The 278,816-nt window shown below is 47.8% G+C and overlaps 14 protein-coding genes and 1 long non-coding RNA gene across 36 annotated transcripts in view; 6 read left to right on the top strand and 9 right to left on the bottom strand.

Moving 5' to 3' along the window:
• LOC136993689 (uncharacterized) overlaps positions 1–1,424 on the bottom strand; it is a 3,948-nt gene extending 2,524 nt beyond the window's left edge. The window contains exons 1-2 of one of the 2 annotated variants that reach the window (XR_010886094.1): positions 1,221–1,424; positions 485–640 (exon numbers count right to left, since the gene is read on the bottom strand). This is a non-coding gene — a long non-coding RNA (uncharacterized lncRNA). Of the gene's footprint in view, positions 1–484 lie in introns of both variants that reach the window. The other variant, XR_010886093.1, reaches the window with a different exon arrangement.
• The window catches only part of SLC16A5 (solute carrier family 16 member 5), an 8,943-nt gene extending 3,931 nt beyond the window's left edge, over positions 1–5,012 (top strand). The window contains exons 2-4 of the mRNA XM_067308476.1: positions 235–378; positions 1,418–2,284; positions 3,940–5,012. Coding sequence (XP_067164577.1) covers positions 235–378; positions 1,418–2,284; positions 3,940–4,181 — 1,253 coding nt within the window. The 3' untranslated portion in view covers positions 4,182–5,012. The remainder of the gene's footprint in view (positions 1–234; positions 379–1,417; positions 2,285–3,939) is intronic.
• A 5,271-nt stretch (positions 5,013–10,283) lies between these two features.
• Positions 10,284–13,196, top strand: ARMC7 (armadillo repeat containing 7). Its single transcript, XM_067308211.1, has 3 exons — positions 10,284–10,577; positions 10,693–10,836; positions 12,181–13,196. The coding sequence occupies exons 1-3, from the start codon at positions 10,511–10,513 to the stop codon at positions 12,516–12,518; spliced, it is 549 nt and encodes a 182-aa protein (XP_067164312.1). The 5' UTR covers positions 10,284–10,510; the 3' UTR covers positions 12,519–13,196.
• Positions 13,197–13,575: 379 nt separating this feature from the next.
• Positions 13,576–19,241, bottom strand: NT5C (5', 3'-nucleotidase, cytosolic). The gene is made up of 5 exons (XM_067308209.1): positions 18,974–19,241; positions 15,138–15,238; positions 14,993–15,053; positions 14,033–14,147; positions 13,576–13,948 (listed from the first exon to the last, which is right to left on the bottom strand). Exons 1-5 carry the CDS (start codon positions 19,154–19,156, stop codon positions 13,806–13,808), a joined length of 603 nt encoding a protein of 200 aa, XP_067164310.1. The 5' UTR covers positions 19,157–19,241; the 3' UTR covers positions 13,576–13,805.
• Positions 19,242–20,246: 1,005 nt separating this feature from the next.
• On the bottom strand, positions 20,247–32,285 carry JPT1 (Jupiter microtubule associated homolog 1). The gene is made up of 5 exons (XM_013944107.2): positions 32,100–32,285; positions 28,534–28,676; positions 27,795–27,892; positions 25,667–25,694; positions 20,247–21,210 (listed from the first exon to the last, which is right to left on the bottom strand). Exons 1-5 carry the CDS (start codon positions 32,153–32,155, stop codon positions 21,062–21,064), a joined length of 474 nt encoding a protein of 157 aa, XP_013799561.1. The 5' UTR covers positions 32,156–32,285; the 3' UTR covers positions 20,247–21,061.
• Positions 32,286–40,055: 7,770 nt separating this feature from the next.
• Positions 40,056–47,560, bottom strand: SUMO2 (small ubiquitin like modifier 2). Its single transcript, XM_067308119.1, has 4 exons — positions 47,346–47,560; positions 45,587–45,718; positions 42,303–42,374; positions 40,056–40,716 (listed from the first exon to the last, which is right to left on the bottom strand). Exons 1-4 carry the CDS (start codon positions 47,364–47,366, stop codon positions 40,654–40,656), a joined length of 288 nt encoding a protein of 95 aa, XP_067164220.1. The 5' UTR covers positions 47,367–47,560; the 3' UTR covers positions 40,056–40,653.
• A 7,147-nt stretch (positions 47,561–54,707) lies between these two features.
• NUP85 (nucleoporin 85) lies at positions 54,708–78,112 on the top strand. 4 transcript variants are annotated; one of them, XR_010886100.1, is made up of 21 exons: positions 54,708–54,765; positions 54,863–54,956; positions 55,105–55,267; positions 55,656–55,726; positions 56,253–56,296; positions 57,151–57,220; positions 58,193–58,314; positions 58,689–58,823; positions 59,420–59,542; positions 59,928–60,059; positions 60,455–60,561; positions 60,882–60,965; positions 61,588–61,653; positions 62,111–62,262; positions 62,358–62,475; positions 63,827–63,927; positions 65,749–65,900; positions 66,560–66,646; positions 67,182–67,291; positions 70,214–70,338; positions 78,029–78,084. XR_010886100.1 is itself a non-coding variant. In XM_067308527.1 (20 exons), exons 1-19 carry the CDS (start codon positions 54,733–54,735, stop codon positions 67,281–67,283), a joined length of 1,956 nt encoding a protein of 651 aa, XP_067164628.1. In that variant the 5' UTR covers positions 54,708–54,732; the 3' UTR covers positions 67,284–67,291; positions 78,029–78,112. The 4 variants fall into 4 exon arrangements, 3 of the variants coding, with proteins under 3 accessions (XP_067164628.1, XP_067164627.1, XP_067164629.1); XM_067308527.1 differs by lacking the exon at positions 70,214–70,338 and having other exon boundaries at positions 78,029–78,112; XM_067308526.1 differs by lacking the exons at positions 70,214–70,338; positions 78,029–78,084 and having other exon boundaries at positions 67,182–67,373.
• Positions 67,739–89,180, bottom strand: GGA3 (golgi associated, gamma adaptin ear containing, ARF binding protein 3). 3 transcript variants are annotated; one of them, XM_067308522.1, is made up of 17 exons: positions 89,137–89,180; positions 83,583–83,667; positions 82,754–82,829; positions 82,128–82,226; positions 81,190–81,313; positions 80,087–80,190; positions 79,454–79,534; positions 78,097–78,234; positions 76,969–77,050; positions 76,352–76,468; positions 75,128–75,397; positions 74,140–74,207; positions 73,415–73,737; positions 72,592–72,857; positions 72,227–72,396; positions 71,495–71,605; positions 70,006–70,207 (listed from the first exon to the last, which is right to left on the bottom strand). In XM_067308522.1, exons 1-17 carry the CDS (start codon positions 89,174–89,176, stop codon positions 70,097–70,099), a joined length of 2,265 nt encoding a protein of 754 aa, XP_067164623.1. In that variant the 5' UTR covers positions 89,177–89,180; the 3' UTR covers positions 70,006–70,096. The 3 variants fall into 3 exon arrangements, with proteins under 3 accessions (XP_067164624.1, XP_067164623.1, XP_067164625.1); XM_067308524.1 differs by having other exon boundaries at positions 83,583–83,642; positions 89,137–89,177; XM_067308523.1 differs by lacking the exons at positions 71,495–71,605; positions 72,227–72,396 and having other exon boundaries at positions 67,739–70,207.
• A 202-nt stretch (positions 89,181–89,382) lies between these two features.
• On the top strand, positions 89,383–93,974 carry MRPS7 (mitochondrial ribosomal protein S7). The gene is made up of 5 exons (XM_067308271.1): positions 89,383–89,849; positions 90,790–90,981; positions 91,294–91,357; positions 92,240–92,407; positions 93,237–93,974. The coding sequence occupies exons 1-5, from the start codon at positions 89,794–89,796 to the stop codon at positions 93,456–93,458; spliced, it is 702 nt and encodes a 233-aa protein (XP_067164372.1). The 5' UTR covers positions 89,383–89,793; the 3' UTR covers positions 93,459–93,974.
• Positions 93,975–94,263: 289 nt separating this feature from the next.
• On the bottom strand, positions 94,264–100,148 carry MIF4GD (MIF4G domain containing). Of its 2 annotated transcripts, XM_067308272.1 has the most exons (6): positions 100,049–100,148; positions 98,838–98,974; positions 97,872–97,981; positions 97,249–97,404; positions 96,472–96,564; positions 94,264–95,272 (listed from the first exon to the last, which is right to left on the bottom strand). In XM_067308272.1, the coding sequence occupies exons 2-6, from the start codon at positions 98,917–98,919 to the stop codon at positions 95,045–95,047; spliced, it is 669 nt and encodes a 222-aa protein (XP_067164373.1). In that variant the 5' UTR covers positions 98,920–98,974; positions 100,049–100,148; the 3' UTR covers positions 94,264–95,044. The 2 variants fall into 2 exon arrangements, with proteins under 2 accessions (XP_067164373.1, XP_067164374.1); XM_067308273.1 differs by lacking the exons at positions 98,838–98,974; positions 100,049–100,148 and adding an exon at positions 98,740–98,814.
• A 3,622-nt stretch (positions 100,149–103,770) lies between these two features.
• Positions 103,771–111,599, bottom strand: SLC25A19 (solute carrier family 25 member 19). 4 transcript variants are annotated; one of them, XR_010886054.1, is made up of 8 exons: positions 111,531–111,578; positions 110,332–110,478; positions 109,656–109,811; positions 108,681–108,851; positions 107,508–107,691; positions 106,215–106,345; positions 104,137–104,998; positions 103,771–104,038 (listed from the first exon to the last, which is right to left on the bottom strand). XR_010886054.1 is itself a non-coding variant. In XM_067308214.1 (7 exons), the coding sequence occupies exons 2-7, from the start codon at positions 110,455–110,457 to the stop codon at positions 104,798–104,800; spliced, it is 969 nt and encodes a 322-aa protein (XP_067164315.1). In that variant the 5' UTR covers positions 110,458–110,478; positions 111,582–111,599; the 3' UTR covers positions 103,771–104,797. The 4 variants fall into 4 exon arrangements, 3 of the variants coding, with proteins under 3 accessions (XP_067164315.1, XP_067164313.1, XP_067164314.1); XM_067308214.1 differs by lacking the exon at positions 111,531–111,578 and adding an exon at positions 111,582–111,599 and having other exon boundaries at positions 103,771–104,998; XM_067308212.1 differs by having other exon boundaries at positions 103,771–104,998.
• A 1,460-nt stretch (positions 111,600–113,059) lies between these two features.
• GRB2 (growth factor receptor bound protein 2) lies at positions 113,060–176,680 on the bottom strand. 3 transcript variants are annotated; one of them, XM_067308245.1, is made up of 7 exons: positions 176,636–176,680; positions 175,599–175,764; positions 160,800–161,018; positions 124,793–124,890; positions 119,569–119,691; positions 116,813–116,981; positions 113,060–115,367 (listed from the first exon to the last, which is right to left on the bottom strand). In XM_067308245.1, exons 3-7 carry the CDS (start codon positions 160,875–160,877, stop codon positions 115,182–115,184), a joined length of 654 nt encoding a protein of 217 aa, XP_067164346.1. In that variant the 5' UTR covers positions 160,878–161,018; positions 175,599–175,764; positions 176,636–176,680; the 3' UTR covers positions 113,060–115,181. The 3 variants fall into 3 exon arrangements, with proteins under 3 accessions (XP_067164346.1, XP_067164345.1, XP_067164347.1); XM_067308244.1 differs by lacking the exons at positions 175,599–175,764; positions 176,636–176,680 and adding an exon at positions 165,856–165,951; XM_067308246.1 differs by lacking the exons at positions 175,599–175,764; positions 176,636–176,680 and adding an exon at positions 158,472–158,614 and having other exon boundaries at positions 160,800–160,853.
• Positions 176,257–229,525, top strand: TMEM94 (transmembrane protein 94). Of its 10 annotated transcripts, XR_010886060.1 has the most exons (33): positions 176,264–176,321; positions 184,641–184,767; positions 197,600–197,719; positions 198,437–198,564; positions 199,177–199,313; positions 199,977–200,173; positions 200,667–200,818; positions 201,843–201,945; positions 202,262–202,348; positions 202,893–203,009; positions 206,814–206,870; positions 208,213–208,317; positions 208,935–209,099; positions 209,426–209,635; positions 209,814–210,129; positions 210,885–211,058; positions 214,206–214,308; positions 215,557–215,774; positions 217,030–217,211; positions 217,412–217,550; positions 218,188–218,303; positions 219,179–219,278; positions 220,757–220,865; positions 221,318–221,507; positions 222,070–222,147; positions 222,574–222,659; positions 223,252–223,333; positions 223,659–223,813; positions 224,178–224,272; positions 225,494–225,587; positions 225,848–226,018; positions 226,842–227,099; positions 229,290–229,525. XR_010886060.1 is itself a non-coding variant. In XM_067308237.1 (32 exons), the coding sequence occupies exons 2-32, from the start codon at positions 184,744–184,746 to the stop codon at positions 226,912–226,914; spliced, it is 4,035 nt and encodes a 1,344-aa protein (XP_067164338.1). In that variant the 5' UTR covers positions 176,264–176,321; positions 184,641–184,743; the 3' UTR covers positions 226,915–229,525. The 10 variants fall into 10 exon arrangements, 9 of the variants coding, with proteins under 9 accessions (XP_067164340.1, XP_067164343.1, XP_067164344.1 ...); XM_067308237.1 differs by having other exon boundaries at positions 209,426–209,587; positions 226,842–229,525; XM_067308235.1 differs by having other exon boundaries at positions 226,842–229,525.
• A 2,418-nt stretch (positions 229,526–231,943) lies between these two features.
• Positions 231,944–261,805, bottom strand: CASKIN2 (CASK interacting protein 2). The gene is made up of 20 exons (XM_067308409.1): positions 261,473–261,805; positions 244,284–244,335; positions 242,206–242,303; positions 241,908–242,053; positions 241,646–241,741; positions 240,588–240,718; positions 240,243–240,351; positions 239,882–239,990; positions 239,461–239,555; positions 239,250–239,367; positions 238,518–238,700; positions 237,870–237,991; positions 237,575–237,656; positions 237,344–237,438; positions 236,966–237,076; positions 236,744–236,845; positions 236,356–236,494; positions 233,816–235,978; positions 233,331–233,649; positions 231,944–232,982 (listed from the first exon to the last, which is right to left on the bottom strand). The coding sequence occupies exons 1-20, from the start codon at positions 261,567–261,569 to the stop codon at positions 232,886–232,888; spliced, it is 4,464 nt and encodes a 1,487-aa protein (XP_067164510.1). The 5' UTR covers positions 261,570–261,805; the 3' UTR covers positions 231,944–232,885.
• Positions 261,806–277,931: 16,126 nt separating this feature from the next.
• LOC106485665 (melanin-concentrating hormone receptor 1-like) overlaps positions 277,932–278,816 on the top strand; it is a 4,129-nt gene continuing 3,244 nt past the window's right edge. Inside the window, exon 1 of the mRNA XM_067308521.1 lies at positions 277,932–277,989. Within this exon, the coding sequence (XP_067164622.1) occupies positions 277,932–277,989 (58 nt within the window). The remainder of the gene's footprint in view (positions 277,990–278,816) is intronic.

Genomic DNA, 278,816 nt, shown 5'->3' with positions numbered 1-278,816 from the left:
TTCCCTTCAGCTGACAAGTTGACCAATCGGTTGGGAGGATGAAAGACTATTTTTTCTATTTCTGGCTTCTCTGTAACGTGACGCTGCTGGGACAACCCTCAGAGTCTCTAGGCTAAACCACACAATGAGCGTTGACAATTGCAGCAGTCCAGCAGGTATTAGAGGGCAATCTCAAGTTCAAGATAATTCCTTTCTCCATAACTGCTTTCCTTTTGCTTCTTTGACTGCTCCCAGGGCCCCTCTGCAGCCTCTTGGTTAAGCGATTTGGCTGCAGGTTTGCCGTGATGCTGGGAGGTCTGCTCAGCGGAGCGGGCATGGTGTCCAGCTCCTTCTGCAAGTCCCTCAGCCAGCTTTACCTAACAGCAGGCTTCATCACTGGTGAGTATCAAAGCACAGCAGGAAAATCCAGCTGCTGCACTTGATTTGGGGGGTGTTGAGAGATGGGAAGTGGTGAGAATGAGCAGAGACCAGACCGAGTACTCACGTTTTTCACTCATCTGACAAATAGGATGAATCAAAAATCCCACAGCTCAGCAGGATGCTGGATAGACTTCCCCTTCACACCGCTTTAAGGCACACCATGCCCAGCCAAACTCACTGGAAAGTTCTTCTCCTGTGAGCCACACGCAGCTACGGGTTTCTAACGAGTGAGATGGAAAGCAAAGATGTCTGCTCTTTTTAGTAGCTTCACAGCCTTTTGTTTTTGAGAAAGGACATTTTTTTCAATCTTGGAATGTAATGTGTTGGGACAACTTTCTTCACAAGTTCCCTGCGCTTATATTTCACCACTCCCAGTCTAGGGAAATGTGGAGATAAACCTTTTTCTAACAAAAGAATGTGTTGGTTTTGAACAGAAGTAACAGATGGGAACTTTTCCTCTCCAAATATTTCCTTTACATATCATTTGCTCTGCTCTTGCTTTTTTTCTAACACAGAAAAATGAGTTTCTGCAGCCAGGTCACTTCGCGACTGAATCCTGTTGGATCTTGCAAGCTAAGTAGCATGCACTGCACAGAGAAGACCAACAAGTAACTCCCTGAGCCTGAGGAAAGTGTCAGAAAAGCAGCACTGTCTGCTGCACGCAGTATAAAAAACAAGTCCTTGGCATTTTTCTAATGGACAACTTCATAACAATTTTAGGAACAGCAGTGTGCCCCAGACAAATGTTAGCTCAGATCAGTGTATTTAGTATACCCAAGAACACGAAGAGTTTAATTTACCCAAAACATCCTTCTTCACCTCTTGTGCAGGGCTACTGGGTATTAATCACTGGGGGTTGCACAGCTTGGCAGGTGAGGAAATACTTCAGTGGTAAAAGTAGTCATCTGTGGGTATGGCCTGAATTTGGGCTCTTTTCACCTTGCAAGGCACCACAAAGCATCACGTGCTATCATTTTCTATTTCACTCTTTCCTTAGGTCTGGGATCGTGTTTCAGCTTCCAGGCAGGAGTGACTGTGTTGGGCTACTACTTTGTACGGTGGCGAACCTTGGCCAATGCCATGGCATCCACAGGTGTCTCCCTCGGTCTCACACTGTGGCCACTGCTTTCTCAGTACCTGCTGGATGAGATGGGCTGGAGAAACACTTTTCTCATCTTTGGAGGAATACTATTGAACTGCTGCGTTTGTGGAGCCATTATGAGACCAGTTCAGCTTGCATCGCGATCATTACTACAGCCAGACAGGCCTGGAGAGGAGCCAGGGAGAGAAGCAGAAGAGGCACAGCTGGCCAATGGAGGTTCTTCTCCCCACCCAGAGATCCAGCAGCAAGACAGAAGGACTGCATGCTTCCAGATGTTGCAGAAGTACCTGGCTTTTGACATCTTCTGCCAAAACAAAGGTTACCAGATTTATACTATTGGAGTGACCTGGATGATGTTGGGTTTTGCATTACCCCACATCTACCTCGTGCCTTACGCCATCCACAGTGGGGTGGAGGAACGCAGGGCAGCTCTCCTCATCTCCATTATCGGGTTCATCAACATCTTCATACGCCCTTTGACAGGGCTGCTCTCAGGACTCAGTGTCTTCACAGGGAGACGCATCTACCTGTTCAGCCTGGCTGTACTCCTCTGTGGGCTGAGCAATTTCATCTGTGTCATTTCAGCCAAGTTCAGTGCGCTCATCGTCTACTGCGTCATCCTCAGCATAGCCATGAGTGGCATCGGGGCACTCACCTTCCAGGTGCTGATGGATGTGGTGGAGATGGACAGGTTCTCAAGTGCTTTAGGGCTCTTCACCATCCTGGAGAGTATCACTCTCCTCATTGGACCTCCTCTCACAGGTGAGAGAAACTATTAAAGCAGACTAGGGAAGAATAGGTTATTAAGACTCCCTAGTGACAAGCATTTGGGAGCATAAAGAGGAAGGAGGGAGTTCCCAAGCCCACGCAGGCAGGTGAGTTATGCAGAGGGAGCAAGACAAAAGGGAGAGTCAGAAAGGAACACCCAGCCCCTTCTCACATCTGAAGGAGGGCCATTTCAGTGATGCTTGGGCAGCTACAGAAGCAACAGCAGATAGTGAAAACGTGACCCATTTGGTACGCAGCTTCGATAAGCATGAAAGTGATGAGAGCTTTTTTCCAGTGAACAGTAGGAAGACAGAGAGAGGTTACTGCGGTAGGATCCTGCTGTCTAAGAGCTCTTTCACTGCTTTGCTAGTTTGCATTGTTTTACCTATGAAGTCTCAAGGAATTGCAAACACCCAGTTAAACACATTTACTGTGATCACAAGTGTTGCTGGTTCTACATTATTCAAGAGCCTTATAGTAAAAGCTTCTACTCACCTTTCTTTCTGAGCCCTAGAGTTTATTCATTCTTCTCTGGAAACAGGGAGTTAGTTACAGCCCCCAATCCAATATATTATTCACAACATCACAGGTTCGTTCCAAACACTGCTAAAGTGACCTGCTGAAGACACAGCTGCTCCTGCAGTATAGCAGCACATTCAAAAGATTGACAAGCAAAAAATATGAACCTGAGCATGAATCAATTCTGGGTTTCAGTTCTCCTCTCCAAACAATGAATTGTGTGTCATTCAGCAGTAAAATATCTGCCTATTCTGAGAATGGGATGATAATATGCACTATATTTCACAGTATTCCCAGGCATTAGAGTGTCAGTCACTTTTCTCAAAGTGAAAAAAAGTGTTTTCTTGGACATCTGATAGTAAAGGCAGATGGGCCCAACAAAGCACAGTAAGAACAGCTCCATTTTTATTTAGACTCCTAAAGTCTGCTACAGAAAACCCACTATGAAAGGAAATATCGCCAATTCTTAACAAAGAATGCATGCAGAAAACAAACATTACTCCAGTGTTCCATATATATATGCAGCCTGTAGAGGAGGCACCACATGCGTCACTTGAGTATTGTCTTTCCATCTCTAGGGTTAATGTTAAAATACTCATTTAATATACCACTCTTCTAAATGTTTTATATTGAGAAACTTAATATTAGTTATAATACTTGCTGTGCTGTGAATTTTCCTCCCCTGATTATGCACTATTAAAAGAAGATGAGTTTTCAGTTTAGAGACCAAAACACATTGATTTTTGAGATAGTTCTCTATTTACTTGCTCTGTGTTCTGACCTGGGATGTATGAAGGTCACTCATTCCAAAATCCAGTGAGTGGCAGTGGCACAGGGATCCTCTGCTGAGTAAACACAATGAATCAGGAGGCTGGGAAAAAAATTACAGCTTCCTTTCTTTCCCGATTTCTCAGTTTATTGAGAAATGCTTTATACAGAAGCAGAAACACCACCTGAGCAGAGACTACAAAGAAAGGAGCTCTAGAATCTACAGAAGAGAACTTAACTCATCTGTGAATGCTTGTATATGGCAGTTTGACAAGTGATTTAAGTTTAACATTTACATAAATGTCATACTGTTACCTTTAGTATGCATCTTCTCTTCGACTAAACTGTGATTCCTGTTTCAGGTCTCCTGGTGGACATAACTAGCGATTTCCACTGTGTCTTCTATACCTCCAGTTTTTTCCTGATATCAGCTGCATTATTCATGGCGCTCAGCTTCTGTGCTCTGGAAAGAAAAAGCAAATTGAAAGAGGCCTCCAAGGTACCTTTGGATAACCCCTCCAGATGTCAATACAATGAAATACTAACTGAACCACAGTCTGAAAGACAATCCTCTTCTGCAGTCATCTACATCACAAGCATATGACAAGAAGAAAAAAAGAGAGGAACCCAAACAATTATGTGGCCAGTACAAAGCTACGCAAGGCCCAACACTGACAGCAGATGAGAAAACTGACTGCTTTCCACAATTACCATCTCCCTTCTGTCCTGCACTTCCACTCAATGGAGTCGTATCAGACTACACGTGAGCAATCCGGATTAGAGGCTGAGCCCAAAACTCAGCATCAGCCACAGGACATACAGAACTACACCTTCCTAAAGCAAACCATGGGATAACAATCACGGGAGCTGGTTCTGAGAGATTCAATTGGTTTAAGTCAGTGTCTTTAAGAGGTCACTGGAATTTCATATGCATATTTTCCAGTGTTAGCAACTGAAACATGTATTAATGGCTATGACAAGGCTGATTTTTTCACAAACAGGTATTACTTGGTCCTAGAAAAGTTAAACATTACTGACTTGCCTAGTCTGAACATGCCATTTTGGTGCAGACTCATACGAAGTTTCCTGGTTGCTTCCCATACAGAGCGGGGGGAGGAAAAGACGAACACTTCCCACAGGAAATGTGTTATTATTTCCTGCATCTCTAAATACTGCATGGAGGCTGCTGTATGGGTTGCCGAACTCAGGCAAGTCTCTAGCAAGATCAAATAGTCTTTCTTACAATGTATGCACGATTTCTTCATTTTACAGACATTTACAAAGACCCAAAGGTTCAACTCCAAAGCATCAAAAACAACAACAAAAAAACCCCCAAGTCTTAGAGTGCCTGTATTTTATAACTGGTGATATCTCAAATATCCTGATGTGTCACAAAATGGCATTCATGGTTCACAGCTTCTCTAAATACACTTTCTTCCAGCGTTCACTTGGGGGGGGGGGGGGGGGGGAAGGGAGACATTAGACCTGAGAATAATTGTATGCATCCCTATATAGGCCCAAATTCAAAGCCATTGTAGCACTCACATTTCCCCCTTGTGTAAATGAATTTAGCTCTTTAGCTCAGGTCTTAGACTCTCAGCCTTAGTTACACCAGCGTTCTCATTACAGAGAAGTTTGTACAAGCATAACTTACCTGTCAAAAAGAAATCAGTGAGGAAAAATACACTGAGAGAAGTCAATGTTAACTTTCATATCCATACAGTCTCTTGACTTCAGGTGGCTTTTCTGGCTACACTCCCAGGAGTTACACATGTAAGTACTAACATGAGAGTTGCATCAGCTTCCAGCCTCTCCCAGGATCAGCCCCAGTTGCAAAACCATTTATATTCTATATCATTTTTGATCTGACATAAGCAGATAGCTCACAAAGCACTGGAGCTGAAGACTGCAAAACCATCTGAAAAATGGAAGCCTAAGATATGAGTGAAATGGAAGAAGCAACAGACTTCAACTCAACTTTAGAGCTTATCTTGAGAACTGTTATGTCAAACTCCTAGCAACGAAACCACAGTTTTCATTAGAACTGTGGGCTTCCGAGCCAACAACAACACTGGAAAGAAAAAGACTGGAAAACTGACTCCAAGGCTTTCCAAGACAATGACGGCTTCACAGTTAGCCATTACAGTAAGAGGTATCTGTCCCCCAGAACAGTTCCTGTTCCCACAACTCACTAGTATCTATTTCAGCAGTGGTCTAGGATTACTGAACCAGTAACACTTTGCTTTTCCTCATATACTTAAATACGATGACTGGTGGGAGACATATATATCTAATCTCTAGTCACGTGTTTAATAACTTCTGTAAAGCTTAAACAGTCCATAACCACAAAGCAAACAGGGACTGGTGCCTCTCAGCTTACCGAAACAATGCCTGCTGTATTTTCCTAGGAAAAATTGGGGCTTTCCTCCTCTCATCAAAACAAATCAATAAGAAGGGATCAAGTCTCAAACCTGTTCTAGCTATTACAAATAAAAGAGCTAGGCAGCTGAACAGATTGCCATTCTTTCTGTATGCAATTCTTACACTTCAAATGCTGTTCACCCTTTTACATACCCTTTCCATTTTCGTCCAGATATGTGGGGGCATATTGCCCCAAATCTTCCTTTTACTACAAATGTCCTGAGTGAAACGGGCAAGATGTGGCTTGAGTGACAACCCATCAAGATTTATCCCAGAAGAATAAAAGGTAGTTGAAAGAGCAGTAGACTGCATCCCCCACATGGAGCCAACTGTTATATCCGCAGGGCTTCAGGCCTAGCTGGCTCATAAGCAAGGAAACAAACAGTCTGACACACACTGCTCCTTGCATGATAAGGAAAAAAGTGACTAAATAAGGCACTCCAACTGAAGTTGACACACACAGATCAGTTCGTCCTACACCACGGCAACAAAATCTCAGTTTTGACTATTTCTTCTTTGGACACAATAGTGCAAAATAATTTAGGAGGGAAAGTTAGGAGAATGTTGTATAGAACTTCTTTTTGATACTCTCAGACTCAAAGCCAGGGTCACTGGGACTTATTTTCACAGGCAGAGAGATGTTTCTGGGAAGAAAAACAGCTAGTTTACAAATCTGCAGTTTTCACTTTTTTTCATCTGGTTGACTAAAAAATTTCTAACAGCCTTAGGGAATTTAAACTGGCTGAAAACAGGGTTATCTCCCCGAGTAAGTTTTCATGGGCGCTTTAGAAGTAATCCACGTGCCACAGGTTGAAAACACATCTTGGAGAGTTAACAGGTAACATTTTAGGCTGTGTTTCCACAGGTAAATAAGATGACTGAACAGCTTGCTGCTGCAAAAATGGGGAAATCCAGCTCCCTGCTCCCTCCCCTCCTGTTCTGCAGCTCTCCTCTCCCACCTCTGTTTTCAGCCTGAATTCCAAGCTGCCTTGAGCAGGAGCTTTGTAATGTGTGTTTGCAGGGGCCATGCATACTGAGCATGCTACGGTATAATAAGGATTGCCTCTCAGAGCTATAGTACAGAGATATTAATACTCAATGCTTAAGAATCATGAAGCCCACAAGAAAAATAAAGTAATAAAAGCTTCTTTCAACAGTTTAAGGTCATCCCATTGTGCAAGGCAACCACAGCTTAATTACTGCCACTCCCCGAACATCTACAGACAGTAAAATAACACTGACTTTAATTATGGACAAACACCAATACCTCAGCCAGGTTAGAAACCTCCAAGAACCAGCAGAGCAAAAAAAATTGGCCAGAAATAAATATCCTTCTCCCAGTCCCCTCACACCCCTCCCTGCTGCCTTTGTTGATAACAAGAGTATCATTAACTTTACAAGCTAAGCATTTTTGCAAGGAGCACCTTTCCTTATTGCAACAAAACACTCACCAGGAAGTTCACACGGAAATATTTCAAGATTGTGATCCTTATATGCCTTAGACACTTCACCAGTGTAATTCTTAGGGCAGTTTAATAAAAAACAAGCAAGAGTCATGGTCAGCTTACACACTCTAATGCACCTCAGAGTGCAAAATCACTTAGCTGAAGAGTTTGTCATACTGTTTGAAGACTTGGCTAGTAATGCCTAAATAACTGCTAGAAATTAAACAACTGCTAGAAAGGAAAACTTCCTGCATTCTAGTTTTGGTGTGCCATCAGGTGGGAGCCACTGTCACTGGAAGAGCCCTTGAGGCTGTGAATACCCCAGCTATATCAGCCCATCCAGTGCTAAGTATTCCGGCAAACAGCAGGTGCTTGAAGCATTCACAGCCAATATTGCCTGCGTAAACAGCCAGAGCAAGAGCATTACACACTCACCTCTGCCAATTCTGCCAGCTGCCAAGTGATCTTTTTGGATGATCAGGACAAACTCCCTACAGTAAATCAGCACAAAGACAACAAGCATACAGCTTATAACGAAGCACATCGCATAAGTAGTACTAGCATGGTCCACAACCTTGCAGTAACTCCTACAGAAAACCTCTGAGGACCGCAAATCCATGGACCTTTATCAAACTCTCCTCCAGGAGGCAGCTCCACCACATCAAATTAAACACAAAATGTTCCTCATGTTTCTTAACCAGCTGCGATTAATCTCAAAGCAAGACAAACACTATAGGGAACAGAGCTAGCAATTCTCAGAAAGACAACCAGAGGTGTTCCTCTCCTCCTCATTACTTCTTGCCACACGCCAAATAGCGTGACCTGGAGAGTACTTTTTCAGGGATGCATCACCTGAAACTCAGCCAGCATGGACAAAAGCCTTTTCTAAACATTGCTCTCTGTGAAACCATTGCAGGGGACAAAGTTCCTCCCCTTTCTATGCATGCAAAATTACACTGACTGACCACAAACATAGTACTTGTGAATATAAGTCATTTCATCCTTCCTCTTTTCACCCCCAATATAGTCAATCCCAGAGTCCTTAATCCCTTGTCTTTACACTGGCTAGTTCCCCTGTACTTGCTTTCTCTTCTCCTCCTGCTTTCCCACATTAGTTATTCACCTTCTATGTAATGACAGACATGTTTTTTAAAGTATGTCAACACTTACCCACTTACAAAGGCCTACACTAGAAGAGATTTACTGATATGCTAGCAGACTATTCTAACATAGAAATATAGTTTGTAACACCTAACACTTTGATCATTTTCATACATACATATATATACATACATACAGACACACTTCAACTGAAAATGAGTAGAACAGCTGAAGTTGCTAGCACAGAGCAGGCCTAAAAGTTCATAGCAGGTATCTTCCCACACCACCGTAATGTAAAATGGTTTCACACTACTGCATTTAGTGCATTTAGTGCAGCTTCTTTGGTCAACCTTCTTCTTAATGAGGTCATAGACAGATATTTTTACTATGTCCAGCTGTGTGTTATCAGCAATTATGATCCCAACATGCTTGTAACTGATGCCAAGTATTTGGCAGATCAGACCATACTCAATTTCCTTTATGTGAAAATCAACTACATTTGAGGTAATACAAAAGATAGCATCTGTTTACAGCCTGTTTCCTACCAGTTCTACAAAAGAAGCTGCACTGATTTAATTGCTTCTATAAAATTGATGTAAACTTCTGCAGAGCCCACCCCAACAGTTTATGACTTTCATATATATTTACCTGATATGTTTACACAACATGAAACACATGTGAAACCACTTGCAAGTGCTTACAATCACAGTGGTTTCATTGTAACAGCAATAGTTTAGCATCATGTAATTGCTCTGCTTCGTGTTTAGACCAGGACATTGTACAACCAGGGTGGAATTGCCTGCTGTCATTTTATTAATTCAGTCCTCTTTCTTAGCATCACTCATTGTTTTTTTTCCAGGTAATTCTTCTTACTTCTTAAAAAAAAAGAAAAACCTGTTGGTTGTCTCATTCTTCTTTAGCCTAAAAGTCTCAATTCCATAGTAATAAGAGAATAAACTAAGACCTTTATTCCCTCCTGCTCCTCTCCTCACCCTCACATTCACAGGCAGCCCTGCATTCTCCCATAGCTGTTGCTGCACCCATCTGTATTTCCCAAATTTACCGTGGGGGACAAACATCACCGAGAGATGCTGAGACAGAGCCATCAGCTCCCGTCCAGGCCTGGTTTATCATCTGCTAAGCTCGTTGCCAAGAAGCCTGTCAGCATTGCCGCAGCCTGGGGGAACTGTTCAGTGTTAACACAGAATGGCACTTGTAACAACTAATTCTGGAGAACCTGGAAGGGCAGGGAAATAAGCAGGAAAAAATAAAGTGGAAATCTTTTGAGTAGATAACTAGTAGGTGAGGAAAGTGTAGGCCCTTTCCGGAATAAGGAAAAAAAAAAGTGTTTCAAAAATAAGTTTCTCCGTTACTTAAACACGAAGACAAACACCGAGATGCGTGCTCGTTTATTTTCGGTTATTGCTAACAGAGAAGACGCTCCCCTCGTTCTTCAGCCCGGCGCACAGGGGAGGAACCGCTCCCGCAAGCAGCGGGCCGCCTGCAGGCCGCCCGCGACGCCACCACGCCGAGAAGGCACCTGCCTGCCGGGGTTCAAGCCCCGCCAGAGCGGCCGCTCCCCGGCGCCCCTCACGCCCCTCACGCCGCGGCAGCCCCGGGAACCGTTAACGGCCGCCGCGCCTCGCGCCCAAGATGGCCGCCGCCGCGGCGCGCGCAGGGGCGGGGCGGACCGGGCTGGGCCAGGCCGCGCTGCTCCCCTCCCTCCCGCCTCGCTTCGCTCCCCGCTGCCGGGACAGGCGGCGCGGCCCGGCCTGCTGCCCTCCCTTCCTCCCTCCAGGGGCGGCAGGCGGAGGCGACCCCTTCGCCCCGCCCGATGCGGGGGGGAAGGCAGGGCGGGGCGGCGGCCATGTTGCGCGGGGCCGGGCAGGAGCCGCCCCAAGGCGGGCGGTGGGGCTGAGGGCGGTGCGCGGCGCGGCGGGCTCCTGGCCGGCGGCCGCCTGCCGGCATGGAGCTGGGCCGGCTGGAGTACCTGCAGGCGCTGGTCACCGAGTTCCAGGCGACCGACAGCCCAGGTGACCCCCTCCCCTCCCCTTCCCTCCTCGGGGGGCGGCGGCGGGGGGGGAGGCGGCTCGCTCGGTTCCTGCTGCCCGGCTCCTCCCGCGCTCACCCGCCGCTTCTGCCCCGCAGACGCCAAGGAGCAGGTCCTGGCCAACCTGGCCAACTTCGCCTACGACCCCCGCAACTACGGGCACCTGCGGCAGCTGCAGGTGCTGGACCTCTTCCTGGATGCGCTCACCGAGGACAGCGAGGCCCTGGTGGAGTTCGCGATCGGTAAGGGCAGGGCCCCGCCGTGCCGCCTTGGCCCCGCCGCTCCGCTCCCTCCGCCGTTCGCGCAGGCCCGCGGCAGGTACCGGCCGCGCTGCTTGGGGCGCTGCAGCCATAGGCCCTGGTTGAGGGGGGAAACGAATGGCAGCCTCTCCCCGACATTTTAGTGTAGTCGCGGTTCTTAAAAAAAGATCTTCTGTAAAACAATTTCTTTTTAATACTAGAAGAAAACACTAGCTGAATGACTTCTTACCCAAATGTCTCCTAGTAAGCTTTTGCCCGGTGTAACGCACAGATCCAGCATTCCCATCCTAGTGCTGACAGCCAGTCTGCTAGACTGCTTGTTCCAAATAATTTAATAAACCCTCTGAGGAATCGCCTTGCAGTGATTCATCATGCTCTAAATAAACACAAAGGGGCCGGATCCTAATTGGGAGTGATTCCATGAGATGATATTAAATACATTTGATTTCTGAGGTTTGTTGACTGAGCTACACCAGGTTATGTCTGCACCTTAAAGTTTCAAGTACTAATATTGTCGGCCTCTTGGCTAATATTAGTAGCTCTGTTCTCTGTTTTTCTAAAACATCTGCCATAAACTGCTGGATTGTAACCACATTTAGGATCAAGTGATAAAGATATTTTTCATTCTATGGAAGACATTACATCCAGAAGCACAGTGCCCTCTAATGCCATACTGGAGAAGTGTTCTGGTGGAAAATCTCCAGAAAGAATTGAGAAAATGTAGCACAGGAGCAGTTAACAGTTTTCCAACCAATTCTCACAGCCAGTCTGGATGCTTATTTCTGTATTGGAAAACAGGAATCAGCAAAATCAGCATCATTGCACAATTGCATTTCCATTTTTTCCATTACCACACTGAGTTTGGAAAAAAGAGGTTATTTAAAATCCCATCTTGTAATTCTCAACATCTTTAAGGTTTAGCATGTTTACCTCTTACTGCTCTGGAAAAATATTTTTGTGTGTCACTTTATAAAAAGAAGGAAAGATGAGGTCACATGAGGACAACTCAGAAGTGTACTGAGTGTCTAGCATTGTTCAGGACCAAAACTGTACTGGTATCAATAAATATAAAGCTGTGGAGTACAGTCAGGCTGTTGCCACTTGATTATTCCAGAATGACATGCACAATTGTTTAAACAAAACGGGAGGAAATGAGATGTGTACCAAGTAGGTGCATTACAAAGATTTAATTGTGGTAGTTTCAACTGTAAGAAAGAGTAAAAGATCCTAATTGTAACAGCAGACTTAAATCTTTGTTTGAAAAAGGTGAGGGGGTGGAGAGAAGAATGTCTTGCATTAATCAGACATTCTCTTGCTGTGCTTCAGGTGGTCTTTGTAACCTGTGCCTGGATAAAACTAACAAAGACTACATCTTGGAGGCAAACGGGGTAGAGCCCGTAATAAACTGCCTGTCCAGCTCCAACGAGGAGACAGTGATGTCGGCAGTCACGACGCTGATGTACCTGACGACGCCGCAGTCGCGCCAGCAGACCACGGCCCTCCCCGTGGTGGAGTGCATGCTTCGCTTCTCTCTCTCAGCCAGCAGAAGGCTAAGCAATCTGGCAACGGTCTTCCTTGAGGATTACTGCACCCCTCTCCAAGTGGAAGAGGCCAGGAATCTAAGCAAACACACAGCAGTGGGGATTCCTCTCCCGAAGGACTGAGGCTGCCCAGAGCGACTTGGAGCTCTAACAAGGGAGGCCTCCCTCTTAGCTTCCCAGCCTTCCAAGTTCTGCTCAGCAGGTCGAGAGTGTGGTGAGAGCAACTTTAAACAGGGAAGATGGTCAGACCAGCGCTGGGTTTTAATATTAATACAGAGGAAGGAACAATGCTACAATGTGAATCAGGCTTGACATGAAACTAAAAAATAATAATAATAATAAAACAGGTCATGGCTGTTGGAGAGCGGGCTGATGAGTACAGCCCAGCACCCAGCTTGCAAAGATAACCCTTCCCAGCAATTAGCCTCTGCTGCTCATGTTATTGGGCCACTTACATCCCTTCCAGTTCCTGGCTGGTTTTATATGATCCTGAAGTGTCACATAAACTTTATTCCTCCTGCAGAAGAAAGAAGGCGTTTCCCTGCCCCTGCAACTTGCAGGCTTATTATATCCCTTTGGTACTAAGTATGGCATCCTATCATCATGCCATAGGCTGCTGGCTAGTTAATCACTATACAGGACAGGTCATAGCTGTGCTAGATATGAGGAAGTGGAAAATTATATTTCTTTCATTATCACTGGTGAAAAAGGTGAAGATTTAAAAAAAAATGGCTCATGGCAGTCTGGCTCACAAGAACAGCTGTCTTGTAAAACCTACTCTTAATAAAACATTAACTTAAATGCTGTGTAAACAGTTTTGTATAAGCACATAAATATTTTTCTACAGCACTTGCAACCCAGCCTTCACCCACTCTCAGTAATGCACGTGGGCAAGAAACTGAAGCCAGCTTGGCCTCCTTTCATTATCAGCCAATGATGCAAAAAGCAACCCAAAAGCCAAGGTGACTAAATACATAAAATTTAAAATGTTTGGCTGTTGACCGCAGAGCTCTGCAGCAGACGCACACACTGTGTCTGCTCACGTTTCATAGCCTTACTTCTTTTTTTTCTCCTTTCTGTCCTCCCCCTACACTCCCAGTGAGCTTAAAAAAAAACCCCAAACAATTGTCTTTTATAGTTTCTATTCAGCTACACCGATCAAACACCAGTAACAACTACACAGAGATTAACTAATTTAATACAGAGCAACTTTCCAGAAACCTGGAGAGGAGTCAGCCCGGCAGTATGTCTTACAACAAGTGTGGGTCATTTCTCATAGTCTAACTGATCCCCAGGAGCACCTCTGCCCAGGTCAGAGTGCTTTCTGCTTCCTGGGGATGGATTTCCCTGCCAGCTGATGACCTGGGTGTTCCCCTGGCAAAGGGAAGAGCACAGCACCCCATTTTTGCATTACTTCCTGCGTTTGCTTTCCATGATTGCCCTCCAGTCATCAGCCCAGGACAGCAGCCGCCTGCGGGGTGGCTTCAGCTGGATGTGCTTGTTGTGGCAGCAGGTAAACAGGATGTGCTCCCAGCTGGGGTTCAGCTCCACACCTGAGGAGAGCAAGGGAGGAAAGCTGGAGTTAGCTGGCTTTTTCCTCCCCAACTAACAGAAAGTGATGCAAAAGCTTTTCAAACCTCTGATGGTATCCTTGTCATCAAACAGCAAGTCAGCAGATACAATGGTCTTATCCCGGGTTAGAATAATCCGCTCCACAAACTCAGGACCCAAATGTTTTTCTACCCATTTATACTGTGGAGGCAAGAAATAAGATAGAAAATTCTACCGGACCACTTTCATATCGCCCATTAAAAAAGTCAGATCAGCCATAGCATAGCAATTTTCTCCCCTGCAAACCCAAGTCTGTGTCTACACCTCGCTGCCCTGCAGTCTGGCTATGGCCCAGGACACTGATTTGACCTGTGGTTTTAATAGTCTTCTGTCAGCACTGCATCTGCCGTGCCTAACCACTGTCCAGTTTGAGCGCTGCGGTGGCAGCTTGCCAGGAGCACACAGATTGTGCTCATCTATTTAGAAGTCATTCAAGTGCTTAACGTCCCCTCCTTTTTTCTTGCACCAGTGGAAGGCAAGAATAATTCCGATGGCAGCCTCCTCTTACTCGGTATTGGCATCTGTCAGGTTAGCTTTCATCTCGCTCTCCAGATTTGGAGAGAGTAAGGTTTTCCAAATTGAGGATTCTCCAATGTGAAATTCCCTGGGAATTTCCCATTGCCTTTGGGACATGCTGAAAGTTAAGCTTACCTTATCTGACCATATTGCAACAGCTCTTTTACTGTCACCTGATGATACAGGCAGCTGGAGGAGAAGTGTTACACTCCAGCTCCAGCACCACAGGGCTCGGATGCCTTGCAACAGGGTTGGCATGTCGCGTGAAACGTGGCATCACGTGGCACTCCAGGATTCCAAGTCCCACACTTTTATGTTGTGTTTGAGCAGCTGCCACTTGGAGACATCCAGCCTGACAGTCTTAGCAGGCTACCACTATCTTTATAAATGAATAGTTTTGACTTGGGTGGTATGAAATAGCAAGGCCTTGCAAAAGCAGCATTAAACAAGTAAAATAAATTCTCTCCCACCTTTTCCAGGATGCAGTGCTCATATTTCCGGAGAGGACTTGTGCAAATAAAGACCTCAGTGCTGAAAAGAAACAGCCCTCATTAGCAGTCAGGGGAAAGTACGTGAGTTAACATAAAAAGGCTGCATAACACAAAGTGTCCTTACTCCTGCATAAGGATCATCTCCTGCATAGCTTCAATGGCTCCTGGAATTGGATCCAAGCCTAGAAAGAAGCCAGGTGACTCATATATACTGGCTACCTTATCCTGCAAGAGACATAAGGAGAATTAACCATGCACATGCTTTTATCGGAGCTCTGTGCACAACAGTTGTCCAGTTACCCAGTGTGTATAACAGCCTTCAAATGCCAGCATTTTAGAGAGACAGACAGACAGAGATGATGCTTGGTATCAATAGTTGATTATAATATTTCTCACCTTTAGGTTTCTGGGATAAATCCAGCTAAGGCACATAATAATGAGAAGTTACTATCTGATGGGCTGTTCAGAGTGAGGAGGCAGATCTGAACCTGGTCCTGGCTATGTATCTACAAGCAGTTCACGAGCAGCATCACAAATGCAGCCTCATTTCATAGTTCAACTTGCTGATGTCTACAGGTCCCTCTCTACTAACTCTCATGAAAATCCTAGGAACAAATAAGTTTGAAGCTTCTGCTCCTCTCTCACATTTGACTGAAATTTGCTTATGGTTTAGGGATTTATCAGTGCCTGCGTCTATCCACTCATCCCTGATAAATCCCTAAATCCTGCTGCTCCTGTGCAGTAATGTGTCAGTACAGTCTACTTTGAAAGAGTTTAACATCGTGGCAGGAAATGCAAAGGTAGATGCCTCTGCTTCCCCAAGAACCTTTGTCTTCGTGAACTGAACTGTGTCCACCGTGAGCCTAAGTGGGGCCGGGTTCGGCTGTGACACTGGTGGGTGAGGCTAGAGCAGTGGGCATCCCACCTACCGCTCCCATCATCTGACCCAGAGCACACAGCAGACTTCACGCTGTAGTTAAAGGGACTACAGCTTTGTCCCTTTTCTCCCTCTCCACTTGCCCTCGATGATAAACCCGCCTCTGATGCATGCATGTGGGATGCAACATAAATCAGACAAGTCACTAATGACAAACAAGTGGGAAAGGAGGTTATTTCTAAAGCTATAATCATTTAAGTGAGCCTAAGTAGAAGAGAAACAAGATTTCTGGAGAAGCAATGTTCTTCTAGGCTAAAGTGGCCAAAAATAGAGCAACAAGATAAACAAAAGGAATTTAATATTATACAATATAGAGGCACCTTCAATCTCTAAAATGAAAAACAGTATTTCCAGGCAATTCCTGTGCTTCTAGACAGCACTGTGCTTCTAGTCCTCATTCTTTTAATATACCAAAAAGACATTCTTGCACCTTTTATTATTAGGAAGTTCATTGGTTTGAATCCAACTCTGTTCAGTTAATTTAAAAAATTGCTAACCAGTGACTTTTCAGTGGCCTGTGTTAAATCACAGCATTTCAGTGCAGGTCATAGCAGACAGCTCTTTTTATCACACGATCCATCACAACAACGCACCCTCAGCAGCAGCAGCCATCCCAGCAGCATTAAGGGCTGAGTGCACTCCCAGGACTAGGGTTCAGTCTCAGGCAGAAAGGTTAAGCTTCCAATATCTCTTCTATCCTAAGACGTTTGAATCTTACCTTTCCTGGGGTCATACAGTGAACTTCAGAGATGTCAAGCTAGCATTTTTCCACAAGCATTAAAGACTTATGTTCCCATGCCACCAAACAGTTTGGAAAACTTAGTTCTTGGTAAGTATTCTTCAAAGGCAGGCTGGTGGCCTTTGCTTAGAAACTGTACAAGACTGCTTTTATAGCCCAGCTGATGATCTCCTTGCTCTATATCACCAGTGGAACATGAACATAAACATTTCAATTAAGCAGCAATGAGAAGCTCTCAGCATTAAATGAGTGTCCCAGATCATGGAGCCCAGTCGCTCAGCTGTCAAAAGCCACAAATACTCATATATCATCAGACAGGAATTTAGAAGCATTGCCTGATTCCACATGCAGATCAGAAGAGGTTAAGGAGTCCAGGTGAAGGCACAGCAATCAGATCTATCCAGACCTGTTTCCATGCAAAGCCTCACGGATCTCAGCCACAATTCCCTGGAGCTCTTTCCGAGGAGATTTAATTACAGAATCAGGGCTTACGTCTGAAAGCTCTTTTATTCTAGAGAAAGACAGCAGAAACTGGCAACTTTCCACCATGTTACACAAAAGTCTGGCTTTGCTGGAAAAAGAAATTTGATTTGACAGTCACAAAACCAGAAGCCAGTTCTCCAAAAGAAGCATATAGAAAAAGGAAGTAAAAATTTTCTTCCTCATTCTCATCCCGCCCTTGCTCTGCTCTCTTACCTCAGTCATACCTTGGAGGAACCACCTGCTAATTCCCCATGGCCTAGCCAAGCCACTATCCTTATGTTGAGGTTGCCTCAGGAAGCCAGCTGTATGAATACAAGGGCTACCAGATCAAATCAGCCCTGTAGTTGATTTAACCTAGTTTTCTGACTTCAGAGAAAGCTGCAAGAAAACTTACCGGAACATCTGCCCTTAAAACTTCCATCAGTGAGATAACTTAAATGTGAAGCTAGAGAACTTGCATCCTTACCTAAGCTTTCCTGTTTTGAATACGTACAATAATTTTAGAAATTCTTGCCACTGCCAGAGATGTTGAGTCCTTTTTTTGTAACTGACTGGGCCCAGATATTACATTATAAATGCTTGTTAGATAAGGCAAGAATCCCTATCAACAAAACTGCTAGACACACAGGAGATCAGATAGGCAAGCACAGTAGAGAAAGTCTTAAATACAATTCTTTTTAAATAAAATGTCTAAGGATTTACAATGTGAAATTAGTAATCATCAACTTATGTTAATAGAAAAGAAAAAAAAACAGAAAGCAAGTAATAGTTAAAGTTTCAAGAGGCAGCTGCCAAGCACTAACAAAGTATAATTAGTAAGTTATAGGAAGTGACACTGTTGCAGAAGTCCATTCCTAGCTATGGAACAGGAGAGAAATGGATGTGAATAGTCACTTCTTAGCAATAAAAGAATTATAGGCTCAGTCCAGTATCTTAAAATCAGCAATGAACTTCTCAGGAAAGTATATGAGAGTCTGGATCAGCATTCATTCAGTTTTCTAACAGACTATTGATTGTTTTGTGGTAGCAGGAAGGAAGGGTGAAGTCTAGATTGCCGCTATTTTTAATTGTGCCTTAAAACTGACCCTGCTATCCATTCAGTCATTATCAAACATTATGGTGGTTAAAAACCAGCAACAATTTGCACAGATGTGGGGTATACCACAAGCCTTTTATAACATTGTCCCAGTTCACTTCCCTACAGTGCACTCTGCTTCTCAGCGCATACAGAGGGAATGACATAGATAGGGACTTTTATTAGCTGTATAAAACCCATATATAATATCTATATTTCTTGCCCTGCTAGGGAGACATATTAACATTTGCAGAGTGCTCAGAGCTTTAGGTGAGTTATTACTACTGCCGCATAGCGAGAACAGTTCACGAGCAGGTAATGAACAAGCTAAACATTGTTCTGTGAACAGTTTCATCCAGTTATTTCTACGACAGAACCACTCATTCCCACACGCATGTCTCTCTGTAAAGGGCTGGCAATCCTCCTGGAAGAAGTCACTAATTATTAGTATACAAATTAAGACTATTAGCATGAAACAACTCTTTGTAGTGTGCCTGAAAAAAGAAAAAAATCGCCCCGATTTGCAGAAGAAGAGAATCTCTTCGCACGCCCGGAGGGAGGGAGAGCTTTTCCCGCAGGGCGCAATCCCTCCATTTTCCAGCCACACTGCAGTCCTTTCCTGCTCGTGCTAAACTTCCCCCCCCCCCCCTTTGAACGCGGACTTTCCCTTTCGCTGCGCCACGCACGTGGCGAGCGGCGACAAAGCGGCGCGGCGGCCGCGCTCACCGCCAGGTCCCGCCGCAGGCAGCGGTACTGCTCCCACACCGAGAAGCCCCTCCGCTCCGCCAGCTCCACGCGAGGCTCCCCGGGGAAGCGCGAGAGGAAGCCCCGCAGCACCGCGCCCTCGAAGTCGGCCAGGACGCCGTCCATGTCCACCAGGACGCGCAAGGGGCCGGCCGCGCTGCCCATGCTGCGGGCCGGGCCGAGCCAGGCCGAGCCGAGCCGGGCCAAGCCGAGCCGAGCCGAGCCACCCGCCGCAGCGCTGCCCCGGCTCCCCGCGGCTCCCCGATGCCCGCAGGCGGAGGGCGGGCCTCCGCCGCCCGAATATGCATGAGAGCGCAAGCAGGGGGCGCGCCCAGGACCCGTCCCCTCCCCGGCCTCCGCAGGGGAACGCGGGAGCGGGCCGTACCCTTCACTGCCTCTACGCCTTGGCGAGCAAACGCCTCTTTATCCTTCTCGGGCAACTTCGTAATGAATCTTAGTTGTGGTTGCGATGCGACCTGGCGCTCCAATCAAGACAACAGCTGATGGAAAGATAGCTTAGCTCCTCCAACGTCTCACTAACTGCAAAGGAGCATTAACAAGTTCCACTGGTTGTGGGACTTGCAAAGGAAATACAGTTTTATTTCTTTCCTCCTAGGCCAGAAAACAGGTAGGCATTATTTACATGCACCCAGGAGCCATAGAGCATTTAGTATCAGCTACAAGGAACAACAGCCCCAGCTGTAGGAGAGGAAGGGCATGCTAGAGCAAATCCAGTTTTACAGGTTAAACACCTAGGGCTAGGGCTTCTCCAAAACTTATTTGGAAAGCCAGAGTATTTTTAGGTACTGTTCTTTGGGGGCAAAGACTGCACAGTCTCTCTGGCAGACACACAAGTTCTGTATAAATCCAAGTGCTTTGGTTTGACATGCAGCAGATCCCCCTCTAGTACAGTAGGCTTGGTCTCCGTTCCACCGCCCTCTTCTGTTAGGGTCTAATTTATTTCTGTGAGGAGAAGAAACTTCCATTTCCTCCATTTTCTTGAGGGGAAAAAATGTTGAGTAAAACACTTGAATTCATGTTCTATGCATTTCTGTTCTAGAAGATAAAAATGAAGAAGTCAGACACTTTCTTCTTCAAAGGAAGATAGCGTGTGATGGTGCCCTCAAGTCAGGTACAAGAGCTCCCACTTTTTGCTACATTCCACCTATAGTAGGCTAAGGCAGGTAGGCTGAGACAAGGACAAGTGAGAACAAAGCTAAACCAAATCCATGAAATAAAACCCACACAGGAAACACTGCTTCAAAATTTCTATATTATTTACTTTTAAGCAACAGTCCAGCTTTGTGAAATTACAACACACATTTTAAAGGATGAGATTTTCACCTCATGGTCAAGCACCAGCATGATCATGCACAGCATTGAGTCAGTTGTAAAAAAAATGCCCTGTAACTTTTATTTATCTATCTGATTCGCTCCACCTTTACTGAATAAAGTCTGCTGTATACCCAAATCCCCTCCTAGCATTAGGACAGGCGGCTCTGGTCATCAGCCCTCTATTTGGCACATACCCTGCTTCATAGTAGTCCAATATCAAGATATTTCTTGTTAAAGGCAGCATGGTGTACACTAATCACTTTATGCTTTATATGGCACAGCAGGGCTCAAGGCATTTACCACAGGAAGTCAGTGAAGTCTTTTGGATCACCAGTTCTCCCATGTGGAAGAAGGGACTGCTCTTGCTGATTGTTTGCTGGCCTGTTTAACCAGGATTCTAGACCCTTGTAAAGCTAAGGGGTTCTAAAAATCTCAGTACAAAAACCCTCTAAGCACACTTAGAACCAATCTACTCTCCTTTGAAATACATTACTATACCTCATAAAGCTTTCCCTCAAGTCTATCACTAGAAAACACTCATGTCACTTCCAGTAGATCTGGGGGAACACAGGACAGAAGTGGAAAAAACCTTGATCTTAAAAAAAGATGGAGTACATAAAGTGCTTCTTTTTAATGAAAGAAATTCGAGATGTACAGTCAGGCTCAAGTTGTGCAGTTCACAAGCATGGGGAAAAGAAACAGACACGAGTTCAAAACAGTCAGGAAGGGAAAGGTTTAACCGAGGACTAGGCTGGACTTGCCACCGGGTGGATTTCTCCTGGATGGTGCAGGTGCTGGTGCTACTGGGCTAGGAACAGGTGCAGCAGGCAGGGATTTTTCTTCATTCTGACCTGGGGCAGCTTCTACATCAGCCTCAGTGTTTTCTAGAAGAAAAGAAGCTTTTAAGGTGTTGGATATGGATGATGAAAGCCAGAGGTTTCACTGGCTTAGACAGAAGATCAACTCCTTTAAATCGTTCTCCAGGCTTACAGACACATTCAAAGTGTTGTTGTAATCTGCTGGTATGACAGATTTCCAGCTGTCTGAAGTATTTTTCAGATGGACTGTCATGCCTTACAGTTGGGTTTCAGGCATTCAAGAGTCACATTCACTCAGCTACTATTAGGGGAAACCAGCAAATTATTTTTGACAAACAGCTACCATTAACTCTTATATATGTTATGAGTCAGCATATGACCACCCTAACAACTTTTACTCAAGTCTAAACAAGTGCTGGAAACCAAGTCACAGAAGCATCAGTACTTGTAAAGCAAGAGCTCAAATTCGAATCACTTTCCCAATTTAATACCTGGAGTCTGAAGGGAAGAGTATCTGACACACATTTCTGAGGCTTCAGATGGAACATGGGCAAGGAAATATTCATATTAACATGCATGGATAGGCTCAAATATTGCATTTCTTGATAAGCACATGACAGTTTCATCTATTTTAAATACTTCTAAAAGACCACAAGTGAAGACAGGACACAGAAGGAATCCTTCACAGGAAGCACTTTAGATACTGCAGCAAATCACTAATGAATCTACTTCATTAACAAATAGATAATTAATTAGTGAGCACAGTGAGTACATCAGCACATTTTTAAGAGATCACCTCAATCAGTTATGAGCCAAAGGCCTAAATAAGCACTAAGTTTCCTCCTGATAATTGGGGATGGGGTGGGGGGAAGAGAGAGGATCTCTTCGCTAGTTGAAGGAAGCTCCCTCCTGCCTACCTCTTATGGATTTTTCTATCCCTTTTCATACCTGCTGATGCTGTCTACCTCCAGCTTCCTGTGACCACAAGTTTCAGAAACTTACTACCAGCTCTATGAAGAAGTACTTCATCTACTTTTAACAGATCTCTTAGTTTCACAAAATGACCGCTAGTTCTTGTTCTGGAGGATTTGGGAAATAGTTCCACATTCACCTTTACCACAGCCTTCATGATTTTGTAAATCATGACCATATTCCCACCCCCCACCCCATCCCCCAGCTTTCTCTTCTAACTGAAGAGGCCCAGCCATTTTAGTCTCTCCTCCTAAGGCAACTGCTTCATCCCCTTGATCATTTCCATTACCTTCCTCTGCCCCTTCTTTACCTCCACTACAGCCTTCTGGTCTTTCCATTCCAGGAACTGCATGCACAACTCAAAACGTGGGCTTATTATTTATAGAGGCAAAATTATGCCTTGTATTCAGTTCTTTTCCTGATGACATCCAACATTTTACTGGCTGCATCCAAAGGCTGAGCCAAAGACTTCAGGAGAAGGAGAGCCTTCAGAAATAAGACTCAGGAAAGACCTTTGAGTTAACTGTTACACAAGGCTGAACACAAAATTGGTGTGATTTAGATTATTTTTTCCCTAGAAGAATTACTTTACATCTACCTACACCAAAGTCTATCCTGCCACCTTTTTGCCTGCCTACCTTTAGTAGAGTCCTTCTGGCAGGGAGATTCTGTCACCGTCAGCACATTTGGCTACTTGAAAGAGCTTAGTATCACCAACAAAATTGGAGATTTCACTGTTCATTACCTTTTCCAGGTCACAGATGAAGACACTGAATAAAACTAGTCCCAGCACTATTCCCCTGTCTCATTTTTCCAACCTGAGAAGCAATCACTAAGCCCTACCCTTTGCTTCCTATCCACAGGAGCACCTTTCTTCCAATCTCATAACAACTCAGTTTCTTTAATAACCTTTGATGTAGAATCTTATCAGAAACTCTGAAAAACCACACACATTACATCCGCTGAATCCCCTGTATCCATATGTTTATAATAAACTCATAGCACCCCAGCAGCTTATTATAGTCTCCATGCAATCAGAGAGAATCTACAATACAGACTCTTTACTGGAATCATTAACCCAAATGAACACCAAACAAGAGAGTTTTAAGGTCTGTAAGCCTGAAGCTTCTGTTACTCATGCTTACCACTGCCTGCTTACTCAGCAAACAGAACTGTGGCCAAGCCCACTATGCACAGCGCTGAATGCTCTATTGTCCCATGTTTTAAGCAGACAGTTTATGAGAACTATGAAGTACTCATGGTGATGATCTGTCCACTGAACGTCAGACATCACCATCTTGTCTATCGTGTAAACGCAGTCATTGGTAACAGTCCATCAAGCGCTGTCTAGTTCTCCTCAGCTAGTCACATTCATTAAGTACACAGCAGTCACCGAATCACTGCAGAAGCAAGAATTACTATCACAGGAGGCTCCTTAAGTAGTTTCTATCGAATTTTAGAGACTCATTTAGCCAGTTGATGCACACATTAGTACTTCCCATTTAAGTTATGGCAGTTTGCTAACCTAATAACTAAAATGATAAAGGCAATAGGATCAGATCAAAAGTTAGTTTTTTCCTTATCAGAAAGAATATAATTTCTGAGTCAATTTGTTAGTGTGTATACAGCAAGCAGTTGGAAATCTTGATGCACAGCTTCCAAATAGGAAGCAAGAACACTTCTGCAAAAGGAGCAGGCTTTCTTGCACTACACAGATATGATTAATAAATACACTTCACCCACTTGACACTCGGGAGTTTTATAATCAGCTACACATAGAAAATCATTGCCAAATTGAGAAGAAAAACAATTTTTAGTTACGGAGACTAGTTATGCTGTGAACTTGTAAGCAAACAGCTTTTATTTGAAGGTATATTCAGTCCCTTTTATGAAAAAGAAAAAAAAAAGGGAAACCCAGGAGACAGCTATATAACATCAAGTACAAGAATCACATGCGCAACAAGTGGAATATTCACCAACTCATGTCTGCCATTTCACACAGCAGGAATAAAGTGGTGGAATGACACAGCCAGCTCAACAGGACTCCATGCTCCATTAAGCAAAGATACAAGCTATCAAAAGGAACAATAAATTTAACAATTCATCAAGATTCTCAGATATCTGTCACAAACACCATTTCAAGGAACTATTAGCTTTCTATTCCTTCCTATGTATCACCAGTGGAAGTACACAAGTCAAATATTTGCCTGTCATCTTCATTTCATTTTGATCATCTTCAAAAACATGATTTTCAGTCATGGCCACAGCAGCACACAACTCCAGACAACCTCCCAGCATACATTTACTTCCTACTTGACAAGAACTTCCTCCACTGTCACCTACCAGAAACAAACCAAAGGCCAATGAATACTCTACCTGTGAAAATTAGAACTTGTTCCAGGAGTCAGGAATATCATTTTGTACTCAAAGTGTCAGTCAATAGCTATTGTTATACCAGGCAGTCCAATTTCTGTTTCCTCCAATCCCCATCTCTTCTTGCCACACCACTGCTTGCAGGCTGTCATCTGACCCCATGGTGAGTTGGTGTAAACATGTACCAAGAGCAGAGCCCTCAGAGCAGTTTATTTCCACTGTCAAACCACATCCTCCTACCTGAGGCACAGACTCTAAAAGCCCACATTACAGTGCTAATTAAGGTCAGACAGACACAGCTTGCTAAAGAAGCAAGACTTATTTTGGCCACACATATCACTTAGAAGTAGTTAAAAAGTGTTCTGGAAAAATTCTCACTCTCCCAGCAGAAGTCCTTTCAGGATACGGAACTGCTAACAGCTTCAGTCATCTGCCACAACTCATAGGTGTTGAAAGTAGCACTAAAGAGAGTACTCCGTCAACAAACACATTCCTTGCATCGGGAAGTAAGCTATTCTTATGTGAATCTTACAAAGGAGAGATTTCCAGCCTCAGAGCTAGAAAAAAACCTTCAAAGTAACATGCATGGTGCTAAGGGGAAGTTCCTCTGTTTAAGAAATTATGCACATGCACTTACTTGGCTAAAATAAGCATAAAAAAGAAGTGTCAGGAACTTAAAAGCTCATTAATGCAGATATTTTCAGATGCAGTAGCTGTTTTTGATTATTTCCCTACCAGTAGGCAGCAGCAAAGAGGTAACTTGCTATACTAAAAGCTATGAAGTTGACTGTTTTATTTAATTACAAGCTACTATAATATCACAGTGATCTTTCAGTCACCCAAAGTCTTTGCAAGATGGTATCCACCTTGCTTTCTAGCACTTAAAAAAAAAAAAAAAAATCTTGACACCAACTGCTGCTGGCAAAAAAAAAGTGAACAGGAGTGTTCTTGTTTTTAACCTGATGACCGACAGAGGCATTCTGCCATTTCATTCCATGTCCACATTCTAACACTTCCACTGAAGTAGACAGGTCACTAATGATTTGAAGGATTCAAGGGACAGCCCCAAGCCATCTCCCTCTTAATACATGATCATTTCCATTATCCTAGATCCTCTTCTCTTTCAAAAAAAGCATAATTGCAAAAGGCTTTTAGACAGTCCAAAGGAGTTACTCACCAGAAGTTTCAACAACACCATCTCCTCCCTAGAAGAGAGAGAGAAACATTATAGCTTAAACTTCATAATGTGTTTTCCCCTCCATTGAGAGGGTGCTCAATACTCCAGTCTATGACCAAGCAAGCAGTGGTGACACAGGCAGAGCTGGTCAGACACACTGCTCCATCTAGCAGGGCTTTCTGAACAACAGACTAAATGAAACAGTCACAGAACAACAGACTCTTGGGTCAGGTATCAGAGTAGCATGGTGGGTTCTGCACACATATTTCTGCAGACTAATACTATGGGTTTGGCAGCACTAATTCTTACAGAGTGACTAATTTCATCAAACATTATTTACCCACAGTAAAGCAGAGAACATACTCTCTCTCTCTATATATATATATAAAATATATATAATATTATATATATATTTTTTTTTTAAGTTTAATCAGAAAGGTACTGCTTAAGTAATCCCAACATGAGATTACCCACAACATTTGGTTTGCTTCTTATTCCCACACTATGAAGGATGCGGTGGGCAAGGGCACTTTATCATATTTAGCATCTTTCATTAGGCAGTACTGACCAGTAACCAAAAGGTTGCAACCACCAAGAAGCAGCGACAAGAAAGTTATACTGTAAGCTACTGATGGTTGCAAATATTTTAGTTTCCCTTCCTTTCTACTAAGCAACTCTTTCCAACACCAAACATTTATCTGTAAGTAAGGCCAAGAACATTTGTCCTATCCAGGATATTTTAATTCATTTGTCAAATAAGTCAGTTTTCAGCGATATGGCTGATAAAGTTTCCTTCACTACATAAGCAGCTAAACATTTTTTACCTAAATCTGTTCAAATACAGACTGCTACCTGACCCACAGACACAAAGTCCTCCAGCAGCACCCAAGGCTCCTCATTGTCATGGAGGTTTTATCAACTTTCAAAGGTTTAACATTGTTAACTGTATTACAGAACTGCAGTAGTCAGAAATCTCGTGTAAATATGTTCCCTTAAATCTCAGACTGGACTATAGTACCTTAGTTCTAGCTTCTGCTGTTTATAGCTGTAACTACTGAGCAATAAAATTAAAGTATTCTGCATTACAAGAATCGTGTTTGCAAAGCTGAGAACCGCAGGCCACAGAGTATTTAATACAATTAAGTAGATAATAGAATCAGACTAAACAGTTTATTATTGTGTGGTAGCAGCTATAAATTTAATCTCACTGTTATGTTTGCTAAATTGAAACAAGACATTTCATGCAACAAAAAAAACAATTTTGTGGCTCAAAGAGTCCATTAATACCAAAATGGGTTAAAGTAGTGATTGGTGCTAATTTTCGAAACAAAACTTGTTATTTATAATCCATGAGGCAAAAGGCACTGAGAGTAATAATTCACCTTCCCAGTTCTTTTCAGAAAAGCTAAAGTTTGACAGCTTTAAGGCACCAGGATTTCATTTTTCTCTCTAGAACTTGTTTATGCAAATGCAGCCTGCTTTAGGTTTCCTTAGGTTCCCTTTAGGTTTTCTTGTGTTATAAAGAATTACTACTCTCCATTCTGTTTTTCCCCCCCCACAAAATCTCATTGTACATCAAGCATAACCCATGTTAACAGTACAAATCATGCTCCATATTGGCACCAAGTAAATAGCTTACATAATAATACCATCAGATGTGTTAATTACTAAGGGCAGTGGCAGAATTAAAATAAGCATTCATGCTACTGAGGTAAAGACTTGTTGGGATGTGAAACCAATAGTCTTTTGCAAATTAGCATATCCACATGTAGTTAATTGTAGGTGATTACTGTTTGGAAAAACAAACAAACAAAAAAAAACCCAAAACCAGACACACACATATGACTAAAGCTAGATTTCATGCCACTTCATTATTGTCCCATCAGTAAGAAGAGTTAAGAACTCTAGAAAGCACTCATTTAAAAAAACTCCAACATTTCACCAACATGCTATGGGACCATCATATGGAAGAGGGAACCTTCAGGAAAAGAACAGGTTTGAGAGTAAGGCACAATAAAGCTTCAAATGCTACAACACGCTTCCAACTGTGCAAACACCAGTGATTAAGCAATCACATATAGAGAGGAAAGTGACACATCTTCAGCCTTTTCATAGTTAATGTACTGACCTTCGGATCTACAAAGTCTCCGCAGTTTGCATCCATTGAGCTTCTTCTTTGTGGTCCAGATGATTCACAGTCTTCTCTGACTTCACCCGGCTTAGCCCCTATAAGCAGAGATGGATTCCAATCAGGTTGCAAGATAAACTTACTGGGAAAGCAGATCATAAATAGCCAAGGTCTCACTTCTGTTGCATTAAAGCCTTACCACACCGAGATCCTGTTCTGGGCCTTTAGATAATGACTCATAAATTACTGTTTTACAATAGCGTCTCATCTGGTGGAGGGTATCATTTAGACAGATGGAAGGTAGGGTCCCAAGGCCACATTGGAAGTGCTCAGCAGAAATGGAAGCTGAATCCCAGCTGCAAGTACAGCACACAGCTATACTTCCGATTAATCAAGACCAATCAGCCTTACTCCGCATACTAGGAGACAAGTTCACCCTACTCTAACTTGATAACCTTGGAGCGATTGCATCCAAAATACAACTCCCTTGGCTATTTATTTGCAACATCTATGTCTAAAACTTGACTAAAAAAAATAATAATAATAAATGACCACTCTAGAAGTAATTTGAAACAATAAAGAGAAAAATCCCTTGCAAGTAGGCATCATTTACAGCACTAAACTTCCAAGTAGGAACCAAACTCAGGTTTCCATACTCAGCCTCCAGCAGCTTCAGGCCAATACCCAAAATGAATTAATGCATGCCAGCAGATACAGAAATGAAGTATCGCATCCTTACCCGACGATTTAGCCCAAGAAGGTGGGTTTTCTTCAGGAGGTCCAAAGATACTGGATGCCATTTTGTTCCTTCGCACGGGTTGTTCTTTTGGCTCATCAAAACCCAATGAAAAGTTGGACCCACCACCAGGAGGGCGCAGTACTCTAGAGAAAGATTCTGATTTACCACTTTGTATTTCAAGGGTTATACCATTGCCATTATCAAGTATCATATAAACAACATATAAAACAAGGTTAAAAAGCAAAGAGAACGTTGTTGGCTCTTGTAACAGATAGACTACAGTCATATGGGCTAAATTCTGCCCAAACAGAAACAATCTGAGACTACCGTATTATGCATTGGCTTTTAACAAACAACACCAGTTATGTCATGTCTTCAGTGCATAATTTGAACTATAAAAGTAAAATGCTTGCCAATATTCAATCCAGACACTGTATTACCACTACTCTTCATGCTCTTTGATGATACTTATCAAAAATAAAATAGTCTCATGCTCCATTTGTGCCTTTCCTTCACTCAGTGTCAAAAAGAATTGCTACTAATCTTCAGATGCTGATAAAAAAAAAAAAGTATATATGGGCATGTCAGAATTCAGCTTGCCAACTATGAACAGCCCTAAAAAAGAGAGAGAGAGAGAGAGCGCTGTATGAAAGCTAATGTTAATCATCAGATTGGCAGTGCAGTGAAGACTGAAGTTTGGCTTATGAGCCAAAGTACTGGTTGCACCACTGATGTCTGGGCTCCAGCCTCTGTCTAGATCTGTTTCGTCTGAAAAACCCTCAAGTCTGCAGCACGTTACTGGACTGAAATTAAAAAGTGCAATTAAACAGTTTTAAGCTGTTTTAGAGCTCATAAGGAGAGGCATGTGTACAAAGCTCCAGAAATAAAACATAAATCTAGCAGTGATCTATTAGATAGCTACAAAAGAAGCCTATCTCATACTTAACAAGCTATATTATGGGTTACTCTTCAGCCTACAGAAATCAACTAAAACAACACCAAAACAAGTTCTTGAAAGGTAAAGTCCTTCAGACCTTGTTTTCTTAACCATGAGATCTTTTTAAGGCTGATATGTTAGCCAGTGAAGCCAGAGAATAGCCAGGAGAATAATAATTCATAAGACTGTATGAGCACTATCCCAACTGTCAGAGAGATATGAGCATACCAACAGAACCACGCATTCAAGGCATCCAATGCTTTCAAATGAGTCCAAAACAAGCTGGGAAGGGGTACATTTCCTCCCCTTTCAAAAAAAAAAAAAAAAAAAAAATCAATAAAAGGTAACAACTTCACAGTAGAAAATGGTATGTAGTTCATTTAGACATCAAACCCACTAGCTCAACACAAAGTCTGATTTTACAGTTTTATCACCATCAGTAATGCTATTCAGGTTTGTTGAGGTTTTGTGCCCACTGCATCCAAGAGGCAAAAAAAAAAAAAACAAAAACACAAAAAACCCAAACCTTAAAGAAAAACACTTTTCTAGCCTGCCAAACTCAAAAAATACAGCAGCAAGCAAAACCCACAAGGTTGTTTTACATGGGTGTTCAGTGTTATTTAACTATCAAAATACTTTTCCTTACAAAATTCCTCTCCAAAGATCTAATTTATAATGCTCAGAAGCTAGTGGGAGGATCCCAGTAGTCTGCATAATACATTTTAAAAATCCTAGAACATTTTTGCTGACTTGCTTTCCTCCTTTCTGAAATAAGGGATGTTGTACAATGGGGTTGAATTACTCCATTACATTTTTCCCCAGAGGAAGCATCCTTCTATAGAAGGCTTATTTTCTTAGTCACATCTGTTGCATTTACTAGTTTGAAGGGTAGTGTGCTCAAAAGAGGGCTTGCTCTCACAACTTACATCACCTTTATTTTACCAGAGCAGTGGAACCAGTACTTTGACATCACAACGGTTTCCATAGATAGTCTTAATGAAATTAAGAGAAAAGGCAACTGAAGCAAAAAAAAAAAAAATTATCACTCACATACTGTTAAATATAAATAATTGTTCTGGTCAACCCCAGCTAAAGGTTGACAGATGTTATCAGGAACCTCTCCCTAGCTTGAGGTGTTGCAACGTGCTTCCATCGAAGCAACGGTTAACACTTCAAGCAAAGAACTGCTCTTAAAATTGCACCTGATACCTAGCGACATATACTGAAAACCCATCCACAGCTCCATCCAGGAAGCACTCCTGCTGCAAAGATTAAAATAAAATAAAACTAAACTAAAAAAAGCTAAAAGCAAACAGGAAGCATCTGCTTTGTCAGGACAAAAATCTCCCTGAAAAAAAAAGACACGAGGGCTTGAGGCGGAGCATAAGCCCCTCCAAGCCAGCTATTCCTACCGCAACGCTCACCAGAACCGTGCATGACAGAGAAATACTAGGCATCTCTTCCAGACGTACTTGTCAAGTTTTCTTTGTTTCTAGATAGCCGGCGGCTTCCCTCAGTGCAGCGCCCTTGTGCTCTCGCACCTGCCCCCCACTCCCGATCTGCAGCGGTTTCACAGCTCTCGCCGGCTTTCCCCCCCCCCCCCCAAAAAAAAAAAAGGCCCTCCGCTGCGGGACTGCAGGGTCTGGGCGCCGGGCAGGGCCCCCCCGGCCCCGAGCATGCTCCCTGCGAGCCGACGGTAATCCACTTAAAGCAGCAGTGCACAATGAGCTTAACAAAACGGACACCTCCGACGACAGCGAGAGCCAGCCGCCCTCCAAGTCACAGCAACGCGCGACCAGTCGTCTTTTGGGTCAAGCCCCGACCCGACGGCCGAGCGCCCTGCAAGCGGATCCGCTGCCGCTCGTTAAAGTTAACAGGTAGCGAGGCCGCGGAGAAGAGACAATGGAGCCTGCTCCAGCCCCACCCAGTACGCGAAAGCCTCGGGGACCGCTCCGCCGAGCCAAGGGAGAAAGTCTTAACAGCCGGACACGGGCGAAGGGGGCGGACAGAAGGGGAGAGCAGGGCAAGGGGGCGCGGAGGCCCCCCGGCTGTGATCCGGCTGCGTGGCTGCGCAGCGACGGAGGGAGGGAGTCGCCTCCCTTCTTTGTTAGCAAGAGGCAGAGACACACACACACACACACAGACCCGAGCAACCCGGGGTGGGTCTAGCGAGCTCCCACCCCCGCAGCTCGCCACCCCCCCCGGCAGCTGCGGCAGGACATAGCCTGTCGTTCCCCCCCCCCGCCCCTCCCCCGGCAGCGCAGCTGACTCCCGCCGAGCCCAAAGGCAGCCCGCTGCCCCCGGGTGGGTGCGGCCCGCCTCCGCCTCCTGCCAGCCCGCCCCGCGCGGCCGGGAAACGGCGAGCAAGGCGCCCCAAAACCCGGCCGGCGCCCCGACCCCGCCGGCGCTGGTGAGGAAGCCGGGCTCCCCCAGTACCGCCCCGCACCCGGGGGGGGAGGCCCTCCGCCACGCCAAGGGCCGCGCCGGGTAACCCCCTCCGCGCCTCGCTGGGCCCTCGGGGCCTGAGGCGAGGGGCAGTGACAGCCCCGCCGCGAGCACCCTCGGCCCCGCCGCGCGCCGCCCGCCTCCCCAACGGTCCCAACGGCCACCGAGTGTCGCCCTGCCGGACCTGGAGCTGTTCCTGCCACTGGGGTCCATGCCCGAGAAGGTGGTCGTGGTGGTCATGGCGGCAGGGATGGAGGAGACGGAGGAAGGGGAAAGGGCTCCGTTAAAGGCCGGCGGGGAGTGACGGTCCCGGGACCAGAGCACCCTCCCCCTTCTGGCCCTGCCTCTGCTGCTGCCGGTGACAACTGCAGCCGCCGCCCGCACCGGCCACGCCTTTTATAAGCATTTTAGGGCCCGCCCCTTTGTGAGCAACTCATTGGACGGTTCAAACCAGATCCCGGCTTCCCATTGGTCCGAGACCCGCCACTCTGCTCTTTTGCCCGCCTCACACTCTATTCCGTGCCGCCTTGCCCGATCCGTGAAGCCTCATTGGTGAAGAAATACGTCTGCTCAGTGGTGATTGGCTGCGCCGGGGCGCTGGCGCCCTTTGTTGATGATTGGCGGGAGGGCTGTCGCTCATCTAGGGCGAGTTCCGATTGGCTTAGCCGCACATGAGGCGAGACAAAAGTGCCGGTGGCGTTTCCCTTGTGAGGGGGCTGAGGGTCCCTCAGGGAGGAGAGGTGCGACAAGGAAGGCAGGCGGCTGCCACCCCCCGCCTCGCCCCTGTCTTCCTGGGCTGCCCCCCCTGGGCCACACTGTGCCACTCCTCACCCCAACACCATCCCCTGCAACACCGCCAGGCCCTGACACCCATGAGGGCAACACCTCAGGAACCACAGGGCCACCAGCACCCAGCCAGGACACCCTTCCATGAGCCACCACCCCGCACCCGCAAAGCCATGGCCATGCCTGGAGGTGACCAGCCAATCCTGGCCCAGTTGTTGCCTCAGAGCACGGATAGAAGACATGCACAGAGGCCTTTACAAGGTGGCAGGTGTCCGCGCACCAGGCCACCGCAGGAGCAGGCCATGATGTGGTGACCCCAGTCTTGGGCTGCCACACGCCAGCCCCCGTCTCCCACCACGGAGCCGCCTCAAAGCACCGGCATTGCACAACACCGCAGAAACAGCAGCCTGACAAAACAGGCTGTGTTGTTACAACAGGGACCGTGTGAAATGCTTTGTCACCTCAAAGCAGAACACTGCGGGGCAATAAGATAACCTGCAATATCAAACAACCACCTCGCTGATTCATCAGGAGGTTGATCTCTACAGTGCCTTTCCATGGGGAGCCAGGTCACAGGCAACACTGGTCTTAATAACAGGTAGTTATTGGACAGTGGAGCACTGGATTATTCAAAAAAAATACATGGCAGGTGGAGTCCCATACCACCCCAGCAAAACCTCTCATCTGTAGCTTAAAGGCATGAGGCTGCATGCTTGTTTGCTATGGATCTGTCTGCTAAGCGTTAGCACAAAACTAACATATTTCATAGGCCAACAGTCAACATTTGGTAATTCATCTGCATCAAATCTACATTTGACTTGGTAACCGAGGAGCATCCTGAACTCCTAACAACTTTCACGGACACACAGATGCTTCCCCACCTCCACAACTTTTACTACAAAGCTAAGGAATCAGGACCTCCCACTGAAAATGTTATTCTAATTAGTACCTGCATAAAGTGGGGAGGGGAGGAAGGGAAAGAATGCCATTCGGTCCATCCTAGCCACCCCTCCCAATTCGCATCAATAACACCAAAACACTTTTCTCTAGAAAATGGTTCATTTTGTGCCTGGAAAGCTATTCATGTCCTTGCACAACCTCAACTGAGGTAAAGTGTCTGAATTATCACCAGCCCTAATATTAACACAACTCAGGAAAGAATTTAATTGTTAACACTACACAAACACAGGACCGATAAAAAACACTGGAAAAAAAAAAATTCCCACACTATTTAGATCCCCAGGGAACACTCTGTCACATCAAATCTTTTTAAAAGTAGATTAAAGGGAAGTTTTAAGCAACATGACACTGCTGTTTTAATTCTGTCATCCCTTGGGCTTGGGCATTAAGAAGTCAAATGATACCTACTTGCATACAGGTAAGCATCTACTCTCTCGGGAACTTTCAAGAGTGTTTTCTCATCTAAATGCTTTTTATTCAAATCCACAGCATTTGACTGAAGTTTGAACACTGTTCTACCCCTGAGACATACAGAGCCATTTTTTTTCCAAGATGAAGAAAAACTCACTCCTCCTTACAAAGCTAGTTTTAAAATGCAGCTTTATGACTCTAAAGCTTTAGCATTTCCTAGGGACCTCATCTGATCTCTGAGGTACTGAGACAGTCCTGACTGCAGGGTAATCTTTAAACAAAAGCTCCTTTGCCGATTATTTACCCATAACAAGATCAAGGGGTTTGTGAAGATCACTACGGAAACTAGGTTTGTGATCCTTCCCAGGATGATGACATTTGACCAGAACAACTCTTAGCAGCTGTTTGAAAACCTCAGACACCAAACAACTCCACCTGTTGTTGAAACTCATCCTGCAATGAATGCAAAAAGCATCTGTAAGTCTGAACAACACTCCAGGAAATACATATCAGGGTTAGGCAAGGAAAGATACCATCGGCATGAGAAAAGCCTCAGCTTGATGATCCTCCCGTGACCAAGGGTTTCTTCAAGCCATCAGTCTCTTTGCTATTTATGGTTCAGTCACAAAGGGCGTTCTTTCTTTATCCCAAGTGCATAGTACAAAAAAAGAGGTTTTGACTCAGTCTTGTCTCCTCTGATAAGTTCTTCCCTTAGGTCATTCACAGTTGAAGGCAGAAAGCAAGCCTAAGCTATTAGCCTCTGTTACAGCTGGATTCTGAGCTGCCAAAGACTTTATCATCTGAAGTGTAGTTTAAGTTCAGTGGAAGACTGGTATACTACAGGCTCAGCAGTTTGTCCTACCAAACTGATGCTGTATTTTGCAGGAGTTGCAACAGTTTGCTTTGGTACCTCTGTCTACATCTTCAGATAAAGTTCATTACAGTAAGCTATAGTTGTGGGAAAGATGCATGAATCACAGTATCAAGACTCTTCTAAAAGCTGCAGACGTAGTTGTTAGCAGCATAAAAGACAGAATGCCCAAGTCTTGCTGCTGTTCTTGTCTGGGCTTCCAGCATTGCTAAGTCTGGCAGAGTACTCCATTGCATTGCTACGTCAGTGATAAAACGAAGGTATCACTAGAAGGGGAAGTCAGTGTCTCAACAGAGTCCTCAAGGAACTCCTTTCATCCTATTTTTGTTTTTTCCAAGTTTGGTTAAACTATTAAGTTTTCTTAAGCAAATGATGCTTCAAGAGCATTTCAGGGCAACAAATCTGCTTTATTGAGATCTATGGCTTAGATTCTCCGTTTCAGCATCCAGTCCACTTCAAACAGCACAAAATTCATCACAAAGGGTGCCCTGTGCCCCAACAACCCCCTGGAGATTACTTCTTTACTAAGGAGCAATAATCTATTTCACACCTTACTTCTTTGCACTCCTACACAACCCTCCTCCTTCCCCAGGGCTCCAGTCACCCTTGTATCAGGATTAATCCCTTGTCAAAAGCCACAGCTCTTCCCTTAGTCACCATTCCCACTGCAGCTCTCAGCCAACTAATACACTTGTGCTGTGTTTCTACAGCATTTCACTAACCTTCACTATTTCTAGCATCTCTCCTGATAGTGAGCCACTTCTTTTGTAGCATCACCAGTCATCTCTTCTACTCACATGACCATCCTCATTCATTTGATCCCTTCTGCATAAACTGAGACTCTTTAGGGGTAGGGGAAAACTCTTCCTCTCAAAGGGTCTCAAACCATTTCACAAGCATCAGCTAGACCTTCCAGAACCTCCACGTTAGAGTGAAAGCATGAATCCCACGCTACTAGTGAAGAAACTAGGACTCGGAAGTTAAGTATCTTGGTTCAGACCAACTAAAAGCCAAAAACAGGGGTCAAACCCCAGTCTTCCATCCTCTCTTCATCCTCACATTTCTACATCCTAACCACTAGGGAGAAGTGCTGTACTACCAATCCATTCTGACACTGAGTACAAAAGCAAGATAAACTAGAGGATTAAATTATTCACTGATCAGAACACACCCCATTTGGCAACAAGCTAACAGCTGGAGCGAACAAATCTTAGTAACACATACACTGAAATGTATGAGATCACAATGGCAATACAATTGGAAATAATGCAAATTATTTAAATGCTTTTAAATTCTTTTTTTCATTACTCCAGAACACCCTATCACACCAGCTGAAACAAACATGCTGAGAAGAGGTGACAATCTAAAACTCTAATAAGAATCCTTCGATTTATTGTTCACTTTCAATTTAATAGATGAACATCAAGGAAGCATTTAGTTTTTCATTTTTAGCTTTGAAAACGAATTGCTCTTCCTTAGAAATTTAATCGTTTCCAACTGGCTGAAGCACAGAAAGTATTATTTCTTTGAGTCTGTCACATTATACCTTTTCATTAATGTTGCAGTAATGGTCACAATAGAACCAGTATGCAACAGACATAATGACAGTACTTACATTACATTGTCTGACTCGGAAGTAATGAAGTGAAGGTGTTAGAAAGGAATATTCTTGTAAGGAAACAATCTGGTTTGACCATAACCTTGCAGAGACGTTGCATCTGTTTTGATATTGTACTTATCTCGTAGCAGCAATTATTTTGTACTACTTCAGCAATTTTTCTTTTGTCAAGAACATCTCCATATGCCAGTACAAGAATCTCTCTCATGTTACCACTTGGAGTATTTCCTTACACTTTTACTAGATTAGCATATTCCATTTCAGAACATTCTGTCAAGCACAGTATAGTACCTTGTACTTCTAGAACCACCTCTGAATCACCATCTCAAACCATTTAATATTGATCCTCACAACAGCCCTTTTAAATGGGTATTATCCCCATCTGATTTTCAGGTGTTAATTGAGGTGGGGTTCCACTGACACCAGCTGTGCTTTCAATTTGTCATTATCCTCCCTATAAACGAATGAAAATGTCTTACTTTAAGCACCTGTGTCTGAAAATGTTGGTTACACCTTTTTAAATAATGGGGAAAAAACAGATAATTTCACAACTGAAACTGCAAGTGTTTGAGGAGCTAAAGCATACACTAAAGGCAAGGTCCCATGAACCACAAGAATTTGCTTGAGTATTCTATCCAATTAACATGATCCATTCCAGTTTCTTCATTTAAAAATTATGAGAGGAATAAAAGCTTTGGGCATAAATTACATGACAATCACTTTAGAATACATTAGTTGAAATTTGTGGGTAATAAATCAATTTGCCCAGGCTCTGGAAGATTCCAGCTGTTTAATAAGCATGAAGGACTTGTATGTCATCTAGCACAACAAGAACTCATTGGCCAGTTCTTTATCCTCTCACATGTGGACTTCTAGTAGTCCATCAGGCTACTAGTGTAAACACAAGAACTGTTAGAAATTAGAATAGGCCAAACAACTAAATGAGCTCCAAAATATATTTGATACAAACTAATAATTTATAACCCTATACTTCATACCACTTCTGAATCATCATCACTAGCAATAGTTTTCTTAGTGAAGTAACATGAAAATTACTTAGGTCCCCGCAAACAGGAGTCAACAGGTAAATTCTCTAAGCAACATACTACTGACAAGCTACAAAGAAAATTGGGTCATAAGGAGAATATTTGCAAAGCGACAGAAGAAAAGAATTCTAAAAACTGTTTTCTTGAAAAGAAAAACAAGTTAGTATTTCTGCATGGCTGTGTGAACAGATATGTTATTCATCAGAACGCGTCAGCCCAGTCCATCTAAACAGTTTGCTAGACTAATGGGAACTAAATGTTTGAGGCTCTTGAATTAAATCAATTAAGCTCTTTGAAATGGTTTCTTGATTTTATCTAATCAAGAAAACATCTATTGGAAAAGGCCACTTTTATCAGTTTTTGGTTGCAGTAGCCATCTTACATAAACATCATTCAGTACTGTTAGAGGAACTATTTCAAGGATATCAGGAGCAAGCTCAGCTGAATAGCAAAAAGATGTTAGAAAAGGAGAAATTTAGGTTAACTGTTCAATATCCCTTCATTTTTTTTTGTTGTTTAATAGCCTGTTGCTAAATGCTAGAGGAAATTTCAGACTATGATGAATCAAGGAATATTTTCAAAGCTGCTGCATCAATTTATTGGTTCAGAAGCCTTATGTCTCCCCCCCCCCCTTTTTTTTTGCACAGGGAAATTTTGGTAAGCTAGTCAAAATTCATGCTAGATGGTCTAATTTTGTTTGCAGAACATTATATTACAAGAATCCTGCACATAAGTTCATGACAGATGAAGCACCACTGTACTACTTCATAAAATTAAGACATTGTTTTTGAAAGCATGCTGCTTAATACCTGGCATTTTACTTATATTGCTTCAGGAAAGAAAAAATAGGAGGCAAGATACAACAGGGAGTTTTGAGCTCCACAGTCTGAAGCTGGGCCGAATAAAGCTGTATTTAAGAAGACCTCACCCTTTCTTCAGAAACTAAAGCAAGTCCAAACATCTTTTTTTTGGCTGAATAAAGACAACTTTCTCCTGGGAGAATTCTTGGCATGATATCAAGTTGAAAGAACTCTATAAATTGTTATCAGAAATCTAGCCAGGTCGAAAGCCAGAGATTCTAAAGCCAGAGAGGAAGGTACTCCATATCTAACCTATGAAATTAGGAATGAACTAAGGTGTTGAAATATATACCTTTTTTAAAAGAAAAATTTTCCAGGCCTTTGTGGTTCTGGATATGAAAACACTTGTTCACTAGAAGCAATTCCAACCTTGCAATATAGCATGGAAGTCTAGAAGATGTATACCAAAATAAGAAATAATCTGCTTAGCAGTGGAATTCCCTAAAATTAAAACAAACAAAAACAAACACACCACGAACAGCATACAACAAATTACATCCTTAAGCTGCACAGTTAGTCAAAAGACAGTGCAAAAACACATCATCTAATATCTACATAAGATGCAAATAATATGACATCAAGTGTGTTATCGAAGTTGTGACAGAACTCAAACAGATCAATGCCCATCATCTAAATGCACAGACATCATTGTGCCACAAAGTGAAAGCATTTCCAGATCTAGCAGGCAGAGGCCTAGCATATAATAATCACCTCTTGAATTAACTATTGCAGAAACTACCACCAAAAAGTGAGCTCTGATAACTGGTTAATATCTAAAAGAGCATTAACTTACTGCAAATACCACAAAACCTTAGAACATTCCTAGGAAATCAGAGAATGGTTTGGGGCCGTTGAATAGACAGCTGTATAATCCTTCATGAATATCGTAGATTTTACTGCAACCCCTAAGCTTCCCCAGGAGACAACTTAAAAATGACAGCCTTGTGGGAAAGACTCATGAAAAACACCACTGTCATTAGCTCCCTTCAGTACTTCAAGGGAGGCAGCCTCTTCCCCTTTCATGCGGGAACACCACAATGGTGAAGCAGAGCTTGGTATCTTCATTACCATAGTTGAATACACCCAAAAAGAGAACTCCATCTTTTATTTTTGCTTTACATTTTCAAGCATCTCTCATTTGATAGCATGGAAAACTGAATGCTTAGCAAAATGATTTGTTCTTTATAACTTAATGTTTACATCAAAAAGCATTCAAATACAGAGTTTTAAATAAGCTATTATAACAACAACATTGATGTTTCTATTAAAAACTGACAAAAAGAGCTCAACCCAAAGCCATAAGTAAATAGTCCAGTATTTTGCAGTTTGCCTAGTCAAACATTTTTGGCTTAACAGAACATACACACAAATCAAAAGAAGAGAAAACGGACTTCTATTTCTAGTTCAACTGTTGACTGACTGAGAGGTCTCAAGGAAGCCTTTCAACTTCTGACAATCTCCCCACTGTAAAAGGGGATTATGCTTATTTACTTACCACATAGAGAACTCTGAGAATTAAAGAGCATAAGGTGCTGCAGAGAAAGAACTACAAGTGCTGAATACTCTACAGAAAAATAAAGAAAACTGATTATTTTAAACAAGAAGTTTATTTAAACAACAAGACGCTTTACTTGAAGGGAAAACTATCTAGGATTTTTTTCTTCTTTTTTAGAGTAATTTACCCCTACTTAGACAGAGATTGCTCTACATGTAACAGCTACGTACAAAAAAGTTATAAAATTGTCCTTGGTTTTACAATGATAAAAGAAAAACATTGAAATTATCCAATCAAACAAGGTATGCAAGGTTTTTGTTTTTAAACAGTGAGAGCAAAATAACTTACTGGAATATAAAGATAAAAGTAGAAGGAGCATGCCACTAACGGAGAAAGGGGCATTTTCACAGAACTGGTTTGTTTTCCCACCCCGTCTCCATTAAATGTTGATCAAAACATAGCATTGGCCATTTAGTTAAAAAAAATATGCAATATGTCTGTGCACATACACCAGTTACTTTATGTACAATAGAAGGAATAGGAAAAAAAAATCAGAGAGAGAAGAGAGAAAACTATACTGCAGTAGTCAGGATGTGGCTGAACCAAGTCTCATTTTTCTAATTGTGAATGTGTCGCCTGTGGGAGCACAGTTCTGGAGAGGAAAGTAGCAGGTTCTTTTTTTTTTTTATTTTTAGTAAACTCCTCCTGTTTGCTGCTGGAACACATCAATTGTATCTTCATCCTCCATTTCCAACTATAGCAGAAAAGAGAAAAAAGGCTTTCAACTCCTCTCAGATATCTACTATGGGCTGGGTAGTTCTTATATTTCCTGTCTTCATCTCTACCTTTTACACAATTTAACCAGATGGCACCACCTCCCTCCATCATCACTTTGTGCAATTAAGCTACTTCACCATAACTCAAAAGTAAAGAAATGATGTGGAAAACACCCCAGTGGGTAACTGTGGTCCTAGAATGAATTCTAGTATGCAACTTCACTGAGCATTATATGACTCCTGTGGAAAAGGTCAGACATCACAGTGTTGTAATTTTCTTGCCTACTTTGTTACTGCATCCTTTTTCTCCTATTTACTTCCACAGTTTACCTTAGAACATTGCTACAATTCCACTTTGTTGTTCAAATGTGCAAATGGCTTCAGCTGCAGCACTAAAGAAAGCAGACTATAATTAAGGCCCCTAGCCCAACCAGGCAGCAAAACAGAGTATCAGCAAGCACAAAAAATTAAAGACCATTTCAGGCACGTTATATGGTCAACGATGTAACAAACTGCCAGTGATGAAAACAATACTTTATTACTACAAGTCTCTTTTTCACAGTAAGTTTTGCAACCGATACTCCTGGGATGTTAACGTTACCTGCTGTCAAAATCTGTACCAAGATTGAAAGAGTTGCTGTAACTAGTGTATGTGAGTTGTATTTCTAAACAGTCTCAGTTTCTGCTCCAGGATATCAAACTGCTCTATGGCATTTACTGCAGCTATAAATAACTGATCCTTAGCTTCAACCTAACACGGATGGAGAGAAAAAACAGCCTGTTGTCTCAATTTTTAGTACTTTAAATAAAAAATTGTATAGATTGTGGTTGTAAGAGGCACATTCTTAGGAGCATCTGCCTAGAAAATACAGATCTTCTATAAAACTTGTAAAAACAAGCAAAAAAGTTCCTTATTTTATAAGAAGTGATTCTAAAAGCATACAAAACAGTGTCACTTGGAATGGTTGTTTAAACAGGATAGGATAGTATAGAAAAAAGCTCAGAGCCAGAGCATACCATTCGGTTGTTAGAATGACCTTTGTTTTAACCAGATTACAGACAGACAACCCAAACTCCCCACAATATTCAACAATTTTATGCCTGAAACACAGCTTCAAATTAGAAATAATGGAAAGTGACTTTCTTATTACAACATGCAAGCTTACAAACAGAACTGCTGATGATATCCTGGCAAGCTTTTATGAAACGTAAAGCTATTACTTTGGGAAAACTCAGTTCTTACCTTACCAATTCTTATCTCAAGAGTCGTTAATCAATAAAGTAACACTCATACATGGCTCACCATCTGCTGACACTGTACTTCATTTTCTTATTTTGTTATTATAGTGATACAAGCTTATTACTCAAAATACAAAAGAAACCTTAGAATCCATTTCTAATAGTTCTAAACTAGTTATTAGCCCCCCAAAATGATATATTTTTAAAAAAAATCAAGTTCTATTACTAATGTATGCGCTTACACAAATATTTCATATTAAACAGAAGCATCAACTCCTGCAGTAAACTTCAGGTATAGTTTTAAGATTTGCTTCTGTTTGTTTACCTGTGCAGGTGTGTCTGTTTCATTAATTGGCTGCCCATCAAACCGGAATCTGATTTGCCTCATTGACAACCCCTAGACAAAGAGAAGTGACATAAAGGGAAGTCAGTCTTGTGTAAAAATACTCACTGGTTCTCTCTTCAACTTGTCACTGAAATTGTACCATGATCATATTAAAAGCCACCATTCATAATTCATGATATAGTTTTCATATTCCCCTCATGCACTGACTATGAGGCATTTCACTACAAATCCTTGCAATGTGTTTTGTATTAAAAGTTGCAATGTGTCCAATTACTAAGAGAAGCAACAGTGCCCCCACTGACTGTAAGTTAAAATAAAAGGATTTCTAGTACACAAGTCCCACCCCAAAGGCCAAAACCAACAAGATTCTTATAGTAATTTTTAATATTAAATAATTCACTTAAAACTGTATGTAACACTTGGGATGAGAAATGTCAACAAGCAGTAATATTCAGTACATCTTTTTGATTTTCCCCAAAAGCAAATGTATTATCAAACACTTTTTTTTTCCTAGAAACGAAACCACCATCTATTAGTCTGGAGTAACAAGCACTAGCTAATGATAACTTTTTGAACTTAATACATATGAACAAGAAACCAATGCAACAAGTTTTTCCATACACAGCTGGAGTGAACTTTCCAAGAAGTTAAAGGGATCTTCTAATTCCAGAAATAAACTACCAAAAGAAGTGTACTACAGCATATCAAAAGTTTCTGCCACACTCAGTAGTCATTTTGCTGACCTCTTCCATCCCCCAAAATACTAGTTTTCATTCTCACTTGAGCTGACAGATTCAAAGAGATAGCTGAGGAGCAATAAACCCATGTACTAAGATAAGTTTAAAAAATTGCGTTAGTTTTCAAAGATACTTCATAGTACACTAAACTCTACAAAGCAAGAAGAATGAAGTTTGAGGATACAACCAGGAACAGAGCCAAGATCCTTCTGTGTCTACTTTCTTCCAGTTCTATCTACTCTTTCTACAAAATATCCAAACATACAGTAAGACTACTTGGTTTTGAAGTAAATCCAACGTATGGATGGTGCTGCTTTGGCACATCTGAATAGAAAAAGAAGTCCCCATTTATACCTAGACAAGAGCAAACGTTACACACAAAAGAAAACTTAGCGTAGTAATTATTTTTCTTGAGAAGTGGATTTATCAGGAGAAATGGTTTAATAAAGAATATTCCAATGAGTAAACTTTTTGCCAAGACTTCAAAGTTCACAGCAAAATGCCTTCTCCAGTGTGACTCAGATTTTGCTATGTTCACTTAGAACATCATCTTGTTCAAGAAAACCATGTGTCTAAGTGTCATGGCAGCAACACATTTTTGCACTGCAACATTTGGTTTGAGCTGTCTTCTCAGACATTGTGTTTCTTAAAATATGTATTTCTTTTTCTGAAAGTGTTTTTTTTTGCAGGTTCTTGACAACTTTATGAGTTGAATAAATGCTAGCTAAGAACATACTAAAAAGCTGTATCTTGGTGAGATTAGCATCCACAATTGAGTTTGTTCAACTGATCATCTTTTCCCACTTACAATAATCATAAATAGTCTGATAATCCAAACATATCATCTGGGGTTTATTAACTTCCATTTTAGTTCTATTAGATGTAATATATGATTTTCGCTCTTTAAAACTGTTAAGTTCTCTACTGTACGCAGCTTCCACCTCTCTAAAATTAGATCTAAAGTCCGCATCTTGCAGATTTTTAAGATAGGGTATGCCTCATTTGGAACATGAACAAAAAATCTAACTTTTAGAGACAGTCAGTACAAATGATTTCAAACAAAGTTTGAGTATTAAACACCTTTGAAACAAAATTTAAAGAGTCCACCTCCATAGAAATATCCTTTGGAAACCTAATTATTCAAAACCCATATCAGAAAAAAATGCCTCCCATTTAAAGGATTTTTTAAAAGTTAACACAACTTTTTTTGCAACAGAGCAGAAATTTGGATAAAAAGTCTTAAAACCTTACTTTGGTTTGCACTCAAGTGACTGAAGTATGAATGATATCTCCATATAACCTTCTCCAGAACTTTACAAACAATTAACCAAGCCTCAAACTCCCCAAAAGAGATATACCTGCACTATATGTTTGGCAAAAGCAATATGCAGTGACTTACATAATGTAACATGAATCAATGGCAGAGGTAGAAAAAATGAGCCCACAGCCTCAAACATTCACTAATGTATCTCCAGAACACCTATACAAAGCATATTCAGTAAGAGTTAATTTACCCTGGTTTTATTTGTATTGCTATGCTATTGCGGGCAAAGGGTAAACTGAAGAGGTTTTACCACTACGTGTATGAATTAGATTTCATTTTGCTGTGAAATAGTTACCTCAGTGTAAAGGCATTTTATACTGATTTTATTCAGTAGTATCAATGAATATCTGTTAAACGAACAAACAAACCAAAATTATCCAATCTCAAACACTTTGGGCCTGCAGAGGCTTTTTAAAAGCAGACATTCGTAAAAAAAAAAATTCCTGGACAGCAGCATAGACAAAGTTTTCCTCATCAACTGCTTCAGGAGAAAGCATTAAATAACATTATCTTTCCACAGGTATTTTCAAAACTTCTTGCAATAGCTACCTGTAAGGTAGTAGGTTGGCTGCAGTTGCCCCATGCTAGCAAAATACCTTTTTTTGTCCCTCAGAGGATCAATTTGACAACTAGGCCACAAGAGGAAAAAAAAAAAAAAAAAAAGGAAAAAAGAAAAACCTCATCATTACATGTACAAGTTCCTTCCCAAGCCTGCCATTAGACACCTTTAAACCCTGAAACACTCACTGATACCCTCTCACCTCAATACGATAATGTTAAGGTAATAATCAGAAATCCACAATCAGACCAAGAACTTACTCTGCATTATAAAAATACCTCTGATTATCATTCAACTGTCCATCCTAACTTCATACTGCAGGTTCCTATCCCATCATTTCCATATTGATATTTTTGAGCAGTAGAGTAACAGTAGCCTCCCAACAGCCTAGAGCTATAAGGCAGATTTCACAAAGACAACAATCGATCACTTATTTTACCTGTTTCCTGTCACAACTCTTATTGGTCTCTTCTGTAACAGACCCTAAGAACAATACAGTTTCTACAACGCAATTAGTTTCTGTTAAAACTTTAGCATTTTGCATATTTACATAGTTTTAAGACTTTACTGTCTTCATCCATCTCTGTGGACATCACCTCTCCCCCAGACACTGGTTCTCCTAATGTTCATACAAGAACCATACCTGTCGTTCACAATAGGCTTTCATTAGTTTACTAAGTGGTGTATGCCTCTTAATCTTAAACTGCACCACAGACCCATCTTGCCCTGCCACCTTCAGATTAATGTGGTCATTGTTTTCAGTCTTCACTCCTTCCTGTTGAGGGGGGGGAAAAGAAAAAAGCACGTTTTTAAAAGGTATGAAACAAGAAGTTAACATTTTACCAAAGTGCAACAGGTCATTAAAAAGGAGGAAATAAAGTTATTGTTGCTGTTTACCAGCTGCAAACTTTGAATTAGGAAATAAAGGCCAGTGCTTTTAATTTGAAGCAAAACAAGAAAACCAATAAAACCCTAACAATATTAGTTGCCACTGTTGAGACTGATTAACATGCAAAGTAGCAACGAACAATTACTACCCCAGTTCTACAACAAATTAAAAAAGTTATTTCTGTCAAGGGCACGAAAATATGCAATGTTATAGTTTCCTATCAAAGCGATAAAATTATTTACTTTAGCTCAAACACTGGCAAGTCTCTTTCTCACTTTATCTCAAACTTTTTCATGTTAATTACAGCGCTTCTCCAGGAAAGTTTAAGATACTTTAAAGGACTATTTTTGAAAAGGTGACAAAACCTGAAGAGAAACAAGGTTTCTCTTTCAGAAAACATTAAAAAAAATCCTAAATAAGCAGACCGATACTCTCGCTTCCATAAGAAGCCACACACAGAAATCACAGAGAACCAACTTCCAGCTTCCTCGCTCATGTTCTGATCCAGAGAGCCAAGGGAAAGGCAAAGCGAGGATCCAACACTACCCCGCTCCTCGGAAGCGCCCGCTCCGTAGGTGCCAAGAGCATTTTCGCCTGTATTTGCTTTAAAAAAGCGGCCGAGGCCAGAGAAGCGGCGGCGGCCCTGGGCGGGGAGCGGGGTCCCCGCCATGTGACAGATCCCCGCACGCCGCGGGGCCGGGCCGCAGCCCAGGCTCAGGGGGGCCGTCCGTGGCGGGGCGGCCTCAGTTTGTTATTTTCTGGAGCCTTCAAACTCCGTATAAAATGAAAAAAAATAAAATTAAAATTAAAACGCGGCAGCGCGGTGTTTGTTGGTTGCGGGGTTTAGCTGTGGTTTTGGGGTGTGTTTATTTATTTATTTTTTAACTCCTGCTGTTGGAAATTTCAGCTCCGCGCTGCTCCCCTCCGCCCCCGGGAGCCCCCCGGGAGGGCGGGGAGGGGACCCGGGCCGAGAGGGAGCACAAAAGGGGCCGGGAGAGATGCCCGCTCGCCCCGCCCGCGGCGGAAGGGCCCCGGCGCGCTCCTGCCAGCACCATATGGGAAGGGGCTGGCAAGTGCCCCGTGGAAAGGGCGGCTGCGAGCGGGGATGCTGCGCCCTCGCCACCGCCGGCCGCGCACGGGAGGCCGGATCCGGCCCCGCGAGAAGGAGGAGGAGGAGGAGGAAGGCAACGGCAGCAACCGCCTCCGGACCTGCCTCTCCCCCTGAGGAGGGCGGGAAGGGAGCCCGGATTCGCCCCCTCTTCCCCCCTTCCCCGCCGCCCTCCCCGGGGATCCTCCGCCCGCCCCGGGAGGCCGCGGCCCCGGCCCCCTCCCCCGGCGGGGCGGGAAGGCGGCCGCGGTGCGCAGGAAAATGGCGCGCAAAGCCGGCGCGGCCGAGCCGAGGCCGTTGGCTGGCCGGGCCCGCGGCCGGGGCCTGGCCTCCCGCCGCCGCCTGAGGGGAGAAGTGAGGCGGCGAGGGAGGGAGGCGGCGGGGGCGGGAGGGCGCCTGCCTCACCTTGGGCTTCTCGTCGGCCATGGCGAGTCAGCGACGTCCGGGCCACTCCGAGCGCCTCACAAAGGGGGGGAAGAAACGACCGAGCGCGGCGGAGAGAAGAGGAGAGAGAGAGAGAGAGGGGAAGGCAGGGGGGGAAAGGGAGCGCGCACGCACTGCCGCGGGGCCGCGCCTTGCCCCCTTGCGTGCGCGCGCCCGCCCCGTCCGCCGGGCTCTCCCCCGCCCCCCTCGGCGCGGCCCCGCCGCCCATTGGGCCCGGCGGCCGGGGGGGGGGCGGGGAGGGCGGGGGGAGGGAGCGCGCGCGCGCCCCGGCCGTTACATAACGCGGCGGCGGGAGGCGGAGCGTGCGCGCGCCCCGGCGGCTCCCCGCGCTGCGTGCGCGCGCCCCGCCCGCCGGGCGCAGCGGGCCCTGCCGTGCGGCGTGTATTGTCCTCCTCAAAATGGCCGCCGGGCCGCGGCGCCCCGCGCCCCTCCCCCACGGCGCCGGGGCCCGGCCGCCGCCCCACCACACGCCCCCCCCCCCCGTCCCCGTGAAGGGGCCCCCGCCGCGGGCCCGCCCGTGCCTCGCACGGGGCCCACCCCGAGCCGGGCCTGGCGGGCCTGACGCGCCCCCACGGCCCCAGCGCGTCCCCGTGGGGCCGCGGCTCGGTGGCTTCGCGCCCCCAAGGCCCTGGGCCGCGCTCCTCCGGGCCGCCCCCGCGGGGCCCCCTCAGCACCACAGCCCCTTTGGCGCCGCTCACCTGCGCCTCACGGCTCCTGCTGCTCCGCCATCCTGCCGCTCCCTCGACCTCCCATCGCCACGGGTGGCCCCCGCCGCGTTACCCTCCCCTCAAACGCCGTTCCCTCCCCGTGGGTCTAGTTTACAAATGGGATTTATACAGGTCGTGGGATTACGGTCGCCAGCTTGCAGTCAGCAGCTGTGCTTCCTGACACAGCAGCTTTCGTCCCCAGGAATGCTAGGCACAGGTCGGCCCCAAAATACGCATCGTTTCTGCTGTGGAAAAGGAATGGAGACCCACCACACCTGTGCTCCCCAAAAGAGACTGTAAAAGGCATCATGAGTATAATTATAACAGTTGCAGTCAAGGTTTATTTTTCACATTCTTCAACAGGCTAAAGACATGATACAGCATTTCAAAAATTATCTGATAATAAAACACATAAGTTGGAGAATATACTATGGATTCAAGTGATTCCTTTGAGTTCACTCCGCTGGAGGGGACGGGGAAGAAAATTCTCTATAACTCCAGGGACTTCAAAGCATTTCAGATCCAGTCACTGAACAGGTTCCTAAAAACTGTTTCTGAGCCTTTCTTGTATAAGCATTACCTCTGCCCCACCATTTGTACCTGTTTCTCTGCATATGTGCTAAAGAAACGGCACAAAATTGACCCCTGTAAGTATTTCAGGCATGGATTTACCAGGTGGACTACCAGGTCACATTAGCACCACTCAGATACGCTCCAGATCATAATGCAGAGGTGGCCATATGGTCACGCAGGCCCTCATGACAAAATTCAGGCCTGCATATAATACGCCTCCTGCACCTTTTAGGAGTTACAAGACTGGATTTGCCCAGAATAAATTACTGAAGTAGTGAAATATCAACTCAAGACAAACTAAACTTACTAGTGAACCACAGGCTTCAGACTCTCTCACTTCTGGCACCGCAGCTGTGTGCTGCAGGTCCCCTTTCTCGGCCTTTTGTCACATTAGCTCACATTGCAGTATGTCCCTTCTAAGTGCTGAGATGCTAGGAGTCCTTGGTTTTAATGGAGTTGTCTGGAAAGTGAAGAAGAGTAACACCCACCGAGAACAGGAAGCTGAAGCTGAACATTTACCTGAGTCCACAGTCCACAGGAATATAGCTGCAACCCTACCTGAGGCATTGTAGGTGGCCCACGTAACCCAGCTGCACTTTCTTTCCACAAAACGCAGGCAGTGAAACCTTCTACAGTCTCCTTGTAACCTAGGCGCCCACAAATTGTAACATCTTTCCCTCTGCTTCTGTGCTCTGAAAGATCAAATCTAATCTACAGTTTCATAGAACCTTTTAGTTTTAATATTTTACTCCTCCTCAAGAGTCCTTATGATTCCATGTCAGATATGGCTCAATCTCATCAAACACAAGATGGCCCAAACTACTTTAGAAAAAATGTAGTGCACTATCCAGGCTGTGTCCTAACACAGGACAAGAGATTTGGCTGGAAAAATCAGACATACTGCAAGAAATTAGTCGAAACCAGGCAGGAAAGGAAACTGAGACACTGTTTCAAATTGTAACTGTGGCTCAAACCAATACTCCTTTGAGCTGCTCTTTTCACTCCTACCTGTGTAACTTTCCTCGATTTATCATTTGGAGTATTCCAGTCAGTGTATCCTGCCTGGTTTCTCTGCATTTAATTATGCATGTTATTGTTTTTGTATGTATTAAAGCTACCAGTAGGCAAGGAGCACCTATGGCTAGAGAAGACTACAGGATTCTGTGGAAATTCTCCTTGCACGGTCTGGCAGCGTACCAGTCTCCTACAACTGCCCTTCACCTTTTATTTTAGCTTTCATGAGCAATGGGCAATACCATTTCTACCTCCTAAAGTCCACTATCCCCACTGGGAAGCAGGACTATACAGGAGAAGAAAGAAATAAAGCATCTTAAAATCCACTCTGCTCTTCTACTTTGTACACAGCTTGTTTAAGCAAGACTCAAAATTTACTGGGTACACTACAGAACAAAAGAAAAGTGCCATTTCCCAATGGATCTTAAATTCTATTTATAGAAATGATGCAACAACCAGAGGAGCAACTGCTGTGAGGAAGGGCGTCACAAGACCGACGTTGCTTGATGATCTCATTTTTCTGCACTCTCCCCACTTCTTCTGCATCCCTTTTCAAAGACCTGTGTGCTGCAGGTCCAGGAGGATTTCTTTGGGAGTGGCTTGGAGGAGGCAGGGTGAGCCTGGTCAAGGCCTTCCTGAGAGCAGCATGAAAGAACTGAACGCAGGAATGACATTCAGTTGAGCACACGTTAAGGCCAGCATCACAAACAGAACAAATCTGATTCAAACGAGACATGAAAATAAGCCAGATTTTATGAAAACATATGGGATTTCAGTACCACTGCAGAAATTATACATGCTCAAAAAAAGCTAAAACCTCTTTCAGCTATACCACCATAGTCTGCCGTGCCACCAATTACACAGATTCCCAATCACAGAGCAGTTTTTTACAAACCTCCTATTTAGATGGATTTTCTTTTTACATAGCAACAGGGGAAACTCGCATTATACAGGAGATCCAGTTGAGCTAACAATAAACAGAGTGCTAAAAAATGCAAAGATAACAGGCTAGACAGCAGCACTCGGAGCAAGCAGCAGGGGAGAAGCCACACTGTGAACTACAAAGGACCGAGTCCTGCAAGGTCCAGGTCACAGCAGAGGGGGGCAAAGGCAAAGCTCTTTGTCTCTCAGAGCTCCTCCTCTTTAAGGCACAGAGTTGAAGAGAAGTGAATGGGGAAGCATCACAGGGAGAATTCCAGAGAAATTCCATCTCCGGGAAAAAAATTCCACGTGCCATTTCATAAATGTTTCCATGTCCAGTTTTATTTTTGTACAGCAGATTTATAAGAAATACAATGTATCTAGATCTTGCAGAACACTTGGGCTTAATTTTCCACCTTCTTTTGAAGAAACCTGAGTAGGGTACACAGGTGTTCAACAGATACATCCCCTTTGACACGGAGATTTTAAGACATGAAGATTTTTCAGATATTAACAGAGCTGCAAGCAGAGGGTATGTGCTACTTCACATCAGCAAGCGTAAGACTACAAAAGCAGCTCCAGTTCATTCAAAACTGAGTATTAGTTAGCAATTAATTTAATGCAAGAATAGAAAGAAAAGAGTTATCTGAAGGCATAAGTAACAAAGTAGGACTAAATCTGCCTTCTCATCCTGAACTCTTAAGTCTGAGTGGCTTATTCAGGCTTTCCTCTTCATTAACACTAATTTAGCCCCTGGAATAGAACATATATTTTGCCTGGAGCACTGCCTGTTCTGTGCCTTCAATGTTGATGATGTTGATCTTTCTCTCCCTTTCTCAAGTCACAAAAGAGCTTTTAAACCTATTTTCCAATTTAATTCTCTTCCTCATCAGGCCTTGTTTTTTTTTGCTTTCTTCCCCCACTCCCACATCCCAGTAAATGCAAGAGGGGTTTTTTTGTTTTTTTTTTTGCCTTCCTTGGCTGGACTGATAGCCCGTACTCTAAAGTCTTTCTGAGCAATAGGAAGTTCCATGCTGACATAGTGGTTCCTAGTTCTGCTTAACTGCATGAACTGGACAGGCAGAGGCCATTTTGACAAGGAGCAGATGACAGGCTCCCATCTAGATACATGCGGACCTCCAGCCAAGATGAAAAGGAGGGCTGGGAGTTTTCAAGAATTCATACTAAAACTCACCATTCCGAAGCTGACTCCCCCAGGAATCAACCACCTTCCTATCAGTTCAAGGGCATTAGAGGCTGCAGACACGAAAAGTCATTTTAATTTTTAGCTTGTGAGTGCAGCAGACTGTATGTGCCAACTGAGGTTTTACAGAAAGCAGGAGAGGGCCAAAGAGCTATAGTTCTTTACCAGCTTTTAATGTCTCTGTATAGGATGGGATTCTGGAGCAGAACAGGACACTATCCCACTTCTAGATCTTCCACCCCCTTGTCATCAACCCCTCTATCTCCCATGCTGATGAAGAGAAAAACAAGGCCATTGAGACCAATGGGCATTCTCTACGGTTGTCGGGCAAGGTAAGCTATGGTTGGTAAAGGACGACCACCCACTTCTCTGGCTCCCTCTCTCTGTGGTTTCCCACAGAACAGTCTACAGAGATACGTGTTACGTTTAGAAAAGGATAAAAGGGAAACAAGAAAAACACACGCAGCACAGTCACTGAACAAACACACGAATGCCCCGTGCACTGAAGTGTCCCGAAGAAAGCCGCAGATTCTACTGCTGTAGTTGATACATGGTTGATACTCAGACGAACTAATATGGAGACAACTCCTTAGCTTCATTACAGGAGAAACAGCAACTCCCATCCTTCTGGCAAAGATCTCACTTGATAGGCAAGCCTCAGATTTCCAGTAAAAAGAGTTAGCCAACTCTACAGTATTTATTTTAATTCATTAGTGGCTTTTAATTATGATGCTCGTAGAAGCAGTGGGCTCTCCTGTACACTGGCTGATAACATAATTAGAAATTTTCTGTCACCAGAAACAGATGTAGTTATAGAAGCAGCACCCTACCCTTGAAGAATGGTGACAGAGGAGCACTTACAGCTGAATTTTCAAACATCCAGTTTTGATTTGTATCAGCAGCCATTTTAGTAACGCATTGAAGGATATTTTGGATCTAGATTATTCCAGCACTAATATCCTCAAAAGTCTTCAGCACAGAGCAGTACCATTTTGTAAGATAGTGGGTAAATTTGACTGTCTGTACAAGCAGAGATTGAAACACACACACACACACAAATCCCCAAATTCTCCCAAAATATAGAACTCTTACCCAGAATAAAGGATGAGCTTTCTTAGAACTGATGTGTCTTAGATTCTCAAGCAGGTTTCTGAAGATTTCAGTTCTTCTGCCCTGTTCCTCCCCCCGACTGACCTGAAGACACCACTTCCTCTTCTCAGCAGGATCAGTGTCACAACATGCTCTTACCAAAGATAATTGCTAGCTTTATTTTTATTGGAAATGATGGATGCCGTAGCCAATAAATTTAAAAGGAAATGGCAATTTAGCAGCAGGGTGTTGCAGCATTTGTCTTACAAGGACAGTGAATGATTTAAGTTATCTTGAAAAATTAATTCTCAGGGAACTTCTCTGCAAAGCATTAAGCTCCAGTATTAAAGGAGCTAGCTTCTTCTAGCTATGAGTTTAGCAAGATAGCATCATTAGTTTTGAAGATTTTTCTTAAAAAGAATACCACTGAACAAGTTTGCTTCTCAGAGAAAGAGGCAGAAAGTGAGGAATATGCAGAGAGAGGAAGGACAACAGAATGGAAGGAAAGAAACAGTATCTGGTTAGGGATTTTCACACCGAGTTATCAACGTATACTCAAGTTCAACTCCATTGGTACTTTAGCCTCCAGAGCAAGCAGGGGGTTGATCCTGTTAAACTCCAGTAGTCTCAGCAGGCAAACTGTGCCCAGTCTCTAGGGCGTATTAACGCCCACCCTGACCCCTGCCAGGCACAGAAGGAAAAAACTCTCTTGCGACCCCGAGTATGTGAATAAGGCACCCAAGGAAGGAAGATTTCTTTCTCCACCTGTCAGTGCTGCTCCCCGACCTACATGATCAGTCTAATGCTTCGTTATCAGCTCTTCTCCAACCTGCAAGAACTGACTGAAGCCATAAGGCACAGAAACCAATTAGTCAGCTTGATCGAAGAGCTTGCCCGAGAGCTCCTGCAACTCTGCTCCAGAGAACATCACCTTCAGCAAGCTGGAGGCTCGTCTACCCGCAAGTGTTTGAAGTGTGCAAAGAAATAACAGAAACTGCTTATTACAAGGCAACTGAGTCAATGAAGTGAATACAAAAACAGCACTGACTGATCAGCTAAACCGTCATGTGCTGAGAAACCTTGCGTTACATCCGCATAGCGCTTAAAATATCAGTCAGGAAGACGGCACAGATCGACACGGGGTAGCTTCCTTCCCTCACCCACCTGGAAACGCCGCGGGCAGGTACGAGGAACGCGCGGGGAACCTGCGCGCAGCAGCGCGGCGGGGGGCGAAAGCCTCAGAGAGCCCCCGCGCCGCGCGGAGGGGAGGGCAGCTCAGCTCAGCTCAGCTTAGCTCAGCTCAGCCCCCCCCGGCGCTGCCTTAGGCCCCTTCTGCCTCCGCGCTGCCGGGCCGGGCCAGGCGCAGTCACCGCCCGGCCCCTGCCGCGCACCGCGCCCCCGCCTCGGCGCTCGGCAGCGCCCCGCGCAGCAGGAGGAGCCGGGGCAGCACGACGGCTGCCCGGGCAGCCAGTGCCCGCCCGGTGGTGCTCGCCGCCGCCGGGAAGGCTTCCTCCGGCCCGGCCCGGCCCGGCCGAGCGCAGGCCGCGCCGCCCCGCTCCGCTCCCGCCGCGCTCGCGGGGCCTTGGGCGCCCGGTCGCGCTTCCGGGGCGAGCGGCCGGCGCCTGCCCCAAACCGGCGGGGAGGCGCCGGGCTCCTTCCCCCGGCCGCGGCGGGCGCCTCGCCGGGGCGGGCAGCGCTGACGGGAGGCGGCGAGGCGCCGCGGCGGGAAGGAGGGAGGGAGGGAAGGAGGGAGGCGGGCGGGCGAGCGGGCGCAGGCAGCGGCGCGGGCAGCCGCGGCGGGGCCCTGCGCGCCGGGCGGGAGGCGAGCGCGGCCGCAGCCATGGAGGAGCCGGACGCGGAGCCGCCGCTGATGGTGCGGGCGGGCGCGGGGCCGGGGCCGGGGCCGGGGGGGGGCCGGGCGGGGCGGCGAGGCTCCGGGCGCCGCTCAGGGAGCCGCTGTGCCCTCACAGGTGGTGCCGGGCGTGGACTCCGCCGCCAGGCAGCTGTGCTTCGAGTGGGGCCCCGCGGAGATGCTCGTGTGCGAGACGCTCTTCGGCGGCAGAGGTGGGTGCCGGCGCGCGGCCGTTGGGCGGCCGTTGGCGGGCTCGGCCGCCCCGCGCTCCCCGGGGCCGTGTGGACACCCGGCCGCGGCTGCCCGAGCCCCGGGCGCGGCCCGGTCCGCGGCCCCCGGCACCGACGCGGTTCCTTGCAGGAGGTGGGGAGGGGCGGCCGAGCTCCTCCTGCGTCTTCGTCGTCCGCAAGGACCAAGACATATACATCCAGACCTTGCGCAAGCTCTTCAACGAGTCGCACGGCATCTTCATCGGCCTCCAGAGGAGCGAGGAAGAATTTGCTGGGAAATCAAGGAAAACGCAGTGAGTGGACTGTGGTTGCAAAGTTCTGAAAACAAAAGTTGTCACCGCTCTTTCGTCCGCCTCCAGCGAGGCAGACAGCGACCAGAAACCAGTAGCTCTGTACTTAGAGCTACTGTTAATCAGTGATAGTGCAGTATAAATGATTATTTAGGGGATCATTTTACAAAGCATGGCCTTGCACCTCTGCTGAGCAAGCCCTTCATCTGTATATAGCGTGTATATAACCAGCATGTTCAGCCTCGCTGACTTCCACTAGATTTGCCGAAGTGCAGGAAGAATCTACTAATGCAGAAGCACTTGCAAGACCAGTGGTGACTTTAGCAGACAACAGCCGTAGACCTAAAACTCAAATGACTCTTCCTAAACATGGTGTTTTTATGCTTGGCAGATTGGTTCAAGTGAGCAAAAACTACCGCTCGGTCATAAGAGCCTGTATGGAGGACATGCACCAGGCAGCTGGTAAGTTTGCTTGCTTGTTTTCCTACAGCAATAAAAAGACATGCTATTTGTGATTATAACTGTAAGATGTTACTACTGTAAAACACTGTGTATGGATTTCAGTAATTATCAAGACTCCATTTTCGTCCCTGAGATTTCCAAGTTGGTTTATAAATCTGGTCTGAGATTTTTTTGCACTATGTTTTAACTGATTTGGGGAGATTTGCTTGCTTTTCATTTCTGTGGTTGCAGTTTTATGGGAAACAGGCCAAATTAGCAGCTTGCTGCCAAAAAAGTGAGAGATTTTACTCATTCCTTCCATCCTTGCCCTGTAGACATACCACATTTGTAAAAAAAAAAAAAAAAAATAATAATAATAATAATAATAAAAATATATATATATACATAAAAGAGGTAAAAGGTTAGATGAGTACATATATGACAAAGCTAAGTCTATGATTGGTGAGTGACCAAGACTGTTTATCAGTAAAGGGTTGTGAAAGAAGGTAAGCATGTTGGGTTTTGACCTTCTTTGTTTTTCCCTCAGTTTCAGCTCGGGACCCTGCCCTGCACAGCCAGTACAGTACTCAGGTAATCTGCAGTTGTGTCTGCATAGTCACAACTGAACACGAACCATTGGCTAACAAATTCGTCAAGGCCAACACTGTGGCAGTAACGTGTTTTAGTTGTAACTCTGGCTTAGTGTATTGAATACAGTGCATGATCAAGAATAAATGCATATAAATAGTTAGCACCTGTATTTCTAAAACGGTAAAAAGATGTCCAACATCTGGAAACACTGCCGTTTCTTAAATGTGTATTCAGTTTTACAGGTGTGATGTTTTCTTGTCATCTAAAAAATCCAGCTGTGGGCCAGTACTCACCTGGCCAAGACTTCACTTCTCAGATCCTCAAGTTCCTATCAACTACATTTGAACTTTGTAGCAAGCTCTAGAAATCACAGTGAATTTTCAGATGCTATGACAATGTTATTGGAAGAACAGTGTTCACAGAAGTATTGTCTTATTAGCAGCACTGATGTTGCTTAATTGGCCTTTTTTTTCAGTCTCAAATGCAGATGAAAATTATTTTTATAAAACAAAAAAAAATGCTGTTTGTAATGTTAAATTTTAGGAGTGCAAAGAGGCTGAAAATAACAGTTTCTGTACTATTTTTATCTCCCACTAATGACAGATTATTATTGCATTTGAATAGACAAACAGCTGTAATATTTTCTAAGGTGAATGTGTATAGAGAAATTGTGGCCTGCTTCTGTCTTTTAATTTAGATCTCTAAAATGTCAGTAGGGTGTTTATCTTGCCTAAAAGAACCAAGCTTAACTGAGCAATTGCTATGGGCAGTAGATGCCTTTGTGCAGTTAAAAAAAAAAAACAAAAAACATTGTAATAGTTACTAAATCTGAAATGTGTCCCTGCTTTTTTCAGGTTTCTATTCTTTCTGCAATGGAGCTGATCTGGAACTTGTGTGAGATTCTGTTTGTTGAAGCAGCTGTAGGTGAGCAGTGAACTATCCTGATATTAAAATTGAAGGGCTTTTTGTTTGCATATTAATTTGTTTAAAAAGTATATAGCATCCATTGTGTCATATCTTAATAACTTTTTGAAAATATTATTGACAATATATTATCGATAAGCCCTTTAATACCTTTTCTGCTTTGGCAAATTGTCTTCTCCATCTTGAATTATGTCAAACTTAATTTACCTTCTACTTTTCTCCCTCATACATAATACACTATGAATTAACTTTTTTGAAAAAAGATAATGGAGTGCAGTGATATCAACATTTGTTGTCAATTTATTTGACTTTTAAGCATAAAAACATTTTTAAGTTTCAACTGTTTAAGCTGATGCCAAGTAACATTTACACATTCTCTGGTCCAACTCCTTTACCTTTAGGATGCTGTCTTTGAATTCAGTTTGCTTATACTAGCATTTTAAAGAAGGAAATGATCAGAGTAGGCAGACAAATATGCTATCTGCTCAGTCCCAGAATTCAGAAGAGAGGTTCACAAATGTAGATTATTAATTTGAAAAAAAGTTAATTACCTAGCGCCAGATTATCTAGTGCCTCATATCTAATTAATAATGAGAGGATGGTAAATGAAATGAAGAAAAACACTATATGTGTCTTTTGGCATTGCAGGATCTATGATCCAAGTCACTCACCTGTTATGTCCTGAAGTTGGGGGTTCTTAGATAGGTGTCCTTCTACATCATGGAGGAAGCTATTATAGACTGAGTCTTCCTCTTCTGTGTAAAATTTGCCACATGTAATTTTGTCAGTCATCTGGCTCTTCCATGGCCTGGCTACTTAAGGATCTCTGTCCCTTTGTAATATGGGTATGGCAGATAAAAATCTGATTAGTAAGCCTCATCTAATGGTTGTTAAACCGTTAAGGTTGGAATCGTATAAAATAACAAGCAACATAATTGGGAAGTAACAGAATGATATCTTCTCTGCGTAAAGCCGGTCCCCTCCTGCTTCGCCTCCTTGACTGGGTTCGACTTCATGTCTGTGATGTGGACAATATGGTCCGTGAAGTTCTGAGCAGTGAAAATCCATCAAAACATGAGCTCTTTTGGAATGTGGTGAGTACAGTCATCTATAAGCTTCTTATATGAAAAGAATTCACTTTTTTCTTCTTTGCCTTCCTCCTCCCCATTTGACAGTGATCCCGCATCTCAAACTGATACATAGGATACTGCTTCTATCTGCATATATAGTTTTAAGATGAAACCATTGTGAAGATCATACTGCCCCTCATTTCTAACATGATCATTTCATTTCAGATCCACAGAGGCCAAGACTTGTACTGTATATTTGAATTAACAGAGCCTAAAGTTTAAGCATTTTAACTCCACTTAACTTGACTAAACCACAAGTTAAAATTCCCCTCTGATGCTCCACCTGGGTATTTTGTAGCTTGCACAGTGCAGTGCTCACACACAGGTGGTTTTTGCAGGTGGATGTCTTTGTGCTGCAAGGCCGAATGGATGAAGCACGGCACTTACTCTCTAAGGAAGCCAGTGCCAATCCTACATCAGTGAACATGTGCAGAATCTTGGATGACTTGATGAAGAAGATGCCTGTGCCCAGTGTATGTACAAAGCCATTTTTCATGCAGTTTTGTAGGGATGATGCTGTTACACCAGTCTGTTTCATCTCCGCAGTGGCTCCTATAACATCAAAGCACATTGACCATTAAAATATCTCAGTCATACCCCTCTCAGTAGTAATATTTGCATTCTTGAATTGCCCAGAAGGCCCAACTACACAGGAAAGAACTGTTAGGTGAAAAACCAACATAACCAGAAAGATCATTTTTGCAGCAGGATACATTGTCCATTTGTCTGAAACAGTTCCTGTTGAAAACTCTTTCACGGTATTGCAGGGAATATTCTTTGAAGACTTTACCAACAGAGTTTCTCTATTGCAGTGATCTCCTTGAGGAGTTAAAATTGCAGCTGCGTCACTGTAGTTGTTTTGTGGCTTCTTGTACAGTCTGTCACTTTGCCTTATTTAGATGGGTAAAGGAAAACATTTCAAATGCAACTGGAGAACAATATGAAAAATTCTGGTGGCAGCCCAGTGTTTAGCTTTTTGGCACGAATGGCTGTGAGAGTTGAGCTCAGGTGCTCATTGCGATTTGACTTGACATTTCCTTTATCTTATGTGCATACATCTTGTGTTCAGCTTGGCAACACCCAGACGCTGACTGAGATGGAGCTGAAATGGCAGCACTGGCATGAAGAATGTCAGCGGTATCTACAGGATGGAACTTTTGCTTCCAATTCCCACATGGAATCCATCTGCAAGGTGCGTTTTGGATGACAGGGAAAGAGACTCTGGACGAGTATTGAGTTCATCCTTTTGCACTTCAGAAGTCCTGTGTAGTCATAAGTAACTTTGATATGCTAGACAATCTGTTAATTAAATCAGAAGATTTCAAGCCAAGGCTTCTGTACTGTGTTCTTGGCTTTTCCACAGACTTTGCAAGCCTGGGCAGATTATTTGCTCCTCCTTTCCCAAACCATAATGCTGGTTAGGGAATTGAGCTCTGAGAAGAAGTTCTGTCCTTTGCTGTTTAATTTTGATTACATTATGCACTTTACAAAATGGGAGTAATGTCCCTGAAGAATTAAGATGCAGCTACTTACATTGCCGTATTTGCAGAGTTACTCTCATATTTTTCTCCCGTTAGATCCTGCTGGGCGATGAGAATGCCATACTGGAGAAAAAGGAACTTATGACTACCTGGTACCACTTTCTGGTTACCCGACTCCTGTACTCCCATCCAACTGTGAAGCCAATGGAACTGCGCTTCTATGCACAGGCAGGAAATAGAACTATTTTTATATCCTCCACAGTTTAATGCACAAGTGCTACTGTATTTAAAACAAAACAGCTTTGGGAGGATTGACATCTTACAGTAACTCTATACCCATGAGATTTTTCCTAGAATTTGGAAGTGGACTGGGAGACTGATACTGTGGGCAAATTGTTGAGGAATGAGTCTCTTGAGTGTCTAATGCTACCAGTCTTGTTTCTGCAAATTGTTTTCCCAGCTTCCTTACACTACAACATTGTATCTTTTCTGTTAATGTGTTTCCGTCTTTAAGGCATATTCTTTCCCACAAAATAACCTAAGTGAGGCTGTTACATTCAATGTCTTCCTTTATATTGTCTCACATTTTTTCATTTATCATGTCTTGTTATCTTACTCCACAGTCTAGTATGGACCTGTTCCTGGGTGGAGAAAGCAGCCCTGAGCCTCTAGACACCATTTTAATGGCAGCCTTTGAATTTGAGTTGCATCAAGTGATCAAGGAATGCAGGTTGAGTTTTAAGATTTTTGACTCCCTAGTTTTATGGTATTTCTTCTCGGTGACTTCACTCCCGAAGTCACTGGGATCCCGGTGTATTTGGGGTAGACAGTATGGGTACAGACTACTGAATTATCCTTTTAAAGAACTCAACAAGAAAATGTGAAGCAGGCAGCAATTAAAAGTATTCCATTAGGTCTGGGACACTGCAGCCAGACTTTATACAGTAATATAACTTCTGTCACAGTAAAAAAATAACTGTGGAAAACCTGACATATTCCTTGGCAGTTGTAGGCTTAGCTTTTTCTTTCTTTTGCTTGCTTCAAATTTAGCATTGCCCTGAGCAACTGGTGGTTTGTGGCTCATCTGACTGACCTGCTGGATCACTGTAAACTCCTGCAGTCTCACAATCTCTAGTAAGTGTTTATTTGCACTCATTATTCAGACACACAGAAACAAGAATAACCGAAACAGCATGTGGATTTTGGTTGAAAAGGGGCATGTTGGGCATTTGCAGAAGATGGAAAATAAAGGTGCTGCATGTGCCCAAGAAGTTACAAGCAGCCCAGATGCTCTGAGGAGCAGAAGCAGTTGCTGACCTGATGAATTCAACATGCTATTTCAACAGTGCCTCAGTGCAAAGTTTTGTGTTTTTTTTTAATATATAATTTCAGCTGAAATATAATCAAGGGCCTAAATGGGATTATGGGTATGGTGTGAAACTTATCTAAAAAGAGTTTTCATACTCATGTTTTTTAAAAATTTAAAATTGAGCAATTGAATGCTGTTATCTGAATTCCCTTGAAGTTTAAGTTGCTTAAAGCACTCACTGCTTCTTGTAAATTATATTTGCTAAGTGCTACAAATAATTGGCAGGCCTTCCCAAAGAGAAAGCTGCCCTACATGCTTACGCCTGAGGTATGAAGCTTATTAAGATAGCCCATGAGAAAATATGCTATATAGATGAAAAGTATTTTTGAAATAATTCAGCAGGTGTAAATAATAATGCTTGTGGTTTTTGTTTATTGTCTTTTTCAGTTTTGGTTCAAATATGCGTGAATTCCTTCTACTAGAGTATGCCTCAGGACTCTTCTCCCATTACAGGTAGCAAATCTTCTCTGCTCAGAGGCTAGACTAACATCAAGGCAGCCAAAGCAAATAACTTCATGTTAATAAAGTTAAAAGGCAAAACTTAGTGAAGTGGCTGTTAGGATTTCAGCAAAGGTATCCGTAAGGGATTGTACAACGCTACCATGTTTTCTTTCCTGAATTAAAGACAAAACCCATCAAGCATATTGACTAGGATAGAATTGTTCCTTCCTCTGTGGCTTTTTTGGTACAGAGCAAATTGTACCAAAGCACTTGTGAGATGCAGGTATTCCAGAGTTGTTAAAATAGGCAACTGATATTTCATACAAACTAAAAGCCATTTTAGATCTGAATGTTAAGTTAATCAGAGTTAACTCTTGTTAATCCAGACTCAGGTTTTCCTTGTGACTTTAATGTTATGCTTATTTAAGACTTGCATGATTGGAATGTTTGACTTCTCTTCTCCTCTCAGCCTGTGGCAGCTGGGGGTAGATTACTTTGACCACTGTCCAGAATATGGCAGGGTTTATTTGGAGCTGCATATTGAGCGGATACCCCTTAACACAGAACAAAAGGCCCTCAAAGTGCTGAGGATCTGCGAGCAGAGACAGATGCATGAACAAGGTGATTGTTTCTCGAATCTCTTTGTTTATAGTGATATAACTGAAACTACTGAAACTGATTCGTTCTTCCCTCTTCTCCTGTGCCTTTCGCCTAAGTTCGTAGCATCTGTAAAATCATGGCCATGAAAGCGCTGCGGAACAATCGCTTGGGCTCTGCCCTGTCTTGGAGCATCAGAGCTAAGGATGCGGCTTTTGCTACACTAATATCAGACAGGTGAGTCTGAGTCAAGCTCTCAGATGATGCTGCTACAGTGGGATTGTAGGAATGGGGAGAAGGTGGCCATCCTGAAAAGGGTCTGCAGGCAGACTGAGACTGTCTTTCTCTCAGACCAAGCATGTGCTTCTGGAGTAGAAAATAAGATATTGCAGATGAAAGTACCAAACTGTTAACTATTTCTTTTCTACGCCTTTTTACTCTGTCAGATGCAGAGATGAAACAAGTTGACTTTATCTAACAATCCAGTCCTCTTAAGCCTTGCTTTGATAAACGTTTCTTTTGGCAATAGTTCTACCTTATGCACTGCCCTTTCACTTGCTCCAGTACAGCTGTGTGATGGACTGCACAGTGAACTAGGGAACTAACCTGGGTGAAAGATATTCCCTTTCCATGTTTTATTCAGTAGATCATTTTTAACCAATCCAGTTCACCATACAGTCTCCAAACAAGTCAGTGGGAACTGTTTAAGCCAGCATTTCTGCAAAAAAAGTGTTAAACCACAATTATAATGTGTATAACAAAGAGTAAAGTTTCATCGAGTGCCTGGTTTTGAATAAACTTGTCACAATATTTGACCTTGAAGGGATGGGAAGGTTGTTATCAAATAGAAGATGATGCTAATGCTTAGCTTAGACCTAGATAAAAAGATATGGGCTTTTTCCAGACTCTCTTCAGGCTTTTTAATCTCTAACAACCCATGTCATGTATTTTCTGCTAATTGGAAATAGGCAGGTATCAATCTGTTTGCATAGTTAGAGTATAATTTTTAAATTACACTCTGGATAGAAGGCCAGGTAATACACAATCTTCAATAGTGAAAAGGGAGTAATGAGAGATTGCTGGTTTTTTTTCTTTGAGGGAGTAAGAGCCATTATATTTCCTTCAACAGAAGGTGAAAGAAAACCATCACAGGGAGCAGACGCTGAAAAAAGCAGCATAATGAAGGCTCTGACAGGACAGACAAAAAGCTTTTAGGGCTTTATTTGCTCCTGCTGCTTATCAACTCTTTTACACAGCAGAAAAACAGAGCTTTTGTTATGATGTGGGAGCGTTATTTGTACATCCCCCAGCCTCAGCTTCCTGTGCTCCTTCTTTCACTTTTTCCTTTAAAGAAAAAATCTCAACTACCACAAAATCTAGAAGAGTAAATAAACTGTCTTAGACACATGTTACACCAGCTCATTGGCCACTCCCAGGAAACATTTTGATGTCTTCTGAAGCCCTCAGAGGTGGTTGATTAAAATGGAACTGGAACTGAAGTTTTCTGAGAAAGGATTGGGAGATAAAAAAATGAATGTGGAAGATACTCTCCCCTCTAAGCTTTTATTGTGTTTTACTTTCTCCATAGATTCCTCAAGGATTATTGTGAAAAGGGATGCTTCTCTGACTTGGACCTCATTGATAATTTGGGACCATCCATGCTTCTCAGTGACCGTCTGACATTTCTTGGTGAGAATTGTCCAGTTTTCATTCTGTTCTGTTATTTAGAACATTGCTAGCTCTAAACAATTATTTGGACTTTTCTCTTCTGTCATCTGGCTACATCCTGTTACAGGTGATGAGGGGAAATCAAATACCTGAAAGTGAGCTGGGATGCAGCCTGCTTGCTATCCAGACTGCATTTCCAATTGCGCTCACAGTAGGCATCTGTTTTGTGCTTCTTTGAGCAAGACAATTCTGAATTCTGACAATCATATGCTTCCGCTTTCTTAGTCTTTTTCTAGTCTGTATCACTGCCTAGTGACACTTTCTTGAAACATTAGTGAACACAATCTGGAAGACTTTGGGGGGTCATCCTTAAGTAGACTCCTAGTTATTTTGACAATTTGGTAATTTTACTAACTTCATAAAGCTCTCCAAAGTGCCTCTACAGTTATTCTAGGTTCAGTGTGCCAATTTCAAGCCCCCTCAAACAACAGATCTCTCCTACCCTTTCACTAGAGCAATTGTGCTATATAACAGTGGAAGGCCTCCATCTAGTTTCCTTTACATACCACAGCTTCCTTCTCCTGGCTGGCACAAGTGTAGGCTGTGGTAACTTGCCCAGCTGTCTGCAACTGCTCCGTAGCCTTTGATGATTAATGGACTAAGACAGGAAACAGAGCTGAAGTGCACCTTTCCCTGGAGCCATGGCAGTTAGCAAGCCCAAATACTTGGCCCAAAATCTAATGAGAATATAGAATAGCTGTTGGCAATTGGACTGAGTCTCTTCTGACTGACAACAGCTTCACAGTGAAGGTAATCCTAGAGTCTGATATGTTCCCATCTGGTCCAGGCCTGCAAAACTGGAACGGTATTTCCTTAATTTAAACCTTATCCTAAATTAAGCCTAGACTAACTGTAACTTTTGGAAATTGATATTCCCTCATAACTCAGTATGTGCAATGCCACCCAGCAACTCTTGCATGAACCCCCCAGAGTTGTAGTTTAATTGTGAAACTATGATTATTTAAAAGTGACCTCCCTTCCTGCTTTTTAGAATAATTCCTGGAAGGCCTGAAAATACTTCTGCTCATTTTTTCTTTGGAGGTTTTAGAAACATCAGGTATGCTTTTGCTGGACATCTTGCAGATGTCTCTATCTTGAGTTCAAGCATTAATCAAAGGGGAATCTGAACGGGAATCGTTACTTCCAGCTGTGTTGACAGTTCAGTGGATATAAACAAAACCACAGACTAAAACCCACTTTCATCCTCAGCCAGTTCTCATGTACTGGATATTGATCTCACTGATTCATAGCAAAAGCAGAATTCTCCATATTAACAAAGATCTCAGTTTCCATATAAACAATCAGGAAGACTATGAAGCCTTTCAGGCCTCATGATATTCTGAAGTATCAAAAAGAACATTCATCCCTCTCCTCTCCCCTCCCATTTCTGTTTTTTTGCAGACACCAGCAGTCTTTCTAAGCCACTCATGCGGTTGCTCACCCTGAAACACTCAGCACCACACTGAGAAACCGGAGACAGTATCAGTTAGCTGACAGGCTGCTTCAAGCAGTAAACCTTACCAAGAACAATAGCAGGCTTTCTGCTGCCTTTTCAGCCAGCCTCTCTTTTAACCTTTTTTTTTTTTAACCTTTCTTGATATACAAGATTCCAGCTTTCCCATTCACCCAGGCTCAGCTGCTTTGAAGGTTCATTTCAATTGAGGGTAATTCTACCACAGGCTTCATGAGAGCAAACTGACCTCAAAATATCCTGTAACCTAGGCTTGTGCTGTTCTGACAGACACTAATGCCTTTTACCCTTCACCAATACCCCGTGTGTAGGGAAGTACCGAGAATTCCACCGGCTGTATGGTGAGAAGAGGTTCTCTGAAGCTGCCAAGCTGCTTCTGATGTTGATGACTGCCCATATTGCTCCTTGCTCCTTCTGGATGACCCTGCTGACAGATGCCCTTCCCCTGCTGGAGCAGAAAGAGGTGAGCATGCTGGTCAAATGTGACAAAGACCACCACCCCCCTTTCTTTTCTTCCCGACAAGGTATCTCAAAGCAGTAACCCCTTTCTCCCCCACAAGCTAGGACTTGCACTTCCCAGTGCAAGTGAACTGTTTATGAGAGTTCAAGAATTGCATAGTTCTCCAAATGTCATTTCAGTAGGAGCACAAAGGACCCCCTGTACTATCATGAGATGCCAATTTGAATCCAGGATGGGATAATCAACTATTAATTCAGTGCCCTTCTTTCAGAAAATAGCAATAGAATACATGTATGCTGATGATTTAAGTATGCTGCATCTAGTTCCTTCTGGTACGTAGCTTGGAGATTGTTCTAGTGTGCTGCCTTCTGCTAAGCTGAATTTTTCTTTTAAGATCCATCAAGAAAATGGCAGTTTAGTAATTATAAACCTGTGACTGGATAAAGCCCAGAGAAACCTGCTCTGACCTCATTGCTGACCCTGCTTATGCAGGAGCTTGGACCTCCTGAGGTCCCTTTCAACCTGAATTATTCTAGGATTCTACCATCAGACTGGATCTGTGGCAGTGTGGAAGCATTCTCCTCCTCTCAGTTGAGTTATCTTCTCAGACCATGCGATGTCCTTAAACTCAGTTATTTCAGTAAATACTTTAATTTCCACAGGTCATATTTTCAGCAGAGCAGACTTACGAACTGATGCGATGTCTGGAAGACTTGACAGCAGGGAAGTCAGATAAGCAGAAATTCCAGGTACTACCTCTTTCAAGGGCAACTAGATAGTGAGTCAGTGGGGCTCTCTGGGGGGTCAGGGAAAGCAAGCCTGAACTTTCTATTCCTGCACTGAGGCAGAAAAAAGAGAGCATAAGGTACTGAGGCTGTTATTTTTAAAGGTTGGCCAAATGAGGCATCATCATAAGGTACTCAAGCAGTACAAGACTACTACTACTCTTCACTGTTCTGCTGCTTTGCATTGTACTATGATGCTTTTCCAAGATAAATAATTGCATAATTACATGTGATAATTACATGAGCAATGAAAAGCTGAGATGCTGCCACCTAACAGCTCAAGCTATGAAACGTTCCAGGCACAGAACAAACAGGGAACCATTTGCTACACATGCAAACCTCTGCAGCTGCTAGAAAAAGAAAAGGCTTGGTAGATCTGTCTTGTGTTGATTAAAGCGTAGGAAACATTTTACCCTCTTCAGGAGGTCCCAGAGAGAAACAGAACTTATTGGGTCATTACTGCGTGTAACAGTCTACCTCAAACTCTTCTTACTTTTAGGATGATGACGTTGAGACTATGAAGGTGGAAATGCTGAGACTTGCTCTTGCACGAAATCTTGCAAGAGTCATCGTCAAAGAAGGCACACTGGAAGGATCCTGAAGAGAGCAGTATGTTATTTTACTATTCCTCTGCAATTCACTGTACATAAACCTGACCATTTTTCTAAGAATAAATGTCTTGTTTTGCATATTGCTTGGTGAATTGTTCTAGTTTTCTGTAAATATAATTTTTAAAAAACTTAAATGTAACTTTTAAAAACAAGCTACATCAAAACGTTAAGGTTGCTTGTTTGAAGTTGGACTTGCAACCTCCCCATTGTAAAGCAAGTCTCATTAACAAGGGCAACATAACCTTTGCTTTTTCAGTTGCATTGCCTCTAGTATCCAGAACTGAATTTGTACCTACCTTTTAAATCACTGGGGTTTTAGAAAACAGCAGCTTCCGCCCTTTTGGTTAGTCTGGGTGGTCTTGAGATGATGGGTTGAAATTTAGATTTCCAGAAACAGCCTCGTACTCCACCAGCAGTCATTAGTAAGGCCAGCCACAGAGCAAAGTAGGGAAAACAATTTATTTAACATGCAGCAGAACAAATGCATTTGAGACATATTTACAGTACGGCTGTTCAGTATGAAGCTGGAACCCTCACCTACAAACAAGTAACATTCATGGTTTAATTTCCAAAGCTTGTAACAATGCATTTCCATACAGCAAAACGACAGGATCTTTCCATTTTGCTGTGCTGCACAGGCAATGCACTGCCGTTAACACTGAGAACAAAGCCATTCTTCAGAAAGCACTTGTGCTCTTCTGACTTCCTCAAAGTCACAGTGAGATTCACATGTAGGCATCTAAAGCAGTGAAACCTGCTTCCTAAGGACACACTACAGCACCTGGGCAGGTTTAAATGATTTAAGCAATACCCCTATGCCTACTGTGTCTAAAGTGCTGGCAAGAACATGTCTGAGGCAGAAAGAATTCTCTCCTTGTCCCCCATCCTATTCCATCACTTCAAAACTGCTGCTGCTTTCTTTGAGGATCCAAAAGACCTAACCATCCTTCTTGCCTGCCTTCTACTTCAGGGAGCTGACAAGGCTGTGATCCTTATGAGCCTCAGCCCAAGAGTTTATAGCAAGTTCCTTGGCCATGCTTTGATTTCACCTTCAGGGTTTCTACAGCTGCCTGGAGCCCCTGATTAGGGCCTCAGGCCTTTCAGTCTGCTGAGTTTTTGATGTCTAGTGTTTTTTTTACTTGTCATCAGTGAAGAAGATTCATCAGCTGTAAGCACCTGCCTAAGACAGCTAGAAATAATTCAAAGCTGTATTTGCACTAATGGGTTTTATAGCCTCCATTAATTCCAGCAGCACTTTCTCCTCTGGAGTTTTCTTCCTACAATAGGCGGGAGGGGTCTCCTCCTGCATATTGATTTTCTCAGCACTTTGACTGCTCCTGTTTGTAGTCATAAGAGCTGTTGCTTGATGGCACTGCTAGAAGTGCTGAGCATAGTCAGTGTCCAAGGACCCAGCCCCTCTGTGCTTTTGTCAAAGAATGTAAAAAAACCTAAAACATTAATTTAAAACAGTCTGTCTCAAAGCTAGTTGAGGCATTGCTTGAGACTGGAAATCAAAAGGGAGAAGGAAGGGACCACTGGAATCAAGTTTCGGTGATTTAAACCTAGTTTCTGGGTGACTGTTAGCTAGAGGGGGGTCAGGTCTTCTGCCCCCTTTTAACACAGAATACTTATATCCAGCAAAACAGCTTTCCCCCTGTGGAGACAATTGCACTTAGCCACTTAATACTGGGAACAAATAAAAGAGGGTATTAAACCCAGCACATGCACCATCACAGCCCACTGGAGCCATCTCTCCTTTCACTGTCCGCTTGTTTCTATTTAGACATTCTATAGCTCTATTATTTACATCTTGTATTTCATTGTACTCATTTCCATAGAACACAGTTCAACTACAATAATAATACTGCCTGCATGAGGGGACGTGAGAGGCCTCTCTCCTCATCCCTCAATTCAGTCGCTGCACCTGATTAGCGGTTGCAGACTCTTCTGCACTCTAGGTGCTGTCCTCCACCAATGCTGACTGCTACTTTCCAGCCCTGTTGGGTTTACCTCCTCACTACACATTTCCTCTTTCCTCCACACCGCGGAATGCAATGAAGGCAGAAAAATAACCAGTGTAGCCCTCTGCATACAAAACTCGGTGCCACCCGCCCAAAATGGATACAACAGAGAGGCAGCTAGCAGTATAAAATAAATATATCAACTAAATATACAGCAGTGTCACACAACACAGAGCTAGGGTCTGCTTACATTGGCTGTTGGTAATGAAACGGAGGAGGGAGAGGAAGGGAGCTAAGTGCCGTTTCAGTGTGAAAAATAAGCATTCCCTCACGGAGCCAGCATATTGCTCAACATGCTTAGCTGGTCCAGTCTGGCACTGAGGAGGTAAAAGTCCTAGGGGGAGCAAGTGTAAGGGCTCTGCACTGAGGAAGCTCATGGTGGCATCATTACCCCACCAGCCTCTAGGTATCTCTGGACAGCAGTAGAGGAATAAGCCAACTAAATCCCCTTCTGTTGACAGGTCTCCCCTCAGAATACAATAACTTCAAGTTTAATTGAGTAGAAGGTAGAACCAGATTCACCCAGAGGCCAAGATAAAAGCAGCCAGCACTGCCTGTTACTGGTTGCCACTCAGTTCATGCTTGGCGTAAATGTCCCAGGACCCCTTCAATGTGGGGTAAAACATTCTGGACTAAAGCTACAAGCAGAGTGGTCAGGACATGTAAACGAAGCTGAACATCACCAGTGGATAGCATGTGTGTTCCTCCCCACATCACATTCATTCCAGTTCTGTGGGATCCCTTCCTGGTCCTGTCACGGAGTCTCTGGCAGTGTCCTAGGGTCATAGATGCCCCCACTGCTCTACTGGGGGAAACTGATCCACTTCGCCAACCTCTGTGCTGGGCTGGTCTCCCAGTGTGAAGGTCAGTCTGTATCTCAGTCTCACTTTCTCCTGCAGGAAAGACAAAAAGCAAGAGCAACATGAGAACAGCCCCAGTTGCTCCTAAATGAAGCATTTGACTGTAATAGCTCTACAGAGACCACAAGATTTCTGCTGAACATAGCAGGGGGAAGAGGGCCAAGGTACGTTCATGGAGTATTTCCAGCTACTTAGCAAACATGAGTTATTTACCTATTAGTTTTGTAAACCACAAGAGCATTACTGTTAGAGTAAAACATCAGGAGAAAAGCAAAAATGACCTGCAGTAGTAGGTTAGTAGTTTGCCATACATATGTGGCCATTACCCATAGCTCAACTGCTCTCCAGTGAGCCTGAAGTACATGCTTTAATGTTGCTGGAATATTTTGACATCTTCAAAATCAAACTCCTCATCATGTGGAGGAAAATAAAACACAACAGTTCCTGCTCTGAAAGTTCCCAGTAAACAGTAAGAAAGGGATGAAACCAGTCCTTCAGTGGGGGATCTCCACGTGCTTCACAAAGGGAAAAAGTTTTTCAGCAAGCCACCAGACCCATCTGACATTTATCATTTTGGATCTCACAACTTTCAGCCTTAAGGCCCTTTTGTTGTAATTCTCAACTAGTAACATCTAGATTTATTGAATTAAAAATTACTTCAGCATACAACTTCAAGCTTTATGGAGCAGACTACTTCAATGAATAACTACAGCAAGATTTCCCAAGGAAAAAAACACTTCTGGCACAGCTACCCAAATCCTTCCACAGCATGATCAGCAGACAGCAAAGGTTTAACCATGCCCTTGTTTCACTAGTGACAGGTACCTCTCATAACATCTCAAAGAATAAGGGGAAGAACAAGACCTGACATTAGTCTGTTGGTTCAGGTCTGACAGGCTACAGCCTCAATACAGCAAAAGTATTTCTGCAACACCAGCTAATTTAATGTCACTTCAATTATCACCAAAGCGGGGGCACGTCCAGGGCACAAGGGGGCCAAGCTCCTGATGGAACTCTGACTGTTCCCCTTTAAAGCTGAGCCTCATATGGCTGTTGCCATTTAGCTGGAGAAATGTAGAGGTCCTTCTCATACTTTTCCTTGCTGAAAAGGCCTGTTGGGGAACCAGACTCCCTCTAGCCCTGAACTGAAAACACCACTAATACACTCCTGCAATGACCACCTCTGGAGGGCAGGTTAAGAATAAACAGCTGTATCTGCTCAAATGTTAAGTCCAAACCCCCTGCAGAATTCAGTTTACATGAAATTTGTCCAACAAGGACAGGATAAATCCCACCTCATGACAGGCTGCCCCCTCTCACCTTCGTAGGATTTGCCAGAAGCATGACTTGGGTGATGGCAGCAGGTGGCTGGATGGGATTAAATGGAGACAGCTCTGTGCCAGAGGGTGGTTGTAACTTCACTTTCATGGACTGCAAATGAAAAAGAAAGCGGAACCTCAGGGAATATCTTCTGCCTTGGGGACAATGAAAGATGTATGCACAGGCTGGCAAGATTAACAGCACACATCCAAGCTGAAGAGAATTAATCCAAACAGGAGGATGAGGGAAGACAAGAGCCAGCCCAGCGTGCGCATGATACACAGGCTGACAGATCAGCCCAGAGTGAATGCACTGGCCAGGTAAATCCCGACAGCACCTTCCTGTATGAGTGCTCTCGTGGCAGAGGTTTTAATGCAGATGCTTTCACAATGATAGGCAGATCATAGCCAAGTTGGGATAGTATTCAAAACATGAATCAGACATCATTTCCACAGACCTCAAGCATGGCTCTAACCACGTAACAATCCTGTCACTGTGTGGAGCAGGATTGATCTTAGATGGCAAGAAAACACTCACAACTACAGTTCTTGATTTATCCTATTCAGTGTTTTCTGTCTCTGAGAACCACTTTGTGTTTTGGAAACAGGCAGAACAGAGCCAACAGAAAGGCAGAACCAGGGAGGCTGCTCCACCCAAGTCCCCAGGTTCATACCCAGGCCTTCCTGAACACCCAGATTCACGTTGCCCTGTGTCTGTGCTGCACACCCCTACCTTCGGTACAGCAGCCTGCAGCACAATGTTCTTCACAGGAAGCGGTGCTGTGTTCAGCATTGACACGACGACGACTAGCACATCTGACCTTCCTGGTGGGCACTCCCTGGCAAAGTGCAAGAGGATCCGGAAACCGTTCTTGTCGTAGGCTGTCACTGGGAGGGCACTGCCTGCCGCAGAGAGAGGAGGGGAGACAAATGCAGGTTTATGCTGCAGAAGACAATCTGTAGCAGCATTAGGCAACCTGACCATTTGCCTGGAACATTTCGTTATACAACCCTTTTCTCCACTTGATGACCTTTGTCAGGAAGCTTTGATTTTAAAAAAAAACATTCAGAGAAAGGTGAAAAACCTGCGATACTTACTGGGTTTAATGGATTCCAAGGGAACATGGACGTTGGCCAAAGAAATTTCAGGTGCTTTCATGGGACTGCCTTGCTGCTGGAATGATGCTGACTGGAAGAGAGGGCTTCCTGAGCCAGCAGTGCAGCTGCTTGGGAAAGGAATTGGAGGGGCTCCCGGGGCAGTGACTGGCAGCCCTGCAGGGGCTATTAACGGGGCAGAGGTGGAAGTGGCTGGCAAAGTAACCCCAGGGAACACTGAGGGTGTAGCCATGCCTTGGGTGGCAGTCCTGGAAGGAAGACAGAAGAAACATGGAAAATTGAGCTGAATGCGAAGTAAGCATTTCACCATAAACCCCGAGATAACAGAGTATCATTAGAACAAAGCAGCGGCCTGCAACCAGGTTACAGTCCAGCGACTCAGTAAGGCCCCATGTAAAACGCAGAGCTACGTGGAAAGTTGTGGTGGTGGAGATATAGGCATCACCCTCTTCAAGTCAAGAAGGCAGAGCCCACCTTGGCAAAGGTAGGCAAGGCTAAGACTGGCAAAGGCCTCTCTACCATAGCAGTCTGCTCAGCCTAACAGTTGCTCACTTACATGAGGGAATAGCGTGGCCCTGCCGAAGTAAACAGCTGCTGTGTTCTACCTAGCAGTGTCTGCCTTTCCCTGCTGGAGGTAGGACTCTCGTGTTAGTTTGTAAATTGAGACTCTCAGAGAAGAAAGATCCCAATCACAAATTTCTACCAAACCAGAGCATTGAATGTGTCTGTCTCTGAATGTGACACTCTGCAGTCAGCTTTGCTCCCTAATGACAGAAACAAAATGAAGTCCAGGACTGTTAGTTACCCTTTGGCTTCTTCAAGGAGCTGTCCCAGTGCATCCATCTTATTGGACATGTTGTTTCCCACAGCTGAGCTGAAGTACCCAGGAGCAGCTGGCATAGTCTTAGGAGGCCCCACAGGGGCAGCCGGTCCAGCAGAGAACACAAATGGGGCCGAGTTTGGTGCAGGGATACTGGGAGCAGGCTGAGAGGCTGTGAAAGCAGAGGGCAGCGTCACTGACGTTCCACACGCAGTCTGCGATGTGGGATGGAGAAGAGGGTTCCCTGCAGGGTTGCAAGCGACAGTCCCCATCTTCGGACCAAAGAAATCCAGGTCCAACTGGTCATTCTGCAAGAGAGGGCAAAGAGATGCTCTAAGTCACTGCCACCCCCTGTGGCAGAGGTGGCACTGTTACAGAGGGAGATAGATTTACCGCAAAAACAGGTGGTGGGCGGCAAGCAGCAAAGTCTGTGGCCTATGTCAGGACTACATCTGATCTGTAATTTAAGCAAAGGAAGTGCTAACATCATGGGGGACAGACTGCAAACTGAGAAAGCCATGCTCAATAGAGGGATATCTACTCTGTGCAGACATAGCTATCCCAGATCTCAGGGCTAGGCTAGACTCCCCCTCAGGAACAGCTGTGCCTCTGCCTGTACATGTGATCACACGTTTCTCTGACGTGACAGTGTGTGTCCTGAGACCTCCCACAATGACAACACCCCCAGAGAGAAATTCCTTCCTTTGTACCTCAAACATGCTCCACTGGTTGTTTTCTGATGTCTCCTTCACTGCTGCAGGGGCTGGATCATTCAGGCCTGAAAGCAAAAACAACGAGTAGGTAACTGAAGGAGAAAATGAGTTAGATGTCATCCCTTGGCAGTTATTTCAGTACCAAACTACTTGATTCAACTCTGCCAGAACCCAAGAACCCGATGAAAGACTGAAACATATTGCAAGTCTATGGTGAGACTGACAGCACTAGGAGCGAACAGACAAACCCCGCACACGGCTCTCCTAACCCTTCTTATCTGCAGCCTCCCCTGCTATTCATGTCAGGGCTCCTGCAGGCTCCCATAAGCAACCCCTCAAAAACACCTTGCTCTTTAGCACAGCTGCTCAGTCAGTTGTGAAACCTGTACCAAACTGCAGCAGAGGTATGCTGCATGTCCAAGCACCCACAGAGATCAGACTGTGATTACATTCAGCTCAATTTACTTGCACCCTACTCTGGGAACATCAGAGTTTTTTTTAGTACTGGCTCAGACTAGTTTTATAATCAGAGTGATGCAGAGGAGTGTCTCAGAAATCCCCCAGACTTCTCTAGAAATAACAGACCCGAGGACACAGAGGGCTGACCAGAATTAGAGCAAGGAAGGATATCCCAGTATTCATGTTTTGTGAATAGCACATACCAGTGCTCCCAACTGCTCTTCTGAAACACCAGGCTCCCTCGACCCTCCCTCAGCATGCATTGGACCTGTTACACAACTGGAAACTTCAGATAGGCTCCACCAAGATCCAGGGCAGTGCGGGGACAGCTCCAGGGGTTAACTAAATAACCTGCTGGATGAGCCAAGAGCAGGAGGAATCGGGTGTGGTAGAAATCAGAGGTATCTCACGCTCCTTTTAGGCACGCTACATGCACAGTCAGCCCTTACACTCGCGCTGGAGGAAAGAAGTGGCCTTTGTTAGGCATGGATTGAGTAGCCCGTCTCTGAGCCCCTTGGTTTCTTACCTAAGCACAGAAGCTCCTCATCCAGCAAGGAGAGGGAGTTGGCCGTGCTGCTCTGCTGAGCGGGTGCGGCTTCCACTTGGCTAGAGGAACTGCTCCGGGAGTGAGCGAACGTCTGGGGAGGAGGTGGGAGAATGGGGATTTCTGCTGGGGGGGGAGCTAGTGGGGGGGCTGGCGTCAGTGTGGTGGGCGGCATTGGAGGTGGCGGGGTGCTAGTGACGTCCAATCCAGCAAGGTCAATGAGGGTGTTGAGATTACTGGTGGAGTCACTCCCTGCAGCGGACAGGAGAAGAGCACTACTAGGAAAGAAGGCAAAAGGCTCAGAGCAAGCACAACGTACAGAAGAAGTTATCAGAGAGATGGTTTAGGTAACATGGTCCCCATTTAATCATTGCTTACGGCTCCTTATAATAGAGGAAACCCAAATGCTTTCCACCTAACCCTTTGCTGTCCACAAGCTGCTTAAATCAACCCAGGTACTTGGGCAACATCTGTTTGAAAAGAAACATGGACTTTAGCCACTGCACTTTCCCCAGCACTTCTTGTAGCAAAGTTTGCAGGCTCTTCTAAATCTTTTGAGCCCAGATGAGACTTTGAGAGACCCTACAGACTTACGATAAACACAGGCCACGAGAGAGCTAGAGAGTCAAGAGAAATGTATACTTTCTGTCTGGTCTAGACAGAAAGTCTATATATTTATAACAGTCTTCATATTTATAACAGTCTTGCCCCAACAAGAAGCTGTCAGCATTATGTATTTATTCTACTGCGTTTTATCCAGAAATATCAAAGTGACTCCCAAGTGGTGATTCTGCCACACAAAATACATCCAGAGCTTTCACTGGTGAAACTGAAGTGTAAAGCAGGTGACTGGCCTAGCTTCACACATGGAATCGCTGGCAAAGCCAGGAACAGGACCCCTGGCCTAGCTCCCACTCCCCTGCTCTTGTCCTTTAGATAAAGTTGTCCTCTTTTTACATGTCACCATTAAGAGACAGGACAAAGGTGAAAAGGAAAACGTATGAGAATTTCCAGCCACACACATTGTTCAGAGGCAGGTCCATCAATGCGTACTGCTTGGGAGCTGTCTTGTCCCCCTTTGACTCACAAACAGTTGGCCAGAAGAACCATCAGTACCCTACTTAACTGCAATTAATAGGAAACCTTGTCCAAAAGATTTAAAATTGCAGGATTAAAAACAAAACAGTTAGTTTCTCAGGAACTCACCTTCTGCTACAGACATCACAGGGAGATCCACTTCACCATTGACCACTTGCCCCTCTATTATTTTTTTATAGGAATTTATCACACGGGATAAGTTGTCACTGGCCTGCAGAATATCCCCTACATGCAAGAGAGACAAAAAATGACCTCAAGGACTTCAGTAACTTCATTTTCACTCATGCTGAGTACTCAGTTATCAGCTAAATAATTAACAAGAAAAAACACAATTATTTGGCTGGGAGTTTCATTACTCTCTGTCAGTACCATCCTTCTCTAAGCAAGACCCTGACCTTGCTTGTACCATAGGGACTGCAGTAACAATAAGCACGACTCCAAGGCTTTGTTCCCCACAGCAACTCCCTTCCCCTTCCAAAGCAACTCCTGTCTCCCACACTACCCCCCTCCCCCCAGTCTCCCTAGCCATCAACTCTACTGTCTACCTTGCTTGAATTTAAATGATATGCATAGAGAGGAAAGGATCTTGTCTTTTATCTGCTTGTTCAAAGCAAAGTGAATCCACAGTGGAAGAGGCATCTTTACAGCAGCTGTTCCCTTACTACAACCTTGCACAGTCACAGGTCACGACAGCAGTCAAAAAGGAGAAGTGTGTTTTACTTTACCCAAACTGCTGTCATTATCCTCTGTCTCACTGGCCAGCTTGAATAACGTCCGTCTTTTGGTTTCACACCTTTCACAGAGCTCCTGGGAAGAGAGATTAGGACAAAGGGGCTCATCAGCCAGGGGCTACTGTCAGCAAAACCAGTCCGCACAGAATAACTCCCCAAGCGCAGAAAGCCCAGAAGAGAGTAACCAGACTCCCTGGGCTGAATGTCCTAGTGTAGCTGGACAACCAAGATCCTTCGTCCCTGCCCTATTAATGAGCCTGTGAAACGTTACATCAGCCTGGGAATCTAAACATGATCTGCACTTTCAACACAACATCTCAGTCCTCCCTCATATCGGCACTTTTGTCCAGTTCTCTCTGTAGTCCAAAAGTGTTGTGTGCCTTCTATTGCAGCAGTTCCTGAAAGCTCAAGGAAGAGCAGAACTGTGCTTCAGGCTCTATGCCTCTAATCGGTGGCTGCAATCACCCAAAGGAAAGGTGGCAGGAAGAAAATGCCACTATCCCTAATTCACAGGCAACAAACCAGCTTCTTAGGTTTTTTACCATCATTTCAGGAGCTTACTGTTAAATACATATATAGTTTTAATTTCTTAAATTAGATGCAGTGCAACTCTTCAAGGCCCTGGGTTTATCCAACCATCCCTGCTGTCTGTTTTGATTTTCACCTTCTTGACCATCTCCCAACCTTATAACACTAGCTAAAACTCTTTCTTTGAAGGGAAGGGCATTTTTTCTGCCTGGTTCAGCCTTCAGTGTATTCATTCAGAGTGCTGTGAGGGACAATTACTAACTGCAATCAGTGTGTCCTAGTAGGAGCAGGAATTACAAATTGCAGCTTCTCAATCCTGCTACACTGCATCTTTGGCAAACTGCTGTACCTCACTTCCCCCATGTGCAAAACAGAGCTATTACTCACTGTCCTTGAAAGGCACTGAGTCTTTGGTGAAAGGTGTTAAAAACATGATTATTTTCCTTCCTGCTGTTTCCAATGACTGCTCTTGTTTCTCCTCACTGCTCTCCATTTTACTGCACTGTTTTTATTGATCTTTGCACAGCATTACAATCTGGAAGAAGAAAAGACTGACTGCAGGATTTCTGGGAAGAAGGAGCAGCTCAGACCCACCTTCATGAGCTCCCTATCAGCCTCTGATGAATCCTCTTTGCTGTAATGAACCAACATCTCATTAAGCAGCTTCACGTTGTTATTCACTTCCTCCAGTGTGTGCATGCGTTTTGTCACTTTTTGTATCCGAGCCTCATCCTTCAGAGTGTAAAACAGAGACATAAAAAGTGAGTTTTCCAGTAAGGTCCACAGTATCACTGCAGCAAGTGTTATCTGTAAATCATGTCAAGTAATGTGTATTTAAGGTTGAACTAGAAAAAAAATATAATTTTCCATTCATGTGAAGCATCACTTATTCAATTATCTCTTCACCACCATTCTAAAATTTTGGGAAATCCCACAATTCTAACATGTCTCATTAAATAGATTTTAATGAATAATTACACAACTAAAAATAGAAGTGTTCAAAACAGTATGTTCTCAAAAGTTCCTTTCTGAGCTTTTCGGAAGGTGGGTTTTTTGGGGGGAGGTGGGGGAGAGGGGGGAGTTTGTCCTTGATGACATTTTATAAAAAAGATACATATGAAACAAAACATTTACTAGGAACAACCAACAATCTCTGGTAGAAAATGTCCAACCACCTCTGATTTGAGATTCCAACCAAAGACATTGGAGACTTTGCCCTGGGTGAAGAAGCTTGAACGAAAACATGATTTTAGTAACCTATACCTCCTCTTCAGTCTAGAAGCTACAGTCTCTTTTGCCAGAATCACAGTGAGTCATTTCCTGGACTCCAGGGTTTCTAATAACTGTCATGGGTGGATGCATCACAGCTCCACAAACAGGAAGGTGTTTCCATGAAGCCTGCTTGTGAGAAGACCCAGGCTGATGCCTCAGTCCTCAGTCACCAGGGGTAGTACTGCAATGTTCCACCAAATCCCGACATGAAAAACCATCTTGCGTGATGAGAATGTAGTTAGTTTCAACGTGCCACTCAGTCCTTGCCCCTTCTTGCCCTGTCCTCCAACAGCAATGCCAACTGTAGACATCTTTGTGATACAAACATCTCCCACTTGTGATCTAGTCAAAATTACCCACTCATTCATCTCACACAGAGCCCTACTAAGTTATCAGACTGCACTCCCCTACAACGCTCGCCAGTTGGACTAGATGGGAGTCAGTTGACTTAGTTTTTAAAACAAAACAAAACCCCACAAGGCTGGATGTCACTGCCAGGCAGTTTCATTCAGTCCCTGAGGTTTAACTAAGGAATTCACTAAGGTGATGCTCCTGGAGCCTGAAAAACCCAAGTTCTGCCATTCACACGATCCTAAAGCTTTCCACCAGTTTGGGGTCAAATTGTTTAAACCTGCAAAGCAGGCTGCTGACCGGGATCAGTCCTACAGGAATTTCTTACCTCTTTCACCATGGATTTTATAAGCTTGTTGGCCTCTTGTAAATCATCTGGGTTTTTGCTTTTCAACAGCTTGGCTAGAAGCTGTAAGATGAGAAAAGAATATTCAGGAAACAAAGACCTGTTAGCAAAGGGAAGCAGCAAGAGGAATTTAAGTGAACAATTCAGGGAAAAGAGATATAGCCCACTATTACAAAGCTTACACTGCTGTAATAGTTACAGTGACTTCAGCAGGAATCATTTATGGCTTTACTATTTTATACAAGTTACTACATTCTTACTTCTGTACAGGACAAATACGGTGAAATTTCAGAGACTTTTGACACCAGACCTGTATTTCTCCTGTACATCAGTCCTGGCACTGTCTATGAAACACATTCTCTGCCTTCTAGTACTACAGCTGGATGGCACTTTAACCAGGAATACCGACATAATCGTAACATAGACGAGGACTTAGCTGGGATTTCAGGTTAGGGAGACGGACAAAGCAGTCATACTCAAACCTGGGAGTTCTGTGAAAATATGGAACACGTCCCAAAAAATAAAAGCTGAACTAGTTCACTTTTCTTCCTTATTCTAAACGCGCATTAAGTAATCACTTTTGGTCAGTGATTATGATACAAGTCTTCACTATACCTTGGATTTCTCCTCATCATCAAACACAGGGTTTTTGGGACGAGGTGGTGGAGAAGGAATCAGGGTTCTGTCTGCAGGAATCACAGGATCAAACATAACGATTCCTGAAAGCAGAGAGGGAACCCACATGGGTTTGCACATGCAGTCACATCAGGCAGTGCACCCCACTATTCACATGCTGCTATCAAGGTGAACAAGCAGCCGATCTGTTCACTGATACTAGCACGCCGTTCCAATGAACAATACAGCATCGAAATCACTGAGCATGCTAGCTGGAAAAACAAGGAAGGTTTTCCTCAGAAAAAGGCCAAAACCCCAGCAACTGCGTTGCCATGTCCATACTGCTCCTCTAATAGCTCAGTATAATCAATAGCTCTCCGTTATTTGTTTTTTCCCCTTTCACATAAGCTGTTGAACCACCATGTGAAGCCCCGGACAATCCAGCTTTGTGCAAACTCAAGGGCATGAGATTTGTTTGTATAAAAGAGCTGAGCAGGAAAGCAGACAGTCATGCAAGATGGGGTAATGTGCAGACTCCTAACCATGAAGTGGGGAAAGAGCCAAGCTTCAGGCTCAAGTTCCATTGTCAAATCTCTAGGTTTCCCTCTACCCAAAAAGCTTTCCTAGAAGAGGTTTTTTTTTGTGTGTGTGTTGAAGCCACAGGCTTCTCTCCTGAGCTTTTTTCACCTTGCCTACACAAGGAATTTGTATCAGCTTAATTGAAGGTACAACTGTAACGTGATCTGGTTAAAAGAATGCAAAAGGCTACGTGGAGGCTTTTATTTGGCTTTAAATTGTGTTTGAATAAATCATCTAATAACTAGCTCCAGATAAACTAAAAAAGGCCATGCAAAAAGGCCAAAACAAGCATTTACAAGGTGTTTAACTAATCTAATAAAAAAACAACCCAACCCAGCCCAAGACATTTAAATATAACTGGTAGCTTTCCCAAAGTTTCAGGAAGTTTTTGCCTTGTTCTATCCTCTCTCAGAGCTTGCCTTGACCCCCCCCCCCCCATGTAATTAGAAGCTGCACATTTTGTGACACTCTTGCTTACAAGCACAGGCTGGAGAGAATGCGTGAACGAGCAGCTTACTTCCTACCTTGTCGCTTCAGCATGTAGTAGGCATCTTTGATTTTGGATTCTTCCGGCAGCGCCACTGTCCAGCTATATAGCAATTCAATGACTTTGGTTTTCACCTTCTCCGAGACCCGGTCTCCCAGGTACTGAGAGTGGGGGAAAAGACAGAAATCATTTTTTCACATTCTTCGTTTCTTTTTAAGAATAAAGCCCAAACCCAGAGATGGCAATTCACCGTTAGACATTAAAAGCCGTATATTCGCAGGTGATCTAAGATGCCTCTTATTAAGAGGGAAAAAAAAAGCTCCTCTAATGTATTTGAAGTAAAAGTGAGCAGAAGCTTTACAATCATTTTCAGCAAAAGAAAGAGCAGATACACTGTTAGTTTCAGATTTTTTGCTATTTAAAAATTTTAGCAATACAGATATTCCCCTAACACTAGGGGAATTCCAGTCTATTCCCCTAACAAAGAATCTTGAAATACTTGACAGTATTATTCATGCCCTGGGGTGCTTCTATCAATTTTTCACCAGGTTAACCTGATCCTGGATATTGAGGGATTTGCCCAGGCACTCTTTACACAGCAAGTCAGCAGCACAGTGAGGATTACAACTCTGTGGTGCGTTGCTAAATCTCATACTTGAATCTTTGCATCACACCTCTCTTCTACTGATGCTGGGGGTTGATTTTTCTTAAAAAACACCCCAAGGTTTAAAACCCCTTGAGTTAAATGAAGCATTAGAATAGTACAAAGACTGTACACTGACAGAAAACAAGCACAGCTTACTGAGAAAAGTAATGATCAGAGCACAAAAAAATTAGCTAACAAATGCTCTTGAATATAGGTTAACATATGCAATGAGCCAGACAGAGCACTGCAACATTTCGGATGCTGCTTGTAGTATAGGGAGGCCAGACAAAAAGTAAATACAGTAGTAAGGCAACAAGTCAGGGACTAACCTTTGGAGACACAACTTTTATTAACTCATTTAAAAAGCGAAACTTCCCTACTTCATTATGAAATCTTCTCCCGCAATTCTTCATACAAGCTTCCAGCACCTGCATTCAAGTAACAGAAACGGGTGGTGAAATGAATGTCCCAAACCCACAATAACAGCATAGCTGTGTTCCGCTCGTAGGGAAGCTCAAGGACCTGCGCCAGCGAGATAGGGATTCCTGCTCTGAGATGCAAGGTGTGAATCCCACTTCTTTAGGAGCGTCACATCAACGCGAGCTGGTCCCCCACCCTTGGCAATATATATAAGGGTCAGAGCCATCTCCCCATTAGGGCTGACAACAGTGAACGTAAATCTTGCCTGAAGATAAGAAATGAAAGCAGATGAAACTAAAACAGTTATTTCTGGCTGCTCTACTGCTAATGAGCAATCTGGACACTTCAGTTACGTAACTGCCCTATCTCTCACTGTCCACTCCCTTCCAGCAGAGGAGAATCACGGAGCTCAGCCCCAAAACTGGCCCTAGCTAACCCCAGTGGACTAATACACAATGTGCTCCCCTTACACTCCACACACAAGATGTCAAATGATATATAACTGGATTTAACAGAGGGGGCAAGGACTACCTACTGTCAAGGCTTGGACTGCCTCCCATTCCTGTGGCGATTGGATTTTATGAGCCAGGAGTCTCACAGCTATCTGTGGCCTGAAACAAAGCAGACACCCATTATAAACAAAGCAGGCAAACACACTGAGGGATTTTCAGACTTCCACAAATTCTACTGTTTAAACGAGAGGTATTTCACATGATTAAAAGGAAATGCCACTTAGTACTTTTCATCTTTACATCAGTGTACAAAAGCTAACAAGAAATCTTCAGGGCATCTCGGAAAGCTGGGGTGTTTACATATAAAAAGGAAGCATAGGCTGGCACTCCAAGCCAGCAGATCCAGATTCCTCCTTGGGAGAGGCCCAACCGTTCGCAGTACAGTCCCGAGGAAATCACTTCATCTCTCTGTGCATTAGTTTCCTTTTTCTGGAAGAGGACCTTCCTTCCTGACCTCACAGAAATGCTGTGACCCAGGAGGTTGCCCAGTTAAGCCTTGTAAAGGTTTTAAAGATGTGAAGCCCCGTCAAGCAGTAAGAGGTATAAACCCTTTTTACAGACTGAAAAACAGAATCAGTTTGGCTAGATGAGAACCCCGCAGCTACAGAAGTTGGCATAATAGGCAGATTCAGAATTCATATTTTCCTAGTACTCAGTCTGGGTTTAAATCATGCTGCCTTTCACAGAAGAGAAACCAAATCTTGCAGCATCTTGTTTCTTTTATAACCAGATCTTCCTTGTGATATCAGTATATATAAAAGAAAATATGAAACTTCAATAACCATAGGACATATTTTACACTATGAATGTTAAGTTATAACATTTCTAAGTTTAAGTGCTTGGGACACCCACCCTTCAAGTTCTTTGTTGATCTGGTCACAGAATCCGATGATGTATTCCCAGTCTTCTTGCCTGTTAGATGGGTTAGTGGCTTTATCTTTGGCAAGGAAAAGAGAACATATTACCAAATGAGCAAAAGAAACAAAATAAAAGGTCATGCATTTCCTAGAGAAAAGCATTTGGCATCTGCCGCCAACTATAAAAAAGGAGAAATAAGTTTACATGTGGTGTATCTGTTTACCCAGGGTGTTCAGGGGGAAGGGTGTGCCCAAGTCAAGCCATCCAAATATCTAGGAAGACTGACTGCTTTCCAAAAAGCAGATGCCAGATCTCAAGTACTCATAAGCACCGTGTTTTATACTCTAAACGAGAGTACGAGAGAAAATACTTGAGCTCACACAGCCTCCCTCTGCCTGAAATGCTATCTCTTTCTATTTGGCTCTAACATTAAACTACTTAAAGGTTAAACCCTCATGCTTTCTAGATAGGAAATCCTTTTTGCATTCCCTGAGAATTTTGTAGAAGGAAGAGCTGGAATATCTGGTGTCTAATACAAGTCATTTAGCACTGACACTTGTTTTCAGAGTGCCAGCTGATTTGTTAGATGCCTTAGCATTTCTCCTGGGAAATAAGAACCAAAATTTATTATTATGCATTCAGTTGTTCTTGCAAGTAACAACACCACAGCCTGTACCTGACCAGGAAGTCAAATCCTGGATGCTCAAATTGGGAGACCGATGCTTTACTGACTGGGCTATTTCAGGCTCTTGAAGGATCCTCCCTCGAGCACTAGGATCTTGCTTATTGTACTGACTGCAGAATACTGAGGCTATGAAAATCTATTTTTATTACAAATGTATCTTCTCAACATACTTTACCTAATTCTGATGGAGCACTGAGTTTACAGTAGACGAGATTCGTGCTTTAACCTAATTTTCTAGCTGAGATGACTGGACATGATGCAGTGGTTTTGTGGTTTTTTTTTACTGTAAGGAAAGCAACAACACCCTGTAGCTATATATCTATGGGATGGGGTTTAAGAAGCATTTCCTGAAATTTAAATACAAGAGAGATCAATACAGAAAAGAAAATATTATTTAGCCAGATAGTATAGGACAGGAAGGAAGGACAGGAAGAAAACAGCAAACATGCCTGTACTTCAGTCATATAGGGAAGCATAATAAAATCAATGCATGTTACATTACAAACTGTCATTTTTTATCATCATTAGAATATATCCTTTTTCCTTTTCATAGACAGATAAAAACAGCAGCTGCCAAATGACTCCTCTGAAACCTCCCTCGACAAAGTGCATCTTAGTCCTCCTACTGTAGCAGCCCTACAATGTTTGCTCTCACAGGAGAACAGCCATAAAACAATTTTGTAAATTGTTCCACACATTGCATCTGTAAAATACTCTCCATAGGTGGATTCCTGTGCCAAGCTGCTTACTCTCCTGGGACCCTGGGTAAGCAAAAGAGGGCATCCAAAGAGGACTAACCATAGGATCACATCTTGCTGTACCAGCTAAGCCACTTTCTGAACTCAAGAGATTTAAAGAAGGCTTCGTTTCAAAAGCAGCTGCTGCAGGGCCAAGCAACTCTTAAAGCATATGTGGCACTCAGTCCTTATGACCACATTTGCAACTGCTAAACACCCGGGAAGCATCATGAAAAAACAGACTTACAACCTAACAACCTAAAGTCTTGTCAAGCAAGCCAAACGGCACTGTGTATGGTTCAGCGCTCCAGAGCACCTCTGCTGCTTTGCATGCCCAGATAAAAGAAATACAGTTGCTTGGCTGGAGTTAATGGAATGTATTTAATAAATACAGGAAGAGCACAAATAAGTAAGGGCACTCGACTAAATGGGCCCTCTGTGGGTTGCACACCCTGAAATTGGGAAGGAGAGCTGGTACAAACAGGAAAATGCAACCAACATTTCCATGTCAAATCTTAAAGCTGCTCTGAACATCTCCAAAGTTTCCTCTGAATGACATTAGGTTATTTAACTGTCTCAGTTTGGACTCAGATTCATCATATAAGCCTAATATTGTGCACCAAAAGCTCTCATATAAAGACAGTAAAGTTTCAGGAGAGAGATTACTGAAGAGAGATGATGTTCCGCATAAAGAAACTCCCTGTTTCTAACATTCATAAAATCTCCATTTGAAACCCTAGTTCATAAAAGCTAATATGCTTTATCAGAAGTCCTGTGCTGGTTCTAAGGACTGATGTGTTTACATGGCACGACCATGTGGTGAGTACAGGTATTTAAACTGATTTGGGTACCAATCTCAGTACAGCCACGTTAACTCGGCATCCCAGATGGGCTAGTTTACCTTGCTTAACCTTTTCAGGGTGCCCCTACATGAAGCTGCATTGTGTCTATGAAGAGATAATCTAAAAGCCTCTATTTTTATGCAGAACACTCAAAATGTAGGCAGTAAGCTCCTCCGCATTGCCTTATAAATATGCTTCAACCCTTACATGAAAGGATCGGTTCCAAGAAGGAAACTTCTGTGCTCTGGAATATTAAATCCTTGGCTTCTCCATTCAAACCACCAACAAAGGCCTGTTTGGTACCAGCTATAAAGTCTGGTTTCGTGGGGACACTTGTCCACTAGGCCCCAGCCTCAAAACCCCATTTCACAGGGACCCTCAAGTAGCACTTAAGTAAACCTGAATTAGCAACCTGGAAACAAAAGGCTCTGCACTACCCCAGCCCTGCCACCGCCTATGCCTTAGCTTTTAAACACTGCTGCACTCACAACACATAATATCGCTTCATACTTGACCCAAGCATTGGAGCCATTCAGCACTTGTTTGCTCTGCTAAGTTAATGAGTCAACAACATTCAGATGCATCACTAGACGTGAAACGAAGGTGCTTATTTTCTTTACAGAGCAAGGACTCTGGAACGCAGAGAACCACAAAACATTCATTGACTGGTAATGAACGCTCATGTTCTCCTGGGTTTACTTCTCTATTGAAAAGAGACAAAAGCTGACTCAGCAAAGGGTTTTCCCATATCAGGCTTGACACATGAACTGGGCATCTCCAACCGAAGCACGTCAGAGTCCAACGTTCATATTCTGCCTGTATCCCAGGGAGAAGAAGCAGGATGCTGACCCATGACAAAAGATGGAAGAAAGAAACAAAGACAATCATAATGTTTTATCCCTCTAAATCTATTATATAGCTGGACAATGTCTAAGCCTGTCTTGGATGAGATACAACATCAATAAGCTTCTTTGCGGGTGCAGTAGAACAGGCAGCACTAAAGTTAAGGGATCCAGCTGTGTTTGTACAACTGACATTATTTTCTAACCTCCTCTTCTACTTCGGATAAGTGCAGGAGAAGAGCCTGCAGGCAGGCAGAGGAACAGAAAAGATCACCCACTCTCCCCCCAGCTGCCTGAAAGGAGACTGAAGATGAGGAAGATGCTAGATCATCACAGGCTGAAATCCAGATCTTGTTGCAATATTAGGACATGAGAATGATGTTACTTCATGGGTCTATGCCTCCACCTAACAACACGAGACAGGGCAGCAAGGAAAGCTGCATACCACTGATACAGAAGAATCACTGCTAATAAGAATTTTTCCATCTTCCCCTGACTGGAAAGTTGGTCTTTGCTTCTGTGCAATTCCGGCCCTTCCCTTTAGTAAGGGCACAGCAGGTGCACGCTCACAAGGTTAGCATTAGACGCAGTACATCTTTTTGATAGTTGTAAGAAAAAACCTCAGGAGGTCTGGTGAAAGCACTCAGATGCGCCAGCCTTTGCACTTTGCCTTCCTGGTAAGCACGACTCCTCCAGCAATCTCTGTACAATAAATCTCTGCTCCCCTCCAATGGGAGGAGCAATATAATCACACCAGCGCAAATCACCGGAGCAGTGACCAGGCATAAATGTATCATCTTAAATGACAGCAACACTCACACCTCGAAAATTGTGTACATCTCCGCAATCAGGCTCGCTGCAATACAGAGGCAGACACAATTTCTCGCAGTGAGTAAGGCCTCTGCAACGCTCTTCTTCAGCACACGTTCCCCGGTGCCAGGCTACGCTACTGCACGGCCAACGGAGCCAACTGCTCTCTTAACTTCCACAAATGACAACAACCACCAAAAAGCAAAACACAGAACAGTCAGGAAGTTTTCCAGGCTACACAGCCTAAAATATCCTTCCCATCAGAGATATTTTCACACACAAACCGGACTCGGTGAGTCAGTTCTCCTTGGAGAAAAAGGAAGGGGATGTGGGTGTTTCTTGGTGCGTCTCACTGGCTACAATTAAAACGCTGAAAGGCATTGACAAACTGGGGGAGTTCAGAGGAGGAGCAGAAACGATCAGGTGACAGAAGGCATTGATCTAAAACCAGAACTAAGAGCTAGAACCATAGCCTAGCCAAGAGCTCCGATACTAGATGATAATATCATGCACGTATTTGAGTTTCGTATTATAATACCAAGAAAGAACAAGAATTATTTCGTCATGTTTAAGGAGGTATAATTCCAAAAGCATAACAGATTTTTTACTCTAAGGTGTTTAGGCTAATGACTGTCTGCTATCTGCATAGTGCCCAGCTAGTTAAGAACTATACTCACTACCGTAATCAAACAAATAACTGTATTAAAAAAAAAAGGAAAAATCATCTAGGGAACAAGTTAGTGATCTGCAGGATAGCCTCCCCAGGGGAAGCAGCAGAAACCCCTGTACTTGGAATATATGAAAAGCAATTTCTGATCTTATTGACTCATACACGAGCCACCTCAAGATGCCTTAGTCCTAGGTCAGGATTGCACAGCACTAGGTGCATACAACATCCAAAAAGGCCTGTTAACTTATAGGAACTACTGATAACCAACCACACATAGAGAAAATCCTCAGCAATGGTTGTGAGATGGAGAAGCCAAAATTTCTTCTGTTTCTGATGTTTAAGATCCTGTGATAACAAGTTATTTTTTCTTAATAATGGATTTTTTAAACACTTCAGTCTGCAGCAGTTTTTCAATGGAAGCCCACAACTCTCACCCTGCAATTGCAGCTATGCATAGAGCAGAATCTGTCTGCTGGAAAAACCTGGTTGTATAACACAGGAACACAGTTTTAATTGTGAAATTACTGCGGTTCTCAACCTCACAGGCAGCATTAAAGCAGCACACCGGGCTAACAAAAAATCCGAGCTAGGGAAGAAGAGAAAGCAGGGCAAGAACGGCACCACGAAGCAGCGATAGCTTCGGCCGTGCGGAGAAGCACCAGCCCCGGACCTCCCCGTTCCCGACGGCTTTAACGAGCAAATCGCTGATGAAGGGACCGAAACCGCCGCGGTGCCTCCGCGCCTCCTTCAGCCAGGCCGCCGCACCAAGGGCCCCGCGCGGGGGCGGCCAGGCCGGGGGGCCCCGGTGGAGGGAACCAGGGCGGAGCGGGGCCGGCGTGAGGGGACCGGGACCGGCGGGAAGGCGCCGGCGCTGAGGAGACGCGGGGAGGCCGAGGGGGCGCCGGCGCTGAGGGGCGCCGAGGCTCGGGGAGGGCCGGGGGGCACCCGGGGCCGCTACTCACTCAGCCACGACTCCAGGCTCTCCCCTTCCGCCTCCGCCATGTTGCCGCCGCGGCCCGCGACTCCGCCCCGGCCGCGCGAGAGCCGCGCCGAGCCCGGGGGGCGGTGGCGGCGGCGGCGGGGGCCGGGCCGGGTCCGGGGTGGGGGCGGCGCTGCGCCGCGGCGGCTGCGGCTGCGGCTGCGGCAGCGGCACCGCCCCGGCCCGGCCCGGCCCGGCCTGCGGGGGTTCCGCGGGGAGGGAGGGAGGCCATCGCCGCCCCACCGCCTCCCCAGCCCGCGGGGTCGGGGGGTGCTGGGAGCCCCTGGCGGGGCGCCACGGTTCCCCCCCGGGAGCCCCAGGGGGGTTGCCCGTTAACCCCCGCGCCCCCGACGCCCCTCAGGCCCCGCTGCGCCCCACAGCGCGGTGGGGGAACCGCTCCGGTGCGAGGGCCGCGCCGGGAGCAGCCCTGTCCCCCCCCTCCCCCCTCCCGGGGTCGCAACTCGGGGCCGCCCCAGAGCCAGGGGGGACCGGGCCACCCCTCGGGGAAACGGCACAGACCCGCACCACGATTTACTGCTTTTTAATTAATTCTTGTCCCCTCTCTGGCTCACGCGAGGCCGCGGTTCCCCCGCCCCCCCCGGCCCCTCCCGCCGCGCGGGCGGCTGCGCGCACGCACAAGATGGCGGCGCCCAGCGCGGCGGGGCTGGGCCGGCGGCTGCGGGCCTGGCTGCCCCGGTAAGCGCGGCGGGGCGGCGGCTCCCTGCCCCGGGGGGACGGGGACGGGGACGGGGCCCCGCTGCCTCTGCGGAGCGGCTGGGGGCGCCGGGCCGGGCATCGGGCGGTACCGGCGCGCGTTTTCGAGGCCCAGCCCGTCCCTAGGCGCAGGGAGCGGGGCTGGGGCGATATTTAACATCGCCCCGGCCTTTAACCCCCTCCACGTGCTGTTCTGTGGGTGCTGGCCGAGATGCGTTATCGTTACTGGGGGAGTGCAGGGATCTCTTTAGCTCCCTTATATTCCCCCAAACATACTTTCCTGCTAGCTGCTGCTTAAAAAAAAAAAAAAAAAAAAAAAAAAAAAAAAAAAATCCTGTTTAAGATGGTTGTTCTGCTTCTTCTAGCACAGAACAGTATTTTTATTTGCACCACCAGGCATCTCATAGCCTCAGGCCTGTGAATCTTTCAGACCTCCCCAGGTTCCTCCCTTGGGGTGCATCCGGTGGCTTTAGGGAAAGGGCCGGGCTGGCGGCCGCTCCAGAGCCAGCTCTGGGGTATCCCGGTGAGGAGCAGCTCAGCAGAGGCATTGGCAGCAACGGCACGTTTTCCACCACCGCTGTGAAGCAGTGCTGCCCTGCCTGGAGCCTTGTGCTCCGCTGTTCTTACGTTAATGATTTATTCCAGCGTTCAGCGCAGCGCTCGCCAGCCGGTAACTTCTCAGGCTGCGACTGTTTAGATCGCTGTCCCCTTGGTGCAGGGATTGCCCAGTATGTTTTGCAGCAACGGTGAGGGCCTTACTGCTCTGCCATAGTGAGAAAAGCAGCAACGGAGCTGAAGGCAGAGGTGCCGCTTGAGTCTGACACACGCTTCTGAGATGCGTTTGTACGGCTGTCCGAATCCTCGCTAAGACGTATCGGCTCTGTTGATTCACAACCCCTTCTTCTTGTCTTGTTCTTCTCAGGCTGACACAAGTGAGATGGAGTCGCTACAACCCCGAGTTTCTAGAGCCAGAAGTGAACAAAGAATTGTTGCAGAAATCCGGGGATGAGCTGTCCGAGGAGGAAAAGGCAAAACAGGAGCTTAGGGCTGTTCGACCCATAAAAGCTGCTCCTTCCAATGTCTCCAGTTCTGTGTTCAGCGACCCTATGATCAGGTCAGAGAAAGCACCATGTCCTCTGTTACAACTAGGTCCCACGGAGCCAAAACGCTTGGGAGTTTTGCTGTCCTCTTCAGCCTATATTTGCTGTGTTGCACGTTGCCTTCTGTTGCAGCACATTCCCTTTATCTGCATTAATCTTCTCCCAGAAAGCCAGTCTATTGACTGGCAGCGGTTAGAGATAATTACAGCCACCCAGATCTAGCAGCACCCAGATTTAACCATGGGAACAACTCAGTGGGGGACCTTATTTCCTTGGGTGATGAAATCAGAGTTTCAATCGGATCACATTTGCCTTTGTGTTGACAGTAAATTCACCAACATGATGATGAAGGATGGAAATAAAGTGCTGGCCAGAAGCCTGATGGCACAGGTGAGAAGCCATGTTTCTTCTCAGAATTATGTTTAAACAATGCAAAAAAGCAAGGCTGGGAAGTCAAGCCCACAGGAATTAGGAAGTGCCAGAACTCAGGTCGTCTCTGCAGTCCTAACACAGTTCCCTCTCCACACACACGTTACACTCACCATTCCTTACCTGATTAGCCATGCATTTTGCAGAAGCCCCAGCCTTATTCAGCTCACAGATTAGGTGGTGATCACTTAATGAAGAACTCTTTCCACTGTTCAGTGCATCTTAGACCTTACCTACTGCATACACTCAGATCCTACCCTGAAGAGCATCGTTTTCTTACAAGATCTTCCTTTCAGCTGTTTTCATGCCTTATCTTCTGTATACTTTTCCAGTGAAGCCAGGGTCCTACAAATGCGTCACCTCTATGACAGAGCTTTGACCCCTGCTCTGACCTACAGTAACTGGCATTCGCTGGTGGTCCCTTTGGCATGCTCCAGCCCTTGAAATGGGGACATGCACTGTCCAAAAGGTTCCCCAAGTAATTGCTGATTATTTGTGACAGAAAAACACCAAGGGTGTTGGAAACCAGGCTTTGGAGGGGAAGATGCACATGGACCTGTATTCCTGCCTCTGTTCTGTCCCTGCCCTCCCCTGGCTCAGGTCTGTGCTGCTTGGCCTCCTCACCCCAAACGTGCTGTCCAATAAAGAGACAAGAGCTGGAAGAGGGTGAAGTAAAATTTGTTGAGTACAAGAATCCCTGACTGGCCTGATGCCAGTAGAGCTAGAAAAGCAGCTGCAGGCTACACTTCTTAGATGAAAGTGGGGTGTCTGTAAATATGATCTGACTTCATGAAATGGGATAATGTTTTCTCTGCATGTCTCCTTTCTTGTGTTTGCCCCAAGACCCTAGAGGCCGTTAAGAGGAAGCAGTTGGAGAAGTACCACCAGGCTCCAGAAGACGAGAAGGAGAAGATTGAATGCAACCCTTATGTAATTTTCCACGAGGCTCTGAAAAACTGTCAGCCCATTATTGGCCTCTGCAGCATCACAAAAGGAGGCAAAACCTACCAGGTGAAAGGAAGGGGCCTGGGAGCAAAAACACCAGTTTTCACCCCTTCATCCTGGGCTTTCCCTCAGAAGTAGAGCCACTTTGTAATCTGGATTATAACGGCACCTGGAAACCCTATCCAAGATCAGGACCCCAGTCTGTGAGCATGGCACTTCCTGTATCAGCAGCAGTCTCTGCTTGTCTGAGTAGATAAAAGTAGGGCACGCAGTAAACACTGTCCTAGGAGACAGAAATTAGTGACAGGCAGCAAAACAATCAACAGTCCCTGCACTGCCAGTCCCATCCCCTCTGCAGTGGGAAGAGGCCCCAAAGCCCTGGGGCAGGTCAGTGTAGCAAAAAAGGTCAACTAGATACCATGTAATATTTAGAGTCTAAGCAGAACACGTGTCTTAAGTATGGGCTCTATAATGCTCAAGACTTGATGGAGAAAAGAAACGTGGAGATATTTCTCCATCCTTCAGTGCAGGGGAGTGGTGACTCTATCTCCCACTCCTGCAGGCACAAAATGACCTGGATCCAGTTCCTGAATAAGCCAGAAATCCTTACAAAGGCCGGTGTCTGCAGACAGTACCTGAGACCGATCAGGATTCCCCTTTTGGTAGCAATAGCTAGTTCTATGGACAGATGAGGTGAACTGACACAAATCAGCTGGTGGAAGCTCATGCTGTCCATACCACAGCTGGTCTTACTAGAGCGGTCAGCCTGTTGCCACTGGAGTCAGAGCAAGGTGTAAATGTACCTGTGTCCAGCTGGACACATCTGACCACTGGAGAACAGCAGGTCACTGCATCCTCCCACCATGATAACTGTTACGGTCTATATCTCTCCCAGGTCCCAGTCCCTCTGAAAGACAACCGGAAGCGCTTCCTGGCCATGAAGTGGTTGATCACCGAGTGCAGGGAGAACAAGCACCGCCGCACGCTGATGCCTGAGAAGCTCTCCCAGGAGCTGCTCCAGGCCTTCAACAACGAAGGGCCCATCATCAAGAAGAAGCATGCGCTGCACAAGATGGCAGAGGCCAACCGGGCTTATGCCCACTTCCGCTGGTGGTAGGGACTCCGTGCATGGGACGCGCACGCGCTCCAGCATGCTGCTGCTGTCCCACGGCCTGGAGAGCAGAGCCCCAGGGTTGCCTGCACAAAGAGGGGAAGGTGGAAGCTCCCCTCTGGACTGCTGCTGGGCTAAGCCAGAGAAAACCCATCCGATCACACAGGTTCACTTCTTTCGTGCTTGTTTGGATGGGGGAAGGGGGAGTCGGAAATAGCTACTGACTCCTGCATGGATGCTCTAGTTATTTCATAATCACCTCCCTGTGAAGACAAGCCTTAGATGGTTTTTTTTTTTCTCAGAGCAACACTGTATAAAATAATCTTTCCATTCCACTTACCTGTTTCCTGAGGACTTTCAAGTCACTCTGTTCCTGTGATCAGCAAATGTTTTTCCTTTTTTGGCTGCACAGCCAGGGAAGAGCAGAGCTGGAGTTTTTTTCCCCACACAATAACCAGTTTACCAATCATACTACTAGATTGGTTAAAAAAAAAGGCAATAAAAGGCCCTTTTTGACTTTTAGTTCTGGTCATCAGCAACATTGTTTGCAGAGAGTTGATGGGGATGTTAACAGAAAAAATAAAATCGGAGCTTCACGGGAAAGGCATCTTGATTCTAAACCTTTGTTGCTTGAATCTCACACCGCTCTCTCCAGCTACCCGATTTGCCTAAATCCAGTCTGCCACCCTACACCAGAGGAGAAAATGAATACTGCAGCCTTAAGGCTTCAGGCAGGAGCAGCTTTTGAGCGTTGTTCAGAGCAATCCTTGCTACAGCTCAGCAGCTGCATAGAGAGAACGCAGGGCACGTGTTAGCAGAAAACTTTTATTAGAAAAAACTTTCAATAAACTATTAAGTTTCCTTTCTTCCTCTCCCATTCTCATAAGAAACATACCATATTTGAAAGTCACTAAATTTTGAGAAAACTTAGCAATTATTATATAAAACTTAGAAAACCTGTTTCTAGCTGCTTGTGCTGAGGGACCTGTCCTGCTGCAGGCAGCCCCGTGGTGGGTGTTGGTGGCTGGTGACCCGTGGTGGAGGCTGCGTTGCATGCAGGTACAGCCAGCGTGCTGGAGAGAGGCTGGGGAAAGTAGCACTTGGTTGAGCTGTTTGCGAGGTCTCTGACCACAGTATTTTTCATGACTTGTCCTGGAGAAGCAGGTACAACCTGGTTCGGGGACTGTGAGCTGCAAAGTTTCCCCGCTGCCTTCCTCAGCTCTGCTGGCTCTTAGGTAAACCAAAATGCTCTCAGCTTAAACTGTGCTTTTCTTAATGCTTGTATAAAGCGCTGGTTTGAACTAGAAGCCTTCCTTGCCCTTTGCTGGCATTGGCCCATAATTAGACCAAACCAGTGGAAGAACTTGCTGGGTTATGCGTGCCCTGCCCTGCCCTTCCCACCTTGCCAAACCTCCAGAGTCAGTCTAGCACCAGTTACAGCCCGGCAGTTATGTGCACAGAGGCTCTAGCCAGTATAAATCCTATTTACAGGAAGTGCTAGAAAAACATTAATATGAAAAGAAATTCAAACTTGGTATGAAGCTTGCTGGTGAAAGTGCTGGGGACATCTCGCCGCCTCTGCTGCAGAGCGGTTAATCCGTCACTTCACTGTAATAGTATTTCTGGGCAGCGTCCGTCATCTTCCAGTCAGCAGCCCGAAACTCGATGATCTCCAGCAGCAGGAGCTGGGACAGGGAGCTGAGCCCCTCCTGCAGGAGGAAGCCGTCTCGGAGGAGGGAGAAGAGCTCATCCATCCGCTGGGAGTTCATCCTCTCCAGCTGCTCGCCAATGCGATGCAGCTGCAGGACCAAGCAGTCCACCTTCAGAGGGAAGAGAGAAAGCCACCTGAGCGCAGAGGAACAAGGGGCTTCAGCACATCTCCATCGAGTACTCCCTCATTTATGGATGAACCCATGCTGGTCCCCTTCCCTCTGCCCTGGACTCCCAGCAGGTGACAACTGTGCTTCCCCTGAGGTGCTGTGATCCGGCAGGCAGGAGAGGCCGGATGTCTGCTCTGGGAAAAGCACGCCCTGACCTCCCCTGCCTCACCAACAAGATTGCCAGGGAAACGCAGCAGCAACAGGTGGAAAAATGTTCGTTCCCTGTGGGATATCCAGGAGGAGATGGCAGTGTCGGAGCCACGGCTGGAATATGGAGGTGCTGCCAGGAACAGCGGGAAGTGGCTGCAACGTGCTCTGAAGCTCCTAGAAAGGTGATTTGCAGGAGGCAGAGGCACTAACTAGGTCTTTGGAGAAGAGGGGGAACTTGCTGGGCTGCAGGGGTGTGAGGGTTGCGCTAGGATGAGGTGGAAAAAAACCCGAGGGGCCTGTGCACGGGCCCGTACGTTTTGCAGCAACCCCTGGCACGACTCGGGCACGTCCCCGCGGCGCGCTCCACCCTTGCGCGCTGACCACGGGCGCGCCGCGGCTCCGGCTGCAGAGAGCTGCCTTCTCCCTGCTGGGTCCGGCACGGCATCGGCTCCGCAGGCGCAGCCAGGCGAGCGGCAGCTACGCAAGGCGCTGCCTAACGCGTCACGGGGGCCCGGGGGACCCAAGTGTGACGGCTGCTTTTCCAGAGGTCCAGCAGTCGGAGCAGCTGGCTGCTGTGAGAGCAGGGGGGGAGTTGTGCTCCATGTTTTCCCCGTGCAACAGGGGGTGAAGCTGCACAACCCCGGAAAGCCCCGGTTTCAAGGAACGGCTGGCTGCAGGGTCTCCGCAGCAGCTCTGGCTTCAGCGGAGACGTCTGAGCAACAGGGAGAAAATCCGCAGCAAGGGAAGACGTGCAGCTGCAGCTGGAGCAAGGGGCTCACGACCAGCACCTCCGTCCCGCTCCCTCCTGGGCCGCAAACCCAGCCGGCACGGCTCCTCCTGCTTCCAGCACGGCCTGGCCAGGGCGGCTCCTGCCTGGCCTTGACGCCCTGCTCCGCACCAGCCCTCCCTCCGCACGCGCCAGGGCTGCGCTTTTTGCCGGTCCTCGGCCCCACCGCGGCGGCGTTGGCTCCCCGCCGCCCGGCGCTCACCTCCTCCTCCTTGCGCAGGCTGTCGGGCTGCGCCAGCCGGAAGAGACAGTCGTAAACCGGGTTCACCAGCGCCATCATGGGCATGTTGTTCACCTGCGAAGAGGCAGGAGCCGTCGTCAGCTCCGGGCCAGAAGGGGAAGAGCCTGCAGCTTTTTCAAAGGGTTTTTCCCTTGCAGCTCTCCAAAGAAGAAGGGGGCAGAAATCAGCTGCACTGCAAAATGCAGTAGTGGTGGGATTCGCCTAGGAGACCAGATGCTGGAGTCTCCAGTAGCCAGAGAAACCGAACAAATGAGGTAAAAATGTCTATTTTTAAATATAAGCAGGTAGTCAGGGGAAACACACTTGTTGCAACAGCGTTTTTCCTGCCTGCGGCTCTACTTGCATCATTTTTGCATCTACTCCAAGCCAGTACTGGGGCCCAGGCCCTGCAGCGCAGGCTTGCGGACAAACCCCGGCAGCACGTAGGTGAGAAACGGTCGAGCACCTGCATGACTAAAGAAAACACATTCCCACCCCGGGACCTACTAGCAACCAAACCAGTCCAGCCTAGGACATCGGGAGCAGTCAGATCAGAGGATGTCAAGCAGCAGGTGCAAACCGAGGGAGCTCGGACTTCGCGACTGTTCCCAGAGCCGGCGCTGCCTCTCCAAGGTCCCGTGCCATCTCTGCCCCGCACGCGCGTTCGACGCCCTCCAAGTGCCGGAGACGCCGGGACCCCTGGGCCCTCCTGGCACCGCTAGGCAGCGGCCGCTGGGCGCTCCGGCCCCGGCTCCTTACCCTCAGGTAGTCGAAGATGTTGCAGATGAAGGTGACGTAGCAGATCCACGCCTGGAGCGAGCGGCTGCGCAGCTCCTCTCTGTCCTTGTACTCCTGCTGCAGCCGGTTGAGCAGGCTCCTCCGGAAGACGCTCTGGCCGACCTGTTTGCTCTCTGCCTGCGCCCCCGCGCCGGCGGGACGGAGGGAGGGAAGCAGGGTGTGAGCGGGGTGGGGGGACGCTCGTACCTGGGCGACACAGGACCACGCACGTCCCCTCCCGTGACCGCCCAGAGGGGCAGCGACGGCCTGCCCGCGCTCGCCGGCTGCGCGGCGCCCCAGTCCTCCCGCGCTCCCCGCGTCCCCGCAGCGAGGACGGGCTCCCCGGCCCGCGGGGCTGCCCAGCCCAGCCCCACGTCTCTGGGGCGCCCTTCGCCGGCGCTGGGCAAACCCCTCCGCAGAGGAAAGCGCTGCCCGGAGCTTCTCACACGCCTGCTGCCGCAGCATGTCTGGATCCCTCCACTGCGGGGACACGTGGCAGAAGAGGAACCTGCCCGGGGTGGGGAGAAGCCCCTCCGGGCCCAGGCGAGGGGCAGCCGGAGCACATTCCCAGCCTTTCGCCGCCCGGACGGGAGGCTCTCCCTCACCTGGATGATGGTGTAGCAGATGCGTCCTGCCTCCTTGCTGAACACACAGTCTTGCAGGGACTGGTCCACTATAATGTTGGCCACCTTCTCCAGGTCCACACTGCTGGGGTCTGCGGAGGGAGGCAACACCGTCAGCACCCAGCACCCTTCGTGCCGCTCGCTCCGGGGTCCCTGCAGAGCAGCCCAGCTCTGCGCTGGGCCTGGCACAACCCTGCCGTAGGGTGCAAAAGCTCATGTTCTCCTGCACCAAGAGTCACAGCCCCTCTGGCAACACCAGCTGCTTTGGAGGTAGCGTCTCCAAGGGTGGCTCGGTCCTCCCTGTCCGGAGATGCAGCCATCACGATGGGAAAGCGAAGGAGGAAAGGATGGAAATAGGACAGCAAGAAGCTGACCTGAATCTGAAATGCCAGCACGACCCTGCTATAGGGTGCAAAGTCAGGTTAACAGGAGCCAAACGCGCAAAATCCCGCAGGGCTCTGAACGGAGACGTGACCGGTGAGTGGCAGATGCCGGCAGCCAGGACGACGGGACAGGAGGGAGCAGGAAGGGGCAGAGGGGAAGGGAGCCAAAACCAGGCACAGGGGGAAGAGCGAGAGGCCAGATGTGGGAGAGCCGCTGGGCGACAGCAGAAGAGGAGGGTGCCAGGAAATCAGAGAAAAATGAGAAAACCACCATGATGTAAGAGTAGAAAAGTTCTGCTGCTTTCACATCGCATTTCTCTGAGAAGCAGGAGCCAAACGTGAACGGCTGCACCCCTAAATATCAGGGAGAAGGTGAGAGGGGGCAAGGCAGGGAGCAAAGACCTCCCCGGAACGGGTTCGCTTGGGGGCCCAGCCGCGGAAAGACGTTTCTGAAACAGCTTTTCTACCCTTAGCAATCGGTGTTAGCCAAAGGGGTCCAAGCATCCGGCCTCATCCGTCGGCCAGGCTGAGCGCGGTGCAGGAGCTGGAGAAAAGCCCTGCTGACCTTTGAGAGCCGTCTTCAGCAGCTGCTGCGTCTCGGCATCGAACGACTGTATCCTGTACTCCTCTTTGCCCGTCTCCCCCATGCCTGGCCTGCTCCGAGGGCGAGGATCGGGGCAGCGGATGCGCTAGCGGCAATTCCTGGGAAAAGAGCAAACACGGCTCAGGTAGAAAGAGAGGCTGGACCTTCGGCGAGCCGTTCGACGAAGCCCGAAAGCAGCCAGTGTTGGAGCACGGGCTTTTCTCCCGAGAGACCCCGGCCCCAAAGGAAAACCCTCTGTTACAAGGGCATCCGCACTCCAGCCCTAGATCCAGGGAAACCCTCGCTCCCACATCGTTTTAAGCCTCGCCTCCCACCAGCCCATAACGAGGAGCTCCTGCACCTCGTCTTCAGAGCCTTTATGGTCTTCTGATACGGAAAAATGCGTTGCGCTCTATCGATCCGCAGGTTCAAACCACACAGCGTGCTCAGGCCATCCCAAAGCACGTCTCCCTCCGAGAGGCTTCCCAGCAGGAACAGCATAGGGAAGCACAGGCAGGAGCAGTGGCTGTTTGGGACGGGCAGGCTGGGCCCGCGGCACCAACGCGGAGCCGGCGTTGTGCTGAGTGAGCAAATTCCTCGGCCGTTAGTCACCCGTTGGTGCAAACAGGCCCCGGATCAGGGCCGCAGCCGAAGCTCTCGCTAGCTGCCCGGGCGGAGCGGCGAGGCGCGGAGCGGGGCGCACGTCGGGGTGGCACGTGCCGAGCGTCCCCTGGGGCCGGCGCTCCGGCCTGTCCGTGCCGGCGAGCGGCCGCGCGTCCCACTGCTGCCGGCGGCGTGTCGGGGCGGAGGGAGCCCGGCGAGGCCGCGGCGAAGCCCCAGCCCGGCGGTGGCGGCCACAGCATCGGCATCCCACGGCCGGCACCGCCGCGTCGGGCCGCCGGGCCCACTAACCCTGCCCGGAGCAGAGCGTCGGGGCGCGGCGGCGGAAAACCCGCCGCACTGTCCCCGGGGCTGGCGGCAGCGGGCGGCACCAGCCCAGCGCCGCCGCCGCCGCCGCGAGCGGCCCCGCTAGACGGGGCGTCCCGGGGCGCCGGCGGCGTCGGGGTCGGCGCCCCCGGATCGGCCGCTCCCGCCCGCGGGGTCGCAGCCGGCACCAGCCCCGCTGCCCAGGCGCCCTGTGCCCGCGGCCCCGCGCCCCCATCCCGCCGGGGCCCCCGCCGCACCGCACCGACCTGCCGCGCCGCCCCCGCTCGGTCCTGCGCCCGCCGCCGCTGCCGGGAGCGGCCGCCGAGCGCAGCGGCATCGCCGGAGCGTCGCGGCCGCGGCGCAGCGCAGGTTTCCTCTTAGGTCATTTCCTCGCCCGAGCCGGGGGCGGGCCGGGCCCGCAGCGCCACCGCCTGCGAGCGCCGCCCCGGCTGCTCCGGCCCCGGCTGCTCCGCGCCCCGGCTGCTCCCCCGCCGCCGCCGGCAGCCGGCGCTGCCCGCTGCCGCCTCGGCCTCGCCGCAACCGCGTTCATTCCCCCTCCCCTCCGCGCCGATCAGCCCCGGCTACGCTCCAGCGGGGCTGCCCCGCGCTGCCGCTGCCGCTCGGCTCGCTGTGAAGGTGTCTCGGGATTATGCCAAATATATTTAAAAAAAGAAAAAAAAAAGCTGAAAAATTTCAGGGAAGGGAAGATGTACTACGCCAGCTCTCGGGAAGAAGAGCTTGCTGGCCATGGTAGAACACGCTGCGCATTTTTTCTCCAAACTCTCAAACGTTTCGCATGGCAGGAGCGTTTAGACAGCAGCAGAGCAGCTTCAGGAAACGCAGAATGAGCAGTTTGTGAACATTTGCTGCAGCGCTGTGCGTCCTGGCTGCACACACCGAAGTGCAAACTCAGCCCCGTGGGTTCGTGGCTCAGGTTCAAACACCCGCGGCTGCGACGGTCCCTCTCGAGCACAGCGGGCAGACGGGGCTGTGCAGCCCCCCTTGGATGAGCCCCCTTCGCACAGTGCTGAGCCTTGAGATCCAAAATGTCACGGAGGGGACAGGATGGCTCTGCCCGCTGGTGACCAGCGCCCAGGAACCGGGAGCGGGAAGTAAAAACCCGGAGGCTCCCACCGCCCCACATCGCGGGCCCTGACCATGCTCCCTTCCCGGCGGTGGCGGGGCCACGGCCGTCCTGCGTGGCCCAACTCCCCCCCGCGTGCGCACGCTGGGACTGAAGGAATGTGAAAGCCTGCAGCCGGCCATAAGCGTAACAAAATATTTAATATTCCGTCTTTTTAAAGGTAGGCACACGTCACACGTTGCGATCCGATGCTTTCAGCAGCTGCAACCCGGACGACAGAAATGCTGCAAGGAATGACTGTCCTGCACCGCAAGAGAAACTTAAAGAAGAAAACAGTCCACTCCACATCCAACCCTGCAACATTTCTTTTTAAAAATCATGCTACACAGCCCCGGACGAGCATCCCAAGAAATATTCCTGTTGCAGGAATCCCGGGCATCAGTGCATGCTGCAGGAAACCGCGTGGTCGGTGCAGAATCCGTGCATAACGGTGCTCCCGACCAAGGCTGCCTAGGCGCCACGGCGGAGCCCGCAGCAGCCACTGCGCGGCTGGCATCGAACGCGCTCTGCCCGCTGAAGCGCGTCCGGGCGGTGGGGTGGTACAAGGCACTAGAAGAAAACAAACGCAACCGCCGAGCGGCCCAAGAGGCAAACTTCAGGCGACGCAAATCCCCCCAATAGGATTACAGTGGCGTGAAATCCCAGCCATCCCCAGCAGGCAAACTCCAGCGTGGCTCACGGTGGGTCACCTGCTGCGGGGGGTCATGGGAGGCCAGACTGAACCGGCACAGCCGGTTTCTAAGAGCAGAGCTGGTGCAGCACATGGAAGAACAAGGTGACGACAGATCTCTCCCACCTCCTGCTCCTCCAATTCTGGGAAATCGAGCTTCGAATGATACAAGGGGGTTTTGCCAGAGCATCATCAGAAATAAGACCAACCCCGCTAGTTTTTTGCATTGAACCAGTCTCCTTCCCGAACAGGAGACAAGACTCTTGTTGCAGTCACTTCCCTGACTACACCTAGCCAAGAGCACATCAGAAACCTCCCGGCGACACGTGCCGCTGACCAAGGGCGAGCGACGAAGCGACTGTCAGACCTAACTTTTAATACTCTGAGGTTGCTGCTTCTTTCTCCTTTGCTCACAGGATGACCAGCTGCCTTACTGGACCTGTAACATTCCTGATGAGCAGCCCAGAGGGATATATATATATGTATATATATAATCTCCAGGCAGCGTGTGAAGGCCCTCTGACCATGGGGCGCCTCCTCCAGAGCCGGAACCACACCGGCACAAGCAGCTCACTGACTGCCACGGAGCTTCAGCTCCAACTTTGCTATTTGTTACAGGTTAGCACATATAATACAGAAGGGAGAATTGTTATTTTCTCCCCCTCAAGAGATCCGGAACAGGAGGATCTTTCCGTACTCACCACTGCTGCCCCCTCGATGGAGCAGCTGAGTTGCACGCATCCGAAAGCCGAGAGCCTGTATTCTCTCAAGCTCCAGAGCACGTTCAGGGAACGGCATCCTAGCAGAGGGCAGAGTTTTCCCTTTTTTATTCTTTGCCCCCATGAGAAGTACAGAAAATCATGCTTTATTGCAGAGGCTGAGATTCCCACCGCTTAGTTCCTAACCAGTTTCCTTCTATTGTGTGCAGTTTAACAGCAGCCCTGTGACATAAAATGGAAAACGAGAGTCTTGCAATGTTTGGACAGGATGGATGGGTCCAGATTTCCTATAGGGATATGGAAGTCTAGGTCAGCACGGAAAAATTTTCTGCTGCAGTCAGTACTGTCCCTGCTAACCGCGACAGCTTTCCTCTCTACCACTAGCCGAGACAGTCGCAATCCCAACCTGTTTGTGCCTGCTTTGAAACGAGGCATTTTGCTGCCTCAGAAGGATGTCACGAGGCTAAGTTTGTTAGTGGTCATGAGGTCTTCCTAGAATAACAGATGAACAGTGCTAAATAAAGGCAAAATATTATTAAAAGGATTTTGGGGAGATCTCAGAAGAGTCTGAATAACTCAGGAAAATGCCAATGGGATGGAGTCACTCTGAGAAGCCTTACTCGACATCCTTTGCATTTTCTCCTTTAAGCAAAACCGCTGATTTTTTTCAGCGCATGCACCTCTTAGAGGCTCATATATGTCTCCTACCTGACACTGACACTGCTCAGGGAATCTAATTTTACGTAGTTGCCAAAGCCACCTGCAGTGAAACTCAGTCGTTTTCCACTCAAAGATCTGAAATCGCAGCAGGCACAAAGTCTTGTCCCAAGCTAGCAAGGCATCGCACTGGATATTTCACCCACCAGTGAAACAGCTGCTCTTTAAAAACAGCCTCTCCTAATAGTTCGGGATAAGTGAGTAACACTGATACGCAATCAAAATCGCCAGGAGAAGTTGTGTCAGCGGAATGGAATTGGTCGTGCTGGAATTTGGCCAGGCCATTTGGGATTAACACCCTGAGTATTGCAGAAGAGGCACAAAAAAACCCTTTGAATCATGACAAGAACCATCAAACCATCCTCTAAATAACTGCAGTGCTCTCCCCTTTCCACCATTTGCCAGATGACTAACATGCTTTTGTATCGCAGAGGTTTCTCCTTGGAAGTCTGCCTTCCACATGCTGATCCAGACACACCCTGCTCAGCTTGAAATAACAGAGAATAAAAGAGGAGGAACAAGGCCGTTTTCCTCTTTTTTCCTCTTACGTAAATCAGTTTTTTTTAAATTCACCATTTGTAAAACCTTTGAAACTTCAGAAAAACACTTCTTTTCCACCCATAATTCAATCATCCTTTCCTGATCCAACACCATGCTATGTGACCAATTCCCATTTTACACGATTAGCCTTCTCACTTGGGCTGATCTTGTCAAAACATTTTTATCTGTTAGCACCACTCTAGAACAGAGGCTCAGAAATGTTTTGAGGCCACTTCAGAAATACGGGCTAAAACATTCAAAGGTGGTAGTTTGAAAAGAGCATGTTTACTAGTTTCCACAGGACTTTCCTTCATTGTTTTAATGTAGATTAAATATTGACTCTAAAATTCTATACAGCATCTGTCTGCTCACTGCAGAGTGGCAGGGAAGCAAAGAGCCCCAAAGTAGGAACTGGGCTTGTGCGTTGAATCCCCCTCAGGGCAGGGTTCTCAATGTGCAGGTTTACCTGTAAAAAAATGACTGAGGCAATGCAAAAGCCTACGTGATGCATGGCAAGATGCAGAAGAGGAGGGATGGGCACTTGTGAGACCCGATCAAGCTCACCAGAGTTCCAGGAAGAGCAAGTTTGGGTCAGCGTGAATCACCAGAAGATACTGGGTTTAAGGCGGCTGAGGATGTGGAACCAGCAAGCAGTAATCAAGAGTAGCAGCTGGCAGCAAAGAAAAGGCAAACCAAGGATCCATGCCCTGTAAGGAGGGTTTAACCGACTGCAGAACAGCAGTGGTACACAGCTACCTGTGCAACACAGATAAGAATATGCTGCAAACGGCACAGGCCATGAGCAGGGAAATGAAGCTGGGCAGATGCAGCAACAAGAAGTGACGCTGGTTAAACAGCACGAGCTAAGCCAGCATCCGTCTCTGCAATCCAGGGCAAGTGTAGGAATTCCCCCACTTTATCAGGCACCTTTTCAGAGCAGAGTCTCTGCTAGGTAGTTTAACGCTTGGGTTTTTTTTTCCTTTCTTTTTCCCTTGCTAAACATCTGCTCATATTAGAGGAGGTAGAACAAAAAAGTGCTCTGTATAAGTTTCCTGCAAAGCAGCTCAGTGTCCTCAGCAGAACTTGCAGTCGCCTGCTCCTGTATGGTCCCAGCAGGCCGTTTCTTACTTTCGGAGCTCTGGCGTTTCCAGCACGCTCACGACAGAGCAAAGCCATCCATTTCCCTCCTCCGGGAGGATACCAGGTAGCCAAATACACGCCCTTTTCAACTTTCCTTCTTCGTAGCGATATCGGTGTTCTTCAGAGCACATAGCAGGCTGCAGAACAGCTCATACCAGAAGAAGATGAGGCCAGTGGAGACAGCAGCCTTGAGCAAGCTGGGGGAAAGGCCCTTAAAGAATCCACCCGGGCCCTCCTCTCGCACGATCTGCCTTATGCAGTCCAGGAGACCCCTATATATCCGCACCTGCGAGAGAAGTGGTGAAAAGGTGAAACAAGCAACACCTGAAGGACAGCTCACCTGGGAAAGAACACAGCCCCAAAGTACGTCAGAGAAACCTATCAGGGCATGAAGCCTGGAGATGCCTTTCTGGGGATTAATATAACTGAAAGCACCAGAGAGTCAGTTTGGTAGAGACAAAGTACACATTCGGTGTCAGTAAAAGCTTACGCAGGTCATGCCAACTGAGCGCCCCAAATGCTTTATGCTACAGCAGCAGGTATGATTTATGGTACGAGTTTGCGGAATGACTATTTCAGATCACGCTGCTATTGCTTTCCATCTCCTTCACTCTCTAAGGAGGGGCAACTCTTCAGTTTTCTGAAGGAAATAAAACACAGCTACAGCATTTAAAGTCTCTAAATTAGTTATCAGCGTGTCGTCATGTCACAGCATGAAGGTTTAACATCTTGTGACACATCAGTGCTTAAGGACAAATTCTGTGCCTTGCTGGAAGAGGAGAAGCATCCAGTGCAATGGGTTAGGACTTAAAATTCCTACTCCCAGAGTTTCTTGAGATACAGACTGATTTGCTTCTCAGACTCAAGGAATTTGAAGAAAAGAAAATTTCCGTGTTTTAGAAAAAAACCCACAAAACAGTTCCCTAAAAGAGCTGCATTTCTTTTAAAGTGTATTTTTAGGTAATAAGGACAGTGCTTAAGAACACCAGAAGTATTTAATTTACTTAGAATTTCAGGATGTTCTGGTACATAAGACACATCCTGAGCTCTTGTGTGTCTACACCTTTTATCAAAATATTCACTGCAGAAAAGGATCTTGACAGACAGGAGATCCCAGCACGAAGCCAGCATCATCCCCTGCTCGTCATTCAGTCCTGAACCACAAATACCAAGCAGCAAATAGAAAAATCAAATAAACTGAAATCCTGCCTAACTCACCCCCAGCTCCAAGACAGTCAACCTGTTGGAGACGGATGAGAAGGCAGAGCACAGGCGTGTTGGTTAACATTATAAAATAAATCCTGCTTATTCATGCAACTATTCCTGTTAATAAGGGAGATCAATGCTTAGCTCCCAGAAGCTCTTTGGGAGCTCCCAACTCCTGTGCAAACACAATAGGTGCTGCTGGTGAATCATCACTGCATTCTAGCGGTAACTGGCTCTGGATTTGCCTTCATCTGAATCCAAACTCATGAAAACCAGTCAATTCAGACATCTCTCACCTGCCCAAAGGCTGCCCGGGCATGCTCGAAGCCGCCCACTTGCAGTCGTTTTTTGAACAGGTCCAAAGGATAAGTGAGGGTTTTGCTGATGATTCCAGCGCAGCTGCCACAAACGAGGTTTTTAACATTGCCTGAGAAGCAGAGAAATGGAGAGGACAGCAGAGAGAGGAAAGAGAGGATTAGCAGGCAGCTCTGATTAAAGTGTCGTGAGAGGTAAAATAATTTATACACAGGCAGTAAGGCCAGAAAGACCCTTTAAAGTTACATTGTCTCTTCTGCGTAGTTCAGGCCACAGAACCTCAACCTGTACGTCCTGCATCAGGCTCACAATGTCCATCAGAGCCAGAGCACAACAGCTCATCTTGATTCATTGCACTGATTCATTCTTTTGCTCTGCCAAGTGACAGTATAAAAAAAGAAACAAAGGAGAACCTGTCACTAGTGGATAGAAAAGTTTTTATACCCCTCAGGTAAAAGCCAGTGGAGATCTTGCACTCCTGATTAATCATTCCAATCCAGAAAAAGTCAATATAAGTCACAAGTCAACACTGCCTGACGATTTCACACAGGCCAGTGGGAAATGAGTTTTGTGATATTAGTCTTCTTCCTGACAAAACCAGCATCAACATCTGCCATCTAAAAATAAACACGCAGACATGATCTTGAAAATATTAGTTCCCCCATTTGAAGAAATTCTGATGAGGAACAAAAAGATGCTGATGTTGCATACACTGTCTCTCCTTGGGAGCAACTAGTCTCTGGAACTGTCAAGGTGACAGACTGCATCAGGATGAGGTTCTCCTATAACGGAGCTAGAAATCAACATAAAAATATCAAGCCAAGAGCTTGGGAGTTTTAAATTAGGCTAAATGAATTTTCTGCTGCAACAGCTGTGCTGCAATCTGTAGGCAGATTTCCTGAGGAAATCTGAGAGTCCTGTCCCCACAGCACTAATGAAACTGAGAGAAAATGATGCCAACATGGTCTTCCCACAGTATGAGTAATGCGACACAGCTCAAGAAAGAGTGCCCAGGCCTGCGACTCTGCTTTCCCATCTACCCAAGTTTCCATCGCAGTCATTCTATAACACGAGTTGTTTGTAAACTGCACTGCACTTATACTTGTAATACCTGCGCAGGTGTAAGAATGAGAGATGGGAAATTGAGAGACTTGTCAGATGTTGCACTGAAAAGGTTGAGAGGACAGAAAATTGAGCTTATGTCAGTCTCCCGAAACAGCGTTCATCCTCCCTTTCTCTCCAAGACCACAGACACCACTGCCCCAGACGCCTACCTGCTTTCTTTCCTTCAGCTGGAATCACCCATTCAGAAAACTGCTGCAATATGTTGTAGAAGGAGAACTGGAGACCAGCATACGGGAAGACAGCAATGATTGTGGGGGTCAAACCTCTGTAGAAAGTCCAAGGCCCTTCTGTCTGGTACATGGTCACAACCGCATGGCGAAGGCTGTGATAGATCTAGACAATAAAGAAGAGGCAAGATGCCTACTGAAATGAGCTTACATCAGCAATCCAATGGTCAGGTTATTTCCTGGTAAAGGTGATAGGGATTTCCCGCTGCTCCAAATACAACTGACTGATTTTTAGCACAAAGTAATGAACAAAGTCATTTCACACATCTTCACACAGTAATCTCTGCTAAGCCCCTGCGATTCTTATAAGCGAGGTGACAACGTAAACCTATGTCTTAGCTACAAGAGACTAACTCAATGACCAAATTGTTAGGTCCGCACTAAAAGGTCTGGACTGACATTGCATCCTGCATCCAGGCTGTGTCTCTGAGGAGAAGAAATGAGGTACAGAGCTAAGAGTCATCGGTTGTGACCACTTGCATCACAGACATAATTATTTATTTTTTTCCTAACAGCTCTGCTTGCTCCTGTAACAGAATTCGTATGAATATACTGTGATTCTGCTGCACGCTAAGTCAAAGCCCTGTACAGAAATGGCTCTGATACAAACTCATATGCCTCCAGTAATAATAGACCTAATTAGCACGGAGACCAATTCTATTCTAAATAAGAATATGAAACACAGGTGAAAGGTGACTAATTTCAAGTATCATCCTCATCATCACCTAAACATGACTCTTTGTAAGTGGAAAGTTTCAAACACGCAATGTACAACAGACTAGGGATTGTATTCTTTAAATGGCCAACAGCCAAAATGAAAATCAAGTTATCCTGATAAGGACAGTTTCTCCTTCTTTCTGGATCACCTGTCAGGAGTCAAACAAAACAAGGAGCCATAAAACATAACTAAGAAAGCTATGTCAACAGCACAGAGGATAACTTGGCAACAATGCAAATATTGCCCAATAACAGTACCTGTTCTTTTATGTCAACCCGCAGGCTGTAACATACTTTTCAAACTTCCCGTGTTCATACAAACGAAATATTGTTACTGTCATGAATAATAATTCCAAAAATTGAATTCCTAACCCATACCTTTGGCTCACCCTGAGCAGCAAAGCGGGTGCGTAGCGTGTCAACAGGCTGAACTGCAACCGTGGCTGTGCAAGCAGCTAGTCCACCGCAGACAAAGTGCACGAAGGAATCACGGGCACTGTATGATGTGACGTTGTGCACCAGTTTTGTCAAGCTCTCAAACACCATGAACTACAGAAACAAAAACACACATAGGTCAAGGAGACAATTCTTATCACTGACAGATCTCCAGCCGTTCTTTCACTTCACCAAAAGGGCTCCACCCCTCACGTGTAACCACCTTCTCTCTCTGTGTCCTTCAAAAGCCCTCTAACTTGCAACCTGTTGGAGCCTTTGTTCAAAGAATGCCCTGTAAAAATCACTCAGCAAACCAAGGAATGCCTGGGGTATTCTGATCCCCAATACTTCTGGCAACAGTCTTGCGTTTAGAAGTGTGAAAATCTCATTTTAATGCTCTGTGTATCCTGAAGAGTATTTACTATTTTACAGATATGCTGCCCATTACTCTTTCAGCCAGCAATCATAAAACATGTCGTTAATATTTACAAAGCATGACAATGCTGTGCAAAATACGTTCGTCAGCCTCACTGACTTTGCTGCCCTACCAGTTTGTAAGGAAAAAGTGAAACAAAGAAAGAAACTATACACCCTTGGAACATAAACTGCTAAGCCAAGTGTCAGGAACAAGCAGGGCTTGTCTATGTCACCAGGAACAGACAGACCTGAGCTTGCCATACTCTTAGCTGTGCTCCAGGCCAGCCAAACAGAAACAAGAGCTATTCAGGAAGCTCAGGAGTATTAATTTAGGATTTATAGGCTAGCATTATACAGCTATACCTCTTTGAAAGTGGGGCTGGCCTGCATCAATACAGTGCAAACGTGGATCTTTCTGCATCTGCCAACGCAGCTAGTCTGAAGAGTAGCAAAGCAGAGAGTCCTATGACACTGGGCCTGGCTGGTGTCTGGTCCCCTTACCTGGACAGCTCCATAGCCAACGGAAAGGAACTGAGCAGGGACGTGGCCCTTCCAGAAGGCGACCAAGCCCTCCTCCCGGAAGATGCGCTGTGCAGCTTGCAAGATGCCATGATACTTAGCCAGCGGGTCTCCTGAGGAGAGCGGCTCAATCTGAAGCTGGAGAAAAACAGAGAAAATACTTTCAAATCCACATCATGTTTTAGCGAGGTTCAAGTGTCCAATTCAGGAACTCACAACCTTGACAGACAACCAATGCTAAGCAAAGACATTCTGTCTTCCCTCAGAATCACATCAAGAAATGACTGGGATGTTATTGATGCAGGGCTCTAAAGATGTGCCAGAATAAAAACATACGCACAAAATGAATGTAATCAGTGTGAATGCTGGTGAAATTCAATTAGATGATGGAGATCGTTTAGAAAAAGAGAAAGAAAGGGGAAAAAAAAAAACTAAGAAAAAACAAGATCCCTTTCAAATATACAAGATAAGTTAAACAGAAACAGAAGCCCAATGATATCCACACTATCTTGCATAACCCTCGTACGATGTAGGTGAGGGTTGACAGATTTAACGCTCTCCAGTTGCACAAGTGACCCGCTCACCCAGGACAAGACCGGCTCTGCTCTCTGACAGGCTCTTTCACCCCCTGTCCCCGAGCCGGCCACGGGGAAGGTACCTGGAAGCGGATCTTGATGACATCCAAGGGACTGACGAGGACCCGATTGACCAACCCGGCTGCTGATCCTGCGGCAGCTGCTTCCAGCGTGGAGACGCACTTGGCCTCGGGGTTGTAGCCAACCATGTCTGCCCGGCGTCCCGCAGCCTGGGCAGGGAGACGGGGGCCCCCAGTAAGCCCCCTCCCCAGGGAACCCCCATCAAACCCCCCACCCCAAGGGCCTCACAGCCTCACTCCACTGCCCCCCCCAGCCCAAAACACCACAACCCCCATCCCAAAAGCTCCCCCACCCCCAAAACCCTACATCCCCCTTAAGCCCCAAACCCCCATCCCCAAAGCCCCCCCCCTTAACCCCACAGCGCCCCCACCCCAAAACCCTACAGTCCCCCATCCCCAAAGCCCTCCCACCCCAACCCCCCACCCCCCTTAACCCCAAAGCCCCCCCACTCCAAAACCTCACAACCCCCCTCCTAAAAGCTCCCCCCACCCCAAACCCCACGCCCCTTGACCCCACAGCCCACCCTTAACCCCAAAACCCCACAACCCCCCATCCCCAAAGCCCCCCCACCCCAAACCCCACAGCCCCCCTTAACCCCAAAGCCCCCCCACTCCAAAACTCCACACCCCCTTAACCCCACAACCCCCCATCCCCAAAGCCCCCCCACCCCAAACCCCACAGCCCCCCTTAACCCCACAGCCCCCCCACTCCAAAACCCCATGCCCCCTTGACCCCACAACCCCCCTCAGCCCAAAACCCCACAACCCCCCATCCCCAAAGGCCCCCCACCCCAAACCCCACAGCCCCCCTTAACCCCACAGCCCCCCCACTCCAAAACCCCACGCCCCCCTTGACCCCACAACCCCCCATCCCCAAAGCCCCCCCACCCCAAACCCCGCGCCCCCCTTAACCCCAAAACCCCACAACCCCCCATCCCCAAAGCCCCCCCACCCCAAACCCCACAGCCCCCCTTAACCCCACAGCCCCCCCACTCCAAAACCCCACGCCCCCCTTGACCCCACAACCCCCCATCCCCAAAGCCCCCCCACCCCAAACCCCGCGCCCCCCTTAACCCCCAAAGCCCCCCCCAAACCCCACGCCCCCCTTAACCCCAAAGCCCCCCCTCGCCCCCAAACCCCACAGCCCCCCCGGCCCCCCAGACCCGCAGGGAGCACCGGGCCGCCCCGGAGCCAAGACCCACGCGGGGCCGCCGGCGCGCGCTCCCGGCCGGCTCGCGGCCCCGGCGCCTCACCCGCCCTGGCCGGCCGCCGCGCCGCACTGCGCCTGCGCGCCGCGGGGCGCGCTGGGAAATGTAGTCCCCGACCCCGCCCGGGCACGGCACCCCCCCGCCCCCGGGCAGCCTGGCATCCTGAATACCTAATTTTCGGCAATTTGCAGGTCTAGGCACCTGATGCCCCGTCACCCGTGTTGCTTTTATAACAACGTCTGCACTGAGAACCAGCAATTGCCGCTCTGCTCAGCCGCCACCTCCCTTCGCCCTCCCGCTGGCAGCTGCGGTGCCAGCTGGGGCCGGGGAGGCAGGTGGGATCGGGGGCTTCCCGCAGCCTGCCACCCCCTCTGGCAAGTGGGTCCGCACAGCTGGTGCGTGAGAAAGGGAACCCGGCCGCGAAGGGACTGGTTACAGCTGCCTTAGCCTTGACGCTATGCAGCCACAGTAGCAACGAGCGCATTTTTCTTCCCTCTACAAAGTACAAGGAAAGAAGGTTTCTCTAAACTTTTCAGCAGAGACCCAAGCTATGAACACCACATGATTTATAGCATTATAAAAAAGGGAGCCAAAAGCTCGAGGCACACCGCTCTAAGTCATTTCTATATTGAATTCCCTAGCATGAATTATAAATAAAGAACCAACAATGGGATAATCAGGACATTTCTGAGCCAACTCCTTGACTATGCCTGTATTTGGGCATAACTAAGAGCAACAGCAAAAACAACCCGCAGACCAAACGCTCACATCACTGAGCCTTTTTCTAGTGTATAGAAGAATCCATTACAAAAATCACGGGCACAACCTGCACACGAGAAGGCTGGGGAGGAGCTGCACAGCCGACAGCGACGGCTGCTGAAAGGCAACATGCACAGCGGCCCACACGCCTCATTAGTGGGACTGGCCAGTGCCATTTCTTCTGGCAACAAGAGAACATGGAATATGACCCACAAGGAGTAAATCAAGCGGAGGACAAGCTCCTGGGCCGCTCCGAGCCATAGCTGCTGCTCTTAAACCAGTTGGACGCTAATCCTCCCCGCTCTGTCCTGCGGCGGGGCAGAGCAGGAAGGAACCATCGGGCACTCAGGAAATAACTAGCACATCATCTCTGCTACTGGTTCCTTATTAGATTAGGGTCAGTACCACAGGCCCACTTGAGCAGTTAGGAAAAAAGCTTGGAAAAAGCAAGGGCAGACATATTTAAGTTCCACCCACCCATTCAGCTAACAGACACACAGTCCTCAAGTCTGGAAGCAACGACAGTTCCTTTCCCCCAGCACCACTGTCGATACTGTCACACAAGCTAAGTGACACGTTTCTCAGCTGACTTAGCTTGAAAGAGTAATAATTCAGCCAAGCATGCAGCGATCAAGCCATGATTCTGCAGAGTCCAAGCACTTCATGTCAGAGCACATCTTGCAGCTTTTTCCTCCCCTACGAATTCTATAAATTAGCTTGATATTTTGGTCAGTTAACTGAAATAACAGACAGATGCTCAAGTGAAGAATTCAATGTATATTTATTATTCACAGTTAATTACTATCTACCAAATGCTGCTGCAGAGTTAAAGGATTAAGTACATAGGCCTTTTTTTATTTAAACACTGATTTTTTTTTTTTAATATATATACACACACAAGACATATGTCTGCAAGGCTGTATGATATACACCAATTCCAAAATAAGGAAACAATCAAATGGTCCAGGTGTAGAATGCCATAGATTCCTTTTCCAATCACTTTACAAAGAAGGAAGAAAGTGAGTGACAGCTAGCAAGGAGAGGGGGAGAAAGTAATACTCTACAGGATAGCTCTTCTCTTTCATCTGCTGGAAAATTAAAGTGTAAGGCAGAGTCCGTCTCAGGAATAAAACATTTGTAACACTTAGTACAAAAAAAGGCACCCTCCAACAAAAGATCGCCCGTGCTTCAGCAGGGCGGGAGGAGATCTCCATTGCAGCTTTTGGATTCGTTGGTGGGGCGAAGGGATCCAGCCAAGGGGCCATCAAAAGGAAAAATAATACAACTGAAGATTGGCACAAGGAGCGGTGCAGTCTGATTTCTTTCCTTTGTCCGACTGAACGTCGCACTGCTCCGGTGGAGGAGCAAATGGCCAAAATAAATGCCATTACGGTGAGGGGTGGGGAATACAGTCATCACACAGCCTGCTGTGAATGGGGAGCAGGGGAGGGAAATCTACTTTTTCAACAGTAACATTGACCTGAGGAGGGAGGAGAAACTGGAGAACAGTGAGGCCAACCCCACTTTTCCAGAGCCACATGACTGCAAATATTCCCTACCCAGGCCAAAAAGATAGGCTGATCACATGCATCACGTAGAAACATTCGCTAACAGCATAAAGTGTTTTCAAGCACTATTTCTTGAGGTTTCTCTGCATAATAGAGTTTTCCATCAAAGGAATGTACGCTTTACAGGACATCTCAGGGCTCGTATGTCTCAAATTCCCCCCTTGCCCTCCCTTCCCCAAAATAGTCTTCCTCATTTTCCCTGGTTATAACTTTCCCCTTTCTCTTACTTCCTTTGAGGCGCCTGGTTGCAGCTCCCCACCTCTGAGCAGCCTAAGCTGCCACTGAATGCCTTGGATTTTTTTTTTTCCTTGGAATAAGGAAAGTCAAACAGTAAGACAAATCTTAAATTAAAGCTCCATCTCTGTTTGTAGATTTTTTTCTTAAATGTCCATTGGTAAAACCACCCTCCTTTACACCCTTCCCCCCAAAATATTTACACAGGCAGAAAAAATCCTCTGAAAAGCTCTGGACTGTCCTTTTAACTTAAAAAATAATAAAAAAAGAAAATAAGGGAAGGCACTATGGAAAAAATTACAGAATGTGCTCAACCGTACACCTTTAAGAAAAAACAATAAAAAGCTGTCAGCACAGCAAGAACAGACTTCAGTTGTAGGTTGGAATTTCTCAAAGCAGCTCTGTGACTCAAAAGAAAAAAACAAAACAAAAGCCACACAAATTCTTTTCCCTTCCCCTGCTTGGAAGCTGCTGAGCTTCAGAAGAAAGTGCCAAAGGAGAAGGGAAAATAAAAATTAGAGCAACACCTCATCTTTCCCAGGCCAGAAGAGCTGAATGTTGAAGGCAAAAGCAAAGACTGATGATTTTTGTTTGTTTTTGTTTTTGTTTTTTTAAAGGCAGGACTGTGGATTTGGTTCTTCTCTCATGTCCCTTCATGTCAAATGAAGACTGCTTGCAGAGAGAGAAAATACCCGCAGAGTTTCTCCCTTTTCCTTTAACTGCATGGCTAGGACTTTATATGGCATTAAAACGTCATGCACTGATGGACAGAGGAGGAGGGGGAAACAAGAAGAGTGAATGAAAGGGGGTAACCCAGGAGCAGCTGAGGAAATTTGTTATTTTCATTTCTTTTTTTCTCTCTCTCTCTTTCTTTCTTTTTTTTTTTTAAAGTTAAGTTTTGGTGTGTAAGTTGAACTCTCCCCCCACCCCTGCAGTTCCATACTGAGTGAAGGAGGATCACCTCACGGTGAAAGGTGACTCGGGTTTTATCGCCGTGTGATTTTTAGGTCACTGGCTGCAGTTAGGCTCTGTATGTGTATTTACTGTTTCTCTGGTTTCTTTAAATAATCTCTAATATTTATCTCTAGATGTTCCGATTCACTGGGGTCACGTAGTTGCGTGGAAACATGCCCGTCTGTCCGTGGCAGGCTCCCTTCCACCAGTTGGGGTCAGAATTGTCAAGGACTTGGATAAAGTCTCCGCGGCGGAAGCCTAGCTCTCCTTCCTCCTGGGGATCAAAATCAAACAGGGCCTGAACGTACGTCGGTTGCTGAAAGAGATGCAAAAAATACAAAGTGAGAACCCTCCCCAGAACAAGACACTTGCTCCCTCAGACAGGGGCTCAGCTTACACCAGGTCTGGCAGTAAACATTTAGGCCGTTTCATCCCTCTGAAAGCCAGCCTCCACCATCTGCAACAAGATGCTAAAAAAGGAAAGCATAGCCCACAGAAGACCTTAAAAAAGAGTCAAGTTTTTGTGAAAGAGCTGAAATAAAGATAGCAGATGATGTCTCCAATGTTTCCCTAGTATGCTCCAATGTTCATGACTTACCATAAAGCTGTACTCTACTGCAACACAATTTCTTTTCTCTTATTTGCCCCGTTTTCACTGACAGCATGAATATTACTAATCTACCTAATACTGTGATACACTAAGTTTCCTTTAAAAATTAAATGTTGGCATTTTACATACTTTCCTTGAAAGTTCTCCACTGTTCACATATATCAAGAAGTTCTGTTGCAGAGCATTTTGTCTGGTCACCAAATGCTTCCATGCTTACGGAAAAGCTAAAGGTTCATTAAAAAACACATTTTTGTATTCTTAAAATTGTGAGGCTAGAAAGGAATTTTCATGCCTGTCATTTTTAGCCACCTCTTTTCTGATCCTGTTTAGCACTGACCAAACTGCTTAGAGCCAGATGTTAATTCAGACACACTGTGGCAAAGGGCGCAGGCAGCACCCACAGAGCGGTACAAACTCCATGCCCCTTGTCTTCAAGCGAGAACTAGAAGGCTGCATATAGAGGCAGAAGGATTTCTCCAAAATTGATGAAAAGATTCAGTTATATCCAACGTAACATTTTAATAGCCCTGGGAAACGGAACAAAACAAAGAGCGAGTTATACACAAGCTGCTCTGCTGACACTTAGCAGTAGTTTTTGGTTTCTGTTACTACGGGCTAGGTCCAAAAGAGCAAGCTAGAGATGTTCCATCTGCTACTACCTGTAACCACCTCTTCCCTTAGCTGCACCTCTCCAGGAAAGACCAACACCAAAGTCTCCCTGTAACATGCTCCTGATGGGCACAGTTCTGGCTGTGCCCCAGTACAGAAAGAAAAGGAAAGATCCTTTCTTACTGTGTCCTAAAATAGGAACATGGCCATTTTTAAATTACAGAAATCAGCAGGCGACCTTACTTCAGCAGCATCATTTATAAACCTTAAGACAAGCCAAACGTTCAAGAAGCATCAATAACACTTCACTAGAACAAAAGGGGAGACTAGGAGTTAGCAGGTAGGTTTTTATAAACACCCAGCTTATTTCCCAGCTTAGGTTTGGCTGCAGGATCCAAAGATACACTTCCACAGACAAGAAAAATGTCCAGGTCAGCTCCTGTCCATCCCTATTCATTTACTCTAAGACGCAACCCCACTTCAGCCGGTGGGTTGCAATAGTCTAAATAAAGTCCTCCCTGTGAGGACATTGCTTCTCTTACCTGTGGCACCTGTTCAATGTCCCGGAGAAATATTTGCTGGTTCCTGGAGACAGATGTGGATCTGTGATAATCTACCAGCTCGTTCAAAGAATTGAACTTCACCACCCAGAGGAAATACTTGCCAGCCCCATCCCTAAGCACCTTGAAGTGCTGCACATCATTTCCAAACCTGGGAGGAAGGAATGAAGAACAGAAAAAAGCACATTATCAGTACTTTGAGTACTCTTCTTCTGGGACAGCCAGAACAAAATCAGTCCTGAACATAAAAAGGCCCCCTTCAGAGCACACTGAAAACAGTGACACTGTGACTACAGATACCAATTGGATGCTGTAAAGGCCATATCTAAAAGCTACTTTTCACTTGTATCTTACAGAAATTAGCTATCAGAGACAGATTCCAAATACTGAATTATTTGAGGGGGAAAAAAAAGTCTGCAAACTCTACATGTTTACTTCTTATAGTAAAACTTTAGTTTAAAATCAGCTTTTCAAATCTCTCCAAATTTGTAGGATAAGTTTGAGGTCTTTTGGTCAAGGATTCCTCATTTCAGAACACCCCTTCTCCCAGATCACATGCAACATTCCAATTTTTTTTACACTATATTGCCACACAGCTGGCATCCAGTACATGTACATTTTGATATACATATACAGTCACCCGAGTCACTGAAGAAGTGCACAAAATACCTGGGACACGTCAGAGACTTGGTGACACAAGTGCAAGGGCACATTAAGGTAGCTGCACAACAGCGTTTTCCACTCCACATTCCCAAAACCAAGATTTCAAAGCCGAACATCAACAGCACTTTTTGGTTTAGCTCTCCACACACAGCAATTTCACAACTGACTCAAGCCCATTAAAGTTTGTGCTACTCTTGCTGTGGGTCCTGCGCTTCTCACAGTCTCCGTCCATCCTCCCCACTCCAGCACTAGCGTGTGTGAGACAACCTGATGCACAAGCACCAGTCCCGGTGTAGGGGAACTACTGGGAAAAAACTGCTGCCGGGAGGGCAGGACTGCCTGTTTTGGCAGCCAGCGTGGACTTGCGCCAACTGTGGAACTACTGTCTAAAAGACCATCTTGCAAAACAAAAAGATCTCTCTCGTCTTTCAAATAATAATAAAGAAAAAAAGCGCAACAGAAAATGCACAAAAGGTGATGTTGCACATATACTGACGCAACTTCAATTCTGTGTTAACAATTCTGGCAAATGTTGGCATTCGGTAAAGCTATTTTCTCAGCAATTTTATTTTGAATAAAGAGGAACTCCAAGAGGTCCATCAGGATTTTCCAAGTGAAAAAGTACATTGATATTTTTCCTTTAGAGTCCAAAACACTGAAAACAGGAGACAATTATTCCTACTTGGCATGCATATTTTCTATACCTTGGCTGAAAATGTAGACACCATCTTGGCTACAAAGCAAACATGAAACATGGGTACTGCCTCAGCTCTCCCTTCCTCAGCCTGAGAGTTTCTCTCCATTTCAAATCCTGCAGATCATCTTTTAGAAAACTTTTTTTTTCTTCCCAAAGTACATCAACAAAAAAAAAAAGCAACTGAGAACTTGCCACCAGATGGCAACACTAAGCTAACAGGCAGGCAGAGAAGTGCTGCTACAACTTTAGGTTTTACAAAGAAACACACTTTCTGGAATGAAACTTCCATTCATATCTAGTATTCTAGCTCAGATGATTGTACCCAAGGCAGAAATATAAACATCTCTCTACAGAAATATAAACATCTCTTTAATTCAGTTTGTTGGCATGACTCAGTGCTGCTGTACAGGAGGACAAAAATGTGATTACAGACCAAAGGAGCAAAAAAAATCCTGTCAAGACAGATCAGTGACAGCCATGGAAAATCCAGCAAACGAGAAATCTTGCATGGATAATCAAGATCTACTGCCTGGCTTCTAAAGAATGTCCTGATCATTTCTGGTAGGAAAAGGGAAGATTACAGAAAGTGGAGGAAAAGGGAAATCAGCTGCTGAGGACAGAATCCTCCCTCGCTCCATGTTAAATTACATCTCACACCCTTTCAAATTTGTAATACCGTTACTTTATTTTACAGTGGCTTCAGAGGGGTTGAGATAGGTAGCATGGTAATATGTAGGCCGTGGCTAACTAGCAGGAACTCCCGACAGTTAAGAGCTAGCACATCAAGAAAGGTTATTCAAGGATGAGAACTGTTCCTCTTCAGTCCACTGCTTCTAGACTAAGATTCTCTACCAACATGGAACGTGCGGGTGAGAAACGGAAGACGCCTTTGTTTCCACAGTTCCACATCCCAGTGCAAGACAAGATGAATATCTCCAAGACATGGGCCAAGCAGTCATGAAAAGCATATCTGGAAGTGTACCAGGTAGACAAAGACAGAAGATGGAATAACAATTTTTGCTTCTGAAGAAGAATGGAGGAAGACAGGAGAGAAGCACGTACACACCAGGCGCTTTATAGCCATCAGGAGGAGGAATGGGATCCACAAACAAAACAACGGCTAGTTGTTGCTGCTTAAGTCAGGCAACAACTTGCCACCAAGGGCAGCCAAGTAGCTAATTACAAAACAGAGTACATATATTTGTTCTTACTAAAGAGGGAATAAATACGTATCACTGGAAGAACCGGCATGCTATAGGGCATCTGGAAGATTATTCCTGCTCTTCAGCATTGACAATCACCTGTCCTTTATCCATGAGTCCAAACGAGCACTAGATGTCCTGATTACCACATATTATTGCTTCTGGGCATTACTTACTTGACTGAGAGAGAGAAGTCCCCAGGAGCACTCTCACTCTCTCTGATGAGGAAGGCACCATCGTGTCTCTGTTTGCCTAACATCTCTTCAGCCTTTGCTCGGGGAATCTTTCCAAAAAACCATCTGTGGAGTAAAGGAAGAAAAGGAAACAAAAGAGAAAGTTAAGAACTTTAATCCTCTCATGGAAGGCCCTGACCTAGATATTCGCACCAACATGAAATGATTCCTAACAGAAATAACTAAGCTACTCTTCATTGCCACTCTAATACAGGCAACTGAACACCACGCACCCTTTCATACTGTTTCATCTTGGGAATGAAGGCTACCATGACTTCACGAGCAGGTGCTCACACTAGCCCTATTTCACCTAATTTACCAGAGCAGTGATGTGGTAAGAGTGAAATCCTCAAGTTACAGAATTTATCTTTAGAGGGGGAAAAAGACTACTCACAATTTAATATGCTGTTCACATTGCTTAGCACCCTACTGTAACTGCAGTTTAGCATATAAACTATCACAACAACCACCTAATTTACACAACTGCTTCACAGCAAAGTCTGGCTTTGTGAGACTAAGAACTACCCTGGGTACCGGCTTTAACTTTGGACACAGTTAAAAAGTCTACTATGTTCTACAGAGATACCTTAGCAAACAAGTCCCATAACCTAAAGAAAAACAGACTAAATGCCTAGCTCAAGCAAGAAATTCAAGTCCTAACCCTTCCTCTATCACAAAGGAATAAAGTCTCGTGTCTCTAGAAGAAGATGCAAGGTTTTAGTTGTGCAGACTGTATGATGCCGTCAACCCAGAGACAACACAGGAGCCCATGCACTGATGGCCAGTCGCTATGGAACTTCTCTACAATATAGCAACATTTATTTCACTAGCAGCACCCAAAGATAATCAGTGGGGAGTAATTACATAGACTTCTTTATGCCTCCTAAGGAGAAGCCACCAGTGCCTCAGTTATTTGCAGAGCAGAACAATGTATAACACAGGTATATACAGGATTAAGGACAGAAACATCACTATTTTAACAGATAGGAGCCTTAAAAAAATATATATAGCATTTGTAAAACTCAAGCAAAACACAGTTTGCTCACAGGTTTCTCTTCAGAAACATTACAGCTGCAGAAACAAGAACCTGCACGAATGAAAATTAGATTTTTTGTCAAAAAACAGTCTCTTTTAGATCAGGTGGTAGGACATAGTTACTTCAGCAGGCAGAATGACTAGCTTCATTCAGCAGTTGGTTGTTCCTGCAGCACAGAGTCCAACCTTTCCGACCCTAGTGACTGGCATACCAGAACACTGTGGTCAAAAACAGATATCATGTGTCCAAAAGCTAAGGTGGGTGCTGGGAGCGGAGTCACAGGCAGGCAGAAAGTGAGAAAAGCTCCCCAACTAGACATATTTAACTTAATTGTAAGTCTTGTTTCTGTTCTTTCCATGCCCTGGAATGGAAAGGACAAGCTCTCTCCCACATCCATCCTATTTCCAGTGACAAAGAACTTGATGGCATTTAGTATTTCCTTGGTGGTTTTGCACCTGCATTGCTTCTCAGTATGGGAGGTGGTGGCAGAGCCAGCAGAGGAAGTGCCCACCTGTCTCTCATTGCACTCTACCGCCTCCAAAATCAGCCAAGAGAAACCGTTATGTGCAATTCCTTCAGAATTCAAAGGTAGTACTTTTTTTTACCTGAGCTTTTGGCACAGTCGTGAGAAAGATAAGCAAGACTCGAATTTACCCCTGCCAAATATTACATAATGCAAGCTTTATACTATGATTTTAGATATCTTGCCATAGTTCTTATTTCACCCTATTTTTCCCTTCAATTTTACTGAATCATTAAAGAGCAGAAGTGTACAATTCAATTAATGGAAGTAACACTTGCAAAGTAACAATGTCAAATTCTCAGTTTTCTGCCAGCTGCTTTCAAGGCATTTTAGTTTAAACAGGAGGCAGAGATTAGAAAACTTCCACAACTCTTGAGCACTCTTGTAGTTTTTATGACTTCACTAACACTTTAGCCATCCACAGACTAAAAGGAGCTTGATTTTTAACTATAAAAAAGACAAAGAAAGAAAACCCAATACTTCTGGGGCTTTCACAGATCATGAAGAAACAAAGAAAGTTACTTCGAGGGAATACTGTCTACTTAAGAACACGCATGCAAAGCATCAGAAACTTTCTGCACGTAAAAATCTTTCCTACAAACGACTGAAACAAAATCCCTGCACACCCAGGAGAACTGAGCCAAAGAAAGGGACCCTCACATTCCCACAGCTTCCTTTCTGAGCGGCTGGGCTTGATAACATTTGTCTCCAACAAGCTTTGTAACATAGGTGAAGCTCATCCAGTCAGCACTGCAAAAACAAATCCAGATATTACTGCTGATGCTGCACAGCCAGAGGGAGATGCACCGATCGGAACAACGCAGAGTTCACGTCGCGTTCAGACTCCTTTCAATCAGCACATCGGAAATTCTTTTGGCTTCGCTTAGTGCAACCATTTAGCTTGGCTATATTGCCTCCACCTAAGTTACAGTATCGCAAAGCGACACCTCAGCAATGTCTGCAAGAACCGTGTAATAGGAATAGAAACAGTTGAGATGCATGTACACGAGTCTGACCCAGGCCACGCCACAAACAGCAAATTCTTCCCCCAGCCCCTTAAAAAGAAAAAGGGTAGCCCTGTGCTGAACTGCACAGCCGTGCCTTCGCAGGAAGCCTCCCTGCCCAGAGTTTCCTGCGGCTCTTCACTGAGCATCATGGCTCTATCTACTTACAGCTTTGTTTTGTTAATTGAAGTGCAATCCAGATTAACCGTTTGGAGCCCAGGTGACTCAGCTGGTGACCGAAGGGCTCCACATTTTCCTTTTGCTTAATTTGCTAATAGTTACAAAGCAAACTGGAATATTTGCAACATTCGTGCAGGAAGAACATGACATTTAAGACTAGCTGTGGGGCTGGAGGATTTCAGGATCTCAGATCCCAGGATAGGGCTACCATAGAAAGCCATTTTTCAGTTTCTTTCTCTCCAAACCCTCTTGAAAAGCTCTCACGCCACCTTCCCACAACACAGTTCGACACTAGTCTGAGAAAAAGAACATTCCCTTTCTCGCACCTGGTCAGCTGCCTGCAGTTTGCTTTTTGTATGACCTGCTGGACTACTTAGAGAGCTCTGCATTACAGCTAAGCAAACATTATGCTATAAAAACTTTTGCATAATTTCCCAGGGTTGTTAATGCACTAGTTAAGACTCCCAGCAATGCTGACACATGGAGTTAACTCTCACCATCTAGCTGCCATCAGCAGTTTAAACATCTTCAAAAAAGGCCAAATTAACCATGCTTAAAAATCATCAGCAAACTTGCATACTTTCAGGCTCCAACATTGTTTATTCCCTCTTTGGTAGCAGTAAGTAAAAAACTGACAAGCTCTGTCTCTCTAAAACCAAGATGATTACAGAATGAACAGAGTATCATCATTACAGTAGAACTCAAACGCCTGTGAAATTGTTATTACAAGATGTACGAGGACTTAAATTCATGAGAGATGGAAATAACCACGTGCATTTGTGATCCCCACTGGACTAGCAGGATCAGGGAAAACTAGTCTTGTTGTTACAGCAGACAAGACTTTATTTAAACAATTTCAGAAGTTTCTTGTGCATCCTTGCTTCGCTTCCCACTTAGCTGCACTAAAGCAGTGCATCTTTGCACCTTCTTGGGGGCATGGTCCCTCAGAGCCTTCACTCCGCCATTTCAAAAGAGCCTTCAGAAGAATAATGCTTGATTGTATTTAACCACAACATCTTCATGATATAATTACAGCCAACAATTAGCAAATCCATCTTCAGTTTTTGTGGGCAACTGAAACACTAAAGCTCCTTTTAAAAACCCTGATGACCAGTTTTGCTGCTTCTTTCAAAATCTTCTCTCCCCTTTGACTTTACTACTCAGAGCTTGCTATTTTCTTGTTCAGATTTTGAAGAAACTCAATTTTTGGCAGAACCAAAGTTTAGAAGACAGCAAAAATGAACTGATGACGATAAATTATTCAGAATCATGAAACCCTACTATTTTCACATGCTTGCTTCTTTATATTTAAGAGGAAACATTCAAAGAGGTTACTCAAATAGGCCTCTCTGGGGCTGCAAACCGATGCAACTACATCTGCATAGCAGTACACACTCTGAAGCTGGCCTGCTTTGAGACCACAGCATTGAATCAGATGACTTTAGAGGTCCCATCCAACCTAAATTAACCTAAGTATAGAACCACAGACTGTGATAGAGACATACTAAGAATTCAGCTGCAAATATCACTAAACATTTTTCTGGTGAGCTATGAATGACAACAGATTTTTGCTCTTATCTGCAACACTAAGTATAAGACAGAATCATCACCAGAACATAGTATCAAGTTTAACACCCGGTCTTACCAAACTGTGAAATGGCTAACCATGAACACTTAATATTCCCCTAAGAGAAGTCTATAAATAAAAATTTAAAACACTCTTTTTAAAACAAAGCTTGATTAAAAAAAAAAAACACAACAAAACACTACATAAAGACTCACAATTTTTGCTTGTCAAGTTTGAAACTTAGTTAATTTCTGGCAAATTTCCCTGAATCACAACAGTTGTTCTGGAGTCTCTTCTGCAAAGATTAGGCCGAGACACCCTTTTCTAAGGGGCATAAACAGCATTAACAAGGGAGCAATAAGTAACAAGTGAGCAGATCCAACAGCTGGCTGCTACAAGCAGGATACTCTGGATCCCCTTTCTAAGCAGGCAAGTCTTGCCCCTTCCCTCTTGCTAGCTCTAGATCTGATCCCCCAGTAAACCGAAAACAGGGAATTCAGCCACTGTTTTTTTTCCTGGGGTGCTGGTAGTGGTAACAGTGTCTACTGAACTAGTAGTACTGTCTGCTGGTTTAGTCTCTCCCCCTGCAATCAGTCTTTCTAAACCTACATCAAAACACCACAGCCAGCACCAGAAAGGCTGCCAAAATATTGTGCTATAGCAAGCTGTGGATGAGTTATGGCGGACACTGCAAGCGGCAGGCAGAGATACAACCCAACGGCCATCCTTTATCCATCCACACACCTTGATAGAGCCGATAAAGCCGGCACACTTTGCAAAGTGCTCAGCAGGAAACCTCCCTCCGGTTTGAGAGCAAGGTAAGAGCAAGGGAGTCTATTGCCCAAAGCTCTACTTACGGATGTGGTTTCATTTCTATGTAGTTCTTGGGAATGAAGCCATCTTTTCCATTGAGTTCTGCCTTGTACCAATTCTGATCACATTCTTCATTCAAAACCTGAAGGAAACAAACCAAAAAAAAAAGCTTACCATATTTCAATATACAGCAAAACTGATTAGGATATTGGCTTATTCTTCCCATTTCTTGCCCATTCCAGGCAAGATGAACCTGTAAAAAAACGGTGCCAGTCATTCTGCTCCACTGTATCCCACAGACTTCCAGAACGGTGGTGAGCAAAAAGCTGGACCAATAATTTAAAACAAAGAGTTTTAGTACCAAAGCCACGCGCTTTTGTAAGAAAGTCACTGGAAGTCACTATACATCCACAGGTACCTTTCTGTTTAACAACCTAACTAGACTGACTTCTGTGCCAGAGGTTAGTTAACCGTCATCGCTACACACTCATTGCAAAATCTGAAAGCCAAGAAATTCTGATTCTTTATCTCTAATGATCACTCATTCTGAATTCCACTGACAAACCTGCTGATGCTTTCAGCATAAATAGGATTGCATTCAGCTTTTCTACATTTGCACTGGTTACGTACTGGATATTTTGATGATTCTAGGCAACATCTATATTATAGAGAATTTTACAAAACAAAAACTCATGACAGAAATGGCATGGGCCCAGCTGCAGATAAGACTGTCAGCTTCTTTTTTTTTTGCTGATACAGGTTAAAATCTGTTTAAATTAGAGAACAGAAATGGTGACTTGCTTTATTAACATAAAAAAATGCTCAACAGGCAAGTCAAACCCAAACAACAAATGTAGATGAACAAGGTTTCCCTTTTTTAAAGGGATACAGTTTTTTTTTTTTTAAACTATAACTTCATTCTAAAAATGAATGCAAGATCAGGAGTTATAAGACAGGAGACATGTTAGTAGGTAGCATTAAAAAGCACATAAATCAATACTTCAAAGCATACTTGCTCTCAAAATCTTGGTGCTCTGTTTTTCATTGAATTTCTGTCAACTGCCACAGTGCAACAGAGATTCTTGAACAAAGTAGGATCATGTTCCACAAAGCAAACCATGCTATAGTTTGAAATCACCTCTCCCCAAACTGATTTTATTTGGTTTTGGAAGTCAACATGACATAGATCCTGCCCCCCTCACCTTTCTTTGTTTTAATTTTGACCATAAAGCACTAAAGCAATACTTTTTTTCCAGCACTTTCTTCCTTCTCAATTTTCTGAAGTTTCTTCCTTTGCAACAAAAGGCTAGATCTGATAAAAAAAAAAACCCAAACAAACAGATACATTTATAACCTTAAATCACAAGTGTCACATGATTAAGGATGTCTAAGTGGGGGAAGATGAGGAAATACAAAGAGCAGAAAAGATACACATGCAGGATATCACAGAGCAGATCCAGAAATCACATACAAAATATGAATACAGTTACAGTGAAGGCATTAACTTAAAAAAATAATCTCATGAGCAATTATGTCCCTTTATGGCTTTTTTTTTTTTTGGAACTCTTTTGGAAGAGTTAGGAGATGAAATTAAAAAGGAAAACCAGAAAGAACAACTGTAGCTGATGGAAGTGCTTCAGAAAATTAAACTCTAAAAGATCAATTTTTGCTGCCATCCAACAATTATATGACATGTTAACACTCTAATCTGTCCCACTGCTGACTGCTAGATCTGAAAGAAAAAGAAACCTAATCACCTACTGAGATGGAAGCCAGTAAAGCAGAAGAAGAGGAGAACGAAATCTGAACGGCCACAGTGAGTTGCAGTGGATGACAGTCACCTGCCTCTTCCCTAGCTCCCAACCGCGTAGGCTGCCGCTACGACGCATTTCCCCCCGGTGCCAATACTCCAGCAGAGCGATGCAGCACAGGACCAGGGCTGCATCTACAGAACTTCAGGTGAGCAAAGACACGCACCTTTACGACCCATTTCAGGATATTTTTAGTTGAAGAAGAGACTTTAATACTGAAGATATCTTAAGTATTTTTTCATATGGATAAAAATATTCAAACTATCTTTTGTGCAGTTACTGCGTCGGGTTTCCATTTACTTATAAGCATCGTTTTAGTCGCACTGGAGCGCAGCTGTTCAGATAAGGATAATCTGCCCGCAGGTCAGGAGTGGTTCAAGTGTGGCTCCGCTACTAGCACCGAGGTAAACGCTTGCACATGGGCAGTCGGCACAGATCAGCTGACATCTGCTAAATTGCCTTTAAGCAAAAAAAACGTGCCCATCTCAGAACCGCTGCAGCAACGGCAAGGGAGCCTCGTGCGCAGAGCTGCTTCCATTTCAGCATACGAAATACAGGTAGAGGACACCAGCGGCAGCTCTGGGATCCTGACTAGGGGAGATGGAGGTTAAAAACAGTGAAAAAAGTGAATGGCGTAAGGGCAAAGCAGACAAAGGGCATGGCTTGAAGCCCTAGCTTGTAGTCACAGAAGGATTTTGGCTTATAGCTCGTATGCTCAGGAAGCTTGGTTGCTTGTTATATGCCCCAGCAGTCATCAACAGTCATGTATACAATGTAACAGAACACCAACAAAGCACGTTTTGATGTTATTCCTAACAAGCCAATTCTTACGTGGTAACATGCACTCCTTTATCAAAGATGGCACAGATGAAACCTCTGACAAGATCGTGTACTACAAACCGATTTCATTACCTTTAGAGAGTGCAGTTAACGGATACAGCAGTCTATTCTCTTCCAAAAAGAAAAAAAGGAAAAAAAAAGACTGTAGCATACGAAGGAATATTATCACATATTTGTGCTTTTGGCAGTAGGTATTAAAAAATTATCAGAAATTCTAATGCCCAAATGTAAATTATTTTAATGAGTTTTATCTTGCTCTGAAGATATGCTAATAGATCTGGAGGAGCCAAATCACACAGGACTTGGGGTACTCATTAACGCTTGGCCTGGAGACAAACGCCAGCGAGGGAGCATTGCGGAGGCATGCACTAAGCTTTGGGACAGAAAAAAATAGCTGGATAAAAGGCATAGTAAGGTGAACCACCTACACACACACACAACCTGTTCGGGGGACTTCAGCTGTGATAACGAATCCTCCACAACTCTCCACCTCAGGGTCTTTGTCCGCTCCAAGGACTCTCTTTTTCCCTGCTTCACACTTGGATTGACATATCTTCATAGCTGGTTGTCCTTTCTAGGATCATTTTAACTAGCTGTCAGAGCTCCATTCACACCCTGGCAGACGGCCAGACTATCCATGTCCTACACTACATACTAGAGAGCTTATACGCACACAGCCACCCTGCGAGCACGACTGTTTCCCCCTTTCAGAGGCAACACAACCGCCTTTAGAAAGCTGCGTGTTCAAGTCTCATTTGACGAGGAGCCACCTCCAACGCACAGATGTCTACAAAATCATTTGTTCTCACAGTGTCCTAAACAGGCACTTCTGGAGCTGCTCCCGGGGCTTAGCTGAGCAAAAACCTGAAAGTCAGGACAACTTTGCAGTCCCATGTGTAATCCAGGAATTTTGGTTGCTACTATGATGTTACGTAGCTATTACTATGACAACTGCAAAATAATCATGCAAAATTTCAGCTTACGCCACTAACAGTTTTCAGTTACGCCACTAACATCCATTACTGAAATACAACTAAAATAAAGCAAGAACACACTAAAGAAACGTCCACACTGCTGCAGTCAGCTTAGATGTTTACATCCAACATTTTTTTTTTTGACATTAAGCCCACAAAAAAGAAAGACCTGACTTTGTCTCATTAAACCATTTTGCTATGAAACACTTAAGCATCTAGCAAATCTGTCTATCCCATAACTACAAGTGGCCTCCTAGATCTCTGGATGATAATTTTAAGATTAAAATTCTCATCTGGATATTTTAAAAAGTGACATGCCTCTAAGAAAAATAAAGAATTTTAATTGAACTATCATAAAATGTTTCCAGACTTACCAGAGCTATAAAATTTAGTCTAAATACTGCATACATCACTGGATTTTGCTTAGAAGATTTCCCCAAGTACAAATAAACACAGATAAATTAAGCATGAAAATGAGACTGTTAGATTCCCTGCTCCAAATCGAGACAGCCTTCCGAGTTTGCAAAAACCTAAAAGCACAAACACTTATTTATCTTAACAAACATTAAGAACTGCTGCTTTTTGTATTGGTCAAAACACGAAACATTCCTCTGCAGCCAATCCTCCTGCCTGCTGTAGATCTAATCCAGTCTACGACCGAGTAACTCTTCCTTTCACACTGAGGCATCTGTGCCTGCGAGGAGGAAGGAGGAAGGATATTTTTAGCCATTACATTTGAACACATACTGCCATGTGATGTCCTCAGCCTGGAGTCAGCCCTGCTTTACAGTAAGAGTGGCTCAACTGCTGCCTCTCAGTTTCCGAGGTTGATACTAGATCTCTTATCAACAACAGCCCATCTGTTCCCATGGAAATGGGGAAAAGGCCCTGCCGGAGAGCTGCACAACAAGGCTGCAGTGGCTTGCAGAAAACTTTCCAAGCCATTTGCCATCCCATACCTGGCGAATGCTTCTGAACACAGCTTTTCGACCCTGATGAACTGCTGCACAGTAAGGCTCAAAACCAAACAATTTTCAGGAACACGCAGACACGAAACTGGAATGAAACAAGCAGATCTGTCATCGCGACTCAGGCTGACTCCCACATGCAAATGTAAAGCTAAACATAATGCCCCAAATGTACTTATACACTTGCAAATTTAGCCAAATTCATCAGAATGCCTGAGTTTTGGATAGGAAGCCCAACAAACTTGTTCAGAGAGGGCTCTGGGCTTTGGCTGAGCCCCCGCCTTCCCCTGCACTGTAAGGTTTCACGATCTTTGCAGTGCTAACTCAAACAGAAGGCAACAACTGCTTAAGTGCAACCTGTTAGCTGCCAGTGTGGTTTTCCTCCTCAACAATGCTGCATTGACACTGCCGCAATGAAAACAATGCAGTGTATTAAAAACCCTCCCAAAGTCTTGGAAAGCACAGGACACTCAAACGAGCACAGGAATTAAAGCAATAATAAAAATGAGCAAGTGATTCAAATCCAGTAACAGCACAACTGAATTTTTAACCCAGAAATTATTTGTCCCAGAGCGGAGCGGTGGTCGGAGAGCGCTGTTGATTGAGTTTCAATGACAAATAGCAGCACTGGGAAGCTTCAGGACTGCCACATCTCACCCCTCTGCAGAAGGGTTTTAACACAGCTTTTCCTTTCAGAGAAAAATGGCTCCTGTTTCTGCTCCGAGAGGCGCGAACTAGCCACATTACAAGCAGGCACCCATTGCTTCAATGGAAGCTGCACCTGAATTCAACAGAGGTCAGTATAGTCATTATACAGCATTTTTCTTCCCCAAAGCTATTGCAAAAGGCATCCCAGGATATTAAAATTCACCTTGTCGAGGATTCGTAAAAGAGATCCCAGAACAGACTCTGCCTGGTAACCTACACCCCCCTTCCTCATCCTCACGTTCAGGAGCCTAGAGGCAGCAACGCTGCTGAACCAACGAGGCCTCCTCAGCCTAGCTGCCCGAGGCCACCAGCAAGACCGCCGTACCAGGGACACGGCACCTCGGGGGAACCCGCCTGACCAAATGGCATCGCAGATCACACCGAGCTTCCCTTTCAGCTTTCCTTTCCCTTGGTTTATTCATCATGACACCCTGTACAGTTCATTTTAACTCCAAACATTTGATGCAAAAAGATGCATTGGACAACTGAAGACGACTAGCTTAAGAACATGCAACTTTTAAAATATTTTTTTCTTTTCACTCAGTTTATCATAACCACATGTAGGAAAGGGGAAATACATACATTTTCCAAATCAAAACCCAAAGCATCATGTTTGGACATGACTATCTAAGATTGTGAATACTCACTCTCTAAGTAGCTATAAAAAGCTGTGAAAACATACATAAAAACCCAGAGAGAAAATGTTACGTGAAATGGTCAAAAAAACCCAGAGAAAGATTATTTCTTAAACTGCACTCAATACCCAGTGTTATAGATTAATATCTAAATAATGCATGTAGATCGTAATATGCAATAATGTATTACGGATATATATATTTTTTATTCTCGCCCTAACCCCAATTCCCTGTCATCGCTATAAAAACGCTTCTTCCACTCTTATCCTCTTAAAGCCAAAAGAAGCGCACAAAACCCAAACTTCCCAAAATGCGTTTCAGAAATTCTTCCCACCACAACCAACGTACAAGGCTCTTCTTCCCCATCCTTCGAGTGGTGATTTTTCTCAGAAGCCTTATCTGAAGCAATGACTGTTACTTCAACATGGCACATACACTGACTTTTCACATTGACACCGTTTACTACAGCAAGCCAAGCTGCCAAAAGCAAGAATTGAGGAGTGCGAGCTCCAAAGCGTGCAAAACAAAACACTAGAGTCTGGGTTACATAGTGCTGTCTTTGGTCATATTTTCTTCTTAAAGAAACTACATTATTTACATTTGCCTTGTAGGAACCCGATAATCTAGTCCAAAGTAAAACATAAAACAAAGCTGAAAGCCCACAAGACAAAAACGACACTGGAAGTCACAGGATACAGCCGTTCTAGGACCTCAGGTTCTCTTTCCAAACAGTAAATACCACTCTCCTCTATATCTATTGCACAAGTCCACTCATCACTGAAGTCCTTGTTCCATATAGATGTTTACGGGTAAAGCCAGTACTCCCCTAACTTTCAGAAAGGGCTGATGGGGAGAAGTAGCTGCATAAGATTACAGGAAAGGACGTTATTTTTAACGATGTGAGGAAAAGACAAGCTGTGATGAAAATTCCATGAAATATTTCACCATGCAAAACTCTAGCTAGAGAGCGAGAACTATAGCGGTCAAGAAATTCACAGCAACGCAGGCTGCCAAGCAGAGTCAAGAATGTTGCGGCAAAGCAAAGCCCAAAGACAAAGAACATAGTCAGGGATTAGCGTTCAAGCCTTCACTTCAAAACCACCTTGATTTTTTCGTACATAACACAGGAATACTTTGAGGCAACTTTAAGTCAGCTGAAGTACAATCAAGTCTAACCACAAGGACAGAATGTAGCTCAGACTAACTTACCCTGCCTCTCAGGCTTTGCAAGTCTTGTACTACTTCTTCCCCTCTTGCAAAGGCCTTCTATCCCTCCACCAATTCCTAAGGTGTTTTTTCCTCTCTCTCTCTTTTTTTTTTTTTTTTTAAGATAATAAGGAACAGAGGGAGAGACAGGAGTAAAAAAGAGTCATTGGACAATTCTCTCTATGGCTTACTTTAGGATTACATGGCATAAAGAGATAGGAGAAAAAAACCCCAAACATTTAAAAGTATTTTGTAGCGACCTTCAAAATATCTACCGGAGATCCTAGAAAGAGTCAGTAAAGCTCAAGAAACTTTGCCATAGGTCTCATCTTCAATGAAGTTTCCTTCTGTGTAGGAAGTTTCCACTAGCACAGACACACAGAGTTAAAATGACAATAAATTCACCAGTTTTGTCTACCTTGCTCATGAAGGAGAGAGAGATGCCAGGCTCAGCGATTACAGAAGCCTCTTCACATTTGCCCTCCCACTATCACCACGTTTCTATAAAGTTTAAACCACCAATACCATAAACAGCACATTTTGAAGAAGGTTCATGCAAAACCTCCATTCCAGAAAGAATTAGTAACCTGCAGTAAAACAAGGGCTGGTGATCTTACAAACCAAACAGAAATAGCTTTACACAGCTAGAAGTAGCTAGAGCTAACACATTCTCATGCGGCTTCCCTCAACTAAAGGGCCCCCAAACATTTCGCTGACAACGGGGACTCTCAGAAGTGAGCATCACGTCACATTCAGCAGCTTTATGATGCTTGCGTCACGTCACATTCAGCAGCTTTATGGTGCTTCCGTGAACGCTATAATTCCTATGAACTTCATAAGAATGACTCTTCAACACTTAAGGAGATGGCAGTGAAAGCACTGTTTCATTTCAGTGCTTGATCAAAATGAAATGAAGGAGAGGAGAGGGGAAAAAAAAAGGATTACTATCACAGCCTGAGCTACGCAGCTTGGCTCGTGTATGCAGAGCAGAATGGTAGGGGATTCGCAAGAACAGTTTCTTAAAAAGAGGAAGGGGAGTGTTGTTTTTCCCCTAACAGACCAAGGGTTAGTTTACAGTGACTAAAGACCAGGACCAGCCGCCTTTTATAACTAGCTGTAGTGCTCAGGATGTTATCACGGAAACAGAAGACAAAACATCCTTCCTTAACCTCAAACTCAATCCACATTTAATTTGGAACCACTGAAGAACACAGCATTTGGCCAGTTTTCTGTTATGCAGCATGGATAAGTTTACTTAGGTCCTAGTCAGATGGTCATTTGCCTGCAAATGCAGAGTCTTTCCTTATTCTGAGTTTTATTTAAACAGTAAACAGATCAGTACTGTTTAACTTAGGTTTAAGCAGGGTCCCAAAAGAGGTTGATCAGTGAAGCACAGAAACTGAAGAACAGGTCAAGCTCTGGAGCTGGAGAGCTTTATGCCACTGTCCCCTCTTTACTGAAGAAAGAAAACAGCCTTGAAGTCTGAATAAGATCCTGCTCTATTTGGGAAAGGCTCAAAAACCAAAAAAACACCCAAACCCAAAATAACTCAAATGTACATATGACCATCTGTACACAGAGAACAGAATATATGTTGTCTTAGCCATCTAAATAAGCCCTCAATTTTGAGAAGAAAAAAAATTTGGAAGAACTAGTTTTACCTAGTGGTCAAGAGTAAAGTCTCCTGGGTATCTGCTGCTTACGTAAACGCTATAAATTTCAGGCTCTCTTAAAAGACAAGCTGTTTCCAGCTATCCCTTCAAGTTTAGCAGCACGGATACCAAGCATAAAGCACGTTTGTTATCATATGCTCTACAATACTTAGACAAGTACAACCAACTACAACTTTTCAGAATGGCCTTTAATGAAATCATAAGGCTTTTGTAAGAGCTCTTGGCACAACCTCTGAGAGATGAAGGTTGAAAGTCACTCTGACAGAAAATAATAATAAAAAAAAGCTATCGAGCATTCCAATGAGAGTGTTTCAGAGATGCTTTCAAGTTCAACGGAGAAACACGGCAGAAATACCAGCAACGGCCCTGTGTTAGTTTGCAGTCATATCAAAATCATACATTTCTCACTTATGCAATTTCTATTCAGTAATCATGCTGGCTCTGTTGTAAATCATTACTTGATGGGTGTATATCAAAACAGAACAACTGAAAAAGGCAAGAAAGAACAAGCGATCATAATATGCACTTGCCATTCGAGATGTGCTTGCCCTTTTAGAGCTTCACAGTACAGATGAAGCAGGTCAGATATAGCAAAACCAAAAAATATCCTGGGGAAGTACACAGGCATGTCAGTCCATAAATCAGCCTAGATTCAAAGCTTGGCAAATCCATTCTTAATTTGCTTTGCATAACAAAGAATTTTACTTGTACATCATATAGTTCCAACTTTCTTTGTGCATGTGTCCTATTTTGTCCTAATATCTCTTACTAAAATACACTGCTGGAGAATTTATTTCTCTGCACCTCCAAGGAAGCGGAGCCACCTGTCTCGCACACAGAGACAGGGATAATTTCTCTGTGATTATACAGCAGAGCGATGACCAGGACACAAGTTCCTTGCTAGTTGTCTCACGTGTTGCCTCTAACACACCGCAGCAGTCATATGACTGAAGCGTACACTAGAGGCCAAAAAAAGGCTTGCACTTCACTGAAGAACAGGATATTGCAACAGATAAACCCAGTCCTTAATCATCTCAAACTTGGTACCCCAAACCTTTACAGATTAAAACCCCCATATCTTTCATTCTGGCTAGAGAAGTTTTGAAGAAATGCAGAGATTAAGACAGACTTTCTATTCCAAATACAGGAGAGCTACAATTTTGGGGGTACAAAGTTGCAAATTTCCTTCTCCCGACAGGTTCCTTTACCTCTGCTGTACTTCATTGTCCAAGAAACCAAGTCCAACACTCCACTCCTGTACTATCACTCTTAATTAACCCTCTTTCTAACACACAAACTCTCAAGGAATTTATTAATTACTTTCCCATCTGGTTAAGAGTGATTTGTTGAGTGACATGAAGCAGTTGCTCCGTACAAGAGGCTCTCTCATAGCAAAGGCAACTCTAATGTCTGTAGACAGAATTGCCATGTGGTACACAGGCAATAGCAGGTCAAAGTCTAAAAGTGTGTGAAGGAAGATGAACAGCTATGTGACATAAACCTTCATAAAGAAGGTGACTGCAGCCTCCGAAGCTGGGTGTTCCTCAGCCCGCTTAGTGGCCTGCAAAAATACCACAACATGCAAGGCAAATCTGCCAGCTTCAGAAAAGCCAGGCAGGAGGGAAGACGACAACTAAGTCGAACAGCCTAGATTCAATCAATCTTTGATCAGAAATTTAGGATATGTGACTAGAGGGCAGTTTTACGGTTCTCCTGTGGACTCCAGAACTGGACAACTGTGCTCCACAGCCACAGCCTTACAAGCACCGAGGGGAAAATCATGCGTGCTGTGTGGGTATTGCAGTCCTGTCTATACACTTCGTTATGAGTTTTGCCTGTGTTAGGAGCGTGACATCACCTCATTTTCAATCAGTCTTCCGTTGTAACACTTGGGGTATTTTCAGAGGAACTGATACCTAGCTAGTTATTCCCCAACCTGTACTGCTGCAGCTGATTATTTCTGCGCACATATGTGACAGTATATTCATCCTTACTGAACATCTTCCTGTTTTTATAATGTATTTCTTCAGACTATCAAGATCATTTTGAATCGTCTTTGACGTACATAAGCCCACCTCAACTAATCACCACCCACAAATATTACAAGCATGCTCTGTTTCATCATCCTATTTGTTAATACAATAAATATTGTCATACCCACGACAATCTCGTGGAAAGCCACTCACAGCCTTCACTACCAAGCCCAAGTATGGTTCTCTAGATATCTTTACATCCCTTCCTATAGCAGCTTGCAGCTAAATAAGATCTCCCTAGTTGCTTATAAAACAGGCTGCCAAGGTCAAAGCACTAACAGGCTTGGTACCCCAGGATGCACCAGGGCTTGACACTTCAAATGACTAACATGTCTAAGACATTATTGAAAACTTGAAAAAAGAAAAAAAAAGCCTTATACTGACAACCAGACTATTTGGTGGGAAACAAGACAGATACCAACATTGATTGCCTGCTACAAAGCAATCCAGAAGGAAAAATGAAAAGGTTGCCCAAAACCACCACCGAAGCCCACCACATTTCAGCAGGAAGCCTAATTAGAAACTCTATCTGCTACATTTTAAAGCACACTAGAAGAGAAAAGATACAACCCTTAAAGGCCTTAAAGACAAATTCAAAGGCAATCAGAATACAGACTTTCGTTTTTTGTTTTTAAAGGAAGTAAATTTAGTGGAGCTGCAGCTGCGTTGGCTGGCCAAAGAGCAATCCCAACCACATGGGTGACACAAAGGTCTAATGCGCTTCCAAAGATCACGACAAGAAACAGATCCCTATTAACTAGACTATCAGCAACACGACAGAAGAAAGGCTTCCAGAGCAATGTTAATATGGCATATAATTTCAAGACAAATAATTTTCTATTTTTTTTCCTTAAACGTATGGTTTTATTTAAACCGTTTTATTACATAGTATGTACTCACATGCATAACTTTTTACTATGTGGGCAAGTTAACAGAGCAACAAAAACCTTAACTCTGCTTCCTACAATTTCAAAGTTTGCAAGCTGTAAGATTCTGTTAGCATAAATTCTGGCATTAAATATAGATTGCTTAATATTTTATAGCACTATAAAGTTTACAGAATATGAAACAGTCTGCCTTGATATATATCTTTGCCAGAGAGATATCAGGAAAAGTAAAATATTTGACATTTAATTGTCTATAGAACAAAGTTCCCTAGGTCAGTTACACCTGATGTCCCATATTAAAAAAAGCAAAGTTGAAAAACATATGTAATAGTTCAGTTATTTTGATATTACTGAAGTTCCACACATTTTGCTTGCTGGTCCTGAAAAACACAGTTGTTAAGCTGCACCTTGAAAGGTGGAACAGTTATTGGATTGAACACAGAGCTGTACGCCCAAAACCAGATAATTTACTCAAATCTGCATTCAGAAACGAGGATGTTTGCAGGCATATCTCACAAAAGGGTCAGCAATTAAATTGTTAATGCTGATACTACATGCAGATCTTGACCTAGAAATAACAATCCTCCTAGCTAATTCACACTTCTGAGCATGAATTTCCAGCTATCTACAAACTCAGAGACTACACTATCAGTCTGTAGTGGCTAGATGTTTGGCAGCAGCAGCGTCGGAGTTGGTTTCTGCAGTCACTGCCTTGTGGCTACTCCTCCCACACGCACCCCGTGCAGCAGTAACAGGCGTTTGTGTAGCTGAACAGATTGGGGAACTGAGCTGACTAAAAAATAGTTTAGGGAGGTGGGGTATTTTTCAGCTGGACTAGTCACCTGTCTCAGTTCACTGGCTGGCTACACAGATACCTGCAAGCGCAGGGTACAACTCCAGAACTGAAACAGCGTCTGCGGGGAAGGGAAGGAAAGGAAAGGAAAGGAATAGGGCAGGACTGCTTGAGCAGGCTCTGCCGTGAAGCAAACGCCCTGCATTCCACTTTCAGAAGACAGAAAAGAAAAGGCTGTTCTGCAGTTCTTAAAAAACCCCCAACACCTTACACATGCAACACTTGGAGGGCAAAAGCTCTTAATGTTCAAGAACGGAGAACCTGGGTGGTCCTGCAAAAAGGCAGCAAAAGCCCAGGCTCAACTGACTGACTATCAGTGGGAGGAGGGGAAATGGGGAAGCAGGAGTGAGGACCCCACGGAGGCTTGCAGAGGTATGTGTTTCCTCTGATGATAGGCTTATTCGGGTAAGTGTTAAAGCAGGTTTTTCTAGCTGCATCCATATTGAGGCTGTGACCTTTAACAGATAAGACAGGAAGAAAAGTTACCTTCAGGTTAGCCAGGCAGGTTAAATTAAGCCTCATACTAATGCTGGCAAGAGACATCTGAAGGTCTAAGCAGCATAGACATCAAAAACACAGGTGTCATGCATGAAACAGCTGTCAAGGTCAGGGACACTTTAAAAAAAGTGGTGGGCTGACCAGGCTTTTTCTGCTCCATAATTTCAACAATGACAGCTGTCAGTCCTTCTGACAAGTTGAATTTTTTTAAGGTTACATCACTGACATGTACGGTAAGAAAAATGTCACCCCTTCCATCCAGCTGCACATTGCAAACCTGCACACATGGAAAAGAGCAGGATTTTGTGATTAGATGTTTAAAAATTAGGTGTTACTAATACCAGTGCATAAAACTCAAGCCTATTAAAAAGAGGGTTTCAGGCTACTGCTGACTGCAATATCCTTCTTTCTGCAGCAATTGAACATTCAACATTTATTAATTTCTTGCACATTTAAGACACACGCGTACTTTTCTGTCAGTCCCTAGAGCAAACACTGTGCAATTTGCATTTGAAAATACAGAAGAAGGAAAAGCCCATGTTCCACTACCTTGAGACAGCTGCCCCAAATGCCATCACCGTTCGGTTCAGACCCCAGCTGCACAGGCTGATCATTTTGGCCCATGAAACCAAACTCTGCCATTTCCTGTTAGCACCAAAAAGGAGCTACAGCCTTAATGTTGTAAGAGTAGCGTTATCACCATCCGAACGGCATTTTCCCAAATTCAGGATGTGTCTAGAAGCCCTCCCCCCTCCACATCCCTGCATTTCAGTCTCTGTCCTACGGAAAGCGAAGTCAGTGGTGTTGAAATCTCATTGTGGGATGAGAACTGAAAATTGCTTTCAAACAGTCTGCAGAGGATTTTGCGAGCAATTGCTGCAAAGCAATGCCAATGCTCTTCGAGGGGATCTAAGAATCCCTCCACAAACAATTGTCAGTCCAAACAAAGAAGCTGTATTTCCTACTGCTGTTAGGAAGTGCAACAGCGATTGCATCCACACTTTTGAGAAAGCATAATTTGACTTTGGCTGTAAGATTTATCAGGCAGATTGATGAGAGAAGAACATGATATAAACGCTTATGGGACAGAAGGTACAGATCTTTAATAAGTTGAATTCACACGCTGTCAGAATGGAAAGACTAACAAGTGATAATTAGACCAGAAAATAGAATTTGAAATACTGCAGAAAGCCCCTCTACTTTTCTACTGTGTTATGAAAAATCAGTTTCCAAGCTGAAGGCCAGGTGAATCTTTCAGATGCAAGCCTCATTGCAGTTGCCTTGAGTCAAGAGATACCACAAATAAAAGACTTGCCTCATTGACACAGAGCTTCCAGAACTCTATTTGTTAGAAGTCTGTGCAGGAATCATAGTCCTTGCTTACACAGACAACCTTTATTTCAACTGACTGCAGCCTATCCCCTGCTTGACAAGTATGAAGTTTAGGGGAGGGGGGAACAAAAACCCAAAACAAACAACCCCCCCCCACAAGTTTTGCATTTGCTACAGTACAGGCTCATCATGGTGCTCATTTGAATTATCCTCCTTTTCCAGCAGGCAGGATCTGACTCGTATCAAGCATGAGCAAAGTCAACGAATCCTCCACATTCTTATTTTTCCTTCCACCCTATACAGTCCCTCATAGAAGTTATTACTGGGGGAGTGTCACAGCAACAGCCCTTACATCACCATCTATTCCCCCTTCCTCCTCCACTACCCCAAATGGAACAGGCATGCTATCACTAAGCCAGCTCATGCAATTCTTTATTCTTTGCAATTTCCTACCTCTCATTTGAAAAACAAATACTTCACTGTTATCTAAAAATATATTAAAACACTGCCAGCAACTCAGCACTCAAAGCAAAACAACCATCACCACCCAGTGTGAATGCACAATAGAAGCAGCGTTTTTGGTAAGAGGGCAGATTTTTAAGGAGTTACTGAGAACAGCAAGAAAAATAGTTAAAGCTACAAAAATAAAGGGTTGCTCTATAATCACCAAGAGAACACTGCTCTGCCATCATGAGACTCCACCAAATATCTAGCCCAAGGGTAGGAATCAGAGCGCGCTTTGATAGTGGAGAGAGAGTTCAGTAGTAAGGTCAGTTTAAGGTACTCCTATCCATCCTCATGCCAAAGCTCATCTCCCCCCAGTGCAGCCAGCACAACTATTTTTGGACCAAATCAAGGAACCAACCTCTGAAAAAACACAAATAGACCTTGACAAAAACCTCCTCTCCACAGCTGGCTCTCTTCCCTGACCTAGTTCAGGGTGCAAGTCTACAAGCATCTCCACCACCACAAGTTAAGAGTGACACACAAAGCAGAAGATCCTAAGCCAGAGTTGCCAAATTCTTTGTAAACAAAGACATGTCCCTGAGGCAGTGATTCCAGAAGTGACGTTTTTTGTGACAGTTAAGTTAAGCTTTCCCCACATACCTTCTTTTCTCCAGGCTTTCATTCTCACCTCTGCACCATCCATGCCCAAGGGTTTAAGAAACCAGTGCAAAGGTTATATTTTTCCCCCAGCTGGCTCAGTCTCAATGGAGTTCAAATACGTGAGTCTTGTACCAACAGAACACTGGAACTAGCAGCTAGAGGAAAAGCTTAAGTGGTCCCTGTACTGCAAAACAATGAAGAAGTCTAATTAAGCGTCCCATAGCCAACATATTCGAGGCAGTTGGGGCAGCAAGAACAACTTAAGTGATGTTCCTGCATTGCGTGCTTGTCTCTACTAAGCAAAACCACATTTAACAGTATATTATTCTACAAAAAGGTGCAATTTAGGCTTGATCTATAAAAACAACAGAATGAAGAGGGAAGGAGGAGGAACTTAATTCCTTCTCTCCCAGCTGTTTGATGCACTACCACATCTTTCCCTTCTCCTTTCCAACCTTCTTTCTTCTGCTGCTGCAAATGCAACTTCAAGATAACTGAGGAATACATGTGATGTTCTAAAGACAACTAGTAGAACAGTCAGAAATATTCAAACGCTTTAAAGAGTTCCCTGCTGCATCTAACCTGAAAGTCCATCAGTGTAGTACAATATAATCTCAAATATCCTATAAATCCATTCCAGCAGGCATTACAATAAAATACAGATCTTTTAAAGCCGAAGAACCATGCTTGCTTTTTAACTCCCCCTATAAAATCGGCAGCTTATTGTCATTTTGCCTTCCTTGCTGTCCTACAGGCCTGAGGAAGCAGTAACACTTATTTCGTAACTACTGCCTGAAACTACCCAGCAATGACAGAGCTTCCTTCACAAGTTTAAGACAAAATCCTCTTGTAATCTTCCAAGTCCAACTGACAACGTTTGCATTAGTGTTCTCAACAAACCATACTAGCCCATGCGGAAGAGTTCCTGGAAGAGTTCCTGTCTCTGTCGCAGACTCGACGGTTAACCCTTCACAACCAGTTACGGTTGATCTCCAGTAACAACAGTGAAATTGTGCTGTAGATACTGAAAAGTTTGGGAATTCCATGTTGTGCACGATTCAGTTATCCTTTGCCCATGTAAATTACAGGGTTACACATTTTCTGGCAACAAGCATTAACCGTTGTGTAAGTGACCTGTCAGTGCCTCCAACACGCTGAAGTGAGATCAGGAGCTACTCCATTCAGGCTGATATTTGTGCGTGTCAAATGTTTGTCCCAATATCTGGAAAATTCCGTTTCTATTCAGAATAGCCAGTAAAAAAATTCTGATCTATCATGAACTAAAGATTTCCAGAACACTCTCTTATTTTTAGATTCCCCAAAGGTAAAAAGCACTAAACTGAAAATGGAACCCTTAATAACCATTACTTATTTGTTGTCACATATACAGGGGATTTCATTCTTTCCAATTCACAAGTTAATTTTCTCATTTACGATGGCATGTCTAGACAAAAAAACTCCCCACAAAATAAATTAATCTAACTAGAAAAGTCTTTTAGAGCTTGATTATTTCAGGATGATACAAACATTTAATTCAAAGTTAACAGAACATGCCTTGACTACCATTTCACAAGATTTTTGTAGCTGTAGAAGAAGGGGTTAAAACCAGGAAATTTTCAAATCTAAAGGCTAAGTGTAATGAGATCAGAATAATAAGATTACTATAATCTGCCTCACACACATAGCTAGGATCAGCTCTAATCTCTTCATTTTGAGACAGATGGAAAAAGCATGAAATCAGAGATAACAGGAGGCCAATTTCCTAGAATAGGCAGCTTTTCAAGGTTCACCATAGCATAAGTCAATATTTTGCTAGATTTGTACCTATTTAACCAATTCTAATAGAATATATTGGCAGACAGAACTAGCATCTCCAAATCCACACTACATAAACAATAAGTAAAATATCACCAATGTAATTTCAATATGTTGCAGAATATTAAAGACTAAGTTAGAGACTAATTTACCAAGTCTCTAACTTATACCATTCCCAGATGCTTTAATTGGAAACGCAGCTAATAAAGAGCCAATCAACTGAATAATAGACAAACATCTCAGACTGCATGTGACTAGATTCTACTTACTGATTTTTACTGTAAGGTTGATAAACACTGTTAAGATAGCAATTTGCATCTGTGACCAGTATGACACAAAGCAGTCACGGGAAGCAACTAGGACAGTTTTAATCTTGGTTTAAGCATATTAAAGAGATGCATGGAATGACCCCTTAACTCTCTTATTCTGCAGGATGTAAATTTTTTATTGGGGGGGGGGGCCCATGAAATAGCCACAGATATGCACAATAGTCAAGAGTCATTATGGTGGCCACCATGCAGCTACCTCAGTGGAACCTGGCCAAGATTCAGCAGTAGAGAAATTTAGAGAAATGGAGAAAGCACGGTATACTTTAGCACTAAATAGGGTCAGCAAGATGCCTTGAAATTAAAGAACACTGCTAAGGGAAACAGAGGTAAGAAAGAAATCATCCAAGGAATTAAAAACAAAGAGACTGGTGGCTATAAAATAACTGGAAAAATACTTTTCAATCAGCTAATAGGTCTTAACTTCTTCTAGGAAGAAAGACCTACCCCGTAGGTCAGCGAAAGCCCCAGGCTCTCTAAATCAAAGCCTGCAACATGAGACCTTTGAGGGTCTACGTGAAGTTTAGCTGTATTGTAAGCTAGTTATGCAAAGGCCTGAGAAAAGCTAAAAAAAGCACCACAAGATGCAATCTCTTACAGAGCAGGTTCACCTGTCAGTTCAAGCTAATTGCTCTCATAACTCTTAGAACATATGAGCAGTTTGCATGCATCTGCTCTTCACAAGTAATTTTACAGTACGTCTTAATTCAGCCCACAAGAAGCCTGTTCGCACTCTCGTAGCCCTCATGATTTTGTAACATATTATATAGGCATAGCCACAATTAATTTGGTTAGTATCCACATGAAGCTCTTTCTGTTGCCTCAAACCTGTTTGCACATCTGCATAGCTTGCTGCCTGACCAACCTCTTATCTGTGCATTTTAAGCACTTTTGTGGGAAAGACATGCAGATCTGCAAATGGCCCTTATCACCTACTTCATTTTTGGGGTGTTCCACTGAAGAAAACCAGAAAAAGGGAAGCCTAATCAAACCAGTTCCACAGGGCTGATGAGATGATCCTGTCCACGCAAAAGAACAGCAAAACTGACAACAGTATAACTCCAGCCTCCTGACAGGAATGGTTTTTTGTCCCCTGTCAGAAACTTAACCCAGCTGCATGTAAACAAACCCTTGCTCAAAACCAAACACCTACGTAACTAGATTAGAAATTCAATTATAAATCAGTGTTGAGCAAAATAAAGAGAAATTAATGAAACTTATTTTTTCCTTGCACAAATCAAGATAATTTCAGTGCATACAACTAACAATATTGTCTTTAAATAACATAAGAGCTTAATCGTCCAAAATATAAAAAACACTATTTAAGCCACCTAAAATGTTAATTTACCAGTAAGGAACCGCAACTATATTCATCAGAGAAGAGATTTGTCAACTGCAGAGTAACCACTTTAATCTAGCACATTTTTACTTCAAATAGTTTGACCTGGTTTTGCTGACTTATGTCTAGCAACACCTCAAGTTGAAGAGGAAATGTACAGGTATTTGGTTTGGTTGATCTTCAGAGAATGATGACTTTGAAAAGACGGGAACTTTTCTTGCTATCCAGTCAATGCAAAGCTGTTTGGACTTCCTCTCTAGTGGGAAATGCATGCACATACACATTCACACACAAGCAAGACACTTAGAAATGGTTTCGGAGCAGAACACTGAACGCCTGACTCATTCCTGCCACATTTGCATAATGCAAAGCACACAGGAGATCTTGCAAACCTCTGCGAGAGCTTAAGTGTATGCATCAAACTAAGCAAACTGAAGAGTGTTTGCACAATCGGCTCTAGAACATTATATCCACTTAAAACATTTCACAGAATGTCTCCAACCTCATAAAACAGAGCCAAACACGAAGAAATGAGATGCAGCTTTACTGTACAACATTACATTAGCATCAGTGATTTTTCTGCCAACATTACACTGAACGTGAGAGCAAGAGAAGATAATAAAGAGGCACTGTATTGGAAAAAGATTTTTAGGGGACTCACTTTTAAAGGACTGAGATGGCTCATTGCCATTTTCTTGTGCCTGTGTTTCAACAGATGGGTGGAGCTCCAACAGGCCATCAACAACACTTTCTTTTTTCCTCCACCCCGGGATTATGCTGGTGTTGCACTAATAACCTGAAGTTCAAAGACAGTTCAAACAGTCCATTCTTACAGCCACTTCAAGCCATCACTGGAGGATGTTATGAGACACACACAAGAGATTTCACTCAGCAACTTCAGCCGTTTCTGCCTGGTAAGGTTGTGTAAGAGACCAAGATTTCAAATGAGAGATAAAAGACCTTTGTTTGTAGTAAAAGACCTTTGTTAATCAGAGACATCAAGTACCCTCCAAGTTCAAACTGCAGGGCTGGAGGAAGCAAACTTAAGTGTTGAAAGACAGTCAACAAGGCAAACGGATCAAAAACACACCCCCGAAAATTGGACTTCCGTGGATTTTGCAGCTAAATAACCTTTGTGAAAATGTATGAACCACAACTCTGCTCCACAGGCTGTTTTGAGAAATGTTTCTAAAACAATTCTAAAAGCCAGTAAAAACAAATTGCACCAACAGGTTATGCTCAGCTACTTCTCTAAATCTAGTTTCAGCTACAAGCTGTTCATTTCACTTCCAGGTTTTCTTAACTCTTTGACCATGAGGAATATAAATTTGTCAATATTCTTAATATTGTATCATCATTTTATTAGAAAGACTTAACCAATACACTCATCCACAATCAAACCCAGCTTTTACACTACTGCCAAAAATGCCAGCCTCATCTGCCCAAAGTTTCATCAACTCTTCCATAGTCATTCATGCCTTTAGCATAAGAAAACCTTAATAGGACAGACACAAAGTCTATAAAAACACAGACTAGGGTTAGAGTACCAACTTCTCATTTTGGTCTTTAATTCATAAATTCTGAGCTTAAAATGAAATATATGATTGTTTTCAGTCTGCTATGGAATAATAAACTGTTATATCCCAGAAATCTTCTAATGACATTTAGCTTTAGCCTATTTTGGGTCACAGTGGGCCTTAGTTAAAAAGTGTTGATTCACTCCAAGACTAATCCATTGAAAAAAAAAGTTTAAATAGTTTTTCTTTCTTCTCCAAACTCATCATTAGACAATGGTTCAAATTCTGGAGCACCAACAGCACATAGAATGAAACACCCACAATTCTATACTCACAAAGCCAGCATAGCAAAATTTAGAATTAAAACAGCCTCAATTTAACCAGAAACAGCCCTCCAATTTCTGGCAAAATAGGGAAGACTAGCCTTTAAAAAGAAAAGGGAAAAAAAAAAAAAAACACCCCACACCAGAGCCTGTAAAAATATGCACTCCTCATTAGCCTCAAGAAAGAACACGCTTGAATAATTAATTATAGACTGAAGAGCTGGCAAGAAGGGTGCCTGGACCATAAACAAATAATTAGACGTTAAAGAATAAGGATCATTCCTTTAAAACAAGGAAAGCTATCAGAACTAAGTGGCCTAGATCTAATCCCAGTAAGAAGCCCACATGGAATGCCAGAAGCCATTATGAATGGCAAAAAGGAGAAAGATGAAAATAATCTCCTTTTTTAAAGAGGGGGGAGGAAACATGACCCACTACTGAGTGATGACTACACCCATGCCAGAGAGCTGCTTGATGGTATATAAAATATACTCATTTCAGTGACAAAACAGTGTTCCTGATCTGACCTAAACCAGGAAAGTGCAAGGCCCAAGATTTCCAACGCAAGGTTAACTTGAGTTCTACTTTAGAAAAAGCTCAAAACCACAGCTGTGGAGGCTTACTGTAAGTGATCTTCTGCATTATGCACTGTACAGGAGGGGAAAGGAGAGGGGAAAATGAGGGGCATTAAAAAAAAAAAAAGTGGGCAACATCCACACGCCAAAGCAGATGCCTTCAAAAATTTCCCCTATGTTACGAAGTTCCTCTTTCACTAATAAAACATTTGTTTGTGTCCAATTCTCTCCATAAAGGGAAAAAAAAAACAATTAAATGGAACTTGCTCGCTCTAAGTTAGAGAAGGAAAACTTTCTGTATTGAAGTGACTAAGCCTACAATAGTCCTTGTAGCTCACTATCACATGGCTTGGGAAGAGAGACACTCGTCCAAAGTTACTGAGGTTTAGGGAGAGAAAACAGCATCCTAACTTAAGAATCTTTTCTCAGTTTACAAAGAGTCATTTCCTCTGGGATATTACTGGGACAAACAGGGAAATAAAACTGAAATAAATGAGTACTGGCACGTGCACGTCTCAAAATTACTTGTTGTTAGTATTATACTATTAGAACCACCAGAGATCTCTGCAAGAAAAAGTCTTTTGCTGCTTTCTTGGCTGATGGGCAAAAATTGAAGAGCGTCCTTCCATGAATAATGCAGAAATGCAGGCACTAAATGCCAAAAGCAGCATCTTGCTCCAGAATCCTAGTCAGGACAGCTGAGGCACCAAATTCTTTACAGAAAAGATCAGAGATAACGAAAACTATCTCCTAATTAGTGTCTCAAATTAGAAGAGTTGTTCCAGGTCAAGAACAAATTAAAACAAGAATAGAACTCGTTATGGCTGCACTGCAATAACCTGGAAGGGATATCATAATGCAGGTCACTGACACCCTAGGGTATAGCATTTGACCACAGACTAATTTTAAGCTCCCAAGTACATTATAGTAGCACAATATTTCCATTGTATGTCTCAGTAAAAGCTAAGGCACTAAAACTCTCCCCTGCTGGGAGATCCCAATCAGGAGATCAATGCCTTGACCACAAAAACTCTCCCCCAGGGCCCTGAACAGGGGTCAATCATCCCTACACAACAAAATGGAATTTATGGACCATGCCCCAATGTGGACGCATTCAAAATCTTTCAATTCTCCAAATTTGCAGCTTAGATACTTTTGCAAAAAATGAGGTCTTCCCAGAACTCCAATATGCAAAACCTAGGCCACTAATGTACCAGGATCAGGCCTTATCTAAAGATACTAAATATATCCCTATCTTGCACCATGACAGATGCCAGTTGGTCCCAGCTGGTTTGCAGCAATATTGCTAGTATGCAGCCATAAAACCTCCCTGGAAATACAGTTATCCAATTAAGTTGAGTCTCAAGCAGCTGTTTGGAAGCTGGGCTCTTCTGGCAAAGATATAAAAGCAAAAGGCAGTCTTCACCTTAGACCTCCATTTAATCAGTGGCAAGAGAGAACAAAAATACAGCTCTATATAGAAGATAGATGAATCACTAATTGAGATAAACTAGAATAGTTACAAGGCCAAGACTCAAGCTTTTCTAGGTTTCGTGAGGGTTGTTGTTACACTAAAAATCTACTCAGGTTTTGGGCTACTCATCTCCACAAACACACTCATTAACAACACTGGAAAGCCCCTCAGTGGCTTAACCTAAGGTTAAAACAGAAAACAAAGGGTTCATTTCCATAACGCAGGGAGGTTATACCAGTGGGATCTCACAAGGATCTGTATTGTTCAACAGCCTCGTAATGGATCTGGAAAGGGGACAGATGGGCGAAGTGGCAAAGTTTGCCAATACAGATATATTGAGTACTCAGATCTTCAATTTGTTGAGTTGCAGAGGTGTCTTTTAATACTAGAAGACCAAGTGATAAGCACCAGATTAAAAACAACAAAGTAACACACATGAGGCAAAACCAGAACCAAAACCCAAGAACCATATATTTATGTAACTATAGGCTTTAAATGAGCTATCACACTGCAGGAAATATCCTGAAATCATGGGGGGCAGTAATCTGAAAACAAATCAGAAGCGTTATCTAATGTGCTGTTAAGAAAGAACTGAAAACAAAGCAAATATTTTGACACTATAAATCTGTACTATGTCAATGCCTGAATACTGTGGGTACCTATACTCAACCTATCTCAAAAAAATACATAAACTAAAAAAGAAGTACAGAGAAAGCAACAGGGATAATCCAAGTATGGAGTGGCTTCTGTACTACAGAAGATCAGCCCCTCCCCAACCTCCCTCCCTCAAAGAAGGAAAAAAGAAAAGAAAAAGAGAGAGAGAGAGAGCAAAAGACAAGATGACATCTGCAAATTTATCCTCCCTATGAGAAGTAGGGGGGAAGATGTTTTCTCACCATCTCTTACAAAGGGAGAGGGACAGAAGAGGAAAAAAAAGGCAATAAAATCACCAGGTAGCATGTTTCAAACCAATAAAGGGAACAACTTTTTCTACACAGTGCACAGTTACATTATGGGAAATTAATATTAGAATGTTGTGAAGGGAGAAAGGGCAGATAGACTTAAAATGGGTTTAGAAAGATGCCTGGAGGATACGGCCATCAGTGGCTGCTAAGATGCAATGGTCTAGATACAACCTCCAGCTGAGAAATCTCACTAAAGCCTGGCTGAAGGAAGCCAAGACCGTATACAAGAAGTAAGATAACTACATTCAGTGCTAACTGTCTCACCCACTACAGTCACTGAAAGGGTCCGTCTAGCCCAGGCTCTAATGGCAAATAGTATGGATGGTAAGAGAAGAATAGAGGAACATTATACACATAAAGAGTTTTTTATTACTTCTGATATGGAAAATTGCATATAATTCTCTTCTGATGGAATTGCTCCCAAAATGATACAGGACAGTATTTTAACATTATGATGGCTAGAATTCACTTCCAGAGGAGAAAGTCTAAAGCAGGAATTACTATAAAGGTATAATAAATTTAATATCTGTGGCAACGAACAGTAGGTAGGAGAAAAAGCTGGCTAATACTGGTAGTTGGGAACATGCTACAAGGACTGTGCAAAAAGTCAGCCCAAATCTGTCACAGCTAGTCCGGAAAAACCTTGTCAAACCCAAGGACACCCGTGGTGTGTTCTCTGGTCTTCTCTGCACTCAGACAGCAGAGCTGGCTATGCTCATTCGGATGATGCCTCCCTTCCCCCTTTGCAAACCAGTAATAATTAAGAGTTTGGGGGGAGCATGGTTAAGGAAAAACAAAGTGGCTTTGCAAGAGCTAGATTAGGTACGACCAGACTTCTCATTTTGGACTCTAATCCTGAACAAAATCAGCTAAAACCGGCTAGATTCAAAGCAAACTTCAAAAAAAAAAAAAAAAAAGTATAACTGCATTTGCCTAGTGAGGCCTTCAAACTAAGGAGCTCAAAAGGGGCTACAGCTACCTCCTTCTGGGGTAGCTCAGGCATACGCTTCCACAGCATGCTAATAGCATGCTGACTCACGTAAGACACCCATGGCTAAATTTCAGTAGGTGACCAGACCATAGAGCTGCTGATGTATCAATACATTTGCCTTATGTTTAAGATCTTCAGCTTTTTGGAAAGTAAAAATAATTTTTCTCCTCAACAAATAAGCTTTTCAGGGAAGTTATTATCCATAATGCAAATGCATCAACATTGTGCTTGATGCTGCAGTGAGTTTAGATACGTATTTGTAACCCAAACAGGAGACAGGTAGAATGAAACACAGGCTTTTCAAGAAAAAGAGAGCTCAAGACAATTTACAGAATGATCACAAGCTTCTTTTTACCTGTTCTCTTCCTTTTTACATTACTTAAATAGACTGAATGAAGGAAATAGCTGGGAAGATATACAGGCACAGCTGGGTCAACAATAATCTGTTTGAATATCCTCATTTCTGATGGCCTATAGAGTTACCAGTTTCAATCTGGGTCTTAGTAGGTTAAGACACAATAGTCTTCGCCCATCCATCTTGGCAGAGTAAGTTACACTCTTAACCTAAAAGGCAGTTTTCAGGAAAAACCTGAGGCATGTATCACTTGCTGTTTGTAACAGAACTAAGGAAGTGTCAAGACAGCTTGAAACTGGAAAAGTTTTTAAGTGTCCTAATACTAATGGTCAAAACAGATCAATATATCAGTTTCTGAAAAACTATAGTTTCATTAGAGGTAGGAGAGAGGCCTCAGTGGTGCAAAATATATCTGAAGAACCAAGGACAGAAGTGAAGGCAAGGAAGAAGCAGAAGCTGGCTTCTGCTTCCTCTGTTCCAAAGGTCAAAAGGAAGCCTAAATTGCCACTCTGCGCTTTATCACTTCCAGGGCTAAGGATACACCTTGAAAAAATATTCAAGGACACACAAAACATGAGAAAAAAAGAAGTTCAGCTGTGGAAGACATACACAACATGTTTTCTTGATACTGCCTCAACCAGGCAACTTGTCAAGCTGATGTTCATCTCGCCAAACTTCAAGTACTGTCTGAAGGCAAGGCTGGGAAAGCAAGCATGTTTCAAAGGTGAAATTCAGCATTTGAGTGTTCATCCTATGTTTCCACTACAGCTACCCTTCCTCCTCAGTTCCCTCCTTGCATGTTTCTTCCCTTGCCCTGCAACTGCAGTACACACTTGGAGAACTTGATTTTTTCAAAGTATTTTGGATGTCTTCCTGAGTAGTTACACTCCCAGTAGCACTTGAGATTAGAGTCCCTGACTAGAATTGCACAGGAGCTCAGGAAAAAAACCACACAAGTAAAACTGGCAGATTTTCCAGAGGAACTAGAAAAAGACGCACACTTCTGCAGTTTAAACTCCTTCCTAGTATTCTGAAACGAATTCACTTAAATCTGGAACCTAAGCACACAGCTTTTCAAGCAGGCCATAAACTATTGTTAACAGCAGAAAGTGAAAAACAGATCAAGCTGTTAAAATATCAATTTCATAATTATGCCAAAGGAGTGGAAATCACAGAGGAATACAATACTCAAAATTTGACTGCACATAAGGATTTACAATGGAAAAACCTACTCAAGCTCAGCAAAAGTGGCATGGTTTAAAATTTAGTGCCAATTTCTCACAAACCAGAAGGCTGACTAGTGCAGACCACAAGTCTTCTGCACTAGCAGAGCTGCTATGATTAGTGGAACCTGCTGGCTCATACATAACTCATGAAGAATTCCCCCCTTTCCTCCCAAGGGAAACAATTTTGCATAACAGCAGCTTTTTTTTTTTTCCACATGTAAACTTGTAGAGTTTTAGTACAAGTCAGAGCAAGAAGTAGGTTGGCTCACTGCTGAAAGTATGAATTCCAGAGACAAATTATTTAAATAAGAGGTTTTAGAAAGTAACAGTATAATTACAGTTGAGCCAAACTGAAAGAACTGCTTTCTGCTCGCTGCATGAGGTCCAGCAGCTGCAGAGCCAACATGCAGCTCATGACAAAGCTTACATGCTGACACGAACGCGTGCAAAGGAGTTAAATTCAGCAGGTACAAACAGAATAAATCTACACTGTTAAGTATTCTCTTTCTATATTTTATTTATAAAGATCAGGATGAAACATCAGGATTATAAGTTAATTACTCTACACAGAGGCTAAAAGTTGATTTCCTAGACAAAAATAACTGTTCTCAATTTTGCAGTTATTCCAGTCACCATCCTGATCTGCCTCCATTAGATCCAAAAGACAACCGATTTGATGCATCTTCAGTAACAGGAGTGTCTTCCTGCTTTTGCAACCACAAACAACTGGAGACAAAAAGATCCAAGATCAGGTACAGAAATTCAAACAAGCAATTGTTCATTATGGGGAAAACCCTCTTAGGCTTTTCAAGATATTTCATAAATGGGATTTTATTAATATCTAAATAGAAACACTTCTTTCAGTAAAAAAAAGGAATACAAGTTGAGGAAAATTATAAACACAATCATTTAAAATGCAAATTTCAGATGCATCTAGTATCTAATCAGGAAGTATTGTAGAGTAGCATCTGGGTTTCAGGAATATAATAAATATCTAAAAATAATTATCAAGACCAGTTTTGGAGACTGACAGTTCACTTTTTGCTCTATTAGAGCTCAGCTGTACAATCCCATGCGTTTAGCACATGTCACCATGAAAAACACATTCTAAAGTTTGTTAAACCAATTCTCACTTGAGTTGTCAGATGGTGGCACCAATCATGCATATAAGACATGGGAACAAGTTCAGGCTGCATCGCTCACAGTCTGCTTCACAATCATTTTTCCATTCCATTTGAACACCTACTCTTCTGAGGTGTTACAAGACGACTTCTAAGTTGAAGGCATGTGGCACTCTTCATGATCACTGCTTTAAATACATAGCAACAGGGCACGAGCCGAGAACGTGACAAACAAACAATGGAGCTTGAAGCTTGACAGATCAAGACTGACAACGTTGTTGTTCCATCTAAAAAGATATGACTATTCGAGGGAAAGGAACCACTTCATACAGTATGTTTCCTACACTGTAGATAGTGCACAAATCTTAGGAAATATTTTCCCATCCTTTTTTCTTTCCCAAGGTCCAAAGAATCTGTAACACATGGCTTTATTTCCCTGTGTATCTACTAGTAACTGATGTTAGCCCAACTTTGAAGATAATGTTAACCGCCACTGCAGAGCCAGCAAGGGAAAAGAAAGAGCATGAACCATTGTGGGATAAGGCTGCTGTAGATAAGAACCTGTGTATCAAATTTCTGCAGTATCAGTTCATTGATCTGGATAGAAATACAGAAGGCATGCAACTCACCCAGTCATTTGCATTTTGAATTTAACAGAATTTTCAGAGAAAACTGAAAATGATGTAGAGATTGAAGACAGCTTTTCTAGCCAAACGCCAAACAAAACAAGCAAGAAAAAAAACAAAGCACTGAGGCCTGTAGTGCCCCAGTGAAATAGATTATTACACAAAAGCTCCATTTCTAGTCTACAAGTCTAGTCTAGATTAGGCGTCAGAGGAAGAACAGATGCGTTTCCTGGGTAACTCTTCTACCTAAAAATTAAATTTGCAAGTCACAGCTCCATTTCTCTGGCTAGCACCTGACCCATCAGCACTCTAAGAGGGAAGGAGGGGGGGAAATACGCTTATCCTTTGTTACACATCTTAATTAACACCTTCAGAGTAACTAGCTCAGGCATTTATGTAGCGTACCTATGGTATCACAGAGCTAAGCACAGCTAAGTATTCATCCAGAGTCCCATGTAAGTTTGTAAGTCATGTTGAATCCCATAGTGCGATTGACATTGCTACTCCAGCTACCTGGCTAAAGTTAGCTTGCATGTAGCTACCGAAGACACAGTCCCATCTCCGACTATGCAGTGCAAACGACCCTTAATTCTCTGCGCAGAGAAGTGTCAGTTGTTGGGACATGCTACTCACAATTCTGCCTATGCTTGAACAACACTGTGCTGTCCAACCTGGAAAGGACTTTCTGCAATTCGACATCATGGATCAGAAGAAATGAGAAGCTGCATGCACGGTCACACAGGAAAAACCCAAATCAAGTTAATCTCCAAGTTTGTTTGTGTACGGTGACAAAACCCTTGCTGATTCTTGTCCATTATGTGAACGGCTTCAGATCTGTTTTTTTTGTTTGTTTGTTTATTGTTATGGTTCTAGAACTAACTTGTCTTTTCAAACCTTTCGGACCCATATAATTAAAATATTAATAATTTACAGGAGGCTAACTCGGAGGTAACCAGCAAATTAAGTATGGGAATCTGGCAGCATCAGTACAATAGTCTTAAAATAATGCAATAGCTCAGTCTTGCAACAGTTGTGAAAATGTTCTAACGTTGTGTTTTGTAGTTCTTCCGGTTTAGATTAATTCACCAAACATGATGAATTTTACAATACACCATTTCCTTTTTGCTCAATGGGACATTAAAAGATTTTTGACTCCAGTGTTGTTAGAGGACTAATACTTAATTTTATTTCATTTTCAAAGTGATAGAACTAGTTTTACACAGCATGTTTTTCCTAAGGTTTGGGATGAAGTTATTGATTTCTGATATATAGCCACTGGTAGCTTTAAAGCACAAGGGATTTTACTAAGGGGTCATGTAGATCACTGCTTATATTAGGCTAAGCTGTACACATGCTGATTGGGTTTCTTATCTCCCCTCCCCCAGGTGGATCCATATCGACTATAGTGAGAAATCAAAAGAGCCTGAGTTTCCTTACAAAGAGGGACACCCCTCCAATTGACAGGGCTCTGCACAGGAGACAAAGAGCCTATAATTACTACACTTGTGACACACTCACCCTTCATACATGCCACAAAAATCCCTGTTTTCTTCTCTGAACTGAGATCAAGCTTTTATTGTTTTAATTTAAAAAAAATGAATCTAAGTTAGTCCATGATTAGGTGGGATGTCCCTCAGAATAACAGATTTTACTGGCTTGAAATCCTCAAATTTTCTCTCATCAAGAGTTAGCATGAGAGATATGTCACTGAGTCAAAGAGGAGACACATCCCTGGGTGGCCAATAAACAGAACAAAAATGCATCACTTTGGTTGCAGTTTGACATGTCAGTTGAACAAAGCAGATCAGATAATTTAGCAAGCCAGAAGTTGATTTGCAGATATGTCTGTACTAATGCTTTTCAGAAGTCTGTTACACTAGTCATAGCACAAGCTGGACTTCATGGATCAGTCGTAACAATAGCGTTTCCATTAATCTGGGAAAAGACAGCTGGAACTTCAAATTAGCATCATTTCCTCTGGTTATAACAGAATGCAATTCATGTAAGTCGATATAATAAAATTAGCTGAGCAGGCCACTAGCTTTAATCAATGCCTCATTTGACATCCCAAACTCTAGCAGGTTTCAGGTACCATACAGCACATAAGAGTTAATTCTTCTCTGCTTTCAATAACGATCACAAATTGCTACTAAATAAAAAGAAACAAAGATGCCATTTTAAAGGAGGAATGTGTTTACTCCCTCAGAAGCTGGCAAAGACTGCTTTACACCTTCAGTCTGGAATATTCCATATTTATGTCTTCTGGACATAGACGCATTTAATAATACAATCTTGTTCTAAGCAGGTTCAAGCTCTTTTACCAATGTAGATTATGAACACTTCCTTTTTTGGTACGCACTTTGTAGAGGTTAGATAGTTCCTTCCCACAGTCCTTCTCCCCTAATGTGTTTCATTTGCCAAGTTCCCTAAACATCTCACCTTCAGATTAATTTCATACATACGAGGAATAATATTTGAGAAATTCATATTAAAATCTAGACATTGAATGGTTGGATGGACCAGAAGAAAAATGCAGCTATTACAGCAGCATCTCTTTACGACACAGGTCTCCAAATGCCAAGATTCTGAAACAGCTACATTTAAGATAATTGTACTTCCCTTTACAAGTCTCTAATTTTCTGACAACTTTGCTTTCTTAGATCACAATATTGAACAGTCTGTTTTCCCCCCACTTAAACCAAACTAAGTGACTTCTGTCTCTGAGAACAAATACCATATTCACTCAAGGCAGTCAGCCAAGGAACATGCTCTAAGTGCACCTTAACAAATCAATCATCACATACGATGGAGTCACCACTCACAGCTAAGTCACAGAATAACGTAGATTGGAAGGGGCCTCCTGAAGTCATCCAGTCCAACCCTACTCAGGGACTTGTCCAATCAATTTTTGAGTATCTCCAAGACTGGAGATTCCACAACTTCTCTGAGCAACCTGCTTCAATATCTGACCTATTTCACTATAAAGCACATACAGCTTGCAGTTTGCCTGCTTCGTTAATTCAGAAAAAGTTTTCCAACATACTAGAATCAAAGACCACACCGAGACTAACCCCTTACAAGAAAAGGATAAGATGAAGAAGGTGTGTAGGAAAGGAGAGAAGAAGGATGAGAGAAAAGAAAATTTCACCCAAAATGGAGGAACAGTTTTTGCACCTCCCTTCAGCAAACTGCACGTTTCTGTTTTCTAGCAGTGACACCACCACGTAACAGCTATTGCAGGTGAGGTCGAAGACAAGGGATGAGGAAGAAGAGAAGGGAGGCCATACTGTCCTTCGTTATCATACCCCTCCCTCTCTCCAAAACTGTTTCACTGTATCCAGCGACGAAAAAAATGGTTTTCATGCAGGAACTGAAAATGCTGTCTCAGCACCAACCATTTGGAAACATTCAATCCTGTTAAAGGCTGAGAGAAAGAAAATAAATCTGATGGCAAACAATCATGTGAACAGAACCTGAGGTGACTGTCTAGTGTATGTTCAGAGTAGGAAGAAAACTTGACTTTGCTAAACAGAATTGTCAAATAATCAAAACCCTACCACAAAATCCTTTTAACACAGAGAGAAGCTGGTTTGTGTATCATGCAAAAGTGCAAAAAACAACAACAAAAAAACAATTAAAGTTGATGTAGGTCCTCTATTTAAAACACTGTCTGAATAATTTTACTCTTAAAAGCAATCCTTAAGTACCCCTGAATTATGCTGACAACTACTGGGAACAGGAACTTATTCAGCTCTTCAGAAGATAACTTTCCAGCTATGTCTCAACCATGGCACAGAACAGGAGAAAGAGGAGACGGACTGGTGCTCTATATGCCCCCCCTTTATTTATTTATTATTATTATTATTATTATTTTTTTTTTTACAATTTCAACATGCAAGATATTCACAAACATGATTAGTGCTTCTTTAATACCAAGGCAGAAATGCTTATCAGAGTAGCAGAGTATGGACAGCACACTTCAAATTGGGTGTAGGAGGAATAGGGAAAAGAGATGCAACTAACCTTGGCTAGTTGAATTTTTGATGATTTTTCTTTTCCCCCACTCTACTCCTGCCATACCCCCAGCAAGTATCAGCACATTTTAGGTCTGGATACTCACCTGTTAGCAAAAAGGCCAACAAAACCAGAAGCTGCTTGAAATATTTTAATTTGGGGGGACATAAAATCTGAATTCATAATACAGGCAGAGACATGGATGTTAACTAGTCTCCACATCAATAAATACAGAAAGTGTGAGGGGAGAGGACTGAAAAAGCATCATGACAAGTATCAACTATTCAAAGTGAAAAATAACTCAATCAAAATTTCAAGTAGGACTCCCCCAAGCATAGGCAGGCTTTTTATAATGGGAGAGGCTACCACATTTTCTTCAGACCTTTAAAAGGATGCCAGTCCCCAACAAGTTTTTGTGAAACAACCACCAGTCCACAAAAGGAATGACGACCTTGATAGCTGCAGCTCTGTATCATAATCAGAGGACACAGATGGAAACAGTAACCTTTCCTCTCCCTGGGGAAGGTTGAGCAAGTAGTATTTAGTCTATTAAAAAAGTTTAGAAGAAAACGTCAGTTTGTATCTCCTGAATGGCAACACCGCACGCTGGTATAGAACAAAAAAAGAGTAAGAGAACCCAATATACTGCCAGGGTTACAATATCATAGAAGCAGCTTTTACCATATAGTGCCCACAAAAGACAAGGCCAAGCACTTTTCCTCTTCACTCAGCTGTTTTACAATTGCAAGTCAAAGGTCAACTGTCTTCACTCACTTTTGGAACCCAGCCACAAGATTACTAACAACCAGCTTAATGGCTACAGTTCAAATGCTATTCAATCAAATCCAGAATATGTGGGTATGTAGCAGTAATGGCACCATGACATCATAGGCAAGTTATCTGCTGAAATCAGATGGAGTCAGACAGCATGCATCCTTGCCTTCCCTCCCCACAAAGAGACATGAACTTTTAAGGAGTGGGAATTAAAGTGTTATAGATTTTGTTCTTTCCCTACTGTGGCTAAGAAACAGCATCTCTCTATGAAGCAGTCTTTTGCCATCATCATATATGCCTCAAACTAACTCCGTTTTCCAGAGGTGAGTCAAGTCCAGTATCTAACCGCTGGATTTGGAAAACTGTTCTCTACACATGTGAAGATACACGTGTGTCTCTGCAAGAGATACTTGAAGAGCGAAGTGCATAGGTGCATTCAGCTTGTTACAAGCTTATTTCCCTTCCCAGTTCATTCATGTGAAGGCACTAGGATTAACCTGATTTATAGGACAGATCACGTGAGGCACATAAATGGGATACCCTGAGATTTCTCAGTCATGAACAAAGTACTAACATAACAGATCTGGCATGCTTGACGGAAATTAAATTCTGCAACCCGAAATACATTTGAAGCAAACCAGACTTTCAAAATGACAGTGTGCCACAAAAGCCTGTCAGTCTAAGTAAAGTGAACTGTAACGGCTCTGCTGCTGGCTTGTTTTTCTGAAGTTTGCCTGTTTTAGACAGTGAACCTTACCATGGTGCACAGAAGAACTATGCGCTGAAGGCAAGATTTCTGAGCCTCCAAGAGGCCCATGATTTCTGAACTCTCTTGGAATTTCCACCAACTTTCGTGATGATGTTCAGCAAGTCATCATCTCTATGTGTCAGTTTACTCATCTACGAAGTAAATATGTAAAACTTGTAAACATTTTCAGAATACGAGCTGTAAGCAATTATAGTTCGAAGAACTTTATCAATGTGTTGAGGAAGTGCTCAGCACATGTTTTGTCAAGAGCAGAAAACCCCTCTTTGTATTCTAGGAAAAATACAGTGATTAACGTGCTAGCAACAGCATACATACCACCACCATGTTTCTGCTGCTGTGACAAAATTCATACCTGTGAAATGACATCAAGAGGGCAAGGCTCAAGCACATCTTGCTAATCAATAGCTGCCCCACTGTCTGCAGCTGTAGTAGTTTTCTAGAAATAGTTTTCAAAAGAGACTAAAAAAGTTGCTCTTTTTTCTACAGTTCTTAGAGAAGAAATTTTTTTTCCCCCCAATATATGCAAACTTTACACCAGCCATTTTTTCATGCCCTTCAGCAAACATCTAGACTAAACCAGATGAAAATAATGAAGAGGATACTTTAAACAAATATTTAAGTATATTTAAGTATTCCTTCTAGCTCAGCATTTTCTGCAAGCTTCAAATACACTATAAAAGCTAAGGGGTGTTAACAGTAATCCAAAATAGAAGAATACAGCACAGGTTAGGAAAAAGGAAGGTAAGGTTATCACAGATGACATCTAATAAATTCTAACAGTCTTGAACATTTAAAAACTGTAAAAGGAAATATTCTGGTAAATCATATAAACACCGGAATTGAGGTGTGCAGGTCTGACAGACATTTTTAGGACATTTTAATTATGGGCTAGGGATGTGTAGGACATATGAAGAAACAGATGTACTTATTTTAGAAGTCAAAGCCATTGTGGTCTATTAATGAGAATCTCAAAGCAGGATAAGTTTTTATAACCATTATCTATTTTATTAAAATTGCCTCCAAATTGAAATATGCCTTTATCAAGCCAATATCTTATTTAAGCTAAAATTCAACCTCCATCACTAAAAAAACTTGATTTCTGACAAAAGTATTAAAGTTGTCACACAGTGTTCCTGCATTTCTAACAAATGCCACAATTATGTTATTGAAATATCAGTTATGAAAGAATCACATTATGTTTACATATAGAGGGTATTTTTTTTAACACATCTTAAAATAGTAGCTAAATCAAGCCCTTCCCTGGCAAAAATTTTGAGCAGATGAGTAATCCCACTGAGGTCTGCAGGACTTGATTTGTCAGCATGCACAAAGTTACAGCCTTACATCTGCAGGACAGGCACCTCAAAACAGTTTCTGCTAAAGATCATTTTAGTATTAAAATATCTTAAGCTTCTGCTTTCTGACTGCATCAGTATACTAACACTAGGGAGGGGAAGCCCATCTTACAAGTTTATTAAGAAATACTGACTCTGAAAGAAACATCATTAAAACAGTTCACAATATGGCTCTTTTATTACTTGGAAGCTCAGAACTATGCTTCAGAGGCCAAATAACAATGGGTTTTAACATTTTACCCCCTTCCCCCCCTCCATCAAATTTTGGACTTGCACATTGAACTTTTTTAATGAAATTTTCAAATTTCAAATATTTTTCAAATTCCTTTAATATTGCCAAGCGGAAGTCTCAAAAGCCTTTGATATATTGAAAGAACTGTAGACCAAAATTCCTCTAATGCACTCCAAACATCCACTTACATCTGCACAGATCTATTAAATATTCAGCCACATGCTTATTGCTCCAGTTCATCAGGGCTGAAGATAAGATTCAGCACCAATATTTGACAGCCTGATGCTAAAAGATTATCTACTGAGGAATAATCTAATCACTATTCTTGGATATTGGAGTCTTTGGCAGGAGGCAGAGGAAAAGAATACCAAACCGATCTTGATTACTTTAAAGGGTTTCCTCTTGTAGAAAGGAATTCAGTTCAGAGTATATTGTCTTGCACTTCTGCTTATTTGCTACCGTTTTTAAGACTCCGTTTTCAAGTATTCCAGCCTCAGCAGAGAGGCGCGAGAGGCTCAGGGATACGCGCTCGACCCAGAAAAGAAACAGCGTCTGCTGCTCTCAAAGAGGCCGGACGGAGGTTCGAGGAAATCTTGAGGTACCCTGTCAAGGGGAGATGGCACTGGGGGGTCACAGCGGGTCAGGTCCGGCGGACAGGAAGAGATTCAGAGGAGCAGTTGCAAAGGAGAGGGCCAAAGCGGGAGCCCCCCGGCTCTCGCCGCGGCTTACCTTCAGGATATCCCCCCGTTTGAAGCTCAGCTCGTCATCCGCGGTGGCTTTGAAGTCGTACTTGGCGATGGCTTCCATGCTGGGGCTGCGGCGCGGCGGTGCGGGCGCTGGGAAGGAAGCGCTCCCCGAAGCCTCCGCTGCTCCCGCGGCGGCTGCCGGCTCAGCCCGAGACGTCGGCCCCGTCTCTCACATGCAGGGGAGCCCGGGGGACGATCCGCCCTAGGGGAGGAGGAGGAGGAGGAGGAGGAAGAGACGGGCCATTAGGGGAAGTGGCACGGATCGATGGCCGGGGCCGCGCCCAGAGCCGCTCCCTCCGCCCGGCGCGGCGCGGCCGCCGCTTCCTCCCGCCGCCGCTCGCCAGGCCCGGCTCGCCCGAGTGACACGTCCCGCGGCCAATGGCCGCCCCGGCAGCCGGGGGCGGAAGGAGGCACCGGGGCCGGCGGCAGCGGCCGCGGGAAGGGGCCGGGGCAGCGCCGCCCCCCGGGCTGCCAGCGCCGGGGCGCCGGGTCGGGGCGCCCCCCCAAAGCCGGCGCCTCGCACCGACGGGGAGCCGATGGGGGCGACGCGCTCCTCTGCCCGCCACGCTCTGCCGGGAGCGCCTGCTCGGGAGCCGCGGCTTGCACCGGTAAACAAGAAGTTTCCATTGGTACAGTAAATCAGACAAACTGGGAAACGCTTTTGTCGGTCCTCCGCAACGGGACTTCCTCGAAACGTCTAGCAAAAAGCGCCCTAAAATAACATATTGATAAAAATTTGGCCTCGGTCTAATTTAAAAGAAACCTTCCCGAAATGTGCCCTGAGCAGCAGAACGTGATAAAGGAAATAAAACATCTCCCTCATTAGTATAGCATGAAAATCAGCAGGTTTGAATCCCGTGTTTCTTACGGGCCCAGACAAGAGATGACCCCAAGTTTGACGTGACATGTAAATACTCTGAAACTATTTAAAAGGCTAAAAAATTTAATCTAACTCCAGCTACACCTGACAGCAAAGGCGGCAGGGCATCAGAAGAAAGTTAAGTAAGATAGTCAATAATTTTGAAGAATATCATGAATACCCTGTTGAAGAATCAGTAGGGAGCCGATACCTGTCAGTGACAATTTCAAGACAGAAAAGGTCTGATGAACACCAGCTAAACCACACACCTGCTAATTCAGTCTGTGTGGTTATAGCCCAGAAAGAGCCCTGGTACATGCAAAGACAGCAGATGGCAATAGTATTTTCTCATTTAAGAAAAAACCTGTCTTACATAAATGCAGTTAAGCAATTAACATGCTTATGTTCCATGACTCCCGTTGTTGCCCAACCTTCAAGTCCCCTTTTATAAAGGAAAATAAAGCTAAAAGCAAAGAGCAGCACATTTCCATCGCAGCAAACTGGCAGAATGAGAAAAGGCAGGTTTTATAGGAATACCTTGATCAGAAAACGAACAGCTTTAGTAAAGTCCCCACATCAACGCTTTTTTTTTTTTTTTTTAAAGTACTCCTACACAGCATTACAGAAACATCACTAAGATTGACAAAGCTGTCAACAGCCATGAAGATCACAACTGAACAAATCTGCCAGTGCTACTGGAATTACTGGAAATAAGTGTACTCTATGCAACCTTTAACCATTACACATAATTAAGCCCAAGAAGTTTATCATCTTAGTGAGCTACACTTTGAAGATTCTACAATGCTTGATTTCAGGTTCAGGACTGATGAAAAAGTAACCATTCTTCTGATGTCAGTCTTCCACACTGTACTAGCATACACAAACAGCAACTCTGATGACTTTCCTTTATCAGAAATACTTTCCCTGTGCCAGGGTCACTATCTCCAAATCTTTCTAAGCCGGCCTCTATTTTTTTATGGCATTTATTCTCTTCTGCTATTATGACAAAATTAAGGTGCAATGTGAAATGATGGCATATGAAGCAAAGTATGCAAATATTCATTCAAGTATATTGCCTATATTTCATGGTAAACATTTCAAAGAGCTTCTGCTCCTTCTAAAGGGATAAATATTGCTAACAGCAACAGTAATACATCAAACAGCGCAGTGCTACATTTGAAGATGCATATCATCATCATATGCACATGCAAACACTCAGCCAAAGGAACACTGCTTGCAAACCGTAAAATCCAAATCTGACAATGTAAAAGTTAGCTGTACAACCTAAACAATAAATTCTGGGCTTAATATACACTTAAGAAGGAAATTATTGCAGATTGCTAAATGTTCCTTTCTTTGGGATACCTATACATTGCTGTTAAGTACATTAACAGCATCTAAGAAAAAAAATATTTTAACTGAAGGAGTAGTGATGCGGTATTTCCAAGAACCATACTGGTGTTTCCTTGAGCTTAGCAATAGTACAGAATTGGGGAAATCTCCAGCACAATTCAAGATGAGAGGAGATTCATCACACAATTTTTTTTTTTAAACCTGCATTAATTTTACTATCACCTTCATATATATTGCTAGAATATAAAGAAATTATGTTTCTACAACAATAACAATAGCTGCTACGTAGAACAAAACTTTACCCTTTGTGACTTAAGGCAAAAGTGTAGTTGAAGTTTAGGCACCAAAGCTACAAGTAAATTAGGGGAAAGCTTTGAAAATATTAAACCAAGATATTTACATAGCAAATGTCAGAAAAGGAAAACTTAGAACATCAATTCTGCTAAAGACACCCAGAAAGCATTCACTAATCCTATCAAATAAGTGCTTAGAGACAACCAGCCACATAATTCTGAAAATAAAAAGCAAAGCAACTGCACAAGAAGGAGAAAAAACAAAAACAACAGCCTTACTCGGGAAGTGGCTTGTGCGCGATCTTTGCCACTCTGCCCACTGAGAACACAGCTGTAAGTATTTGCTTTAGGCAAAGACAGTAATGAAACAGGACATGTTGCAAAGACTATAGTCTGCCCTGGCTCCACAAGAACAGATAGATAAGAATGAAGCACAGCCAAAATACTAACACAATGAATACTCATTATAAGAATTAACAGATGATCTTACTGGAGAGCTGACTAAGATGTCTCAGAACACCAATGTGTTTTTCACCTCTCACCTCACAGTGACTTGAGGCAAGATACTTCTCTTGCTCTTAAAAATAGGGGGCGGGGGAAGAGGCGGCAGATAAAACTAACAGTAGGTTATTAGCAGTATAGTGCTACAGCCCAAGATGGATTATAAGTATTTAAAAATGCAAGCCTCAATGCTGTAGGTAACAGGAAACAATTCTTATCATCTTTTCAAGTGATACTTAAGAAAAAAGAAAAAACCCAAAAACACACAGAGGCAAAGGTAGGCTTTTGATACTGCTCCTACAAATAGCATCTTTTCTAACACATGAGAGCTTTCTCATTGTTCTCAGCATTTCGCTGTCCTTCTGGAAAACAGTAAGGACAGGAACAGAAAAACAGACAGTTTAGAAATGCCAAAGTGAGGGAAAGAAGAAAAAAATATGTTCAGTGAAAGATTTTGCAAAGAATCAAGTCCTAAGCTTCATCAGCTGGTACAGGGCTAACCATTATTGTGCATGGTGGAAATTAAAATCTGTGGATACATCATCTGGAAGACATGCAGAAATGTAAAGTGTCAGACTCTAGACAAAAGAATAGAATAAAAGAATCATAAGGGCAGAACACTGATTCAAATCAGCCAAATAAGGAAGTATAACACAAAAAGCTAACCAGGTAAAATTATCAATATATAAAAGCCAGAACATTCCGGGTCATAAATGATACTCAGTCACGATCCACTACCTTAATATATTTCAACTTCCTTAAGCATTCCTCATCAGATGACGAGACAAAGTATCACTTACAAAACTCTAAGCTACAGTACAAAATACAAAAAATATTTATCAGAGACAAAGCATTTCATCACGTAATAGAAAACTTCAGCTCTGCCAAAAACTATTGATTAGTTGTCATTTTCTCTCTTATTTTAAACATTATAAACTAAGTGTGAATTTCTCAAACTTGTCCAGTATTATGAAACATTTAAACACTAAGCGACTTAATCATCTTAAGAAATGATAATTCGAATGCTGGTTTTTGGCACAAATTTTCAGTACCCAAAGATTATGCAGAAATGGATCACAAACACCACCATGTTTGCAGGGGGTTTAACAAGCTGGGAGCCTTCAGGTTTTGGCCCTTGACAGAAAGTGTTCAGTGACTTCTAAAACAAGGAATGAACTTCCCTAAATTCTATGTTTGATCTATGAGTTGCTCACTGAGTTACTAACTATACTACAAGATACTTTATTGTTAGTCAGTAACCAAGATCTCTGTCTGGAGGCAGCTATCTTGGGAGTTAACAAGACTGGATCCTTGTCTTCTATAAATTATTTGAAACCGTACTGAAAAGTAAAACCCTAACACACGGGAACAACAGTGAATCTCAAGCAGGAAGTTCAAAAGAGAAAGAAAAGGCTAAAAGGAAAACACCTTTCCCAATCTTAGCTCTGTACAGAAACTCGTGTTTGAAGCATGACCTAAGGGGTCTTAGGAGAAAGAGAGATATGGACGTTAACCTGCCCACAGGGTATTCGTAACCTTTTTACCTTTAGAAACGGCCCGGAATCACAGAGCTGTTCTGTTGAACATTAAAAATAAATGAATTCCAGGAATGACCATTACACAACACTCCACAGATCGCCAGCAAAGAGGAAAAGGACGCGAGACTAAAAGTAAAACCAGTCTGGGGACTCAGCGGGAGAAGAACAGCGCCTGGCAGCCAATTCCGCCCGGGAGGCAACGCGCCGCGAGCCCAGCACCGCGCTCGCATCCCTCCCGCGACCACAGGCCGCCCTCGCCCCGCGAGCCGCGCCGCCCCGGGACGCCGGGGCCCGGCCTGCCGCCGGGGGGGGGGGGGCGGCGCAGAGGCGGAGCGCGGGGGGAGGCCGGACACCCCGGGGCCCAGGCCGCGACCCCGGAGGACGCCGCTCGCCGGGGCTCGGCGCGCCGGCAGGGCCTGGGGCGGGCCGGGGGGAAGGGGGGCGGCCGGGCCCCCTGCCCCCGCCGCCGCCTCCACACACGCCCCCTCGACTCACCGCGCAGCGCTGGGGGGCGCCGCCCCGCCCGAGGGTCCTCGCCGCCTGCCCGGCGCCACGCGGCCCGGCCCGGCCGCCCCTCCAGCGCCGCCTCGGCTGCCGCTGCGGCCCCCCCCCGCCCGCCGCGCCGCCGCCGCCTGCTCCGCCGTCCCCGCGGCAAGTCTCGCGAGAGCAGCCCTGTCAGCCGCCCTCCGCGATGATGGCCGCCAGCCCCGCCCGCCGCGCCGGGGCTCCAGCGCGCCTGCGCCGACTCCTCCCGCCGGGAGGAGGGGGCGGGGCAAGGGGCGGGCACTGCCCCGCGCGTGCGCAGCAGGAGCCTGCCCGCAGGGGCGGCCCGGGCCGGGGCCTCCCCGGGGCCGCTCCCCGCCCCCCCCCCGGGGCCGCTCCCCGCCCCCCCCCCCCCCCCCCGGGCAGCTCCGCCGGGAGTCGCCTGCAAGCGAGGGGCGGGAGAGCAAGAGCCTGCGGCCTCCCCGGGCCGAGGCACCGCGCCCTCCCCACCCCGGCAGCTCGGCCCCTGCAATAGTTCGGCTATATCAATTACTCCAAAGGAGAGGGGGGGGAAAACGACGGAGGTTTCTCCAGGTGAAACCACGCCGTGTTTCTGCAGCTTGCCCAGCTTATCCACTGAGCCAAGGCCCTCTGCCACACCCCGGAGGGGACAGGGCGGCCGTATCGACCAGGGAGAAGGCCCCCGAGGCCCAGCGCCGGGCTGGGCTGGGGCGTCCAAAGGGCGGGGAAACACACACTGAATTCTCAGAATAAAGAATACGCCCGGTACCACTATTACTCAACAACTGCCATCCGTCCCTGTGAAGGCACCCATGCTGCAGGAAAAGAGCCAGCGTGATCCCCTATTGCAATTAAAACACACACAGAGGGCAGCATTCAGCTTGCCCAGGCAACTAATTCCAGGGTTTAACTCTCTGACCCTCCTAACATCCTTTTAGCTTTAAAAGACTGTAATTACAATATAATGCAAAGCACCTGCTTAGGTAAACATCTGTCCTCACTTCCTTGATAAAACCAGCACATAAACAAGTTTTCCTCTTGCTCTGGAGAGAAAGGCTAGCTTCCAAAATAGAGGCTTTCCACGATTATACTCCCACTGCCCTGCATGGAGGTTATCACAGAACACAAGCTCCTACCAGTTAGCTGAAACAAGTGGTTATTAGCCATGGGTGAACTACAGAGGTTGCTTTTTAATGGTTTTTTACTAGGTTATCCTCTGCCTCCTCCTCCCTCCCCTCCCAAGAACACCAAGACTGTGAATGTGGGGTCTAAGCATAGCATATGCTGCAGTATTGAGACATAAATTGCAGAGTTTACATCTGGACTCAAATTTAAGATTCTTCTGGATTAAGGTCTGGGTTCAAGACTACATAGATAACTTGCACAGATAACTGATATTTTGTGATAATGATACATATTTTCAACCTCCAATTAAACACGCTCTTTTTTAAAAGCGGCCACCATGGTGGTTAATCTCCCTGGCTGTACTGGGGTAAGTGGGGAGGAGTCACTTTCATTCAAACCAAGATTAGAGAAATATCAAAATAAACATTGCTACCTTGCACAGCTCTGCTCACAAATTGTGAGCTGCAAAGATCCAGTCTAGAAACATGCCAATTCTAAACGCTTAAGCAATTTGATATAGATTTTTGAGAGACTATTTTTGGATGAAATTTGTGCTTTAAACCCTTAGCAAGATCATTTTCTTCCAACTGCATTCTACTTCAGGGGTTTTAATTTCTTCTCAGATTTGAGCATCGGTGGGGGAAGGTGGGAATTGTCCCAATACTTCATTCAAAAATTGGACAAGGTGAAGAAAGAGCTATGGGAGCTGAGCATATTACAAAGGCTTCAGACCTTTCTGAGGATGCAGAAATGATTCCTCTAGGATGACACACAAATCAGAGCTAGATTCCAAGCTCCCTCATGGCCCCGCTACTTATTGCTCCAACAGGCTTACAGCATCTCTGGTTTCAGTTATGACCTCAAAGTGAGGATTTAGAAGTTCTTAGCAAGCCTTCTATAAGATAAATAGAACCTTCTCAGAAAAGTTTAGCAGGTACTTTCAGCTGGTCTTAAAAAGCCAGACAGGGCTAACAGCTGCGAGTTGAATGATAGCTACTTTAAGAGGCTGCAGCTGCCTGACTTTAAAAGGGCATTCCTAGAAGGCCAAACAAGCAACAAATTTTAGGAATAGTAGAGATCCAAGGGTTTATAAAAAGACACTCCTGATAAAGGGGTTGCTGAGATATACTTGCTTTCAGACCAATTAGCATAGAATGTTCCCACAGCTTGCAAACAAGTTAATGGTTTAAAAATATATATAATACTTATTATGCAAATACATAATAGCTCTAGCAAGGGTGAAAAAGGCAGAGTCATTGTCTTGCTAGAGGATCTATTTCAAATGCTTATTGTAGTCTAGGAATAGCTTGAATTTTCTATGGCAGATTGTGGTGATAAATTATAATCCAAGATTAGTTCTGAGCATTATAAGAAGTGGTAAGGGTAAGAAAAAATTGGTGCCTGACATTTCTTTTGGATCATTAAATGACTCAGAGCTGTCTGGGGAAATAAATGTGTGGTTCTTTGCTATGAATAGATCAGAGCAATATTTGTTGAAAACTATCTTTGTGTAAGTAGCCATTTGAGGTTTAAAATTGCTGCTTTGAATACTCATTGATACAATGTTACTGACCAAAGACACTGATGACACGCAGTGTAATGTTTGTAATAGCAGCTATGTTGACACAAGTGTTACTGAAGACAAACCACAGTGATAGTCTTCGCTATATCTTGACACTGTCTTTATTTTATGCTGTATTGATGTCTGTCATTTTGCAATGGAATTTAATTATGGATACAGGGATGATAAACTTCTACATTATTAGGAGTTAGAACTCACTGTATGTCATCAAGGTTAATTTTCTAGTGTTGCTGTGGCAGGTGCATGAATTTAGTGTATGGCTTTTCTTAACATGCTGCTTCTGACAAGCAACTCTAGCAAGTATTATAAAAATACACTGTACGTGTTCCTGATTCTCATCACCTTCTCAGTGCTACTGAATGCACTAAATGTACTTTCTCAGAGCTGACACAAGAAGCTAAATACTAACCAGGATATTCTAGACTTTCTTCTCATTCAAAAGAGTAAAGTAGCAACCTCTCACTCCCACTTGCTGAGAGCATCAACACATGCAACTTCAAAGGTGGTTTTGAAAACTAAGTGTCAAAGCTTAAATTGGAGCCCAGGGGCCTCTGCCTCTAACAGAAGAGCAACTAGGAACTATTGGGAGAGCTATAGAACTTAGAGAAGGTTCATAGAAAATATTTGCTCTAGCTTTGACTCATATCTGCTCTCCCCACTGCCAAACAAGTTAAAAGCTTGTGAACTGACACAGTAATGAAAAAAAAAAAAAAATAGTGTCAGCTCTACATTCTGCACTGTAAGCAAAGTTAGCTACCGCAGAATCTCTCTGGTGATAGTGCAAGATTCAGGAAGAGTCCAGAAAGCTGTCATCTTTCAGGTGGAACACAGGCTGCAACAAGGAAAATCCTGGCTTAGGTGACTATAACAAATCAGTTTTGTTCTCCAAAAAGGGAGATGAGAGCAGATTTTTCCACAAATAATGGTAACATAGTAAAAACTGTTCTTATCTCTATATAATAAAGAGTGGGAACAATCCCTGTCTAGAAGAATATACCTTCTGAACAGAAGCACAAACTACATACATATATCAGTCTAATAAACCTAGATCCTGATAAATATTGCTGGTAACCTTAAATTTTTCTTTACATAAACAGGAGTTGCACAAGTTTTATTTGTGAGCATTTGAACACTGGGATGCAAGCTTCTCAGGTGTAGTGTGCTGCTTTTTGAACACCAGTAGCTTTTCTATAAAATCCACAAGTTAAAAAAGCAACTGGAGTTGAGGCTAACAGGTGTTTTGGGATCAAGCAGTGGTTCCAAATGTTAAGGACAAGAAAAAAGCAAGAGATTTACTGATGGGGCCAAGTGGGTAACACACCAATATTTGTATGTCACCTTCCTTTTAGACTGAAATATCCCAAACCTGAGTAAACAAGCATTTGACTTTTGGGGCTATTTCTCATGAAAAGCAGTTATTTACCTAAAGATATCATGTGGTGACATGAAAAAAGCTTTACATTCCTGTTCTGAAGACAGGAACACCTGGAATACAAAGAAAATGGACAAGGTACAAAATTCCAGTTCTCAGAACAGTATTTTGTCAGTAATGACAAGTCCAAACAAAGTTCAAATACCATCACCTGAACTGACTGATAAATGGACAAAAACTAACCTCTGTCACTAATAGGAAAGCATTAGTGATTACAAACAGGAATGAGTTTGAGGAAAAGATGGCTTCCAACTTTGTTTTTCCTTATACTGCTTGCAATTCAAGGATGTAAAGCATGATAGTTAATGTAAATGATCCTTGATTTTTAGATGTTAATTTGATTCCAAGTTTCAGGATTCAAATTCAAGGTTTCTAATCAGTCAGCAGTAAAAATCCAGTATCTGAGCACTTTAGATACTGTCAGCAAAGATGAAGTAGGATGGGCATAAGTCCCTTGCTCCTGTACTTCTGCCTCTAAGCTCTCTATCAAATAGCTTATAGAAAAGTAAGCTTATTAAAAAGCTGATTTCAGTCTACAGTCGCCCAAGATTTTGGGTTTCCATTTTAGTTAGTTTTTTTCCCAGCTTCCATTGAAAAACTAAAAAAACAAATGTTAAAATAGTTTATCTAACAACTTCTGTCCTATGTTCTACTTGTAGAAAAAGTGCTCCAGATTAGAGTCTTCAGCCTTGCACTCTATGGTTCTCATGTTTTAAACTGCTATTATTTAATGCAATAATTTCCTTATATCTAATTTTAATAAACCTCCATAAGCTTCCTCATTCCAGAGTGGTGTTCGTTTATGAAGGAATGCCTTCCCAGATGCAAGTTAGAAGCAAGCTGCATGAGTAACATACCAGCTGGTAGTTATAGGAATCCAGTATCACATTCCAGCTCCAGCAGAGTGAACTTCCAGCCTTGAGCAAGTCCCTGCTTCATCAGAACTAACATTTCACATGGAGAACACTGTCTTGACAAACTTCTGAAATTTAACCAATTTCTTTGTAAAGATGTGGTTTATGCCTACATTCCACATGTTCTGGCTTGTTTCTTCTGGACTTTGTGCAGCAGAGGCTTTCCTCCTAGAGCCCTCCAAGATGTCTCACTTCATCCTTTCTGCAATCTTCACCTTTATTCCTAATCTCATTCTCAGATGGGAGAATCTGCCATCATGAACTATAAAACAATAAGCTTGCAATTGCCACTTTAAGGAACTTTACATCTGTTGCACTGATTTTCTGAAGGTATCTGGCACAATAATGATAAAATGCATTGCTAATACACATCTTTCTTCTGATGGCATTTAATTTCAAATAATTAGTGGGTCTAAAAGCAAAATCCTGATTTGTTCAACACTTCTGAAGATGAACAAAATTTTACATTTGATTGTTATATTATTGCAGTTCACATGCATAATACTATATGCATATTTGTATATAAGCTTGATGCATGGACCAAAAGAGAACTTCCTCCTGTAGAAAACAATCCCAGCAATCTACTGGGGGAAATGTAGAACGGATGTAGATAACTCCTCAGCATAGCCCTGATCAATCTTCTTGCAAGCTGAAAGTTTAATACCATAAGACAATTCCGGCAGCTGTAGGGGAACCAAGATGCTATATACCTCTGCCTGAGAGGAGCAGAAATAAAGTGGGTGCAGCAAATTGGGGAAGCCAGGAATCTAGGCACAGCAAAGAGGGAATGTTGGAATGGGGCTGCTGAGATTTGTTGCATGATCATCTTGCCCTTTTCTTCTCACATCAACCCACATTAGCCTCAGAGGGAGAATCAAGCCTGGGATTAGCCATAAAAATGCAAAGTTACTCCATTTAATAGTCATTTGAGTCCATCTTGGAGCTGAAGTCACTTTAATCAAGCTTGCCCAATGTAACAAAACAGCATTGAGTATTATTTGCTCTGGGAAGGCACTTGCATACCTAAAGAAAGCCGAGCATATAGGTGCTAGTCTGAGAATCAAGCCACATGCAACAGACCTGTAGATACCACTTTGATAGTAAGACAACTGTACCAATTACCAATTTAAGCATTAAAATGGTCAAAGCTCGACCCTTTGATGGTCCTAAAAAATATTCAGCTGTTAGAGTTCCTTCAAAACTCAAGAACTATTTTCTGGTCTAGATAGAGCATTTCCCCACATGTCTGTATCTGAAACACCACAGGACAGTGCTAAATAGAGCATCAGACAGCAAAACAAAAACCCAGTCCTGTCCAAATGCATTTTCTGTATCTATTCTTTAGAGGGCAGAATAGGGAATGAACTCGACAATAACTTTGCTGTACATTGACGAGTCTCATTTAAATTTGCAGTGTGTTAGCAATAAAGGCAACAGTATCAGAGGGATATAATAGATACATGTATATACAATGTAAATACCATCTATATTCTGTAAGTGGGAAACAGGCATACAGAGCTTGCCCAAAGCCATACAACAAACTAATGCCACAATACTCATCAGCATTAGGAACAGAATCTATAGTTCAACTTCTGAGCCTTCCTATAACCATCAGCCAGCTCTCCCTGTTCAGAAGTCTTCCTAGAGTTCTGCTGTGGCTTTCTCACATACATACTGAAATATTTTCACAACTGTCTGTTGCTGTGAATCCATCCAAGTGCAGTAAATAAGTGTTGGTGCTCGTGACCTAGACAGAACAGCTGATCTGCCAAAACAGCTTCACAATTTTACTCATTACAGATCTGAAGAGCACTTGTGAAGCAGCTTAATCACCATGTGAGACAAACAGGGACTGTTCCAACTTTCATAGACCAGAACACAAAAGTTAGCTTAGCCTCAAAACCAACAAAAAGACACAAAAACATCCATGAGTCTTACAGTGAAGCAGTGAAAATTAGGAAGAAAAAGCAAATTCTCTTCTGTACCACACGTTTCTATGGTCACAAAGACAACGATTGCTGTAAAAATGACTGTAGGGAATGCTGCTTTACCTGGGAACTGTAATAGTCATTGCTGATGTTAATAAATTAAAGAGTAAAATGAGTTGGCTGGGGTCACCCAGAGCTGCTTAAATTCAGAAAGAAATCTGTAAAAAGGAACCAGATCCAACTTTAGTGTGCCGTCTCCCTTTTTCTAGTACAAAAGGGCTTCTGCTTTCTTCCTACTCCCAATTCAGTCATTTGTCATTTTCAGGACAGCTTGGAATTGTCAGTTCAATTACCTTTCAGCTGGGAGAAAAACAAAGCAGATGCTGTTTATTACTAAAAGGCAGAAGCTCTCACTTTTGAGGAATATATCATTTATTTTTATAAGAAGCCATAGAATTATTTGTCTCCCTTACATATTAAGCAATATGCAGGAGCTCGTAAGTAATATCATTCAGCTAAAATGAAATATCTTCCCTTCAGCCTTGGTAGGTGTTGGTCAACTGCTGCTTTTAATATTAAAGACTCAAATAGCTTTTGTATCAATCTTCTCCCTTTAATTCCTCTTATCACTGCACAAATATTAGAAATAGTCATTTCCCAGCATCTGGCATCAAATATACAGGGTGGGAAAAAGGCAAATATACAGCAATTGTCTTCTCTAAACAATACAAGATTTTCCCCACTGATTTAATTCTTTAAAATTTGCCTTACTGTTCAGAATGCTGCTTTCTTCATCACATATTGATTAAAATGCAACTTCAATGCCTTGCAGAAAGCTCAACTAAAAAAAAAAAAAGCAAAGATTTTTTTTGCATACAATACCTGCTGTAAAGTGCTCCTACTTCAAATTCTCATGTCTGCACTACCCGCAGCAGCACACTGATGGGGACTGACTGAAAGGCACATGCAGGGAGGTCAAATAGTTCCTTTGGATCTGTCGGGGACTGCAAGCCATTCAGAGGCGGAAGCTTACTGCAAACTGAGTCACATCTCTGCCCATATGTTGTTGTCCCAAGAGGAGACAGTATATCCCTGCGCTGAAGACATGGTAAGAATGAAATTAAGTATTCTCAGGCTATACACGTGTTTGCAGCGACTGTTTCATTTCTATATGCTCACTTCCTACCAAAATTATAGAGAAGGCCTCTACACAGTGAAACAGTCCCAAGAAGGATAACATTGTGGGAAAAAGGTACTCAAGAGTTTTAATAGCTATTGCGAAGCAAGTGTGGAAAGTGATCTTAATTTGCAGGCAAAATTGACTGATCTGAGCTTTCCATCCTGTAATATTAGGTAAGTAGAAACAGCCAGGAGTAACACTGTCTTGCATACTTTTAGACCATTCATTCACAATACTGTAACATTAAAAAAAAGGATGATAGCTTAATGTAAGTCACAAATAAACCAGAGCATTTCCTTGCAGAACAAGTCTTTATGCTGGAAGTTCTCAAATATGCTAAACTAGTATGATTTATGGTTTTTGAACTGTTTTAAAACATTTTTCTGTTGAGTTTCCCCTTTGTTATCTGGTACTAGAATTCATGGGAGAAGTGCTCTCTAGATGTCTGTCTTATTTCTGAATCTATAGCAACAGTGTCCAAGTCAAGGGAGTTGCTGCTCTTCCCAACATCCCTGTAATATTGTATTGATAAAGTTTTTCACTTAATCTCAACATGCTCTACAAGTATTAGGTCCCTAAATCACTGAGGTGAATAGTTAGATCAGGTTTACCAAGGGGGAAATAAAGACACAAGTCAATTAAGAGCCCAGTCAATTAGCTCCTTTAACTGCAAGTCTCATTGACAGAAATGCTATACACAGCATGCTTGTGAATAAAACCAGATTTTATCAGTGGCTTGTTCGAGACCCACAGGGAATCACTGTCAGAGTCAAAATAATCCAGACTCTGGATCTCTGTTCAAGATGCATCTTTACTCTGACCTTTATTGGAAACTGCCTAATAATTAAGTAGATTTTATTGGGGTTGGGGTGGAACAACCTAAAGGGGAACAAGAGATGCTCACGCAGCACTAAGCACAGCTCATGATCTTACACTGTTAAGACTTCAGTAGCTCATCTATCCTCTTCCCTTTACTTGCACTGTGTCTAAATTACAGCAGAAAATTCCCCAGATCTGCCTTTTTATTTGCTTCTAAGGCACCATGAGCATTTACAGTGTCACTCAAGCATCCTAAGTTCTGTTCCCCCACACCCAATTTTAGGGATTTGTAACTACAAGCTCAGGAAAACTAAAGATTTTGGGGCCTTCATTCTTCATACTAAGATTTAATTACATTCAAGAGAGCTGAAATCAAGCTTGTAGAGCTGCAATCTGTATACACATTCAGTTCAGACACTGGAAGTAGGCTGTCTCAGGACTAGAGTACATTCCTGAAGTACTACATTCTTGTCCAAAACTTCATCTGCAAGGAAAACTATGCAAGACTTAAATTCCTTGTGTTCTATAATTTATTGCTGTAAAATTAAAGATAACTGTCAGGTTGTCATTGGTAATTTAACACAGTAGCGAACATCAGCTTCGCATAGGAAAGTCTCACACGGGAACTGTGGCATCACAACCCAGGATAACACAACCTCCACAGAGAGCTACAGGGGCAGTAGGAGAATCAAGCCCGAGGGACACATCTCTTCAGCTCGGCCTCTCCACCGTAATTCAAACACTGAATGCAAACCTCTAGACAGAGGCAGAGCCACCTCCGCCTCGCACCTCCCATTTCCTTCCCGGGCTCTGCAGCAGCGTAGATGTCTCTCTAGATTACCAGTCGCACACGTTCGCTCCCGCTGTGGCCTGGCTTCCTGTGCCTTCGCCCCACGGCTCCTTTGAGGCCTCCCATCGCTCTGTGGCAAAAGCAGCTTTTCAGAGGGGAAACCTGCAGCGGCCCTGCCACAGGGACACCCCCCCCCCCCCAAAACCAGCACCACCCGGCCATGATCTGCCTCTGCCGCGGCCCTGAGGCCACAAGCCGCGCTCAGTTCCCCCCCCCCCGGGGGGCTGCACCCCCCCCCCAGCGCTGCTCCTCTGAGGGCAGAGGGGACGGTGCCGCCGCCGCGGTGGCCGCGTCCCTCCGGGCCGCCGCAGGGGCAGGGCGGGCTCCCCTCAGGGCGGGCCACCCGCTCAGGCCCTCCTCACAGCCAGCCCCGTCCCGCCGCCGGGGCGGATGCGCGGCTTCGCGCGCCACCCCGGCCTAACCAACCAGCGCGCCGCGTGCGGGCGGCCGCGCGGGGTCCCACCAACCAGACGCCGGCTTGTTGAGGGGGACCCGAAGCGCCGCCCCGGGTCCCCGGGCTGTGACGCGAGTGGGGGGGGTGCCAGTGACCCAGATGGCGGCCCCGGCGGCGCGGGGGGAGGCCCGGCGGGCGAGCGGCTGCCCCGCCGAGACGGCCCGGCGCGGCGGGTGAGTACGGGCCGGGCGGCGGCGCGGGGCGCGGCCAGGCACCGTCCCGCCGCGCGGCGGGGCCCAGGGAGCCCCCCCACCCCGGACCCGCCTCGGCCTGGGGCTGCCCTGCCCGCCGCGGCGGGGGGAGGCCGGAGGCAGGGCTCCCGCGACGCCGTCCCCTCAGGCCGCCCTCCCGCCCCGCCGCCTCGGGAGGGGAGGGGAGAGGAGAGGGGGGGAGAGGCCGCGCACCGGAGGAGCCCCGGCACGGGCCGCCCGTTACGCACACCCGGCCGGGGGCCCTGCTCGCGGCCCGGCTGCCCCGCCGCCGTCACCTCAGCGCGGGGGCGCAGCTGCCCCGGCCGCAGCCCTGCTCCTCGCTCCTCTGCTTGTTCGAGTCAGGCTCCTACACGCCACAGCAACTCCTTCCAGCGGGAAGCTGGACAGGGATTTGCGCCCGGGAGAGAAGCGCCCCCACAGCCACACACAACCCCCCTCCCTCCCCCCAAAACCAAGCCAGGGAAACACGAGGGGACTCAACAGGAGTTTGCATACTGCACTTAGCCGGCTTTCACTAGCTCACTGCTGTCCTTGCAGGTTTCATGCTGTACGTGAAGGTTTCGGGGAAAAATCCCAGATTCCAAATAAAGTGCCTTTAACCCGCTTGCCTATATCTTCTGCAAGCTCAGATGGCAGCCTGGGATAATACGGCCATCTGTTAATACAGCCAGTTGTTTCATGTCGCTTCACTCTTGCTCCTACCTCCTTGCAGTCTTTTGATCAGCAGGCATCTGCAGCACATTCTGTTTTGCCTCAGACTTCCATTTGTTTTGTCTCCAAAAGTTGTGATTTTTGTAGTTCTCAGATTATGCTCTTACTGTTTGTCAGTTGTTTGGATGCTTTCCCCTATCAGGATAATACAAGCCATTTAATGGTAAGGAAAGGCCTAAAAATTCCAGTTAAAAGTCCCATCACATGCAGCACAAGGAGTTTATCTTAGATGACATTATCTACCCAAAAGGTAGCTAAAAACCAAGGGAGAGCCCGCAGACAGGGCAGATAGTATTCTGGTTATGCATTTAAGTCTCAGTCCACACAAAAAGACAGCTCATGCCACAAAAGTTTCTTCCAAGTTAGTCTTATCAGTGTTTAACATTACCAAGATAGCTGCAGATACCAGCCTAATGCACTCACTCATCTTCCTGAGGCAGCTACCAAGTAATACATAATATTTTCACTTTTTTGAGGGAAAGAAGTTATAGCATGCTTTTCAAAAAAAAGAAAAGCTATTTTTCTACTACAGCAATTGTAGTAGAAGTTCATAGTTGAGCATACAGCTCATACACAGTGCAATACAGTTGTGTAGTGTACCACATCTATGAAATACTTCATGTTTCTTCAAAATATGAATTTCTATGTAAACAAAGCATTACACCTTAATATCCACTGTACTCTGTTAAACTAAAGGGCTTGCTCAAGCATTGCAGCAAAGTTTGAATAACCTGGCAAGCACATTAGTTTTGCTTTAAAAAAAAAAAATCTGCTTCATACAGGCATATAAACAGCTAGGCTATGCTGGGTTTGTATAAAATATCTTGTGTTCTGTATAGTAGTGACTTATATTTCTTTGTTCTCTTTTATCTGAGCACATAAAAAACTTTGCATAAACATGCTTCTTAACTGTGGCTTTTTAGGAAACACATCATCAACATTTTTAATTGATGAGAAGATTAAGATATTAGTACTTTTAGCCTAGGCAATAAAACAAATATTACTACTGCAGGTGGAACCAAGAAAACAGACCTTTTTCCTCAGTTTTGTCGCATTACAGGTCAAACTGTTTAAGTCTCTCTAACTTTGAGGACAGCCTTACCTCTGTTACACTCCTATGCAGATTCTGGCCATGGGAAGCCACAGCAAGCACTCCTGAGAACAAGCTGCTCTAAGCAGAAGAACATCCCAAAAGCAGTGGGGGGGTTGGGAGGGCTTAAATACCCCTGGGATGGGTGGGCTTGGCCAGGAGCAGGGCTGGGGCCACGAAGGATTGGCCAAAAGACAAGTCCTTTTGTAGGGTTGTCCAGGAGAGTCCTGCCACCTGGCCTGCAGGGAGCAGAGTTTGCTGTGGGTTGGTTGGGTTTAAACATCTGTGATTATATATGGGACCATTTGTACAGTAAATGGGGCACAGAAGTTGTTCATCACAAAACTTTAATGAAGCTTGTTGTGAGAATGGCAAAATACACAATCTACTGAACTGGTCCCTGCCTTTCCTACATAAGGGCTGTGCTTTGTTTTGAGCGTGTATGAGCTTGATCTCACTAATGGCCTTCAGGTGCTGTGCTTCTTCTGGGGAACTCCCAGAGAACACCATCCCATCAGTGTTGCATTTGTTAAATATCTCCAGATGGCAAACACTGGTATAAGAGTGTTTCTGCCTGCATCAACTGTAAACAATTATGCGTATAGCACCCTTATTTATAAGCTGGAACTAAGAGAAAAAGCTACACTTTTATCTGCGGGCCTATGTAGGTCAGCAAAAATTGATTTGCCGGGAGAACCTATAAATACAATATGGGCTTTTAAAAATTTTTTTGGGGGGGGGGGGGGGTGTTGCCTTTTTGTGTTTTTCTGGCATGTCAGTACTCTTTTAAATTGAGGTAGTTATACAATCCTGGTTACCATAGTTACCAAGTCATGACGATGAATGACATCTGTCACTTCTGCAGTGAGTTTTTCCATACATCTGCTGTAAAATGTTTTAGTTCTCATTTAAAGTATCATCCCACAAAGCAGATGATGTCTCACCACCACTGCAGAAGCTGGGGGGCCCTGATGACATTCAGAATTGGGCCTTTTGTTGCATTTTTCACTTTGAACCAGACTGAATACATGTGGCTGTGGCAGGCTCAGAGGGTTGTGAGAAAGAAACAAGTACCTGAAGCAGAAAAGATAAAGCTATCTTTAATCCACAAGCTCTCTTTTTTTTTTCCCAAGAAAGAAAAATGAGCACAGCAAATAACTTCCCGATTTATTATACTGTAATTTGAAACAGTATTGGCCTCTGTGGCAATAGTAAGATAGATTAAACTAGGCTGATCATTGTTTTGATCATATTTGTCAAATTACTTCTTAACTCACCAGAAAAAAATAAAACAAAAATAAATATGTTCTTTTAATTGTGTTACATCCTGTTTTATCAATCATAATCTTGCAAATAAACCTGTGTTCTGACTGAGGACTGCGTACCTGAGATAGAGACTTGCACACCAAAGTTATTTCTTACTCTCCTTCCTCCCTCCTTGTTGCCCAGCTTCTGTTTTAAGTCACCACTGGCCTTTGGAACAACAGTCTGATGGGCGAGTCCTTTGCTGAAGAAAGCAGGAAGGAGTCAGAGGTTAATTTTCCTGGAAAACTCTCTGCAAATAGGATTTAAATAAAACCTAATTTTACCCCAGAAAGGCATAATTGTCAATTGGAAGCCAAGTTTTAAATTCATCCAAAAGTTAATCCTGTTCCTGATTCAAGGTAGAGTTCTCTTAATTCCTGTCATTTTAGCCAGGGAAGTGAAGTCGCTCCGAAATACGCTACAGATTCTTCACAGCCACGAACAACTGAGGCATTTGACCACTGCTGAGCTGATAATACTTAGCACATACACAACACTAATTCAGAGGATCTCACTTACTTTACAGATACTAATAAATTTACTTCACAGTTTCTCTGTGAAGCAGATACATATATTCCTTTCTATAACAGGAATATTGAGGCAGAGAAAGTATAGCTTGCCCCAAGTTTTGTCAAGTTTGTTTCTTCACAGGCAGATAGCGAAGCCAAGAAGCGTAGCTGCCAGTTCTCTTGCCGTAATTGCTCTGTGCTCTCAATGGGTCCCTAGTCAATCGACAGTGTCGCTTTATGCACCTTTGGAAGCCCATCTATCAGCAAATGTGCCCATGTTGCAAATTATCAGGCAGACGCCAGCTATTCACGAGTAGGAGGACTGTGTGCTTCTGCTGATAGCGAAACAATCAGCTCTGATCGAAGCCATTCTTTGCAAGGCAGCTGCTTTTTTGGTTCTTATCTGTTCCCCTGCGTTTCTATTTTGGGTGACAGATCAGACTTCTGTTCTTGAGGAATTCACTTTTGGCAGCAAGAGCTGTTCAGACTTCCCAACATTTTTTATAGATTCATCTATTTTGGGAATTTTTAGTAAATAACATGAAAGTATCAGTGATGGGCCACTACATGAAAAACGCTATCATTATGTTGATTTTTTTTTCTCCCCAAAGACTTGCAGTTTGTAGTGCTTCTGAAACACAAGTTTTCTTTCCAAGCATCTATAGGTTGTTTAGTTATCTAATCTTTCTCTTTTGCTAGTCATGTTATAAATTTTGTACATTATGCACCATGCTATATAGTTTCTTACTGTATTTCAGCACTGATATCTCATACTGACGTTGTGAGGTTTAGTAAGTTGCGGTGCTTTGAAATTCTTAGGTGGAAGATCGGAAAGCATAGCATTTATTTATTATCTGTACTTTGCATAACACAGTGTTATTCTAAAGATGATTAGGTATATGAATGTTTGAATGGACCCTTGCAAAGCTCTGCTTCTGATGTTCAGAAGGATGTTTCAAACACTTGATAATCACATCAAGATACAGAAGTACTCTTCCCTCAGCACAGTCCTGAGCAGAAGTGAGTTAATTAAGGGTGATAGGAATGGTTTTTTTAACTTGGAAAGATCTGGATTACTGAATGCTGGTTCTAATTGCCTGAGTCGGTATCAGATACACTTGGGGACACAAGCACTGAACTGATACTTTCTTGCAAGTATAAAATAAAAGCATTCTAGCATGCATTGGGAACCTCTCCGTGTGGCTATTGGCTGACTATTGGCCCAGTTTTGCTTACAGGATTTTCAGAAAGTTTGCTTGCTGTCAGTGATATAAGCACTAGATTGAGCTGGTTATTTTATTTAGTGGAACCTGTGTTGATCTCCACTCTGCCTGATGGTTCGGATGTATTTCTCAGTTTGGATGTAGTATGACAAAATCTGAATGCCACATCAGCCAATTCCAAATTTCATTGACTGCTCTAGACATCAATGTACAGCAACCTAAGGAGAATGGAGGGAAAAAGAGGGAAAACTGGGTGCAACCGGAGCCTCTGGTGCCTGGTTAGAGCAACCACAGCTTCAAGCATCTCTCTGTCTGTGGCTTAACACAGCGGGCCCACTAGCTTGTTCCCACCAAGCAATCCCACTTCATTTCTGCCCTGCTGTCTGGCGGAGTTTAATGTGTCGGCGGCGTGAGTGACTTACTGCCCAGGCAGACAGAAGGGAGTTAAAACGGGAGGCTGGAGGAGGCAGATACTCTGGTGTAGGGCAAATGGTAGTGCAGAGCCCCACAGGGTGGGTCCAGAGTGAGGGGTTGCCCTGCTCTTGGGTGGGGGTGATGGAGAGACCCATGTGCCAGTGGTGGGAGTTACAGGGATCCCAGAATAGAGGGGAGTGGAGCACCCGAGGACCTTGGGGGGATGGAGCAGATGAGTGCAGCTGTCTGCAGGTCTGTGCACTGCGCATTGCCTGCAGAATTCATGAACTGCTTCAGCTCCTCATTCGGGGAAACCGTGTTTTCTGATTGTGCACAAGACCTCTGTAATGCTTATGGTGATGTTAATTGGTATGGCATAAATCTTGCAAATATTCTTGCAGACTTTTTATTCTGATAAAATCTGTATTTGGAGGAAAAAAAAAAAAAAGCAGGCATATTACATTTTAGATGGCTCCAGTACCAAACCTAGTGCAGAAATTTAGGAAAGATTGTTTCTCATTGTAGCCAGTCTTGCCTTTTGGCTACAGTTGTCCTAATAATAAGATATCCTAATGTATCTAGGATTAGCTTTGTTTCGAATTTTTGGCTCTTAATAAAAATCCTTTTAAAAGTGTAGTTCTGGTCTGAAAAATGAAACATTCTGCTTGTTTTGTATATCCAGATTGTCACAGGAAAGACTTGGCTTCTTTCTCTGTTTGAAATGTCTATAATCTAACTATTGTTCACACCTTAAATTGGGAATGTGAGAGAAACCGAGCTGCTTATGGGTTTCAGATTAGTATGTTCAGACTTCGGAGAAGCCTTAAGCGTGTGTGATGACGAGGCATCACTGGATGCACCACTTGTTACTTTTGCAAGCTGTTATTGCCTCGTTCATTATAACAGCTTTTGAATTTCTCTTGGTAGGGAATATTCTCTCTTTCCAGCCAATCTTTTGTATGTCTAACACCCTTGGTGTATATACTACTTCATATCACTGAAGGACTGCAGGGTGGTGTTCCTAAACCTGCAAATGTTATGCCTTGAACTTTAAGGAATGGTGTGTTTTGCATTCAAGCTCACATTTCAGTTTGGTGCCTAAAACAGAATGTCGCTCTCTGCATTGCACTGAAGCCTCCTGCCCAGCTGTCTCTGTGCATGACCCCTTCCCTCCAGCCAGAACCACCGCTACAGCTAGTGATACAGTCTCCATGGGATCAGTACATGCAGCTCAGGATGTTTTTTCTTGTTCTGCTTTTGCGACTTTGGCTTCCCAGTTACCCAGTCATGTCACTGATAGTTATGCCTTTAAAGTCTGGATCCAGAGAGAAATTCAGGTGCTTAATTTTTGCATGAGAGCAAGGTGCATAAATCCTTTGCTAGATCTGCAAATAAGTTAAAAGAAGAATTATAGAGTTTTTTTCTAGCCCTTGTTTTGTCAGTGGCCATTTTGTCCTTAAAAATCAACTCCTTCTTGCTTCCCCTTATATAGAAGTGATCCTCAAGTTAAAGGCTCCAAGCTGCTATGTGAAAGCATACAAAGGTGCATGTTCTTCCTTTGTACTCCCAGCCCTCTTTGTCTGCTTTGCTCCAGTAACTTTGTCCGATCCTCTCTCTGCAATTGCTAATTGGCCTGGCAGGGATATGAAGCAACTGAAAATAGCTTCATTCCCTTGGTGTGTGCACGTTGACAAGGGTCACAGAACAGAAAACTAGGGCAGAGTCCAGACTTGTGGCTTATTTTATTGATATGCCAGCCAGACGGCAGCCAGCAAATGGCACTTGCAAGTGCTGGTTGCTGTATTGCAAGTAGTTCTTTGCTAACCAGCGGTCTGAACACTGAATACTTGCTGCTTCCCAGAATGCAGGTGCAGTACTTGCCTGCCGGAGAGGAAATATTTGCATGTAACACTTCAGTGTGAGGCGGCAGTGGTTTTCTCAGTAAGCCCTGGATGCTTTTTGTTTTCCTTGAAATGATGTGGCATGCTTTTGTGGACAGTAGAGCTATAGGTGTGATCACAAGGATGGAAAAATCCTCCTCCTTTGAAGAAGGGAGGGTGGTACAGACTAGGGTAGTAGAGCCCAGCACGCAAAGGCCGGTCCTGTTGTCTCTAGGAAATGTGTGCATTGTTTGGATTGATTTGCAGAACCAGCTACTTCCTTGTTGGTTTGGATTTACCAGAAGTGTGTGTCCAAGCCCTGCGCTTCTGTGTGATTATTAAAAAAGAGAAGCAGGAGTTACTAACCAACTAAAAGACTCTTTTCTAAGACCACTCATAACATAATCTCATAATATCTCAATGATGTGTTTTATTTAAGAGACTATTCTTAAACAAGGCACCCAGATCCTTTGTTTTGGCCAGTGAAGATGTTTTATATAGACGGAAGGAGAGCAAATTTATGCCATATCAGATCAAGGGGGAGTTGAGATGGAAGAACAAGGATGTGAGCTCCAGAGTTGCTTCCTACCTCAGTTCTGTTAAAATGACAGTTTTGCTAAACTAAAATGTCCTAGTCCTCTGGTAATCTGCAGTTGTTCTTTATGCCTTCTGGCCTACTTAATGGTGGTCAGATTCAAGCTCAGCCCAGCAGCAGAGCCTTGTGGAAGATTTGATGTGTTTTTCAGCAAATGGAAGAATCATTACTGCAGGCTCCATTAGAGATTAGCTGGACAAAGCTCCTGGCAGATAAGAATAGTGAGACAAATAGCTGTGGGTGACAGTCTGCGCCAACACCTGGTGGAATCCAGCTCCGTCAGCGTTTTCTGGAGGCTTGCCCAAAAGTGTGTCAGGTCTGTGATAATACTCTTACTCTGAGCTGCAGGGAACTTAATTCATCTACTGCTGACGGTTTGGGGAAAGTTAAACTACTGGGATTAGTTGCTGCACCATAAGAACCGCTTTCTGTTCCCCAGTTCTCCTTCTTTTAAGGGCAAATGCTGTCATGTGAATTTTGTGAATTTTATAGCTTTCTTGTCCTAAAGGGAGAGATATGGGGGAATTGACTGCTTCCCCTTCTATTTCCACAGATGGTGATGTGATAAGTGTAGCCAAGATCATCTCCACCTAGGTGACATTCTCCCCTGAGGAGCAATCCCCTTTTGCTGGACATGCTTACAGAACCACATAGCCATGGACCTGAAGGAGAAGTGTCAGGTAGGTCTCCTGATAAGAGTCATTTCCAACTTAAATTTTGAGTCCTTTTGTTTGTCTTTCATTATTTTGAATCAAGACTGACAATTTGGCGTTACTACTGACAATATGATCCACAGTTAGTACCAAAGTTGGGAGCTCTGTCATCTTCACACTCCTAGGGATGTACTTGCTTGTATCAGTAGATGGGATCTACCACTGGATGGCCCAGAGATGGCAGGATGATTAGTTCCATACTAGTCACCTCATGTTTTCTATCCCATCGATTAACAGCCAATGTGATGATAGCTAGGGATCTTCAAAACACTTAACAGACCTAGTGATCAGTAGGGGAGGAACCCTACCAGGTGCCAGGAAACAATGATGTGATTTCTTTATATTCTCATGAGTTGGCTGTGGATTTTAATGATTGCTTAGTTTTATATTAGGCGATGTTTGGGAAATTAATTTCTACCTGTTGAATTTACACATGGCTTGGCTCGTCAGGGCCCCAAAATTATTGTGCCTGAGAACTGTTTAAATGAGCTGTGTTCATCATGGATAAATGCTCACATTTCAGTTAGCACCCTTTACAGGAAATCACAGTGGAGGTGGGGGGCTGAATGGATCCTAGAAACAGAACTCCCATCCCTAGAATGAGTCCTTTGCAGGCTAGGACTGAGGCACCATCATAGAACAGCATAGGTGAAGTATATGTTGTCATCGTATGCTGTGTCTTTTGAGGATAAAGGTAGGGCTTCACTTCCCTGGACACTTAGCTTGTCCTTGTTTGAGAGGCTGAATTCACAAGAAGATTTTTTTAATAAAATATGGTAATAAAATCCGTTGAGTCCTGTTTTTCTGATGATCAGCATATGTATTTCTTGGGCAATTGTATGTCTTTCCAGGGAATGCTGCAGGATATCATTTCTAGAAAGTGCCAGATAAGTCTGTGTATTGTGTGGAAGAGCAATCTGTCTCTTGCTACCCTGCTGTGCTTTCAGCTTCAAAGAAAAAAAGAGAGAGATCTTCATGAATAGCTGCAATGGGAGCTAGAAAGACTTATCTGCTGTGATTCGCAGGAGACTATTAACCTGATACATGTTACTACTTCCCAAAAGTAAAATCCAGAATGATTGTGATCACTTAGGATCACTAACTGGCTACTTACTTTTCAGGTATATTCAGTAGCCACCTGAGTATTAAATGTATTTGTCACTCAGAAAAGTGAACTGGTACATGCCTTACTCTGGATCCCAGTCAGAAATGGGAGAGGTAGCTTGAGACTAGTGGAGGAGATCCAGCATCAAGAGGTGGTTTTGTTTGTTAGTATGAAGTACCTGTTAGATAATCACCTAGACACAGACCTGCTCTATAATACCAACACAGCAGTGTAAGTGATTTGGGAGGTGCTCAAAGTTTCACATCAGCTGTTGCACTTGCCTGCTAGACTTCTTATTTGCTGGGCCTGCTGTTCTGTACTGTGCCAGACCAGCAAGACTTGGGCTTACTCATGCCTGAGCCTCTCACCACTGGTATGCTCTGAGGACATGTTTGAACTATGTTGTTTTATGTACAATTGCTTTATGACTGTGGAGGTGACATTCCAATGAAGATAATTATCTATTTGTTCTGTTGTTAATAGCATCTTGGCTAAGCTGGTATTGATCATTTTAAGAGATGAAGCAATTATCATTCTGTGCAGAGGTGTGTTCTGAGTAGGATCTGAGAGCTCCAACATAGGCATTGCTGCAGCAGGTTATGGGGAGCTGTGGTATTCTGAAATCCTTGGCTCCTTTCCTGGCTTAACGAAGTTTCATAAAAATGAAAGGAAAAAATCACTGCGCTGTCTTCAGTAGCAATTAAAAAAAACACGCTGATGAGCACTGCTGCATTTTACCACTTACTTTGCTTGGATTCTGAGAAAAGACTACGGTTTCATACTTGTTAGCAGTATATTATTTGATGTTGATTAATGAGCTTGCTCCTAATTTTTTTTCAACACTGCAGAACCGTGTTTCATCGCCTTTAAAGTGGAATCCGTCTTCCTTTCCAAAGTGAAGAACTTGGATGCCTATATGTTGATAAGGGAACAAATTAATCTGCTGTGTAACTTCAGTGATAAATCTGATGTGCTAGGTTTATTTTAAAATGCTAAGAATCAAATGAACCCCAAGTGAAAATAGCAGTCTGAAATCTAGTTGACAGCAATCTCTTTACCCTAGTATCTGTGTGTGATGAAGAGTTAGTGCCTCTGCAACACAAGACATGCTCTGAGCACAACCGCAGCACAGACATCTGTCACTCAGAAGGATAAGAGATTTGTCCTCTGGCTCCAGTCAGCTAATACAGTTCTGTTGTCAGAAATGACTGAGGATCAGGGTTTGTCAGGTGTAACGTAGGCTTCATTCCAATTTTTGCCAGAAACTAGACACTGCAGAGAAAGGCAGAGAGTGTCTCAGAAGCAGTGCCAAAACCCTCTTAAATTAAATGTGCTGGTATCTTGCTCTTTTCCCCTCTTCTTCTGACTTGTTCATTTTCTGTGTATTTTTTGAAATGAACTTAATATTGTGAAAGGTGCCAAAATCTCTGTTCCAAGACCACAAAGCATATACCAAGATAGCTTCACTGATTGCCACAGGACAATGTGAGACTCATGAGTTTGAGTGACCTTAGATGTAGGCTGTATTAGATGTATTTAGATGTATTTAGATGTATTTAGATGTAGGCAACTCCATCTATTAAAAGTTATTGACATAATCTATACCACAATTACCAGCAACAGCTGAGCTGTATTATGCCCATGTAATTAGTGCAGCCTGGATACAGCGCTGTCCCTCATGGCCAGAGCCTGGAAATGTTCTCGTGGGGGCCTGTGCTGTACTCTGCGTAGCTCTAGTGCTGTTGGTCCTCAGCTATCTAGTTCCAGTATGTCTAACGAGCTGCAGTCCTGCCTTTGGACTGAAAACTAGCTAAATCCTCTGCCTCTTCTCATCTTGCCAGTTATCTCTGTTTTTTATTCCCTGCTGTGCAGTTTCTCTAAAACCTCAGCTCTTCTTCCAATGGCTTTTCCACACCAATCCTTCTTCCACAGACTTCTCTCTTCTATGCTGCAGTTTTTGTATGGGTCTCAGCCCCTTCCCTTTGCCTTTGTGCTCTGCCTTTCGCTCCAACCCACGGTTTTATCTTCAGATCTCAAGATTATAGCTCCGCTCTTTCAAATGCACAAATGCACAGCCAGATGCGATTTATGATACCAGCTGATACCAGAAGGAAGTTACACAGCACAAATTATTGCCCTACCCAAAACATTTTAGATGGTGGGATAAACAGGAAGAGGCAATTTGGTCCGTTTCCATTTGCGTTCATTACCAAAGCTGGAGTTCCAGAGCTAGGAGGAAGTCATGTTGGGACCTCTTCACTGCATGAAGCACAAGGGTTGTTCCTAGACTTGCACTGTGACCACCCAGTTGTTCTATTCACAGTCATTTGAGTTTCCAGAAGGTGTTTACGCGGAGCCATGGGAAACAGTTCAGCAAGCACTGAGATAAGAAGGGGTTGATTCACATATGTTGTGTGAGGGTTTGCCCATTCTAACACCATCTCAGTGGTATTGGTCCTTTTTTTCTTACTTTTTTTCCTTGTGTTGAAGCAGGCAGGTAAGTTTATTTTCTTAGTAGGAAAAGAGAAGGGAAGGAAAAATTGTGCCCTTAGGACACCTTGTTCCTCTCTGCAGTTTGAAATTGTTGTCTAGGAAATAAAATGCCCTACAGAAAGATGAAGGAGATCTTTGCTTTTTCTCCCCCTGTTCTCTCACTCTCTGTTTCCCTTTAACTTTGGCTTTAAGAGATCTGTGAAATTACATACCAATGTGTAACTCAGTGCCAGCACAGCGATGAGAAACAGTTCCTTCAGGGGTTGTCTTGGATCTACCCTACTTTGGGGTTATTGTAAATATTGGGAACTCTGATGTCTGCATTTCTGGCTTTAAATGCAGCGTATGGACTGTGCTGATTTAGGCATCTGAATCTCAGGGAAGGAAAGGAAATGAAAAGCTTGGCCAGGGACAGTAGGTGAGTACTGAGACATAGTCTTCAAAACTACAAGTGCTGGCACTGGAAGTCTTTGCAGTGTGTGTCTGTTCCTTTTTATACAGGCTGGGTCCTTGGCAAGCTATTGACATGTTTCTTGACTGGGTCAGTTCTTTACCCCTTTCTATATGGTGTGAAAATAATTATTTTAATGATTGCTTTGCAGAACTGGGAGGCCCCAGACAGAATCAGGACAGCATTGGAGCAGGAGCTGTATAAGAGCCCACTTATAAAGACACTGTGCTTTCCTTTAACAACAAGAGGGAAGCGTTCTCGTAAAAGATGAGAACAAGAGAGAAGGATCATTTCTTCTTCGCCTCCGAGTACCTGTTTATTCCATTTCGTGTCGTTCTGTGCCAGCTCTGCTGAGGCGTTCCCTGTCCGCGCTAATCCTTTACCCTGTCCGTGCCGCTGCCCAGGTGTCAGTGAGCAGGGAGCCCCAGATACGGCACGCGGCTATGAATAATCTGCATGCACCTTCTGTTTTAGCCTGTGTGACTCAGGATGTATGAGTATTTGATGCTGAGAGAGGCTTTTGCTGCTTTCTCCATTAAGAAGAGAAAAGGGAGGGAACACTTCGCGCTGGACCTGTAGCCATCTCAAATCATTTAAATAAGTTTTTTTTTTTTTAATTGAGCTTGAATCCAAAGCTGTGGAGTCATCTGGATGACTCTCCTAGATTTATGTAGGGGGATCAGGAGTCCTGGATCTCTTTGTCTCTATCTAGTCCTTTTTCCTGCTCAGGTTTTCCTTCTCCAGTAGTATATTTTATAGCACTTTGTCCTGTCTAATTTGCCGTCTGCTCTTCCACAGACCCCTGTCTGTCAGCATCATCCCTTGCTGTGCATGCATATGCACCTCTGCAGGCAGGGAACCCAGGGATTCTGGCTGTGTTGGCTCCATCTTATGAATGGATCGTTCTTACAGACAGCTGGTGCTATCTCGTGCAAACTTTCTTCTCTCTTCCCCCCCCCCTTTTTTTTTCTGCTTTCTATCCCTCATCCCTCCCCCTATCTGCCGCCTCCTTGCTGGATCTGCAGCATGACTGGAAACAGGCTGAATTAATCAGCAGACTGGTGCTTCACTCTGCTGCTTCTGTCTCGTTCTCTGCAGCGCTGGGCTCTGCACGGTCTGGCTCGCTCTCCCTCTTTTGCTCTCTCATTTCTGGAGGGCAGCAGCAGTGGAAGTTGCTGTGGAAGTGGTACAGGAATTTAGCCCAGATGCTCTTTAAGCAGGCTGATCTCTGGATCCCCCACCAAGGCAAATGCCGCAAAGTAAGTTTCTCTCCCTTAGCATTTAAATTCAAAATGGCTTTCCTCCTTTCCTTCCCCAGTCTCCATCCTGCCTCATGTGATGGTGCATGAAGGGCTTTGAGGTTCTAGGGAAAGAGGTTATGTCAGGAAACGAAGCAGGGAATGATAATTTTAGCTGGGGAATGTCTTGGTGTTAGAGGAGGTGGGGAAAGAAGCTCTGTATTGAACTGCAGATTTAATTCTAAAATCAAGTGGAGGGGCCAAACATGACTTTAGCTGCTGACTCCTGTTTTGCTGCCTCTCTGCTTCATGTCTCAAGTTTATCTGTTTCTTGTATGTGCTTTGATCTGTAGCTGTTGAACCTCCTTACCCTTTGAAATGTGTCTTACAGTGCACCTTTAGGCTGTGTCATAGTTTTAGTTCCCAAAGTCTTCAGATGAAGAAGTGGCGAATGGGAGGAAATAAATGGGGTGGAGGGAGGATGAAAGATGTGCTCAAGTTCCCTGGATTTCTGAGCATTGCTGGCCTCAGGAGGAGATTAACGTCCTCTGGAGTAAGCTCTGCACTGGCATAAAGCGTTGTACTTTGTGTTGAAGCCAGAATAAATATGGACCCCTAACTGCTTTCTGAACTTGGGGAAATACTGTAACTAGATAAAGTATGGTAATTAAAGCTTGACGATTGCATAGCACAGGTGAGCTTTAAAGCACTGCATAAACACTACCTCATCCTGCCAGCAGCCTGGTGGGGCAGGTAACTATGGTTGGGGATTTGCTGTTGCAAGGAGGACCAAAGAGACAGGCGAGGAGGGTGCAGTTCAAAACCGGGCTGTTACCTGGGGAGCCGGCTCCTCGCTCTGCTGTCGCACTGCCACTAGCTGAGCAAGGAAGAAAGCACCAAGCTTTGCATTAGCCGTGTGCAATGGTTGATCGTGGCTGTTGGCATCTAACACTGTGCTTTAGAGAGGGTGTAAAATTTGAATGTCACTGCCTGGATTAAAATGGACTCTGTTCACACCAAAATGTGGTGCTGATTCAGATGGCTGATTAGTGCTGCTCTGGCCAGGTCTCTCGGAGATCCTGGCTACCGCTGCTGTGTCTCTTTGCAGTGTAAGCCTGCAGGCCCTATTAGTGACGAAGGGCAGGGGGCCTTAATGTCCGCTTCCACGCTGGAGCCCCTGCAGGCACCCCGTTACCAAGCTGTGGGAGCTCTTTTATCCACACACTGGGGGAGGTCTGCGCTGCCTTTCATACCGGGGCTGCAGATGGAGGAAGGAGACAGTTGTTGACTGTCGCTCTGTCCATTAATTTGGGCACTGCTGTGCTGAAGGCTTTACTTGTTTCGTTTGATTTAAGACCACCCACAGCTAAACGGTGGTTGCCAAGCTTGTGTCAGGTGGCATTTAAACCAAGTTTAATAGCTGTGTTGGTTGTGCTTTCTGGTGCCTTTCCTTGCGCGTCCAGTTTTGAAGGCAGTGGTGCCCACAGAGGTGTGATGTGCTGGATGGAGATACTGAATCATGCAGATAGTCATGTGTTTCTTTTTTCTATGCTTTCCAGTAGTGTTCAGGTGGGTTGGTGAATATTATAATCTTCACAACGCCTCCAGTTGGTAGGGAGGTGGAAGTCCCATTAAAGAGGTGAGAAACTAAGGCACAGAGGAGTCTGCAATTTTCCCACTGTCATAGAGGAATCCGTGGCAGAAGTAGAGCAGAATTCGGGTGTCCTGAACAGTTAGTCCAGAGTCTTAACCAAAAGATTATCCTGCTTTATTGAACGCGGAGTGCGAATGTGTGAGGGTGGAGGTTTCACGCAGTCTGGGTCACTGGACCAGCACTGTTGCCAGGAGTCAGGAATCAGACCTCTTTTCAGCAGTAACCAGGTGAGCACCCAGAAAGACAACAGATACGATTGGGTCCAAGGGCGTAGGGAGTAATGGGAAACTTGCCCAGAATGCCCTATCCATTGGCTTTGCCTGCTACGGCTCTATAATTTTGTACAACGAATATGCGATTGCAGGCAGTCTAAGCATTAACTCCACAGCCGTGATAGGACAGAGCTGTAGCATACTGATGTATGATTTGTTTCAGAACAAAAATAAATCCCTTACTAGCACTGGCTTGCAGTAAGAAATGTTGCCCCAAGAAACTGCGTGCTGTGGCGTCTGATGTCTGCCATCCTCTCTGACGGGAACAAAAAAGCTGTGGGTCATATTGTGCCTTATCCTAAGCAAGAATCTGACTTGCAGTACTGAATGCAAATGTATCTGGAGGAGTTACTCCTTCTCATGTGCTTTTGAAACTGTGAATAATGCCTGTATTTCAGGAGGTATGATCCCTGAAATAGATTAATAGCCTGCAAAATATCATTGGCAAATTAAAAACTACCTTCTTGTTCCTGCTAGAGGAATGCAAAATAGTTCTCAGAAAAAGGAAGAGCATTCTGCTGCCCTGTTTCTCTCCTCCAACTGTTTAAATCTCAAAAGCAATTGAATTGAAGTGTTAAGAAGAGGGGGGTCTAGTACGTGCAGCCTGGAACGAAGGAGAAACAATCTGATGGCTGCCTAGTAGGGGCTCTCCATACCTCTGCATCAGATAAGTGGAATTGTAGTCTATGCAAATTAAAGCTTCTAGTGAATCTTCCATTTTCTGTTCCCTTGTTTGCTTAAACAATCTTTTTAAAGGCAGTTGTATTTAATTGCACAGCACTCTTGGTGAAGAGCCCTTACTCTGCAAGAGACTGAATCCGCAGAGGACAGAGGATGTCTACCGCTTTGCTAGACTGAATCTACTTACATGTCTACAGAAGCAGTTGGGAGGGTGAATTTTATAAGGCAAAGTGTGTGTTTGTGCTCCAGTATTGTTTAAAAAATGTTTGGCAAATATGCTACAACAGCACATCTTGTATCAACACATACTGATGCAGCAAATAAATATGCTACTATGGATGTATAATGGTTGTATGAAAATATAAGGGGACTTCAATCTAATATAGTATTTTGTGCCATCTCTCACATGTATACATGCTGAACTCTACTTGTTTGCTCCTCTTGAAGGAGGGAGCAAGGCATCGATCTTTCATCAGTTAGCAGAGGGTGTGAGAATAGCTGATAAACTTTGAAGAAGGTTCTTGAATGGCTCCATGTATGAAAGAGCAGGATGGGAATTTCAGGAGGAGAGATCAGGAGCCAATGGTGATCGTCTGTTAGGATTAAGGTGGGCCACGGGAAGCAGACATGACTGGGTGGTGATGCTCAGGAACAACTCCACATTGTGGGAGGAAAATCGGAAGATAACCACTCTCCCTACCTTTCAGTCTGATAAGGCCCCTGCAGCTCATGAGGAAGGCAAAAGAAGTCTTTTTGCTGTGAGCCAGACAAAGCTATAGGTTTAAACAAGCTCCTGGATCAGCCTGTGCTGGGTATCTGCCAACTTATGTCCACATGTCAAACTATGGAGAGCCAAATGTGCTGAGAAGGCAAAGAAAAGACTACTGATTCTATGGTTCTGTTTCCTCCAGCCGTGAAATGCTTCTCATCTCCTTCCTGCAGAGCCAGACCAGCTCCTAAAATGGGGTGTTTGCTAAATCTAGCTCAGGTTCCCCCTCCCTGCTGTTTCTAGGCAAGCTAAACAGTAATTTAACATTTAGGATATTTACTGAAAGTGGAGGAAAGATGAACTCATTCACTCATCTTTTCAGCCTCCCTTCCATTGCCCTCCTCAGTACATTAGTTTCCTTTAGAAAATAAAATCACATTTACAAGAAATCTTCTGCACCGTGTGCTTTTTCCTTAATAGCTATACTGCAGATTACAGCTCCGTGAGAGATGCAGTGTCGTCTGTGAGGCAGAGGGTAGCAATCACCCTTGGCTTACCTGGCGTCCGTCACGCCTTGGCCTAGGACTGTCCTAGCCAGGGCCGGGGCAGGGTCAGCTCCAGAAGAGCCCTAAGTGCACTTACAGAGGCTCGAGTTCTCTCTAGGCCTCTTGGGGCAAAGGAAAAAATAGCTCCTTATTTTCTCCTCCGGATTTTTCTCTTTGGTCATGGGCAAAAGGAAAGTACAGCCTTTAAAAATGCCTCATGATATTCACACGGGGCTTGCTTTTACTGTAACCTGGAATTTATCATCTGTTTTTTTTCTTTTTTTATTCTTCAGAAGAAGCCTTATGCTAAATGTGCGTGGGTGGGTAGGAAGGTGTTGTCTAGCTGTTTCTGCTCTTACCTGAAAATCAGTGAGTTACTCTTCAGATGCAACTTTCCAATGCAAAGATGTGAATGTTGAGATTTTTATTAATGAACTGACACCTCCGGTGAATGGCCTTCTTCACCCTGGGGTGCTCACCTCCCGTCTTGTGGCAGGAAACAAACCTGCAGCTGCTGAAAGGCTCAAAAGGTCCCTCTGGGCCAGCTTAAAGGCTTCTAGATCTGCTGTATAGAAAGATTTACTTTGGGGCTTTTGAAAAATGCCTCATTAGCAGTTGATGACTGAGGAAAGCATATCTTGTTGTGAAAACCTACAGCTGCCCCTTGCCAGGAGCTCAGGGTGGCTCTTCTCGCCTGTCCCTTTCATTTCATGCCCCCAAGCGCTGTCCCTCGTTGCTGACCTGCGGTAGGCTAGCCGAGTCTCTGCAGGCGTCTCCGCGGGTGGCCGCTCACTCGCGTTAGTGCAGCGGGTGTGTACCATGCCGGCTGTGTCCGCATGCTTTGCTTTATGCTCCAGGTTTTAAGTGTCTTCCCAAGACGTGTTTTTAACAATCCCTCTCCTTCCTTCCCAGCACTGCCGCATTTACCGCTTGCCCTTTCTCACTTACTACAGCCACCTTCCTTTGGGCACGCCTGCCTTCGCCTTGCGTTGACTGATCCTATGGGAAAACAATAACTCCGGTGTAAAGATCGGAGCAGGTGTGCAAGTATTTCAGGAACCTTTGCGATTACCTTTGGATTTGCTCCCTTTTTCCTCTCACTGCCTACTGTGATATGACAGTTCTCTTTCTAGGCAGTGCGTGACTGTACTAGACATTGGCATAAAGCGCAGCTTTCCCCTCATTTCTTCTGCAGCTCCTTGATGTACCCGTTGGAACCAGCTCAGCGACGTCTAAGCAAACTTTGCTTTTCAGTTAAAGTCCCTGTTATTATTGCTGCCTTTCATTTTGTGTCTTTTATTTAGCTGACTGCTTTCCCTGTGTTAGAAACAATGAGCAAGTGTTTTTGTGGGTGCTTTCCTATGCCTCAAACAGGCAGCCGTCAGTGGAGAGGGACCCTGTGTTGCCACTTGCTCGGTGTGCTCCCCGGCCCTCCTGCTTGCAGCGCTCCCGCGGTACAGCGGCATGGCCGTTGCCAGCGATGCTGCCTGCCATCTTCTCCTCTGGGAGTTTTTGTGAGGCTCCTGTGTTTAGTCGTGCGCTGATGTTACCTGGGCTGCCTCCAAGAACAACACAGAACTGCTTCCTTTATTCCCTAAAACTGACACAGAGAATGAAAACTACAGCAGGATTATTTTTAGTTCTATAAAACTGCAGCTGAAGCGGCATTGCTAGAGTCTTCCTGGCCAGAATTTGCTGATTTGAATTTTCCCTGAGGTGTGTAGTAGATGGTAGTTTAGAGAGCAGCTATATGTGCCACTTCTTGACACTCATGTTGCAGTTTTGGTTTGGACCATCAATGCAAATGACGCTGAAGTGCAGGGTTAGCTTCCGTTGGATGCTCATCATGAAGACACTCAGTTATGGAACAGGAAGAAAAGAGCAGATCAGAACTGAGATGTGCTTGCAGAGCTGGGTGTGTGCATGCAGCTCCTGAAGAGCAGAGCTGCTGCAGTTTGAGACCGAGGTGGATGTGGCAGGGCTGGGGAGAGCTTGTGACTGCAATAGCAGGAAGAGCTGCAGCTCCTGCCTGAACTGTTTGCTGGGCTGTGTGTCACACTGGTGGGGACCGGAGGGGAAGCTTCCTGACTGCTTTGTGTTCAGTAGTTCTGTAAATAGCATGATACACCTGAGCATTTTTAAGGTGCAGGATATCCTATGTGGTATAACTAGTACCTTCAGGGTTTTTTTGTCGGCCCTTCTGCAAGTACTTCTTTGAGGTTTTCTGTTCTTTGCTCCATTGAGCAACATATTTTGTCAAATAACTTTGGATCCCTACTGATGCTGGCCTTGTGTATGCATCTAACTCACACATGAAACTGTCAGTTCAGTTTTCCAGTGGAGCAGCATTGCTTGTATATCTATCTACATCTGGAAAAAACTGCAACAGCAGGGTTATTTCTTGGCCCGGCAGTTCATCATTCACCTACAGCCCAGAGCCTGGAAATGAACAGCATGGAGTTCCTTAAGACACAGCTATGGCACAATATTAAAACATAAAAGGCAAACAAGAACTTTTATTGACCAGTACCATGATGTCTGTTGTAGCCCTCACATGGCCACCTGCCTGCTTTTTCTTGTTGATTCACTTACAGCGATCCAGTACCCACAATACCTCTCAGCAGTCTCTGTGATTTGAAAGGAAGGTAACTGCTTCCATTCTAGCCCCAGAAATGCAAGCATTTACCCTACTTTCTTGATGTCAGCAACTTATGGCAGTGTTGTCCAGATGGCACTCTCTTGGGATGCTTCCTTTCAGCCTGCTGCCTCTTCCCTGGACGATGAGGGAGCAGTGGTTTGGATGGCATGTGCTTCCTTCAAGTGCAAATGCCTCCCATGTATGTTCTCACAATTCAGCACTTCCTCTTGTAATAGGAGGAGCTGGTGTTGGAGTCATGTCTCCTCCTAAACTGATCTGTGACCTAGCACATAAATCTGGGAGCTTCCATGTCGAAGTAGCCACTGGGGTGGACTTCATAACCAAAATGCAGCCCCAGCAGCTGTGGGAATCAGACACTTCTTGTTTAGATTTGCAGATATTCTATTACCTAGCTGTTACTACTTTTAGCAAGAATCATTTTGTATCATTAAATTTCCAGCATAACTGTCTGTGTTCAATTGTTCCAGCTCAGGACTTGATGGGCCAAGCTCACAGTAAGTAAATCTGATTCTGAATAAAATGGGGTAGATGTGAAGATATCCCAGTTTTCTTCCTTGCAGCCAGGTGGTCTCTCCCTCTGGAGTGGCTTCCTGTTTGGAAATCTTACTCATCTACTTTGGCTAATCACCTCCTGGTCTTTACAAGTTGATAGCAGTTCAAGCCTGCGTAACCTCTGGGAGCTGAGCAGGCTTCCTTTGTATTGTCCCCAGTCTCTGCAGATCAGAATCTTGTTTTGCAGAAATGATTTGGTATTCTACTTTGATAGACTATTTATCTGGCACAGTCAGGACTGGTTTGTTTACCTGATGTTATCTAGGTGCTCTTAATTCCAGCCAGCAGTCTAAAGTTCACAGGAGGGAAGACAATTTCAGGGAAATGACAAGTTTGACTGGTCCTGATAAGTGAGGCATTCGCAATACGGTGCGCATCCAGCCACTAGGAACAAGCCCCAAAAGAAAAGCACTAAACATTTTGTTTTTCTGGCTCTCTAGGATGAGATGACCTCAAGTTTGGGCCTTACCACAGAGAAAGCCCTCACGATCCTGAGAGACCAGTTGTCAGCACTGCTGGAGGGGCATCAGAAGGAACGGAAAAAAGTGACTTCCTGGAAGGTGAGACACCAAATAGCACAAGGATGGGCACTCAGTCTCCCGTTCTCAGAGTAAAGCTGAGGATTGACTGAAGGTTGGCTGCATTCCCTTCCAGACTGCTGCTGCAGAATTTCTGGCTATAGAACTGCTAACGTCTTTGGGACCAAAGCAAGGAATTATCCAAGGGTGTACTTCTCTCAGCTCTGCTCTACTGGAGGCTGGAGCTCTACAGGAACTTAGCTTCAACTCTGAGGGACCTAAGGGCTTCAACAGGCTGCAACTGCATTTGAAAAGTGGTCTTGATAGCAGAAAGCCCTTGAGCCACTCGTGGCAGTGTGCATTGGGGGTCTATATCAGGTGGAGAGAAAGAACTGTGAGGCTCAACAGAGTCTCCCCTTGCCCCACCATGTCTGACTGACTTGTGAATACAAAGTGGTAGTGTTTATTCACAATAATTAAATGTTAAAAATCTTCCTCTCTGGGTCAGTGACAATAGGGCAGTCTGGCACAGAAGCCTTTTTATTCTTTCAAGCAAGAGTAAAGCAGACAGTGTTTGCCCAGACTCCCCAGCCGAGGAACCACGAGCACTCGGATAGCTGATCTGGGAAGCTCTGTATCGTTTTGAGAGATTTTGCAAAGTTGTGTTAGCTGCTGCCCTCACCCTTTTGCACTCAGCTTTTTTAAAGACCTGTCTCTGTATTTCATGAATGTTGATTCTCTGCTGCTCTCCTGTTGTAGGAGGTGTGGAGGAGCAGTTTTCTGTACCATGGTAACCGTTGCTCCTGTTTCCACTGGCCTGGTGCATCTCTGATGCTTCTGGCAGTGCTGTTGCTGCTGTGCTGCTATGGAAGCCAGCCACAGGGGAGGTAAGCAAAACATCCTTTACTGGTTGACTGAAACAAGGTGGTAGTTTTATATCCTCTCAGCACTGTGTGTGGCTGATTATCGGTGTTGTCCCTCATTCTGTCTAGACATTAGCATATTCACACTGATACTCTGTCCCTATCAGTCTCTCTCACAAAACTTGGGCAAATTTAATGCTGCTTCCAAATGGATCCATGGAGTGTTCTAGGGAGAGAATGAGATTTTTCTTCCTTTTCTTTCTTCTGTCCCTAGATCTTACAAAATTGTAAGGTATTAGAATAGTCAGGAAGGATTTTGATACTGAATTGGAGAAGTTTGTGGTTCATAGGAGAAGGAACTGTGCTGTCGCATGAGCCATAGCTTGCCTTGATTGTATTTTGTAAGGGTATTTTTGAATTGAGACAGGTTCTTTGGAACTTCTCTTGTGGCATTATCCTAAAGAAGGAGCATGATCGTAGCTCTCCTGCTATTCTTTTTTAGATATAAGTCTGTGGGATATAAGAATAAACAACTGAGCAGGTGTGCATTTATCTCTGTGGGTGGCTGGCAGTGTATTCTGCTCATATATTCAAACCTCATCTGCTTTCTGGTTTCTTTTCTTCTGCTGTGCAAAGCCAAGGTGCTGAGATAGTTAATGCACTGGCACTCTTCCTCCTTCTCCTCTTGGATCTCTTCATGATTGGGCGTCAAGAGAGGCTGAAGTGCAGAGAGGTGGAGAGGAGACTTCAGACAATCATTGATAAGATAAATGGTGAGGTCTTATTCATTTGTCTCTCATTTGCATTTTGGATTTTCCCCCCGTTGGATTTTTCTCCAAACCTGATCACATATGTTACTGAGTTTACTAGTCTTGCCCTATGTTACACAGAAACAGGCTGTGAGAATTGTGCTCTACTTATGCCTGTCCTTCAGAATAGTTATTTTGAGCTGTCGTGTGGCCATGTGCTTCCAATCTGTATGTTATCAGGTAGGCGTCTGTTATGTCTGTGCTTTGGAGTAATTCGAATCCTGAGTATCTTACAAAAATATCTGCCTTCCAGAAGATGAGAGAAGAATACGTGGGGTTGTACCACAACATAGAACAGAAGGAAATAAATTGCTGTATTGAGCATCTTCTCAGCAGGGGCCTGTGAACCTGAGGAGGCAGTTTATTTCAGCATGGCAGTTTTAAGGACAGCCTTTAGCCTTTCCATTGTACAAGTATGTACTTAAGGTTATAAAATGACCGTGTTTAGTTGTTTATACAGGGTGGAGAAGGAGGGGAAGAGCCATCTGGGAGAAATGGAGAAATTGTAGAAGATCATGGGAATGGACCGATATTAGGACTGGAGGGCTCATAGCCGCTGTAGGATGTAGCGTGATTGGCCCCTCCAGAACTGTTATCACTTAATTCTTTCATACTATGTGCTTTCAGATACACTTGTCAAAGAGGTGAAATGGCCAGACTCCATGTACCCTGACCTTCACATGCCTTATGCCCCATCTTGGTCCCTTCATTGGGCCTACAGGGATGGTCATCTTGTCAATCTGCCTGTGAGCCTGTTAGTAGAAGGAGATGTCATTGCTTTGAGGCCAGGCCAGGAGTCATTTGCTTCTCTGAGAGGGATTAAGGTAACTCACTTGTCTTATTTCCCTGACCTGTGACAATGAAAGATATATTTCCCGGAATTTTCTTGCTAATACTCTAATTTCCAGTGTACAGCTTATTGGTGTAATTAATTTCTTCTCATCTTGAAAATGGTTTGAAAGTCCAGCTTAGCTCAGTTACAAGATCTATGGAAAGACGATAGACTTTGCTGCAAGAGGAAGATGGGCAAAAGTTTAAAGCTTGAAATTTACCACTGTTCTTTATTTTAACTTTCACTCCAAATGCACTCCAAAGATATGCTTTGTCACTGCTCAAGGCTTACAAGCATTTCATTTTGTCTCATGTTTGAAGCAACAGTTTAGCTAATGAATTTTTGAGAGAGTGAACTGCGACAAATGCGTGTTGTGTCACTTGCACTGGGAGGGATCCTGCTGGACTAAACCACCAGTCCCTTGCAGCAGGGTTCCACTGAGGCCCCAACCGTGCAGCCTTCGGGCCCTCTGACTTTTATTCTAGGATGATGAGCACATTGTTCTGGAGCCAGGAGATCTTTTTCCACCTTTCTCACCTCCACCCTCCCCAAGAGGAGAAGTGAAGAAGGGACCTCAGAATCCTCAGCTGTATCGTCTCTTCCGTGTCTTGAAGACCCCAATAATTGATAATGTCAGGTGAGTTAAATACTGTGCACAACGCCTGCACAGCTTGTCTTGGTCCTTGCTGCTGCCTTGTGTCAGAAAAGAATAAGATTTTACCAGTCCAGGACAGGGATTTTCAAATATACTGTGGTGTGCCTTCTCTGTTATCGAGGAAGGCTAGAGCTGTCTTCACTTGCCCTCCATAGCTGGGATGTCAGGCTGATACATAAAGATATGCTCAGTAGTTCTGTTTAGCTCATTACCTTCTACCTAAATTTGGACAATGGCAGGGAGGTCACAGATTTCATGCATTTGATGGCTAGAAATATGCGTGACCCCAGGTGAGATTGTTTTAAATCTATGTCAGACATTGAGACTGAGGACAAAGATTAATTCTTCAGTCAGGGGCATCTTCTGTAACTCAAGGGCCAGGACTCTGGCTCTGTAGAGAAAAATAATCTGGAACGATAGCTTTTCCCTTTTGAAAATGCTGCTGCTCTAAGGAGTGGGTCTTGTTGGGAAATGCTAGTTCTGGTAGCAAACAAACAAGGAATGAGCTGTGGAGGCACTGTTATACAATCACTGTATCCGTTTCAGCAGGAATGGAAAACACATTTTTGGAAAACAAGAGGAAGATGTTCTCTTTCTTAAAACTATTGAATCTTCAGCTGTTAATAGTTAGAGCAGTAAATGGCCTCCACAGAGGATAATGGGCTTCCCACTGGAGTATGTATAATCAGTGACATGACACCCTTTTGTTAACTGGAGAAGTGGATATCTGAATGTCCTCTCAGACTACCGGTACACACTGAGGGATGGAGCCCTCCTATAAGTGAGGGAAGAGACCTGGGAAGGCTGATCGACGGTACTGCAAATTTACCATTGCAAGTGCAAAGCTGTTATTACAGAATTTGACTGCTCTTTTGGAGGTTCCCCCTCACAGCATAGGGTGAATACAATATTCTAATCAGGTCTGCTAAGAGGATTATATAGGAGGAAAGTGCAGGATTAGGATCTTGTTGACTGCTGACATCCCTAGCTCTTTTTCATTTTTCAGGTGGTGTCTGGAAATGGCTTTGTCACGTCCTGTGACAGCCTTGGATAATGAGAGATTCACTGTACAGTCAGTAATGCTGAAGTATGCTGTCCCCATTGTACTGGTAGGTTTCATTTCAAGCATCTGTTGTCGAGTATAGCTATGCTTTGTCAATAAAGGTGAAGAATTTGCAGCCATCAACAAGAAATTGTGGTCAGGCAGTAACTCATGCAACTGGCTCTGTACGTTGGATAGTTCAGTGGAGCGAAGATGCTGAGCCATCATCATCTAGCAGTGAGAGTGGAGGGAGGCACTGCAGCAGCAAAACAACTGTATCTTCTAAACTTTCCCAGGGCTGGGAAAGTTTCAAGGGAGTGAAAAAATCCTTCTCTGCAAGCACTGGTAGTTTGCTGACAGTGTCCCCTCTGTTTGAATGGCAGGTTGGCTTCTTGATCACCAATGCTGTGCGCTTCATTTTCCAAGCTCCTGGAATTGCTTCTTGGCAGTACACTCTTCTTCAGTTACAGGTAAAGGAATGCTTTGAGCTCCACTACACTTCTCCTCCCCAAAGCACCACTGTGGCTAGTTCCCTCCATCAGCAACTTGCTCCATGCTATGGGAGCATCCTCTGCATGTCGTTCCTTGTGCATGCTGGGTCCAGGTGTTCTGGAGCAGGACAACATTCCACCCCTGCCATTCCACCTAGGCAGCCCTTGAAGTTATTTGCTCTACATGTATATAAATTATATGTGTGTGTGTGTATATATATATATATGTATGTATGTATATCTTGCTTTTAAACTTTAAGAGTTTCTGCCAAATTCAGCATGAAAAGCAACAACAAGTTGGTGTGATTTGTTCATGTCCTCCTTCATTACAATCCCCTAAGGGTGTGTGTGTCTCCCCTTCTGTGCTTCTCTGGGTCTCAGTTTTCAGTGTTTTGCAAGGTGTCTCCTTCCTTTCTGCCATTGCCTTTTACCCATCCTCTCACCGTGGTGGAAGAGAGGTCATGTGACAGGCCTGACTCCCTGTTGTCTCTGTGCTTGCTGGTGATCGGGAATGGTTTTTCAGGTGAATGGTGTCCTGCCCATCCTTCCATTGCTCTTTCCTGTCCTGTGGATTCTTGCTACAGCCTTTGGAGAAGCCAGAGTCTTGGCCCAGATGAGCAAGGCCTCATCCACCTCACTGGTAGGTATCTGTCCACATCAAGCTGTTGCAGAGGGAAGGGGTGGGGGATGTGAAGGGCACATGAGTGTGTGAAATGAGCACAATGAATTCAGCAGGTGAATCCACATAATCATAAAAACTTGTTGAATTTTTGGGTATCCCACCTACTCCCTCTTCCTGGAGCACAGTGTGGCTTATTCTTGGTCAGATGTTTCAGTTTTTTCAGTCTAGCTACAAATGTCCCAAAGGTAATAGGAAGCTCCAGTGGTTCAGTAAGTTTGTTCAAGGCAGGTGCTTATCAGCTAAATGTAATCTGTTAGAGGGCTCTGCATGGAGGTAAATTCCATGTGGTGTCTATAAGTAGGGAGCATTTAGCCGCTGAGAAGGAATGGGTTACATGAGATCCTCTGCAGTCCTCTCTTATGACCTGTGGGCTGAGCAGCCTTTTCCTGAGTTCTGGGGCTTGGCTTGCAGGCATGGCCTTTGCTGTGGGTCAGGGAGTAAGAGGAATTTCTGATGGTTTTGGTGGTTTGAGGGGTGGAGGTCAGAAGTCTGGTGGGTGTGTGATCCCAAAGTGACTCCACTGGCAGGTATTCGAAGTCTCTTGTTGTCTCCCAGTGCAGAGGAGAGGTGCACCATGGTGTGTTTGTCTCCTCTGCTGACTTCTATTATGCCTGGGCTTGGACACAATTTCTCTCTCCTTTTTGTCCCTCCTTGACCTGTGTGGCCCTGGGTCTTTGTTTTCTATTCTTTTCCCTATAGGTTACACATAACTCTCCCTGAGTGTCCTGGGAGGGAGACAGATGTTACCATCATCAGTGACATCTCTTTGCCCCTACACCATCTCTTTTCAGTGATTTCTCCTCTTTGCCTTCCCACCTATTCTCAGCATCACTTGATTTCTCTCCTTGAAACCTTCCTCTTTGTCCTCACACCTTGCTCTTTGGCAGGGAAAAAACAGAGCTCCTTGGCTTCCCTGCTTCATCGTTCTCAACATCTCCATTTGCCTTGTCACTCACACTTGCACCTCCCTTTTGTTCTTTCCTATCTTCTTCTTTCTCTCCATGTATGTTCAGGCAGCTCACCCTGTCCACCCAGCTCATTCTCTGTGACATCTCAGACATGATCCTTCCTCCTTGTCCCTGCAGAACAACCGTTGTGATGTGCCTTGGTCTTTCTCCCTCTGATTAGGGCAGTCCTCTCTTGGCCTCTCTATTTCACACCTTCCTTCCCTCTACTCCGTTCCGAATGTAGCAGGTAAGACCCTCTTCCTCTCCAACCACTTGACCTGTGTGACTCTCCTGTCCACCTTCTGCCCCCTCCCATCATCTTCAAGCTGTTTGATTTCCAGATTTTTAAGGCCATAGGAGACCCTTGTGGCTGATTAGTCAGAGATCCTGCATGACAAACCAGTGGCCCCCAAAGGAGCCCCTGCCTCAAGTGCCATTACTAGGACTGAAATACAGCAGCATTCCTTCTAGAAAGGAATTTGATGTTTGTTTGAAAATGTTCAGTACTGCCTTTGATAGGTTGTTTCAGTAATTGTTTACCTTCGCTGTTAAAAATGTACACTCTATTTTAGTGTGAATTTTTGTAGTATCTGATTTCCAACCTTGGATCTTTTTACATCCTTTGTCCTAGATTTAAGAGCATCTCAATCAAATTTCTGGTGTGTGGGTAGCTACTCACATTCCCTGTACAGTCTCTTTGATAAAGTAAACAGTTTAAGCACCTTGAGTCGCTATAAGCATATTTTCCAACCCTCTAATCTTTCTCTTCGCTTTCCTCTGAGCTTTCTGCAATGTTTCAGGATCACTGCAGAATTATGAGTCTCCAAAAAAGACAAAATATTCCATAACAGTGTGCTTGTGCTGAATTTCGGAATAATTTGGACTCTCTACTCCATGTTCCCCTATTAATGCAACAAAAGATTACATAGATCTTTTAGCCATTGTTTTAAATGACCAGGCTTCATTCAGCTGATTGTCTACAGTGGCCTCCAAGTCCTCACCAGAGTTACTGCTTTCTAAGACAGAGCCCTCATCCTGTAAACTCAACCTTCATCTTTGCTCCTACATAGGCAACCTTATGTTTGGAGCTGGTGGTATGCATGGTTTTTGCTTGTTTACCTAGCAATCCATGTTGTTCTGTAGCAGTGATCTGTTCTCTTTATTATTTGACACTGCCCCCAATCTTTGTATGGTTTACAATCTGTATCAATAATGATTTTGTTTTCTGCTTGACCTAGTAGCACATCGAAAATGATTCCTCAGTTTCTATTCCATTTGCAGATAGCACAATTTCTAATCTATTTAATGTGGGCCCTATTGCTCTTGTATTACTCTGTTTTTTGTTAGGAAACCAGTTAGAGCATTTTGTACCAAGTCAAAGTACCAAGTATTCTACATCAAAACCATTATTTTTATCAGTCTAATTTGTAATTTTGTCAAAAATGGTATCACAATAGTTTGACAAGATTTATTACTAATATACTCGTGTTGTTTGGCGCTGGTTATGTTATTCTACTTCTGTTCTTTTAATTGAGTCTCATATCAGCTTCTCTGTTATTCTGTCTGAAATCTAAGTCTGTCTGGGGTCCTGTAGTAACTTGGTTTGTTCTCCTTATCCTTTTTAGGCATTGGCACAACATTAATTTTCTTCCAGTGCACTGGGACTTAACCCGTGCTTCAAGCCTTGTTCAAAATCAGTAATAACAGTCAGAAAGTTGTCTAGACCTGCTGATTTAAAAATATTTAGTTTCAGTAGCTAGTATTAGAATGGAAAATATTTTACAGTTATCATATGGTATATCACTGAGTATGGAATAGCAATATTTATTTAACATGTCTGCCTTGCCTGCAATATCGTTTACAATTTCACTATCTTCATCAAGCAGTGGACTGGTATTAATTAGCCACTGGTATACTTTTTCTTATTTTTATGTTAATTTTTATTTCTATTTTCACTTCCACTCAAAACCAGACTTTTTTATTTTTACTATGGAATCGTAGCTTTTTAAAAATTTAATAAAATTTTGTTAATAAATAAGTTCCCAATTATCCTTCACAGTTTTCTGTTTAAATTATTTCTATCAGATTTGTCTTGACTTCTTTCAGTTTTGTTAAACCAATCCTGTGTAAAGTACCATAGCGGTGCATTATTATTTGGGATATTGTTTTGTTTCATACAAATGTAATTGCCATGTCCACTTATCCTAAGAAGCTACTTGAATTTAAACTGATTCTCAAAATTGCATCTTCTATGGAATTCCTTTGTGCTGGGTGCCCAATTTTTGAGTTGGTGAATTTCTCACTGTAATTCCAGGAGCCCTGGGGTAGTGCCCTGCTGTAAATCATTTCTTTTTGTTTCCTATTCATAGCCCATTCATGTCACCTCATTCCTCTGTATCCGTTGTGTTCCAGATACCCACTTTTCCAACCCTTTTCTTTAAGCTGTCTTTTTTTAACAGACACATATATCTTAAATCCAGATCAGTCACTACTGGCTCTTTCTGTCTTAAAATAACCATTTAGAAAGAGCCTCCTCCTGGTCTAATAGCTATTATTTTCTCTCTAGACATTTAGGTGAGGACTGTGTCTTCATTCTGTGATGTACAGCGCCAAGCACTTTGCTTGTGCTTCACAAATAGATAATGACATAGTCCTTTGCTTTAATAGATTATGCTGGTCTGTCCCAGCACAGCAATTCCCACAGAGCAGGACTCGTGCTTTCTTCTCTCTGGAAAGCACAATATTTAGGGAGGGATGATCCTCATGCCACATTTCTGAGCACAATTATAGTAACTGGTCTCTTCTCTTGCTGCAGCTTGCTAAGTTTTCAGAGGACACTCTCAGCAGCTACACAGAGATGGTATCTTCTCAGGTACTATTATTATGAATTGTTTTTTTCCATCTTCACTGCAGAACGTCATGATATCCTTTTCCTTTCTCTCTGATCTCCTGCTTGTTCCTAAACCCTTTTGCTTATGCCAGTTGTCCATTGTCACTTATTTGCTGCTTTAATTTGCTATGCATACAGGTTGCATGTCTTTCTCCTACACCTTCCCATGTAAAAGCTGCTCTACTGACCAGAGATTGAGGTAACTTTGATACTGAGTCCAGCTTTACTCTTCTGAATATTGCAAATGGTTTGAAATCAGCCTTTTCTGTCCTGAAGTGCCTCTCAAGTCCTACTGTTCAGAGCTGTTACAGGAATGAACAGCTGAGCTGTTTTTCGGTGTTAAATGGGAGTGATTTGAGCTGACCTTCCTGGCTGAAAAGATCTGCTTCTTTCCTCTGTACCTAAGCAACATTTTTGCTTGCAAGAAACAGTCTGGTTTAAACAAGAACGTTTGTCTTCTGGTTGTAGCTCATGACTGTTCTGCATTTGAGCATTTGACTATACCAGCCCTTAGCATCTAAGGAGCTAGATATAATGAGCTTTGGGGGAAGTGCTCTACAGCGATAGTGTTCCAGAATGGCAGCTGAAAAGCAGTAAAATAACATAACAATGCAGACCTGGTTTTGCTGGCTTTAGGAGTGCACAGAGAAAAACATATAGCTCTGGTGCTTGGATTGATTCCTGCCATCCAGACTCTCTCTGAAACATTTTCATGTGGAAGTTGAAGAGTGCCACCATGATTTTCTAATTTTGCAAAATTTCCCCTTCTTTCAGATTTTTGCCACATTGATTATAATTAAATTGTAATGATGCAGTAGTCAGGACACCCTGGCTTTATTTCCAACATTGACACTGCCTCAGTAAGTAACTTCGGGCAAATCACTTCATCACAGTGACTCAGTTTAACCAATTTGCAGCATGGTGATCATAAGCTTAGGGGAAGGCCTCAAACCCTTTTATCCAAGGAAATGAGAGTTCTGTTAGGAAAAAATACTGAGAGGTAACAACTGATTCACCCCAAATGAAATCCCTTCAGAATTCCCTTCTGCGTTTCTAGAAAGACAAAGATGGCTCCAGCAGATTCTCAATTCAGCAATTAGACAGTCTCTTAGCATTCTTTTGAGAGGGGAAGAAATGCCTTTCCCTTGAGAAAATCAACACCCCACCAGTTAACGGGTTCTCACAGAGACAGACCTTTATCTTGCAGTGTATCACTGTGTTGAACCTGAAAGCAGGTAATTCCATACTCCATTTCTTCCTTCTCTTCCCTCATCTTTCTCCAATGAGTCTTTAATTGTCTGATATTCTCTGCTTTCCTTGGCAGGAAATGATACGCTGTATCTGGAGCCACTTCCTGTGTGTTTTAAAAGGCAAATCCCCAACTCTGAGCTTCACCTCCAGCTTGCTGCATAGTTTGGGATCCGTCACTGTGAGTATTGGTGGGTTGTCAGAAGGAGGAGCCCTGCATGAATGCTTCATTTGCTTCATTCAGGTTATCCTTCCCTAGACACAGACTTTTAGTGATCAATTCACCATGCTGGGAGTAGAGACCTCTCAGGGCACTCCTCTTTACAGAAGAGCTTACAACTGTCTTGTCTTGTCCAAGCAGCATATTTAAAGACAAAAACAATGGTTAGAGATACTCTATGGCATCTAGCAAGAAGTCTGTATTTTCCAGCTCTGGTTTTGGTTCCACAACCCCCTTGACTCCCATTTGAGTACCAGCTGGTTCTGGTCCCTATAAGGTATTAACTAGTGAAACAGGTTCAGCAGTTGCTTCCTTCCCATGGATTTAATGCCTAATCTTACAATAGCCTGAAATAAAACTGGTATTAAACAACCCATCAATCCTGCTAGAGCAGGGAACTCTCCATTTCTTGGAGAGACATTAGGTGCAGTCTCTTCATGCAGAAAGTTGGTGGAGAAGGGACTTGTCTAGCCTCCCTTGTGTTTGTTAAACTTTTCAGTATTTACAACTATGCATAAACACTGAAACATGTTTTCACTGAGATTTTGCTTTCTTGTGGGTGTTGTGGCATGTTCTAGGTGCTCTGCTGTGTAGACAAGCAGGGGATTCTTTCCTGGCCAAACCCCAGCCCAGAGACTGTTCTGTTCTTCAGTGGGAAAGTGGAACCACCTCATGATAGCCATGAAGACCTGACTGATGAACTCTCTACACGGTCCTTCTGCCACCCTGAGATGGAGGAAGAGGTGAGAGATATGTAATCCATAACATAGTAACATAGTTTGACTGACGTACTCAACACAGCCTTATCAGGTTTCTGATTTTGGTTCCTGAACTGTGGGGTTTGTGGTTGCACAGAGAAGAAGGCTTTGCTTGTAGAGGAGTCCTGTGGCCATAATTCTTTAATTGAAAGATTAAGAAGCAGTGAGGATCAGATCCTCTTCTACAGGAGTCCCAAGGCAGTGTCTCCCCTTTCTCTCTGTCCCCAGTTCAGTACATTTTGCATGTGAATCAGTTGTGGTTCATGTTCAACCACTGAATCTCCACCGTTCATTTAATTGGTCTCTTGCAGCCCCATGAAAGAGATGCTTTGCTCTCTGGCCCCCTGGCAGACACAGTCCATGTCACCAATGAGCAAGAGAGAAACAACTGGTCTAGTGACCCTCCAAAGGCTCCCGATGCCCATGCCCACCGAAAGCCAAACAGCAGAAGCAAGCATCCCTCTGGGTCCAATGTGAGTTTTAGCAAGGACACGGAGGGTGGAGAGGAGGAACGTATTCAGGTAAGCTATACAGAAGGGGCGCAGTTAGTCTCTTGTAGGGCTATATGACAGAATTATACCTGTGGAGTCTCCCCTTTTAATTGGAAATTTAGTTGGGAATGCCCTGCGGGATTGTGGGCTCAGGAAGACAAGCTGTATTCGTTGTAACCAACTAGAATTTTCTTACCTGTTGGACCAGGCTGGTGGTGACAGTGAGGTGTTGGCCTGTGAGGCTGAAGACTTTGTGTGTGACTACCACCTCGAGATGCTTAGCCTGTCCCAGGACCAGCAGAACCCCTCCTGCATCCAGTTTGATGATTCCAACTGGCAGATGCACTTGAATTCCCTCAAGCCTCTGGGCCTGAATGTGCTGCTCAATCTCTGCAATGCCAGTGTGACGGAGCGTCTGTGCCGCTTCTCTGACCACCTCTGCAACATTGCCCTGCAGGAGACTCACAATGCTGTGCTGCCTGTTCATGTGCCCTGGGGCCTCTGTGAGCTTGCCAGGCTAATAGGTAAGGAGAAATAGGAGGAGTGGACACAGAGGAGTCAGAGCTGTCAGCAGAGGGATGGCTGAATCTTTAGAGAGCATGAGAAGTATTTCCCCAGACCCAATTGCTGTGAAGGCAGAATTACAGAACTGACTCGTTTGTTTTCGGGCCGCCAAAAGAGTATATTAAAGAGGTTGCTTTTGGCAAATTCAGATATTGTAGATGCTATCAAAGGAACAAATTTCATCAAGGACACTTCCAGCCAGCCCTGGCTAGGCTTGGTATTCTTCTGACTTGAGTCTGCCAATCATATCAGTAGACAAAGAACAGCTGCTAATGGACAGATAGCTGACCTGTCTTTACAGTAATGCTTTATCAGGAGATTGGGTATAGATGATATGAGGTACCTCAGTTCATTTTACAGATGGGAAAACTGAGGCATAGAGGAGACAAGAGGTCAGAGGCAACACTAGAATTAAAATTTGAAAGCTCTTGAACTCTGTTCTGTGCCTGTTCTTCAGTGTCACAGTTCCTCTCGTCAATGAACCAGAAGAATAAAAGCTGTCATTACTAATAACATCTAGTCATTCTGAATGCTTTTTATCATAGATATTGAACCATCTTGGTGTAAATGCACAATGAGAACAGCTCACCCATCTATTGCTGGGGAGATGTCAGAATGAGAGCAAGCAAAGTGGAGGGTGTGGAAGAAGGAGGGAGGACTTGTCTTTTGCTTTGGTTACAGCCTTATTTTTCTCCTCTTCATGTTCATATTTAAGGTTTCATGCCGGGTGCCAAAGACCTTTTCAAGCAGGAGAACTATTTGGCCTTATATCGCTTGCCAAGTGATGAAGTGGTTAAGGAGACGATCCTGGGGAAGCTTTCGTCAATCACCAAGAGGAGACCACCTCTGAGTCACATGATTAACCTGTTTGTGAAGGATACCAATACCAGTAAGGCTGCCTTTTCTTCAGGCATCGAGCTCAGGAGGGAAGGATTTTTTCCGTAGGGAGCCTAGGAAATGCCAGTCTGGAACAGTCCAGGATCCCTATGGGGTGATAGCAGTGCTCTGCCTGTGGCCAATACAGATATGCTCAACAAACCTTAGTGGTCAGCACTGTGGGCATACTGAGGGAGCAGTTCTTCCCAGCTCTGGCTCACTCCAGGATCATAAACAATCTTTGCAAATTGGCCTAGATAGCTCATAGTAAACCTGTTTGACTATGCTACCTTTTCTATGACCAAATGGCAGAGTAGAACAAGGTAATTCTTTAATTTGGTTTTGAATACACTTCATTATGGTATAGAAACTGATACTGCACATGGTTGAATATTGCCCAGGGTTTTAGCTAGTGTTGCCCATCTGTCTGATAACCAAGATAATAAATCACTATCTTGGTAGTCTAAGCTAATACATCACACCACGAATGCAACACCTGAGGCCATGCTGACTTCGCCTTTCCTTCTACTCCTTTCTGTTCTAATAGGAATGGGCTAGGATGGAAGGGATATGCAGCTGGGCATGGTGAGGTCTTAAAGCACCTCAGCAAGATTTGACAGCTTGCCCCTCAGAGCTCTTAGTCTCAGTAATAAATTAACCGACTGATCTTGGGTCTTTGGAGTTGGCATATGTTCTGTATTGAATCTGAAATATGGTTAATATGTTGGCCAGAGATTTACTAAATAAACTGTCTCCTCTTGCCCAGTTCTTCTTAAACTTGTGTCTTAATCTGGGAAGGAGCTCCCTTGTTTGTCCTGATTGCTTCTGTCTTGCCTTTTAGGCAAGAATTTTTCCAGTGCTGAGATTCTCAGTGTAGAGAAAACCTTTTAACATTGCCTCATTTCAACTCCTTATCCTCATTTTTAAATGGTTTAGTTCAGAGGCTGGAGCTCAGACGAGTACATGTGTGACCTGGATTATGCTGTCTAGAGTAAATTATAAGAGGAATTTTACCAGTGAGGTTTGTTAACCATTGGAACACCTTTCACATAATGATGCGGTAGCGTTTTATCACTTGAAGTTTTCTAAAATGCATGCAGACAGAAATAATGGATTATGCAGAGATTATTGCGTGAAATCAAATGGCTGTTTTTATGCAGAAGAGTCAGACTAGATGATCGTAACTAACCTCTCTTGATTTAATACCTGTGAATAAGTCTTTGAATCCACCCAGTCCCATGATGTGCTGAAGTCAAAGGGAGATATATAATAAATTCTACAGCTGTAGCAGAAATAGGAGGTAACTTATCTGTATGTTCCATTGTTTAGTCCATTGAAATATGTGCTTGGCCATCTAGCAGTGTTCCCCCATCCATAATAACCACATGGAAATAGAAGCTCATCGGTGTCTTCAGTGGAGTAAAATGACTTGATATTCTCTGTCTTCCCTTGCTGTAGCTGCACAGCTCAGTTCTTTCTAATGAGTCCCAGCAGTTGTGAATAGATAGACATCCTCCCTGTCTTGTTCATTAGTTCCCTCCCTTGTGCCAGAGAAATCCTGGCCTTCTGGATTTTGATTTAGGAAGGGGAGAGGCTGAGCTCACTTTGCTAGCAATGACGGATGAATGAGCTCCCTCCAATTTGTAGCATGTGCTGTCACTGTCATTTACCCCTTGTAGGGACTGTGGTGTGGGATGCTGTTGACATTGAATGGGAATCATATGGGAAATGGATTGCAGTTGTTTTCAGGCATGAATGTATGTATGTGTTTGCACCTGGTCATCTGTAAGCTCTTGCTCTGTGTCCAGGGCATAGGCTCTGCATGGTTCAATGAACATCTCTTGTTCCTTCTTTCCCAGCAAGAACTCTCTGACCATAGGAGCAAGGTGGAAAGCAAGGTGTTTATATAATAAAATTAGCCAGAGCCCCAGACAAGTACTCCTTTGTGTCCCTGAAACAAGCTCCTTCTTTCATACACTGCTCCTATTGGTTTTGGAGGTTTGTTATGCTGATAAACTTGGCGTGTGATGTCTATTTATAGAAGAAAGCAGAGAGCTGCTGTGTTTTGGAAAATCCTCCAGTGTTCCTGAAGGTCCCTGCCTGATTTATGCTAGTGGGTATTCTTGGCTCTTGATTTCACCAGCTAGTGTGAGCATTTGCAGTCAGCAGCAGCGCCTGTAAGAAGCCTTTGGGCTCATTTTTCTTGGCAGTGATGTTTTTTTCATTAGATCAGCTTTGAAGCTGTTGGGGGCAAAGTCACAGAGCAGCTGGAGGAGGGAACCTAGACAGTGAAGTCTACGTGCGTGCAATGTTAATGTAGCAGCACAAATAAAAGGCAACAGGAAATGTGGAGGGGAGGCAGCCCCGCATCCTTTGCCTTGTGTCCTGTGCCTGGGTCCTGCATCAGACAAGTATCATCACACACTTTTGGGAGACCCTTTGCAACACCCCAGCCTACAAGAGGGAATTAAAAGTTGTAAGTCTGTATTAAAGAATAAAGTAACAGAAGTAAAAATAGAACAAGCTGTGGAGTCCATTGATTTTCAGTTCTTCCGCTGGTCAAGACATGAGTTATTCTTTTACAGTCTGTTATTTTGAACTTTTGACCCATCCTGATTTAATTGGTTCTCAGGACCCTTTGTGAAACAGGCTGCTATCTAATGGATCACACCGTTAAATTATCCTCTGCTACGTAAATGGAAGGTATTCAAGAACAGTCCTCTCCCAGACTAAAATCGAATGCACTTTCCTGTGTAGGCAGACTTTGATTCCTTTAGTCTCATCACTGGTGCTTATCCCCTCATGAGAAGAAGCACACAAGAATATCTTCGTTTTTGTTGTACTGGATACAGGAGCAAGCTTTGCCCCCACCTTCTGTAGGAGGAGGACTGTTGCACAGTGCAAGGGAAGAATAGGAACTGACTCCCTGGCTAAGCTTGCTTAAACTCATGGCTGGGCAAATATCAGCTGAACGCATCTCATCCAGTCTTGAATAATTTCTTGACAGGGACTGAAAACTCTTAACAGAGGAGAGGGGATATCTGGAGTGGATCGAGGCAGTTTGTGGGAACACTGTTTTAACAAATAAGGGAGCAGTTGGTATGAAATCCCTTGCTGGGAGCCTGTAGGTGTGATGCTGACTCATTCTCTCACACTTCAGGCACTGAGCAGATGTTTTCTCATGGGACAGCCGACATCATCCTCGAGGCCTGCACAGACTTTTGGGATGGCACTGATATCTACCCCCTCTCTGGCTCTGACAGGTAGGCAGCTTTGTCGTTTGGTGTGTTCAGAAGTTGCTGCTAAACAGCAGAAGGAACCTGGTCACTCTGTATTAAAATTCCCTTTATTGATGCTTGCTAAACTATTTAACAGAAGTTTGAAGTATGTTATGAACATGAGCAGTGTCTGCTTATAATCTGTTGTTAAAAGCATAGCAGTGTAAAGGATTAGATAGCTACAATCAACCTGTTGGACCGTAACAGTAAAGCATTTCCTACTGTATCTGTTAACATATCAACCCCTTATAAATGGAACCTGACTGCACTATATAGGAGGACCATGAATTCTAGTCAGGTCATATGCTGATGGCAAAGAGTTTTGTTCAAGAAATGCCTTATCTTACATAAAATGCAAAGTGATCAATTGTACTTGCTGTTGATAGCTTCAAACCAATCCACTGTACCACATTGCATCCTTTTAGACCTGCAGTGACATCTGACAGTCTGTTGCGTCTTCGTCTATAGGCTAAATTTATGTTCCTGCTAGCTGAGCAGATCAGTATTATTTGGCTTCACTGAACAGCAGCACATTGTTCTACTAAATCTGCTTATCCTCAGGTGTGTCATAACTCCAACTGGTCCTTTTTGGAATATTTATCATCTTAGGAGCCGATGAAAAATCCCATGTTCAGTCTAGTGTTACCTTTGTGAGTTCAACATAGAGAAGAACTTTACATTATTCCAGGGATTCAGTCCAGTTAGTATTGACTAACTGGAGACTTCAAATACAGTACCGGGGACCCAGACTGTGAAGGGGGGTGGAAGAATAGTCTGTTATTTTAAGTATCTCTGCTACAGGTTCTATTGTCAGGGTTGTCAGTTCCTTCCTTGGTGTTTGTCTTCCTACAGATAAACTTTCTCTCTGATGAATTAAGCCTCTGCTGTCATGCAGTGAACTTCCTTAGAGTCATCTGGCAGCCATATAGAGCATATTATATTAATGTGTATTCCAAAAGTACTGCATTCATATTCATCAATCTGTCTAATGAGCAACCAGAAATGTTCACCACAACCCCTGCTGGAATATGTGTTTTTGTTGCCCCGCAGTGCCTGCAGCTTAGAGGGTGCAGAAACAATAAGGAAAGTTTTTTTCAGAGTCTCTTACCACTGCCCACAGAATACATTTTTCCAAATATCCAGTTGGTGATTCCTGCATTGAACTACAGTGTACATCGTCAGAAATGCAACAGATTTCTCCAGCTTTGTCTGATTTTTGTCTCTTCTACACAGGAAGAAGGTGTTAGATTTCTACCAGCGGGCCTGCCTCTCAGGATATTGTTCTGCCTTTGCGTACAAGCCAATGCATTGTGCCTTGTCCTCCCAGCTCAATGGCAAGTGCATAGAACTGGTGCAGGTCCCTGGACAGAGTGCTATCTTCACATGCTGTGATCTCCCTGGGACTACCCCCATCAAACAGAGCAGTCGGAGGAATAGCTGGAGCTCGGATGGTATGTGTCTCCTCTGGTGTCTGTAAAAAGGTCTGCTGCTAGGCCAGGTGCTTTCTTTCTGATCGATCTAGAGCTGTGACAACGTTGTTACTCAGAGCAGCAGATGGAAATGGAGAACTATGCTTTTCTGAAGTAGGTGCAGTTCCAGAGGAAATAATGATTTAGCAGCTGGCAAGTATGTTTCTAGTTAAGTCATTGAAGCTTGCAGAGAAATACTTCTACTTGTGGGAAGTCTGTTCTTTAAAGCAGGCGAGTGAGATTCAAGACTTCTGGGTATTTTGATGCTTGGCTTGCTGTTTGTCTAATTTTATGGAAATCACGTATGTTGGGTTTTTTGAAGGAGTTAAATGCCTGATGGTATGTGACTGTTCTCCCTTGATGGATTTTTGTTGCTGGGCTGAAGGGTCCGATTCCAAGTAGAACTAAATTGTACAACATCTCCTCCAGAACAGCAATGGAAACTGAGCAATAAGCGCATAGCATTACATAACTCCAGGAGGCTCCTTTGAAAAACCAGCCTTGACCTCTCTCTGCCTTGGTTTCCCATTCTGTAAAATGAGAGTAACATGCTTTCAGACAGCTAGGAGGCAGTTATGACTGAGTGTTTTCAAAACACTTTTCAGTCTTACCTGCAGAGAGCTTTGTAACTGTGTGAAATATTTTGTTATATTGTTCCTCGTGCTGCATCCAACTCCCATTCACCACAGGCTGATCTGGTGATGGTGAAGGAACCCTGTCAGCCAGTCTTTGGCAGACTCTTTGGGAATCTGTGGACAGTGTCACTGGAGGGAACATGATCCAGTTCCAGTTCCTTTGCGTCAGCTCCTTGTAGTCCGATGCCTGTCTGCATCAGCCAGACCTCCCATGTTGTTTAAGCACAGTATGATGTGTTTAAAATGCACATGTGAACATTATGCAGCATATATCCTTTACCTTTTTGCCCTGGTTTCTTGTGACTGACCGTCTTCTGTTTTGTCTTTTCCCTTTCCATGCTCCCTGTTTTACACGTGTATTCTTGGTCGCACATGTGGGGATGTTCTGAAACTGCTTCTGGGATTGGGTATGCTGGGACAAATGGATGTCTCTTCATCTTTCTGTGTGTGTGTGTGTGTATATCTGCATGTTTGTGTGTATCTGGAAACTGTGTCCCTGTGGTGTTATTTTGGTGGTGTCTGTCACCATGTGTGCTGCTGTCTGCATGCACATATGGCCACCTGTGTCTCAATGTGATTGCGTGTTGTTTGCATGCCTGAAGAAGGGATTGGGGAAGTGATGGAGAAAGAAGATTGTATCCAGGCTCTGAGCGGACAGATCTTCATGGGAATGGTCTCATCTCAGTATCAGGCCCGTCTTGACATTGTCCGCCTCATTGATGGATTGGTCAATGCCTGCATTCGTTTTGTCTACTTCTCCTTGGAAGATGAGCTCAAAAGCAAGGTAAGCTGTCTTTGCTGAACTCCCTGAACTTGCATGTCCCCTGCATGTCTGACTGAAGAGTTTAGCTCTAGTGCAATCTAAGGTTAATCTGATTCAGCTAGTTAATGGATCCAGAAGGTACCTAGGCTCCAATATGGCATTGGTCTGCAAAGCTCTCGCCTGGACAGCTGCACTAAAATCTTGTGTCTGCTCTCCTGCAGGTCTTTGCTGAGAAGATGGGTCTTGAGACTGGCTGGAACTGCCACATATCTTTAACACCCAATGGTGATGTGCCTGGCTCAGAGATCCCTCCCTCTAGCCCCAGCCACGCTGGCTCTCTGCACGATGACCTACATCAGGGTGAGAGAACTGCACCTAAGCCACTTTGAATGCCACGTGTTTCCTGGATGGTTCTTTTAAACCCGTTCATAGGTTCCTGTGTCCTCACCAGATACCTGATCCTTCAGAGCTTTGAGCACAAAACTGGATGGGCCTGAGGTGTGTGTATGTGTGAGCGAGAGTTGTTTATTCATAGTATTTCTACCCAGTCAGTGAAGCAGTTGTTGCAAACAAACATCCCTCTGTGCACCAGCAGTCGTGACTGTACAACTGTTCATAACATTTCTGATTCTTGCTGGGGCCCTGGTCAAGCCACTGAGGGTCAGTCTTTTGCCTGTGAGTTACTCTTTTCCCTCACTTCAAGTGTGATTTCTTCATTCTCTTTTTCCCCTGGAAGAAGAAAGCAAGCTGAGCAGATAAACTGTCATGTCTCAGAAGAGCAGAGACTAGGCTCACATATCTACCTCTGAGCAGATTAGTCATCTAAAAATACTGCATTTTATATGACTGAGTGGGATCGAAGTGTAGCTAACCTAGAAAACCAGGCTTCACGTTTCCTGGCTTCTGCAGTGCCATGTGAATATACCACGTGGGTGTGTCACAGGGGTGGCAGAGGCAGGTTTGTGCTTATTGTTTATAGTGTTTCTCTCTGCTCCAGTTTCTCGAGATGACGTGGAGGGGCTTCTGCTGATGGAGGAGGAAGGACACTCAGATCTCATCAGCTTTCAGCCAACAGACAGTGATATCCCCAGCTTCCTGGAGGACTGTAACAGGGTGAGGCTCCCTTTTCCTACACACCTCATGCTGTCGCTGTGGTCAAGAGTAGCACCTCATTGCTCAGAGAGAATGCCTCTCTGAAGCCAGTTGATTGAGTGGTTCTTGTTGGGACTTGTGATTTTCCTCTTTCCGCCCCAGCTTAGAATCTAGGGCCTGGGAAGTTTGGGATTCTCTCGGTTCTTCCCTGCTGCTGAGCTGTTCCTTTCTCTGGAGAGTTCAGGAGTGGAGATGGCCTCACATGGAGTGGCCTTGAGAGCCTCATCTCAGTCCATCTGGGTCTTCTTCCCATAAGCTTAGCTCGAGGTGGAAACATGCATACGTTCCAGGCAGGCGGAAGATACTTCTCCCCTCCAGTTCTGAGCCATAGCTGGTGCTGCCTAGCAGTCAGGGTGTGGGACATGCTCTTCCTGCCTCATAAAAGCTCAGACACACTCAGTGGAGGTTACAGAAATATCAGAGAGATGTAGACTGAAAATATATTAAGCCTGTGTTTAGAAAGCAAGAACCCTTCCTTTGCTGGGTGTTGGTGTGGCTGCAATTGAAATGGCAGGTCTAGGTGCTGGGAGACAGTGCAAATTCTCAGACTAAATGCTCCCCGCATGTAAAAGTTCCTTAGAAATCTCTAAGCACAGTTTGATCAGGCTGATCTCACAGACCCTGGGGGAGAGCACAGACAACTTGACATGTCAGTGTAGGACTTTAGCAGAAGACTTTTTACAATGGCTTAGGTGAGCCAGCTTCTCTCTGCAGGGACCTTAATTTGTATCTGATCTTGAAGTTGCATTGTGAGAATCGTAATTCTCATTTCAACAGTTCCCTGATAACTGCCTCCTTCCCACACGCTCCTGCTCATTCTCCTTTCTCCTTTTCAGGCCAAACTTCCACGTGGGATCCACCAAGTGAGACCTCACCTGCAGAACATAGACAATGTGCCTTTGCTGGTGCCACTCTTCACAGACTGCACCCCAGAGAGTGAGTGGCACAGGGGCTAGGTCTGTCCTACTACTGCCTGTGAACACCCATCCATTCGCTCTAGCACCTCTGGGCAGAGTGTGGAAATGGATGAGGGGAAGGGGATATGCTCCAGAAATCCAGAGGGGCATTTTGATATCTTGACCCTCTGTGCTACCTGTGGGGAACTTGCTTCCTTTTCGTGTGACTGTTCCCTAGCTACAGAACTGGGCTAAGAACTGCTCCCCTGTCAATTTGCATTCATAAGAGACACAAAAGCAAACATTCAAAATGCTACTGCCTTTTATTAAATAAGCTTTATCAGTGTGCTGGGAGACTTTGATCTCTGCTCACAACCCTTGCTGCCTTATATAACTCAGAAATCACTTCCCAGAAGTATTTTCCTCTGGCAGTTGCTGTTAGCACCTTCTGCTGCTTTGTAGAGCTTTTGATTGCAGAGACCAGAAAGGACATAGTTTTTTTGTCTCTGAGAGATACTATTTTGTCTAAGAAAGGGCTGAGTGCTCAGCTGGCTAATACCTGTGCAGTCTACAGTAAAAGTGCTAAGTATCATTACAATTTGGCATTTTAGGTACCTCTTGGGCACAGCTTACAGGAGTGCCAGTGAGAGCCAGTTACAGCGCAGCCTGCCTAGGCACTCAATGCCTGGGTAGGTTTTCCTCTGTCTCCGGTGGAGGTGGTCCTTCCCTGCTCCATCTGACTCCTCGCTGTGCTGCAGATCTGGGTGCGCCCATCATTTAGATAAAATGTTTACATAAGAATCTGCAGAGAGTGGCTTATTTTTGCCTAGAGCATTCTAGAAAATTCACATGTACACAGAGCACTGTGCAGAGCTACAGAAGTAAAAGTGGATCAGACAGCAGCTTTGATTTAGAGGCCTCAAGAGGATGTTAATAAAAAGATTGGTGAAGGCTAGAGGTGGTGCTGGGAGTGCAGGAACAGGGGCTGGCTCTGAGCAAGGCTTAGTGTGGCACTGCTTTTGGAGTGGTTTGTTAGATTCCCTTTGTTCCTTTGAACTTGGAACAGCGGTGAAGCGCTGCTGAGCAGATTTTAAAGTTGTCTTTTTATTTTAATTTATTTAAGGCTCAAATTATTTAAGTGAATTTAATTTCTGCTGTTTGCTAACAAGACTATTTGATGCTAGAGCCACCTGTGTTATGTACCCAGGCCATACCCAGAGCTCTGGTCTGAAAGAGACGTGCTAGAGGTACAGGTCTCCTCTGGATCGCAGTTCTATGGATCGCAGCTCAGCTCCTGTAGAAGGCAGGTGCACAGGGCACTTTGTCTGCAATTCGTTAACTACCTAATTGTGTCATCTGACTTTGGATCTGACTGCACTCAGACTGAGGAATCTCAGTTGGGGTTATTTTAAAAGATCTGACTGCTTGTTATCCAGACTGGAAAGGGTGTGCAAAACACTGCTTCTCTGTGTGCGCAATGAGGTAACATACTATTTTTCTCTTTCTGTCCCCTTGCAGCCATGTGTGAGATGATCAAGATCATGCAGGAGTACGGGGAGGTGACCTGCTGTCTGGGAAGCTCTGCTAACCTGCGGAACAGCTGCCTTTTCCTGCAAAGTGACATCAGGTGGGGCAGGATCCAGGGTCCTCCTGCTACCTTTGCCTTGCGCTTGCAGAGGATGACTCCTAGCTCCTTTCGCACACAGAGAGACTTCCCTCCATCTTTGAAAGGAGGTTTTTACTTTTGCATGCTAAAGGATTGTGCACCAACTGGCAGTTATAGGTGCTTCTGGTTTGGGTGAAAGAGTGGAAATGCCACTTTAGATCAAGCAATTTGTTGATTTTGAGCCAAGCACCCAAATAGATTGATTAGTTCTCTGGGAAAAATGGAAAGTCTGGGGGATTGATGCTGAATTCATGTGGCAGCTCAGGACTTTTCTACCAAGGTAGAGAGGGTAGATAGGTAGATAGAGGTGGCACATCCACAGCACAGCATAACTCTCCAGGCTGGACTGCAATGAAATGTGGTTTCTTCCCTGGGATGGGGCCTTTCCTAATGCTCTTGTGTTGTCCATGCAGTATAGCACTGGATCCTCTCTACCCATCCCGCTGCTCCTGGGAGACCTTTGGCTATGCCACCAGCACCACCATGACTCACATCTCTGATGAGCTCACGCCGCTGCAGCTCTCAGGGCAACTGAACAGCCTGCCTTGCTCCATGTCCTTTCGCCAAGAAGAGAGTACCAGCATCATCAGGCTTATAGAGCAGGTGAGCCAGGCGTACTCCCTCTCTAGTTCTCTGTCTCTAGCCTTCCCCGTCTACCTGTGGATTGTGAGGAACAAAGCCAGGAGCCCATGCTGGCATTTTTGTTGAGTTGCCCTAGGTAAGCTGCCAGCATTAGCTTTGCTCTCCTGTCATTTGTTCAGGAAGTACAAAGGAGAGATTCTTCCTGCCTGGCCCTACTGGTCCAAGGTGTACGAGATGGTTTGGGAATGGTGCCGTGTGGCAAAAGGACATGAATATCATTCAACGGTATGAAGAAAAACTTGCAGAGATCCCTATGCAGGAAACACTGCAATGCTAGGGAGGAGCATTACCCCAGAAAAGCCAGGAGGTTTAAACAAACCTGCCCCTCAGCTAAACTCTGCTCTTCCTTCTCAGCCATGGCTAGGCAGGAGGCCTTCCCTTCTTGTTTATACCGAGTCCAAATCCTCTCCCCTCCCACTTCCCCTGCAGGCCACATGCTCTGTCCCCCACCGCCCATAACTGCTCTTGGCTGATAACTGCTGCCATCGCAGTGAGGGCTCTGAGGGCTTGTGCTTCCTTCCAGGCCAGGCATGCAACGTACGGGATCCGCAAGTGTTTCCTCTTTCTGCTGCAGTGCCAGCTGACCCTGGTCATCATTCAGGTGAGCCCTCGCCTGGCTGGGAACAGCACTTAGCTCAGAGCACAGGGACACTAGTGAGAATGTGGGTGGCTGCAGTGGGGCAGCCTTGCAAGGGAGGGAGGTGACCTTCAGTCAGGTTTACACAGAATGTCCCTCTACCAATGACAAGACTGGTCTCATTTACACTGATTAAACATAATTGTGTTGATTAGCACTGTTTGGGGAAGTTACAGGTAGAGGCTGTGTGGTCTCAGCCTCATGTTCTTTCTGACTCCTTTTTCCCTGGAGAAAAGCATCCCCTGCAGCACCCATTCCATGTGGAGGGTCTGTGCAGTCGCACCCTAGTTACCAGCTCATCCCTGCGTTTGGGGGAGGATGGTGGTGTCTGGGGTAACGAGGTTGTCCTAACTCTGCTCGTGCTCTTCACTCTTTGTTGTTCCTGTCCAGTTCCTCTCCTGCTTGGTGCAGCTGCCCCCCATCCTCAGTACCACAGACATCGTGTGGCTCTCCTGTTTCTGCTACCCGCTGCTCAGGTGAGTCTGTTAGGGTGGAATCTCCTGCCTTAAGCTTCCCACCCACAGGATGCATGGGCCAGGCTCCTAGGCTCACTGTGTCCATGGTAAAAGGAAGTTGACATGACCCACAGCATGCTAGGGAGGCTGGAAGGATTATTGCAAGCACCTGCTTTGACAAGGTGCTTGGAAACACAGACAGGAGCATTTGTGTACTGCTGTTCAGCCCTGCCTGCTGTCAGAGAGCCTCTGTTATCATGTGGTTTGAACCCCCGGCTGAGAATAATCTTCTAATCCTAACACTGTTGCCCTGGTTGGGGGTGATGGAGAGCATAGGGTGTCAGGCAGAGCCCAAGATACTATAGGTGGATTTTACCCCATCACACACTTAGAAGTCATCTCTCTCTCCCCCTGCTTGCACCTGCCATGCATAAGATCTACAGCATATGTTGGAGGAAGGGAATGCAAATATGCTGTACAACAAGTGACCAGATCAGTTCCAATGCTCCAAGCAGTCTGAGGAGGCTCCTTGGGCTCAAATGCTAGAGATCCCAAAAGGCAAAAATTCTGGTGCCTGAACTTGTTATTGAGAGACTAACTTGCCTTTCCCCAGCATCTCACTCCTGGGAAAGCCCCCCCACAGCTCCATCATGACCATGGCAACAGGAAAAAACCTGACTTCCATTCCTAAGAAGGTAGGTGGCTTATCAGATGAGACTTGTTCTCACTTCCCTCTCTACTACTTTGTCCCCGCGTTGGTGCATAGCTGAGGTCCTGTGCTAGCATAGACCTTTCAGATCTCTTGGTAAATTCTGATCCGTGGCATGAGCCATCCTAGCCAAAAGCCTGGCAGGGACAGGAAGGGAAGCCCTTACTGCCCACAGGACAGATCCTCAGTGGCAACATCTCACCTGTACTGCAGCCAGTCTTTGTTGCAGCCACTGATGCCCTGATGGTTTGTGCTGGGGAGGGTGAGCCAGTGACATGCCCATGTCCCTCCTCCCTCTCCATTATTCACAGACTCAGCACTACTTCCTGTTCTGCTTCCTGCTGAAATTCAGCCTGACCATCTGCTCCTGCCTCATCTGCTTTGGGTTCACACTGCATGAGTTCTGCAAAGAGGTGAACACTACCAGCCTCAATCTCACAGCCTGCTCCTCCATCATGCTCTACAGGTGAGGAACAGAGCCTGGCCCAGCACACCCCTCTCCCTGCAGTGCCTGCTCCTCTTGCCCTTCTTAAGTGGAACTGATCCCCAGCTAATGAGCTTCAGGCTCTTGTGTGACCCAGCTATATCATCTCTACACAGGGCTGGGAACTCTCCCTGGAGCCTTGATAAGTGCATCCTTGGGGCAAGGTCCTGCCTTGCTCCCTATCACCTCCTGCTGCTAGGACAGCCTTTGTTTTTCTTGCAAGTGGCTGACTCTGAGCTTGCATTTAGTTCTCTCAGCTATCAGAGGAGGACATGGCCCTGGTGGGAACAGGTCAGCCAGCAAGTCTCCTTAGTTGACTTCTTTCCCATGTCCTCTCATTTCCTAGCAATGCCAACGGTGCTCCTGACTGGTTTGGGACATTTTCCAATGCCCTTCTTGTAGCCCAGAAGCTCACAGCTGGCCTGGTTGTTTTACACACAGGTGAGTCCCTGTTCCCAGGGGGTCCTGCTGGGGGTGGGGACTTGCAGCCTTTACCTCTCTCTGTGCTCCTCACTCCAGAGCACAAACTCTCTTTTAGAAGCAAGGACTGTGGCAACCTCTTGGCATAAGCACAAAGACTGTCCCTTGTCTTACTATATGTTGCCCTGACAGATTAAAGATAGCACCCTCGGAGCTGGTCCTGCTTCCTATCAGCCTGGCAAAATGCTGGCTCCCTTCCAGGCTAGTCAAATAAGCAAGCAAATGGCACCCTGTGAACAATCCCTCTCTGCCCTCTTGCAAATCAGCTAGCGACGTCCTGCAAATCTCCAAAACATTCCCTGCCTCAGGAGTCCCAGTAGCCCTGCTGCCATTTTGTGAAGCACCTAGTTCCCTTCTCCCAAACAGCTCTGTTTTGGCTGTGACTGCCTTGGCCCTGGAAGCCTTTTTAAATCCTCTGGCGGGGAGGGGAGCCAGGCCCTGGCTGACTCGCAGCACCTGTGAGTGGTCGCCTGGCAAAGCAGGGCCAGCTGCTCTCCTACAGCCTTAGAGAGCCTCTACTCCCATTCCTCCATGTCTTGCAGTGCTGTGCCTTGGTGCCAGGCGGAGCGCTGGACGTTGAGATGTGCAGGGTGTCCAGACCGACTGAACCACCTCCTGATTTGAGAGGCAGCTTTGCGTTAGTGGGATGTAGTGGTGCACTACTGGCGGGACTGGGGAATACTGCTTTGTGTCCTTGAGACATTAGAGGCCAGGCAGGGATGCTTTGCCCCGCAGGTGGCAAATGCTGTTTTAATGTGCCCGGCAAAAGCTGAGTGAATGCGTTGCCCTCTGTAGACAGCTCTAGGTCTAATTAAATGTCTTTCCCAGGGCTGGAGCTTTACACTGACGCAGGCCTGCAGTGACCCAGTGATGAGGGTACCCCCACTGCTTCCCAGTTCTGGTCCTTTGCCTGATCCGCATTAGAGCGCCAGGCTAAGAACCACCCTGGCCATCCCTGCACTGAGTAATCCTGCACAGTACTGCCGCGGCGGCCCCCTCTGCATATCCAGGGACTTGCCTGGCATTGCTATGGGGAGTCTGGTCTGGAAGGACCTTGAAAGAAAGATTGGGTTGAGGGACAGCAGTCTCACATCCCTTTGGAGCAATAGCCCTTTTGTGTATTGTAAAGCAATTATCTGTGTGTGCTGCTAAATAACTCCCTGCTCCATCTGTCCCCCGTAGTGTTCATATCTATCACCCATGTCCATCGCACCAAGCCGCTGTGGAAGAAGAGCCCCCTCTCTAACCGGTGGTGGACACTCACTGTGGCTGTCGTGTGAGTATCCCCAGGTCCTGACGAGGCACCGCAGAGTGCTGGGGGAAGCGGGGCTCTGCCTGCTCTAGAGCTGCTCCAGCACCAGTTTGCTAGCTCTGAGGAAAATGCTGCTGTATGGCACAGGTTTTCCACTGGTAAACTGGTGAAGGGGCCCCTGTTGTGAACTCAGGGGTGGTACACCTGGGCCTAAACCCTGATCTGCAGATCCCAGGAAGCCTGTTAGTGCTGCTGAGCTTTGCTGTGTCTCTTTATGACCCTAGATTGCTGGGGCAAGTGGCACAGACTGTGCTGGACCTGAAGCTCTGGGAAAACCTCAGTTCTCCACTGACCTTTAACTACGTTCCCATCTCCCCGGTCTCATGGCTCCTGGGTTTTCTTTCCCTGGTCCTTGTGGTTATCATCAATGAGATTGTCAAGCTGCACGAAATCAGGTATGGGGTTGTGGGGATGGGGAAAAAGGGCTGGGACCTCGCTCCAGCCTGGCCTTGGGCTGCAGATAAAAGATGCGCAGGGAACAGGGTGGGGAATAGAAAGGAAAAGATGATGGCGTGGTGTAAATCACCTGGCTCTTTTGTGCAGGCTCATGTTCCACCTCTCAGGGACTCAACAATGCAGGGGAGGAAAGAGGGTCAGGGAAGGGCAGTGGCAGTGATTGGGAGCAGGAAGGGAGACCAAAATTCCCTTATCTCCCACCAATGAGAGGGAGAGAGCCAAAGTCTATGAAACACCAGTATAGGTCAGAGAGGGCTGTTCTCTCCGGCTCGTCCCATGAGGACAGAGAGGCATTGAATAGCGGCAGAGGAAGTATGTCCTCACACAGTGCCTGGACTGTGGGACTCATTTTCACGGGAAGTGGCTGAAGCCAAGAATTAGCAGCAGGCAAAGTGACTGGCTGTTCCTCCTAGCACAGGGAGCAGCCAGAGCTGGGAGTTAATGCTAATGAGCAGTGATCCAGGAAGGGGGTTTGGTGAGGAAAAGCAGTGGGGCTTCAAGGGAACCTTGATGAGGGCAGAGGCCCTGTCTCTGTTCCTGGGAGGAGTTTTTGGACCTTTCTCTGCTGTGCCTGGTGGGCTCAGAGAAGGGACTTGGCTGGATGGGCAGGACTGAGGCCATGGGTCCTTCTCTGGGTCCGGTTTGCCTGCCCTGGTGCTGTAGGGCCCAGGCCCGGAGCAGATGCTGCCCTTCTTCTCAGGAACTGCGGTGGGGCAGCCTTGCCTGCTTTTCTGATTCTTTTCTTTCTTCTGCCTCCTCCAGGGTCCGAGTCCGTTACCAAAAGAGGCAGAAGTTGCAGTTCGAAACAAAGCTGGGGATGAATTCTCCGTTTTAAACCCCGCCAGCTCAAGTTCCCTGGGGCCAGGGCCGCACAGCCGCATCCTGCGCTGGGAGAGCGGCTGCACCAGAGGCTCAGGGAGTTTCCCCTCGCACATGCAAACCAGACGGCCTCCTTGCAAAGCCACATCAGCACCTTCCGGGGGGCCCCAGGCAGGGCACTGCTGTCAGGACCCCCAGCAGGTACGCAGCCTTCCCCTCCCCAGCCTGCTAGAGTGCTTGAGGGAGCCTGCAGGCTCTGCTGGCTGTTCGGGCTGCTCGTCCTTTATTTATTTATTACTAGAGGTTTGTTGTTAGTATCATGGTGATGCTGAAATGAAGCGACCCCTTCTCTCTGTGTGAGCAGATGGGTTTTCCTGGGCCTGGCAGGAGAATCTGGGCCAGCAGGGGAGGCATAGGGCTGCTGAGGCAAGAAATCTCTGTTGAAACCCATTTTTTTTTCTCCTTCCTTGTGCGCTCTCCTGCACGGCGCGCGTGTCTGTGTGTGCACGTGCGCACGCCTGTGCGTGCCCTCGCTCACCTCCCTCTCCCTGCGTCCTGGGGGATGGAGCCACCTCTCCTGCAGCCCCGGGAGCACGGGTGCGCTAGGCGAGGACTGGAGCTCCCTTTCCCAGCTGGACGCTGGGGATGCCTCTGGCAAGGTGCCGGGAAAGCCCCTGCGATGGCCAGGCCATGCTGGACCTGCCCTCTAGCGTTGTTGCTCTAGCCATATGCTGGCTGTTGAGCCCTTCACCAGAAGAGGGATGAGGCAGGGCCTCAAGATCAGCTGTCTGTGTCTTACCCTGGTGATTTGGTGCACAGGGAGGCAGGAGGGCAGCTCTGCCTGCTGGCAGGGAGTCAGCGTGGCCCAGCTTCATGCAGCCCCGTTGAACTGGCTCCTGTCTGCTTTGACAACCCCCAAAGAAGTAGGTTTGTAGCTGTCCTCGTTTTTGTGTACTTCAGTAAATGCCTGCCTGAGAGGGCCACAGCAATATTTGTAGATAGAAATAAAGCCTAAGACCTGCCTATCCTGCCAGGGAGGAAGGAGACATCTTTCCAGGCAGGATATCTGTATCTTGCAGTTGTGAATGACATGGAGCTGGGGGATGGCTCCCTTCCTGGGGCTGTGCAGCACCCAGTTCTTGCTCTCCAAGGCACAGGGAAACCCCCCCCCCCCAGTCAGGTCTTTCTGTGCAGGTGTTTGGAAGTCTCTTGCCTCCCTGCTGCTGCCCCTGCAGCCATTCCCTCTTCCTCTGGAGGCCTCTTCTCCACCCGACTGGGGGAAACCTGTGTGGCACATGTGCACTTAAGATTTGAAAAGACACTGTTACCCTTGGCACGCTGGTGCCATCATGGTTTGGCAGTCAGGGGCTGCAAGAGAGCACGTAGGCTGGAATACTACAGCTCGTGGGGCTGTTTACTCCCTTTCTAATCCCGAGACCTGACCGACTCGGGCAAATCCTGGCACTGTTTTTGCTTCCAATATTAGCTCTACACTACACGGCTGTTGTTTCCCTTCAGTACATGAGACTAACAAATGGCTGCTGGTCCTTCCCTGGGAGGCAGGGAGCCGGCTAGGACCCTCCAGCCCTGCCCTGCCGCTCCACCTCGTCTTCCTCGCGTTTCCGCCAAACCAGGGAGCCCGCACAACACGCGTCTCTAAGCAATACCCTTCTCCCCACCACGGGGCTGGTAGGAGAGCAGAGCTGGGGGACGGCCGGCGTCTGAGCTCTGGGGACAGACAGGATGCTGGCGAGAGGCAGCTGGGGGTGCTGGACCGTGTCCCTGCAGCCGGAGCGCGGCTGGTCGGACTCTGGAGCGCACCTGCTTGGGCTCTGCGCTACCAGCAGGGTTGCGTGGGCTAGGGAGCCAGCAGCTCCCAGGGCAAGGCAGGGCTGCTCTCCTGCAGTGCGGCGGTACCAGGCCGCTCCTTCCTGAAGAGTGGGACTGCTCGGCTTTACCAGCTGGGCTGAGCTCTGCCTTCACTCCTCTCAGGCCTGCAAAGCTGCCTGGCTCAGGGAGAACAAGCTGCGCCTTACCCAGGCTCTCTCACTTCACTAAACGCCGGCTCCAGATCTGTTGCCACTGGCACCTGAGAAATCGGCTTCTCTTTCTGATCCCAGGGTCGGCCGGCAGGTAGGACACGTTCTCCTTCTGTGTGGCTGGGCTGGAGTCAGACGCAGCACCGAGCCGCTCGGCTGCTGTTCCCGCAGAGCCACGTCCTCCCCCAGATCCGAGCTCCTGCTCTGGGCCGCTAACTGTTGTAGGTGATAAAAGGCAGCAGCTGCCAGGGCTTCCTGCTGGCCACACCTTCTCTAGAGGAGGCACCTCCGAGGCTTCCTTCTCTGGGTGATCACAAATGTTTATTTTCCCTCACCCTCCTTCCCCTGCTAGACTTGGATGGAGCAGAGGCGTATGAATGGAGCCTTTTGGATGGTCTTGCCATTGCCACCCCTCCCTCGGCCCATCGAGGCACTGGAGGGCCAGGGTGCATGGCTTCAGAAGGAAATTTCCTACATCGAGATGTTTTTAAATGGTGTATATTTTATAATAAATTTTTTGGGATGTATGTAAAAATATTTGATTTGTATTAAAACTTGTAAATTGTATTAAAAAAGACCAAACCCCAACCCACACGCATCCAGTGTCTGAGCGGCAATAAAGGATTCTCTTGGATAACTGAGAGTGGGAGGGAGTTTGCACCCAGCAAAACAAGGAGGTGAAACGCGTGTGGTTGCTTGCGTCCGAGGTAATGGTGACAGAGGCCACGTCTCTGCAGCAGACGTTGGCTGAGAGGCTGGCGCTCCTGGGGGCTGATCCTGGCACTTTTTCCCACTTTCTGTCCAGCCTTGGGCAACTCTGTCCATCTCTGCATCCCTCTTTCTGTAGAATAACTGTCCACTTACTGCTTGGTCTCTTGGATCCCAGGCACAGCACAAGGTGTGAGGTGGTTGCTGGCATGGTTGTTGCAGACCCTGCTTCAGTCGTGACGGGTGTTGCACCGGTTGCAGCTCTGAATGAAAGGTGCAGGGTGAGCTGGAACAGACACTGTGCCGTCTGGAGAAAAACGGAGTAGCGGAGAGATGAGGAGGCCTGGGCTGCTTCTGCGCGTGGCTCAGCAAGCAGGACCTGGTGTCCCTGTGGCCACACTGATCACCGGCGAGCCCGGAGGACGGAGGAGTCCTTTGCCTGCCAAGCCAAGGTAGCTGTGGCTCCACAGCTGCTGCCAAAGCTGGGCAGGGGGCAGTGCTGGTCCCTAGAGCTCTAACCACCCATTACTGCCATGGTGGTAAGACTCAAATCAAAACATGACCCTCACTAGAGGCAACAGCAGAACTCTTACCTGAGGCAGGGGCTTATGCGAGGAAACCCAGAGCTTAAGCCCACACCGGGCAGGATACAGCTGATCCTTGATGACTTCAAACAGGGCAGGAGATGAGCTTGTAAGATTTGAAATGAAGGAGACAACTAGGCCATACTATCAAAAGGGTAAAATAGGCCCCACTGTTTAATAGAACTTAGTCTTAATGGATGTTAGTGGAAAACAAAAAACACATGATTAACACAAAGAGAGCAGATGGTTTAAAATCTGTTGTCAGTCTGGTGATTACATGGGCTGTTTTTCCCCTCACTGCCTTGCTGCCTGGAGCAGGTGCAGCCAGGGTCAGTTAGTCCCACTTGCAGTGTACATAACTTACACACCATACAGTAGCTTTAAAATAAAGATCTAGAGCTTAAAAAATAGGCTTTCTTCTGCAAAATCAAATGTTTAGTTCCCTTATTGACAACGAGAGCAGCGTGGTGCTGCCCTCAGGTGGCTCAGACAGCGACACAGCTCCACCCCAGTGTCCTCTTATCCCTGACCCTAGAGTACAAGACTTGCAATTCTGGTTAGTAAATATATATAATAAGTCACATTTAAAATATATACATTGGCCTTTAAAAAAACATTTACAGTTTATCAACATTGGAAAAGAAAAACACCTGGGCTTGTTCCAGGCTGATTTGTGTAAGAGTAAAAATCAGTTTTAAAAGGTTTCCGCAAACCTTTTGATAAAGTGCCACTGGTTGCAGCTATTTAAAAACAATCAGGTCCACGATGTAGCACTTGTCTGTCAGACATGGTCACTTTAATACACTCAACGTGATGTATAAAACACAGAGCAACCCACTTGCCAGGGTGCAGGTGCCTTAAGCACCTCCAACTGACCTCAAGTCCCAGCCAACCAACCCTTTTTTTTTTTTTTTTCTTTTTTTCAGGGCTTTCTTGTCTTTGCTTTTTAACCTAGAAGCCAGGCTGGCGTCTCCCGCTGGCTGGGCCCATGGCACAACGGCCACCCCAGGAGCAAAGGCCCCCTGGGAACCGTCCAGGCCGGCTCTAGGTACAAGGGGCTGCTTCCTTGTCAGTGCAGGGGGATGTGGTGCTGCAAACAGTCCACTATTTCAGTTGCAAACTTCCCCCAAAAGTGGGAAGCAACTGCCTCTTCAGCCACCTTCTCCCTTTACATTTTGGTTTTGTGTTGGTGGGTTTTTTTTTAAAGGGATGGAGGGTTGGATTTCCTTTTGTTGGGGATTTTTGCAACGAATGGCACTTTAGTACAATCTTGGGTTCCCTTCTGGTGCTCTGATGCTTTCATTTGCTTGGCATGCCGAGTGCAAGCCAAGTTCGGGGCTCTTGGACATATTTAGACATGCACTACTAAACAGATCCTGCTAGAGAAATCTGTCTTCAAGCTATGCAGCCGTTCCTACTGCTTGGATGCAATGAGCTATCGCTGCTGTTCCCCTGCTGCAGCCACGGGGCTGTGACTGCATCCAGCGCGTATTTACAGTAGCTGTTGCTGAGCTGAATTCACTCAGTGCATTTGGGGTCACCTCTCCCGCTGGGTTTTGGAGCTGCAAGGAAGCATCTCACATAGTCCCAAACGCAGCTACTGTCTAGCAAAGTTCACAGCTGAGTTTGTGCCAGGCTCTCCCTGCACTGAGGATTAGCGGGAAAAGGGACCATTTTCTCCCCCAAAAAGGGGCAGGGGAGGAAAAGGGGGGGGGGGGGGGGAAAAGCGCTAACCACTTTGCTACTTCATCCCTCGAAGCAGCGGGGCTGGCGGTTGGCGTAGGCACGGCGTCAGCAGAGGGCAGCCTCGATTTAGCAGCACGATCGAGCCGGAGCGGCACGAATGCACAGCCCTTCTCAGCCTTCAGCGCCGCAATTCACCCTCCTCGCCCCGGGAGAGGCACGGGCAGCCTTCCGCCTCCGGCAGGGCCCGCGGCAGAGCGTGGGCTGCTCCGCAGGATGCAGGCTGTGCCAGCCCCGGTGTCGGGGACGGGGGTGTGGGTCCCGCTGGAGGATTTCGATCCGCTCGGATTACACGCTGCCTGACGCTGACATGTTCGGAAAAGCAACGAATAAAGCAGGAAGGTTCCTTCTCACTCCGCTAGCTGCCAAGTCGCGACAAGCCCTGTCTTCTTTTCGCTGCTGTCAGGCTCTGCCGGGGCTGGGATCTGCTCAGTAAATAGCCAGCTCCGTGGCGCCTGCCCGGGGAGGTCTCTCCTTTGACACATTGTTGGCAGCGGATAAATAATAAGAGGCAGGACTCAGCAATGCGGCGAGGGAAGAGAAAGGTCCCTTGTGGAGGCTCTTCGGCTCTGTGCAAGCGAGCGAGGTTTTTCTCTGCGGCCTCCAGGACCACATGTGCAGCCCCTCTGGGCTCTCCTCCTGCTGCCAGTCTGGTGGGAAATGCCTGACCTTCTCGGAAACCATCCCACGGTCGTGTTGGAGCGTGTGACACGGAGGCAGGCAGCTCTGGGGTCGGTGACGCTGGGCGGGTGAGGAGGGGACAGACGTGTTCCTAGCCGTGGTGTAAAGCGCAGGAAGGGAGGTAGCTGGAGAGACCTGGAGACACTGCTCGGGTGCTAGATCTACTCTCTCCCCATCACAACGGGCATTTGCAGAGCAGCCGGAGGCAGGGAGGGGAAGAAGGGAGCAAGCCTCAGTCCAGCATTGCGTCCAGCTGGTCAGCCAGGTCATCAAACATGTTGCTGATGTCTTCCAGGATGTTCTTGGCCGAGTGCACGGCCCCAGGGTGGCTGCGAGGGAAAGGGAGAGACGGTCAAAGACTGCCCAAAGGCTTGGGGCCCTGGTGGCGCAGGGAGAGCCAGCTGGAGCCAACCCCCCTGCCCGCAGCCGGAGCTCAGCCTGCGCCTGGGACTCAAGCACATATGAACTGGTGCAGCGCACACGCGTGTGGCTCCTGTGTCCAGGAGGCTGCTGCACGTGCACAGCCCTTGGGCACGGCTGGGAGCAAGCTGCCGCACCACCAGAGCTGGAGGCTCCTCAGCCCTTCCCTCCCCTTGCTGGGGCTGCCCAATTCCACTGCGGGGGGCCTCACCCAAGCGTTTTCCTCTCTCTCCCATCCCGCCCCAGCGCTGCCTCACCTCTCTGCCTCCTTGGCCGTTATCTTCTTCTCCGCAGCCTGCAGCGCAGCGGCCAGGGTGGAGTTGGTCTGTTCCAGCCTCTGCTGGGCCAGAGCGGGCCCTGGTGCAGCCCCCAAAGGCTTCGCCAACACCTTGCTGCCGGGCTCCAGGTTCAGAGAGCTGGAACTGGCCAGGGGTCCGATCACATCCGGCACCGTGTCGGCAGCCGCCCAGGGAGCGACGGTGTGGCGGGAAGGCTGCAGGACCTGCTGGTAGATGGTCTTGGGCCCAGAGAACACCAGCTTGGTGGATGCCACGGAGGTGTGCTTGGCTGGGACGTCTGTAAAGGAAGGAGCCTTGTTGCGCTTGGCAGCAAGGACTCCCTTCTCACCTCCCAGCTCGCTGGGGAAGTGGTTCCCAGCCCAGCCGAAGGGAGCTGCAAGCCCCACCACTGCCTCGGAGAAACCCCGCAGGGCAGGGCTCTCCCTCCACACAAACACACCTACCTGGAGTTGGCGTCCTCAGCACAGTGGTGCCGAGCAGCTCCGACGGGCTGGGGGGTTTCACAGGGCTCGGTGCCTTCTTGATGCCCTTCTCCAGGGACAAGATGCTCTTCTCTATCTCAGCAATCCTGAACTCCACGTTGTCGTCATCAAAGGCATCTCCGGCCAGCCCAGCCTGCGGCTCCGGCCTGTGCGTGGCCGGGCCTGCGATGCTCACGGCTTGGGCTTGCGCGTACTGCGGCGCCGGGTTCGCCCCCGCCTCAGCCTGCCCCGCCAGGCTGAACGCCTTCAGCACCGTCTGCAGCGGCTCCCGCTCCTTAAAGCGGGGCCTGCGCTTCACTGTGTCCGACTCGGTGAGGTTGAACTCCAGCACGGGCAGCTCTTTGGTGGCAACAGGCACCCCCGACTCCTTTTCAGTGGAGCAGGGGGGCTCCGTGGCCTGGGAACTGGGCTCTGCATCCAGTGTGGCTGTGTCAGCCTTGAGATGCCCGGCGGGCTTGGGCCGCTGTTTGATGGTTAAATTGCCTTCTTCTGCAAAGGGGATGCACTCACTGGAGCTGTTCTGGGAGGATGAGGTGGAAACCTCTGCCTTGGCCTCCTCCTCCGTGTCTGAGCAGGCATCTTCCCGCCTGCCCTGCACAGCCTCCGTCATGGGAGCACTGGGCTCACTGAATGTCCGTCTCCGGGGCTTGCTGCTCTCAAAGGCGTCCCGGCTGGCCTCCGAAAGCCTGGCGTTGCCGGAGTCATCAGCGTTGCAGGACTGATCGTCCTCGCTCGCCCTGGAGAGAGTCTCCTGAGCGACAATCAAGGGCTTCGGGGCCAGGAGAGGCTTGGGCGGACTTGCCCCAGGTGGCCCCTCCAGCGCAGCCGCGAGGCTCCTCACCGTCCTGCCGTGGCTGGCGTCGCTGGGGGAGGCAGCGACACTGGCCGCATCCGGCATGGCAGCGGGCTGTCGTTCGGGCTCGGGGGCCTGCTCGCTGTCTGCCTCCGTGGTGAGGGCGCTGGAGACAGAGCTGAGACGCTTGGGAGGCGGTGGCGGAGGGCCCTTGCGCTTGGCCCGGATGGCGAAGGACTGGCTGCGGGTGACCTTGGCCTCCGCCTGCAGATAGGCCCGTGGCATCTGGCTCCGGCCTGGGCGCCGCGTGAGGGTGGCGTAGGAGCCTAGGGTGCTGGTGGAGACCCCATCCTCCTCCTCGTGCTCCCCATCCGACAGCGCGTAGCGGTTCAGGCTGTGCGACCGCTTCTTGTACTTGAAACCTTCGCCGCCGTTTTGCTGCTCCCCGGCCTGCCAGGCGCCCGGGGCAGCGGCAGGCTTGGGCAGCCCCGCGGGCGTCTCCGCAGGGCCGCAGTGGCTGTGCAGGTAGGAGAAGGCTTTCTGGGCCGACGTCTGCAGGCTGCTCTTCTGGCTGGAGGAGAAGGAGGGGTAGGGGTGCGCCAGGCTCTTGGGCTGCTCTGCTCCCAGGAGGGAAGGGGCCGGCTGGGATTTCAAGGAGACGTGGGGGTACATGAAGACGTAAGGGGCAGTTGCCTTGCTGGGGGTCTGGGGAGGGGTGCAGGGGGTGACTGCCTGCGGCCCCGGAGGGACAGTGCCCTTTTGAGCCGCCGGCCGGGGGTACTGATCCGTGCCTTCGGGCAGGTTCCTCTCCTTGAGGGGGCTTCCCCCGCAGCCGTTGGCGTAGCCGTTCAGCCCCTCCGGGGAGACGAGCTTCCCGCAGGGCTCGGGGCTGGCCGGGCTCTCCTTGCTGCGGGGCTGCGCGCAGGACTGCCCGCTGCTGCTGCCGCTGCTCTCCCCGCTGCCCAGGCTCTCCTGCGAGGGGCTGGAGAGGCGCCGGGACAGCACGTTGTCCTGTGAGTGCCCCGAGCCCCTGGACCGCACCCCGATGCTCTCCTGGCTCCGTGACATCCCCTGGCTGCTCTTGATGCTGAGCGTCTCATGGCAGCTGTTGGACATGGCCGTCTGGAGCTCGTAGCTGAGCTCACTGTCCTGGAACGTCATCATCTTGGGGGTGTGCGGGGACTGACACTCCCCATTCTCCAGCGACTCGATGGTGACGATGTCCAGGGCACCGGGGACCTTGCGTCTCGCCAGCGTTGCTTCCGCTTGGTTCAGGCTTTTGCGGAGGTCTCTGAGCTTCTTGACGGCCAACATGATCTTCTTCTGGTGGCCTGTGGGAAGGTTGTGACAGGAGGGAGACATTAGGTCAGCTCTGGCCCTGCAATACCTTTGACTCCTGGCCTAGAAGAGCTGTGGTCACGTCACCAACCAAGGCAAAGGCCTTTGGGTTACCCAAACCCTGCCAACAGGAGGAGACAAACTACTGCTGATGTCCACACAGCACTAGCTGGCACCAGGTTCAGCCAGGCTCCAGCCTGCCACGGGGAGTCTTTGGGAACTGCCATGAACCACCCATTTTGGGTGTGCAGGACATGCCGTGCACCACCCAGCCCAAGGGAGGCGTGCGCGTCGGGACGCCTTGCCAGGAAACTTGGCCACCCCGGGCCACCCTGGCTCCATGTCAGGGATGCTCCCGTCAGCCACTCACCCAGCTTGTTGATGCCGATCTCTTGCAGATCCTCCCAGGTCAGGTCCGTCACGATGGTGATGGAATCATAACCGTTGTTCACCAGCTTTTTGTGGTACTGGGGCAGCCCGATGGCACTGAGCCAGTCCATCAGGTCAGCCTGCAAAGAGCACGGAGATGCCACCGTGAGCATCGAGGGATAGGTCGTGCTTTCATCCACCCCCTCTCTGCCCCTAGCTGGGAGACCTTCTCTGGCTTTTTCTTGGGGTCTCTGGCTGCGTTAATGCAGGCCGTTGCAGCCATTTACTTCCAGACCTCCATCCTGTCCTGTCCGGGGGGAGGGCAGCTCTGAGAAAAGACCTGGGGAGAAGAGGGTGCTGCACTGAAGCCCTGGGGTCCAGGCACTCACCGGGATGTAGTTGGGCAGCCACTCGGCGATGCTGAGCTGTCCGATCTCAGTGGAGATCTTCTTCCTGTGTCCCGGTTTGGTCACGCCGATGGCCGTCAGGTCCTAGCACAGAGCGGGGCTGCGGTTAGCAGCAGCAAGGCAGGCACAGGGCAGTGGGTACCCACTGCTGGTGGCTCGTGGGGCCAAGGGCTGTGCTGGGCTGGTGGGAAGGAGCTGCCTTACCTCTGGAGTCATGCGGCTGATGGTGGGGACATCGTAGCCGGCATTGAGGAAATTGGCGGTGTACAACTCCAGCTGGAACTCACGCAGCCAGTTGTAAATAGCTTCTGCGTCCTGCAGAGAGGACAGAGCAAAAAGCTGCTCGTGGCGGTGGCTGCAGGGGCTGGAAGGACCTAGCTGCTCCGTGCAAGATGACAGTTCTTCCTTGTGCAGGACCCACTTGTCCCCATCATCCCCAAGTCCCAGTCCCCCATGTCCCCAGTGCAGTGAGAGCCGGGCTTAGAGCCCCAAACACGGCCAAATGGCCTCTCCTGCCCCATACACCAGGTCCTGCCAGGAGAAACATCCCCTCCCCAGCCACAACCCCACTGGCTCAGTTACCTTCCCCTCGAGGAGCTGCTCAGGGCGCAGGAACTGGTGGGAGAAGACCTTGTCTCCAGGGGGGCAGCTGCCGGGGGTCTGGTGCCCCAGGGGTCCTGGGCAGAGGGGAGAGGGGAGCGTCAGGGGGCGCGGTGGCAGCGAGGACTGGCTGTGCTGCGCTTGGCCCATCAGGGCCCCATGCTGGGGAGGGACAGGTGTCCTCCAGCCCCATGGCAGCAGGAGGTCCCTCACCTGCCGTGGAGTTCAGCTGCCCGTTGCGTGGCTCCGATCCCAAAAGGTGCTGCTGGAGGTCATCGCCGGCGGAGGGCAGCGGCTGGGGGAGAGGAAAGGTGAGCGGAGGAGGGATTCCCACCAGCGAGGGGCCCTGTCCCACTGCAGGGGGTGCCAGGGTTGGTCTTGCACCCACCCCCGGGAGCAAGGAGGGGAGGTCCCCACCCTGGGCACGGCTTTAACCCCTGGTACCTATCAGATCCGTGGGGCTCAACTGGGGGAGCAGGAAGGGGGAGGGCCGGGGGCCAGCACCTACCCTGGCGTTCTCAATGAGGATGCTGGTGCTCTGCCCGTTGGTGCCCTCGGTGCTCTGGCCGCTGCCGGCGCTGCGGATGCTGCCGATGCTGCCCTCGCTGCCCACGCTGTTCCTGTCTCCTGCTGTTTGGGGCAGGAGCGGGGCACGTCAGCCGCGCAGGCCTGCCGGTACCCGCGCACGCAGCGCCACGGGGCAGCGCCCCCGGGCCAGGGCGACACAAAGCTCCCCGGCAAGGACCCTACTGCTTCACCACATGGCCATGGCCTCGGTTGCCTGCGCGGGAACAGGCCTGGCGTCGGCCAACTCGGGGACGCCGGTAAAGACCAGTCTCACATGAGAGCCTTCCAGCCACCAACGATCTACCAGTGCCTCCCACCTCCCAGCGCAGACGGCATGGACAGGGCAGCCTGGGCTGGCAGGGGCGAATGGAGAGGCTGCGGGGACCGAGCCGGGCCAAGGACACGGGGAGGGAAGGGGGCTGCTCTACGGGCTCCCCTAAACTCCGCTTCCCTGTGGCTGCTCCCCTCTCGTCTGGCTGTTTCCCTGCTGCGAGCTGGAAAGAGTCTTCCCCTGTGTCCCCCTGCGCGGCAGGGCAGGGTGACAGGGGAAGGTCCCCAGCCCGTCTCCCTCCCCAGCAGCACCCCTGACCTGAGCCGTCAGGGCCCGGGACCGTCCGGGTTAGGGTGACGTGGCCATAGGCCGCTGGGCCGCTCGGGGCTGCCTGCTGCGGACACTCGTCGGGGAGGTGCTGCAGCCCGCCGGGGGGGGCGGTGAGGGCCCCGGGGGGGCCCTGGCGCTGGTGCGCGGGCGCCAGGCGGGGGAGGATCATGCCTGCATTCAAAGACAAAACACGCGTGGTCAGAGCGCCTGCGGGAGGCAGCGAGGGGGAAGCTGCAGGACCCCGGCTCCGCTCGCCCAGGCAGGGCGCAGCCGCCAGCCCGGGCACCGTTGGCGCCGGGGGGCTGCTTCCCAGCCGGGCACCGGCCCTGCAGCCTCTCCAGCCACCGGGATGCAGGGACAGCCGCAGGGAGCGGCGGGAGCTGTGGCCTGGAGATGCTCGGCTCTGCAAGCTCGCCCGGCCGGCAGCCCCTGGGCTCCAGCCCTCCCTGCCGCTGCTGCCACGCTGGCACTGGGCCACTGCGGCCTGGGTTGCTGCACGGCCTTGGCACTGAGCGGATTCCTCCTGCCAACGGGTATCTGAGCCTCAAAGCCCAGATTTCCACCCCCCCGATCACACAAACCCCCATTCCCACCCCACGTCCTTCTCTTGCCCACCCTAGCTAGCCTGGGCTGTGGGGACCTGTCCTACGGGTAGTGCCAGGAAGGAGGGGATGGTTTTACAGCGGGGACCGTCTCAGCGTGCCCAGAATGGGTGCAGACCTGTGCGCTTGCTGATGACTTCGGCGATGGAGGGGGGGAAGTATCCGACCCGATCGGTGCCTTTCTGAGGGTCGTGGATATGTCCCTTCCACCGCCCATCTGGGTGCTGCTCCAGGACCTGCAGGGGGGCGACAGGGAGGGGGTTGGCACCCTAGGGTGGGCGGTGGTAGGTGAGGGGAGAAGTGTGGAGCAGGCACTCCCAAGGCCTTACCGTGATGACATCTCCTGCCCGGACGTTGAGAGCAGTTGGGTCATGGAGGTTCCAAAAATCCTTTAAAGCTCGGACCTTCAAGATTCCTGATGCCTCTGAAGACAAGGGACAGAGGGAAGAAAGAAGGTGGCAGAGAGCAGGGGAACAAGAGAACAGTTCAGGAAAGGCAGAGGGAGAAAATAGGCATGGAGAGGGGAGAAGAGAACGTTAATATGGCAGGAAGGACTCGATCTCCGAGGATCCCCCCATGCCTAGGCCCACGAGGAGGACGGGAGCGTGCGTGAGGGGCGATGATGTTCATACTCAGAGCCAGGCTAGTTTAGGGCCGTGCAGGTGGAGCGGTGGAAGCACCTGGCAGGTCCCGCCAGGACCCTGCTTTTGACACCAGGCGAAGCCTCAGCGCAAGCCAGCCCCATCTCACCTCTCAGCAGCTGCTTGATGTCCTTGCTGGCGTGCGAGGTGGTGAACTGGTTCACGATGTCTAGGGCGGTCTGGTTGTAGGTGTTCCTGATGTTCACGTCAACGCCGCCCTGCCCAGGAGGAGACACAGTTCGTGCCAGGCCATGGGGCGAATGATCCCCCGGGACGGCGGCGGCTCCATCTCCATCACAGCATCACAGCCGGCATCAACTGGGACAAGTGCCAGCCAGCACCCGCGGTGCCGCAGGGATGGAGCGACTGAGCCACAGGGAAGGGAAGGAGGTGCTGGAAAGGGCTCGACTGATGCAGCGATGGGAGAGACGCCGGTGCCGGCTCCCCCCATCACACCCCCGCGTGCTCACCTCCAGCAGCAAGCGCACCACCTCAGTCTTGCCGTAGAGCGCGGCCTCGTGCAGGGCCGTGCCCGTCTTGGTCTGCTTGTTGATCTCAATCCCGGCTTTCAGCAGCTGCCTGGTGGGAATGAGGGAAGGGGACAGAGCCCCGGAGGGAGGTGTAAGCTGAGGGACGCAGCCGGCAGGGCTCTGGGGATCCTCTCCACAGCACTGAGGCTTTGGAGATGAGGGATCAAACCATGCGGAAGGAAGGTGGGTTTGGGAAGAAGCAGGGCTGAAGTCCTGCAAGGGTCTCTGGGGATCTGGTGGTGCCTGGGGCTCGTGCGGGCCGGGGACAGCAGCGAGGGCAGTTACCTGATGATCTCCTTGTGCCCGTTCTTGGCCGCGAGGTGCAGCGGGGTGGTGTAGTTGGGGTCGGTCGCGTCCTTAGACTGGCCCTCTAGGAGGGCGACGCACAGGTGGCTGTTCAGCAGCAACTGAGCCACCTGCGAGGGGGTGACGGGTGAGAAATGGGGGAGAAACGCTGCCCGCAGCCTCCCCGGCGGGGGGCTCGCACGCAGGTTGCCACGCCGCCTTCAGGGCCTGCCCTGCGCTCCCCGTCCTGTCCGTCCCGTCTGTCCTGCAGCCCCAGGGCTTGGACGGACAGAGACAGCGCTTGGCAGGGGCTGTGCTGTCGCGAGGCCACGGGGCAGGGGCTACAAAAGGCCATGGCAGCCAGGAATAGTCTTCCCATAATTGGGCTTTTCAGACCAAGCCCTAAAAAGCTCCGGTCTCTCCAAGCCCAGAGTGACAGTCGGCATCTTGGGGCAGCCCAGAGGCACAGAGGAGTTATTTTTACTGCCCTGTTTATAGCTGCAGATATTACAGATACTCCAAAAATGGAAATATCCCCACGGTCCCCTCCCTGGTGGGGCACGGGACAGTCTGCCTGGCTGCGCTCCATCGCAGCCCCGCGGTGCTACGCCGGCTCGGATGGGGTCTTCCGCGGCACAAGGAGGCCTGTCCCCGCTGGCCGAGCCGGGGATCTCAAGCAGCCGAGCCAAGCTGGCGCTCAGGGCTTGCGGGGATGAGTGAGCTCAACCTATCTGTGCTTAAACGGTAGCAAAGGAGGGGGAGAAGCTGCGGGGAACCGGGAGCGAGGACTCCTGGATGCTCGCCCGGCCTGCTGCTGCCCCGCTGCAGGGTCGGGAGCGAACCCTGCAGCTCGTGGGGTCGGATCCAGCCTCCCCAGCTGCGGGAGGAGGCAGGAGCTGCTAGCAAGGCACCAGGGCCCAGGACGGCAGTCACGGCCAGGCCCAGCGTGAGATGCCTGCTCCCGCTGGAGCAGCACCTTGTTCCTGCTATGACGCCCTGGAGAGATGCTGGGTGCAGGCACAGACCCGGCCCAGCCCCATGGGGGTCGCAGCGCTCACCTTCAGCCGCCCGAACTCGCAGGCCAGGTCCAGGGGGGTTTTCTTTGCCTTGTTGACGAGGCAGGGGTTGGACTGGTGCTGGAGCAGCATCTCCGACTGCGGGGGAGCAACGGGGACCGGGGCTCAGCAGCCGGCCTGGCCTCCGCCACCGCTACGCCCTGCCTCCCTCCCAGCCGAAGCGGCGGGTTCGACCCCGGCCCACGGGCGCAGATCCCCAGAGAGACTCAAATCGGGGTGGCGCGGGGCGCCAGGTCTCACTTACCACCTCGTAGTGGCCGTACTGTGCCGAGAGGTGCAGCGGGATCTGCCCGTCCAGCGAGGCCATGTTGACCGAGGCGGAGGCCCGCAGCAGCACCCGCACCGGCTCCACTCGCCCCTGCCAGGCGGCATAGTGCAGGGGCCGCATCCCTGCCGAGAGAGGGGCTGGGAGGGCTGGCGCCAGCCCCCGCGGGGCCCAGCTCCTCGCCGGGGCGCCGGCAGGCCCGCGGCCTTGCTCTGATGGCGGCTCCCGGGCGCGAGAGCACAGGGCTGGGGAGGGGGGCGCGGGGGACACCCCTTACCGTTGCTGTCCTTGATGTCGATGGTGGCCTGCGCGTCCAGCAGCAGGGCGATGAGGTCCAGGCTGCCGCCCAGGGCCGCGTGGTGCAGCGCCGAGAACCTGCGAGCGCGAGGCAGGGGCTCAGCTGCAGCCCGGCCCCCTCCCCGTCGCGCCGCGCGCTCCCTGCCGCCGCTGCCGCCGGGCCGCAGGGCACGAGAGAGAAACCCTTCCCTGCCCGCCATCCCCCAGGGCCCGGCGAGGGAAGTGTGGGCACCTCGCGCGCCCCAAGGCCCCCCACGAGCGACATCCCTCGCCCGAGCCGCCCTCTGCAGGGGGGGAAAGCAGGCGGGATGAGAGGCGACGGAGAGACACAACTCCCTGCTCCACAGCACAGCCGGACGGTGCTTAAAGCACCTGGCAAACGCACTGGCCCTGGGGGCAACTTCTGGGCCCCACTTACGCCCCCGAGCGCCTCTGTCACCCCCCAAACGGCCTCGTCTCCCTGCCCGGGCCAGCGGGGATGCCAGAGCCCACGGCAGAGCGCGTGAGGCCAGCGATGATGAATGAGCCCTGTGTTTCGGGGCTGTGAAAGAGGCCTGTCTGCCCGCAGCACTCCCCCCGCGCCGTCACGTGAAGGGCCACGGCTGAGCGAGGAGCTGCCGCGCCGCCGCGGATTAGCTTGCGCGCCGCTCGGAGAAGCGCTGGGGGCTGGCGCCGGCCCGGGGCTCGGACGTGCTCAGCAGGGCTCGAACGCGCCCAGCCCTGGGTCGGGGAGCACCGATCACCTCCGACCTGCTGGCCCTGAGGTCGGCTCCCGACAATGGTCCCAAGACGCCCTCAAAGCCCCGCTCAGGGCCACGGGGCGCGTTCCCACGTCCCCAGACCTCTTAGGAAGAGCAGCAGCTCTCCGGGACTGGAGGCAGCTCCCGCGGCCGCTCGGAGGCCCGCGGAGCCGGTCCCGCTCGGCCAAGGAAGAGCTGCCTAGCGGCTGGGGCACACGCCGAGGCGCTCGGTGAAAATGCTCCTGCTCTTGGCTCCGACACCAAAATGCTTCTCCCGGGCCGGGAGCTGGTGCCGGGCGTCCCGGAGAGGGAGTGCCGACCGCAGCAGAGCCAGGCTGCTCCCTCCACCAACATGGCCACCACGCGGCCGCCATGTCTCCGAGCCCGTATCTAAACGCGGTCCCATCGCCGACCCTGCGCAGCCGCAAGCCCCGTGCCCTAACAAAACTAGATCATCGCTTCTATTATTACATTTTTTACATTAAGCTACATCTGCACAGAATTATTTCAAGACAAAGCCACACGGCACACGTTAAACCCCCGTCGGCTAGCTCCAACTCATCACTAACTGACATGTCCTCCGACAGAGTCCTCCGAAAGGAAACATGTAGAAATTAGGCACAACAATAACACATAAAACAAGGCTAATAAGTTATGGGTCAGAGTTAATTCAATAGGAATAACGTGCTTATTTATTTTATGGGCCTTTGTGGTTTCCTTAGCTCTCAGTACCCAGCTTATTAAGCGCTCGGATTTTGGAAGCGATGAGCTACACAAATATGCTGTGGTCACTTAGCAACCTCATCTTTCCTTTCTCTAACCCCCCCCGAACGAAGGGATTTTGCTCTTGGGATATTAAACACAGGCGCAGGCACGTGCACGTGCTGCAGCCGGATGCACCAGGGCTGCTCTGTGCAGTGACCGAGCGCACCAGTACGCGGCAAGCACATGGGGGAAGGCATTTCACTGCCTTTTTCACCCGATGCCCCCCGAGGGGGAGGCAGAAGAGTTTTAGGAAGGATTCTGCTGGATAAGCCCACATGGAGGACGGCTCAAGTGAAGCCCCGAGCTCGGATGTACGCGGCTACGCAGGGCTTCGGGAAGCAGCATCGTCTCGGGACGCCGTCGCGCTCCCCGAGGCTCGGCAGCCAGCCTCCAAGGCCGTCCGACAGCCGCAGGGTGCAGAACTAACCTGGTATCGAGCAGAGCTGCCCTGCGAAAAGCCATCGGCTCCCCTGAACCAGACCCGAAACCAGGAGCCAAGCAAGGTTAGTGACAGCCCAACGGCATCCCCAGGCCGGGGCCGCGGTGAACTCACCCGTCCGCATCCTGGTAGTTCACGTTCAGGCGTTTGGCAGATCCCAGGAGCTCTGCAGAGAGAAGAGGAGAGAGTCAGGGGAGGGGAAGGGCCCTGCGGCCCCGCGCGGGCAAGCAGGACACCCCACGCATGCTGGGGAGCGTTCTCGAGGAGCCAGGTGGCACAGGCGCACCTCCCGGCTGCCCCGCTCCTCCTGGGAGCTGACCGCAGGGCGCAGAGACGTCGCCGGCCGGCGGCCCCTTCCCTCTGCGCCCCGGCTCGCCGCCAGCCCCACCAACCTGCCAGCGCGCAGAACAGCGCCTGCCCCATCCCATCGGCGCCTCCTTGCTCTCCGGCCTCTCGCCTGTCACCTCCGCAGTCCCTCTGAGGAGCAGACCCAGCTCCGGCTCAGACACCTCTCCTCCCTCCATCCCCCAGGACTCGGTGGCCCCGGCCCCGCAGCCGCTCCCGGCCCCCTGCCCGGGAGGGGATGGGCCCCACCGTCCGCATTGCCCCGCTCCGCCACGATGGCGCCTCCGTCGCCTCCTCGGGGGACGCTGCCATTTATAGCCAGCAGCGGCCCGGACGTGCTGAGCAGGGACGTTTTGCTCCCCACTCGCCCCGGCTGCCGCCAAGCGCTGGCCCACGGAGCAGAGCGTTGGCATTTCGACGGCTGGGGCCGAACACCGGCGCTGTGAATGCAAGGATTGTGCCATCGCAGACGGTCCCGTCTCCTTGCCCGTCCCTCCCGCCTCGCCGGGGGGCTGCTGAGCGGCAGAGGACGCTCACCCCACCCTCGGCGCGGGCTCGCGCGGTCCTCAGCTCCCCGCTCTTTCCCGCAATGAATTCAAATGAATTCTTTCCTCCCACACAGAGAGAGGACGTTTTCTTCTCCGCCGAGGGGTGGAGAGCGGATTAACATCTCTGGAATTCGAGTGCTAAGTGAAAAGGGAAAGAAAGGATGGAGGTATGCAGGGGGCAAGAAATGCCATCGTTTCTCCTCTGCTTTTCCGGGCAGCCCCATCACCAAGCCTACAAGAACTAAAGGCTTTGGCAGGTTGCTGCATTGCTTCCTACGGGATAGCGCAGTCCTACGGGCAGCCGGGCTCTCAGCCTGGGCCGCAAGAGCCGCCTCGAACCCCCTGAAACTTGCTGGGTTATCGGAGAAGAGCCTTCTTGCTCGCAGAGCTCCGGGGTCCGGCTTTGTATCCATCCTCTCCTCCTCCTCTCACATCTCTGTCCATCTCGCACAAAGATCCCCCGCAAAAAAACCCGCGATGTGCCGTGTGGCCAGAAGGATACGTGGCCCTTTCTGCTGGAAATGGGAGCAAAGAGGGGGCCGGCTCATTTCTTATGCAAGTGGATAATTAAAAGGAAACCAAGGAATGGTGTGTTCGTTACTGCAATTTAAGATGTTTTGTAAATAGGCTAATTAATGCAAAATGGTCTTTGAGTGGCTGCTGGTGAAGGATTTGTGACTAGTCACCACAGCTGAGAAGATCAGGATGGGATCACCGTAATTAGCTCTTCCAGGGGCTTTTCATCTCCAAACACTAGCAAGCAGCTCTGTGATGAGTTTCAGCTCCGTCAGCCCGCGAAGTCCCTGGAGGAACCTGCTCCCTGGGGACCATCGCTCAGCGCCAGCGACGAAGCGGCGCTCTCATTTTTTCTTTCCAGCCCGTTATCTCCAGAAAGCCAAAGATTTGGGTTCCCCGCCGAGGAAAAGCAGCTTCCTCGGCCCCACGGCCAGGCTCGCTATCGCGTTGCACAAGCGCCGCCAAGCCGTGGTGCAGCGGCATCCCCGGCACTGGAGCGTGCGAAGGAAAGCAGCACCGGGACAGGCTTTCCAACACCAAGCTGGGTCCGCTGGCTTGCCACTTAGGAAAAAATAACATTTCATTTGTAAACCGGCCACTTCTGAGTCACGGAGAGATAATAAACAGCAAACCCCATGGTGCCTGTTTTACAGAGTCATTTTCTGAGCCAGAACTGCGCTTTGCTTGGACAGTAGAGGCAGGAAAGCGCTCCGCTTCGGTGGGAACAGACCTCGTCCTGCCGCTCTCACAGCCTGGGGACTCATCCTGCAGCAAGGGGGAGCAGGAAGGGCTGAGCAGCGTTCGCTGCCATGGGATTTCCAAAGGACGCAATTGAGGTGAAATTAAAGATGATATCGAGGGTTTCATTACTTGTGTTTACCAACATGGTCTTAAATGACTCGGACTGATTCCTAAACCAACACCGCCTGGTGTCACGGAAATACCCATAAATCCATTATTTCCTGCACCCTTAACACCGTCGGTTTTGGCCATGAGCTGAGGGATGTGGCTGGTCAGGAGCAATTTCTGCTTCTCACGCCACGAAGGACGGATTCCCGGCAGCGCGGAGAGTTCAGCCCTTACGGCACGGCGGAGCACAAGCAGCAGCGGAGCCCGGAGCAAAGCTTTCGGGCTGGGCCTGCAGCGCGCCCGCCTTTTCATCAGTTTATATATATATATATATATATATATATTTTTTTTTAAGGCTGCACTAGGCAGCGGGAACTCAAATCCAGAGAGGAGAGCAGAGCTCAGGCTGCATTTCTTGCTTGGGAAGCAATGGATGAGATGCTGGTGCATGTGAGCCGGGAGGCTAAGCTGAGTTGGAGTGTGACAGCACGGCCACCAGAAAGACCCGGGAAACCCCAAAATCCCAGCCCCGATCCTTGCTGGTGAGGGCAGCGGCCGGGGCCGCCGGCGTGTCCGGCAGAGGGAGGTTTCCCGGCCTCCCTCCATCCCTCCCTGGGGAGGCAGCTGTCAGCAGTCGTAAAGCAAAATTCCTACGTTTTAACTGCTCTCACCAAGGAACGTTCCTCAAATTAGTTCCTGGCTCCAGTGGCCCAGTGGTCTCATCCTCACCGGAGCCATGCCAGCATGGAACGGCCTCTGGATGCTAAACACTAAAGATTGACCCACAGCGCTGCCGCCCTGCTGTCCGCACCGGGAGAGCTCAAACCCCCTGGGGAGTGAGAGGGAAAAGGCCCAGGAGTCATTGGGAAGAGCCGAAAGGGACCCGTGCCGGGAGACTGGAGACGGGTCCCGGGCCGAGTTGCACCAGCAGCCCTAGACACTGCTGAGATTTCCAGGGAAAAACAAGGCTTCGCACAACCCCAGGAGCATCTCTGGACACAGCTCTCCGTGCTCACGCTCCCTTCCGGCAGCCGGGGCCCCCCCGGCCGGCTGCGCTCCCGCCTGGGCAGCACGTGGCCGCGGCGCTGCCGGCCAGGGTTAAGCAAGGCCTCGGGGGAAGGCAGCGAGCTTCTGTACGGAGCCTGGCTGCCAAGCGGCAGGCAGGAAACACCTCCGGAGAGCTCCAGCAAATTGGTTACAAATGTAGGGCCCACGTGCTCCTCAGCACGGCGGCCGCTGCGCAGGGAGCCCGGCCGCCTGCTACCGGCACGGCGCAGCGGTCCTGGCGGCCAAGCGCCGCTTCTCGGCCTCTCGGACCCTCGTGCGCAGCTGCGTTTCGTGGCGGTGGGAGCCGGATCCCAGGCGCTCGGCCGGGGAGGGCCGGGGACAAGGACTGCGCAGCCCCGGCACCGCGCGTTTCTCGCCCCGTGCCTCAGTTTCCCTACCCTCAGTTTCCGCACCCTCGTGGCGGGGCGCTTGGCGGTGCTGAGCGCCATGGTCCGCACGGGGCTCCTGCCGGCCCCGCGTCCCCCCAGACCCGCTGCTTAAAGCACCGTTTCCCAACGAGTTCGGAAGAGATTCGCCCAGGTTGATAGGGAAGGAGCTCGGCCCCAGAGGTATGGAGGAACTCGACCAAAGTTGCGCGGCCCCAGGAGGCTCATGCTGGGGTTTGCAGCTTTGCCAGCGTCCCCACGAGCCAGACGGGTCCTCCGCGACGCGAGCCACCGGGGCAGAGCCTGCTGCCCCGCCAGGCCGCCGGGCTGACCGGCAGAGCCCGGCAGGCTGCAATCGGGGCGGCACCTTCCCATCGGCGCAGGGCAAACGGCAGCAACGGGAGAGCGCGAGGCAGACCACGAAGCCGTTATCTTTATCGCCGGGGTCCGGGTGGCGAGGAAACCCCTCGGCCACTGCCCGGCCCGAGCAGGGCCAGCGCTGCTCCGATGTTCTCCAAGCCGCTCGACAGCCGGCACGCGCACCAAAACCCCTCGTCCCTAACCATAACGGCCACCGTGATTTAACCCTGGCTTCACCCTCAAATCCAAGAGCTTACGGTTGTCCTGAGCCTGCCTTGCTCCGCCACCGAGCTGGCTCTGACGATGGGCACGTCCGACTCCTCTCCGGCAGCTTTGCGCTCCATGGAGCCACCTGCTTTGGCCTCTCCTGCAATACTCAGAGGCGACCAGGGTGACGGGGAAGCGGGTGCCACCCCGCTGCCCGTGAAGGGATTTACTGGTCCTTTACTGCTTCTCTCCCACCCACCTGCTACAGCCCGGAGGGGGAAGGCAGGGCCGGCACGGGCGAAGCAACCGCTCCTCCAGCTTCGCCAGCAGCCACCTCGCTTGTCACCTGTATTGACCCTTCAGCGGTGCCCGGTTTGCCCCAACAGAGATCCTCTGCCACCCTCGTGCATCGAAGGAGCCGGGCAGCGACTCCTGAGCAGGCAGCAGAGTTTGAGAGGCCCGAGACATCTGCCTGCCTCCGCGGGCCGCTGCCGGCCGGGCTGGGAGAGCCGGGACAGCTCACGGGATCAGGCCTCCCAGGGCTGGGGTTGGGCCGCAGGGCGAGAGCCCCAATTTCCCCCTCCTCCCCCACCCCCATTTCCCCCCCAAGCAAAGCAGGAAAAAACACCCGGCTTGTGAAAAGCAAAGGGCCCGAGAACAATGAAAGGAAAAGCCACCGCGGGAAGCCTGTCCCCCTCCGCGCAGCTGCCGAGGGCCAGCCCCAGCCGGGGCTCCCGGCGCGCCGGCCGGCCCGCTCAGCGGGTGCCGAGGGGCTAACAGCCCTGGGGGAAAGCAGGGCTGGAAAGGCCTCCGGAAAGACCCAGCTGGATTTGCCCCTTCCTTGGCGGAAGCTGCTCCCGCTCCAAATTTGGGGCCCTGAGACAGACCCGAGGCCCTGCAGGGCGGTGGGGGGATTAAGGGCGATCGCTCCGTTTCGTGCACGGGGTCTGCTCGGGCGCACGACTTCTCCCCGACGAGCCCCAAGGCCGGCGGGAGGGCGGGAGAAGCGCTCGGCTCCTGCAGCCTTGCTGGCCACCCCGGCAGGGACGCGCCGTGGCCGAGCACCCTGGTGGCTGAGCACGCGAGCAAGGAGGGAGAGGGAACTCCCATTCCCCCCGGAGCCGAAACCTTCGCTCCACATCCCCCCGGCCCCTGCCGGGCTGGAAACAACTGGTAAAGCCTTTTGGGTGGGGGAAGCCAGGCGGCTCCTTCGGAGATAGGAAGGCTCCTTTCCCAGCTGGCCGGGGAACCACGTTACCGGGCGGTGAAGTCACCGTCCCTGCTGGGACCTGGCTATTCCGCTCTCCAGGATATGAACTCAGTGGAGCTCTATTTGCCGAGGGAAGAGGTGGAGCCTTTTCCATTTCCCCCATCCTTCCGAAAGGACAGGACACCTCCCGGAGCGGGAAGAGATGGAGCGATAGGAAGGGGGCCAGCAGCCGAGCGCAGCTCCTCGCAGCCGCCCCGGAAAGGCCGGCCGGCGGGCCGAGGCGCCCGGCCGCGGCCGCCCCACCTGCGCACCCGGCGAGCCGTCACCTCCGAGGCCGCGGGACGCGAGGGTCAGCAGAGCGTCCGACCCAGCGTTCGCAGCGCTTTGGCTCCCGTTCAGCCCGTTCAGTGTTAACGCTTCCTCAGGAGCCCGGGAAAGGGCTGCACGAGCTCTGGTACCTCTCCGAGCCGCCCGGCAAAGGCAGCCGCATCCTACAGACGCCCTTGGCGCTTTCGTTAACGTGATGCCAAGCAAACGGCACGTTAATGTGATCTGCAGGTGCCGCTGCCCAGAGCAGCGATCGATGAGGACAGGGAAATAACACAAAGGGACGCAGCGAGATCAGGAACGTGGTGGAGGCCAAACCGAGGCAGGTTCAGCTTGGGAAAATTGCAAACCGCAGCACCTGGGGGGAAAAAAATCCGACCGGCAGACATTCAATGGGAGGAAGAAAGAGGGGAAGCAGGATGTTAGGGAGCCCGTGCGAGCGGTGCGACCGCAAGCTCCCGCGGGGGGAGAGCACAGCGAGACAGCCCGGCGCGGGGTCCCTCTTCCCGGCAGCTCCTTGGGGTCCAGGGCTGGGAAGCTCATTGCCGCCAAGATACCGACTGGGCAGGGGGATCTGGGAGGCGAGCGACAGGCGCAGGCAGCCCAAATCTTGCCTTGCAAGGGAAGATTAGGGCAGGTCAATAAGTCTAGATTTGCTGAGCAACAGTTAATTAGGGCGGGCAGGGACGCAGCAACCCACCTACACCCGAAGGGTTTTGACACTCGAGCAGGTAACTATAATTTTTATGGTTCTAACAACAAGCCCCAGACAAAAACGACAACAGCCAAGAGCAGCTGGCAAAAACCTGCAAGCTCAGGGGACTGAAACAAGCATCCAGATCGCCAAGCTACAGCTCCGATGGTCGCAGCAAACCATGCATGTGCCAGGGCTGCCGGGGAAAGGCCGGGCTCCGGGGTACGGGGCTGGCGCGGCCCTAGAGCTCCCCATCCCACTAATGCCAGCCCAGCACGCCCAGGGCTGCTGCCGGCCAGGGCACGTGGCAGCCGGTGTCTGGGTGCCGCTCCGGCCGGTGGAGCCGGTACTTGGGGACGATGCGGCTGGAAACCCCGTGACTTCCTCCCCCTTTGGCCCCAGGGAAGCCGCGGTGCGCGGGCAGCAGGCCCCGTCGAGCCGCCGTCCCCACTCTGGATGCTTTCTAATCTGGGCAAGGCGGGCGCAGGATGGGAGGGGAGGCACCGAGAGGTGAAGGATTTGCTCAGGGTCACGCGCAAGGGCAGCGCTTTAAGTGCCGTCACTCGTCTCGCTCCTCCTCGAGGCGCCGGCCCAGCGCCGGGGCACGCGGGAACCGAACCTTCCCGAAAGCTCCCCCTCTGCCGCCACGGCACGGGTCATCAGCTGCCTGGAGCTGAGGGCTGACCTCAAACCGCTGCTCCCGGCTTGCGGCTGCGCAGACGGGGTTTGAAATCAGAAGCGTTTAAAAATACCTTGCAGATGTCTTTCCTAAGCTCCGACCCTGCGAGCGGATCCTCCCAGCAGCCAGCCCCGTCCAGGAACGCACGGCAGGGTCCGCCGGGATGCACGCATGCTGGGCAGGGCACAGGGGGACGGCGCCAGGCTCTGTCCAGGGAGTTTTCTCCTCGCTACAGAAGAAGCGTTTCCGTTCCCAGGGGACTGCTGCCTCTCCCCGGGATTGCCAAGGCCAAACGAGAGGCTCTTCCTTTCCTTCAACCACCTTCCAGCAAACCCCGCAGAGCGCAGGCCAGGGCTAGATCTGAGTTGCGACCCGGAGCCGAGAGCTCCAGCAAACGGGCGCGTCCAGATCCAGCTTCAGCCTTTCCCTTCCGTCCCGCTTCCCTCCTGCAGGGAGCTGAGCCACAGCCTCCAACTCCCGGCGCAGGGAACGGGCGGTTGAGCCATGCCACCCTGGTGCCCAGCTCCCACAGCCGCACCAGGGCTGTGGGCATTTGTGGTATCTGGGTTGGGATGGAGCAATGGGATCTTCTGTGCCCTGGCAGCTCAGCATTCCCGGGCCGTGGGGACGGGTGAGATTCCTTTCCAAACGCCCTCAGCGGCGACGCGAAGAGCGGCGAGGCAGGGCCGGCCCGGGCGCCGAGGGCACCGACCGGCCACGCTGCTCCCGTCCCCTGCGCGAGGTCACAGACCGAGGCGAGCTGAACTCTCCGGCCCGCTCTGCTCTGTGCCGCTCCCGCTCCCCGCTGGCGACGGCTAAGCTTCGTCCAGAGCTGGGACAAGCAGCCCAGGAGGGAAGAACCTGCCTTCAGGCTGTTCCCCACACCACTGCTGAGGACGAGAGGAGACAGCACAGCTCTGCCCGCGCGCAGAGCAATCGCTCTTTGCCCACCGGGTCGAATTGTCCATCTGTCCGTCCCAGCTTTCCGAGCAGCGCTGCAAAGCAGGAGAAAGAATCGCCTCCTCGAAGCGCCCGGCCGCCACGGCTTTCCTCATGCCGTGCCCGGCGCAGGATGGCTCTGCCGGCCGCGGCAGCGAGGGAGGCACACGAGCCCCATCCCCGCGGCACGGGCTGTGGTGCCCCGCGCGCGGGGCTGACGCCGATCAGCATGGATCCACATGCCTGCAGGCTGCGCCGGACGGAGCATCCCCTGCTGAAGACGTTCGCCGGCTAGTGAAAGCGCGCGCCCCGGGCAAGGCATCGCCCCGGGCCCCCGGTGCCATCCTGCCCTGTGCTGCGCGCACTCCAACCCCCCCTTCTGAAGCACCGTTTGGGGAAGCGGCAATCTCTGCGGCTCGCGGGAGCGGTGAGCCCACGCTGGGGGCCCCCGTGCTGGGCTCGCCTGCCCCCCGTGGGCCTCGGCAGACGCCGAGCTATTCCGGGCGCCGCGTTCCTGCGTCTCCCCCCGCCGCCCACCTGCTCCGGCGGGTTCCTCGCATTGCCCGGCCCGCGCTCGCAGCGCCGGGGGCCGCGCCGGGGAGGCCAGGGCCGGGCCGGGCCGGCAGCTGCGCGGGGACCAGCTGGGGAGAGGGCGGCGCAGGGCGGCCCCGGCCCCCCTCAATACCGCGTAACGGGCGAGCGCTGGCGCGCGGTGGGGTTGGAGGCATCGGGGCACAACTGCGACGGAGCGACACGGGGGCGCTTTGGGCCTGGGGATCCCTGATCTGGCCGGGCCGAGCTCCGGTCTGACTGATCCCTGACTTCCCAAGCGGTTGCAGGGAGGAAGAGGACGGCGAGGAAGAGCAAAGGCTGAACGAAGGGCGAAGCAGATCTTGGCTGCTGCGGGGCAGGGACAGACTGGGGGGGTCGCGAGGGTCTCACTGACACGGGCACCCCGAGGGCGCATCCTGCTGCAGGAGAGCCCAGCGCCCCCAGCGCAGCCCGGATCCCCCTGCCTCCCATCCCGCCACGTGGCCGGCTCCAGGAAAGCCCCGTGTGGGCTCCGCGCAGGGACCGTGACGCGGCCCCCTCGATGCCGGCCCCTTCCCTTGGCGCTCCGCACGACCCAAATCGACAGAGCGGTGACGGGCCGCAAGCCGGGGCCTGCCCGGCTCCCTGGACCCCTGCCGGGAACCTGATCTGTTTACGCTTTCGCAGCGCGGCGGGTGCGTGTCGGGAACGGCCCCGGCAAGCCCGAGTTGGCGGAGGAGACGGCATGCGGGAGCCGAGCACGGGAAACCCTGCCTCCTCGCAGCAGCCCCCGGAGGGGCGGCCGGGATGGGCCGGGGAAGGGGCCGTAAAGGGGGGGACGAGGGTCGTCCCAGCTCCCTCCGTGCCCTGCCGCCCTTCCCTGCTCATCACGGGGCACCCGGCTCCGGGAGCGCAGACGGCCGACTGGCCCCCGCTCCCCTCCGCCTTCCGCGCGGGAAAGCACCCGCCTGGCCCCCTCCCAGGCGCCGTGGGCAGAGCGCTTCGCCTCGGCGCCGAGCCCGCCAGCGAGGCGTCGAGGGAGCGCGGCGGCCCGGGAAGCCGTGTGCCCCTCCCCGGTGGCCCCGGCGGGCAGGCGCGTGTGCAGCCATGTGTCAGGGCTCAGCAGAGCACGGGAAGGGGCTGCGTGTCGGCCCCCCCACGGCAGCGCACCGGCCCCGAGCGAGCTCAGCACCGCACCTGGGAGGCGGCAGCCGCCTTCGCCGCAGACCCAACCCGCAGGCGACGCGGGCACCTGGCCTGAGTTTGGCCCCACGGAGGCCGCAGGGCCCGCTGTGGCGGAGCAGAGCCAGGGCTCAGGTACAGAGCAGGGTGAGAGGCAGCCACTCTGCTCCAGCTCCTCAGCCCACTGGGATGGAGCCGGTCCCTGCACCGGAGCGGCGCGCCCGAGGGCAGCCCAGCCCAGAAACCGCTCTGCGCCTGCGCGGCCTCACTTTACAGCCTCTGTGGACAAGGAGGAGCATTTTCCTTCTTTTTTATCCAGCGGGATAACCGGGCCCTAGTTCAGGGAAGTCAGGCGGGTTCATCCAGAACAAACCCAAAGAGGAGGTATTTTGGGTTGACTGGAGCAGCCTGGGCCCGAGGCTGCAGCAATTCCCATGGCGCGCTTGCCCCCGAGTTACCCCGCGCCGCTCTCGGGGGCACAGGGCACCCGCTTGCCGCAGCTCGGGCAATGATTAGCCACTGCAGAGGACTCTGGCCCCTTTCGGCAGCGATCACGTGGCCTCGCTGTGCAGAGCCAGCAGGCGTGCTGTGCCCAAGGATGGGAACCAGCAGGACCCTGGAAACGCCACTCCAAAGGGGCCGGGACTGAGCCGCGACGCCTCCTCCACGCACACGTATCGATTCGCTGTGAAAGGAGATGGAAAAGCCCAGATCTATGACGTGGCCGCTGGCAGCCGCGCTCCCTGCAGCAAAGGGCAGCGCTACGAGACCGCGGCCCAGCCGCGCGGGCGGCTGGAGGGACCAGTCGGAATTTGGTCCCTTGCCCACTCGGTGGCTACTGCTGCTTCCAGCACAAGGCTGCGCTGAGAGGCGACGCCGACGTTCCTGAGTGTGGCCGGTGCGACGCCGGCGCAGGCGTTTGGGCCGCAAACCCGCGGCTGGGGCGGCGCACGCGCTCTCTGCCCAGACTTGGCCGGGGCCGCGCGAGGGAGAGGCAGCAGACGGCGGCAGGGCCTGGTGGAAACGCACCCGGACGTGTCCCGCCAGGCCCGCGCTGCCGCAGCGGCCCCGGAGCTGCCACGCGCAGGTTTGCCCTGCTCCCTTATCTCGCCCTCGACGCGGCCCCAAGCGTGGCAGCAGGCAGCTCCCGGTGCCCACCGAGCTGCCGCGCGCCCGGGCGTCCCGAGGGAGCGAGCGATGTGCGAGGGCGTCTCGCCCTTCACCGGCGGGTAAAGATCGCTCCAGCAGAGCCGTCTCCAAGCAGGCCGGGCATCTCCAGACAGGTCCGTGACTCACCGGGACACCTCGGCACGGCCTGGGCAACGTTGCAGCCTGAGGTTCGGGCAGGTCCCTGCCTCCCCAGCCAGGGGTGCGATTCGGGGGAGGCAGGGCGCCGGCAGCTGCTGCCCCTCGGCTCCCCACCCCCCGCCTGCCGCCGGAGCCAGCAACGGCGGTTTATTGTTATTGCGTTTCTGCCCTTTCCTACTCCTTCGCCGGAGCCGCGGTTTGCCAGCGGCAGCCCCGGGGCTGGCGCCGGGCCAGGCTGGGCCAGGCGCTTTGAAAAACAAAGCGGGGAGCGTGCACGCACGCACACGCGCCCGGCACCCAGCGCCGCTTTAACTCTTCCCGGCCTTTGCCGGGACGCTGCCCCACACGCTCCTGGCCCCCCGGCCAGCTGGGAACCATCGCGGTCAGGCGGCGCTGTCAATCGCCCCGGAATTCCATAGTTCTCCCCGCTTCCCGCGGAGGCCTTCTCCCGGCCCTGCGCCGGGCGCTCTCACGGGAGGCCTCGGTGGGAGCCGGCAGGAGCGATGCCACCAGCTTCGGCAGGACTTGGCGGGTGCCCAAACCCATGTGGGTCGCAGGCCTCGGGGGACGGCGGAGAGGAGCCTCTCGCCCAAACCGGGCCGGGGCAGCAGGCTGAGGGCCGCGGGGGAGGACGGCTCCCAGACAGCCTTTCTAGGTCACGGTGAGCGGCAGCGACTGGGGGGGACGTTTCCCCCCCCAGGGCCAGCAGCGCAGGGAGCGCAGCGTTCGGGCTGCGAGCTGGGAATGGCGGATCCGAGATCTGCCTGCAGCCCGGGCCAGGCAGCTCCAGAAGGGCACAAGAGCACCAGCTCCAGCCAAAAGCCGCCCCCGGGCCCACACGGTACCTGTGTGTCCCTCCGGCAGAGCTGCCCCGGCCCTTCAGCCCCGCTGCTGCCCGCCCCCCGCTCTCCTTGCCGGGCTGGCCGGGGAGCTGAAGCAGGGGGGCTCAGGGGAAATCCCGGCACTAGCCAGGCTGGGGGACAAGGAGGGAGAAACGCGCCGTGCGGAGGCGGCCGCGGCCCTCCCCAGCGCGCGGGGCAGACGCTGACCTGCCCGTTCATTCAGGGCTCGACAGCCCTGGACCCGGGGCAGCAGCCGGAGGCCCCAGCCTGGGCTTGCCGCTGCCGCGATGGCCCCGAGTGCTGCCAGTGTCCTTGCCGCTGCCTCTCCTCCTCCTCCTTCTCCTCCCCCCTGGCGCAGCCCTCTGGAGCGCTGTCCCCGTTACAGAGTGCGCGGGACGTGGGCAGGCACGCTCAGTCCGAGGCTGGCGCAGGCGTCCCCCTCCCCGCCTGGTTTCGGAGCCGCCGGCATCCGAATCATCCCCTGGTTCTGGGCCTCCCGCAGCTCAGGGGAGGGGGGAGCGCAGAACCTCGTCTGAGGGTCTTAGCCCACGGCCGGGCTGAGGCACCCGGAGATGCCCAAGAGAGGGAAACCCCTCTCCTGCCCCAAAGCCCGGCCTGCCGCCCGCCGCCGCTCAGCATCAGGGCACGGGAGCGGCAGAGCGCTCAGCCGAAGCAGAAGGGCGCAGCGGTGCGGCCAGCCTGCACCGAGCCCAGGCAAAGGACGACGGGGAGGCACACAGGCAGCAGGTCCGGCAAGGAACAGTGCACCACCCTGCCAACAGGCTTTTTAGGGATGTAGCTCCCTGGCTCACGCGGGCAGCCGGTCACAGGGAAGCCCATCCGCTGGGGCCGGGCAATGCCTGGCATGGCCTCCTCCGCTCCTGCGCACCACTCATCTCTCTTCGTGACGCTGTTTGCTCCCGGCTTATCTCCCTGAGCTCAGCGCAGCGCGGCTACGGCTGCCCCAGCTCCGGGGGCACCGAAGGCAGCCCCGGCCCCGGGCACAGCTAGCCAAGGCCGGTCACGGCCCCTTTCCAACCACAGCAACCGTCCGGGGCCGGCTCTGAAAGCAACCACGGAGTCATGGCACGTCAACTCCTTTGGCGGCGGCTGCCGCCCGTGCCAGGCTCGTCCTTCCCCCGGAGAGAGACTGCAAACGAGGGTGAAAACCTGCCAAAGGGCCGGGCTCCCGGCGGGGGCGAGAAGCACGGCACGGCACAGCGGCAGCGCCCTGCCGGCCCACGGCGGGGTGGGAGGGGAGCAGAAAACCCCAAGCAGACTCGGCGCTGGCACCCGAGGAGGCCGGGCCGGGAACCGTGGGAGGAGGACGAAAGGATTCGCCCCCCCCCCCGTTCCTCCCCCCTTGCCACACACAGCTGCTGCCTCGCCGCCATCCCCGCGGCGGGCGGCGGAGAGGCAGCCGCACACGCGGGAGCCTTTGAAGCTGCTTTCGCGCCCTCCCACCCACCGCAGGCTGGTGTAAGAGCACGTTGCGGCAGGCGGCGGGATCTCCCGCCTGGCGCTCGGGGCTCCGCTCCTCTCCCCGCTCGCAGCTTCGTCTCGGCGGAAGAGGGACTTTTGGCCGAGTTTCTAGGTGTCTCTCAGGCACGCAGCCGCGCGGCCAGTCCGGCACGTCAGACCTACAGCACACGCGCAGGGGAGGAGCGACACCCCATCTGGGACACCGGGAAACTCATCCTGAGACCCGGCCTTGCCCGGGACCTGGCCAGGGTCGTGCATCTGCCTCCCCCAGGTTTCCCGTGCCCGCGCAGTGCAGCGAACTCCTGGCACCGCTTGCCCTGCTGGAGCAGCGACAGCGGTGTCCGAGGGCCGCGACCACGGCCAGCGGGAAGGGAGGGGGCTCTCCGGGAAGCCTTACTGTTCTCCACGCTGCCGGGACGCCGCGATGACGGGTCCTGACCCAGGCGCGTGGTTGCAGAATAAAGCCAAGACCCTCCAGGATTTCACTGGCATTGAACAACTTGGCACGTCAGAGTCCGGCCGGATCCATGTCCCTGGGCAAGCAGCACCCGCGTTCTGCCTCCCGGCAAGGCACCCTCGAAATATCCAAGGCCTGGGAGCCCCCAGAGGCGCTGTGAGACCCAACGCGGGCAGCGAAATGGGGGGCGAGCGGCAGACCGAAAGCAGCCGGCCCTCCCAGAGCCAGCGGTTCAGTCCCCGGCGGGGCAGCCTCCGCTCCCCGTCCTTGAAGGCTTAACGCGCCGCGTTTGCTCAGCTGTCACCCTCTCTTTGCACTTGGCGCCCATTTAAACAAAAAGCTTCACCACTCCCTCCAGGAAGGCAAACAGCGAGCCGGGCTCCCGTTCCCTTCCACGACGCACGGAGCCCTGGGTCCTGCCGGGGCGCTCAAGCTCCTTCCTCCGACAAAACAGCCCTCGGCACCCTCTCGAGCGTCCCCCCCTCCCCGGGCAGCCCTCCCCCTTTCCCCCATCCCTCCACCTCTCGCCTCCCCCAGGAATCGCAGCTCGCTGCCTCCCGGGCTACCGCGGCCACCCTGGCCCGGCCGACTGGCTCACTGGGAGCGAGCGCGGCCAGCCAGGGAGGTGATTGATGGCCAGGGAGAAAGGCCAAAGCCGCAACGGGTCGTTTCACAATTTCAATTAAGCTCCAGAGTGCTCAGACACGGAGGGGAGGGGAGAGAAAGCGAGAGGAGGAAATTAGAGAGAGGGACGTTTCTCCTGCCGCCCTGGGGGAAACCTCGGCCCAGGCTCGGCTGGGGTGGCGGGACCGGCCGGAGACACGTCCCCTCCTCGGTTGCACAAGTGACCACGGCAGCGTCCCGACATCCCCTTCGCGCAGGGGGGACGCCAGCCCTCGCCTGCCCTTCCCCTCCCGCCGCTGCCCCCAAACTTTCCCCCTGCCCACCCCGTAATAACAGGTGCCGCGACCCACTTGTATGGCAGCGCTTGCGCGCGGACGAGGCTGCGCCCGGGGAATATTAAACACCGCGGCCCCGAAGCTCCCGCGGCCGGGACTGGCGCTCGATTCTTGCTTACGTACAGCGACTTTTTTAGGCACAGGGAGTCCCGGAGGGCTCGTCACAGAGCCGCAGCTCCGAATCCTCCGAGACAGCCCAAGGACTCTTAGAGGGATTTTAAAAACCAGCATCTCCGCCTGTCGCACAGGAGAGGCGCTTCGATGAGTGGCAAGCGCAGCAAATGCTCCGCTTGTGCGGCATCGCAGCGGCAGGAGGGAGAGGAGCATGTATCGGACAGGGAGCAGCGCTGCCCTCCGTGGAGGGGCCACGCGCCCCCGGGGCCGCTTAAAGCCCGCACGGCGGGTTGGGGGCGCGTGAGCCCTGCAAAGGGTTTGCAGCAGCCTTGCGGGGGTTTGGGCTCTGCTCCCCTCCTTATAAAGGAATAAAGGGAAGATAAGTAGAGCCCGGGACCCAGGCTGCGCCTGCGTCTGCTTGCGGGACCGTGACGTCCTGCCGCTATTTACCACCCCGGGGGCGTCCTCCAAGCCCCTCGCAAACACAGACCTGTCTCCCTCTAGCCCCGGGACCTTCCCCGGTCCCCAAAGCGAGCAGCACTGCGCCCGGCGTCCCGCACGGGGTGGGCGGCTCCGCGACCCAGCGCAGCTCCGAGCGGCAGGCGTGCACCGAACACCCCCAGCACCCCGACTCAGGCGGGGGGGGGGGGCAGCAGGCAGCCTCCCACGCCGCCAGCCGACTCGGCACGTGCTCGGAGGGAGAAGGCAGCGGCTCAGCCCTCCCAAAGGCCCAGCGATCGGCACTGCAGGGTTTGGGCCCCAGGCAAAGCTTGCCAGTAGCTGACCCAAGGGAGCTTAGCCTCAGCCTAACTTACATCACTCAGCGCCCTGAGCTGCTCCTAATAAGTCTTAATGCTTCTTTCCCTGCCCGATTTTCCCTTCTCCCTCCCTGGGGGTGTTCCTCTCCTCCGGTTTTCCTGCACACCCATGAGCCCCCTGCCAACACGAAGCTTCGACGAGGGGGTCCTGCAGCCGCCACGCGGGCGGCCCGAGGCCGAGCGCCCCACAGCACGGCCGGGGCTGCCCCTGCCCTGCCTTCGCCGCTCGCGGGGATCAGGGGAGCTTCGGTTATTTTTTACAAACGCCTTTCAGCAGGGAGGCAGCCCCAGGTCTGTTCTGCCCGCACTAACTTCCCTCTCAGCCTCCAGGTCCAGCCGGAGTCGCACTTCCCTCGGGCTGCAAACGGAGCGCGCAGAAGGGGTTTGCTAGGTCTCCCCTTCCCCAGCACGGCTCCTCGGCATCCCCTGCCCGCAGCCCCGCGGCCCGGGCAGGATCCGTGCGGCTTCCTCCCATCGCGCACTGCTGCAAGCACCCTTTCATTTACTTCTTCCAGTCTCCTCTTCCTCCTCTCTAGGTCTCCAGAGCCAGAAACGACCAGGGTTTTCCTAACCAGGAGGTTGTCCGCTGGCCACGCAACGCTGCTAGGGGTCTAGGAAGATCTCTGTACGACCGCGTGGGGCTGCTGCGCTCCTAACTGCAGCTTTTCCACCAGCCCTCATTGCCTTCAGGACACCGGGTACGCTCGTTCCCTCACGCTTGGGCTGGGCTCCCACGCGCCACCTTTTCATCCCCTCCTTGATTCCTGCAGCAGTTCTGTGGCGCCTGCGATACCCTGCTGCCCTTTGGGATCCTGAGCAGCAAGCAACTACCCCTGCCCACCACCGGCAGCCCCAGGTCCGCGCGACGCCTCAGCCGGAGCGACGGGGCGCCTTCCCCCATCTCGCAGCCCAGCCCACCAAAACGTTCAGCACGGATTGGGCCTGAAATTCATCCCAGCTCATGCTTGCAGCTGACCTTTCCGAGAGCACATGAAAGAACAGCTCTGCTGAAGGGTTAAACATTACCAGACTGAAATTCAAGGCTTGACGATTGGTTCCAGCCGACCGGCTCAGCCGATAATTTTTCACAAGATAAATACGGCCAGGAGCGAGTGGCAATTGCTAAAGACCCTTTGCGGCAGCATCCCCCAAGCGGCATTGCTTTCTCCCCTGCCGTGATTTCCTTTCGCCCTTCCCCGCTTGCCGTCCCACGCTTCGGGGCGCCCGGAGCCCGAAGGGAACCCGAGCCCGGCTGGGAGGATCATTTACAGCTCCATCGGCAAGGGCTGGATTCGCGCTCCCGCCTCCAGCCGCCGCGTAACTCGTACACCGGAGTTCAGAGCCAGTATTCACACCCCCGGCTTGGACGCACAACAGTCCCCGCACCAGAGCCCAGTGCCAGGCCTCGCGCCCAGGACACAGCGAGGCGCAGAGGGCGGAAACGCACAGCGGGACAGATGGGCCGCGGCAAGAGCGCCCGCGTCTCCGCGCCAAGGTACTTACTGCTCTTGGATGCTTTGATCTTGGCCACCAGTTTCTGCACGCCAGGTACGTCCCCGTTTTTCACAGCCTGAATCAGCTCCTGCTCTCGCCCCATCATGGACAGGTCGGAGCGACAGCGGCGCGGAAGGAAGAAGTCCTCAGATCCCCGTGGTTTATATAGCCATGGGAATAGGCCTGTAATTCCTCAAAACACACTCGGATGGGAGGCGAAATCCAGCAAGAGAGATGCTTTACAATCCCCCGGGACATAAAAAAAAGACAGAAGTCGTCTCTCTGCTAACAGCGGCCAGTCACTTTCCGCTTCGGGAAGAGTGAGACCCGGATGGAGTTTCCTTGAAGAACATGCAATCAATTAAAAGGAGAAATAGTTCAGTGCGCGGGGAGCGACTCCTGGCAGCAGCAGGGCCCCACGAGACAAAGCGAGGCGGCGCGGGGCAGGCGAGCCGGCAGAGTTTGCATGGGGACGCCTCTGGCCTCTCAGCTGAACCTGCGCAAAGCTCCCGCAGACGGAGGTGTCATGTTTGGCTTCCCTTGCCAGGCTGTGCTGTGCTGATGAGTCCCTAATTCTTCCCAAAGGGATTACGGGCTCCTCACCATCTGGAAATTATGAATCCTCCCTCTCTCTGCTGCTCGTTAGCCCCCTCATTCCGGCATTCCTCTTGGCGACGGTCCTGCCTCCGCTCCTGGCCGCGGCCGCGCGGCAGCCTCTGTGGCAGGAGGACGGCACGGGAAAGCCGGTACCTGCAGAGGGGAACAGCAGAGTCAGGCTTCAAAGGCTCTTTACCGCCCGGCACCGTCGAAACGCTCCATCGCGACAGCTTCCGTATCCGCGCCGAAGAACAAATACTTTGACTATATTTAGTCCTGGCGGGACTTGGCTCATCCGCACGTTAACAGGAGAGGGAAGAACCTGCAGCGAAAACCTCCAGAAGTCGCTGCCGTGGGGTGACCCCGAGCACAACAAGCTGCACGGCAAAGTGATGCCACTGCCCTGGGGGGGGGGAGCGGGGCAGGGGCGCAGCCTCACGCACCTGTGCCCCGTGGGGCCAGGCACGGCGCGCCCGCCCTAGAGACGCTGCGTGGGCTTGGGGGATGACAGCTCCCGCCCTCCTCTCCCCTCCCAGCAACAGCACCCAAATAGACGCTTGGCCGAAGTCCTTTGCCCTGCTGGGACCCATTCAGCCTGCCCAGCACCCTTCCCTTCTCTGTGCAGGCACTGGCCCTCCGAAATAACTGTGAAGGTCAGCCCCCCAGGACCCCAGATACCCTCTGTAGCTGGCACAGGAGCCCTCCTGGGCCCACTGCTCGCAGGCGAGGAGCTGAGCACGACCCAGTGGCACAGCCGGAATCAGAGCAAGGAGATCAAAACCACTAGCAGAGCTACCACCAACCACCTCCTGGCCTGCACAGGGACACAGGCAGGGAAGAGGCAGCGGAGAAGGGGCTGCCATCACCCCCGAGAAGGGGCACGGGGCCCAGCTGCAGCCACGTACCCCTTCCAGCCCTCTCCTCTCTCTCTGTGCTTGTGTGGCCAGGCAGAGCGGCTGGCAAAGCCTCCTGGTTTGGGACCACGCATCCGCCAGGCTCCTCCAAAGCCTGGGGAGGGGCGCGTGCGGGAGGACGGGGAAGGGAGCACGGTCTGCCAGGCTGTCACCAGATAGCCCCGCGCCTCCAGCCGTGCCGATCCGGGCCAGATTAGAACCGGCGACCTAGCGCGAACCGGCTCTGGTTTCCCCCGGGTCGGCTGCTCGCTGGAGCCGTGCCCTCCCTGCCATCGCCCTTCCCAAAGGGCTCGCGCTCATCCTCAGCCATTTATGTAACGCTGAGCGTCGCTTCCTCTGAGCAATCGAGGTCGTCGTTCCGAGGAAGGAAACCGCGTAAGGAGAGGGAAGGCAACGGCAGGAGGAAAAGCATCCATTGCGGTTGGGAGGATGAGCCCATGGGGTGACCCAGGCGCCCCGGGGTCCCCACCCACAGCCTCGCCAGCAGCAGGCTGGCTTCCCCCCAGAGCAGCGTTGCTTCCCCCCCCAGCAAGCCTGGCAGCCGCACGCACCAGCCCGCTCGCCAGCGCGGGCCCCCCGTGCCAGCTCCCGCGGGCTCCCCAGCGCTCCCAGCCATTCCCGGGGTGCAGGCGGGAGCGGGAGGGGCGACTCTCCTAACTCCGTGCGGCCAGCTTAGCTTCTGGGACAAGGGGATGCTGAGACTCCCACTGCGAGGCTGGAGATTATTCCTCGCTTTCGTGTCCCCCCCCACCCGTGGCCGCCAGCTCAGGGTTTGTTTGGCCACCAAGTCCCCCCGCGCGAGGCTACTCAGCGCTTTGGTACCACGCACGGAAGCTGCTGCTGGCTGAGGTCGGCTGTCACCTCCCCACGGCCTGGGGCGCCAGCACAGGCTTATCTCTATTACAAAAAAGTTTCAGCCACTTGACTCAAGCTAACCTGCCACGAGCGTATCGCCTCCCGAAATCTTAAGCATTGCACTATCTTCAAAGTTACTTTATTTAATCCAGGGTGCCTTATTCAACTTCAAGTTGCTCTCTGAGCACAGAAAAAGCACGCAGGAGGACATCGAGGCTGTTTGCTCACTTAGTAAAGAAGCCCACGGGGCCTCACTCAGGAAAGAGCCCCGCACTACTGCCCACCCCTCCTGGAGCCCGAGACGCGGTAAATAACTCGGAGGCACCGAGAGCTCCGAATACCACCCTCCACCTCCTCGGCCTCGCCGGAGAGGAGCGGCAGCAAGGTAAGGCTCAGCAGGAACACACAAAGCTGGAAAAGCAACAGCAAACATCCCTCCCACCCGCGCAAATCTGAGCCTCCAGCCCAGGAATTCACCTGGAGAACCAAAGTATCTGAACTATTCCCGCAGCCAACAACAACGCCGGGAGAAGGAGGAAGAGGAGAAAACCAAAACCAAAACAACCAGGTAAGCGAAGAAGGGGAGATGCTGCAGAGGAGCGCGCCACAGCCGGAGAGACTCGGGCGCGAAGGGCAGCGGTGGCGGAGCCTCGCCGGCCCCGGGGAGACGAGGCCGCCGCGGCGCGGGGCGGCCCCGCTGCGGGCTCCGGGGCGCCGCTGGCGGCTCCGCGCGGCCCCTTCGCCCCCCGGACTCACCTCTCGGTGCGCTTCCAGCCCGCCGAGCCGGGAACCGAGCCGAGCCGAGCTAAGCCGAGCTGAGCCAGGCAGTACAATGCAGCGCTAAGCCGAGCCAAGCCGGACCAAGCCGAACCGAACTGTGCCGAGCCGAACAGCACAAAACCGAGCCGGACCGTGCTGTTCTGTTCGGTGCGGTGCGGTGCCGAGCCGGACCGGACCGGACCGCGCGGGACTTAGCCGAGGCGAGGCGGGCGGCGCGGCCCCAGAGGCGGCGCGGCACTCGGCGAAGTCCCGCTCGGGCCGGCCCCGTCCCGGCAGGAAATCCCTCCCCGGACCGGCCTGATTGGAAAAGCCCGGCGGCTCGTGCGGGCGGGGCAGCGCCGCGGCTGCTGTCACTCACCGCGAGGCGCCGGCCGATTTGGCAGCGCCGCGGCAGCCCCGCGCCCCGCACCGCGCCCCGGCCCGCGGCGGCTGCCGGCCCGCTCCCCGCTCCCCGCTCGGCGACGGCTTTAAGGCGAGCGGCTGCCTTTGAACGGGGCCCCGCTGGGCGAGCCCCCGCCCCGGCCCCGGCCCCGGCCCCGGCCCCGCTGGGCGACCCGTCCCGCTCCGGTGCTCTGCGGCCGCGGGGATGCCCGGCCCCGGGGGAGGCAGGAGCCGAGCGGAGCCGGCCGGGCGCGCTGCCCTCGGCCCCGTAGCGCCCCCCCGGAGCCCCAACCTGCCCCAGCAGGCGGGAGGCCCCCGCAGCGGGGAGGGGGCGCTCGGGCCCCGCCTGGGCTCCCCGCAGAGCCCGCTGGGCGCAGGCCGCGGCCCGGGAGCCCCCAGCCTCCGAGAGCGCCCCGGGAGGCCGCCCGGGCAGCAGCGATGGCAGGGGGCCCACCTGGGCACCCAGGCACCCAGCACCCGGGCACCCAGCACCTGGCCACCCAGGGGAGCAAAACCCACTGACCCTCGGCTCTCCCAAAGCATTAAAACCACCCCAAACTACCCTTTTCTGCCAATCCTTGTCAGCAACAAAAGAGCTCGGTGCTCCCCCAAGAGCAAGGTTCTCTTAAAACAAGGGATTGCCTAATAAAGCCGGACAGCTTTCGCTGCGTGATACCCCTGGATTATCATCAGCTAATCAGATTAAAAACACACCAAGGCTTTGGTTTTATTCACAAGGCGCCCAGTCCCCAGCTCTCCGGGGGAGCTGCAAATATCCAGCACCTCTTAGGATCAAGCTTGGAGATGTTTCACCAAATTATGGTTTCTTGAGCAATCTCAATCGGGGGGATCCTCAGCGAGGAGGAGGAGGAGGAGGAGGAGGAGGAGGAGGAGGAGGAGGAGGAGGAGGAGGAGGAGGAGGAGGAACTGACGTTTCAAGACACACCCAGTCTTTTCAGGCTTGGAATAAAGAGATTATTATGCACATCTAATTATAAATGTCAACATTTTACGGCTGCTGTTTTGAAGCGTGAAGCTATAAGTAGTCCTGCTAGGAAGCGCTGTGAAGCGAAAGGCCTTGTTAGTCCTTAAGTGATTTTTGCCAGAGCTTGTAAAGCAGTGACATTTATAATAATCCCCTGAATTTATATAGCACCTCTTGTCCTTTTAAGGATCTTAATTAAGCTTTGCAGCTCCCGGAGCACAGACTAAACCCGCTTTGCAAAGAGAAGAACAGGCTCCACTTTACACCAAGCTCGTGTCCCGCGTCGCTGTCTCTCACAACGGTAGGACTTTTCCACCCGAAAAGCCTGGTGCGGGCACGCAGTTACACTGCAGAAAAGTCACTTTTCACCGGTATTCCCACTTGAAGGTTATACCGCTCCAGTTAGGCTCACGTGGTTAAATCTGGGTAATTTAAGCTTTAATCTCTGCTGTCTCACAAGCCTTTTGAACAGAGGGTGCCAGTGCAGAGTCTGCCCAGATTTGCGGGATATTCACCCTTTCCAGCACAGCTGCTGAACGCTAAACCATGCACCGGCACTCCCGACGCCACGCTTTGGCTCGACACCTTTGGCTTACGGTCCTTGCCTGAAGGCAGACGGCAGCAGGAGAATTAGAAGTCGGTAGCCTTGATTTCCTATCCCGTACCGTGTAGCTTTGCATTTAACTCTGGGGGGTTAAACAGCTCTTTCATGATTCTCAGCGAAAAGATCTGTTAACGGCAGTGGCCTGGAGCTGAGACCTGTCCTGGCTGCAGAAGTGGCCGAGGCCTGGGATAACGTTTATTTTTCACGGGCCCCCAGATCAGGCGCTAGGAAAGTTGATCTGCCATAAAGGAAACTACACACAAAATTCTCTCTCATGCACAGTTTTTCTGCAGCAAAGGGGAGAGGGGAGTCGCTTAGCTCCATCCTGCAGGATCCGTCCTCTGCCTGCTCCCCGCCCCAAAGAAACGCCTTTTAACACCGTGCTGTGCTTATGCACAGGAGCAAGACGTTTGTCCGTGCATTTGGGGGGTGTTTTGAAGGGCCGGCACATTTGGGAGGCCTGTGAAGAGCCCTGCCCTACCCTGAGACCTGGCAACCCATTTCAGAAAGGGGCCAGAGGGAGCATTCACCGATGTCCCTTGGATTTGGGTGTGGAGCTGCCGTGACCGTCCAGCTCTGGATCTGGGACAGGCTGCTCGGCTTCAGCAGGGACTTCGCTCCAACTTGCAGCTGCTCAGGTCAATGTTGCCATCTAGAGGCTCATGCTACAACCATCTTCTCCTTGCAGGGTGCTGGGGAAGATTTTTTAAATTCCAGGCAGCATTTAAAAGTAGCTTTTGGGGGGTGGGGAGTGGGAGGGAGAAGCGGAAACGTTGCTCCTACAGTTGATACATTTTGACTCAAAATATCACTGCCCAGCTTTGCTGGATAGCCCTAGCCCATGTCCTGGGCGGTTGATTGATGGCCACAGCTCATCTCTGCTCTTCTCAGCCTCAGCAGCTGTTCGAATCCCTCCTCTCTCCTCTGAGATCGACCTTAGTTGTTCCCCAGCCGCCCGTCGTCAAAATAAAACGATGTGTTTGCTGCCGGGGCAAGAGGAGACCTGCCTTGCTGACGGCAGAAGGCCCGCGGTGGGGTCTGCAGCATCTCTGCCTGTCAGCGCCAGTTCCAGGTGAGGCCGGGACAGACGCGGCTTGAAGTCCTCAGAGCGCGAACTTCCCACTTCCAGATTTCGTCCGTGAAAGCCAAACTTGGAAAGCTGACGGCGATTCCAGCCCCACCTAGCGGGAGCAAAGAACCGGGGGGAAGGCGACGAAGGTCGAGACCAGACATTCAAAACATTTTAAGTATGTTATGAAAAAGCCTGATGGAGATGTACTTTTTTCCTTCCCCCCAATTCAGCTATGGCTCAGGCGCTGCCTGGCTTCTCCTTTCCCCGCTGTTTAAAATCACAGAAGAGAGACCCAGCTCGCAGAGCTTGACCTGAAGACCTGCTGCTGTTTATCCAAAAAATCCCGGTTGCTCACCCAGTTCCGATCTCCCTTGGTGCGACACCATGAGAAGCCCCTGAACTTCAGTTCCCAGAGCCTCAACTCCTCTACAGAGCAGTTACCCACACGCAACGGGGGTTTCGGGGGCTCGCGGGACTCACAGCAAGTCGGCCCAAGCTCCCTTCTTGCTCCCTGACACCAGAACCGTCTCAGCTCAGAGCAACATGCTGGCGCCACCATCCAGTGCCCGAGAAACCAGGAAAAATCAGTCACCCGATCCCACAGAGCCCCATGCTCATCCCACCTCGCTCTGCACCTTTGGCTTGCCCTTTCCCACCGACACAGGCAGAGGGGGGATCCTGCTAAACAACGAAGATGCTGGAGCCGGGTATCCCCTACATGGGTAGGATTGCTTTCCCAGACAGGCCTGGAGACACTGATGCCAGGACACTTCTAGTTCAGAGTCAAAATGGGGCTGTAGCCGGGTATCCGGACACCCACCTGGATAACAACGCCTGCACAGAGGCTGCAGCACCCCAAATTTGTGTTGTGTTCTCTTTCCCGGGGGTATGAAGGTGGGGGATGAAGCACAGCTTCATCACTGAGGTCTCCAGGTACCTCCGGAGATGGAAGACTTGGACCTTCTCCTGTCCCCAGGGTGTCTGCTCAGCTCCATCTTCTCGTGCTCCGGCTGCCCAGCAGACACCAGCACTTTCTTCCCTCAGCTGCTCCCCCATCACCGGGTGGGAGGACGAGCTGCTCCATTCCTGCTTTCCCAAATGGGTTGCTGGCCAGGGATTTATCTGGTACAGGCTTTTCCTGCACCCAAACAGAAGATGGGGAAAGGCAAGCAAAGAGGCTTCACAGCGGGGCAGGAGCCTGCAGGAAGCCAGGCTTGAACCACAGGACGGGGGAAGGAACGGGTTCTCCTCAGTCGATCAGGTTATGGCAGAAGGCAGGTGATTGCCTGGGTTTAAACACATTCAGGGCTCAGGGAGGCGCCGGGAGAGCAGATGGAGGGTCCGAGCCCATCCAGGAGCCCCTGGTGCAGCTCTCGGAGGGTCGCACCTCGAGCCCCAGCCTTGTCAAGGAGGGGCGCACACAGGGCACCAAAGGGCGCCGGGTGCCCCACTGCGGACCGAGCCCAGCAGGACGCTGGTCCTTTTCGTAAGCAGCCCAGCAGGTCTTGGTCCAACTTCATGTCCCATCCGCAGGGACACAGTGAGCCTCCTCTTTCATCCCTCCCCCTGCTCGAAGTCAAGGGCAAAGCTGGAGAAGGAGGGGATCAGCCCTCTGGTCGGGACCCCCTCAGGACACGCGACGTGTTTATGAATGCATTTATGCCATCACCTTTTTGAAACCTCCCTGGCAACAGCTGCTGCTGGGAGAGGTCTGCAGAGCTGAAACTAGACCTTGTCTAGGGGGTTAGATCAAGAAGGAGAAGCACTACCTGGGAGGAGGAGGAGGAGGATGGTCCAGCAGGCAGGTGGCTGGGCCAGTTTGGCCTCCGCACCTCCTGCCCCCTGCACCACGTGCACTGCAGCCACTGCCTGTGGCCTTGGCCGGCTGCAGCAACAGGGAGGGCTTCCCTGCCGGGAGACATCCCAGGCCAGGTGCTCCCATTCCCAAAAGCCAGCATGCCTGCAAGGCCGAACCTCAGCCACAGCACGAAGCAGCGGCGACTGCCCCTTGCAGAGCTGGTGGCACCTGGCGGTGACGGGCAGCAACACGAACCCCAGCTGGAGTCAGTTCCCCAGGGCACAGCGGACACGAACGGGGGCTGTTCCCATTCGCTTCCCAGTGATTTGGGAAGCTCTGCTCAGCTACCATCTTTCACAGCAAAGGAATCCCCCCCCCCCAACACTACCACAGGGAGCAGCAGCGGGGTCAGTCCTTGGCACGCTCCCCCTACGTCACTGCAGCTGGAGCCCAGCTCCGAGCTCACCGGAAAAGCAGAGCTGCAGCACAGCAGGAATGCGCACGCTGGTGGTCACAACCTGCGCCGGCTGCTTCCCCAGCGAGGCAAACCCTCGCAGCGATGAATTCACCCACGTCGGAGTGCGAACTTCAGCAGGCGCCCGACGCGGGGCTCCCTGGGCCGGAGCAAACATTCCACGCGCGAGCGCTCAGCGCCGCTCACTCACCTTTCCACCCGCACACATCTGCAGCTCGTGTTCTCTCCTGCCGTTCCCTGCCGCCTCCTCTCCTCCTCCTCCTCCTCCTCCGCAAGCCTGTCTGTGCCGACAGTCACTTCTTTCTGCTCCTGTGCCTTTCTTTCCTCTCCGTCTCCCTTGCCCCGTCACTCTCTCAGGAAATTAAAGATAATCCCCCCCTTTTTTTGCTGCCGAGTCCCTGTTTAGCATGCGCTGCGTGTGCTTGCACTGATTCAAACCAGGATTAGACTCTCCGTTGCTTTGATGTCAGTTGGGCTTTGCACTTAAGGCAGAGGGGAGGGAAAAAAATGCCTGCTGAGAAGCCTCGCAGGCTCTGCCCGTCCGCTCGCACCCGGCCTGGAAGGGGAGGTCGGACACATCTCACTGCAGAGGCAGGATTCCCTTCTTGGATCAACCCGGAAGGGGCCAGACCGCCCCCGTGACCGCCCTGCCGGCCTGTGCCGCGTTATCCTGTGGAAACGCTTGGCTTCTGCCCCAACTCCGTTACCGCCAAGCTCTCCGGGGACGTGAACGGCTCCTGCCAGGAGGGGACGTGTCATTAATCACGTGCAAACGCAACTCACTGACTGTCAGTGAATATTACAACCTGCAGCTGCCACCCAGCAGGGAGCAAACACGCCACCAGCATCGCTTCAGTGGAGAGATCAGCGCTGGGGAGGGCCCACGGGGAACGCGTGCCGGCGTGACCCCCAGCTGGGCACTGCTAAGGGAGAAGCGAGAGCAGCTGCTCTGGGATGGCCAAGATGGAAACCCGCATCGCCGTCCCCCTTGCGCAGACCCTCGTGCTCCGGCAGAGTCCAAGAACCGGGCATTTCCCTCTGCTTCCTCAGGCCCGAGCGCCTGGGAACGGCGGTCAGAGGCGAGAACCGGTTACGGGCCTGGCACTTTTCTTGCCTCTTCGACGACAGTCTTGCTCCGAGCAAAGCATTCCTCGAGGCCAGCGGTGTCTAAGCGGCCCACGGCACAACACGGAGCTGGGGGAGCTGCACCACGGGTGAGATTTCCCTCCTCTCTGTCCCGCGCTGATCCTGCACTGGGATTAAAGAGCCTTTTAGGCTGCTGCATAGCCATGATATAGCAAGGATCCTGCTGCTTTGTCATATTCCCGCAGAAATGGAGGCAGGTGCCTCCCTCCAGGGTACGATTGCGCCTCGCACATCACAGCGGGGCCTCGCGGACGCGCCGCGCTCCCCAGGGCGGGCGGTTCACCGAGGGCGGCTGCCCGGCCTGCACCTTCCCCCAAGGACGTGCGTCCAGCGGCTCCCGCGCATCAGCGGTGCCATCGGGATGGGCCCCGGCTCCGGCTCCTGCCCCGCTCGCCAGCCAGGCTTCAGCCGCAGCTCCCTCCTTTCGGCCCCTGTCTCCTCGGCTTCTGCAGCCATCAGCTGCGCCGCAGTTCTGTCGCTTTGGGTTTTTTTTTTCCCCTTTAAGTGGAAATTATTTCTCATTTCTGTTAGCAATCAAGACACAGAAAGAGAGGACAGGAGGGAGTTTCCAGAAGATGAAAGGGCAGGATTAAGGCTGTGGCTTTCGCTCTGTTATCCCTGCAGTACGGCTAAGCAATTCCTTTCAGAATCACTTTCAGGCTTTAATTAACCAAGTTTTTCTGACAGGAAGGAAACCTGGACCTGGAGGCAGCTCTGGCTTCCTGGGCCTGCTAACAACCCCGGGTGCGACGTAAGCAACGCAAATTCACACACACACGGATGCTCTTCTGCAAAACCCTTCGAATATATTTCAAATTGCTTTACAAAGGTGCTGACTGGCATCCTGACCTGGAAAACAGAGGGGGGGAAAGGAGACCTGAGCACGGCTGCCCTGCATGCTGCTGTGGGAGGAGGATCCAAGCGCCCCGAACGCCAGCACTGCGGCGTCTCGGGATCTGGCAACGGACCTTTGCGCAGAGGATCGAGCCAGGCAGGAGGCGGCACAGGTACCTCCACCGCTTTCCAAAGCAACCGCCCGCGTCCCATGGCAGGGAGAGGAGGGGAGGGAAGGGGAGGCAGAAGCCTGGCGGCAAATTGGGGCATTTAGAAAGCATCACATGTGTATCCATATCCCCCACAGCCACAAAACCCTTCAGGAACTAAGTCAATCCAAAATAACATTTGGGGCTCATTTTTATCCAGATGAACTCGCTCCAAATACTTTCAGGCTACCAGAGTGTTTTGTCCAAGCAGCCAAGCGTCCTGCTTTCTCCTTGTGTAACCCTTCTCTTGGATCCTACATCAGGTTCGAAACAAGAAACCGTCTCGGAAACCGTCTCGTTCCGTGAGCTCAGCCTGCAAAATCGGAGGCGGTAGCGGGGCCGCGCGCCCCTAACACGGCTCCCGTTTATGCACGGCGGGTGCAGGCCTCCACGGACACCGCCGCTGCCCCAGCCTGTGTATTCCTTTCTGCAGCTCGACTTTCCACAGAAACTCAGACATGAAAGCCCAAAAATCTACGCGCGCTTCTGGAGGAAGCCTCCCCCCGCCTTCCACACAACAGCAATTCCTGTACCGGAAACATCTCGCTTGATCCCTCTGAGAGTGACATTTGCCTTTTTTAAAGCCACGTTCCACAAGTAGCTCACACCAAACCCACGTCTTTCTCCACTCCTGTCTTTCCAGCTAACGAACTCCCAGCTGATAACAACTTCTTAGTGCTGTTCCTAAATGCTTTTATCCCCTCGGGCTGTTAAACGCTAAGCGCTTTACCAATTCTTGTTCTCATAAATGATAGTCACTTTTTCATTATCATTTTAAAAGGTTCCCACCTTTCCTGATGCCCTTAGCCACTGCCTCCAACCCCTGCCAGGTCATTTCGCAGGTCTCCTGCCTGTCCGTGTCTTCGCTGTACTAAGAATTTCCTGGGAGATGCTGTATCAAACGCTTTATTGGAGTGTAGGTAGATTCAATGTACCGCAGCTCAGAAAATCAGCTATTGCTGGTTTCCTCCCTCCTCCCCCTGCTCCGATAGAGGCAGCAGGATTGCATTCGCCATTTATAAAACACCACCTCTTTTCTTTTCTTTTTCTTTTCTTTGATAGCTTTGTCATAAATCCTCGCTCTTGGATTTGCAGTTTCACGTGGCAGATCCTTCCAGGCGCCAGAGCAGAGTTTATCTCATTTTCCTGACTTGAACCTATCAGGCTTTTCAATTCTGCTTCATCTCAGGTCTGTAATTTCCATTTCTGAGTTCATCATCCTCATCCTCGTTGAAAAGTGAGGCAGAGTGTTCATTTAGGCTGGGGCAGACCTCTATTCCCATTCATCGCCACCTGCCTGTCCCCACAGAACGGCCTCCTTGCTCTGCCTCCTCCAGAGCCTCGTGCACAGTCGCATGAGCTACAGATTTGAGCCTAAACTTTTTTCCTCTTCAGACTAAGGAGGAGTTAAAGGTAAAACCGCTTCCTCCTCGTACTAATGTCTCTTGTAAAAGGGAAGCAAAGTGACCAACGCGGCTCCCTGCGGGGGGACGTGCCGCCCCCAGGGCTCTGGCTGTTTGCGCCAGATGCCGAGGGCGCCTGTAGGTTCTTATCTTTGACCGGTCCGTCGGCTGCACGCGCACCCGCGGCCCTGACCGCGGCCCGACAGCGCCCAGCGGCGGCAGAGCTCAGAGGCCTCTCAGCTTCCCCGGCTCCCCCTTGTTATTTTTGGCTGCTCTTTTGTCTTTGGGATCCTCGAACCTTTAGCGAGGGAAACAAAACCGCAGAAGGCAGCTGCCTTGGCCTTTGGCTCGCTGCAATCAGCCAGGGTGGGCGGAGGCTGAAGACTAAAACCACAAATTAGCAGCATGGGACTGGAATTAGCCAGGACTGACCAGAGAGCTCTAATCTGCCATTCCAGTGGGAGGAAGCCTGCAGCGAGAGAGGAGGGGATCATCTGGGTTCAGATAAATGCCCACTCGGTGCTAATTAACTGGAAATCCAGAGAGGATAAGGAGGGAGTTCAGCCCGTTTCCCCGTAAAGGCAGGCGTGAGAGTTTACAGAGCAGCCGAGAAAGCGAATTCGCTCCGCTGCATTCATTAGAAACGCACGCATGTAAGGGAGAGTGCCGCCCGGGAGTCAGGAAAGCCAGGTTTTGCTTGGAGCTTTGCCTCAGGCTGTGGCTCCGCGTGCATTAATACCAGCTCAGAACAGTGCCGGATCACAGGGTAACACAAATCCGATTCAAATCAGGCATCGAGACATGACAGCAATTTCTTCCCAATCAGCCAGGCCGCGTATGCGGTGCACATCTAGGCAGATGACAGCAACACCTGAGTCACCATCCAGTTGCCTTGACGAAGCTGCTCCTTCAAACCTTTTTTTTCCCCCTCTTTTAAAATCGAATGATTATATTCAACATGTGTCTCTGCGGTGATATAAACAGTTGTGCTGGGATAATCACTGGAGGGAGATGGATAAGATGCTGCCTAAAGCAGCATCGTGGAAAGAATTGCTGTCAATTCTTGGCCTCGAGCTCAGCATGTGGATTTAGGGGAATTTTTCAACTTTGCCACATGCCATTTTCCTTGCCTGTAGATGAGAAGTGATAGCAAACACTCACTTTTCAGAATTGAGGGAGGCAAAACAGATCGGTACTTGGAAACTACTTAACAATCTCGCCTGAAAAGGGGTAAACGAGACTGATGTGCAGCTATCGCACGGAGACAACGCTTAGGTGCTCAGCCAGCACGGAGGGTCAACGCACCACGTCTAACACCCTCTGAATGAAATCGTGCCTACCCCTAAGGCCAGCGCAAGGGCTAACCTTCACCCCGAGGCCATTTGATCAATATATGCAAAGACACAGAGCTAAGCAACAAAAACGTAGCGCGTCGTTCTCTAAGCCAGGACTCACGTGAATAAAGAGACCCGAATTTTCTCAGGGAAGGGTTTGCAGGTTGGCTCTTTAACTCAGGCTCCTCTCTCCAGAGCGCAAGTCAAGAGTAGTAGCTAGGTACTAAACACCTAACAAGTGAGAAAACGCCCAGCTAACGAGAAAGTATTTGGTGAAACAAGCTGGGGAAACGGTTTCAGTAGCTTTGTAACAGAAGCCAGTGCTGCTTTGTGCCCCATGGGATGCTGTGCCGCTATCCATGTTGCGTAAGACGGGATCTCCAACTGGGACAGACGCAGGAAATATAACTCGCTACTGGAATGCAAGTGCCTTGCAGGGTTCAACCACTGTTAAACTAGCCAGATTCGTTCCCCGGTCACAGAATTTGCCTAGCAGCAGCTGTGGGGGATTACTATCTTTCTTCCTAACAGTAATTTTGCAGACAGGATGGTTCAAGGATAGAGGTGATGCAAAATTTATATGAAGAAGTAATTTTTTTCTTCTATGTTCAAGGGCTGAACTCCATTTCTGTGCCTTTATCTACAACATTTGGCTGTCAAGATGGCAGTACCCTGCTTAAGTGTTAATTACTATATCTCTCTTTTAATTTAAGACATGTTTTCAAGGGATTAGTGCCTCAATCTTCCTTGCAATTAGATGGAGTGGTTAGTACCACTCTTCAGCTACATTCCAGCGTCCCTTGAGAGCTCGTCCCTGCTGCAGCTTCCAGTAGAGCAGCACTCACAGCACTTCAGAGAGCTGCAGTCTCCACATGCTCAGCCAGGGAACGAGCTGGTTACTGTGCCTGCTCCTCCTGGCGACCCCGAACTGTGCACGCCGTAACAAGGGAGGCCCAGACCAGTTCGGAGCCTGAATATAAAGCCCAAGTAATAAAACAGCCACATAACTATGAAGTGAATCCAAAGCGCTGAGCGCGGTGTTGTCATTGCAGCTATGACACATGTGCACCAGGGATGGAGCTGCTGTGGTTTATCGTGGCCCTGCAGCTGAGAAGTAGGAAATACAGCTCCCCTCAAATACAAGGTGGTTTCATAAGCGAACGGCAATTTTTGAGACTGCAAATTCAAAGTAACGCTATGCTTTGGAAACCGCTAAATTTTAATATCAGACGCTCTCTTTGAAAGCTATAAGAAAGCTCGTTCCTCTTCAGAGAAAGGGAGTAGGAGCTTGTCTATGCAGGGAAAATGTTTGGAATAGCAGCTGCCCACCGGTTTCCCACGCAAACGCTCATACTTTGCACTTCAGGACCGGATTAATAAAGTTACACGCAGGCACTCACTGCAGACAACAACACCCCGTTCACCACAGCTCTCCTGCCTTAGCTCCGTCATCCCAGTGCACAAACTGTAGCTTGTTTTGTGGTAGTAACCCCACGTAGACAAGCTCTAAAATTTGCCCAAAACGTATGAGAAAAAGAGAACTTTAAGACAAATATTTGATAATCAAAAACTACCACTTTTTCCACAAGCTGTGCATTTTCAAAACTGTTTTATATACCAAGGGTATCTGCCAGTGAAGAACCTCTTCGGCAAATCACCGACCAAGGCAACTCCAGAGACTCAGTCACAGGAGAACTGGCCCCATCCTGTCTCCAGTTAAGCGCCACAATACGTGGGCAAAGCAAGCTCCACATTCCTATCAGCTGATCCACTAGAGGACAACCTAATAATGACAAATTCCTTCAACTTACATGGTAGAAAGCCCGTACTGAAAACGCTGCTGTCAAGTGTGGCTCACAGCCCACGCTGGGATCACTGCTGGTGTGTATGCTTGGCCTCATTTGTAATGATACAGAGTACTTCTAGTCCTGATTGAGACAGACTTGCAAAGCTCCCCAAAAAATGGCCCCTATAGCTGATGTCAACCTTTGCTGCTACAGAAAATGGGAGGTAAGGGAGATTTCCAGATAGATCTAGTTTTTGTAAAGTAAAACTGATCCCCTACACTGCGCTTAGCTGCAGAGAAAAAGCTGCCTGTTGCCGCTGGTTATCTTGCAGCCTTCTGACATGATATCAGGCTTCTTCAGTGCCGGGAATACTCAGAGTAGAAAATAATCCTTCTGCCCTAGTAACAAGTGATTTATCAAACCATAATGGAGGAACTCGACCCATATATAAACACTAGGCAGGAAGCACAACAAAATCTCCAGCTCAAAGCCACAGAAAAGAGCAGGCTACTGTTCTGGCTCTGCGCAGACACAGAGCAAGGCAGCTTCTCAGAACCCAGAGGGTTCCTGCCTAGTGTTTTTAAGGCAAAAGAACAAAAGACAAGTAACACTTGAGCTAAGGATAGAGCTAATTTCTGGAGCTGGGAAGCAAGCGAGCTGCGGTAAGAAACAGAACAGCAGAAAACAACAGAGAATTAATTACAAGTGAAGTGTCTCAGGTTGGAAATAGAGTCAGAGGGGATGGAAGGTGAAAGCAATAGAGTTTTCCGTGGGTAAATTGACACCCCCCTTGATATCCCCCCGCTAGCAGGGCCGTGCCTGTGACTCAGGAATGAAAAGGGCATGTGCGTCTGCGAGAGAGAAAAATCCATACCGAGGGCAGGAGAGCAGAGCTACTTAAAAGGCAAAATCTGAACCTCTGCTGCTGACGGCAGCGAGAGCGGGCTGCCTGTCACCGGGCGGGCGCGGACCCCAGGCGCCCGTCGGGGGCGAGCAACGCGACGCCGCAGCGGGGCCCCGGCCAGCCCTCGGCCGCGGGTGGGCCCCCCCCGCTCCCCCCCCGGCCGCGGCTTCCCTCCCACCCGCCGGCGGCGGCGGGATGCTCTCAGCCGACGCGGCTGCCGGAGTCAGCTGCTCTTTGATGTCAGCGCCTGCTCCAGGCTCGGCGGGGCGGCAGTGGGCGAGCGGAGCGCGGCGCCGCCGCCGAGCCGCAGCCTCTGCTCGCCGGCTGCAGGCGGCCCCCGCCGCCGCGGAGGGAACTTCCCCGAGTTCCCGCGGCCCGGGCGCCGCCGCCATGGCCCCCGCCAACTCCTCCCGCAACTTCTCCGCGCCGGAGGCTCGGAACGGCTCGGGTGAGCGGCAGCGGCGCGGGGAGCTTGGTCGGGCCGGGGAGGGGGGGGGGCTGCCCCGTCGCACCGCGCCCGGCGCTGCCCGTGCTGCGGGGGGGGGGCGCGGCGGGGAGGGAACCGGCTGCAGGGGCCCAGGGCCCCCCGGGAGCGGCCCGGGGCGAGCCGCCTTCAGCACCCGGGCGCGGACAGCTCCGCGCGCCTCCCGGGCACCCCCGCGCCGCGCAGCACCAGCGCGGGCCGGGGGGGCTCGAAGCGACTCGCTGCCTTCTGCCGGCAGAACAGCGACGACTCCAGCAGCCCCCCGGTTGTAGCTGCAGAGAGAGGGACGGACCAGCCGGGCAGAGCAGGGAAGGGGGCACAGAGAGGGCGACACTCAGGGCTGGGAAGGGAAGCAGGGATCCCCACCAGCGCTCCACTCTCCTGCCTCGCCCGTGCCGTCGCTGCTCAGGAATCAAATGTTTAGGCGAGGCAGGCCAGTTCTCACAGCGTAGGTTGGTGAAACTCCACAGGCTTCGACAAAAGCTGCTTTATATGAGGTCCTCGACCCCTTCCCCACTAGCATGTCCTTTGCCATCTGAAACTAAGTTACGTGTTTCCTCCTGAAATGCAGTAAAACATGTAGTTTCCTAAGTATCCGGGCATGGCTGATGACAGCAATCACCTCGGAGATAAAACGATGTATGCCAGTCCTCATTCGGGTCACATAGTGCAGTCCCCATTGGGACTTCTGAAGAGTAACAGGGCAGCCAGACCACAAGCAAGGACTAATGTGTTAAGTAATTGAGGCATTTCAGTATACAGCTGCAAAGCACTGTCATTGCATTTGCACA

This window comes from Apteryx mantelli, chromosome 19 (genome assembly GCF_036417845.1).
Source record: "Apteryx mantelli isolate bAptMan1 chromosome 19, bAptMan1.hap1, whole genome shotgun sequence".
Lineage (NCBI taxonomy): Eukaryota > Metazoa > Chordata > Aves > Apterygiformes > Apterygidae > Apteryx > Apteryx mantelli.
This window is presented reverse-complemented; position numbering and strand designations above follow the sequence as displayed.

What these genes read in the sequence shown, in the direction of transcription:
- MIF4GD (XM_067308272.1), bottom strand. Translation starts at nt 98,919, where the DNA reads ATGGGGGAGACGGGCAAAGAGGAGTACAGGATACAGTCGTTCGATGCC. An exon ending in GCTGAAGACGGCTCTCAAAG is followed by an intron (nt 97,982 to 98,837) that starts GTCAGCAGGGCT and finishes CTCCCTCCGCAG; the next exon opens with ACCCCAGCAGTGTGGACCTG. An exon ending in TCTGCTACACCATCATCCAG is followed by an intron (nt 97,405 to 97,871) that starts GTGAGGGAGAGC and finishes GCGGGGGCGCAG; the next exon opens with GCAGAGAGCAAACAGGTCGG.
- NUP85 (XM_067308527.1), top strand. Translation starts at nt 54,733, where the DNA reads ATGGAGGAGCCGGACGCGGAGCCGCCGCTGATG. An exon ending in GGGAAATCAAGGAAAACGCA is followed by an intron (nt 55,268 to 55,655) that starts GTGAGTGGACTG and finishes TATGCTTGGCAG; the next exon opens with ATTGGTTCAAGTGAGCAAAA. An exon ending in GCTACACTAATATCAGACAG is followed by an intron (nt 62,476 to 63,826) that starts GTGAGTCTGAGT and finishes CTTTCTCCATAG; the next exon opens with ATTCCTCAAGGATTATTGTG.
- JPT1 (XM_013944107.2), bottom strand. Translation starts at nt 32,155, where the DNA reads ATGACCACCACGACCACCTTCTCGGGCATGGACCCCAGTGGCAGGAAC. An exon ending in TTCTTGGGCTAAATCGTCGG is followed by an intron (nt 27,893 to 28,533) that starts GTAAGGATGCGA and finishes CTCTGCTTATAG; the next exon opens with GGGCTAAGCCGGGTGAAGTC. An exon ending in GAGACTTTGTAGATCCGAAG is followed by an intron (nt 25,695 to 27,794) that starts GTCAGTACATTA and finishes TCTCTCTTCTAG; the next exon opens with GGAGGAGATGGTGTTGTTGA.
- NT5C (XM_067308209.1), bottom strand. Translation starts at nt 19,156, where the DNA reads ATGGGCAGCGCGGCCGGCCCCTTGCGCGTCCTGGTGGACATGGACGGC. An exon ending in GAGATGATCCTTATGCAGGA is followed by an intron (nt 15,054 to 15,137) that starts GTAAGGACACTT and finishes GTTTCTTTTCAG; the next exon opens with CACTGAGGTCTTTATTTGCA. An exon ending in AGCACTGCATCCTGGAAAAG is followed by an intron (nt 14,148 to 14,992) that starts GTGGGAGAGAAT and finishes TTGCCTCCACAG; the next exon opens with TATAAATGGGTAGAAAAACA.
- TMEM94 (XM_067308235.1), top strand. Translation starts at nt 184,744, where the DNA reads ATGGACCTGAAGGAGAAGTGTCAG. An exon ending in AATCATTGATAAGATAAATG is followed by an intron (nt 199,314 to 199,976) that starts GTGAGGTCTTAT and finishes ATGTGCTTTCAG; the next exon opens with ATACACTTGTCAAAGAGGTG. An exon ending in CAGAGATGGTATCTTCTCAG is followed by an intron (nt 206,871 to 208,212) that starts GTACTATTATTA and finishes TTTCCTTGGCAG; the next exon opens with GAAATGATACGCTGTATCTG.
- GRB2 (XM_067308245.1), bottom strand. Translation starts at nt 160,877, where the DNA reads ATGGAAGCCATCGCCAAGTACGACTTCAAAGCCACCGCGGATGACGAG. An exon ending in ATAGAAATGAAACCACATCC is followed by an intron (nt 119,692 to 124,792) that starts GTAAGTAGAGCT and finishes TTTACTCCACAG; the next exon opens with ATGGTTTTTTGGAAAGATTC. An exon ending in GACTTCTCTCTCTCAGTCAA is followed by an intron (nt 116,982 to 119,568) that starts GTAAGTAATGCC and finishes CCTTCCTCCCAG; the next exon opens with GTTTGGAAATGATGTGCAGC.
- CASKIN2 (XM_067308409.1), bottom strand. Translation starts at nt 261,569, where the DNA reads ATGATGGGGCGAGAGCAGGAGCTGATTCAGGCTGTGAAAAACGGGGAC. An exon ending in TCAGCCGCATGACTCCAGAG is followed by an intron (nt 236,846 to 236,965) that starts GTAAGGCAGCTC and finishes GCTCTGTGCTAG; the next exon opens with GACCTGACGGCCATCGGCGT. An exon ending in GCTGAGGACGCCAACTCCAG is followed by an intron (nt 233,650 to 233,815) that starts GTAGGTGTGTTT and finishes CTTCCTTTACAG; the next exon opens with ACGTCCCAGCCAAGCACACC.
- ARMC7 (XM_067308211.1), top strand. Translation starts at nt 10,511, where the DNA reads ATGGAGCTGGGCCGGCTGGAGTACCTGCAGGCGCTGGTCACCGAGTTC. An exon ending in CCAGGCGACCGACAGCCCAG is followed by an intron (nt 10,578 to 10,692) that starts GTGACCCCCTCC and finishes TCTGCCCCGCAG; the next exon opens with ACGCCAAGGAGCAGGTCCTG. An exon ending in CCTGGTGGAGTTCGCGATCG is followed by an intron (nt 10,837 to 12,180) that starts GTAAGGGCAGGG and finishes GCTGTGCTTCAG; the next exon opens with GTGGTCTTTGTAACCTGTGC.
- SLC25A19 (XM_067308214.1), bottom strand. Translation starts at nt 110,457, where the DNA reads ATGGTTGGCTACAACCCCGAGGCCAAGTGCGTCTCCACGCTGGAAGCA. An exon ending in CTGCTCAGGGTGAGCCAAAG is followed by an intron (nt 107,692 to 108,680) that starts GTATGGGTTAGG and finishes TTTATTGTCTAG; the next exon opens with ATCTATCACAGCCTTCGCCA. An exon ending in CCCGGGCAGCCTTTGGGCAG is followed by an intron (nt 104,999 to 106,214) that starts GTGAGAGATGTC and finishes CTTCTCTCGCAG; the next exon opens with GTGCGGATATATAGGGGTCT.
- GGA3 (XM_067308522.1), bottom strand. Translation starts at nt 89,176, where the DNA reads ATGGCGGAGGCGGAAGGGGAGAGCCTGGAGTCGTGGCTGA. An exon ending in GAGCCTGGAGTCGTGGCTGA is followed by an intron (nt 83,668 to 89,136) that starts GTGAGTAGCGGC and finishes TCCTTGCCAAAG; the next exon opens with ATAAAGCCACTAACCCATCT. An exon ending in CTCCTTGAAGAAGCCAAAGG is followed by an intron (nt 72,858 to 73,414) that starts GTAACTAACAGT and finishes TCTTCCTTCCAG; the next exon opens with GACTGCCACCCAAGGCATGG.
- SUMO2 (XM_067308119.1), bottom strand. Translation starts at nt 47,366, where the DNA reads ATGGCCGACGAGAAGCCCAAG. An exon ending in AAGCCTATTGTGAACGACAG is followed by an intron (nt 42,375 to 45,586) that starts GTATGGTTCTTG and finishes CTCTTTGTCTAG; the next exon opens with GGGTTGTCAATGAGGCAAAT. An exon ending in AAACAGACACACCTGCACAG is followed by an intron (nt 40,717 to 42,302) that starts GTAAACAAACAG and finishes TTTCTGCTATAG; the next exon opens with TTGGAAATGGAGGATGAAGA.
- MRPS7 (XM_067308271.1), top strand. Translation starts at nt 89,794, where the DNA reads ATGGCGGCGCCCAGCGCGGCGGGGCTGGGCCGGCGGCTGCGGGCCTGG. An exon ending in CTGCGGGCCTGGCTGCCCCG is followed by an intron (nt 89,850 to 90,789) that starts GTAAGCGCGGCG and finishes TGTTCTTCTCAG; the next exon opens with GCTGACACAAGTGAGATGGA. An exon ending in CCAGAAGCCTGATGGCACAG is followed by an intron (nt 91,358 to 92,239) that starts GTGAGAAGCCAT and finishes GTTTGCCCCAAG; the next exon opens with ACCCTAGAGGCCGTTAAGAG.